A 288,358-nucleotide genomic window follows, 5' to 3' on the forward strand; every position below is an offset into this window, starting at 1 on the left:
CATCTTGGACACGTTCACCGTAGTGCTGGATAGAGCAGTGGTGTCGCTTCTTAGAGACTCGCACTGGCTACTTCTCATGCCCTAGTCCACTACACAGCCTCCCTGAGGTCTCTTTCAGTATTAAATCATCACCAGCTTCTTCCATCATCTGAACAGCTACTCCAAGATGCTTCAAGCTTTCCTCTTTCCAAGCTGGCAATTTTTGACCCTGTTGTTCTCTCTCTTAGCTCTTCATGCTAGGCCCACCTTTGCCATCTGCAGAACTCCAGCTCACACACACAGACCCTTCTCCTCCTCTAGGCACTAGTGTGAGCCATAGGAGGACTTCAGATCAATTTTCCAACCGAGACCATTTGGGGGCTTGTCTTTTGCAATCAAAAGCCAGCCTCCTGGCAGAAAAGAGAGCTTGGATTATACAGGAGAAAGAATATCTGTTTAAAAAGCCTTAGCTTTGTCTCATCTTGCTATAGCCCTCATCATCAATACACCTCTCAGGCTTCTCAAAACACAGCTCTGGGCCACCTTGAGACAAGAAATAAGTACACCCTTGTTTTCACACAGCTGTAACAAGCCCACAACAACCACATGCTAACAACAGCAATGCCCAGGAGCTCTGCGGACCTGCTGGCAGAGAGCAACAAGCCAACTCTGCCTCTACCAGGTCTCCCCATACTAGAAACTACCTTATTTAAGGACCAAAGAAATTTTAATGTTAAAACATCCGGGTTTTGTTAAGCCATTTCTTGGTTTTGAGAGGAACTGGCAAAAAATAAAACTTATCTATGGTAGTTTGTTGAGGAATTTAAATTAGGTCTGGCCCTTAGCCAAGTTCAGCCATTAGAGAGCACTAGACTTCCTTGTCCTTGTCTGTAGGTGTTGGGGAGAGGAAAGCCAACAGGCCCGGCATCGTGTAGAAACTCCCTGAACCTGTGTTCTCCTTGTGAGCTTCAAAAGGGTTCCCCCATCCCAGCAGAGCATCTGTCGCAGGCAAGTTAGTGCTAGATAGCTTGAAAATAAATAGAATAACACCTACATCTGCTCTACTCAGCACACAGAAGTTTTTTTCTGCTTCACTTGCCTGGAGCACCCAGACAGAAGAAGCAGGTCTGACTCTAGCAGAGAGCAAACCAGACACCTCGTGCACAGCTTCTCTGGCTCATACATGGTTTCATCTCTTCTGCAGACTCACAGAAGAAAGGTTGTAAAGAGGGAGTATAAAAACCAGCTTGCATCTGCTCCACACAGGACTCAAGCCTCTTGCTATATGCAACGAACCACTCCTGCGTCCAAATCATTACCTCTATTTTCCTGCAAAAGGACTCCTTTTCACATCATATATGTTTAAAGCTATTAGCATACAGTTTCTCCTCTAATGTAGTGCAGCCTTTCAGGTTCTGCAACCTCATCCAGAGCACAAAACCCCCAAGACTTCTCCTTCTTTCCCAAAGAAGCACTACTGGGATCCAGAATATACAATGAATAAATAAATAAAAAACCACAAACAAACAAACCAAAACAGAAAGAATTTCCAGACTAAGGCAAAATGTCTTACCTCAGGAAGAAAAATGGACATTGCTGTGCTCCAAACAGGCTGCTTCTCCCCTACCTAACTCCCATCAGGCTCCAGCCAGCCCATTAGCAGCCAATTTAAAAGTTCACAGGTGCTAAAACGTTAAGTAGCGGAGTAGTCTGTATATCTTGGTGTGGCAAAACCCTTGCGGTCGGAGGAGGGTTCACTTCAGGCAGAAGAGGTGAAAAGCTTTAATCAAACTAACTTTAACAGAAACATTACTAGCTCAAAAATCTTTATTTTTCTTGTGCAAACTTTTAGAAATTTGAAGCCACGGATGGTTTACATTCTCCCTCTCAGCTGATTAGTACATTCTGGGCATTTCTGTATTTGACCTTCATTTTCCCTGAGTTTTTGTCTGGAACCCACAACTTACCACCAGCCATGCAGCTTAGTACAATTGCGTTCGGACCAAGCTCTCTTTTTTTTTTTTTTTTTTACATATATTTCAAGTGCTGGTTATACAGACTGGGGTGGGGAAAACATTTACTTTTGTTTCAAGTTGAAACTTACCTTCTGTTATGATTCCACATGCTGGAAGCAAGTTATAGAATAACAGAATATTTTTCAGTTTGAGACAAAAAGCTAATAAAAACATTAATTTCTATCTTAATCACCTTTACTTGGACAAAGCTGCATTCTTGAACAAAAAGAGGGATTTTGCTTAAAAAGTTATTCTATCGGCTTTAGTTTCCCAGGCTATTGCTGGGAATTTGAGCTGAAAAGATATGGGAAGAATATGCCTTATGAAACAAAGAATGATAATGAGGAAAATATACACTGCTGGGTTACAAATGCAGGTGGTTTTGACAGCTGATGCTAACAAAGCCTTTCTCGGGACTTCTATTGCCTTGTTCTGACTCTACAGAGCAGGACAAGTGAAGGAAGAACAGTTGTGCACAAAGAGGCTTTTGGCCCTTAACCTCCACCCAGGAGGTGTTGGATTGTGCTAGCAACGGCTTCAGGCTAAGCTGTATCCCAGGGCTTCTCCACAGGATAGGCTGGGAGGAATACTGATTCAGCAGGTCCAATTTTAGATATATTTTGCATTGTCGTTTCCAGGCAAATCAGTCACCTCTGTGAGCTCAAATTCAGGCTGCAAATGTATTTTGTACCTGAGAGAAGAATACCTAGCAGCATTATTACTGGCCCTTACCTAGCTCTCAGAGCGGGATGGCAGAGTGACGGCCCCCAGCACATCCTCCTCAGCATCCTGGGGGCAACGCGGAGGTGGAAGGGGAGACCTAACCCAGTGAGGTTCACCTAGCAGCAGCCAGATTTCATATGGGTTATTGCATCCTCTGACTGTTCCATCTGCCCATAACATGAACTCTGGTTTAGTAGCTGCATAAGCCCAGACCCAAATGTTTTAGATCACCCATATGGAAATAGACTAATAATATCCTCACTTTGTACTTTTGCACTCACACAAGCATTTTTCACCAGAAGCTCTCAAAATCAGTGGGTCCCCTTATATGTATTCCATAGAAGCAGTCCTGTTCTTATTACCCCAGAAACTGTATACACATGTGTTTCTTATGTAGTACAGGATAGTTTCAGCTACAGAGTTCACAGTCTAAACACAGAGATTAGACAAATCAAGATACAGGAACAGAAAAGAAAGGTGAAACCTCTTGCCCAAGCTCAATGATGATACAAAACCAGTTCCACTCTCACGCCCCACGGCCCTTTGCTGGATCACACTATCTTGTGCTGCTTTAATTGCTCCAGACAGTTTTAATGAAGTTACATTGAACTGGAAGATGATGATTCTTTTGGGCCTTTCACATTAATCTTAGCAGGCCTTATGGCCTCTTGAAATAGTTTTGTTCCCTTCTTAGGTTTAAAACCAGCAGAAGTGGATCTTCAAAGGTGGAACCCACCACTGGCAAGAAGGAGATATGGGTACGTTTGCCATTAAAGGACTATTTTGACTCTTTCACGCTGCCTTATAGCATTAGTAGACACACAAAATTACTTGCTCCCTCAGACATCTCTACTTCTGTACCTCTTTTGTTTAAATCTTGGTGTCAACACACTTAGGGTTTAGTCAAATTCTGAAATTGAGGAACACAGTTTCCCAGTGTGCTGCTTCAGTTCAGAGAAATAACTTGTCACAGAGACTAAAAAGGCCAGAACCTAATTTTCTGTATCATAGCATCATGTTTAGCCACACAATACTCATGAGATCTGAACTGAATTACATTATAGCCTGTGTCCATTTTCATCAGATAGCGGTGTGGCATCCCCCTTGATGCTGGGTGGTTATTATTTGAATTTATACCAATGAGAAATAGTTTGAAAAGTATAATGGGAAATGATTCTTATAACTCATCTGCTAAAAAAAACAATATTAGGACAACTAAAAGTGCTTGAGAAGTTAGTCAATTTGAGCAACTTTGTCAAAAAAGGAGAAAATTACTAGAAATACCAAAATTTCCAGCTTTCCATTTCAAAGCAGCATTTTCCTTTGAGATAGAAGCTAACTAAAGACGGGCAAATAGACAGCACGCAACAAAATCCTAGAACAGTGGGCAGGGAAGACATCTTGAACTGAATTATCTGAGCTTGATCTGAAGAACTAGAGTCCCAAAATGAAAAAAATCCACTCTGAGCTTCCCAGGATATTTAGCAGTCCACCCAGTACAACAGGCTTGTGGGGTCAGGCTCACATGCTGTTGAATTGCTCTCCATTGCACACAGAGGATGGGTGCCCCTTCTCCCCAGGGGCCACAGCTGCCCTGGCTCCCCGCAGATGTGCTGGTGCCATAAAGCAGAAGGAGCATCTGCCTTGAAGGAGAAGGCACCAGGGGAAGCCAGGAGAGCCCATCTCAGAGGCAGGCAGTTTCTGCTGTGAGAACAAACATACCTTTTTTCTTCGGCAGACTGACCCTTTCCTGAAGTGGTTTGAGACCTTTTTACCTGCCTTTGTGGCAAAAGGACACAACTGCAGGTCCGAGCAGGAAACCTGAAAAGCTGTCAGATTCTTCAGTGCACTTGCTCTCCTGGCCCCTTGGGCCTTGCTCACAAACCCAGTTGAGCAAAGAGAGCCCCCCGTGGGTGCTGGTGGGCTCTGGCCCAGGCTGAGGCCAGGTAAAGCAACTTGTCTTTCTGTCCAGGCACTTGAGCAGTGAGAGACAAATGTGAATGGGAAACCAAATTTTCTCTGGTAAAAGATTATAAAAAAACCTCCTCTAAATCAAGACAAGAACTGTTAGAAGATGACTCTCCCCCACCCCAGGAGGGGAAATGTGGAAAGAAAAGGCTAAAGTAAGTTTAATTTTAAGAGATCCCAAGTGAATTTTTCAGTTTGTCACACAGGCTGCCAGTCATTCCAGGCTGACAGTGTCCCCAAGCCAGGGTAAACAGACTGCCAGGGGCCGTGGACAGAGGTAAGGAAAGAGCTGCTTGCAAACCTCATTCCCCAGCACCTTGCCAAAAAATGCATGGGTCTCAAGAGGAGGGCAGTCATGCAGGTTGCCAGGAACAGATTTGTCTACCAGTGTGGCTCGTTCCTTTCAAGAACTGGCAGAAATTATGAAGTCCCATAAACTGTTTTGGATCTGTCGAATCAGCCTTTACCAATGAAAAAAAGATGTCGTGCTGGGTAATTTTTTACCAGCTCTAGTTGCACAATACAGCTAATCAGATAGCGGGGTGGTCATTATTACCACGGGCACTTACTGCTGCCATATTACACAGGAAACACAGTACGGACTAGTAGGATGAGCACTGGAGACTTTGTCCCGCACGCTGGTGTACACCTGGAGCGCTAACACATGAATACTTCAGTAGTGGGATAACACCAATTCCTGCAGAGAGAATGTGGGCAGAGATCCCACAAGTTATGCCTAAAGAAGAGCTGATTAGGCATGCCAAGTTTTGTCCGTGTGTAAATTTACAGTTGGTGGCATTTCCACTGTAAGTGCCATTGTCAAGATTTTAGGATTGGATTGCAAAAAAAAAAAATGCATTTGACTGAAACTTGCCATTCAACTTCTCATCATCAGAGTAAAATACCATACTGTACCAAGAATGAAAAGAGAGAGAGAGAGAGAAAACAACAACATTTAGCAGGTTTTAAAATTATGCAGATATTTTTAATGGCTTTGGAGTATTCAGACACTCACTCATATGTCAGAAAACAGATTTGATTTATAGGAATGACATTTGGCAGAGCAATTAATCCATACTATGTTCTAATCATGTTTGGTACAAGGAGAGGAAAAAAAAAGTCAAACTTAGGTTTAAAGCTGACTGTGCCAGGAATTATTTTCAAAGAAGGCTCAGAAGGGTTTTTAGTAAGCTCAAGGACAAAATCTGGTCTTTTATTCCTTCCCCACTCTACCACCCAACACGAGAATGAAAACTGCATCCCATTTTCTAGTTGAAAATCAACAATTAAATCTTCTTGCCTTCACTGGAGGTAAAATGGGAGTCTGAACCTCTTCAGTTGCTAAGCAGATGAACCCTCCTTCCCATGTTATTCCTCAGCCCAATGAGATTGTCTAAAGGAGATCTTGGGAGGGAAACTATGGACGGTTCATCAAAAAAACTCAAGGTTTCATCAGGCAGAGCAGGGATTTGCCTTTGCATGAGTGCCCTTTGGCCTGATTTGTTTTTCCTGGAATGAAACTTTCATTGGTCTCCACTTTGTCCATCTCAGAAACGTTTCTTGAGACGGAAATGTTCAGCTCCCCACCTGGCACTGGTTAGATCGCCACTGCCAGAGCATTTACACTTGGCTACAGGGGCTCTCATGCCACAGAGAGCAGGGCTGCTGCTCAAGCACCTGTGGCAGCTTCCACTACAGCAGAGACCTAGGCCCAAGGGGGGCCCACTCTGCAGCTTCCCTCCTGGGTGCAGAGTAGGACCTTCTTGTCTCAGGCCCTGAGACCCTGTGCCCCCAAAAAGGAGTGTTCTTGAGACCTAACAAGCTCACCTAGGAGGGCACGGCCTTATTGCTCACTTGTCCAGCAGCTGTCCTTGCTGCTGTAGGTATACCCATGGCTGCTGACACCTTCCTTGTGCTGTGCGGGTTTTGTATAAGCGTGAGCCTCTGTTTCTTCTATTCCCATTTGAATCCCTGACATTAAATTCTGCAGAGAGGAAAAACAACCCTGTCTTTTTCATCCAGTGTGACAGACATGACCATTAAGAAATGCTTCTCTAACAAATCCATTATAGAATACAAGAGCAAGCACTACATGGTAGTTTTCACTTACGGACTTTGCAGAAGCTGTGAGTTAATTCACACAGTAACTGCACCATGTCTAACACAGTACTAGTGCCAGTTTGCTGGGAGAAATCTCTTTTAAAGCCTATTTTGTCTCAAATCTCTCAGAATTAAATCTGACAGCTGTTCCACAACATACCAATGTTAAATCTGTACTCGAGTTTGTACCATGGACTTCTCTCCACTAGTGGTTGGGCATTCACCAACAAATTAAAAAAAAAAAAAATCTAACACTTAATTTGATTTTCCTGTTGTTGGGGGTTTTTTTAATTACAGTTTTTAAAACCAGACCTCCCCCCTCCACTAACTCTATTAACTCTCCTTCACACCCCATCTCCAGAAACTCCTGCTTAATTTATTCACAGATGAAAACATGTTCCTCTATACCCCTTCTAGGATAGCTTTAAAAACCCAAGGTTATACTTTAAGAGAAATAAATAATTATTTTAGCAGATTGGTTTTAACACCTGCTATGAAGATTGCAAAACCATTCACATTCTACCTATAACTCAATTTTTTCACACTCATAACTCAGAAAATATTTGCCTCTGGGTTTAATAGCTTCCATATTCTTTTCTGTCTGAAGATGTATCGTTAAATATTATTACTATTGGAGGTATGTTTGGGCAACATCTTTCAGCTGTATTTGAATTAAAGGGAGAGAGAAGAGAAATCCTGACCAGATGCGCTATTTTTGGAAGATGAGTACAAAAAACCCAGCAAACCTGAGCTGCCTTCTACTGAAAATTATACCTCTAGGAAAGAGTAAGGTAGAAGAGAAAAGTTCAAAGACATTGAGGAGTGACTTTTGGGCCTGGTGTAGGAGCCACTGACTCTTTCTCTTGCAGCCAAACACAGCCTCAGCCCTTTGCAGGTCTGTGTCAGCTCCATCACCCAGCTCTACTGGCCCAACAGGCCGAGTGCTTGGGACAGTCTGCGTGGTGGGATTGTAACTCTTTCAGGGAAAGGGGTGTGCCCCAGCATCCATCAAAAAACACAGTAAAATACAATACAGTAAAATATCGGCATTAGGAACTAGGGGGAAAAAAAATCACAGACAAAACCATTGATCTCGTGACTTGTCATTCCTGCCACAAATACAACAGCACTCTGCGTCAGTTTTTCCTTGCTGGCACATACAGGTCTCTGCCACAAATGCTGCTTTTGCAGCATGAGCTGGTGGGCTGGGTGAAGCTGAATGGAGGGGTAAGAGGGGATCCTCTCCACCCTTTAAACTCAGTACAGTCCTCTCTCTCAAAGGAGCTCTATGCATGCAAAACCTCCTACCTACAGGGACTCCCATGGGTGTTAATGGGGAGTTTTTCTCCGACACACACGTATGAGCTTCCTCACTGCTGTGCCTGAGCAACTTGTACATTTTGCTTTGATAAATCTACCCTCAAAACTCTCCTGTGCTGTCTCATGCCTGCTAGACAAGGAAGAAGGGGTTGGGGCAGGTGCTGAGGCTTGCTTCTCTGGCCCCCCAGGCTCTGCCCCACACCAGCTGGGGGTCAAGAGCACCTACGCAAGCGTCCCAAGGCTGCCATCCTCGGGTGACCAGCCAGCTGGCCCAGCCTGGAGCAGGGCTGCTGTCCCTATGATGCAGAGACCGATGGTTGTGTCTAGTCTTTCTATTGCCTTTCCGTTGGAAAAATTCCTGCCTGTCCAGATGTTGCTCTCCGAGTGTCAAGGGCAGTCCTGTGCTCACTTTGCCCCTTTCCCAGCAGCCGGCCTTTATTTAAGCACTGACTTTGATCTCAGCACGGTGCTGCGAGCCACTGCACTTTCACTATGTGAAGCCAGCTGGAGCATGGGTTACCCAAGGCATGAATTTACAGATGACTTTTAGTGCAAATAGTGTGACACAAAAAAACCCACAAAATAAAATTATGGAATAATAACCAAATGTGGCATTTCAAGTCCCCTGCCTTTTCCAGGGGAGCATCTCAGGCTGTTACACTCCCACACAAGTTACTCAGATAAAATTGGAACAGATGAAGATCCCAAACCAAGCAATATTTCATGTGCAAGTATGAGGCCTGATCCAGTGCTCAGCTGAGTCAAGAGAAAGACACCTCTTTGCTTCCCTAGGCCACAGTAAGCACGCTTTTGTCAGAATACGGAGTCTGATATACACATTTTCACATATAACGTGATATTTTGCTATGAAAACTTTCCATTATACCTGCCTGAAGCTTTATCTCCTAGATTTACTACTAATCAGTGCTTTTTCCCTGCACTGACAGAGACAGTTGGCGTCTGAGGAGTCATTATTTCTCATACAAGTACATAAAACTGGTGTTTCAGGTTTGATGTTACAACTGCTCACTGTCACCTTGGTATCTGCTGCTGCCAGTTATTCCCTCCACAAACTCTTTCTCAGAATGCTTACGTTTTTGCTGGAAGGCTTTCAAACTCTCTTTGCGAGTTGAAATCCACATCACACACAGGCATACAGGCATGCACACACATTGCTTTAAATATCATAAACAAATGATACCACAAGCCTTTTCAAAGCATCTTAAAGAGCTCTTCTCTTTCATAGGATAATATATATGGATTTTTCTGAGGATGCCTTATGCACTGTTTTTGGTTGTTGTTTTTTTTTTTTTTTTTAATAATAGGAAATAGGTGTTTCCTCAGTGCCTGAATTTTGAAATCTGGAGTGTGGGTTCTTCAGTAGATGTGGCAGCATGTGGGTATTCTCTCCTCTTTTTAGAACTCAAGTTGCTATAACAACCCACGGCATCTGTTCAACCCACTACCTAAGCGGCCTTTTTTTTTTTTTTCTTTTTTTCTTTCTTTCCTTTTGGGTCTCCTATCCTTCTGAAGTCAAGTGCTTTGCTTTGATTTTTATTTAAGGAGCTAGCTTATGCTCCAATGTCTATATGCAGAATGAGCTGAAAGAAGACAAAATCTGTGCTGAAAAGATCACAACTTTTGGAGAGTATCTGGCTGAGCGGGACGAGTTCAGGGTTGGGCCCTGTTCCTGCTGAAGTGAAGATTCACTGTTTCCTGCTGTGAGCCTGAAATTCACTGCCACGGTTCATGAAAGTGTGGGGTTCTCTGTTGAATGACAGACAACTGATGGACACTACCAGGGAGCTACTGACAGACCAAAAGCCAACAGATGGACAATCTGTACAACTGGCTCTGTATAATTTTTATGTTTCCTCCTTATCAATTGTTTTCTTCTCTTCTGGAGAAAATTTTGATTTTTATTGAAATAGATTTTTTCCAGATGGGGGAGGGGGGAATAAAAGAGAGAGATTTTTTTTAATTCATACCAGAGCAGCAGTAACACATATGCACTGGGGTTTGGATATCCCACCCTCCTCCATGAGTTAGCTTCCCGGGTCTCATGCTTCATCATACAGCACTGCCTGTGAAAAAGAGGAGCTCGTCACTGCTACGGTCCCTGGCTGCGGTGCGTCAGGGAAGGTGTAGACCAGCTACCAAGTCCTAATCACAGAAGAGAATGGGAATGTAGCTACAGTTCCCATGAAGCAGACAGGACACTGGCTTCAATGGGAATACTTCTGTTTTAGGATGAAATGTTTTATCTGTGAGTTTTTAAAAATACTTAGGATTTCCCATCCACATAAATCACTTTCATTAAAACCTCAGTTTTCCACAAAAAATGCTTTTCACAAAAGCATTTGCATTTTCTCATCAGCCCATCTCCAAAACACTGCTATTGTCAATCAGCAGATAGCAGCGCTGGGCATACTCAGGTCTGTCAAGCCCCCAAAGAAATGGCTTGTCAGAAACTGGGAAAGGAGATGACGTTTCTTAGGAGCCTCAGTCCAAGCATGTTGAGTGTCTCAGAAGCGATGGAGCAGCGTTCACAATAATCTGCAGAGCAACTGACTCTCCCAATATGTAATTCTGCACACAGATAACTCGTAAATGAACTGAGGTATAAGCTGCCCTGTCCTGACCCAAACCAAGAATTCATGTCTCCAAACCAAGGTACTGCTGATGGATGTGCTCAGAGCTATAGGCAAGGAGACGAGGCTCATTGTGGGTAGGATTTGCAGGCCTTTGGCTGCCACGTGAGCGCTGCAGAAAGGTGGCACTGGGAAGGCAAGCTCCTTGTTGTCTCATGCAGCTGCCCCTGCCTGCAAGAAGAGCACATACAGCTAGCAAGAGGCCTGGTGTGCTAGAGTGATGTATCATGTCACTTCAGCCTTGGACACTCCCCGTCTCTTGTACACCAGATATTGAAGGCAAGAGTTCACAGGGACTAGTAGGCTCAGCAGCAAGCAAGGCTGAGCCATGCAGGCGGGAGACAGTGGCTCTTGGATCAGAAGGAGCAGTCCTGGGGGACAGAGGATGGCTCAGAGCTATCCCAGGGACTGGGAGCATGGAAAACGTCCAGAAAGGTCTGTCCTCCCACAGTCTCTCCTGTCTGCTGTGCCACCACTAGACCTAATCTTAATCTTCACTTGCACCTAGATACAGAGCAATATCTGTACCTACTAAGGAGAGCCAGGCATAGGCAAGGTGTCCTTCACTTCACATAAGCACTTTCAGGACTAACGGTAAGCAATCCAGTGCCATGAAAGCTCCCGTGAGGGGCAAGCAACCTGGTTTCCCATTTGTCTCAGGAAGCACGAGATAATTTTCTCTGAAATCACACCTTTCTCCTTCAAAGCTTCTGTGTATATTTGGTAACTTTTACATATGTCATTTCTGTACGACAGCCACAGCTCCCACCTGGAGTTTTGCAACATTGTCCACATGTTACCTTTCCTGCAGGATATAAATGTGCTACTGATACTATTTTTGCACTACAGAGAGAAAACGAGAGGAAAAGAAAGCAGAAGGAATGAAGTTGCATGCCAACTGCCAAACATGGGCTCACCTTGCACTGTAGAAAAAAGAACACAAAAGAGCCACCTTTCCCCTTTACCTTGCAAGTGCACAGAGACAGGGTCTCTTTCTCTGGGCACAGGGATGAACACCATGCTGAGCTGCCAGCAATCCTGTTGCTGGTCAGGCTCCTGAGGAGGCACATCTGAACTGCCCTGCCTCACCCCCAGCAGGTAGCACTGGCCTCTGAGGCTCAGCAGCCACGGTGCAGTGACACTTGAGCTGTGCTGAGGAATGTGGCAGATCTCAAAGCAGGGCAGGAGAAACCAGGACCAGGGCACCTTGCTGTCAAAGCCTTGCCATATTCAGCCTCTTCACCCCTTATGCTGCTGTAGTCCCCCTGTGCTCTGCCATGAGAGAGAGAGACAGACAGACTGCATTTCTTCCATTTCCTTGGGAGAAATTATGTGGGTTGTTTTTATTTTCTCCCCAAACACTTTCTAATGAAAGCTGCCACACCGCTGCCCCTCAGATGGCCTCCAGTTCGCCAGGCCAAGAGCCCTACAAGAAGAGGCTTTGCCATGGAGCTTGGCCAGCCCAGGGAGAAGTGCCCTGCGAGGCTGATGGCACTGCCAAGATGGCACTGCCAAGATGGGAGCATGAAAACTAGCGTGGGGCAGGCAGCAGCACTGAGAGAGGCTTTCATTCATCAACAGCCTTGGCACTAGTAGTGCCCCCTGTTTCTTTCCCATAGTCTGAAGGCAAAAAACATGTGGGCATCCTCACTGTGATTCCAGCAGGATCCCTGTAGAAGTGGTTGGAAAGAAGTGGAGAAGCACAGAAGCAATTGTAGCTATTGTAGAGATCATGTAACCCAAAGTAAAAGTGGGAAGGGTGACCCCAGGGAAGATTTCAGCGTTTGGGCAGGAGCCACGTTTAAGAACCTATACAGTGTGCCAGCTCCAGATCAAGAGTCAAAGAGCGACTGCAGATGGATTTATCCTGCAAATACTTCCTAGTGACACTAGGTATCACAGTGCAGGACATGAATCCTCGCCTTTGGAGACACCCGTGCACAAGTACTCCTGAGCAGAACAACAAAACTGGGCTAAGAATTGAAACCATTTCCAACATGCATATGTTTGGTTCTACTCTATCGGATGATGACTCCCTTTTAATCTCCTTCAGTCTTACCCTGGGTTGTGGTAAATCAGCATAGGTTAGCCTTGCTGTGCTAGTTTACATCAGCTGAGGACCTGCTGTTCAGTATAAAGAACGTGTGATAAACCATTACGATGTTCCCAAAGACTGGTTGTTGGAAAGGCAAGAATCTCAAGATTTGGGCAGGAAAGAGGCCATGCAGGCATCTGTTCATTCAGCAACTTTCTCTAAATCCCAGGATTAATAGACCACAGCTATGAAGCCTGAGCAGGAGATAATATAGCTAGAGTCAGACTTTATTGTAACTTAATGCTCCGATCACAGTAACATGATCTGACCCAGAGCCTTCATTCCTGGGTGTAGATTATAAACAAATGAAATAAAGATTTCTTTCATTGTAGGCATGGCAGTTTTGATCACAAATTACTAAAGTTCCTTATGAAAAGTCCAGTAAACAATGTTTTGAAATCTACCTTTTTAAGCTTTATTTCAAACTTTAATGCTAGATTTTCATCCCTATTCTGCCAGCGTTTGAACCCAGACAAGTCTACCAATCTTCTGGTCATATCTCTGCATTGCTACTTAGAAATCATAGATTTAAAATGACAGTTTTCCACCTTTTACTATGCTGAACTAAAATCCTGAGGACAAACATCTTGATCAGTATGGCTGTTCTCTAAATTAGGATCCAGAACTGGGGCTTGAATCCACTGGGTGTCTCGGGAGGTCACACTGGCTGCAGGGGAAGGTGTTCCACCCTGACAGTCAGGCAAAATTACAAATCCCCCTGAACGTTCTGAGTGTTTGGTACGTTGGTACCATTTTGAGCTCTTTGCAGTAGGGTTCAGTGGCATTAAAACCTGGACTCTTCCATATGTGTAATCAGCATTGACAGCTTGTTAAGTAATTCTTCTGCAACCCAGCAAGGTGAACATAAGAGATTGCCTGTGTTCCTTGGGCAGGTTGGGACCAAATGCAGACCAAGAGATGTTTAAAAGTATTTTCATTAGGCAGCATTTCCAGCTGTACCACTAACACTGTTCAAAATGGAAAGCAATTCTCTTCCTGGCACCATTTCAGAAGATTTAAAATGCATCATTCTAATTACTGCCTGACAAATAATCCTGGAATGCTAGCTGGGAAGTTTGCAGTGCAGACAACAGATATATTATCATCACACTGGTATATTGAACTTTTTATGATGTCTAATATCTCTAGGTTATAAATGAGTGAAAGCATCCTTTGCCACTGGTGGAGTACAGCCCTCTAGCACACAAAGTGAAGGTTCAAACATTAGTGTGACACAGCTATAAGCCCAAGGTCATTTTGTGGTAAAACAGTCTAGAAGAATTGCCAAGTCTGTCTTCAGACTACTCTTGATCACTTTGGACAGTGATTTCATTCGGTCCTTTCAGAAATTCATAGAATTCCTCCACATTAAATTAACTCTTTGCAGTTCTGTTTTCATTACAGAGCGTCTGCCTAATCTCAGGAAGATCGGGGTTTCCTTTATCAAGCCCACACATAGATCTGTATCTGTTTCTAGCAGCAGAGCTCAATTCAGACTTCTTCAGATGTCTGAATAATTCATTCTTTTCCCCCTCCTCAGGTTCCTGGCAGCGACTGGGATCTCCACGTTCCAAAATACCAACAGGAACTTTGTCCTCCTCATACACACAGCCCTGCTGTGGCAGTTCAGGGGATGCAGAGACTTCACTGGGCTGTGGATATGCCTGCTTTGGCTGTTGTTTGAGGAAGCTCCCATGCCAACTTTTCTAAGCATTCCCTGTCACTCGTATGAGGTGCACTCAACATGCAGAGTTGATTTAAAGCCAAAGCCAAAGTGAGTCCAAGTGAACAAGTGTGAGTCACATGTCAAGAGATCAAAAGAAGATTCAAGTGGGAAGAGCAGCCATTAGGAGAGGTAAGAAAGTAAAAACAGATTAAAGTTCCTTGTGCCCCTGCAATGCCTATACAATCACGAACTGAACTGAATAATGTAACTGAAAATTTTGCTAGCTGCCATCTGTAAACACCTCTGGCAGTAACCGCTTATCACCCAGGCTAGCAATGTGGACTGATTTCATGGTATTCGATTAATTTAAGCCCCTTTCTCTCTTTTTTTTTTTTTTTTCTTCTAAGAAATAGCTATTTGACATAAACATCTTTGTTTGGCGTATCACTAGGAGATCTGCTGCTAATTATAATGCTGAACCCAGATGCTGGTGGAGGAAATTAATCTACGTCCTGCGTAGTTTGTTGGGCTTGTTTTAGTAGGTTTGCCAAATATTTAGTGAAACCCTCATATGACTTTTATTATCTGGAGATAGATATTAAAGGGCCAAATACTGTTCTTATTCTCACTGGTGTAAACCTAGACAGCTCCATGGAGGGAAATAAATATGGTTACATTACTATGGATTTACATGACATTAGTCTAGATTTACAGTACTGTAAATCCTCAACAGTGGAACTAGGAAGCTAAGCCCAAATACTCTGTCATCTAAACCTGGGCTCTTCTCTTAGCTGAAAAGCACAGTTTCGATCCTGAGCAAAATGCCAGTATTCAACACATATTTTACTACATTGGTATGCAGAAATCAATTTTATTTTGCAAGTTGGCCTACAGAAAACACCTGTGGAATAATTGGCATCAAAATGACACTATTCAGAAAAGCAAAAATATTTCATTACAAAACAGTTCAAGCTATGAGCTGCTCCCGGGGCCAAAGAACCTCATTTGCCTGCTTGGCTCACCTGGGTTTCCCACCACACCCTGTAACACATCACCAGTGGAGGAAGGCCGCTGGTGGTGGAAGCTGTCTGTGCGGGCAGGGTGACCCCAGGGCGAGTGCCAGCCTTGGACATACAGACTGCAGACCCAAAGTCCCAGAAGGCACCAAGAGCTCACTTGGGCCCAAGGGAAGCTCATGCTCCCCCAAAGGAAAACAGTTCCACTAGGAAAAATGGTCCAACCAAACAAAAAAGAAAATACATGTTTCAGCTGCAGAAAAATTGACCATTTCTCTGTAGAAAACATTGGGTTTTGCTAAACTCCTCTTTCCCCACCCATTTTTACAACATAATATTTTCCTGTTGCAAAACTGGGAGGTGGGGAACCATCAAAATAACTGGTATTTCCCGCAAAGAAAACAAATGTAAGCTTTCAGCTCTAAGCTTTAAACTAACTAAAAAATAAACAAACAAAAAAACCCAACAACCTTTAAACCAAAAATCCCCAAAGTCAGCATTCCCCAAACAGAAGCAAATCTATGTTGTGAAAAGTGTATTTTCCATGAGAAACAAAACTGACAGAAAATTTCCCACCCTGCTCGCAGACAAAACTGAGTAAGGCAGAAAAGCATCCCTGTATGCCAGCTGACATTTAAGGCAGTAGTATCATTTAAGCAATACAGACCTAAAGACAGGAAGTTTCCTACGGAAAAAAATAAAAACCCTGCTGAGAGATGATAACCTCTGGTACAATGAATGGCTATTAACCCCAGCTGGTCATCATTTGCAGGAAATGCCATAGCCCTCAACTGGCGTGATGATTTTAGAAAGAAACCAGATATTTATAAAGTAATAATATAAATTTTTAATTTAAATAGCTGATGTGGTTTCATCTATGGCATTTACAGTGCATTGCTAATTGTAGTTACCCTGTTGGAAAGCCACTTTTCAGAGAAGCACCAGGTCCTATGACTATGAGTGTGAAACAGGCTGCTGCTATCAGAAGGGGTGGAGGGAAGGGAGCTTTGCAGCAAGACCCCTGTCAGTAAGACACGATTTCCCATTTTGTGGAACAGGCTGTGAAGCCCAACTCACAAGTTAAAAGATCCTCAGGGATCCATGTAGATCAAAGTAATTTACAGGAGCCGGAGGCTAGCTGTACAAACTGAGCAAAGTCCAGTTCTCAGCCTGACAGTAATTGAGTGGGACAGATTTTAGGCGAAACAAGTTCCTGCTTTGTGCAGTATTTGGAAGGCCTCCATGGTTTGTTCCTACTCAGGTACAGTAAGCAGCAGCAGAGCAAGTTCTCTGTTGAGGACGTCCTCTTTTATTGCAGATTTGAAGACACTACCACTAAATAAATCACTTCAGAACATTTATTCTCTCTCTTACATCCTTTTGCTCTGATATTCTCTGTGGAGATGTTTGCCACCTGAGTTTGCTCTGCATTTTGCCCAGACTACACAGGTTTAATTTTCAAGTGTCTTTTCCAAGCCAGGAGGGGCAGAAGTAATTTGCTACATTAGCAGGCAGGTTAAGTATCTTTCCACGGAGCAGCAAATGCTTATCCTTTTTGACAGACGCGTCTGGAGCAGCAGAGGGTATGCTCACCTTTGATGTGGGTTTGGAGAGCTCCAGTACTTTGTGTACTCTTTTGGGCTAAAGCAAACACAACATAATTTGCCTTTCTGCAGCATGATTCCAACTCAAGCTAGAATTTGGCAAAGCAAAACAATGCTAATAAAGCAAGTGTGAAGGAAATCCGAATATTCATGATTTGCATGGCAATAACTTCTACTCTCCTTTGGACACTAGAGTAAAAATGGGACCTTAGACTTGCATTATTCTGCTGGAAGCCCAGCTACACATCACAGCTCCCCAATCAGCGCTACTCACAAACCAGAGTTCAGCCTTGCTTTCCAGAGGAAGACCTTCAGCTAACACCTCATGCAGCAGCTGCTCACAAGAGAAACATTTCTCCCTGCACAGGGATCTGAGGGACAGAGGTTTTGACCAAAACACTTCTGAGGACAGCAGTAAGAGCACAGAAGCCCCAGGCTATTCTAATGTACACCCCATACATTCATGAATGGAGTCAGGGTATAGAGGATGCAGTTTACAAACCAGTCCAGTTACCAGTCTAAAGGGAAAGAAAGAGCTGGAGACAGCACAACCTCTCCCTTCTAAACTGCAACAGTGTTTCCAGAATCATAGAAATCACAGCAGAAATGTGGTTGCCATACATTTAAGAAACTGACTTCAGGTGGGCAACCTGCTCTGACAGATTTTGCATTAATGCGCCAAACTGTACTTGCTAACACTTCACATCAAAAAGCAGGTGCACGCATACATGCGCAAGCAGCAAACCAGGACTCCAAGCCCTGATCCAGTTGGAGCTTGATCCAAGGAAGCATGGGACACTGCCAGGGTTCGAACATGAGGCTTGGCTCCAGAAAGGATGGGAACCACTAGACGACACACTTCTTTGGCACAGGTGGAGCCCAACCCCAGAGATCTGGAAGACAACCAAGTACAGACAAGCCACTACAGCCGGCATTCAACACAGCTTCACACAAGCGTCCTCCTGTAACCTTCTAGCTTTGCAACCATTTGCACAGTGAAACGGCAGTAGCAAACTGCAATAGGAAGAAGAGTAATGCTTTCAGAAATCAGTGTGACATATGGCCCTGTAGAAAAATTCTTCAGACAGGTAAATGTCCAATTATTCTTGTGGTATACTTTTGATTGTCATTCAGTCCACAATGAATGCTATCAGTGTAGTAAGCTAATAGAATTGAAATGTTAACTAAGATTATTGATAGTGCCCTATATCTAGTCCATTATAATCTCTGCCTAGAGATTGTGGAGTTCATAATAGCTAGCAATAAAATATTTTTGTCCATAAAGAAGGAAGATAACCGCTGCATATATACTTTACTTAAAAGTACTCAATGACTTAAAATTTCTAAATATACAATGCTTGTTCCAACTAATATGGCATTATTGTTTCATAGAGTTCCTTGCACTGTCCTTTTAGTTACAAATTCTGTTTTTTCAAGGACAACCTAATACAGAGTAATTTAAATTGCTGGCATTTATATCTCTAATAAACTGTAACCCGATAATCGAGGACTATAAAGGATTTTTTTTTTCTCTTACATTATCACAGAGCAGCCGTAAAAGTACAAAATCCACAGAACTGTGTGTACCTAGTCCTAATGACAAACACAGGGCTTCATCCTTCTGGCCTCAGTAAAACCCGATAGACTGGGCCCCTGAATGAAAAGACGAAAACAGTCGTTCCCCTCAAATATTTACTCATACTTCGTCCTTTCTCAAACCAGATGCCAAGCTCTTGCTGCCTCTTCACTTTCAAGAGTATTTGGCCCTTTGCTTTAATTCTTCTCGTGCTCTGTAAGAGCAAAAATGCCTGGTGCAGATCACGCCCGCTGTCACATTTACACCAGGAAGGGACTGGGAGAAGAGCTGCCGCTTCTGTTTTACGAGAGTGCTTTGGGCGTTGGCGTGTACATACACAAAGTGGCTGTTTTACTTCCTCCTCAAGACATATTTTATTGACTTATTTATTATGCCTTCATTTTACTTAGGATGGACAGAAACACCCTGTTTAGATTCACTTTTATACAGAAATCCAGCAGCAGCAGGAGAACTACACCCTGTGCTAATACTAAAAGAACACAAGGATGGCCTCACTGAGTTTACCCTGTGCCCCAGCCAGACCAGGCCATAAATTCTGCATCAGGCAGATGAAAACCTACTTTACCATTTGCTTTGCCCACCTCATTTCCACTTACCCGAGTGCCAGCCATCAACACCGTTTTCCCCACGCCTCTATAAGCTTCTCCTTTCTCCTCCCTTTCTTGGATGCCCTTTTCCCCTTCCTGCGGGCTAAATTCAAGCTGGGAGGAAAATAAGTCATGGGCCAAAATGAAGCCAGGACAAGTTTGATAGCAAACAAGACACATCCTCACCTTGGGCCAGGCACATGCTCCTGCTAATATGGAGAGAACAGTGTTGCTGGCAGGGCATCTGTGAGGAGCACAGGCTGTCCCATGTGCTGCCTCCCCAGAGATGGAGACAGCCTCACTCTGCTACCAGATTCTCCTGGCCTTTCCCTTTTTTAAAGGGCAGGGAAAAGAGAGGCCCATGTACAAGCAGTATAAATAAATCCAGAGGCATAATTAGACTGTCTTTGCAACAATACAAAGAACAGCAAAAACACAAGTCTTTAGTAATAAATTACGTTTTTGGTCTTGAACAGATTATAAGTGCTATGGAATTGAAAGTCAACATTTTCCTTCCATTCACTAGCTCACATTTCTCTTACAATGGAGCCCCTTTTAATAACTAATCACAGTCACCACATCCAAGGAAGGAAACAAGCAAACTGGCCTACAAGCCTTCAGCTCTGTGAGGTGGCAGCTGCATGAAAGATTTCAGGGAGAGGCTGTACTTAGTCGAGGCACACTGGGAACACGGGGGACAGCGGCAGTCCTGGGTACCTTTGCTACAAAACACTCTCCATAATCAAGGGCTCTGGGATCCACAGCCGTCTATGAAGCCAATAGCTAAAGCCTCTTTCATCACAGTTTTTGTTACCTATGGTTTTATCATTTCTCCACAGCAATGCCAACGAGCATTAATTCTGTTTCCTCTTTGTATCATTTGATGCTGACGTATCTGTACTCTGTCATGATTTTCTCTGGCACCCAGAAAGATATGCCAATCTCAGCTCCACAGGCTATGTACAGTCACTTATACCAGTGCAAAGCAGATGGAAATTGCTTCAGGATTAGGATGACTTTTGCTACCTGCTTGCTCCACTGCAGGCAACCACCCCATTTTAGTCAGATGCAGTGCAATGGGGATTCCAGCCTCAGGCCTTTAAAGGCTGCAGCTCTGCTCTGTCCCGTTCCCTTGCCAATGGGGCTGTCTATAAAGTTTTCAGCAAGGCGCATTTATTGAAACTGAGGGAACCAAGGATTCATTAAATGCCCTATCAGATGTAAAACACATTTTGCATGGTCCTGCAAAGGAAATTTCTGCACTAAGGTTAAAAGAAGTCATTGCCAAATATTTCAGAGGAATAATGTTTATAGATTGAGACTGATTCCCTTCTCCCTGTTGGAGCTACAGTCATACAGAGTCAGTGTAAGCTAAAGCAGAATTGGGTTCTGGCTAATTTTAAAGTATTGCATTGCTGAACCACTAACTAGGTGTGGCAAGTGGGTGGAAAACCTGTTAGTAGCAAACAAATAATTTTGGCTACCTGGGAGTTAGGAACTCAGGAAAGAGAGGAAAACAGAGAAAAGACATGAAGCACAACCAATCACATTAAATGGGTCAGAGTTTAGGAATGCAAAAGCTTGTCATATCCGTTTAATTATAAGGGTAAGTTTAAGAATAAAAGACACAATTACAGCTGAAAAAACACCTCACTTAAAGACCAAGTGAATAGTTCTACGTCCTGCATCCTTCCAAAAGAAACATTTCTAAGGTGGAATATATACATAAAATACCACCAGAAACTCAATAACAATTTTTTAAAAACTTCTGACCCATAGAGCATTCCCTTCCTAAGAATGTATTCTAGGTGTGAAAAGTCACTTTGTAAACACATTATGATTTTACAAAGGCTGTGCGTTGGAGCAGAAGTGTTCTCCAGTCAACCAAAAAAGCAAGACCAATCCGTAGAGCTCCCCAGGTACAGTCAGGTACAGTCATCCTGCCCCCAACCACAGCATCTCTCTGTGGGCCTTCAGAGATGGACTAAGCAACAGAGCACAACATGCATCCTCCACTAATATCAGGCCCGTTATTTAGCCTTCACCTTTCCAAGTTCTGGATCCCATTTCTGCTCACTCTGGTATCACCAGACACTAAGGAAAAGCCACCACTTGACTTCCGCATTTCCTGGGCTACCCAGGCAGACATCATGTAAAGGTTACTCAGCTAACATGCCCTTCTACTAGGAACTGCAGCTTTGGGTCTTCAATACTGTTCCGAACAGTTTCTTTTGATCCTCAGAGTTTTGTAATTTTAAAGTCTGGCCTCAAGGGGGAGATGCCAGAGTTAAGGATCTTCTTTGATCAGCACGTTCACATTGTAATAGTCTCAAAATTCTTGTAGTCCCAAATTGCATTGCCGAGATAATCCTTCTACAATTTCACTTAGCCTTTAAGCTGTGCTTTCAGTGACAACTCACAGTGACCTTCTGCCAGCTGGAACGTGACCATTGCTCCTGAAATACAAATCCACATCAGTGAGTTTGTCCCAGTCAATTCTACAAGCCAAATCTGAAACCCATCCTTGTCAATGGGAGCCCAGAACTGATCCCGTTGGCTGGATCAGATCTTTGCACCAAGCACACACTGATTATAGGAATGCCAAATACTTTGCAGGATCGTATCCTTGGTTTCCATTAATTTGCAATGCATCTTTCCAGACACGGCTAAAGCAGTAATCTTCCGCTCAATTTTCCACAGTTTAGATAAAAATATAGCTATTTGGTATCCTGCTCTCAGCATCATGGACATCAACCCAAACCTGTCTCAGCTAAATTGACCTAAACTATCTGCTTCTTTTTGTGGCTGGTTCCCTATGGCACATTTGGCTTTCTCATCAGGATAAGCTTGGTGCCATGTACTTCATGCCATCTATTCCACAGGGCAACATATTTACGGTGTTTACAAAACAGAAAATATTTGTAGCATTCATTTCATCAGGCTGTTCACATACTCCGCATCTCTCATGACAGATCATGCACCAGGCTGCTTTGAGGAGCCTGAGATAACATGGAAGAGCCTTGGCTCAAGCTGAGGTCAAAAGCCTACAAATAGTTTTCAGATAAATTCACCGAAGTGGGACACATTAGGTCAGTAATACGTTAAGAATATTACTGGACTTAATTTTGTTACTGAATGTGAGAAGGAGTACAGACACATGTAGTTTCTGGGTGTGCAGGAAGGCAGGTGTGCAGGTGATGAACCAAGGTGGATCAGTAAATAACAAACAAAGCCTTACAGATACTCAGGAGCTCTGGTCCAAGCACAACATCCCTGCACCATGAGAACAGATTCAAGACACAAGGTGGACACTGCTGTGTCAGTCAGCAGCCTATCTCAGACCTCGTGGCACTTAGGTGGGGTTCAGGGACAGAAAATTCTGACAGTTGAAGCTGAGTTTGGTTCAAGCCTGATCTTATCCTTTGTCAGAAGATGGACTTTATCCTGTCCATTTACTATGGCAAATATGTACTCCTTCCCTTCAAACTATGGCCACATGGAAAGACCAGCTGTCAAATGTCCTTTCCAAGGGAAAAGAGGGTTATTCTCAAGCATCTTAAAGCTATAGGCAAATGTATCGCCTCCTGTACATTTGTCTAAAGTCCCCTTCCATTAAATGTAAATCTGTGCTGCAACCACGATGCATATTCTTACACAACTTTTCTCAGGTATCCATAAGCAAATACTTGGAAGCGTTTGTATATTTGTGCTCTAAACCCAGTCTGACTTGCCTAGGTTTCACATCATACAAAAAGCTGAGCATTGTATCTAGCTGTGGCATAACTCAAAAATTTGTTGGGAAGGAGGTTGGCAGGTAAATCAGGGGGTTAATATTCTGGTGCTTTTCCAGCAGTCCCCCGCAGAACAGGCAGGCTTTCTCTAAACAAAACCAAAAGGGAAGCAGTCTGTGCTGCTGGCAGCAGCACACACCACTGGAAGTGTCCTCCCATTCCCCCCCGAGACAGCGATGGTGGGGAGCCATACTGCAGCAGGGTAAGGCCAGTGTTGGTAGGAAGGTGGGCTCTGCCCAGCAGGTTCCATGCTGCTCCCAGCCCATGTGTACAGGCACGCTCTCTGCATCTGTGGCACGCTCCTGCGTGTGCTGCATCTCTTGGCATCCAACGCACATGGTGAGGATTGGTAAAGCAGTCGAGCAAAGGGAAGTCTCAGTGCAGTATCACTTGTCCATTCAAGCTCTCCACAGATATTAATGGGACAGATGGAATAAGTGATTTGGCTCTAAGTGATCGAGCTTCTACTGGCTCAGACTGGAGCTTGAAGATAATATATACAGACAATAAACTCTCTAACTCTAAAGGAGATTTACAAAGCAACAGATAATTTGGTTGAACAAAGCCAAGTTATCAGACATTTGCAAAGCCCTAAGCTCACCTAAAGGCACAAAGAACTCAAGAAAGTATCAAAAAAGTTACACAGGGAAAGAGAGAGAATAAAATAAATTCCCCTAACGTACCACAAATATCAACCACCACACACTACCTACAAACCATATGTTTTTCCCATCTGTTCTGTTATCTTCAACTAAATTTATAGTATTTGGGCTATCGGAAGAATTGTCAAGCCTGAGCTGGGCAGGATTATAAAACCTAGGTGTTATTACACTTTAAAAGACTTTTTCCCCTCCCCCTACCACACCAGACACAAGATTATACATTTCTCTTCCTGCCTCCTGGCTCTGGTACTATAGAGGATGCTATGCTTGTTCTCAGCTACAGTAAGTGGCAGGCCATCCCCAGCCCCCCAACAAAAGAATAGTTCCTCTGCCTTTCTGTTTTTCCTCTCTTCCCCATCCTTCGCTCTAGGTAGGTCAAAGAGAGGCGCGGAGGCTGAGGCTACAGGGCTGCTTCCTGCAGTGCTGCGAACCAGCGAAGCCCACATAAATCAGCAGGAGCTCCTAGCTCTGCCCCGGCAAGGGCCAGCTCTCTGGGGCAGGGCTCCAGGAGCACCACTTGAGTTCTCCAGCTGCTAGGCCAGAGTTTCAAATTTGAACTGACAGAGGTTGTAGATCAGTACTGCGTTCATGTAATGGTCGTGCAGGAAAAGTTCCGGGGCAGAACAATGGCGTGCTTCAAAACATACGAAAAGCGGAGGTCTCCTGGGGAAGTAAGCAATGAGGCCTCGTGAGTGATCACCAGCATCATGAAATGAAAAAGGCACCTTCCCTTCCCCACTGTCCAGCGGCATCATAAGCCAGAGGGCACTGTGGGCTGCTTTTACCCTAGCACAGAGCCTCCTTCCACAGGCTGCATGCCCCTGCCACTGAGGAATCCAAGAGCTTTTAGGTGGTCTAAGAAAAAGCACTTGAAACGCAGCCTGGATGGCTCACAGTCTACCCCTTCACTACTAATCCTACAGCCAGTCTTTTAGAAAGAGCTCAGCGTGCTGGATATATAAGCTCCTTAAAAATATAGCCCTAGTTTTGGGGGCCACGTTTCTAAGAAGTGTTTTCCATTGTGTACTTCCATCCATGGCCTGTTAGCTCTCTCCTGCATGTGCAGCAACAGTGCTTTTTAGATTGTGCACGCACAGAGGGAAACCGCTTGGAAAACACCAACCCTGACTGTCAAGTCAAATAACAGCCCTTCACGCTGAACCCTACCCCCTTCATGCACAAGACTCTCCAGTTTGTGCATCGCTTGCAGTAGCTGTCTACCTCTCAGCACCTCCATCCAGAAAGCAACGTGACTCGCACAGCTCCAAAAGCCTCCTAGGAAGCCCACAAATAAGTACAGCGGGGAAGATTCCAGTTTGTTTTTTCACTTGCAAAGGATTACGGTAAACGTAACGATTTTCCGCACAGAAGGTCTTTAAAGAGTGTGCAGAATTCCAATAGGTGTCTCATTAATGCCAAGTCGTGGAGCAAATGGTGCCGCACTCCTGCTGTCTGGTCCACCTGCCCGTTGCCAAGTGGTTCTCTCCAGCGTTGCCTCAACCTGCCGACTGCCAGGTGATGGTCTCCTGCTGCCCCCACCCCTGCTGCGGAACCAGTGCTGCCTCCAGGATGTTCTCTCGTTCACTTAAAGACCTGATTTCTGAAACGTGCTAAAGCTCAGCGCTGATCCCTGGAAGTGTCCAGCTCCCCCTTTGCCCTTAAACAGTGCGTATGGAGGACGTGCTGGCACAGCACCATCTCCTTTCTGGTTTCCAGGGTGGATGGCAGATTGCAACACAATTTTCCTCCCAGTCCCTCTGTATTCATGACTTTCACCTGTCGTAATCAGCAGTCATTTCCAAGCCTGCCACTGTCACAGAAGAGGCAGATGAGTTCAGAAAGGAGTGAAAAGTTCTGTTTCATTCTTACAAATGTTGCTGCACAGAACAGGATTATAGGTATCAATTCAAACTGCACTTTTTTTTTTTTATTTTATTTTTATTTTTTCAGTAAAAGGAAGGACTTGAATCAGGGACTCCCATGTACAGAAAAGCAGGAAAGTAGGAGCAGGCTACAGTCAGTCCCCTCCCATTCTGTCTCATACTATTCAAGCAAGTCTAGGCCAGGTGGAGCACCAAACACCCTAGAGTGCCCTAGAGACTGGTAATTAGGGCAGGCAGGCAATATGGGTGCAAATCCCACTTCTAGGCAGTAATTTCCCTGGCTTTTACTACAGAGAGCGCTGTGTAAACAATGAAGTTTGAGGTTCAGTGGCTGAGTAGAAATATTAAAAAATTAAATTTTACAATAAACAGGAGGACTTTTAAGAAGGTCTACTCTTGATAAAAAATGTTTATCATTATTTAACCCTTTCAGAAAAAATCACCTAAATTTAAAAAAAAAAAAGGAAACCACTCTTTCAAAACACTGTCCTTCCTTTTTTCTAGACAGAATAGAAAAAAAATACATCAATTCATAAATTTGAGTTTGCAAGCTTGAAAGAAAAAGCAGAAAAAGTGTCCATCTCTACATTACAAATGCCCCAAACTGAGATGCTTTTGGAAGTGCAAAGCAGTTCTTTTTTGATACAGATATAGCTATATGGATATAATCCAAAATATTTCAACCCTTATAGCCCAAACTATTAATCAAATTTGATCCAAATTAATAGTTGGCTTTGATTGCTCCAAAATTGCATTTAAGGCAAATGAAACTGATTAAGTAAAAATAATTCATCCAGTTTTTCAGGCAAGTTGTTTGCCTTTCAATAGTTTTATATTCAATACTGCATTCAATGCTGTGTAACAAACATACTATGTTCACAAAAACTGTCTCATTCTTCAAATCTTCCTAATATCTCGTTAGCAGGGTTAGGTCCTTTTTCCCTAGACATATGCCTTGTAATAACTCTAAATAAGAGACCAAACACCATCCTTCATAACATCTGTGTAGGGCTGATGAAAGGCAGTCACACATCCAATAAAAGAGATTCCTAAGAACGAACAAACTCTGCTCATCTTGATCCAAGGAAGAGTGAAGATGTGTGTGGTAACCCTCTGCACTTTTGTAAAGCAAAGAAATCTGAACTGGAACTGACAAATGTGAATCCAGGGGCCCTACAATGCCATTTGGAAAGGGTCACTTTTAGAGTAGAGCAGGCCATGGAAGCCACCCATGTTTGGAGGAAATAAAAACTTTTATTCCAAAGTTAATCCAGGATTTCAGAAGTTCTTTTGTATATAAGACATGAAAGAGATCATTGTACAGGATAAGCAAAGATAAAATCTTGCACAAGGGCAAAAAAGCAGGCTTGCCACACCAGATTTAGAAGCAGGTCTACTGCTGCATTCATTCATCTACATGTTCAGGAGCGCACATAGGTAAATGTGTGATGAACACATGGAGGCGTGCTCACTTACTCACTCTCTTCATCCAAAATCTGCTTCATCTCACAATTACTGCCCCTAACTAAAGCAACGTGCTGCTGATATCGCAAGGCAGGACAGTTGGTCTGTGATCAACCAGCCAGCCAGAAAGAACAACACCACTGGGGATGCACAGTTTTGCCTTTTCCCACATTGAATGGGGCATTAACTTCAAAGTCTATGATCCCTTAAATCTTTAACAATAATTAATAGGAGAAAGATGACTAATATTTGTGTTTGCCCTTAAACCTGATCTTGGGGGAGAGAATAAAAGCTCAAAGAAAGTGACATTTTGTGCAAGCAAAGTCAACAATATTAGTTATTCCTGAATTGATTTGTCTTAACTCCAGTGTTAATGCTTTACTTGGCCTTGTGCTCCCAAGTGGATTGCATTTAGCACTTCAGTTCCTAGAGCATGAAATATTTCACTGTATAGGTCTCCCTGTGCTAACTAGAGCAACTTGAGGCCTGCAGCAATATCTGCCAGTTGCCATGGGCTACTGCAGCGCTGAGGAACTGTCACAGCCCAAGGAAAACCAGCTCACACCATCCAGCCCTGGATCCCAGGCCTTGGGCTTGTGGCCTCCAGAGTGCCCCCATAGCTAGGTTACGGGACTGTGCAGGGAACCAACACACCAGGTGGGCTGACACTTTCCTAGCCCAAGGGAAGACTCACATATATTATCTCTAGGTGTTAGCTTCAGCATTGACCTCCGTGAGTCAATATTTCACTTCAGAAGGTTTGTTTTCTTCAGATATAAGCAGTGTGACAGATTTTTTTTTTTCCCAGTCAAAATCAATGTATCCTTCTATTCTGACACGGGAATTTACAACATGATTTTAAGAGGACTCCATGTTCACATCATCTCCAATGTGCCACCTCAGGGAAAACTGTTAAAAGTTAGAAAGCTGTTCTTTCACACCAGCCAGAGGTCTGATGGGCAAAGCCAGGTTTCTTCCATCCTGTGTGTAATAGAGAGGCATACCAAGAGAGGCTGCACAAATAGAGAGTTCAGAGAGACTAAACCAGTAGAAAAGATAAACTCTCCAGTTTTTCTGTGTCAGCTTTAAACAACCTGTGGAAAGAAAAGTGGTAAAGTTGGCAATTTTTTCCTAAGCTTTCACTGCAGATGCACACAAGGCCATTTTAAGATGCCTCCATGCTCACCAGATCCTGGTGTTGCTTTGTGCATGCCAGTACACTAAGGCAGGTCAGCAAACCCCCAACACTGCTCACTCCTGAGCTAGGTATGGCACGCAGTGAGAATTTGTTCAAGTCCCCTGCAGAGATTATGGGGAAGTTGGGCAATATAGAATTGCCCTGTGGAGATTTTCCTGTATCCAGCTCTGCTGAGTGCTCTGCACCAACAGCACAATCTAAAGCCACCCCTGGGCCAGAAAGCATGGAGCTAGCAATTGCATTCCATGTTCCCTCTGTCCCCTGTCCAGGCAAACTTGCTACCATATTCAAGAACAAGATGAACCTCAAGACCCAGAAAATGGCCAGATAAACAAACTAGCCCTGGAGTCCAGCCCAAATTTCAAGGATCTGAATTTCCTTTGGAATTTTGAAGCCCATGGATTTCTCGTTATTCTTGCCTTGTTTTAGACATCACTTTATGCCAGGCTGCTATTTAAAAACTATTCAAATAAATGTAGGAAAAGAAAAAATTTCATTAGATTTTGCCTGACCACTTCAGATTCCTACCAGTCAATAATGGAGCAAAACCAAGATGGAAAACGAATGTCCCTTATTTCAGGAGAACTCACTGCAAGGGCCTGATCCAAAAGCCACTAAGCTAAATGGGGGTCCTTGGATTAGGTTCTTAACAAGTTTCAGATGCTCAGTCATTTCCATCAGTCATTTGCAGAGATGGGAATGAACTTCAAAGGGTTTGATGTAAAACTGAACTTCCAAGACTTTGGATCTGAACATCCTGGGACTTGTAGGTATGTTTCCAATCATCTGCAGATGCAGCCTGCAATGAAAGAAAACAGATCCCTAAAGGTTCCGTATTTTGCAGACAGAAAGGTAAAAAAAAAAAAAAAAAAAAAGTGTTTTGTTTGCAGGAGATGGTCAGTTCATTCTTCCACTGATTCTTATCAAACCCCCACACAAGCCGGCTGTGAACCACAAAGACGGGAGCCAAACTACTGGAATTTAATGGCTCATTCTCCAAAATGTATTGGCTCATAAACATACACTGTGTTCTCATTCAGTGCTAATTTACTTTAACAATAAACTTATTGTGACTTGTATTCCCACTTCAAAGAGAGTTTTTATGTGGCAAATGGGAGGGGCATAAGTGGGAGTTTTCCTCTGGTGAATGAAACAAAGATACAGTAAGGTGAAGAAAAAAGCTCAGTAATTATCCTCCGTAGGGTGTAAGGCTGTAAAATAGCAGTGCCTCAAATTATTTGCAGACACGTCCACATTTGAGAGAAATAAAATCTTTCAGAGGATAACACACCTGTGCCATGGGTAATTGCCCTCGCTCGCAAATTAGAACTGGCCCAACAGATGTTTATTCCACCACACACAGACAGCAAAAGCAGCAGGAAAGGCTTTGCCTCTTTGCAGAAGTGGAAAATTATTAAACCCACCATAAACTGGTACAAATCAGCTTTGCCCATACCTCTTCCTACAGTAGCTGCTTTAGCATAGAGAGCTGATCATCTCTCAACAGGATAAGCACAGATATGAGCCAGCCCAGAGGCTGCCTGGGAGGTGGGCAAGACTCAGAGAGAGCAAGAAAGTAAACCTGTGTCTATGGGAGGGTGCCAACAGCCAGGGACATGTAGGGAGAGCAGCCTGGAGGTGCACAGGGAAGAGGCAGGCAGGTGGAAGAGGGCTCCAGCATACCTGTGAGACCCCATCAAGCCCCAGCACAGAGCCCTGGTACCAAAGCTACTACAGTGATTGCTGAGAGAGGAGCACCCCACCCCAGTATCAGAACGACTTGGACCCAGCAGCCTGAGCTTAAGACAAACTGGCACTTGGGCATTTTTGAACCAGTGTCCAGGGTTTTCCAGCAGGGTTTACAACCCCATCCCAGCATGCCTGGCTGGGCTAGCCCTGCCACCGCCCTGCAAGACTGCAACACACAGAGGGATGGATCCCTAAAGGCACTCGGGGCCCCACTCCCATTGACATAGCTCAAAGAAAAAAAAAGTGAGTGTCTGTGAGGAGCTGGCTCTAGCATCTCCCCTTTCTGTTGTTGTTCTGTCCTTAGCAAAAGCATTTTGCTTTCTCTTCCTAAGCAGTCCCATGTTCCTTCCATGGCACCACTTGATTCCACCCAGCCACCCCTGGAGTACAACGTCTCCCCAACATTACCAAAGACTGTACTCTTCTGGAAGAGCAACCCAACAGAAGAGCTGTTTGTGGGATGTTGGAAGGGACCAAGTCAGCCTGACTTCCACCCTGTATGTCACAGCTGCCTGGAAAAATGCTGACTAAAACAGTTTTTCCTCAAAAAGATCAATATCATTTTGTTCAAACCAAAATGTTTGGGGAAACATGTCTGTTATGATAAAACTGTAATGGGGAAAATTGTCCAAACATTCTGTTGCAATCATATCATATATTTAATGTTACAGTAAATATTTACATTGACCCTTCATAGCCATGCATTTCATATTTAATATGACTATTACATTTAACATTGAATCTAATAGAACAATTTCTAGGGAAATAATCAACATTTCCCTGAATTTGCTTCATATAAGATGCTGATATTTTCATTTTTCACTTCAATTACAAATGAATTTTAATTTTTAAGCACTTAGACTTCCTGCCAGCCAGGAACTTCGGCTCCTCACTACCAACAGTCCAAGGTCAGAGTAGTTCACTGGGATCACTGGTACACCTCCAGCCCCTTGCTCTTGCGAGAGTGACTGAGAGATAGTCCACCAAACAGGTTACCATGGGGCAAAGCTGGCTGCTTCAGCACAGAGCAGACATGCTCAGCACACTAGAAGTGAAAAGTCAAAGGCGGCCCTACCAGCCAGAGCCTGCTCCAAGCACACCTCTCAGTCTGCCAAATGGCCTCTAATCATGTGTAGGCAATTGGAGACTTGTGTTTGACCACAGCAATTTTTCCCTATTTTTGTCCCCGGTGGTCAGTCTGTCCCTGAAGATCTCCATCTTGCATGTGTCACATACATTTACACGTTATTAAAAACAACCCCATTTTACCCAAGTGCACTAGGAGATAACACCACACAAAGCACCACGTTAAGTCATAGCCTTAGCAGCATGGGCCAGGAGCGTGGTGGCAGCTAGAAAGACACCACCTCTGAATTGCGTTAGACCTACCATGTATGACGCACATTTAATCTGCAATTCATTTGTTGTGCTTCCTCTGCAGCTGAAGTGCCTACTTGCAAGCTTGAGCTCTTGAGGTAGGAAGCTTCTTGTTGTGCCCCACAGCTATACAAATGTGTCATTAGAGAAGTCTGCCTGAAGAAAAGGTTTCAAAATTTTTTGCGTAGCTGCCATCTACCTTTCTTAAGCATGGCATTCATTTAAGTATATCTCTATTTATCTATCTATGTAAAGTGTATATATATATATATAACTATCTATCTCTATATAAAGTATCTATATCCGTTGTCATTATTTAGCCCAGCAAAATACTTCTAGGATTTTCTGTCTGTTTCCAGCATTAATGGTGAACACATACGTAAAGGTGCTTGATCAGAGGCACTAAAAGCATGTTTAGAGCAAACACCTGAAGAGTAGTCAGTGAAGCCAGCCACACTGTCTTTCCTAAGAGCCCATCACACTTTCTTCCTCTTCCTTGCCTTCTAGTTGACTTCAAGCAATTAATTTTCTGAAATGCCAAGTACCTTTTTCCTCCATCATTCAAACCCACATGCGCTGCCTCATTTTCCAATCAGAAATGCTCTAACTGACACTGCTTTGCACATGGAGGTTGGACTAGGTAGTCTCAAGAGGTCCCTTCCAGCCTCAACTGTTTCCCATCACAACACAACCAAACCAATGTGGGAAAAATATCTGAACAATAGTTACTTCCAAAGGAACAAACTACATTCTTCCTACTTCATTCACACCCTGCTATGCACCCTTTTCCAGAGTACCCCCCAATACTTCATACAGTCAAAATCTTATGGATACCTATCAGCTGGATGCAACTGGGAGGCTTGCCAAAATATTTAGCAGGAGTCTTGCAATATTTGCCAAGCATCTTACAGCACCAACTGTGAGTCAGGTGAATGTGGGAGAATTTTAACTTGCATTTGTTTAAACCACACACTGGTAAGTCATCCCAGTTACTGGAGGGGGGGAGTGCTTAAAACAGAAACTCAGTGCACTTGAAAAAAACTGAAATCGGAAGGCATTTGAGGGGCTTTTACTCTAAAGTCTCATAATTTAAGACTCTATTTTGGTGTGCCTGAACTTTAGTTTACTAATAGCTGGGCTTGAGAGTATTGATACTATGAACTGAGAATGGTTTTGAACATTATAATGTAAAATAAATAGCTTTGCCTTATAACTATATTTTTTTGTACATTGCATACAGTACACATTATAAAATATTTCAACTGGATTAGGAAACCTAGGACTCAAAGTAGACTGGAAAAAGATGTAATTAATTTCCTGGTATTTGCAGGGTAATTTGAGCAGCTTCTTTTCTCCTCTTGCTTCACCAAAGGACTGTGGCTATGCTGAGACCCCACAAATCTAGTATCCTAGAGGGGATTTCTGACCAAACCACATATATACAATGGTTTGGGGAATCCCAGTTCTGCTTTGGCCACACTGAAGGCTGACAACTGCCTTCCAGATTTTTCCAAATCCTACTTTCTTTGTCTCTAGTGACATTTTATTCAGGAGAGGAATGAAAAGCATGCCTTTTGGTTTACCTGTTTTACTGCACAAACACCTCTATGCTACTGTAGATGCTTTTGTAAACGACAAGTCACCCACAAGCAGTAGGGATGCCAAGGAAGGCATCCCTACTGCTTGTGGGTGCAGTCAGTGTGTCAGTTTATCAAGAGAATTTGTCTGCAATGGTCTACACTGACCATGAAGTGATATTGCACTTTATTTTCCTTTCTATCTGCACTTCCTACTAATCATGACAACCTACAAGGAAGCGAGGCTTAATACTTGTAATGTTATTATCCCAGTTTTAATGTTTTCTTAGGAAGTTAGAAATAAATCAAATCAAAAGCCTCAAAACAACTGGTATTTGAACTAATTCCCCAGCCCAAAACCCACATATGGCCCATTTTCTCCATTAGCAATGATGGGATAACTGAGTTAACGTAGAATCACCATTCTAATCAAGAATTTCCCTAAAAAGCATTCACAGTTTTTTGCTGCTGAGAACACAGAGTGTCTGTTGCTGGCACAAATGGCTTAATAGTGCTACTCAACTGACTTGCAGTCTGTACTGCAGAATTTCTATGGTTTCTATTCCTCCTTGCTGGTCTCGAAAGTTGAGACACCAGTGCTACGAGTGCTCTAGTGAGTACCCTCTCCTATGCCCATGTCCTCTGCATGTAGTTGGCAAAACAGACACTACTGCATATTTAATGTGCTGGAGTCACATAGCCCATGTTACTAGCCCCACATTAGCTTCTAGCATCATGCCACACACACATCACAGGAACTGGCACTATGAGCAGCAGGGGTGGACCAGTTCCTAACCTAAATGGCTGCCTCTCAAACAAGGGTGCTGAGCCAGAGAATGCATCTAGCCTGTTTTCTCCCCAAATTACCGTAGTCCTCAGGGGCTAAATACCTCCCCCCCCAACTCAAGCCACTGCATCTTTGCCTGATAGCTCCGTTACTTGAATACAGCCTGTACTTGCCACCTGGTTGTAGCCAGCCCACTCTCCCTGCTGGCATACAGCCACTCACCCCCCCTGACAGCACCCACTGGTAGTTGTGACCGCAGCCATGAGGTACAATGGCAGGGATTGGGGCAGTGAGTTACCACAGATGGCAGAAGGAGTACCTTAGGGTGCAGCTCAGATGCTGACATGTCTTCACCCAGCACTCGCTCGGTGAGTGGAGCTGCGCGGTGCTTGGGCTTTTTCTTGTTCTTGCTCGCCCCATACAACAACGCTCATCTTTTGTTTTCCCCCAGAAAGGTGCATGCCACCGTTTGTGTAAGATGGGGCAAATGTTTTTGCACCCCTGTTCTGGCAGCCCTCCCTGGCCCGACGTGATTACGCACTCCACACCTCTGTTGTTGCTGGTCCTCTATAGCTTTGATCTTACTGTGCCATTGAAGTGGGTTGGCCTGAGCAGAGGAGCAGCAGGAGTTCCTTAATCTGGCAAATGAAAAAGGGAAAACTTAAAGGAGATGCTACCAATACTTCTGCCAGCCCTCTGGACTGAAGATGGCAGAGCATGCAATCAAGGGGCTTTGCAAGGTAAGCAACAGCTTACTGCTGACAGCTCCAATCCAGGGGACACGGCCTTCCACAATAAAGAAGAGGCAACAGCTGTATTCAGGTTACTCTGCTGCTGTCTGTACTCACATGTGCTACCATTGTCTTAAGCGTGGTAACAAGAGTATGTACACCCATGCTCTTTTCTTCAGCTGCAGCATATCCCAAGGTGACCTGTGCATCAGTTTCTCTGTAAATATAACCTATCTGTAACAGTTCCTCCCTATACCATACTTAAAACTGAAAGGTGCTAAGATAGCAGAAAACAGGGGGTGTAGGAGTATAGCAGTGACACGTTCTACAGCTGACCCAGGAACTCCAGGCTAAAGGTATGAACCACCACTGATTGATTGACAGAATTAGCTTATATGTTCAGACCTAATGATTAAGACTACCAAAAAAAGAACGCGTTGTAGTAATAGAACAATCCCATTTTCTAACACATTTTCTGCTTCCACAGAAAGCTTTATCTAGCATTAATGTCAGTGATACAAGAAATAGGTGTTCTTTCTGGGAAAGGTCCAGCAGCAAAGGCAAATTGTGTCTCTGCCATTTAAAAAGACATGCTGTCTGTAGGAAGAGAGAGGAGAGCTTGTTGTACCATTAAGTGAACATTTATTTGCTGCATCTTTAAACTCTAGCACACTGTATCAGAAGACACCCCAGCCTACGTGGGTCTCTCGTGTCAAGTACGCAGCCTTCTAGTTAATGAGTTACTTAATAGCTCATAAAGTGTCCCCTAGGCTCCCCTCAAACTATAACCATTCCCACGCAGCAAACCAAACATTGATCACACTTACAGGTGTTGTTCATATCAAACGTCAGAAGGCAGAAGAAAGACTGTGCTAAGATCCAACAAATAAATTCTTGATACTTTTTTGCTGGGGGTGGGAAGGATGGGCATCCTATCTGCATGTTAGGGGACAGGCCCTGCTAGACTGCTCTTTCATTTGGTCACTAAAATGTGGAGAGACAATAAAACTGTGTAATCATCCCATAACGCTTCAGCCCAAGCTTTACATCAGGATCCTTCTACTGAGCTAAACCAAGACACAGTTTCTATTTTCCTGGACATTAGGCACAACCATTGGTAGCTCACACAGACCACAGCAGGAGGCAAGCGCAGCAGAAGCTAAGCTTGGTTTCCTCTGGATCAAAGGGCACAATCCATTGGCACCATAACCCTAGCTAAAGTGTCTGGATGGACTTTGAAATATGCCAGAAAACGTGAAAGTTTGCAAATTAACTTTTACCTTACATCCCACTCAGCTGGTGTAGAGGGCATTAAATGCTACCATAGAGTGTGTCATAGAGCATACTCAATGGAGGACATTGAATGTTAACATCTGTACTTACAGGGTCACTGGCAATAACAAGTGGTTATCTAAGTGACTGATGACCCAAGCCTCTAGCACAAAGGTTGCTATTTCTTTTGTATTTGTGGTTATGTCCTACTACTAATACACGTGTTTCTTTCCTCATGCACAAATCCTCACTAAGAAATCTATTAAGACTAGAGTATCTGATCAATTGTACAATATAGTGCAGTTATGAACTATAAACAAAAAAAAAAAAACACAAAAAGGATGAGTAAGAATTTGAAACTACCTAGCATGTAATCTTAGGGAGTTATTATTCTGTCCTAACAGGGTTTTATTCCAGGAGAGATTTGGTCTAAATGAGTATTTCGTATGTAGTGACTTATGGATATGCAATGTATGCCTAAGCTAGTGTACCAAATAATGAATGAAATCTTAGAAGGGAATATAGTCCACTTATTGGAAGAAGGTTTTCCAGACAATTGTGATTTCAACAGTTACATTAGATTTATAAAATACTTCAAGAGTCAACATTTCTTCATGGTGCATCCTTGCTGTATTTCATAGATTCAGCACTGCATGCAAAGCATACATTACAAATGATGCATGCTCATGAGCAAGTAGCTTATATGTAAACACATGTTCTCTGAGCACATGCACTATACCTGTACTCGCGGGCGCACAGTATTCATGTTCCTTAACTTTCTGAAGATCTATGGGCTGTTTTAACAAGAGAATTAAATACCCTTTTCAATAATATGTCCTTCCCCCCAGCTTTCTGGAGAATTTTGTTGATTTTTTTTTTTTATTATTTTTACTGCCAAGCCACCAAATGCACACAGTTAAGGTAGTATTAAGGTGGCTTTTGCCTTCTTCCTTTGTTTCCACAAGAACAAGCTTCATTGACCCAAGAACCTTCAAAGCAGTATCACTTCACCCACGTTAGTATGCATGGCTATGCTGCTCAAGCTGCAGAGAAGGCCCCGAGGGCTAGGCATTTCAGCATGATGCCAGCAATGACATCATCCCCCAGTGATCCTTCGCAAGAACCTCATAAGTCTGGATTGGGCTGAGCAGATCTGGATGAGTGCCAGTGTGTGGTCAGGCAGAGCTTTCCAAGAGCAAGGCAGAATACTGTCCCACGGCAGGCTCACGGGAGCACAGCATCCTGCATCTCTGCAAATGCGGCCCTGGGAGCTTGAGTGCACCCTCTGGGAGAAGCACATGCCTCTGGTACAGCTCCCAGGAGCTGCTTTTTGCTTCTGCCTTCCGCATGGGACTGTTTTAACACCCACACTTTTAAGTTTCTTTTACTCTTGTGGCAACAAGGATTCTTTAGAGGGAACTGGTTAGTTACTGATCTCTGATCCCACACCTATAACTGCTTATGCTTTATACCCACACCAACCCAGGCCAAGCTGTGGCTGTGCAGGCCATGGGAGGCCCTGCTCCCAGTCCTGTGTGGCTGTGGAGTGCAAGGGGTAATTGAGCTGGAGGAGGTCTGCAGAACCTCACCCCACAGGGTGGCATTTGCCAAGGAAAGAAGCAGGTTGACTTTAAGAACATCACGATGCATTCAAACAAATTGACAGAATGGGAAGAAAGAACAAGAAAACAAACTCAGGGCATTTGATCTGGAAATTATTAATATTTAAGACAATAAAGACAGACCCCCTGAATACTATTTGCATAGAATCCCTCCTCAGAGCCAAACCACACTTTAAAGGACTTCATCTCGAAAGAGCGCTGCCGAATTGAAACAGAACTACTACCATGACTAGAGGGCTGTGGTGCCAAAAGATGTCAGATTGAACACGAAACAGAATTTTCATTCTTTTGTGTACTCCATAAATATTAACAACTTGACACCCCATAATGAAAGCAAAATGCACTTAAGCACGGGCAGAAAAACCAAACTAGCCAACCATTCTTCTTTTAGGATTACAATTGGAAATTAGTTGTAGAGGTCAGAGTTTTCCAGCATCACTGTAGGTTGGGATTAACTCCATGGACATTGTGAGTGCACAAGAGGAGAATTTGGCCTTGCGTAGTGCAAGAGGATTGCAAACACCATGAAAGAGCCACCCCATCCTTCCAGCCCTTTGCTGGATGGAAGCAGCTGCCAAATCCTTAAGTCAGCCAACTGGCCTCAGCCAGCGCTCGAGGCCAACAAGTAGAGAAGAGAGGTGCAGCACAGGGCTACAGCACCTGGCTGGCCTGCTGAGGGCCCCTCCTGAAGCAACCTAACACCCGCTGTGGCCAAGAGGCACAGCATCACCCCCTCACATCCATCGAATGTACTGACAGTTTGCAAGTCACACAGAAAAGAAGATACTTCAGTGGCTGAGCAAGAAGTGACAGGGAGAGGACAGCAGCCAGGATTTGCTGCAATGCATTGCTTTGATTCATACCATTTGAGCATCTGCCTACCAATTCTCACTTCCCTCATTCATCTGATAGAAGGATCTCTATGTCTTTAGGAAAAAAGAAGCAATCCTACTTAATCTCATCATTTAAATCAGAAAAGAAGATTTGGTCTCCATGCCCATCAAAAAAGGTAAGACATTATGCTCTTGGCAAGAACTTCCACCCTCCAAGACATGCAACAGAAAAGAAATACTAAATGTAGGGGGAAAGAAAAGGGGGGAAAAAAAAAAAAAAAGGCAAAAAAGAAGGCAAGAAGGTAGACTCCAGCCAGTCTCTTTGTGTTTGACTGGCAATATTCACAAAGTGCGGGATGTTCTGAATTCTGTGTTTTGCTCTAAGCATCTCTCAACAAAACTTTTCTATATATCCCTTGGAGAGAGCTGAAGAAGGCGGGAAATTGCCTCTGTGTGTGGAAAGTTGTGGGGAATAAAAATAGGGAAATATTTGTTTCAGTTATTCCCCCCCCCCCCCCCCCCCCCGAACAGCAAAGGCTTTTGCACACACTATCAGGAAAGAAACATTTATAAATATTTAGGTTATTGCCCAACAGAGTGGAAGTCAGTTCTAGCACCGAGAAGGCCACAAGTCGCTAAAATATAGTTCTGTAGTACCTTGCTGCTCCTCTTAAAAATAAAATAAATTAAAAAAGCAGAACATTGCTATCATCGCATTTACCAGTGCCTTCACATATTTTCTTCCACCGATTTTAGAGCCAACTTCAGGAACCGAAAAGAGAATTAAAGGGGCAATGGTGCATCAGGCAATAAGAATATTCCCCAACCAATCACAAATATTTCAACTTTTGACTCCTTCAGGCTTTGCAAGTCCCCAGAGAGCCTTTTGAATGCCTGCCCTTTGCTTACCACAGAGTTTCATTTGCTGTGGCAGAGGCAGGAGCGAGCTAACCTCACTGAAAGCTCTGGACACCAAGACGAATAATAGTTTGGCTCAAGGAAAGCTCCTTTTTGATAGCGAGGGCATGCATGAATGCTTTGCCTGCAAGCTCCTGTTGCAGGGATTGGGGCCTGCCTGAGCTCAGCATTGTTACGCTTCAACATCCTCCTCCAATGCAGGAGGAAGGCACTGTGGAGTCTGTTACCTAAACAGCTTCTTCATGATTTATTATTGTTGGAACAGGGTAGTCTTAGGTACATTTCTGAACCACAAACTATGTGTTAGAAACACACAGGAGAGACGGTCCCAATCTCGAAGAAACAAAGAATCCTCTTGTTTCTAGCATTAAATGAAGTCTGTTTAAAGTCTAGGGAACCCAGCAAGCAGCTCTTTGGAGAGATATTTCTCAACGAGTCCCTAGAAATTATTTGGGGCACCAGTTACTGCCATCATCCTGGCTCGCTCTTTAGCATAACCTTGGAAACACTGACTTTACCCATACCATCAAACACAGCCCACAGGAGCACCTTCTATACAAGTTTCAGACCCTCCTGAAGGGAACCCAGCACTGCCTGGAAAGTCCTACTGCCTCCTACTGAGACAAATTGTATTTTCGTGCTCTGGTAAATACAAACTGTGGGTGTACCTCCCTCAAGGAAGGGTTAGAGCTCTGCAATGCTCCTAATCTCTAAATTGTTTAGGTAATTTCATTTTACTTTGCTGATAGATTAGGAATGTATTTTGCAGAATCATTTACTGATTGCCCATTTAATTCCTTTTGAAGAATTCCCAGAAAGGCGAGGAAAGGACAGGGACAATTATGTTCTATATTGTCTTTCCTCCACCTGCAACCATAAGATATTTGGCTTTAGGTCTTGTTCAGATTTCCTCTCCCTGTGAAAGAGGGTAATTACTCTCTCTCTGCCTCTTGCTGCCCACCACTGCCCTTTCTACTCCCCCGGCAGCTGCTTTAGGAGGACATGCAGGAGCAGCTGCTGTAGGAGCATACAGGGAACCAGTGACCCCTGACAGAGGTAACTCACACCAATGCTTCTGGAAGAGGCATGCAACCCATCTCTTGCACCACCACCCTTTTAAAACTCCTGCCACAACAATGCTCTGAGCTCCCCCAGTTGCCTGTACAACATACTTCCCAGTGTTCGACCAATTCCAGAAAGTGCTTCACCAGGCCAACATACATTTAAGACCCACCCCACTCTCCCCTCCCACCCCCCCAAAAAATAAGATGACAGAAAAAGAGCTGTAGAGGATTTTGCCAAGGTTGTGCAGGTACTTTACTGCCCAGCCAGCAACGCATTCAGGTTAGTAACGTCTACCTTAACCCCAGCCACTGGACCCCAGCAGCCTGTCCTACCCAGCAGGTGGTAGTACCCTTCCCAGGGCTCAGGGTGACTAGATTCAACTTTTACATAAAAGTACATAAGAACAATATAAACACATTTATATAAGAGACAAATGTGTGTGTTTTTAAATTAGCTCGTTCCACAAACAGGCTATTGAACAGCCCCATCTGCACATGGGGAAGGCAGCAACGGCCAGGTGCATGCGTAGGAGAAGGGAAGGATGAAGCAAGGAGGAAAAAACAGGAACAAGTAGTGAGTGCAACGTGAGGATGTAGGGAGGAGGAAAGACCCTCTTAACATGGCTCAGCAGCAGAGGGGGCTGACCTGTGTCACTGCTGCTGAAGCTAGTGTGAAGCAGATGGGCAATTCCAGCGCTGCGGATAGGGATCCTGCAATCCCACCACCAACAACCTTCACTCCTTAGGGGTTTTCTGCAAGCTGCCGGGCCTAGGCAAGTCTGGCATTCACCCGAGTGTGTCTGGCAGCCCAATGGGCTGCCTACGCTGTGACTGCCATAGCATTTCACTGGGAATGAACAAGGGCCTGAAAGAGTGGAAAAAGCCTTGGAAAAGGAAGCAGCAGCCGGTTATCCTTGGGAAGTGAAAAAAAACCCCATCTTGGTCCACCTCAGTGCCATCTGGTGACATACAAGTGGGCTGTCTGGAGAAGGACAAGGATTTACAGTCAGTCCTGAGAGTGGCCAGACCCCAGACTTGTTGGGGAGCACCAGCTGTGGGGCAGAATCCCCAGCACCACTTCATGAGTTTAACTCAAACATCTCATTTGGGTTTGAAAGAGGCTTTTTGCAACATCTGAAGTCCAAGCTGAAAGTGTAGAGCTCCCAAGGTGTCATCCTTGGCTCTGACCAGGAAGCTGAGATGGCAGGTGCTCAGGGACAGCAGGCCTACACCAGAGCAGGACACACCTCCTCTTAAAAAAGGGAAGCTGCATTGAGAGGGAATCCATAAATACTCAGTGCCTGGGGTTTGGGCTGGAGCAAAAGCCACAGGGGGATCTCCTCAGGTCTGTGTGTAATGCTCTACAGTTTAATGGTACACATCCTTGTATCATTAAATCTGCTGTCTGCTTAGTTGCAGTACTAGCTGAGCACTCCCTTGGAAAACCTATGGCATTACATACCCAAGTATCTGAAATTCAATGGACATTGGTCACTTAAGTCCCACAGGGCCCAGCTCAGGAGCGTATTCTCTGTTTCTATGCATCTTCACCTTTATGCATATTCTTAAAATCACTGAATACCACTGGTTTGCATTATGAGTGTCACCAAAAATGATGTGTTAAATATGCTTCCCCTGAACCGGCCTTAGACAATCACAGCTTTTTACCAGAGGAAATTTGAGTAAATCAAATCTTAAAAAAATTACAAAACCTTTTAAATAGACAGTCAAATTATTCTGTTGAACCTTTTGATATGTACAAAAACCACCACATTTTTTAAAAATTACAATTTTGCTAATTTAATTTAAACCAGCCATGAAAACAAAGGATTTAACTGCAGTGCAGTTAATGATTCCAGTAAAAAAAACCCTAGCTGTTTACTTGTTTGACACAGAGACTTTTCCTGGCCCCTTTTAGCTGTCCATACAATACATTGTTCAGTTAACACTTAATAACACCAGATTAATATATAACGGAGAGAAGGTGTATTGCAGCCTTGTTTGCTCTATTTAGCAAGTTCTATTAAATTCTGTTTTTCTCCCTTAGAAGATCACAAATATACCAATATTCACCTTTGAGAATGGAAGTCTAAAGTGCAACTTAATATGGGCAAATCACTTGGCAAGTAATTTGTAACCCTCAATTTGAAATCACATTAAAAGTACCTGTTTTGCTAAATGGGGAATCTGAGGCCAACTGGAGCATGAAGCAGAATAGCATGGTAGTTACCCACTTCCCCCTTCTCCCCAAGCCTGTGAACCTAACCGAGAGCCAGGCTGGTCCCACACAAACACTGCTGAAGAAACACTACCTGCAAGCCTTGGCTTCCTGATGAATATCGCTGTGCCAGCTGGCACTTTGGGGAATCTGTCTCTTGCCAGCTTGTGGTAATGTCTGGTGGACATTACAAAATTCCTGTACCAAGCAGCACTGTGACATACTGAAACTGCTATGAGTTGCTAAGGGCTACAGCACACAAGTGCCAGACAATGGGCAACTCTAACATGGACTAACACAATAACAACCTCCCCCTTTCGCCGCATGGGAAGCGGGCAGCAGAAAACTCCAAAACAGAGTTTGAAGCAGGGATTTTGGAAGAGATTTGTTAAGAAGACCACAGCTCAGGCTTCTGGGGATGCACAAGGACCCTCAACACAGGAGGGAGGGACTTGCCTTTGTAACAGAACTATCCTTATTCCACAGCAGCCCAAAGGTCTGTGCAGGGAGCTAGGCACCCAGTGGGAGGACTCACAGAGCGACCCAGGAGCATCTGTACTGGAGGGAGTGCAGGGGCACATCCATCACCCACACACAGAGCTAGACCGTAACAGCAAGTCAGATACAGGGTTGTAGATGGGACCTCACCAAATTCTCCATTGTTTGTTACTATCCTTTTAACCATCTCCTCAGGCTGTGTTGACTTCCCACATCCCCTCCCCAAACCAGAAAGGCCATAGGAGCTGAATACTGCCACACCTGCACTAAGGTGCTGCAGATGTGTCCCCCACCCAGTGCGCTGACCCAGAATTCACAGTGCAGCCGATTAGGACCACCCTGCTCTGAGCAAGTGGAGCTGCCTCGCTGTCTCAGTGGAAGATTTTTGCTAGAGTAACTTGGGAGCAGCTATGAATTTAGGTTCCCAGCTTTATGTGGGTCTGCAGGGGTAAGGAGTAGTTTATGCTTTAGTACAGTCTAAACACTAGTTCTCCTGGTGACTTGCTGATGCACTCAGTCCTTAAGATTTAAAGCCTGCGTTACAGGAACAGGAAAACCAAACCCCCAAACAAACAAGCGTAGGAGGAGAAAATACATTCTGGCTAGGGCTTTAGCAGGGATATGGTTCTCTTGTTAATAGCTGGTGAAACACCTTCAAATATATGAAAGGACTATAAACAAAGCTACAAATATGTCTAGATTTGAGTAGCAATGAGAAAGCAGAACTCCTGCTAGTGCATTTCTGACAGTGCTGACTGACATTCAGTGTTTTGGCAGGGGTGAGGGGTGCATCTTAGCTCCTCCGCTGGGGTCCAAACACTTTCAAAGGACTTTTTATTGCAAAGCACTTAGTGCCTCAAATTCTTACCCTAACTCCCACAGAACATAGGCACCCCCAGACATGAGGTTTAGTTCAGGTCCAGCTCTAACATGTATACATTTTTACCAGTTGTTCAAGGTATAATGTAATAAATTATAGCAATTCAGCAGCAATTGAGCATGCATTTTTACACAATAACAAACACAAATGAAGAGATAATTTCTAGACACATCTTTCCTTTCTAAATCACAAACATATTTGTGGTACGTTCTAAATGAGGTGAATTGATACAGCTGCAATGTTACCAGAGCTCTCCTGCTATATACTGAGGTTTGGTCAGAAGAACCTGAAGCTTTCCTGTGTTAAGAAGAACGTGGAAAGCCTTGTGCACTTTACTTCCAAGTGGCTATACTATAAATGCCAAGTACAACTGAGCATCCGCTGACATACAACTACCCAAAACACAGGAATACAGAACATTTCTAGGCCTGATTCTCCACCACCAAGTTGCACTTGGCAAAGATGGGGAATGTCTGCATTGGGCAATTCAGTTCAGGGCAGATGATATCCAAGATCACTGGGGACCTGCAGCAGTGCTGCCACACCAGCAGGGTGCTCTGCCCCAGCTAATTAGTTGGTCTACAAAGAACTAAGACAGCTCAGCTGCTCCCAGGGTGAGCGCCCACTTGCAGCTAGCTCCAGCTAGCTGCTCTGTGCATCTGTTCAAATGCCAGGCTCCCAGCTTGCCTGCAGGTCATCTAGACTGTAACTAGCATGCACAAAGCAAAAGCACAGAGAAGCCAAGCTTTTCATGACAAGTGCATGTTCTCCCTTCAGAGGACTTTACCAGCTATACTGGTTTTGGCTGAGACAGAGTTTATTTTCTTCATAGTAGCTTGTATCATGCGATGTTTTGGATTTGTGATGAAAACAGCGTTTTCACTACACCCATGACAGCCCTGGTTACTCACCCCTCCTGAATACAGGCCTGCTGCAGATGAGCTGTCCCAGTGTCCTGGTTTCAGCTGGGATAGAGTTAATTTTCTTCTTAGTAGCTGGTAGAGTGCTGTGTTTTGGATTTAGAATGAGAATAATGTTGATAACACACTGATGTTTTGGTTCTCGCTGAGTAGACTAGTACACTAGTCAAGGACTTTTCAGCTTCCCATGCTCTGCCAGGTGCAGAAGAAGCTGGGAGGGCGCACAGTCAGGACAGCTGACCCAGACTGGCCAAAGGGCTATTCCATACCGTGTGACATCATGCTCAGTATATAAGCTGGGGGAAGAAGAAGGAAGGGGGGTACGTTTGGAGTGATGGCGTTTGTCTTCCCAAGTAACTGTTACGCATGACGGAGCCCTGCTTTCCTGGGAATGGCTGAACACCTGCCTGCCAAGGAGAAGTACTGAATGAATTCCTGCTTTGCTTTGCTTGTGCACACAGCTTTTGCTTTACCTATTAAACTGTCTTTATCTCAACCCATGAGTTTTCTCACTTTTACTCTTCCGATTCTCTCCCCCATCCCACTGGGGCAGGGGGAATGAGCGAGCAGCTGTGTGGTGCTTAGTTGCCAGCTGGGGTTAAACCACAACACCTAGCTAGAGCATCTCAAAGGATTTTTTTGCCCAAGAGATTCCCTGGTGTCCCCAGATGAAGTTTAAGCATTCCTCCCCTTTGCAGGTGCTACCAGTAAAAGTTGTCTCTACTTCCCTATACATGTAGCGCTTACACTGAGATCCAGCTCTCTAGAAACTATTACGCACAGCACATAATTTAACAGGGATGCTGTAGATTTAATAAGACACTTATTATACACAATTGCAGAAGACATCCAACTATAATATTGATATGGGGTGGATCACGGAGCTGCAAAGTTGCACAGACATTCCATAATCAATTGGCATTTAACATTAGAGCTTGCTGGCCTACAGGATCTCTGTCAAACGCATAATTGGGAGCTTTAATTAAAGGACTACCCACAGCTTTGTAAAGAGCTAAAGACCAAGAGCCTGCAACAACTGAAAAGAGATGAGGTTTGTCACGTTCTTATTACCGTCAGATACGGTATGAGCAGTGGTCACGTGCTAATTACAGGTCTCTTGCAACAGCATACTGGGCAGTTTTCCAGACTGGTATCTCCACTGCAATCAGAGCCAAACTGCACCTTATCAGACTCCAACTGTTAACTTTATCCCTGATAGAGATGTTTCCACACCTCACTCTCAGGTCTTGGGAACCATAGTATTTTGTATTTCAGGCACTTAATAAGTACTATAATAGATACGTTGATGAAGTTGTTGTTCTTCCTAGATGCCCATGTTGAGGCACCACACCCAAAGCAAATCTCATCTTGTGTAGGCTAAATGAGTGACAGTACCCATATTAGTAGTGCCAATAGACCACAGGAAATCACGGTGTCCAGAGCACTTGCATTTGGGGCGAGGGAAGCTGGGACCCAGACGGGTCACTTCTCAGCTGCAGGGGAACTCATACAACTTGTGGCTGCCAACTTTTGACAACTGCATGGAAAGGACTTGTGGAGAAGTGACTGAAAGGTGGTAGAAGATGGAACAGCTGCAGAGGCTGGTGACTGGAACATTCCCTGATGTAGGTTGAAAACATAAGGATCACTTCTTTTGGCCTGAGCTCTGGCCCCTTCCTGGTTGACAGTCCCATCAAAGAGCTCATTGTCAACCATAGCATTAGCTGCTTGAAATACACACCTTGCATGTACATTACTTCTCCCAGCCCGTTTGTTCTGCAGCTATTCCCAGTTCCAATGCCTAGGTACCCAGTAAGGTCATATAAGAGAAAGAAGGTAGAGGTTTATCCTTTAAGATACTAGTGGATTTTTTCCCTATCTCTGTACTGACTCTTCTCCCCATATTTCTCTAAGGCGGAAATGCAGTGTCCTGCCAAGGCCCTGTCCCTTTATACAAACACTGTTCAGCCAGCTATTCTGTACAGCCCCGCCAATTAATTAGCAGTTGCACTACAGGGTGGATGATGGGGGGACATCTTATGGTTGTGCTGGGGAAACATGGGCTGCAGTACAGCACTCAATGGTAAGCAGCACACAAAATACCTGACAGCAGCAGAAGGACATTGGACAAGGCAGACTATTCGAGCTGAGCCCTGCTTGGGGAAAACCAGAACACACTTCTCACCATGGTGTCTTCAGGAAGGTGGCAAGATGGGGCAATGCCAGGCTGGTGGCCAGCTGCGACAGCCCTGGGTGGTGTTTCCCTTTCCTCAGTTCTAACGTGGCAGCGTTGCGAGTGCAAAAGATCTTCCTGTGAGGCCAGAAAACTTGCTGTGTTTTGCAAGTTAGCTTGATTTCACACAGGGGAATGTCCAAAAGTCCCTTCTAAGGGCTGTTGAGCCTCCAGAGCTAACACAAAGTAATGGCTTTCAGCCTGTTGATTGCTCTCTGCCACCCCAAAACATGTCTACCTTTTGCTAACAGTGATAATTTCTTATGTTTAGAGAGGTGTTTGCAGTTTATTGTATTATCTCATATAAGCTAAAGGTTCTATTTGCTATGGACTCAGAAGGTGTCTCTGGAAGCATCTTTGTTCAGTTCCCTTTCCAGATAGCAGAAATCCTAAATTCTCTGCATTTGGCATTGCATAATGTGTCAAAGTAAGAAAGATTGAATCCTAATGTACAAGAAAATGACTATACATTTTTTTTTTCAGTGGAAATTACATATTAACAGCTGTTAATACACCAATATAGCTGAACAGCTAATTCTGAAGCTTTTTTCTCTTTTATTAGTTTTCAGCTCAGTCCACACAACCCTAGGCACTTGTGAGCTGCTTCTAAAAGGATCCACGAAAGATCATCTCAGAAAAGCAGAACATGTCAAATTTCAGTCAGGATCCACAGCTCTCCAGAAAAAGGAGAAAAGCCACTGCTATACATTAATAAAGAAGAAAGCTTAGTCTGTGTAGTCAAGGCTCATATCGCATATTACTATGTATGCTAAACGTACTGTTTATATTATAAGTGTATCAAGAGCCTGTAGTTCTGGCCACTGCACATTTGGAGGCATATGGGTTTAGATTTTAAGCAGTTGTAGAACAAAGTTAATCTCACTCTGGAGCTAAAAAAATGAATGTAAGCAAGATTCTTTCATATCAGAAATCCTTCACGTTTGTTATTACATGAATATTTTCTAGCAGAAATACTTGGCACAGTAAAAAAGTTCCAATGTATTTGTTCAGTTAAAAAAAAAAATCAAGTTAAGATCGCAAGGCTAGTGATGCAGTCATATCCCTGAATATAACCCGAGACTCAGACAAACCAGTAGTGGGAGGACCATATATACTTAGCGACTAGGTTGTCAGCATGAAAACCTCAAGTGGGTTGTAAGTGTAGGGTTGACTGTCTTTGGTTTTTTTATATTTGCTGATTCAGCTCTGACGATCAAGGGATGTTGTTGTTCAGTTTGACTAAGCAGACTAAATCAACTGATTTCATATTTATTTCAGTTTTGTTTGCCTTATCTCAATCCATTTGGCTGATAACTAGGCCTGGCAAGAAGCACTGGCATTTTCTTCAATGATCATATTCTCCAAACATGACCTCGCTCATTTTCACCACCCTTGAAACCCGGCATGCACAAAACCAGACACAGAAAAAAGACCCCAGCTATGTCCATTAAAAGTTAAAAATCCCCTGTATGCCATGCAAAGCCAACACTAAAGGCACTTGGACCACTGGAGGGACTTGTATGCTAGCATCAATTGCCAAATGCACTGCCAAACAGATCAATAATTTTGGGGTTTGTTTGTGGAAATTTTTAAGCGTCCATTAAATGACAAAACACTTCACACCATGTTTTCCTTCAAGCCTGGCTGTATGCCACATGTTGACCTTGCCCACAGTTATTGGTCACTATTAATCAGTAACAGCTCCTCTTCCTTTTTCCCTTCCTTCAGAAAACCTTGCCCTTAAGTGATTTTGGTGCCATTTTCAGAGGGCCAGTTCAAGAAACTAAGGACTAGAATTTTTAATTTTTTTTTTTTTTTTAAGGTGTAATGCTATTTTGAAAGTTCATAAGCAGTCAGAAGTGACATCACTTTCCTAACATATGTTCCTAACCATAAGCGGTGGGAATTTCAGAGCACACTCAGTATTGGTCTTTTTTTCTTTTCCCACTGAATCAATAGTCAGACTTCTATTGACCCTAATGGGAATTCAATTTGGTAAGTACTGTGAAAGCCTCACTCAAAGTAGAGCAATTAAGGAGTTAGACGAAACCAGAGTCTCCTGGATTTCAGGATTAAAAGTAACACAGGACTCTTCGTCTTGCTCCTCTTTCCCCATTTATGACCAGCATTGCCTGGGCTTCTCAGTGTCCACCTCTGCACAGCAAACAGATACGGTCAGGGACTACAGAAGTCCGATTGCCTGCCTTAGCCCTCCTGCTTTCCGAAGGTGCTCTCACCTTCCTACACAGCATGAAAAAATAATAATAATAAGGCACTGTTTTGATAGAGACAAAATGGTTGTTCAAATAGTTCTGCTAATTTCACAGAGATGCATGATAATGTTTCACATATGGCTCTGTGCCTTTTAATAACAGAAATTGAACACACATTTCAAGACACAAGTTTTGTTGATATGCTGCTGATAGTCCATAGTAACTGTTTGCCTTGTGGTTTTAATTATTCTAAAGACAGCCCAGGGATCATTTACCCAGAGCTAATGGGTTTATGGGCTCTTTAAGAAGCATGATAAGCCCACAGATGTGGCAGTGAATGGCATGGGGGGTCAGAGCTACCATGGGGGCCTATACTCTGGAGGATGACAAGGTGGTAGGGAAGGGTTTATCCTGCAGCCTCAGGCCTCTTAATTATCACACGGCCATTAGGATAGTTGTGCTCTGTGTCAACATCCCTGTTTTCTCTGGAGGGGACTGATCTTGAGAGCAGAGTGCACAGCCCTAAGCGCTGGTTCCTGGCTTCACAGCAGCATACCCTAGGATAGGGCTGGACCACTCGTGCCAGAGAGCAGGCCATGAGGGTCAATCTCCCTGTTTCCCCCCAAAGGGCCTGGCGCTTGCCCGCAGCAGTCACCCCCACCTGCGCTAGCCCATCTCCCATACAGTCAAAATACATGAGGGGACCACAACTGTTCTGCTGTCCCCATGCAAGTGCCTACCTTGCCAACACCTCGCACCAGCCCTGGGCCTGTTTGAGCTGGGATGGAAGCTGGGCAGCTGGAAAAGGACAGGCTGCAACTAGTTACACCAGCTAAAATGACAACACTTTGGCTGCGAAAATAGGTTTTGGTTGCCATTAAGTCCTGTGCCAGGAACTAGACCAAGATGGTGACAACGCTGTGCCATCGACTGCATTAGGAGGTGGGGGGAAAAGGGCCTGTAGCTCATGTGTTTATGAGCAGGGAACATGCCTGGGCCTCTCCAGAGCAAGGGGGGACCACCCCTCCCATGGCTGCAACTTCCCAGTTGCAGTGCTTTTACCTGGATAGCAAATTTGGAGGGTTTTAAACTACATCAGGATATTTTAGGCCCAACTCTCACTTAACCCTGATCCAGCACAAAGTCACTGATGCTATTGTGGGATCACACCAGTAAAAGGTGAGTAGGAATCTGGCCCCTTCTATACAGGCTGTGTTACACAATGTTAAGCACGATTTCTATTAGAACACTACCTGTTAATCATTCTAAACAAAACCTCATGTTTTGGGGATTAAACATAATCAACTTATTGTATAAACCGTGGAAACATCTTGAAGGCAGAAGATTATTTTATCCAGAACATGAAAAGTACAGGCAGAGAATGCAGGAAGCCCTAGGAGGTAGAAGCCAACAGTATCTTAGGTTTCAGAGTTAACAACAGATTTAAAGTGCCTGAAAATGCAACAGGTTGATTTCCCCTGCACTGGGAGAAAGCAGGAGGCCAGCAGCTTCACAGACACCAACACAACCACCCCTCCTGTCAGGTGCAGAAGGAGAACCAGGCCTCCCAGCTGCAAAGAAATCTTTGCAGTTGGTGTGGACCTTAAGAAAGAGATCAGGCCTGCTACATTACAAGTTGCTCCTTCTTTGCAAGAGACCCTATCAATTTTGCAGAGGTTTTCAGCCCATTATCACATTACAGGTAGACAGTTGTCATAAAGCATTAGATCTAAGTGAGGCTGACAGCATAACTGCAGGCTAGCTCCAGGCTTGGCAGTCTGTGCAGCACCTGCAGGCGTAGGACCATAGCGTGCTCCATCAAGAGACAGGCTGGTGTAATCTGCTGTGAATCATTTTGAATTGCTGCCCTTTATTGACAGTGCACTCAAGACCTGGCCTGCTATGTAGACAAAAGCCTCAAAGTACTAGTGCACACACACACACACACACTCTTGCCAGGAACCTGCTTGCCCTCAGATGATCGACAGCTTGAGACCCACCTTTTTTTACTAGAGTAAGAGCTCTGTATTTTGCTCTGCTCCTTCATTACTGCAGGCTCGCCATCGTCACAAGAATAAGCAAGAACAATGTTTCTCCTGAGAAATGGTGAGGCTGGGGTGGGCAGGGGAGGGCAGTCAGCATGCTGCTACCCTGGGGAAAGGGAAAGAGCACACACACTTCAGGCAGGGTCACAAAAGCCCAGACCCTGGAGAAGTGCACAAGCAGTATCAAAGTGCTATGGGACAACAACTAACTCCCAAAAGGCTCTCAGTGTGAGATGGCAACTGCTTCTCTCTCTGGGGATACCAGCATCCTGATGCATCATTCAGGTTTCACATCTTTTCTTATAGAGTACATAAGGGAAAACACATCCAGATGATACAGACAGCAGAAGACAGAAATCATGATTGTCATCCTTAAACTCCACCATGAGCCTAATTCTGCTCCCTCCAAGCCAGATTTAAATAGGTGCCAAAACTTCCTTGGCCAGGTGAGGAGGATTCCTCTTTTACTACTGCTGCGTCAAGTCACCTCCTAAGCGAACTTTCGCCTCCTTGTGTCCCAAGCTAAGCTGTAAGCTAGGCACCTCCTTTGCCTTCAAGGTTTGTTGTTCTCATTGATGTCAGAATTTTAATGGACTTCTGGACCCAAACTCTTATTTATGCTGTTCTGGAAGCATCATGAAACTGAAACTGAAAGTGCTTAAACACCTAGTCCCTGTGCTGCCAATAGAGGATGTAGAGACGCCAGAAAACAAAAGGGATTCAGGCCTTAGAGGCTGCTTAGCCGTCTCAGTTTTTTAATTAAAGTTCCAAAAACGTTTGCTGAAAAGATTAGGGGTCAACACTGAGACCATGTGGGGGGGCGGGGGCATTCTGGCTGTTGAGCCAAGTCCCTTCTCTGCCACAGATGCAGTGGTTTGCTTCCTGGTGAGAAACCAGCTGAAAGAAAAGCCATACAGAGATCACATGGCTGAAGGAGCAGTTTCCATGACCAGACAAACCCTTCTCCTTAGTCTCTTAAAGTCTGCAGGGCCCAGACTACAGTACCTGACCAGATTGACAACAGCTTGCTCAGAGCCACAGAATCTACCCAGGGCTGCACGCTGCATCGCGCACTGGCTCTGCCTCCCTCAGCATCCCCAGAGACCAGCCCAACCTCTTTGGCATTTGTTTATCCCCGCACGTTCATTTCAAGGGCCGATTTGTAAGAGGGACCACCAGCAACAAATGTCAGATCTGGTTTAGGACTTGGTTTGAAGGCATTTAGATAGAAGAATAATTGCACAGGGATGTGGTTTACTCTGGAGAAATAAAGGCTGTGTTTAAATGTCTGAAATTCCTGGTGACTCTAATAATTGCAACCTCCGCCTCAATAAAATGCACAAATAATGTTATTGAAACATTTCCAATCAAAAGGTATTATTTTTGGTTTAAAACAGATGCAGTAGTCAGTATTTAAAAGGAAGACGTCTGGGCGGGCTTACCTCTATTTCAAGGGAAGACAAAACTACTGGAACATTGGTTTAGTCTCTCTTTTTCTGTTTTTATAGCCTTCTTATTACAACATTATAACCTTCATACCGTTCTTCTGTTCCTTTTCTAACCAACTGGAGAGTAGCTCTACAATCATGCACTGAAGAAGTTTTATTACGTTAAGGTGTGTTTAAGAGCTTGACCTGGTAAGCCACCACATCCCTAGAGAAGCACTATCTCTGCAGTAGCTGAGCATCCTCAGTGCCGTACTGAGTCAGCCTGACAGGCACCAGCATTTCTCCAAGCATGGCTACTGTACCAGGCTAGCAGGCACCAAACGATTTTAGGAACTTAAAAGCCCCGTGCCAGTTTTGACTTGGAGGATCACAGGGCTACGACAACAGCTTGTAGGTTCAAGACTGTATTTTCAGTGGTATCTTGACACTTCAAGATGCATCCAGGCACCTTCTAGTAAGTCTCAGAAGGTATAAGCTGGTAAAGTGCCCACTTGCAGCTCTAAGTGCTTAAATATCAAGTGCCTGTATCTCTTCTGAAAAGAGAGCTCAGTATCCCCAGCACTCTTGGAATTTTGCCTTGAGCTCTCTGCTGACCTGCATTGCTCACATGAGCAAAGTCAGATGCATCTCACAGAAGCTGGCAGAAATTGGGCCAGTGTTTCATGATTCATGTGCCTATAGGATTAGCTATAATTAGCATCTTCAAGTAAGACAATAACTGTATCATGCTATTGCACTCCATGGATACAGTATCAGCACATATGGAAGACATTTATTACTATAAATATTCGGGCACTTGATAGTTATCCAAAAATATAAAATCAGGTTAATCGTTCTATCCTATAATCCCTGGCAAGAGATTTGAACTCAGGTTTTTCTGGCTCAGCTTAAGGTTTTACATATATGATCCCTTCTGCCAGCTGGCAGCACTAAAATCTTAGGCTGAAGTAGTTCTCCAGCAGCCAAATCTATCTGCACAGTAACATTACAGAGCTTAGCTTTTTGCAAGCCGTGTACTACCTAAAGATAATCTTGCTGTTGCACACAGCTATGAAAGTTTATGTAGGACAGGTAGAAGAATTACTTTTTGTTTCAGAGTTAATCATTAACATCTCCCAGGGAAATAAGCAACTGAGGCTATTGTTTTATTTCCAGAGGTTGCCCTGGGGCAAATTAAATACTAATTTCATTTGCCCCATAATGCGTAATACAGGGGCAGCTATACTGTCCCCGTATGCATATATGTAAAATTGTTTCCAAAAATAAGCCGGAAGGGGAAATCTCTAAAGAACGCATAGCTACCCATCAGAGCAAAAGCATGGGAGAATAAACTAACAAACTTCCCTTTTAAAAAAACCAAAAACCTCAGCAACATCAGCACCAATGGTTATTCAACTTCCAGTAACACAGCACACCATCCTTGGACTCATCAAGTCTTCCACAAATGCAATAAAATTCAATGGTCATTTTACAGTCTCCTATTAGGTGTCATAAAAGCCACAAGACCCGTGTATTCCTCCCCAGCCCTGCTCTTCAAGGGAAACTGCTGGGGTTTCAGTGCACACAGGTCCATGATTTCTGAAGTTACAGCAAATACAGGCCCACCCTCAGTTCCTGGACCTGTCTCAGCCCACGTGTACCATTACCCATGTGTATAAGATGAAGACGCTTCTCAGATACGAAATATCCAGAGGCCTGGCCATGGCTCATGAGCCCAGCCCCAGCTCTGCATAACACACAGGTGTGGGGACAGGACAGCTACTTTCACAGGACACAGAGTCAGAGCCAAAAAAACACTGATGGATCAGTGCCAGCCCAGTGTGGAGGCCACCCAGGCACCCCTGCAGTGAGCTTCTGGAACTGGGAGGCTGGCACAGAGCCAGCCCAGGGCTCTGCAGGACCCGCACACAGCTAAAGCCTCCAGCAGAAGCCAAGCTGGCTCTTTGCAGAGGCTCTGTGACACATCTGTGCCCCAGCCTTCTACGCATCCCAGAGTGGACGTACTACCCAGGTTATTGCATCATCCATCAGCTTACTGCCAACTGATGGGAACCAGAAAAGCTGGTGGGATCTTGTAACAGAAGAAGATTACAAAAGAGGACAGCAACTAGTAGCTGAACACAGGGATGCTGGTGTCTCTCTGGGATGGGAATTCTCCTGGTCCCATACAGCTGCTCAAGTGTCTGGCTTGAACACAAAGTGATTTTTTTTTTTTTCCTGAGTGGTGTCAACCAACCTGACATCCCTGAGGAACAAAACTGCCCTGTACCACCACAGTACAGGTGCCAAGTAGATAAAATACCCCATCTTTGAGCCACATGCAAGAAGGCTGAAGCAGGTAGAACACGTACAAGGTTTCTGGAGTACATAACATAGGACCTCATATTCTCTCCCTTCACTGGGGAACCTCAAGTAACTCAAATAACCTGTTCAAGGAGGTTCAGGTTTCCCCTTCCTAGCCTTCATCTACTCCACAGCTTACAGACTCACCATTACCACCACCTCACACACTTGCTTAGAAAGCCATCCAGGCTTCTCCTCCTTACCCTGGCTGCTTCCAGGATGAACCCACCAGCATGCTCCTCTTCTGCAGCCATTCCTGCTCCTCCATCAGAAAGCTGTAGGTAGCCCACTCTCCCCTACTTGCTGTTCCAAGTCAGCACATACCCACAGGCTACAGAGCTCCTTACTTAGGAGACCACTTCTTTTCCATGCCTTGCATGACACTCTCCTCCAGAGTCCTTCACCACCTGCTAATTAAAAGAGAGCCCTCTTAATCCCTGGAAGCAAAGCAGTAGGCTGGGCTAGCCAAGCCCCCTCATGAACACATCTTGAGGCATTTAAGCAAGTGGCCCCATCCCACACACCCACCTAGGTCAGGTTCCAGAGATGAGTGAACCCCTCTCTGGGCTGGTAGCTGCTGCCCTAAAACACCTCCACCTCACAGTTCAAGCAATGTGCCTCTCCCTGAACACTTTACTGCTGTGTTTTGGGCAGCAGGGACAAAATAACTATGTTTGCAAATACATTGCAAGTTCCTTAGCTCAGTTTGGAAGGCTGGATCACCAGCTGGATGTTGCAGTGGTGATATATTAATTTACATGGCCATATATCCAGTATATACCACATTTCACCCCATACATGCATTTGCAAGACAATATGCTCTATTTATCCGTAGAAACCTCAACTAACATTGCATCAGAAAAAAAGAAACAATTTGCAGAGGGTGAGTGCCTGTTAATCATAAGCTAAAGGGGAAAGGAAAAAATTTAAGTGAGATATAAAGGGAGGAAGTGACTCAGTGGGTGGGAGGGAGGGGACAAGCGTTCCAGACAGATGGGACATGAATAACTTTTCCATCTCCCTTTCTCTCTTCTCTCCCAAGTCTTGCAGGAACTGCTGTGTTGAAATAGTCAGTCATTAACTATTTGATGAGGTTTTAAAATCTGAACTGAATTCTCTGAATGTAACCAACTATTATTACAGGGTCTGCATCACAGCAATGCAAGTGTTGGAGCCCTTTGGCAAGCCATAGTGGTGAAGGCAGGACGGAGCACTCTGTAGGAAAAGCCACTAAATGGCGTCAGCTGCTTAGCCCTGCATTGCCCTGGTAATGCCAACGGAATCAGAGCAGTAGTGATTAGTGAGTTTGCAGACCAGCTGTGACCAAGCAACAGGGCATCCATCTGCACAGCTGGCAAAAAAGCTGATGTTCAGGCTCTGGTGGCATGGCTCAGCCTGCAGGAGAACCAGGCCCTGGTACACACCGCGTGAAGGTCATGCTGGAGGAAATTACTTCAGTCCTCCAAAACCCCTCTCACTTTGGCTGTCCTCCTGCAGTGCAGTCCCTGGGGCAGATTCTTCCACTTAACAGCATCCACCTTTTCAGAGCAGCGGGGCACAGGCAAAAATGCCCTTTGGTGCCAGTTCAAGGGCAGGATTCAGACTGTGAGTGCTAATAAGTTCCCCTACTGCCCTTGGGGAACCTCTCCCGCTCAGTCCACCTTATGCTACACAAACAGGCTCTGAGAAAACCTGAATGAAGCATTTCCCTTCCCGGATGCCAAAGGCTAATTGACCAGCACAAGACCTGCTGAACTTGGTGGAACCAGGGTGGATATAATCACTCAAGAGAGCCAATAACCAATTAACTGAATGGCTTCAGCAGTTTCGAGGTCTGCCTTTTTATTCAAGAGCAAAACAAAGATCAATTTCTTAATAAGCTTTGTAATATCTGCTATTCCTTCCCTCTCATTATTATTATTAGCATTGCAGCAGTGTTTTGTGCATGTAATGAAAGAGTAAGACAAGGGCTGGAACAGCCTGGGTGGTAGAGAAGGAGTGGGCAAAGTCTCAAGCCAAAAAAACGTATATACATACATATACATATATAAACCAGGAAGGCTGTACCAGTCCTCCACAGCCCAGGCCCACCAAGTCATTAGGGGATTCTTCTTACCACAAAGTAAGAGCCTACCCCTGCTGATCACTTTTACCTGTTTATCAGATTTTTTGTACAAGGAAAAGCAAAAACTCATGGTTACAGTCACCTAGTGCGGGAGTGTCAAGGCTTGGCCCGGCCTCCCCAGCACTACCATGATGGCCATGGGCTCACCCTAGCCTGTGAGTTCGGCCAGTTGCTGCCGGCAGGCAGAAGCCAGTGGGAGCTAGTTGGTGATTGGGCATGGCAGCCCAGAGCCCAGCTGTTCGCTGGCCCTGCCACGGTGACAGTGCGTGGCAGGCAGGGCACAAACACAGCTCCCTTCTGCCACTGAGGACACTGACCTCTGGCAGAGAGCTGAGGCAGGTAATACCTTCATCTGCCACAACTACATCCGCCAGAGCCCCAAGAGATGTGCTCCTTAAATCCCATCATTGCATTGCCCTGCAGTTCCCCTATGTGTTTTGCTTTTGAAATTGCAGGTTCCTACTCTGCAGCTACATCACCAGCTGAAATCACGTTCCCTTTGTCAGAAAGCCTCCAGCACTCCTTGCAGTCTTCTCTCTTGCAGTAAGGCAAGAAACAGCAGAGCAATGTACAAATTCCTCCCCGCCTCCCAGTTCCTCCTTTTCTCCTCCCCTGAAATCAGGGCCACTTGGAGATAATGATCTCACCCATGAAGATACAAACAGCATCGTCTACATTTTCCAGCATCTCCCACACACACCATCACGTGTTATCAGGCAGCCTTCTGGTGAAAGTGCAGGTTTCCCTTTTGGATGCATGACTCTGCGTGGCTCTGAGAAAGTCCCCTCCACAACAGCAGCAGCAAGACTGCCTGACTGCCTTCATTTCTCTCGTGTGAGTTTTAGCTGAGAGTGTTTTACCAGACTGCACAACAAGCAAAACATTGCAGAAGATGTCTCTGAAGGACAAACCGAGAACTCAGAGGAAGGGGATGGTGCTGGAAGCCCTTTTTTAAGGAGCTGTAGCTGGATAATTGCCCAAGACAGACTGGCTTGTTGACTTTCTCACAGCAAAAGGCACAGGGCTATTTAATTGATTTTAGCCTGTAACTAAACATATACTTCTTTCAATATAATGAACAGCAATGCTACAATACTGCTCTCCTAATGTAAATTGATCCATTACAGATGAGTGTTTAGATCAATGTGTGATGTCCTGATTGGAAATAAAACTGTTTGCTCAAGATCGCTATAAAGACAACGGGCACTGATAGATGATATTTATGTGACAAGGAATGGCTCTTAAAAAGGAGATTGCCAAGTCCATGTCCATCAATTATGAAATGAACATTCACCCAGCAGCCACGCATGCATTTTAAAGACAACAAAAAAGAGGAAAAGATCCCAAGGCCTTTGAGATAAAACACACAAGGCACTAGAACAGCACAGGGTCTTGTCAAAGGCCAAGAGAGCTTCATGGCCATGCACAGTGACAGCAGAAGTCAGCCAGAGGAATAAAAACACCCACTAAAATTTGGTCATGGGCCAAATCCCCTGTGGCTTTAAATGGATGGGAGGCCTCAAGAAGCCCCTAAAGCCTTGTGAATTTATAGCAGCAGACACTTCCCAGGTCTTTCATTTCTAGTGCTCCCTTGAGGCAGCACCACACGGCCAGTTCAACATGGTGGGCAAGGGACTATAAAAGGTAAAACCCTTAATGGAAGAGGCCTACTTACAGCCCCTTCCTCTTTTTGGTGGGGACTGTCCCCAGCCAGGGCAAAACTAAGGTCTCAGCAGGCTGGTGTAGGTGGGCTTACCTCTCTCAGCCCCACAGTCCCGCTCGCTTTCCAGCATGGAAACTTATTGTCAGCTCCAGGCACGCTGGCATGGGGGGCCACAGCCACCTGGGCAGGGCAGCCAGTGCCTGTGGTCATGTAGGACTGAATGACGCTGTTTATCCACCCACATTATACTGGGGATCGTTTTCTGCAGAGAGCAGCCGGCCTCACTGGATAATTGTACCATGGTTTGTCCCCTGTACGCTCACAACCCATGTTTTGTCATCTCTGTGCATTTAGAGAAAAGTTAATGACTCCAGCTACCTTCCAAGTCAGTTGTGATTAATACATGTGCTTCTCTTGCTGGTAGCTATTCGTTGTGGTCTTTCATTACCTCACTTGCGTGGGGCATTTTTATTTTCTCCCTTGTGTGCCGAGGAAGTTTTCTAAGAGCTGGAGTACGGGCTTGCCTTCACGCTGGATTGTGTCCCAGCCATTCATTACTGGGGCAGCTGCAAGTACTTCTCTTTCTTCTAGGGACGAGCTTCGCCTTTGAAGCATGCTGCCAGAGCCCGTCAGGGTTCTTGGTGGGACCGGGCTGCGCCTGCACCACTGCGCAGGGCCTGGCGGCCTCGTGCTGGGGGGACCCCCAGCTCCACAGGCAGGAAACCTGGGCACAGTGGACCCACGCCTGCCCCGGGCACCCTCTCCCATGGTAGGAAGGGCCTTGGCAGCAGCAGGGCTGGGTGGTCCCAGCAATGTCGCCTCCACGGGTGATTGACACAACTAAGATGGCCGCCAGGGGTGCTAAAATGGCTGCCACAGAGACCACCACGACACCTCAGCAGTGTGCTCGCCCCACCCACCCTGGCTCTTTCCCATCCCATTGGCTGGGGCACCAGCAGCACCGCTCCCAATTGGCTGTGCCTGCGGTCCATCTCAGCAGCACAGGGGCAGCGGCTGCCAGGGAGGGCGGTGTGAGGGGACGCAGGCACCCACAGGCCAGATTGGGATTGTCAGACCATTGGGCTGAAGAAAGCTTCCACCTTGCTGGCAGTCCATGCTCTGGAAGTCCTTATGTTGTCTTTAGATGACTTTGGTGCAAGAGCGGGAGCACGTGGGGAGCCCTGGTGGCTCCAGAGCTGGGTGGTCCCACTGAGGCGTAAGGAGCCGCTGGATGGCCGAGGCCTGTGGTGACAGGGGTGAGACGGCACGGTTCAGGGCCAGGGCCTGCAGCCCTGCACTGGACAGGCAAGCGCTGGAAACAACAGGCTTGCCTGTCATTTCAGTACCAGCCAGCCACAGATGTCCACGATGGGACAGGGCTGAGCTGGCTTGGCGCAGTGACGCTCAGCTTGCAGGAGGTGCAGTTGCTGTCTATGAATATATTGGGTGATGGGTGGCCAGAGGTCAGGAGGGGACGCTGGGTGGGGGAAACTAAATGAAAGGACAATGTTGACATAGAACAAATGATGCTAAATGGCTTGTGAAAATAGATCCATTAAGGGAATGATATTCTGCAACGGCTTTTAAATACAAATAGAGGAGAAAAATAGCCTTTAAAGACAGAGGAGACTTGGTCAATTTGTGAAACCAATGGCTGGACCCTGTGGTGAAGGACTGCATTTGCTGGTCACGTCCTACTCCGCTTTCCTTGCAAGAGTCCCCTTCATGTCCATGAGACCAATCTGCTGCATCTTGTCCTCCCCTGAGGGGTAGCACATGCCGAACACTTCTGGTCATCTTTGGTCATAAATAGCTGAGATTGTGATGAGCGTAGCACATGGTAAAGATGGACCAAGGCTGTGCAAGCAAGGAACAGTCTGTTAAGGCAAGAAGCAGCTGGTTCCTCTCCTCTCGAAGCCAAGGGCACGTGCTCCTACTGACCTGGTCAGACTTGGGACATGGTCACCTCTCAAGTATATTTGTAAGGAAGGTGTTTGGGCACATTGTGGTGGTTGTTGCTGCTCAGGCATTGCTGCTCACACTCAGGTCACTCAGTAATTTCAACTCAGGACCAGATGTCCCAAGGCAGTGACAGAGCAGCTCTGTTGCTGTCAGCATCATGCTGGCTTATGCAGCCTTGAATGGTGTCCCTCCAGCAGCCTCTTTCTCACACTTCCATCCTTAGAAAAGAAAAGCACAGTAACAACGTAGGACAGAGGAGATGCAGTCTCTTTGTACAACTGTGGACAAAATGGCTTGGCTGAGTTTCGGGTGTCTGAGAGGACGGCATGATGTTACCTCCAACACAGTTTCATGCTACCTTAACAGCTCTGCAATGCACAGAGAAGTGTGATAATGAAACAGATGAGAAGAACTGCAATAGAAAAAGGCTTTTGTGGGAGCGGTTGCCCTGTGCAGTAATGCCAGCATTTAACTTTGTACTTCACAGTCCTACTATGGCATGAAGCACATCCATTCAAACATGAGCTTTATAGACCTGCAGCACACGGGTTAAGAAATAGGCAGGCACAGCCCTGCTGACACCACCTTAATAAGGCTGAGACTGGTGTCTTCCTCTGAATGGATCTGCACAGGGGATATTATATTTCTGCAGCTCTTGTCTCAGAAGGGTTGTGGTCCATGCGTGTGCGCTTACTTTGTGTTTGGCTGGTACTTTCCATCCGAAGGAAGTCAGTCCCTCAGAAAGCCCCAGGTTGAAAGTTGTGCCCAGAGTCACTCAGAGAGGAGATGCTGGCCAGTGGCACATTTAGTCTGGTGCTGTATGTAACAGGAGCAGGTCTGGAAACCTCTCCACACCTACAGCATGGGGCCCTCAGAGCCACCCACCGTGGTCCTCCACAGGGCGCGCTCGTCCTTGGTCTCGCTTTGATAGCTCAGATCTGGCTCGTTCTCACTGGCTATTGCTCACTTCACCACAGCTCTTGCCAGGAAAGGAGCTGACCTGGGTCTCAGCCAGGTAAACTCCTAGAAGGGGGACGCACACCAGGCCCTGGCAGTGCCAGAGGCATGAAGCACTTTCAAACACTGCCCCAGAACTACAAAATCCCCCTCTATTATTCCTGCTCAAGTGTGAAAACACTGCATGAGACAAAAGAGAAATTATGTTCTCTGATCTTCCCTTGCCAATATCTTTCCTGCCTCTGGATCTCTGAGCTAGCTTATGGAGCAAGAACGTCTGTTTTACTTTAGCAGGGCTCTGATTTTTGTCTGAAGGCACCTGACCCATCTCTCAGGCTGCAGGAGCCCTGTCTATGCTGACCCAGGTACCTTGCTAGTCATGCTGGTCCTATAATCCCTGCTCTTACAGCAGCCCTACAGTTTTCTTGGTCTTGGGAGGAATGCTTAACTCACCCCGTGCCTCTCCTGTACCTCATCTGGTAAGAATTTGCTAGTGAACCCTACCTGCATTTCTGCTCTTGCAAATTACACTGTTGATTAAGACTGGTCACAAAAATAAAGTCTCTTTTCTGAGAACTTTTCCTTGGAGATCTTCACCCCACGCCAAAGTATGTCATTTCTCATGGTTCATGAGATGAAAAGCTACAACTATGTAGCATATATGCAGAATAAAACTATGTAACTTAAACAGTGACAGGTAGTATCTGTGAACATTCAAGGTTCACAAGCAGCAAATAGCGTTTTTATTAAAAAGCTTCTATTCCTGTCATTATCTTGATGCACTCTCAAAAGGAGTACAAGGGGAAACTCTGTCACTAGCCAAAGCAGTTTTTTCCTTGAAATAGCCACAACCAGCCTCAGTTGAACACTAAGGTCTCAATTCAAGAAAATTCATCTGATCAGAACAGCTACTTTAGAGGGAAAAAAGATGTCCTTCAGTACCTGGGACTTTCACCCAGAAGAGAAAAGCCTAACAAAAAACAAAACCAGGAAGGGAAAGCCAGACAAATTGACATTAGAATATGGTACAGATTTAGCAGGGAGAGAAACCGCCATTCAAACAAACTACTGAGGGCAACAGTAGATTTTTCCAGCTCCTGAGGTCTTCAAATCAAGACCAGACCCCTTCTGAAGGGTAAGTTACACCACTGCTCTTAGGAGGAACTGGTTGTAGCTCGTGAAACGCTAACACAGGACAGAGGGGTGACGCTTGCCTTGAGCGCATGCTGCCTTGCAGACAGAGGCGGCGGTTGCAGGGCTGGAGCGCGGCATGCCTGGTGCGTGCGTAGGACCCCCGGCAGAGGTGAGCTGCTCAGCAGCAGGGCAGCCTTCACACAGCCAAACCAGCCAGGGGAACAGCAGCCGCAGGTCACCAGCTCAGCATGTGAGCCTCGCCTTGCCTCCCACCACCTTCATTCCCCGCTGGCTCCAGTGAACCACACCCGCCAGTCAAGCAAGACCAGCATTTGGCCATCAGCAACCAAAAATTTTGGAAGGAGGGGAAAGCCTGCAGAAATCTGTGCTTGAACTGCTGCTGTCTTTCCCTCACCCGTAGCATCTTTTTGACTGAGGTAGGGCTGACTCACCCGCCACACGCTCTCCGGTTGGCAAGCTCCCCGCCATCTGTACCGCAGCCAAGGAGGGAGCGCACAGGTTTCCTGCCATCGCAGTGAGATGGGGCTTTCACGCTCCTGAACTGCCTGTATGTGAGCAAAAAGAAGGGGATCTTGGCAGGGGCGCAAGAGACACCTCTTTCCATCCTTGCTTCCGTGAACTTTTCCAGGGGTTTCAAGGGTGGCCTCCATTTGCTGTTCCCTCTTGGCTTTGTCACATTGCCTGCTCTCCAAGTCTCAGGCTGCCAGCATCTCTCCCCTGGATGACTTGGCTTGTGTTATTTTGTGTTAAAACCAGTATGTTTTTTTAATGGCTATAAATAAGTTAAAACCGCATCTTTAATTAATCACTGCACTTTATATGGTAAGTGGAGATTTTTTGTAATGACTCGTTTATGATTTTAAGATGCCATTTGCTTACTGTCAAATGTATCTAGCTTTTATCCCTCCATGTTTAACAGGTTCAGGATAGAAACGAAATTTCATCAATGAAGGATTCCAATCCATTTAGTCTAGAGCAAATAATTGGTTACTAAGTAAGTGGGAAGAGATTGAGCGGATACTTTTATCTAAGCAACAATGAACTTCAGGCAGTAGACAGTATGTTCATAATCTTAAAACCATTTTGAACTAATCTTAAAATGTTTATTTTTCACTCACACAGGTTTGAAATTGGAAATACATATGTCTGGATGACTAAAACATGAACAACAAATAGGAGCAGCAGCATGTAAAGTATAGAGAAGTAGAAGCATTAATAGAAATATTTCTACTATAGCAGCTATTAAATGACTTTTTTTACAGTTTGGAAGAAGAACCCATATGTTTATAGGATTTTTCCCCCCAATTAAAATATGTGTGTATGTGTGAGTGTGTCTTTCTCTAAATATTATTTAGCCACACACACACAGAGTGCATGTATAAAATTGCCTATCAGTGAAGTGAGAGCTGCTTCTCCTTTTGTTTCTTGTCCCACTGGCAGGCAGAAAAGGACGCCCAATCCAACACCATCACCATCCTCACAGCATCTGCCCGGGGCACGGGCGCAGTTTCGAAGGCCAGTTCATGCCTGCTGTCACCTCCCACGCCCAGGAAGAGCAGCGGAACGCCAGCCTGGCCCGCCTGCCCTGGGCATCGGGACTGCGCCTGCACTTCAGAGCAGAAGTAGCTCCCCAGCGCCAGGCTCCAGGTGCTCCCAATTGCAGCCCTTTCCTGATACGAACAGGAAACTCAAGTGGCAAGCAGGTGGCTGGATATCCGAAAATGTGGTTATTCCCCCCCCTTCCCCTATTTTTTTTTCTCAAGGGAGCACATAGATATTTTATATAGGATGTGAATAAGCCATGAAAAGAACTATTGCATTGGAACTACCAAAAAAATGCTTTTAAAATTGCTCTACCTCAGTTCCTAGACAACTCAAGTCTGACGTGCAGTGTATGATCTGTCTGCTAGGATTGAATCCAGGCACTCACCACTTTGTTAGCTTAAGAATTTTGAGCAATTTTTTCCATTTATCTGTATTCTCCCCAAAATCATTTCACACATTTCTCAGATACATCAATCCTTCCGGCATTCCTCTAGACACTCAGTAGGATGCCCTGCTATAAATATAATAAAGCCTTTTATTATGTCCATTAACCATGGACATGTGTGCTCCAAAAGTTTCCTGACACGCAGTCATTTGTGGCTTTTTAATTATAAACAGAATATTTCTAGCAGCGAAAGAAGACAGCAGACTGGAAGTGGATCTTTGTGTGTGTGTTTTGAGTATGTTCTCCGCCGGGCTGATGGCACCCCCGCCCGCCTCCCGATCCCATCGGAGTCTCTCTGCGTCTGCACACACGTGTACACAAAAAGCCAGTAACACCACAGATCTGTCCTGGGTGATACAGATCCGTCAGCTGTGCCGACCCCAGGGGGCTTATGCAGGTTTTCAAACCCCCGTAACACCGATCAACTCCTTTATCAACAGGCAAATGTGCCCCCCTCCATTTCGCAGACCTTGTTCCACTCGAGCTCAGCAGAAAAGAAAAAAGGCCCAGTAAATTACTTGACAAATTAAGTCATATTTATTGAATGCGTTTTATTTCAACAACCAAAAAATTCTAACAGCCTAACAATGCACATAAGTTAAAAATTAATTATCACTTAGTGATAACAAAGATAAAGTTGATTTACATGGAAAAAAGAACATTTACAATATGTTAATCCTTATTCACATTGTTGATACCGCAATAAAACACAATTTGTTTTTTTTATTTTTTATTTCACAAAAAAGGCGGAAAATTGTGCTTTGTTAAGAGGCACTACAAGAAAAGTTTCTTTCTCCAAATAGATATTATATGATGGATATTGAATAAATAGACATATATGCATTGTAATTCGCAAAGTTCTGGCAAGACCACAGGCTAAAATGCCCACAGATTCACTTAGAACCACTGCAAAATTGGCAGTGAAATTAAAAATAAAAAGGCAAGACTCAGCATTGAAAAAATACCTAATAAAATTTTTGGTTGAAGTGTAAAAGATACCAAATGTTGATGCCATCATCAGATGAACAACCTTACGTAGCTTGGCAAAATTCAGTTTCCTCTCAAACGTATGGAGTGATTTCAGCTACAGGATAAGAAGACAGTTTTGAAACAGTAGCTCTGACAGAAACATAAAGCAGCAACCACTGAAATTCTGATTAAAGCTGCAGCATACTACAGAAATAAAGGATGAAGGGCGAAAGGGGCATTAAGTAAGCAACCCACCATCATTTTGCAAAGGTATATGAAATTTATGCAGAGATACTCTTATGTTTCAAACTAGTTTTGAAAAAATCCCTTAAAAACTCCAGAGGTTACTGAGCAGCTAGAATTAGCTTGTATTGCAACGTCTTCTCCCTGTATATTGTCTGTTCTGAGTAAGTATCTACACGTAGAGGTTTGTTTTTCCTTTTTAACTCCTACCTTTTATACCTTTCAAATATATAAATAGTATTAACAGTTATATTACATTGCCTGGTGTAGTAAACAGAAAGTAACTTTCAAAGTGATATTGCGTGAGGTCTTTGTCAAGGTTACATGAAAAGCCCATGTGAAAAAAGGAAGAAAAAAACCAGAAGCCTTGATGGTGCGGTTATGATTGCAGTTTGAACAGGCGTCTGAAATCAATCCAGCTGCAAGAGTAGCAAAGGTGCGGTCCTGTCTCGGAAATCATTGCACGGAAGTGAAAAGTAAATGCTACTTGGCGTCTCTTTCGACACGATGCCTCAGAACGGGTGGATGCTATAGTAGATTGCAGCTTTAGTGCTCATGCCATCGAAGAGTCAGTCAGTATTAGCTCTGCTTTATGTGACGTAGCTGCTAGCTAGGTGGCTGCGAAACCCTTCGAGAGGGAGGCGGGCGGGCGCAAAGGGCCTCGCGCGCCCGCCGCCCCCCGCGGTGGGGAGGCTGGAAAGCGCCCGCGCCTTGGACGCTGCGCACCGGAGGCGGGCTGCAGCCTGGGGGACCCGCGGCTGAAAACACTTCATTTCACTGGCACAAAACGCGTGACACGGAGGAAGCCCGGCGAAAACAGAAACACGGGGGAGGCTGGCGAGAAGGGCAAACGGGAAGTCAGCAACGCAAACCCTCGGTCTGTCAGCAATTTACCTGGACAGGATTGTTGGGATTGTGGCGTTTTGTGTCCCACTGTAACTTTACACTTGTGTGTGTGTGTGTTTCACCTCAGTATAAACAAAAAGCAACGACAAGAAGGAAGCTTATAAATTTTAAGATCTGAAACAGAGAACAGGTAAATAAAATCCACAGTAAAATGTGGTTCATAGTATGAATTCCATACATCAAATCTCAACACGTTATCTTTCTTCTCCTTCTATAAAGACCTCGTTAACGGACAAGTCTTCTATGCACTGAATTTCAGCTTTAGTCATTCTGAATCCCGTGAAAATTCATCTGTTCACTATGGACTGTCTGGAGAGGGGAACACACTGTATCCTTTTAAGTGTGCATTGTGTTTAAAGTACTTTAACTTACTAGTTTTCTTTTTAAGGTGCCCTGATTTGTTTTTCCTTTTTCTCTCTTTTTTTTTTTCCTCTTTTCTTTTTTTGGCAGTGTTGATTTATGTCTTTAAATACATACCTCAAAAATTACCCATCAAGTTGCCAGACAGGAAGCCATATAATAATAAAAAAAAAAATCAGGGATAAACATAGAAAATAAATAGGAATTCAAAAATAGTCACCACACCCTGAGAGCAGGCGGCAGTTTATCAAAAAGCCAAAGCAACTCATTGTGAAGTGGTTTTAATACATAAACAAGTCTCATCTTTAAAGAACTCATTTCACAGTCTATACTTTCAGGTTGTAAAGTTCCGTCCCATGCAATTTTAATATATATATATTTTATGTAAATATATATATATACACACAAAGTTGTAAATTTTCCTTCATTGATTTCATAGGACTTTTTCTTCCCATTTACTTGCTAGATGTCCCTTTCATAAGTGCAAGATTAATGAAGGCATAATCCTATGTGATTACAATGACTACTTCAGTCAAATGTAGGAAGTGTAACACTCGAGTGTCTGTGTCAAGGCGATGTCTGATCGGGCAATGCTGAATTCATTCGGTTTGCACATGGATCATGCGCAACGGAAACAAACAAACAAAAAGTAAAAAGAGAAAAAAACTAAAAATGAAACCAGAAAATCCTTGGATCAACGTATTGCTTTCTGCACTCCTATCTCACATTATCTCTGGTCGACGTCCGCGGGAGCCGCCTTGCTTTTGTCGGGGTTCTCCTCCTCAGGCTCCACTTTGTACATTTCCTCAGAGCCCTCCTCGCTGTCGTTCTCCTCCGACTCCGTCAGCAGCTCCTCATCCTTGTACTCTGCCACGTCAACCACCGTTCCCAAATGCTCTTTTAGCTTCCCATGGTGCTTTACGTGGTAACGTTGGTTCTGGAAGAATTTGATGATGGTGTGTTTGGGGAGATCCAGCTGAGCAGAGAGGGTGTGGATGGCTTCCTGATCAGGGTAGAGACCCACGTCGTGGATAAAGCTTTGAAGGATACCTAGAGCTTCCAAGGAGATCTTGGTACGGGATCTTGGCTTTTTGGCACAACTGTCCTCAGCGGGTGGAGGAGGAGCCTCTTCTCTAGGTGGGGAATTCTCCTTCGCAGGCTGGGACTGCTGTCTGTGCAGTACCTACAAGATCAAACAGACACAGACTTCATGTACACGCTGACCCCCTCGGTGCCGGAGATAAGGGCACTGGTACAGGTCTTTACGCAGGGCCGACCTTGTTTCAGTGAAGAAAAGTGATAATTAATATTCATTTTCCACTACCTTTCTCACCTGTAAGACAGCTGCACCAGTAACTACAGACTGAAAGGAGAAAGCAATATAAAAGGCAAACGATATAAAAAAAATATAAAGCCACAGAATAAATGATAAATACAAAATGTAGGTAATAAAAAGAAATATCAAATAGCCAAAAGAAAAATTAAGTCAAAAGGTATTACGGCCTCGTGGTCACGATGACTGGCCAGTTGTCCCATCTCTGACAAGTCATTCTCCCGCTTTGTTTCCTCCCGTCTTCTTAGCCTAGAGACTCTCACCGTTTCTACAAGATGCCAAGTACCACAAAGGCCTAATCACATGTGGGATTGTCAGGTGCTACTTTATCGTGAATAATGATTTGGCATTGAAATCCATCACAGCTGCTTTATGAGAAAAAAATTAATAATGAAAGTCCAGACATTTGTTAAGATTTCCCTTCTATGAAGTGCGACATCGCAGTCGGTTCAGTTGCTTCGCAGAGCTGGCTTTAACGTACCTCTTGAACAGCTTTCTCTGTATTACATCTGTATTAATTTCACTAGTTGAGGAGTTCTGAGTTCAAATAATTATATCCCTCCATTCTGAGAAAGCCTCTGGGGCAAACACAGTTTCCAGTCTTGTAACAGATTTTCACCAGCAGTATCTCCTTTTTGGCGAATTTAAAGAAAGCATATGTAGCTCTTAATCTTCCTAACAGCCACTTAAAATGACTAAGAAAGGGCCTTGTGCAGCCCTTATTCCAGGGGAAAAAAAATACCTGCGCTGAATTGTCAGAAACACAGAGGAGCTCCATATGCTTTCTTTAAAACCAAATCTATATAAGGGAGATTACTGGCAAAAATCCCCTACAGGATTGAGGGCTGTATTTGCCCAGAGGTTTCTTCAGATGCAGAGAAATAATTATTAGAACTCAACACTACAGAGCTAACAAAATCAATATGGATAAATATTTCCTTCCACAAATAAGAGGGAATTCTGGCTCTTCACCCAAAGAACAAAACGTCTTTGCTGCAAACTGTAACATCCAGAAAACCAACCCTACATTATAGCTCTCTAAAGGGAAAAAAATAAGGAGAAATAATGGAAATGTGCTGAGAACTTGCACTGAATTTTACACACCTACGGAGCCCCCAGTAAAGCGCTACAATAGCCAAGTTACTACTGCAAGAGGGAAGTCCACTGTGGAATATCAGCCTGTTACGCAAATAAATAAAAAGGTGCTGTGCCGAAGAGCCCTTTATTCACTTCCTTCATCAAACGTTGCTGTCACAGTCGTTTACGACACCAGCGATCTCCAGTCACGGTTTTTGAAAAGCACATCAAAGTCCCCAGCCACTGCCCGCTGCACACGTGTGGCCGAGGAGCCGAACCGGGTGGAGATGCTGTGAAAACGACCCGACCTGCAGCCCGGCCGAGGGATGGATCGCCTCTCTTCTGCGGCGCTGACGGCAGCGGGAGGCACGCAGCCGCCCAAGGGGGGCTACACCTCCAGCTGCGGCTCAGCGCCGTGCACGGGGGCAGGACCTGCCGCCACAGCCCCAGCGCCTCGATGAGCGGCGGGTGACACACAACCGCATGTCCCGCCGGCTGCCGCGCAAGGCGCTGCGGCCGCCACCGCGGAGCGACGCTCGTGGCAGGGATGGAAAGCACCCGAACAAGGAGGCAGCTTCACGGCAGCTCCACGCTGTCAGCTAAAAGCAGGTGTCACCGCCGGCGACAGGCAGGGCTTGCCACGCTCCTGGCGAGAGCCGCTGGTGGGGAGAAGCACTGCAAATGTTTTTTGGTGACAATAGATTCATTTTCCTCCCAAGCACGTAAATACGCAGGGTGTCACAGGCATGGAGCTAACCAAGGAGCTGGGGGAAAGGAGAAACTCCAATGGAAATGACGGGTATTCTGGTTTATGTTTTATTGCATCTCTTGCAATAAAAGAGCATGATGTTCCAATGAACGGAATCACTCAGCTGCTCTTTGAGGATTTCTTTTTTGTCCATGGATTGTTTTCAAAGAGAAGGACTGACGTTTCCAAACAGAGGGGTTACAGACGAGGGTCGGATCCGTACCTACATCGGCAGGGAGCGCTGAAAGCAGCAGAGCTGGGATTGCTGCCGCCAGCCAAGGACCCAGCCCCCATGAATTTGTCACGCAGCCCCTACCTACGTTACCTCCCCTATGGTGCCCTCAGGTCCTGTCCCCTGACACTGCGAGGCCCAGAGCAGCCAAAAAGAAAAGGATTTAACACCACAAATAACCTGCCGGGGAATTTACAGACAGCGTCATATGAAAAGCCTCAAGTAGCATTGGTAATCAGAAGCTGAATTCCAGTAGCAGCTAACAGAGATAGAAACGCATCCAGAAACAGTGCGAATTACTCAGTTCATTCTTGCTGGAGTTGGAAGTGGGCTTTTTTTCGCTTTTCAGTTGACAAATAGCATGAGAAACGATCCAGCCTGAAAAATGTTACAAGACTTCCAATCAAATATAATGATGAAAAAAATCCAACAATACAGGATCAGCAGCAGTAAAATGTTTAATTTGAAGGAGATGAAGAGATGCCTACAGCATCTATAAAGCAATCAACCAAAGAGAGGGCTAAGAGCGGGAAGGAAAGAATAATTTTACTTAACCCTTCCTTTTCTGGAGTGACCTCTCCATCCTCTCCAGATGAGACAACACGTCACTCGGGGGTTATCAGTGTAAAGTATTAGGGAAAGGTTGTATTTCATTTGACTTACTGTTTTTCTAAATAACACAAAACCCTAAAGCTACTCTTATAAGTCTCATGATTTCACTAACTTTTGGGGGCTTGCTCTGGACTTCCAGTGGCTTTAACAAAGGATTTCAGTGACACAACATTAACCATATACAGAGAGATGGATAAATGTGCAGAATTTCCTTCAGGTTTAGGCTGTGACCAGTTTTGTGTTTCCTTCTGATAATATGAGCTATTTAATACAGAAAAGCAAGCTTTTCTATGGGAAACAGATCAACTGTTGAGACACATGATAGAATATGAAATCTAAATTACCTTTTTGTTGAATATTTGCTTTGAACTACATTTGTAAAACACACTGGTCGATTTGGGCGATTTGCTTACTTCATGTCTGGCTCTGCACACCACAGCCTCATAGAGGAAACTACCCATTTTTGGCAGTTCCAGATTTTGTGATTTTGGGGTCATTATTATGCTTTTAAATCTGCAGGTAAAATTTCCACTGGCTTCACGCACTGCTGTGCTCACTCTGCCATAACACTTTGGGTTTTGGGTCAGTGCTGCTCTGCTTCTGTACTGCAAAGAAGGAAACCCCACTGATCTTCAGTGATTAAAGCACAGGCTGCAGCACATTTTCCAGTGCAGGTAAACTCCCCAAATGACGGTCTGATCTAGCACGAAACACCAGGCGTATGGTGGGCTTCAGAGAGAAGGGATAAAAATGACAGCCAGGCTCAGCTTTCCTTTTCCCGAGAAAGCTGGCGCTGGGCTCGGAAGGGCGCACATCCCGGCATAGGTGCACCGTGTCCTCCCTTCCCACTCCCCTCTCCTTCCTCCGTGCCCTTCCCCACCGCTGCCCGGCCACAGGTGGGGCAGCCTCCTCCTCCTCCACAGCCACCACCATCTGGAGCTGACTTCCCTTCCCCTCCCTCCTCCTCACCGACTCCCCATCTACTTTCAAATCAAATGTGAAGATATAGATTTCCTTCCATGCCCACAGGACTTATTTTTTCCATCCCTTCAAGAGATTTCATTTTTAAACTCTACAGGCATGGCTGCCTTCTCACTGTTTCAGAACAGTGCAGGTACAGAAGATGCTGCTTTAGGAAGGTTCATTCAGGTAGACTTTAACCTACCAAACTCATTTTTTCAAACAAATTAACCAGCGCTGGGAGAAAACTTGCAAGAAAATGAATATGATGGAAGTTGACTTTAAAAGATAAAAGTGACTGGTCTTAAATCACACTGTACTGAAATATGATTTGAAGGCCACAATGAAAACCAGCTGGAAGCCATGTGTAAAATATAATAGTACATGCCTACAGGGAAGGAAGTGAGATATTGAATGATTAAGTTTAGGAGAGTATATAATGTAGTGTATCATTACGGGAGTGATCAGGATTACTTGTAATAAGCTAAGGGTTTGTGGTCTTTCTACAATCCAAAGCCAAGAATTATTGGGGGGAAGGGATCACCGCACTGTTTTACACATATCCGCTCCCCACGTCTCGTGACACTGCTGCAGGAGAAACCTGACTTCGGCAGACTGGGACAGCCGCGTTCCCACAGCAAAGAGAGGTGAGCGAACCCAAACTGAATGATGAACGTCATGTAATTGCAGCCTGTGTCTGCACTGCATTTAATTTTGGCTGGATTCACCATCCCACTGATGTTTGTTTCCATTTCCACCCACTTTCTAGCTAGAACTAGACACGTGAAAATGGTGAGTCGCTAAGGGGAGCCAAGCAGGACGCCTGAGCGGGGTACACACAGGCGCAGGGGCACCAGCTGTAGCGAGGCACCGGCTGACAACGCTCGCTCCGTGAAATGCCACCTTTCGCTGCCTGAACAGCCCTCGCAGCAGATTACAAACGGGAACTGCATTTCTACATGAAAACCCCGAGCTCTTTTGTTTCGTAGCGTGGTTCTGCTCTTCCCTTGCAGACAGGATTAGTCATGTGAGCTCCTTTCTGACCGGTTTTGCTGAGGTGATGAGGTGCCCCTTACTATGAGAAACACCAAAAACGTTACATTCTTGGAAGTCACGACTGTGCGTTTGCCACAGAGCCTGCCCGTGTTGGACGGGCACCGCCTTCCCCTGCGCACAGACAGGGCGAGCACCGACAGGCAGCTCAAGTGGCGCGCGCTGCCCCGTACCCGTTCTCATAACCCAAACCCACACGGAGCAGAGTTGAACGGATCGGCCTTCTCTCCTCCACACCGGGAAGGGGGTCTCACTTTTTAGCTTTCCTTCACATTTACGTTGCTCTCGTAGCCAGCCATGACACTGTATCACACCAAGGACTTTTATGCCGAAGAGAGCAAGTTTTTAGCCCACTTAAGGAGCCCAAAATAAAAGCCAGAGAGAATGCCCACACTTTACAAAACGTAGGTTCAGTACCTGTGTTTGGTCCATCTAACACCGGTCATCTGTTACATCCCTTACAAAAATCCAAGACGAGTCAGCGGGATTTACCACCAGTTTGACTCAATGCAAAAACGGATTCACTCGGAACTTCATGTAAGCAAGCCCGTTGGAAAAGCTCCTTCCCAATGACAAGCTAAAGCCAAAGGGAGGGCAGAGGACAAGCCTGAACAAGGTGTTCAGCTGCATTTTACTGAGACCTGTAGCTGGAATTTGCAACACTTCACCTCTGAAAGCTGAGAGCTCCCAGGCACTGCCTACCTATCACGTTAAGAGTTTACTTAAGCGACCACTTCCATCACCTTGCAAAGAAATCTTACACCTAGAAGGAGGCACTGTCTGTCCCTCTTAGCAGATCTTACAGGAATAATCTGTGGGAGATTATCTATTCAAACAACCAACCTTACACTTGCTACTCCCAGTCTCTCACAGCTTATCTTTGTCCACAGAAATGTGCAAGAAGAGAAGAGAGCAAGCTGCTGCCACAAACAGGCTTGCACCCTGACAGCCTCCCAGTCCGGGGCTCGCAGGGGTAGGAGCATTCATTAGATGCAATCACTGTGCCAAGACACTTTACAGGTTCCCTAGGAATGTCTGTACAAGAAACTGTAGCAGAAGTTACAATTTGCACCTGTGTTCATTTCTTTCCTCTCAAAAATGTGGTTGTTAGACTACTCTCTTTTTTTCCCTTGCAAAAATATATTCATTTAGGTAAACACTACAGCACTAGTCGCAGCTCCAAATGAAGTATTTTCTTTGGGCTCATTCTCACAGCGGTGATTTCACACCTTGACACCATAAAGCTGTGTTAAAGACTGTGGTTTAGTTTCCTTGCTTTTCTTGGATTATACAGTATCCTAAGGTCAAAACTCAGGAAAATCCAAAACTGTTATTAAAAAAGAAAAACTATCTATGAAGTGATGACAAATTGCAGACTACAGGTGTTAGATTACATTTTGACTCCAGGCAGGTTTAATATACTTTAGTTTCCTTTTACAATTGCCCTTAGCAGGTACCGTTATCGGTAAGGGATTTAAAAAAAAATATATGGTACTCAATAAAAGAAGACCGTGTCAAAAGAAATCAATATGAGCGTGCAAAATGGTAGGAAGTCTGACATGGATAAATATGTTCACTTTCATCTAACTTCAGTCTGAGCTTCTTTTAATTTTGTAGCTCAAATGCTAGCCGCACATCCTGTGCGTTTTCCAATACAGCTTAGTAATTGCTTCACAAGAGTAAACACCGTTATTAGAGATAATTATAATACATGTTTGTGATATGATGCACGCCGTCTCATGCAAGCCAGACCAAATCAGCCAACCAGAGCTGGTGGCTACGACGACTTGTAACCCAGCAGCCCTGGGTCCTGTTCAGCCGCAAAGACAAAGCGGTCACACAGTAAAAAAATCCCCCAAATATTCAGGCCTTTCCTATCACCCTTCATCTGCTGCTGACCACCACTGGAGCCAGAATATTGGATCAGACAAACCCCAAGTCCTAAATCTTTCAGCTTTGAGGTACAAGCCACTCTCTGAGCCACGCAAAAGGGGAGTCAGAGGGAACTATGAGCAGAGAAATGAGTTCCACAGGGAATCTGAAGTCAAAGGCAAGTTTGGTTTCCAGGCTGGAATGCGAGCTGGTTGAAGTGATTCATTTCAACATCTTTGGAGCACACTCGCCACATGCTTCCCTTTGCTTTATGGCGGTCGCCTTGCTTAAGGGCAGGAAATAGGCAGTGATCTGAAAACATGGCAAGACACTGAACAAACACCCGGGCTCTGAAACAGTGGCCCCATCCTGCAGTGCTTCTCCAGGACCAAGCTGTCAAAACTGGTCAAAAAGGTGACTAAAAAGACAACAGGAAGAAAGAAAAAAATCAAAAACTAACAAAACTTTCAGTTGTGCATTGCTTTTGCCACCCCAGGCAAAGCGATAAGCACAAGCATTAGCAAAACACAATTGATCTTGACTGGAAGGCGGGGGGGAAGGTGTCTCCCCCCTCCGGCACACACTGCTCCCATTAATGCTAACAGGAGCTTAGCATGCATCAAAGAGCAAATACACCACAAAACATTTTTAAGAGCTATCATCACTGGAGATAAAATATAAATTACAGTCTGATTACACGGCGCTGCTAAGAGGCTACATGTGCAGCATAGCTCGCAGTGACAACTGGAGATGACCAGATAGCTTTTGGACAGGCCTAAGGTTACCGTAAAACATCTGTGTGGAGGAATCTTTCCTTGTCTTTGCTTTCCTTTCAAGAAGCCGTGGCACTGCTGTCTGCACAGTTGTTTGAAGAATGTTTACAAATCAGCTTGACAAAGAGAAGAAAAAATTCTGCCATCACTCGACCACAATCATGATCTTATTCTTCAGTAATGCGTGGTTTATTTCCCTTTCCTGATCTCTGTTAATAGACAGCACGTGCCTACACAATAGCCACTATTTTGTCTGTATAATGTTAAAAAAATAAATCACAAAACTCTGACAATGCAGAGCAGTGTCCCGGTGTTTCCTGGGGTAACTGCTCTCCCTCGAACGCTAACTCAACTCTTCCCACAAAAGCACAGGCACAACTTTCATTGCTGTGCAAGTGCCTGAGAACTGGCTGATTTTATGGGGTAGCATAAATGAGCTCATGCTGATGAACGTTAGTGGATTAGCTCTGAATTTCCCATCTTTGGCTGGTTTAAACCAGATTCTTAGGTTTATGGCATAGTAACTGTGGCCAGCAGTGGATATCCCTTTCTCAAATACCTAGCTGCAGCCTGGGAAGGTTGTCAACAACTACGACTCAGCCTGCAGGTGGAGCCGGCACGTACCTACTGTATAAATACGCAACAGGCCAGATTCATTCCGGCTTCTGCTGGCACAAACCAGGGTGCTGGTGACAGAGAGGCCGATGGGGCCAGGAAGTGTTGCACAACGCCGCTGCAGACTCTCTCCTGAAGGCGTTGGTGATGGATGGCTCCATTGTCTGGGGATGGGGCACGGCCAGCACAGCTGGCACGGGGGCTGGCTTGCTGAATCCCCTGGCAGGCAGGCAGGACTCTGCCGGCCTTGAAGAAGCCATGCAAGCCTCTCTTGCCTGTAACCTGCGGCAGCGAGGCAGCCCGCCCCCGCAAGGGAAAAAGCAACAACCCCATAAAGGTTCTCGCTGCCCTTCTGCATGGTGATGCTAACCGGAGTCCCACTCAAGCGGGACTTTCAGCACCTGCGAATGCATCAAGGGCCACAAAACCTTCCAGTTAACACTCACCTTCTTCAAAACAAGACCACGACCTTTGTGGGCCTCTGACTTGCCTCTTCGGTGCTTTCTCTTGCAGCCCTAGCAAGGCTCTCCGGGGTGTCACGGCGTGTAGAGCCCTGCTTGGCAGTTTCCGAATCGAGACAGAGCTTGGTTGTGGTTGGAGGGAGGGTCTGTCAAAGATTTCGACTCGATTCTGAGTTTCCCCAACCCTACTAATCCTAATGAGGAGCTGGCAGAATGCCACAGGAACTACGGAAGGAACAAAAGGCTTTTTGGTTTGCTTTTCTGCAGACAAAATACTTCTTGTATCCTCTACGTCTTCTTGTTTAATTAACACTACACATGTTCTCCTTTTAATTTGAAAATCAGAAGAGTATTTGCGGGCAGCGTGAGCAAGATCTTCCCTGAGAAGCCCCAACCTAGAGCCATGCTTAAGTCCAAGCTCTAAACCCGTAACTATGGTGGCACGGATGGCGCCACTATAATCATGTTGTTTTCCAGTTACTCAGATCAGGAGTAGGCACTGCATTATTTCAGGAAGAATATGTTTGGATTAGACACTGGATTCTGGGGGGGTGTACGGGGGGGGTAATTATTTGTCCCATCAAACTGTTTTAGGTCCTTACGGATGGCTATTTGGGTTCCAGGAATACCCAGCTGTACTGCTAATTTTTACAATGGGGGCAGTTAGAAGTCAGAAGAACCTGACTGTTATGGTTAGTGAAAATAGTAGATTTGTGCTGATAAAACACTACTCAGCATGTTTTTTGCTTTCTAGACGTAACCACCAATGCACTTAATAACAGGACTTGAGCAAACTATACTGTGTGAATCAAACACATAAAAGTATAAATATTCCTTTTTTTAGAAAGCAAGTCTTAAAAAGTGCATTATAATCAACTACCATGGTAAAAGGCAAAATATCCAGCGTTACCACACACGCAACTGGCATAATGTGCTTTATTATACCCTTAGCTTGAAACTGGGTAAATAAAAATCAAATGACCAAAGTACAGTCTCCCGCACAGATTAGGGCACTGAGGACAGGAGGCCTCAGAGAAATAAATCTGAAATCCTTTGTCTTCCTGATTACGCTCTGGAAAAGGTGGACACGATTGGAAGACTGAAGAAGCTACGCTGGTGTTACTGCTTTCCCTGTCTCACTACTCTGACCTGTACCTATTTTATAGGTTCTGGATGCTGGAAGAAAAAGGCTTTACGGAAAGTAAACAGCACCTGTAGTTTATATTCACAGCACTAGAAAATATGCAGTTGGGGAAAATATGCAGTTGTTCATTTTTAATAAAATGCTTTAATACATGGCCAGCGAGGCAGTATTAGGACAAAGCAGAGGATGACGCTGTTACGGCCCTGGGATCCATCCCTGGCTTTGCCGCTGCCTGCTGTGGGGAGCTCTGTGGACCACTCAGCCCATGGCTGGTTACACACACATAATTGGAGGGGTAAGCTCACGCTTAACACAAGCCTGCTGCTTGTGTAGGTCTGTGTGCAAGGAGCCCCAGGCTTTTGATAGAAATGCAAAACACCATTCTTTGCTTCATTAAGATTAGAATTGTGTGGCATTTTTCAGTCAAAAATCTTTCTTTCAGTCAAAAATGTTGACTGAGTGAACATGAAAGTATTGCCTAAATAAAGTCTACTTTGCCAAGCTGTTTGCCTGGGGTGGCAGGGGGGGAGGGTGGATATTCTGACAAAGTTCAAGCAGTTGTTTAGGCATTTTTCATGAAACAGCATATTCTGGTTGCTTTTATTCAGAACAACTTTTGCTCTTCAAATTCTTCCTATTTCCTTTAAAGCATTTTGTTGCTCTAAGCTGCCGCAAACCTTTTTTTTTTTTTTTTAAATTTTAACTGGAAATAATAATTTAAAAAGCGCCAACATATTTTTTTCTTTCAGTATTTCAGAAATGTCAGCAACCCCTTAAACTCAGCTCAAGCACTTCTATAGCTCTAGGCTGTACCACCCAAGGAACAGAAGCTCATAGCCGTCTATCTACCCACCTACCTCCTTCACCGTCATATTTACAACGGGTTGTACTGATGGGAGCTCTGAAAGAATGAAATGTAATGCAGTTTATAAAAGGAGCTGGATGTGAATCCTTCCTATCTCAAAATCCAATAAAGCTTATGATTTTTATTGCATGTGGGAGTCCTTTGGTCTGTGTAATACTGATTAGCAGCTTGGCCAGCAAGTCTGATAAAGCCAGAAAGTACTTTCGAATATATTCTGGCCAGAGACACCTGGGAGTGAAGCGTGCGTGTTGCAGCTGACGGCCCCAGGGGCACACACGTACCTTGGGATTTCTTCCTTGGTTCTGTCCCATCTCGCCATGGTTTTGTTCCATTCTCTCCAGAAAGAACGACTCCAAGCCTCTCTTATCCTTGAATCTTCCCATAACGGAGGCATCATCTCAAAACTATTCCCCGTCACCTTTCCAACACGCATGAACCCAAAAAATTTACAACCTGCTTCAGTCAGGGCTCCGGACTAGACTTTAATGGATCCCAAACAGAGCAACACAGCATTCTTACTCCTGATCTCATTTAAGCAAGGGAACACCAGGAATAACATTACTCCAAGTCAGCAATGCTTCCCCGGTGCTAATCAGGCCATTAAAAAGGCATAAGCCGTTTGTTTGACGCAGAGGGACAAAGACAACCACAGAAACGAACAAAAACCAGGGAAAAATTAGAGATTAAAAGTAATAATACTCCTTTCAGCAAACCACAGTCTGAATGCATGATAAGTGGCTAAAAGACACAATCACTGCAAGATCTAAAGACAAAAAAGTCTCCTGACTGAATGAAACGTAAATTAAACCCGCTCTGGTACAGAAGCATTTCCTTCACAGGGCAGTACTCAATGCCATCGGGAAATCCAGACCCATTTGCTGCAAACGAGGGCTGCCGCAGCTGACCCTCCCTGATCTCGCTTAAGGAAAACACACACACTCAAAGTCAACAGTTGGAGGGAAAGGAAGAAAAACCCAAACGCGGCAGACTTGCTAGAAGAGATTTCCATGGAGGTTCCCTCCCCAAATAAGCAGATGGTTTCCAGTTAGTCAGGGTCAGGGACTGCCCGTGTGGTTTCCTGCCTGCTTGCCTTTGTAGCTTATCTAGATCTCATCAAGATATGCAGTCCGAAAAAATTAGAATGGCTAAGTACAGAAATTAGGGAAACTAAATACAAATGAGCCTTGGTTTGCACTTCTGCAGACGAGCAAGGGTATCTGTGCCCGTGGGCGGGATGAATGCAGCGGTGCCAACCCCTCTGCCGGGGCAGCCACGTTGGCCTGCGGCACATCTCATCTGCAGAGGCCGGGTCAGGTCTCGTTAATGCCGCTGTGCCGGCCCAGGCACCAAAGCTGTGCCTAACTCTATCCAAAACACTCTGGGAAACAGCTCAGCTGCTTTGAAAATACCCCTGACATCAGTTTACAACCCTGCCTGCTTTAACTGCGGTGTCAGTGCCTGCCGGCAGGCTGGTTACACGGCGTATCCCCATCCACGCTCGCAGCCCTCGGAGGGGTGGCACACACACAGTGCATGTCTACGTGTTTTACAAAGCTCCGGGCAGACGCTGGCTCTTGCAATGCCGTGCATGGGAGCAAAGCAAAAATCCGACCAGGAACGTATGCACAAGCCATCCATATGGAAAGGGCATTCTCAAATTAAGCCCTGAAACCCAGATGAGATCTGAGCGAAGGACAGTTTCACTTAAAGGAAATCTCTGAGGTCAACCAGCAATTAACTGAAAGGTTCTGATTGAATACGCTATTGACTGCGCTCACATCAGACAGCTTCCTGTTTATTATACCTTATGGGCTGTCTAGGTGCCAAGACATTAAACTGTCAATAATCTATTAATACTAAACAGCTCCTCCCTCCTTACTCCCCCATGCAAATACTCTTAGGCTCAGAAACTGCACTAAAAAGATGGAAATTTTTGAAGTGAGATGGAAATGAGCTTTTTAGGGTCTTTCTTTGCTTGGTTCCAGCTGAAAGTACAGCAACATTCATAAACAATATAACACGCAGTCTGTAACTACATGGAAAAAATCGTGTTAAAAAAAATCAGACGTGATTGAGACCATATCCTGAAATCTGGCTTTCTTTTCCAAGCCATCTTTAAACAGTCTAAGTTAAATTTAATTAACAATTTACAGCAAGGAGAGAGAAGTTATTTAAAGAGAGGCCTACAGGTCCTTAACATTCAGTGTCTGGGAAACAGTTGTATATAAAAAAAAAGTTTTAATGAATTTAATAGAGAAAAGCACTTTAATTAAATGCTGTCAAAGAGGATTGTATTAATGACTGCACACAAAGGAATTTAGAGCAAGCCAAGTATATTTAGCAAATAGGAAGTAGGCTTTCAGAGGCTGCAACTATTTATGTTTCTGCCATTGCAATGCATCTAGGAGATCGCGTTGCCAATTGAAAGCGGTTATGTTATTAGATATGATTTTATTTATTATGGATTATTAAAATTTCAAATCCTGGAGGGAATACATTTATTTCACTTCTAAAATGAAAGAACAAAGATATTTCCTGCTTGTTCAGTAAGAGGAAAAACAGAAGAGGAAATAAATAATAAATAATAATAATAATAACTTAGCACTTAACTAGTGAAGTGCTGTCAGACAGATCTTTTTATGGGGCCTGTTGAGTCCTGGAAATTTAGTGTGTCTCCTTCCTTCTGCTACAACTGGATGGATTCGCAGTTGCTACCGCAGCTTCCCTCAACACAGCACAGAAAGAGGAGCCAGCTCTTACTCCTCACGGGCAGGATACAACTCCTCGTTGCATCCCGTGATAGCACACGGGACTTCTGCGATACCCTGCATGCTTCAAATCTGAAAATTACCAAAATTCCAAGAAGTAAAAAGAAATCTAGGTTGCCAAGCTTTTTGCAAGCATGACTGAGAAGACCAAGGTTTTCCAGACCTAACTAAGAGACTTATCCACACAACTCATAAAAGCCCCTACCAACGACGGGTCTGCATTAAGTCTTTCGGCAGAATGTGCTCGCCTTCCTCGACATCCATGTGATGGGACTTGTGGCAGGAAGGAAGGGGGCTCCTCACAATTCTCCCTGCCCATGTGCCTTGGATTCAAGTGCAGCAGATCAAATGGGCATGGCCTAGTAAGAGCATAATGTAGAGATCTAAACCATAAATTTGAGAAAAAGCAACTATAAAATTCAAGGGTGTCAACATTATTTTGTACTATGATGGTACAAGTATCATAAAACTCAATTTAATCCAAACTGGAAACAAAGGAATGTTTTTTGACCCAAAGTTAATGAGACAGCTGGGTCTGTAATATCCAGGATACGTTCTGTGATTTACCACATCCTTTTTGCCATATGTAACGGTAAGACCTTAATAATGATTTTAGAAGTTTCAAACTTCTCAGTGCTCCACCAGAGGCACCTTATACGTGCTTGTATGCCTTGGTTTCTGAACACCAAGTCCCTTTTAAGTTAGGCACCACGATGTGAGTTAGTCCCAAATGACTGGTTTTAAAATGTATTTATTTGTACTTAAATATAAGATTTCAGCCTTGAAGAAGTGAGTAGAACTGGGGAAAAAGACATTGGAAAGGAGGCACAAGGGGATGCCTACTTCCTTTCACAATGTAAGTAGCATCATAAATGGTGAAGTTTAATTTTCTAAATACATTATCTGATTTTTGTTTAAGGCTTTTATTAAAGTCATGTGTTATGTGTGTTGAGAATGTAGCCTTTGTTGTTCCACAGCTAGGGATCTTGCAAACAGCTTCGCTTTGTCTGTGCCAAGATATTTTGGAATATTCTTTGAAACACTGTAAGCATAGATGACTGTGAGAAAAAATACGTGCTACTGTACTTCTGGATACTTGATGTGTGAGAATAGTGCACAGACACAGAAACATTTCCCATTTCAATCTGCAATTCCTGTAGAAGTCCATACGAACATGGAACAACATACACAGCATACTAGCCCTGAAAAAAACATATCCCTGCACATATTCCAGTCTCTGGGCATTTCTAACCATTCAGAAAAAAAAAGAAAAAAAAAAAGTCCACAACAATGAATTTCCAAAAAAGACTGGCCCGGGGCAAGGAGACCGAGCACCTATATCCTGCTCCACCATAGCCTAACTCCCAGCACCGCCCAGAAGCTGCAGGATTTCCTTGGGGGATGCTGTGCAACACGGGAGGGAGAGCATCTCGCTCGCTCTCAGAGATCTTTGGGGGACAAGCAGTGCAATGTGCTCTGGTAGCACAATACAATCTTGTTTCGCTCCCCATGTAATTTTTATGATTGCCGATCTGCACAGAAAGGCCACCTGCAATGATCCAGGGCTCTAACTTTATCCTAAGATTTCTGTAAGGGTCCTGAGAATAAAATGTTGCATACGGCCAGTAGCCTATAAACATTTACACGTCTCTAAAGCCTGATATTATCATTTATGTACAAGTGTGAGGGACAGGGAGTATTTAGGGACCATTAAAATGAAATAAAAAAGAGCAATATTTTTAACTGCAAAAATTTTCAAACGTAAATGGAACAGAGGCTTATCTAGTGGCTTTTCAGCCTTCAAGATTTGCCTGCTGCCAGCCAGCAAGCTTCAAAGGTTGTGTGAATTTGAAGAGCTTTATTTAGTAATCTTGCTCTAGATGTTTGCTCATCCTCAACCTACTACAACTCCTTACAATGCTGGCGAGAGGGCCAGGACTGGAAGAGATGAGGGCTAAATCTGGGCAAATTGTGTGTGAACGGCAAAAGGGTGAGACGACAGGGGCTAAAGCTACAGTGATGTCATTTGCTAAAAAGACGACCTGTCAGAGCAACATCAACGCAAACCACCACCCCGCCAATTACTGCCAAGTCTCTGCAGCACTAAATCTGCACGTTCAGATTTTAAGCAGAATTTCTGCCTGGAGCATCCCAGGGGGAGCCGGGGCAGCCCAAGCAGAGCTGCTCTGGGGCAGCCTCGCACAAGCCGCCGTCTGGGCAGAACTGCCTCTGCTTCGAACGGGGCAGCATGTCCTGTGTGACCGCGCACGCGTCCTCGGCCCCAGGGACGGCCTTTACCTCTGCCGCGGCGTCAGTACCCTCACAGTCGTCTTCGTTATAAGAAGCTGGTAAAGAAAAACACCAGCCATGCTCTCAGGGCTCCCTCACTTCAGAGTCCCACCTCATTCCTGCCCTGTCCTCAGTTGATCCTGGGCCAAATGAAAGCTGTCCCGGAGTAGGTGGCACTGAGGTGGCCCCTCGGTTCCAGGAGTCTGAATGAATAGGGAAAGGATGTACTACTTGGACAAGACTAAACATGCCACCTCAGAAAAAAACAAAACTACCCGCTTTACTTGATCTTCCATTTCTAGGTTTAAATGGAATAATACTAAACCGAAACTAATTTCAGACACAGAAGCAGTTTTGCTTTAATTGCAAGTACACTCCCCACTATCATTTCAAGGGGAACTGCAAGCTTAAAGTTAATAAAAATCAGCAGCAGTTTTCAGCCACATTAGATATCCACGCTAGGCGCATTAGGCAGGTTTGGCTATAGCAGTCAAAGCTCAGCAGCTTTCCACTGCAATTGTGATAACTATCAATCACAAGAAGCTCTATCGGACACCTGAGAGTCAAATGTAAGGGGTTCGTTGTCTGATATGAGCTCCTGTTGCCTTTGTCAAATCTCGTGCAAGGCTCCTGAGTTATTGTGTCCTGCCAGGAAAATGGTGTGCACCAAAAGGATGGAAAACCAGAGCGCACAGCCACAGCTTTTGTTCCAAAACGCAGCGTGTCTGGCTGGAGAGCACAGGTACTGGAGCAGTATAAGAAAGCAGTTCAGAGGTGGAAGCCCTCTGAGCATTTTGCACATACTGCTTTCTTCAAAGAAAGAGAGTCCCTTACCCCCACCCAAAAGCAGACACACACATGATAGAGATAAATGCAGAGTAAGTGGCACTTGAAATACATATTGCCTTCAGCTTTAATACTGCATAGAAACAGAAGTTACATAGCTTGATATTTTTCCCGTGGTTTTTGAATGGTTTAGATTGAAAGAACATACTGAAATTGACTGTTACTGTCTAATTTTGATAAGAGAGAGAGAATGGAACTCCAGATAATATAACAACTGAAGACGACAGATATTCTCTACTGACAAAATTCACAGATCTTGATCTGACATCTATTTCCCCCTGTACTTCCAAATCAAAGGCAAAATAAATACTCCAGCTGCAACCCACCCAAACCAAAGCTCTGAGCTTTCTGAGCTGGAACGAATAAACCTGTGATACAAATATCTCTGAAAGCCCATCTGGGCTTGTTGAGCACAAGTTGCCTCACCAGTCTTGACCACCCCTGTCTGAGCAGACATCACATCCAGCCACGCAATAAGGAGCTGGAGGAATCAAAACGCAGTGGGTATCCATCTATGGTCTGTCTTTTAGGTGCAGAGAAATGATCAAAAAGCAAAACTATCAGGGTGCAGCCATTAAGAATGAATCACAGAGCACACCATCCCCACAAAAAAATTTGTCTAGATAAAAAAGTAAGCACCAAAGTTTGAGAGGTAGCATGGTTTGCGAAAGTAGCTTTTGTCCAAGTCTCCCAGACAACTCAGTCCTGATTTCCAGTATGCGAAATCCCCTGCTGTAACCCGCGCAAACACGGCAAAACTCACTGTGCACATCATCCTATAGATCATTAAGCACACCATGTTCCCTTATGGAATAACACAGTTTTGCTTCACTCATCATCTATGATTGCCAAAGTATTATTAATTAATATTTTTTAAGAAAAGCAATTTTAAGTGTCATTGTTTTTCCCATCTGCATGCTATGCATTGTGTGACCCATGAACTCTTAAGACATTGTTTAGAATCAGATATTTCATTAGGAAGCACTACTGTGGTGTTCATTCCCCTCTTTATTACTTCTAGAAAGAGAATACAAAATTAGTTTCATTGGATTGCCATCGCCACTTGCCTTGACCCATTTTTACGAGGGCTCTACGTTCTGCTGCTTTGTATTTTACTGTCATTTCTAAAATATTTGTTCCCTTCCATCCCGCACAAAATGACAAAATTAGTATTTCATTTACTTCTGTGGTATGTTATTTTCCGCATATTTAAAGAGAGACCACAATGTTTGCAGTGAACACACAATACAAAAGAGCCTTCCTACAGCTTTCTGCTATGCCTTCTTTTATTTACTAATGTTGCTCCATGATTTATGATCTGAACTATTATAAATTGCCAGATTTGTCTAAATCAAAGCTTTTGAGAAAAAAAGGGCAGAGGGACGTCATTTTAAAAGTGACAAAAGTAACAGTGCATCAGAAAGCATGTGAAAACCATTCCTCTTTCTTTAAAGTCAACATTTGACTGCTCTTAAATCAATATGTACCTACCAGCTTCAGCAGATCTATCTGTAGAAAATGAAAGGCAAGGTTTCCCTGCTCTCTGAATAGTAGGTACTTTGCTGCAGTGGTGGCTCATTACTCCAGAGAATTGGCTTATCCAGCCCAACACTCCAGAGACAACAGCTTGATTCATCGTTTTTCCAACTGAGTCAGGTTTCTCTGCCCCAGCAATTAACAATGAATTAGCACTATATTAAAGTGCCAGGCAAGATGGTTATTCTCTGGAGTAGTCACCTTGGACACAGCAGACGAATAGGGGGAGAAGGGAGAGAAATTAGATTTACTGTGTCCCAGCATGTCTGTAACAAACACCGAATCCCTGGTTGGCAATGGGAAGCGGCCGTAGGCACTTCTCAGCATTAACACTCCAGAAAGGTCCAATGCCAGTGAACAGCCCAGGAACCGTGGGATTTAGCGAGGGATGGAAAGTAAGACAGGGTACCCCCACCTCTGCAGAGTAGGAAGCTAAACACGGAAGCACGAGGACTGCTTGCTGCAAAGCGACTACTTTGCATGCAGTCTGTCCAACAGATCTACCTAAGAGCCAGGCCCGGCCAGATCAAAGGTCCAGCCTGGATCCCGCGTGTGATGGTGGTGTAAGAGGATAAGAACAGGGCAAAAATATAATAATGCTTTCCAGCATACCCTCCCATCCTCCAGCAACCTGTGGCTCAAGCACTCTGTAAATCAGAGGTGATGTCCTTGTGGTATCCAGCTAGCAACAAACTCACTGGTCTTTTTCTAAGTCCCACAGCAGCACTTTGTGATTACACCACATTGCACAGAACGGGATGGAGAAAGAGTCACTTAGTGCACACCTGAATTTCCTTAAAAAACAGGCGAGCGGCTGTGGTGAGCTCAGCCTGCGTGCACAGCAACATGTAGGTGTAGTGTGGATGCTCTGCAACCAGCATGTGAAGGAAAATCCATGCTCCAGCATGTCCATATGGTCACACCCGATGCTGCTAGAGAACACAGCCATGTCACAGAGCTCCACAGGGCTCACATTTTATGACTCCTCAGCACAATAACAAATAAATCAAGTGTGCAGGGAGGAATTTCTTGTGCACTGAGCTTGCACTATAGACATTTTTTATTTCAGAAACAGAAAAATATTTGATTGAATGGATTAATATATGGCTGACAGGAAAAATCTAATGGAAGAGAGAAAAAAAGACAATGTTTCTTTTTAAAGCTCTGAACCTAAAACTAAACAGTGAGGTACACGCTAGTAATACTGAAAAGAGGGCAAGAACCTGCCACAAAGAAACAACAATGCCATAAACATCAAGAGCCAAATTCTGTCCAGCTGATCTACAGCACTGTAACAACTGCCCCGCTGCGCACACCCTGCCCTTAGAGGACAGAAACCAAACCCAGCCTTGGGGCGATTCCCTCACTGAAGGTGTGCCCAACCCTGTAATCTGCAAGTGAACTACACAAAGCCCATCACAATGAAATCTTTGCCATTTCCAAGAAGCCATGCTGGCGAAAAGGCTGAATTTTATCTATCCATTATCTGTCTTTTGCCTGGTCGTGCCTCTTGTGACTTCTTCCAAGTTCTTCAGTCTGACGGAGGGGCATCCCCAGCCCAGAGAGGTGGCAGGGAGCACTGGCAGCAGCATGGGGCAGCCTGTTTTCAGGCTCTCCCAGTCTCACAGCTGGAGGAGCAGGAGACTCAAGCATCAGACACAAGTTACCGTACACACGTCAAATCCATCAGGGCAGAGAGAAAGATGGGCCGGGTGGAGAGAGAAAGCACAACCAAGAGCCTCCTGCCTGCTTTGGTGTTACAGTACTGCACCTGCTGTTAGTCACAGCGCTGCTCCTTGTATCTTCTTTAAAGGACTGTCATCTTGACATCAAGGCTGCAGGTAAGGGCTCAACTTACAGTGCGCTTTTCACTAGCAAAGCCTGCAAAGCAAAGTAGGCTGGTGACTGCAGCTCTTGGATGTTTCCACCCCCTGCTAAAATGCAGCCAGGCACTGTGGCAGACATTCTGCACCCGCCACCGCTTTGAGAAGGAAATGAGGGTTGCTTTCCCACTTGACACTACGGAGGGAATTTCAGACAGGCAGAATGTAATTACTTGGCCTGGAGTTCGGCCAGGAGCAGGGCCCAAGACCCCTACCCTTACGTAAAGTGTCACAAAATCTCCAATGACTGCAAGTGTGAGGACCTCAGCTTTACGTCTCTGGCTGCTGTCACTGATTCTTCATGGCTAATTACCTAATAGTGACCCTTGCAGCAAAGCCAAAAAACAAACCTTGCTGCTTGAAACAATTCGAGTCCCAGAGACTAAAAACTATGCAAAAATTGCTTGGTGCAGGGTATCTTTTGACAGTAGGGAGCAGGTGGACAGCAAGCCTCCTGTGTCTTGCACTGGTTGCGTGCCACTCAGAAACCTACTGGGGTTTTTGGATGGGCAAACATAGCTTTAAAATGCAGCACCCCCAAAACACAACCCTACTGTATCAACTGTATACCAGGGTCTCCAGAGTTTTGCTGTATGTAGTTGCCAGCTGGTTCCATTTATTTTTCTTCATTTTTCATATTTTGACTGTAATAAATAATTAATCCATGGCTTTGTAACTTGCTGACAAATACAAATGCATCGCATTCCAACACAGTGTAACGTGTCACTCACAAGAGCCAACCTGCACGACACAGAAAAGCGATGCGCAGAAGGCTTTGGAAAGTAGGCTAATCATCAGGGTCACCCACAAGAGCTTAGGGAAACTTTTTCTTCAAACTGCCCCTACGAGGATATTCCTACTTGCTCTGGGCACCAGAACTGGGTTAATATGTTCAAATCTACACAGGTCTAGTCGTCTTCCCAAATGTTAGCTCAGCCCTTTACCCTTTTATAGCTCCTTGCCTCCAAGATCCTACAAACTTTTGGGAACACAGAAGGCAAAACTTGCAACGTTAATTACTTAGAGCACTTCCCCTGCTTTATAGCCCTGAGAATCCAAACCCCAGGAAAGGCATTTTTTCTTCCAGGTAAAGACCGAATGGAAAGTAAGGAGGAAGTCGGTAGCAGAAGAGACAAAGGAGACTGAACTAGGCAATAATTAATCTGGGTGAGACCAACGTGTTTCAGAAGGGGCAGGACTGCAAGACTGAAAAACCTCCCAGCTTTGGAAAAAGGTGACTAGATAGCTGGCAGCAGCAGAACAAGAGCAGCGACAAATTATAGAGGTTGAATGCCAAGGTTCACAGCAAGAGTAGCAAAGCAGTGCAAGCTGCCATCAAACAACAACGGGGAGAGCAAAGGTGGTAGAAGGAACTGTGGGATTATCAGAGAGAAACGCAGTACGGACGATTCTCTGAGAGCGGTCATGCAATGGGGTCAGGTGAATGGCACCAAGCGCCAGTGGCAATCCAAAAGGACGGTCTGCTGTGGAAGGCATCACCTCAGCTTTTTAGATTGAAAAAACATCTCCTGAGCCTCTCTTGACCATCAGCAGATGTTTGGGTTTGCGACATGCATCTCTAGTTATTAGGAATACACATAAGGCTGATTTTCTCTTCTGACTGAAGCTGGAACTGCAAAGGTGAAAAATCTTGCAGTATTTTCACTTCATTTTCCCTATGCATATTTGTATCTATTTATTTCTCATTCTATTAAGACTTGAGACAAGGATAGAATAAAGGTGCACAAACCAAAAATTCATACTAGTCATAAAGGTTGTAGAGAGGAGCAAAACAATCCTAAGGAGGCTGTGAAATGAAAGCCTGTTCCCTGCAAAATACTCACCATGGTCATTTTAGAAGTACTTTTAAGTTTCAGTGAATATATAAAAAACATTTGCCCATGTTACACTCTTCAAAACCCCTGTGTTACCCACGCATGGACAAACTTCCTCTCCTACCTCCTACTTTTCCTGAACCGTTATCTGTCTCCTTCGAACAAAAGCAAATGTACGGCTGCAGTTGCCCGTTGGCCACCATTTGAGAGTGGGTATCAGGGGTGCTCAGGCTCTGTGAGAAGGAAGTGAGTGACCAAGCCCCCACTCCTGTTCTGCTTCCCAAATAACCGCACACTTCTTGCTGCTGCTGAGGAACACATTTGTACTCCTCTAAATCTCAGCAGTTTTAGACAGCTAAATTGTGTTTCAGCCACAACACAACTACTGACAACAAGGGAGCTCCATAACATCACTACTACTGACCTTGCTGTTATTGGTGGCATGGATTGTCACATCCCTTCTCTTCAACCACCAGCACAAACTGGCACACGCTCACGCACATGCTGCAACACACACACAATGAGCTCTGAACCTGAGAGCTGTGGCTTGCATGCGACCCTACAGACAGATGAAAACTGGGGTGTCTCAACCTGCAAAGCAGAAGGAAGCTGGAACCAGTTGCTTCTCTCTACCTCTGACAGTTGTTCCCCCTCGCAGACACCCCGAGAAAGAAGTTAGCGCTCTGACCTGCACGGGCTCAGGAGTGAGCTGGACAACATGCTGCATACGCTCACTGTGGTGGTGTCTGGACTCTTCCTCGTAGATCACATCCCTCTCGTGCTGGGGAAGGTTCAGGAAGCGGCGAATGGTGCAGAGGTTCTCCCAAAGGGTGCGGTTTTCCGGACTTGGGTTTTCTTTCCAGCGAAGCAGCTCACACAGCCAGCCCTGCAACGGTAGGGTCAGCATGGTTAATTCACTGAGCACCGAAGAACCAGATGTGAGTGGAAGGTCAGCTAGACTTAAAGCTCTCTGCTGCAAGTTTCTCTGGTCTCATCTCACACAGAACACCCCTTAACCTCAGCTGCCCTTCGGTCTCAACAAATCCTTGATATATTTCCTGCAAGTTGGAGAAACAAACACAACCAGCAGTGCTTAACATGAACCAGGAAGCACAGCATCTTGCCCCCAAGCATGTTTAAAATGCTCAGATATAACTATTTTTCCTATAAAAAACCAGAGTTGAAATAAATGTGTATCTCCACTTCCATTTCAGAGCCCCTTTATTTCTTCATCCAAGCAAGAGAAAAGGAGACATCACCCCTGAGACTTGCTAAAAATCCTCATGCTAAGGGTTGCAGCTGCAGGACCAGAAATTCAACCACTACTGAAAATGTTTAGAAGAAGATACTATCAAGTAAAGACCTCTGATCTGCCGTCACTATGTTGCATTGACTCCCCCAGCTCTGAACCCCAGTAAAATTTGACAGCTTTAAATAATCAAATGGCCACTTAGAAGATGCAACCTCACAGAAAGGGAATCCTCTAGTATTTAGCATGAAAGCAGCAAACAGGGTCCTGCAGAAGTTACTAGAGAGATCGAGATACTAGGTGGAAGTATCTCTAAACCCAACTACAGATCATAATAATAGTAGATTTTATTCCTGCTATATTGTTTTAAGGTTAGTTTGAAATGCCTTCAGAAAGTTACCACTGGATGAAATCCCGTAGGACCTCTCCACAGGGGCTGAGAGCTCAGACCCCTGGAGGAACGCACCAGTGCTTCAGCAAGAGGAAACCACCCTAAAACACAAAGCCAACCAGAGAGCACGATGACAATAGCTGTTAAGGTGAGGACAGCCCCCCCTGTGTGTGTTGAGCACGCCTGGTGGTGACCCAGCATCCCCAGCAGGTTAACCAGGGACGGTGGCTGTTGGTGCACCTGGCCGGGGCGGGGGGGACAGCCAGCTCCATCCTGCCTGCCAGCAGTCAGCCCCGATTGGGGCTGGGGACAGCGACTCCCCTCCTCTGCCTGCGCGCAAGGAGACGCAATGCAAATGACAGAATACGAGAAGATAATGCTGAGGATGCTGTCAACGCGCCTTACTGACTCCTGTCAAAATATTTTACCTAGTAGCTTTATAACCCATCATTTTCAAGCTACAACTCAGCATTTTGACACCATTTTGACAGGCACCTTGCAATACCTAAAAGATAGCTTGATCAATGTTAAAAACGTTCGGTACAAGAAGAAGCCAAAACTGTATTTTTCCGAACAGCGACTAGAGCAAGCTGAACAGCCAGGTTCATCACTGGCCCACGTGGGGGTTTTTTAGTATTGCTTTTTTGTGTAACAACTTGTAAGCCATTGACAACTTCTACCGTGCGCTCTAAACCCCGTATATAATATCATAAGCCCTTGTTTGTCTTACTCTCCACTGTGTCTTCTGCCTTCACCCCCCCAAAAAAAGGCAAGATTTGATTATCTCCGCTGCATCAGCCAAGACAGCAACACCAGCTGTTCTCATTGTGCAGCCTCTTCCTCACGGCCTACATGTTAATAACCTGATCATTCCATTTTCTCCTTCAACTGCCGGCTGCAGCACAGCGAAGAGACAAAAACCCAGGCCCATCTGCAGCAGCTGTAGGCACTGAACTGTGAAGCCACCAGGGATTTATAAACTAATCTGTAACACAACACTGCCTTGTTTTTACAAGTGAGAGGCCACATTTGTGCAGACCTGATCTTTTCTTGCAATAAACTAGGAGGGTGGGGGGGGAGGCAAGGATGAAAACAAGATATCTGATCATTTACTTAGGGAAAAAAATAATCTGTATTATATTTTCAAAGTATTTTGGCTGGTATTTGGGTAATCTCTCAGCCAGGTGATGTCTGCATTTTATGTGGTTTGGCCACATCCCTTGCCCTCAGTTCTCCTCTTTCCCTTTCCTCCGCCCAGAGATCCCCCAAAACTTTCTCTCTTTTAGAGAAAAGACAGGAAGAAAATCTTCCAGCTCCGCAGTGTTCTCTCAGGGGTTCCTCTGTAAAAAGGAAATAATTCTGAAATGGAAAATAAACCATCTGTGGAAAAAATAAGCTCCAGTTTCTCCCTCTTTTCAGTGATCTGAATAAGTCTCCAACTGAACTCTTTCAAATGTTTCAAGCAGGTATGTTTAACATCTCCCAAGGGATGCTGCAGCATGAAGACCAATGGTTTAGCAGAAAATACGCACAAAACCCTGCACCTGGTGGAACCGGAGCCCTGTGCGGGGCAGGCCCAGGGGAGGAAGGTTCCTGGGGCTCTCCCGAGGGCTGTGGGGCACGGTGCGGTGCCCGGCTCCGGTGCAGCCTGGGGATGGCTTGGCAGGGCCACCTCCCCTTCCCAAAGCTGGACCGGCTAGCCCGACGGCAACTGCTGCATTTTGATTTATCTGTCCCGTTATAATCAGCGCTCATTACAATCACTTAGAGCAACACTACAGGCCTCATTATGGACTAGGCACTCGCTGCCATTAGTCTTTAAGAAGGATAGCGCTCAATTTGCCCGGCAACATGCGAGGTCCTGACCTTGGAGCTATTAGGGAAAAGATTAGACTGCAGTGTGACCATGTGTGCAGACATGAGCAAACCAAATTAATTTCTGGCAAAGGGAGGCACCAGGCAAAGACCCCGCCATCCTGAGGACACCTGAGAACTTCTCTATTCCCCAAAGGAGATAAGCTAATGGCACGTTTAAAGGAGCCTGGTTCTGAAGGTGAAGCACATCCGTGGTATTTAGAGAGATATTAATCCAGTTTCCCCACAAAGTATTTGCTTGGCTGATCAGATTAAGGGATCTAGCCTTCAACAGCACACCCCCACCACAGCAGGCCCCAAGAAATCTGTGATACTTCACAGCCTCAGACATATTGCACCATGTGTACCCAGCTGCTACAATAATTAGCTTATGAATGTATCAGCTGGTTCTGTGATTTTTATAAATAATAACTAACCTACAGAGCAGAAAGATTTTCATGAGCCTAATATTAGCAAGAAATTGCAAGGTGCGTCTAACTCTGAATTGTCATTGTGCTAAATGCCCTGTCTTCTCTCACGTTGTGCGGGACTGGATCTCCCCCAACGCCATTTATAAATATTTATTTTTGCATCGGCAACGGCAATGTATTTGTGGCAGCTTTCTTCACAACAACCATCATTCGCTCACCCCCACACATACACACGCGTACCCACTGTGTGCATGTGTACACTTATCTGCATCAAATCTGTCCTTTCATTGCTCTTTTCCTATCCTTCCCTTTATTTATTCAAGCATTCATTCTCTTGCCCGTCCATTCAAGACCCTATCTATCCATCTACGGGGCTGCTTATTAGGCGATAGCTTCGGCCAATACGTGAGAAAACACAGCGCTGCAGCTTACTCTCACATTCTTTATGATTGCTAGTAACCGCCTTCCCCATGCGCAGATGAAAAGTCTGCATCGGATTTTTTAAATTATTTATTTAAATAATCTTAGCACGCCATCCAAGAAAGTTTTGCAGTACCAGGCAAAAAAAAAAAAAAAAAGTGTAAATGTCAAATAAAACAGTGACAGATGACAGTATTCTCTATTGAATAGCACCGTTTCTTCGTGCATGTTCAATGAGAACTCATGAATTATTAATACGCAAATCTCCTTTTCCTGTTAAAAATCTCAACTTGGGGTTTTTTGGTGGCAATTTTTTGTATTTTCTTTTATTTATTTCTTTGGGTCTGTGTATGTTACACAGAGCTTTCCAGGAGAATTATTTCATTTAAGAAATGCTAACATACAGAAATTCTTGGAGCTACAGCCATTCACAGCGAATTTTCCTCTATAGCTACATTTATTAGCATGAAGAAGGAAAAGTGAAGAAGGAGATGCTATCTCACCACCTTTCCCCCCACTCACCCACAACATCTAAGCTCACTGCATTACAAGCAAATCCAACTTCTGTGAACGTATTCTGAAAATCTAACAAATAACACATCCTTTCCCCAGATCCGTGATACGCTGTGTTTCTGATCCTGCCTCCTCTGCACAAACAGCCCCCTTGACTGCCACAGAGTTACCAGGAGAGTTTGATACGTGCCAGTGTCAATATGGGTGGCAGAATCCGGCCCTTAATGTCAGCTTCTAAGGTTCTTAAGTGGGAATGTCTTCCATTAAAAATAAGGCGAGGAAAAACAGCACAATTAAAGGATGCTTTTGGCTCTACAGTCAGGCACACCCAGGGCTTGTGGTTACAAGGAATTCTGCTCTGAACTTCCTTCATTTCACCCCAAAACTTCTAGAGGCATCGAGAATGCAGCCCAATTTAGCTCATTAAAGAGAGCTGCAGAGAAGTGCTGGCCTCTATTTTTGTTGTTCTCATGAGACAAGATAAACATTTTCTAAGCATTTTATTTGATAAAACAAATAATATCATATTAATGTCCTATTTTTAACCTCTCTCTCTGTCTCCTAATCAAATACATTTCCACATAGCTAAGCAAACAACAACAAAAATCTGCAGGAAGCCAGCCATTCCCATTGTGCTTTTATGGTGTTAAAGAAACAGCGTGCTTACTACGCCAAAGCATTAGCCTTGGCGGGCTCAAACCCCCTTGAGGGACAGCTAGCTGGTGCAGCAATCGCAAGCCATATTCTCTGTCACTTATCCCTGAGCCCTGTTTAGCAGCTTGACCCTTTCACTTTTGCTAGACTTACCCTGGAGCAGGGGAGGACGCTCCGGCAGCCAGAGGTACCAGACTACAGTCACGTTGTCCAGAGCTCAACGAAGGTATGCACAAATATCCTCACCCCCAAAACTGCTTCCAGCAGATCTGCTGACTTGCAGTCAGCCAAGGACCAAATTTCTGATTAAAGGACAAGAAGGCATGTGGGAAGAGTTCAGGCTCAGTTATGCTGGGGCTACAGGCCAGTGCTTGCACTTCGAGCAGATCTCTACTGAAATCCATCGCAGGTGGCAGCTGGGTGTCCACAGTGACTTAGTGACAGACAGCCTGTCTGCTCCGGCTGGACCATGAGGCACTTCGAGCCTGGATAAAACTGCAATTAAACTGACCTTGTGCGTCCCTGCACTTACACTGAAATTAATAATAATAATAATAATAATAATAATACAGCTAGTTTTCTGTGCTGACATTTTCTAAGGTCGCCAGTGAAAGCATGAGTAGGCAAATGAAGAGTTTTTAGTAAGAGTGATTCAGGAATAAATCTCAAAAATAAATGTAAAAGGCCATTTCCTCACCCACATCATCAGTGCAGAAAATGTCAACATATGTGACAAAAGGGAAAAAAAGCAGCAATGATCGACGCAAGTCTTGAAAGATTAGGAAAGAAATGCTGCACGGAGAAAGCTCCCTTTCTACACAGGATCACAGGAGTCCTCTGGACAAACTTCCTCAGCCTGTCTTCCCTCCACTCAGTTTGGGACTCTGCAGTGCGAAATGAGCCAGATAATATTCAGCTCTTGTTCCTTAGTCGCCAAACTCTCGTTCCATGAATCCAATAAGTGTCTATTAAAATAAATAAACCCCCTAATGATTCAAGATAACCTAATCAAGAAAGCTGAAATGGATAAAAGACTAACTGTAATGGAGAGTTCTGTCATGGCTTCAATGAATTCTTGATGAGGGCCGGGGGAGGGGGACTGAACCTGAGAAGCTTTACTTGGAGCATTTTGATACAGTTCAAGGTTAATCACTCAATACCCTGGATCTTCTGAAATGCTCTCTACTTTTCCTCCCTCAAAAATTTAAGGCAACATGCAAAGCACTTACATGAGGGCCAGTTTCTCACTAGCCTTGTAAAACATGAAATAATACCAAAAAATGAATGAGGTACATGAGTCCTGACGTATCTTAGATTCATGGGAACATCAAGTCTGCTTACAGCTCTTGGCCTCAGAGGGAAGGATGCTGTGCGCTGAGGATATTTCCAGCGTGCCAAGTTCAAACTAGCTTCTCCCCACGCTGGAGAGGAAGCGTGGGCTTGTGGTTAGGGCAAGCAGCCTGCCATCAGCTCCCAGGTCTGCCAAGGACTTCCTGAGCAAAGCCCCAGCTCCACGACTGTCCCTGCTTCGCTCAGCTGCTGAGAGGCTAACACACTGCTGCAGATGCCGTCCTGGGTGGGGGTCACACTGTGACTGCATATAGAAGTCTGTAAAGAAGAAGCTAATGTCCAAAGCTACTTCAAAGAAATTTTAAGTTCAGTCAAGAAGAGAAATGTCTTTCTGTATTTCCTTCATATGTAACAAGAACATCAAAATTATCAGCACAACAGATACACTCCAGCTGTAGAGATTCACAACATCATGAAGGCACCAAGATGCTACAGCAGTAAGAAATGCCCTATATGCTTACACTAAATATGCTACACATCTTCACCACCAGCTCTTTTTCTAGCTGTTGTTCATCATCACTGGAAGCTAATTAGTTTAAGGGCACAGAAAACACCTATTAGAAGCTAAAAGGGGGAGAGAAGGCATCCCATCATATCAAATGAATACAAGGGAATATAAGCTGGGAAGGAAAGAGAAGGAAGTACAAAACAAGGGGTTTCTAGAGCTAACCCTGCCCCAGAGTGACACTGCTCATCCCACTCACAGTACCTCTATTTTCTTCTCAGAGCGTGGGCAGGAGGTGAGGGCATGGGCAGGTGGCCATGGTGCTGAGACTCATCTAGCATGGGCTCCTACTGTGGGGCTAAAACCCTCCTTGGCCAGAGAACAGGCTCCCAGACAATCCTGGCAATGAGGCAGGGATCTCAACATGAAAAGTCAGAGGAAAGGTGAGGAACTGTGGCAGTGATTTCCATCCATAGTCCTGGGTTTCTCTTAACCTGAAGGACCTCAACTGAAGGGCTTTTCTCCCCCCAACCTCCTTGACCCCCAGTCAAGTTTATTTTTTGTTTGTTCATTTTTAAAAAGGGCAAAGATACGAACTAGAGACCAAGCTTTGCCAGCTTAACATTTTTTCAAATGTTGCTCCATGGGGTCTCTCTTGCTTTACTGTGGTGCAATGGAACAAATTGCAGTCCCTCGAGGAAGAATTTCAGTTTCAAGGGTTTCCTTTTTGGTTTCACTGGACTGGTGAAGGTCAAACCCTTCCATTTGCCCTGCCCGGGGTACATCTCCAGCAACACGTGCCCTGCTTCTCCACACCGCCCCAGCCTGATTAAGGAGAGTGAATCTCTTGCCCTGGGAGAAGTGTGGGAAGTTCGGTCTCCATGTTCACACAAACTTTGCCCTACCTCAGACTGTCAACAAGCGCTCCAGCCAGCTATGCCCGCTATTATTTTGATAGTGACTGTTTATTATGAACAGAACTATATTCCTGAACTCATTTTGCACAGACTAAGAAAAAAACGTCTGCCGAGCACAGCACGGCCTCTGCTAGGAGTCTCACTAGCAGAGGTCAGAGGGGTGATGCTGCTGCACTGTATTACAGAAGCACTGGCACATGATCAGAGGGGGAAATGGTTTTCCTGAAGTTATACTGTAAAGCAGCTGCAGAACCAGACTTCAAAGCCAGTTTTCAAGACCAACAGTGCAAACCTGAAGCAACCCAAGGTCAAAGTCTCTGCCTGTCCCACTGCCCGAGCTCTGGAGACACACAGGCCACCCGAACACCTCTGAAATGGCACACCAAAAACCCGTCTCCTTATGAATCAAATATAACCAGGAGGGCCCAAAGCGCAGATTGGAAACCAAATCCTGGTGTTCCAGCCATGCTCAGAAACACTCCCAACATGATAATACAGGTCCCAAGTTTAGCTATTTAAAGGACAAAGGGCACTAGCAGGCGGCATCCCCAGAGAAGCATGCTGTCCAGTGGGTACCTCACTAACAGCTGGCAGCTAAAACAGGACGACAGCTTTGGAGGCTGTGTTTGGAGGCCACTGAGCTCCTCAGCTCCTGCTGCCTTCAAAAATACAAAGGGATGCACAGCATTTTACAAACAGGACTAAAAATGTCTAGATATAAGTTGCAAGGAATAAAATGCATATTAAGGGAAATAAGGAATGACTAAGTCAATGTCTAAAATTAATGGCCTGAGATTTTTGTGAAGGTGGATTCCCTTAAAGAATTCTCACCATACTACCTTGGTTCCTCTGTGAGGCCCTGTTCCTTGCATTTATGTTGACTTGTGAGCTCTGTGATTTGTAACCTTTGTTTCTAGCAGCTGCCCTTCCCTTTAGTTGCCGAACTGAGACTCTGCCATGACTTAAGAATAAAGATGGCTACTTGTTAAATTAGAGGTCAATTAACTCCACCAGTAGATGATGCCGCTTGCAATAACTGCTCTCAGTGGGTATCACTCTTCCTGTACGAAGACAGAAGACGAAATGAGGCCTCCATTGGCTCTGGATGCTCTCTCGGGTACATGACATACAGCCCTGCGTATAAAATGTCAAAACAGCCCTGTCGGAGATTCACTGGCTGCTAAAACTGTGAAGATCTCACAGCACCGTGGATTGCTGTTGACAGAACAGCAGTGCCCAACATAACACATGCCTTGTTAGCAAACTGGAAGCCTCTCAGTAGTCTGGGGTGAGGGAATAATAGAGGAAGCCAATGCAATGCAAGCCAGGCCTGTGGAGAACAGCAAGTGAACGAACCTTGGCGGAGAGTCCAAGCAAACCCTCAGACTAGCTCTTTTTTCCCCTCTTTCAAACTCTCTCTTCTGCAAACATGGGCAGTTTTCAATGAGCGCTTCCCACCATGTAACTCAGCTGCTGAAATCAGCAGCCTCTTCACCAGAAGTGCCCACGACTGATGCAACCGGCCTGCACAGAGCACTGGGAAAGCCCCACCGCTAGTTTTTAGGCAAGCTAGACCTAAGGCAACATGCTGACCATCCCACCATGCCAGTGGCTTTCCCCTACATGAGCAACTGTGTCCTTGCTTTTGGCACTCCTCCCGGCCACAGGGCACCCCAGCCAGCGGCGGGACACCACAGGCACGCCAAGCCAGGCTGGGGGGCAGGCATGCAGGTGGCTTTGGGGCAGGGAGAGGCCCCATACTACTATGGTTCTTGGCTACGGCTTCTCTGTCCCTGCCTTCCAGTGCCCCCATAAACCACTTTCATGCTCCAGCAGAGTGCTATGACTTCTCAGCATGGCGAATGCTGGGTCATGCCAGGGAGCCAGTATTGCTTTGGCAGGGCTGTGAAACAAAAGAAACATCAGCCTCAGAAACACTTCTTTATTCGCTGCTGCTGAAGAAAAAAAAACCTTTATGGCAGTGACTTTGCTTTAAACAATAACATTTGTGGATCCTGTTCTTAACCTTTTGCATCTGGCTTTCCAAATCTGCCCTGTTCTTTTTCCACGTGAAAGACTACGGAGCTTATTTTTGTTTTGGTGCTGGTGTGCAATGCTGCCAGAGAAGCGCACTCAAGCTGGCACAGACCGAAGCTGGTGAGCCACCCAAATTATTGTTGGGTGGTTCAGTCCCTCTCTATTTCAAGAAGCCTCTCGGTATAATGACAGGAAGCTTGCAGGCAATTTTAAGCCAAACCTCAGAGAGGCTGGCATTCAGTCTGTGTTAAACACTCCTTATTAAAAGCTGTCCAGTCCGGATTCTGGGTGGAACTTTGATATCTGCATGGAGTAAAGAATAAGGGGCACGTTTGCAAAATCAATTGTGCAGTTTTTATATTTACTGCACGTTTACCACATATGTCATTTATTACACAGTGGAAAACCGTTAAATGCACAGTAGTTGTGCCAAGTGGCATTATGCTTTTAACAGCTTTATTCGTTTAACAGCTCCAGTTCTCATTATATTTTGCCATGTGGTACATGAGATTTTTATGCATTTAACAGTTTAAGAGGGTTCCATGGTATTTTCCTTTTATGTATTTCATACTGTGCCTGGGATTTTGTTGGGGGGCAGAGGGGTTGTGGACTGTAACCCCTGTACCCTGACAAGAGAAAGCAAAAGGAAAAGAAAATTAATGATTGAATGAGGAAGAAAAAATGAATCAGACCTCCATGCGTCAGGGCGCAAATACCTGTAACAAGGACAGGGCTCTCCCATGTGCTTTGATAGCCTTTGATGCTTTGTTTATACGCCTTTCAACCTCTTATTTTATACCTACTTTAATGACTACAATGTTGCTTCCCTGCACAGAGGAAAAGAAAGTATGTATTTTGCTGAGTGCATGCATCTAGATACTTCCCCTCTCTCATTGTCACGGACACATTTGTGCATTTTTGTGTGCATACTGATGCCCTCTCCTAGCACAACTGAGTAATTTCATCCCGGATCAGAAGCAGCCCTTTTCACTGAGTAAACAATTCCTTCCAATGGTCTCCAATCTACTTGCTGCCCTTCCTACAAAAAATTCTGTTCTCCTTTCCACAAAATCCCTTCTGGTGCACTATATTTTTTTAAAGAGTTGGATGAAATTTTTAAATTAATGGATTCTCTTCAAGAATTTCAGCCCGACCTAGGTTTGCTTGCATGTATTTTTTACACCCAAGGTGGAAATTAATCCAGGAGAGCTCACTGCAGTGCCCTCTCATGCCTTTTTGTAAAAATGATTGGATCTGATGTGAATTATTCACATGGCAATACCGTATGCAGCACATACAACGCACAAAAAAAAAAGGAAACACCTGCCTAATATGTGGTTTCCCATTGCCTTTCCTCAGTTAATCACTTAAGAAAACAATTTCTTTACCTGCCAAATGAGAAGGATACCATCATTTTGAAAGGTCCTTGTCCCACTAGCAGAGGTGTAAGTTATATACCACAAGCGGGAAAAGACATGAGCGTTTGTACAAAAGAGGAGAAAAAGCTCGGCTGTGAGCTGATCCTTTCCTCAGCCTATTTTAAAAGGGAAAAGGAAACCACTTAAGCAGGCAAAAGCCAAAAACACGACAGGTTCCCCAGAGATGAAGATTATTATTATTGTAGGAACAGATGTATTTTTATTGGTGGGAGGAGGAGATGGGTCTAGTTCCAACCCCGGAGTTTGCTTTAAAAACAAAAGCCCAAAAAGCCCCGCAACAACGAAATCCCCTCTACCACTCACCTGACTTTTATTGGCAGCCACTTTGGCAAACAGAGCTTGAGATACCTTGGCCCTTTTCATCTCCTGTTGGATCTCGTCATAAATGGCAGCTGTGATGTTGACGTTGGCGCCGTCCGCCTTAATGGGGAGGTCTGTTGTTGGTGTCGAGGTTTTGGCCTACCAAGAGACCATGAAAATAATAATTAAAAAAGTGCTGCTTTCAGCCCAGCCATCTGTGCAGAAATTATCAAAGGATTTCAGTCAGCTGATGCCAAACTGCATTAGCTACAGAGGGACACTTCCTGTCCATTATTCTAATCAGGTTAATTGTGATTGGAAATAATTGCAGTGCATTCCTATAGGACATGCAAGGCCCTGTCAACTCTCCCCCTCTCCCTCTCCCAGCATGTTTATTGAGCAGCTCAACAACAGGATAGGTAGCCGGGGCACTCGGCTGCAGGCAGTCGCTGAAGTTGCCTTTGCCAGCCAGCTACTGCAGCAGAGGCACCAGCCTCTGCCGTCTCCCCCCTCTCTAAAAGTGGCCTACACCTTGGAGGAAGAGCCAATTCTCCCAGAAAAAATGAGTAAATGGGTAGAGGTCTCTAAATAATAAATTATTACTCAATTTAATGCACTCCCTCAAGTCTCCCTCATCCTTTATTAAAACTATATGTATGTCACTTGAGTATGTATGGTTTCCCAGCCTTATCATCATTATGCTAGCCAGACAGTCACCTAATTTCACCTAGGAAATCAGTGGAAATGAAAAAAAAAAAAATCATTTCATAAAGCTGGGCTTTGGCATGCCTTTGATGTGCTGCCCTCATTCTCCTAAACTCATATTGAGATTTTGTGTATTCTGCTGCACTCCTTTTAATTGAATGATTTCCCATCAGCTTCTGTGACAAATGAAGGACAATAACGGACGCTGCCAGTACTTTCTCTGGGCTGGACTACCCCTACAAGGCTTCTATCAATACAGTTGGGCAGGCTGCTACAAGACTTTTATTTTAAAGCCCCTCGGCCGTGGCAGTCTCCAGAAGGCACTGGCAGGCGAGGGAGCGAGGACGGTGCGATGCTCGCTGGGTGCTCCCGGCACCAGCAGCCCCTTGGAGAGACAGATCTCATTTGCTTTCCTGAGCTCAAAGAGGAGAGATACCAGGGCTGATCACTGTACCCCTTACTCCTTTTAAAGGAAATATGTAGGTTACTGATATAAAATCTCTCTTTTCCCTTGAGATGTAAAGGTCTTAAGAAACGAAACAACCTAGGTGGCAAAGCTCACACTTCCCAATAGATCCAAACCTCCCATAAACCCTGGTCACATTCAGATATTTGGCCCAATTATAAACCTTTTCAGCTGGCTCCCGTTTTTGTGCCAGAGTTGAAGCCTGCTGGAGTACATCTAATGTTAATTTTTAACGAGGCAGACATGCCCAAATGCCCATTTGTTAATGGGAAGGTTAACTAGGCAAAACCAAACCTTCTGAACTTCTCCTTCTGTTTTGCTGTCCTCCAAATCTTCCTCTCCCTAACATCTTTTTTGTATCAAAGACCACATTAATAACGGAGCCAAAATCCAATCAAGGCAACAGTCTAGACTAATCACTCTTCCTACTGCTTCCAGATAAAGCTTTAAGCAACCTCTATCTTCTCCCTTTCCTACCCACCAAGCTCAGCAGGCACTCCTCTGGGCTTGCTCCCTGACTGTCGTAGGCAGGACCCACCTAGAAAGGGCCTCAGATCTTCCTGCTCCTGCTAAGGCTAGCTCCCCCATGTTCAGGTGGGGGCAGCTGGACGGCAGCTGGGGCGGACCGCAGCCACCCGTGCCCTGGGAGGCCAGTGCTAAATCCACGGGCCATGAACACACGCAAGGAACAGCCCGACGGACAGACCGACGGACACCACGCTCTGAAATTCAATGTTCACAGATAGATGAGGGTTAGGGCAATTGTGGGAAACATAAGAAAACAACAAAGAGATCATGGGAAGGAAGAGGACTGTCTAAGTCTGTCAGGACTCATTCAATGGAGCTTAATTTTACCCAAGACCCTGCAGTGCTTTGATGGGTATAAAAAAAGCCTGCCCAGTTGCTGAAGCCTTTGGCTAGCGCAGCAGCTGAGGTCACCACAGCCGCAAAGGCCGTTACGGAGGCCTGAGATCCTGAGAAGAACAAAATTAGCATGTAAAAGAAAGATTTAAAGTACAGCTCCATCCTGCATGGGTCTCCTGCACTGCTAGCTCCACAGCCACACGTCAGAAAAAAGCCTGCCCTGCACACCCTGAAAGCTGGGCCAGTTTTTATTTAATCACCGAAATAGGTAGGGCAAGTACCAAACCAAAATATCAGTCTCTAAAATAAAGTATTTTATGTTAGAGGCCTAGATTCAAAACTGGTCTTGATATTAAGGAGTTTGCCATTATTGCAATGTCTTGTTGCAAACAGTGGGGAAAAAAGAAAAAGAAGTGTTTGCAACCACAGTGCCAGAGCGCTGAAACCCAGCCGTTATTGCTGGTCTTCCACGTGCACACAATAGCCCCTAACAGCTCAGAGCTTCTCCCCCATCGCACTCGCACCCGTCTGCCGGGTCAATCTGCCGTTCTCACCTTGGGGCAGGTCCTGAGCAGGGGACGCCCCGCGATGGGGGCTTGGGGCTGGCTCAGACTCAGGGAGAGCCGAGCTGGCTCTGTGTGCCCCTACACCTGCCTGCGCAACAGCCCCAGCACCTGCACCTCCACAGGCACCTGCCAGTGCTCTCCTCCTTCCCGGCACGCTCAAGCATCGTTCCCGGAAGTATTGCCGCAGAGGATCGGTATCTATGGAAACCACATTTCCAAATGCCATTCCATCAACTTCTCCGGCACCCTAACACGATTCCTGAAAGGAATCAGCAGCTCCTACTGCTGCTGCCCCAAAGCACCCCACTCCGGGGTAGGTAACATACCTGCCTGGGGAGGCGACGCTGCCGGGAATCGCTGCGCTGAACGCGAGGATGGCATTTGTCTCGTCAGAACTAATACCGGGCATATGGGGAAGCGCAGTAGCCATGCTGCCTGCCCGGGAGCTGGGAAGCAGCCTCATTTGCAGAGGTGTCCAAGTTGTCAAAACAGCACCTGTGCTGACTGGTGCTGGCCCTCTGAGGGCTGGGGAAATGTTATCCAGCGGGCACAAGGTGAGCACTGGGTACACAAACCTTTGTGTGTTGCTTTTGCTGATTAAAAACCTCACAATATTCTACTAGATTCTTCAAGCCGGAATAAGGCAAGGATGCTTTATACTTCTAGAGTTTGTTTTTCTAGCAATGCTTAGCTCTTAAAAAGGCAGGAAAAATTTCCATTATTTTAAATAATGTTCTAGCTGTGGCTAGAACATGAGAAAAATGTCACATTTCGACAGAGGAATGAGATGGGCAACAGATCCCATTTTTATTCTCACTGTATTGCATTTAACCTCTCTATTTCCTTCTGTTATTTGATTTTAGTTGTGAAATCTATTGCAATAAATGTAAGTAGGAATAAGCTAATTCTTTCATGAATAAATATAAATGCAGAAAGTGGATACACTACTTAAACATGAAAATAGTTCCGTTTCTGATTTTATTTTCACTGAAAGGTAACTAAAAAATATGAGTTATACAATGAGTTTCCCATGTAATAAAAATTCAGCATCAAATTGGGGTTGGCAGGATACACTCAGTTTCAGTGAAAACAATTCTTTACGTCATGTATTGTGGTGAAGTGCACCCAAATGCCAGGGTTAAACTGAACAAGCTCAACAGTTTCTACAAAATCAACATACCTTCCTTAAGGATGATCAGTTTGCATGTAAAACTACACCCCCCCCCCCAATGCTTACTTATTTTTAGCAGCTGTGGCCACAGAATTCAATAGGAGAAGTGCTCAGTAATACTATTATAAGCATGGCTAACGCAGCCCGAGACTTTGCAGACTACATGTCTGTGAAAGCACTGAAGCAGGAGGGTTATACAGGCCCATTTACTAAAGATCAAGAGAAGTGCTAGAACTGACCCGTCATGTCTGCACAGTTAGAAATTTCAAACTCAAGTTAGGCAAATGTCATGACAGGAGTTAATCATCACCTCTGTTGAAGCACCCTCACTTTTTCAGAGTCCAGGACTGCAAGCAGGCTGATAAAAGGGGGGATGACTATTGCAGTGTAGTATGTGGATGTTCTTTCTTAGTGCAAAGAAACAACCTACTTGGCGAAGTGGGCGGCAACGGCATGTTAATAAACACGTGCAGTTAAGTCAATGAGATGACAGCTGGTTTGGAGCTGTAAAGCATCATCTTCCTTCCCAGCACCCTGCCCATCTCTACTTTCTGTACTTCAAATAATTACTCGTGTAAAACTCTAACTCAAGGACTGTGATTTCCTATGCAGAACATGGAGTGCACCGATTTCTAGCAACGCCTATTTAATTCACTGTCAACCTCTGTTCACTACACACTTTTTATTGCACCATGTATGAACCTCTCTACAAGCCCAGAAATTTCCTGTGTGTTCTGCAGAATGTAATGGACACAGATAAAAAGTTATGCGCGCTGTCTTTCTAGACTATATTCTATAATTCTATATTAGTGGACGTATATCAACAGCCTGTATGTAATGCCCACACGCACTCTTTCAGGCACTAATGTTACATGTTTTTTTGCATTTATGGCATTGATTAAAGCTAGAATCATCATCACAATGTCTTGCTGAAATCCACTAAACAACTCTTAACAGGCACTCCAAAACCTTACAAAAGGACTTCCACAACTCATCTGGGCGAGGGGAGCAACAGACAGGGGAAGGGCGGAGAGGAACTCCTTCCCTGGACTAATCCACACAACAAACAGGTTAGGAGGGATCCCATCTTACCTGGGGGGTTCTGGAGGAGCTTGGGCTGCTGGCAGCCGAAGACACCATGCTCACGTTGGGGTTCATACTTCTCTCTCTCTCGTCCTGATAGATACGATCCCGCTCCGAGTCAGGCAAGTTGAGGAAATTCTGCATTGCCCTTAAGTTTACCAGGAGGGACTGGGAAGCTGTCCTAGGGTCTTCTTCTTTACGCAGGATCTCTGACAACAAGCCCTGGTTCAAAAAATTTAAAAAAAAAAAAAAAAAAAAAAAAAGCCCAGTCATGTGTTGGTTTTTTTTTTTTTTTTTTAAATTTGTTTAGTGTAACCAGCTGGGTTGCAATACTGAGAACCTACAGCAGAATCTCATGGGCTCTTCCAGAGGGGATATTTTGTAGGGAAGTGTTTGTCTTCTGGGGGCTGGGGTTTATTTTGGGACTGTCCTATTCTGGCACTATAATAAGCTTCTGAGTATGGAGATGCTGGATAGGAAGGTAGGTGCACTGGGTAGAAGAAATTGCAGTTACCACCAGGTGCTTGCTGCAAATATTTTAGGAGCTGTTAGCTCTCTCTCTCCCTCTCTCTCTTTTTACTTGAAGCTGGGAACACTTGGCAATCCTGTTCATCTTTGACAAATCTGCCAAGGTTGATAAATTTAGTTTCGACATTTAAACAGTGCAGGAGGTTTATAAAGAAAAACGTTTGGCTGGTTTTTGATGTTACAGTCCGTTCATTTTGGTTTGGACAGTAATTTCTGAGAGAAGAAAAATGAAGCAATAATAAAGCTTTAGAATCTAGCTTTAGGGATTTAACCCATTATTTCATGTCTCATTTTAAAATACCACAGGCTTCACATTGCAACCATGAATGGACACCATATTAATCTAGTTTTTACAAAAGCCATTATTCCAGGAGGTAACCAGCACAGCACTTCCAAAAAAAAAAAAAGGAAAAAAAAAAAAAGAGCTGGAGAGATGAAAATATCATTAAGAGAGGCTTAAATCTAATGATGGGATTAAATTTATGCATAACTGTATGCACTCAACATTTCCACAGATTATCTAGAAGTTAAAGGCACAACACACAAGCCTGGATCAGGGCCTACAGAAACTACTGGGACACAGCGTGTGCCACCAGCTTCCCCCAGGCACCCGACATGTCACAAATGGGTATTTCACTCCAAAAAGCAGTAACAGCAATTTCCTGAACTATAGATGTTTAAATGTACTGGTGTGCAAAGAAGCAGAGAGGGATCATTTCTGCCCATTGAGACTACTTATAACGTATCATAAGAAATGGCGGTCGGTGGCTCATTATTTTAAAAGGCTATTCTGCCGATGCTTCCCTGAGCAGTCCGATACCCTTCCCGCCTGCCACGACCCACAGGCTCTCTGCACTGCTGCTCCCAGGAATGCTGGCCACGGAAGCCGTGTGAAATCCCAGTAGGAGCTGGAAGGGCTCACCTCGACCTACTGCTGCGAGAGGAGCAACGTTCAGCAGCCGCCTGCAAAGGGACACCGCAGTGCCCCAGACACGATATAGCTGTCGCTGTTGACATGAGCATTTTGCAGTTACTTTACAGCCATGACCGAGGCAAGCTGCCTCAGGAGTATAGTCAAGGCTTACTCCTTTCTTGAGAGAAAAATGTTACCAGAAAACAACCACGTAATCAAAACCCTGTAATATTTAGTCTTCGTTTATTTTCTTCCGTATCAGACAGTCTCATCCAAAAAGCCTTGCTAAAACACTGCCACTACAGTTGGCCAATTAACCAAATGCCAACATTTTTAGTATCTATTGATGTTATTTACCAGACTTCCCGACAAAACCAACAGACAAGCAAACTATGTATCTGTACCTGCATTTCTCTGCTATCTGCTATTAAACGCCTACATTAAAACACATACATGAAAGCTCTACTTCAGCAGGGTTTACACCAGAAGTGCTCAAAACAAGCTCCACACACAACCTGAAGGTAGGCTGCCCGCAGCTCCATCTTTTAAGCTCCTCATCTACATAATCATGCTAAGAGATTCCCAATTACATTTTCCTGCAATTATCAGAGTAGTTACCAGAAGGACTGGAGCTGGGAATACAGCCATGGTGCGACCCTCCAGTCAGAAATGGGATTGGAGAGAGAAGCCAACTGGTGAAAAAGATCTACACTGGGAAAACGTTTGAAGAAGGTGCAGTGCTGGGCTGGCCCTGGGCTGGCCTCTGGTATTCTCTGTGACCGCAACACAACTGCATGCTCATACCTGGCTTCTTCCTCAGGGTTTACCATCCCTCACAGAAGCCAGGGACATCCTGAAAAGCTTTCCAAAGTTTGCCAGGCTCACAGGCTGAGGGAGATTAACCAAAAAAGGACATTACAGAAGCTTGAAGCCATGACTTGAACAATTCCAAGATCGATACATCAAGTCCCTATTATAATTTTCCCTTAAAGTCAGTGGAAAATTCTCCAAATGCAGTAAATAAATGAAATATCAGTTCCACAGATTCTCTGAATTCTTAATTTCCTGGGTCTTTTAAAGGATACAGAACTACTTTTTGTTTTTAAAGAAAATATCAGCTTCAAAAATTAATGGGTTTAGCTTGAAAGAAAGGTACCTGAAAGCTACTGGAGCTGACTCTAAGACAGCTTTTTCTCCCCCCATCTTAGCCTGGCTAAATTTATGGTCCAATTTCAAAAATGGAGAGCAGAAACATATGTGAAAGCATGCCAGCAATTACTTTTCAGTGCAGTCATTGACTCCCTACGTAAATCAGAGACTTACAGGTACAAGTGGCCATGGCACTAAGAGGTATCTCACTGCCTGAGATACCAACTCTTGTGCTCGGAGGCTCTGATTCATCACCAGAAAAAGCTTACCACGGGGTGGATTCAGTGGTCTTGAGCCCTAGCCTGCGCCTCTTGCTTCTACGAGTGTCTCATCTCTGCTACAGGGACGTAGCAATATTTTGCATCGCTGCTCAATCACCAGGCTGTACAGCCACCGGCAGCCTCACCTCCTAATGCAGGCACCTGCTCCAGGGAGAGGGACTAGCTCCTGCCCCCAGCGCCGTGGTCCTCGCCGGGGCTGAGCCCTGCTCCCCCATGCCCTGCTCCAGGCCCGCAGGTAGAAAACCTGGTTGCAAAGAGGGTTTTTCTGCAGCTCCTCCAAGTGCTTTGGCAGCTTAGGAACCATGTAAACAGCAGGATAGATAATAAGAAAACTGACTCAGAGGGAAAAATCTCCTGTCCTCCTGCAACTGAAGATAAACAACGCTGGTAAACAACAGCGGCTAGATAGCTGAGTGATAGGGTAGGACAATAAAATAAAGTATCTTGAGAGCAATAATGTTCACAATAATACAATTCTGAGCTACTGAAGTATATACAAACTAACCAGTGAGGAACATTATAAAAAATAAAGTGATATTAAATAATCTGTTCAGCCTTTTTGTCACCTGCAACAAATTAGGCTTTCAATATGCAAAACATCTTCCTTCCAGAAAAACAAATGATCATGATTTCATTTAATTGTAATTTAATGAGGCATAATGTATTTTTTAAAGTGATATACACCAGGTGTGTGGTGAGGAAACTGGCCCAGCCAGACAAACCCTACTGTTTCTATTTTTGAGAAAACCCTAAAGCCAGCCAGGGACTGTTTTCATTTCTGCAAATTATGTTTCTGCTGGAGAGGATGAGGGAGGGAAACCCACAGCATTCGTACATTTGTTATAAAATTCCATTGGCTAAATTAGCTCATTCCAACTTACTTACATCTCACATATTAAAAAAAAAAAAATTAAAAATTGGCAGTTTGCAGAGTAACCAACTCTGCAATCCTAAAAGAAGATCCTCAGGGACTAGAAAGTCTCAAACTGATTTTAAATAGCCAAACAGCTATACTGAAGACAGCTCTCGGGATACATTTTAGGATACGTAACTTGATAATATCTTTGCTTTCCCACTCCTGTGCATCATTTTTAAGGTAGTGGCTGAACAGGCGACTGATGAAAAGTTTAATGTTCACACAGGCCACGCTCATGAACGAGGTGTGTCCTCACCCCAAGACAAGGACTCTGCGCAGGCACAGTTTGGTTTATGCTTGGAACTTGCACCATTTTTTAAATTACACGCTGGATCCATAATTGACTTAAAAAAAATAACCAGGGGTGGAAAAAGGAGCAAACGTCCAATCAAAATAAAAAAGTCATTGGAGCTATGTAAGGTAGGAGTAATTTTGGCAGTGTTTTTTCAAACTAGCTGAAATCTAGTCCTTCAAAACCCAGCCAGCAAAGTCATTGTCTTGGGGGTTTGCTTTGCACTCACTCTATCAAGCCCCATTTGTGAACTCATTTATTTTATTTTTATTAACTACAGAATTTCCAGGACTAGCAACCCTAACCTCATGGGCAAGAAATCCTTTTTTAAGCGACTTCTAAAAGACAGTGCAGTACAATGTAGAGTGAATGTTATTCAGGCTGACTCCTACATCCAAAGGACTGACTGACCAGCCATCGAGGCCAACCCAAAGGCTTGACTAAAGCCCACAGAAGGCGAGTGAAGCCTTTCTGCCTTCTTCCCAAAGGGCTTTGGCTCAGGCCTGCAAAGGGTGTAAATGAGATCTCAGTGGGACAGCAGACTGCACTACCAGTGATCGAAGGCAGGACAGTTTTGCAACCAGAGCTTTTCAAAAGCAATCTGGATGGGGGTGAGGAAGTCACGCTGGAGTGCAGCCCAGACTCCAGTGTCCTGGGGACAGAGGAGGACGAGGGCCGTGAGGCAGCAGGAGACTCGCGAGCCCTGGCCAGGACCTCACACGTGTCAGGTCCAATGACTTGGGTGGGAGCTCTGCTCCCCCCCATACAGACCTAAGCAATGTATCTACAGGAGCAGGCACTAAGGTTAAAAAGGTTCAAAACAGGCTTTGGACAATCGAAACGCTGGCCAAGGCAAAAACTTAAACAAACTCAACTAATGTGCTAAACCTCAGTTTTTATGTTCTGTATAAGGAGATTATATATGTGAAGGACTAAAAAAGCATAAACACTTTTTTCATACTTTCGGTTTATTTATGCCTCTCCATGCTTCAGCTACTGCCAAAAGCAACAGAGAAAATGCTGAAATATTAGAAAAATATTGCTCCTGTAGTACTTAAAGCTCCAAGTACTTTAAGCCCAGTACTTGTAAATGAGAGTTTCAATAGAAAAGCTATTCTGCTTCCCATCAGGTACAGATGCGACCCTGATCAGGATCAGAAAATGTAGGAATTTATTCAAATTCAACATCTGAATCTTAAAGATCAGTGATGTAAACCTGTCCCCTCTCAGCATCCCAGTTCAGCACACAAGGCCTGTTTCCAGCATGGAAGGCAACACTCGGCGAACCCCTGGTTCGCTACTCATTCCTACTGAACTAGACTGAAATCGTACCTTCAACATATAACAACAAACTTGGTTTTGAAAGGCTAAAATGACTGTATTTAAAATTGACTGCTACTTGCAATTGAAAGCTAGAGGAGGCAGGTCAGCCCGGGGAGCTCTGCAGCAGAAGCACTAACTTCTCATAACACTTCAAGGAAATAAAGCAACTCCACCTGCTGTGTTTTTCTCACATCAAGGCAAGCTTTTACCATGACATCTCTCTGCCTCTCTGCATTTACTCCAGGTCCCACCTTCAATATTGTCTTCTAGGCTGAATAAGATACAGTCAACAATTCTAAAAATACTTCTCTGCCTCTAAGTATACAGCACTCGAGAAGAACCTCTATATGAAGTACTTGCAGGCTTCTTAGGACACAAGCTCATTTTCAAACGCTCACTGCTTTGTTTCCATTCCCTTGCATCTCTTCCTAATTCCAGCTAGGATATGAAGCAGAAGTGCTGGAAGTCTCTTAGAAATGCTTAACCTGGCAATGTGTCCAGTCCAATTTTGCTGAGCAAAATTGCTTGAGATAATCAGTTGAAATTTTTGAGTGGTTAACCAAACCAAGCACCTTCATATCCATCCTGTCACAGTTTCCATTGGGCAAAACTGTGTTCGCACCCTGTTCCCTGACCAACTCTTCTGTCTCAATGGGCAAAACGTGTGGTGCCACATTCGTGTCAGTTCATATGAATTTCAGAACTCAAAGGACTTTGACTGGTTTTCCACCAGTGTAAATGGGAGACCAGCCGTCTCCCAGTACTCTTTAGCATAGCTGAATGCATAACATCAGTCCCTCATTGAAAAGAAATCTCCTGATCTCTAGATTCATTGCCTACAGCCAGAGTATGAGCCTTGTTCTTAAACTCATTTAACTAATGCTAAAATACATACATCTCAGGAGAGAGCTGCTTAGGCACGAAGCATTTAGAGGCTGATTTGAATAAAACTTATACAGGGTGCAACAATGGCAATTTGATTTTTATTATTAAAAATGAAGTGTTTAAATCCTCAAAGAAAATGCCTTTATTGCATTAGTTTAATAAAGCCTCTTTTTTATTATGGTATCTCTTTTTATGAGGGAAGACAGGATGTGCATGTGGAGCTGAATGGGGATGCATGGGGAAAAGGAAGCAGAGAAAGACCGACCACCTGCAGCCACAAAGTGCCACCATTTATATGACACGCATGTCAAACCTTTATACTGAAATATGCTGGAAAATGAGCAAGACGCACAGCTCGTGCACACTCTGTATATCGGTGCATTTGCTTCCAAGGCTCAGGACTCCTGTGCATCAGCTGAGCAGGCAGCAGCCGCCTCCTACAAGCACACATTCTGAAAGCCTGACTCACATGCTACTTAAGATCTTTTCATTCAGCCTGTTGAATACAATTAAGTTAATTGAAACTGAAATTTTGGGCAGTGCAAAACCCACTGTTGGAACAAATATTCCATGTACCAAAAATCTGCAATTTATTAAATTAAGCACTTCCCTTACAGACTGCCTTCTTTCCTGTGAGCACAACAGAACACTGCTTGTGCCACATTACACACAGGAATAAAACAAGCAGGCAGCGCGAAAGGGTTTCATGCAATAAGAGAGAGTTTTCTGCGGGGAAAAAACCTAACAAAAAATCCCCCCCCCCCCCAACCAAAACCAGAACCCTTGCTAATTGAAAGTCTGTGCACAACGGGGCAGACACCATAGCGATGAATGCAGCATGACTGTCTCACTAGATATCAGGCACAGAATTAAAGCTGCTTCTCTTCCTCTCGCTTAAGTTAAAGGGAAAATTATTTGCAAAAGGAATTCTGTCCAGGATTTGGCTCACAAGCAAGTAGAGGTGGAAGAGTTAGTTATTTCAACAAACCATATTTCTAATCTTAAAGTCTCTTAGAGGACCCTTTTCTGATCCCACTTCTGTTTGGGGGAATTTCGCCAAAGAAAGCAGGATTAGACATAAATGGGGAGTCACCACCCGCCTCCCTCCTTGCCTGCCTCCAAAGCCTTTCTTTGCAGCTTCCTTACCAACCACGCTCCTGCTCTCAGAGCCCCCAACCCCTCTATTAACTGACTGGCAACACCTTTGCGCGCCGCAGAAGCGTTATTTCCCCCTTCCTCGTCGCGGGAGCCTGGACTTGCCCACAGTCGCAGCAGAAGCTGGGGCACCATCCAGCATCGATCCTCCGTTTCCCTATGCCTCAACCCACTCCTGCAGCCAAGGTGCGGCCGAATCCCTCAAACAAGGTGGATCAGTTTAGTTTATTTCATCATAAATTTCACTACATCCAAGGCTGGTAGAGTTTCCCTGTGCTGTTACTTCTTTTAATCCAGAGAGGCATGGTGAGGCACCAGCTAACCTGGGCAGGAGCCGAGCTGGGTAAGCGCTGCCTTCCTATCTGCCCGCTGGAAAGCCGATGTTCCTCACCCGGAGCTACTCAGGGCGGGAGGGAGGGAGCAGTGCTCTTTGGGAAGAGACTTACGAGCAGCCTGAACATGCCTGGTGTTTTTACCCAGCTCTCTTTGTATGTGGCACCACAACTGTTTCATACAAAAAGCCTCAGGTTCACGGATATTTCCAGCTTCTGAGGCTGTTCAGTTAAACAAGCACTGGCCACTCGCCCAAACATTTTACTAGTTTTGGCTATTGTGTCAAAACATTGGCAAAAAAAAAAAAGATGCTTAAAAAAAAAGAAAGATATCAACAGAAACACTCATTCAGTCTATAGGCTTTGCAGTTCACTGGGCACTCCCGAGGAAGAAAGCAGCAGTTCACTGACCCAGTGATTTAGACTGTATGGACTCTTACAAACAGCCTGACCAACCGTCCTGACTGCACCTCCACAAGCCTGCAGCACAGAGGGATGCTGAGCAAGTGGGGAGAGGAAGGAGGGTATGTTCATTTTCCTTATGCAAAGCAGGATTCAAATGACCTATTTTCCAGCTAGGATTTTGAAGAGCACAGATCACTTCAGCACCTCCAGATTTGCTAAAAAACCTTCCAGCAAAGGACAAGGTAAATCTGAGAGAGCATTTTCATGCATTTCCTTTAAAATAGTCCTCTTTCTTCTGTAACCATCACCACCTGCCCATTTTGTCAATACATTACAACCTGCGATAAGCAAGCTTTGATTATCACAACCTTGTTGTTGCAACCCATATGCTGTATTAGGAGACACTATAGTGCAAGAGGGAGATCGCACAAGGACTCTGCCCCGGGGATGGCCAAAATCCATGTGTGTATTCTCCCCCAGGAAGAAGTCCATAGCCTTGGTAACAGCTTTGGCCAGCAGTCCCCTTGTCCTGCCTCCCTCCCATTTCACAGTAGCTAGGCTGGCCAGCCTGAAGGGTGCTCAGGCTTTTAGAGGCTACTAGTCACCTAGAAGTTATCCTGATTTAAAGATGATGCATGCTTCAGCCAGGTAGGCATTTTTGGAGAACTCCAGCCTGTATGGACAGCCCCTTTGCTTTTACTGCACTGTTTGAGACCAGTGAAGGACAGCTGCTCCCCCTGCCCATTAAAACCTTCTCACCCTCTGCAGCCTCTATCTTGCAGGCACTTCCTTCACTCTGGCCTTTTCAAAGCTTTGACTGCTTTTAAAACTGCGCACAGGGCAATTCCAAGCACGAGGTGCATCTGCTCTGCCTCTGACAGTTGCGCTTCTCCTGTGGATTTGCAGTATTAATCAGACTTTTCTGACTGAATGGTTTTATACAATCAAAAAGTGCCAAAGTCTTACAGAAAGCAAAGCTTTCACTAACGACTGTTTTAATAGCAACTTCAGCTTACAGCTTGGCTGAATGTCAACATGCTTTATGAAGATGCCCTCTATTTTAAAATAAAGACATGGGGTATGACCATGTAACTCTCAAGTGTTTGATGGGCCTCATACGGCTCTTTGCCTTCCATTCAAACCCACCCACACTCTTCTCAGTTTTTAAGACCCAGACAAGGATGCCTAGCTTTCCATTAGCAAGCTATTAGTTCATAGCAGCAGTCCGAACAAAGGGAACACACTATTTCAGTAAACAACATGTTCAAATCAAGGAGCCTGCAAATTTCCAACTTAGGGGTCACAGGCCAGCAGAGCTGCAAAAGGGAGCCAAGGCCAAGGACCTTGTCCATGAAGAACATGAGCACAAACTATGCAATTACACAAGCAAGAAACTGAACCTCCTGCCCCTGCAATACTGCTAACGGCCTTAGTCATGGCAAGCTTTCTCCACTCCCTTGATCCACTCTTCCCTCTATGAGCCAGTGAGCCCCCTGGTTGCCTTGGAGGAAGGGAAATGGTGGCCAGCTAAGCGTTGGGCGAGGAATATAACCACCCCTTGTGTGTTGTCCTCTTTGTGTGCATCGTACCCATCTCAACAGGGCTCCTGGAAGAGGGCGGAACAGCCCCAGCTCCAATCATTGGGCTACACCACCTTCCTGACAAGTTTGAATAGCGACTCAAGAAGAAGAGAGGACCATACCTGGAGTTAAAAACTGCAGTCCTGCCAGCTTCCACAAGAGAAAGGAAGGCTACATAGAGCCTAAGAGGGTGTCTTTTCAACATATGCCATTCTTACAATTGCTGAGCAGGTTGTAGGCAACACTATCTTAGACAAACATGGTTGTGGACCACCATTTAAAATGTTTTGAAGGTTGAGTAGGAATTTCCTATTCATTGGAAACGGTGTCATTAAAACCACTTTCAATAACTATATTGTCTCTGTGGGTCTGAGAACTCTCTTCTACCTGTCCTGCTTGCTGAATAAATAGGCATTTAGATTCCACAGTAGGGTGAATTAAAATTGTGACATTGACTCTAAAGATAAAATGAAAAGATGGGGCAGAGGTTAGCCCAAGGCATTTACTACAATCAGTCATATACACTTTGAGGGTTCTTCAAACCCGGTTTCAAACAAATCTGAAAGTGTTCACTTTGGAACTTTGAAAGAAACCCTCTTTATAGCTAACACAGCCTGGGTCAGCTCCTAGCCAAACACCCCATGCAGCTCTCTCATGCCCACAGCAGGTACGAAGCTGCCTGATGTTCAGTCCCCATCTCAGAGTGGGACCTCAGTGGGAGCGCTGTGCCCCAGGAAATGCACAGGACTTGTCACAGAGCCTGAAGCGCTTTGTTTTCATGTGTTCAGACAACATGGCCACAGGTATAAGTAAATATTGTTGTCTTAAGCCATGTACTTCCAACTTTAAGAGAAAGACTTGGATGTTTCACAAACCATACAATTGCACCTCCCCTTCTTCTGACCCTCCTCATGTCCCCCTTCCCACACACTTGTATACATACATGTGCCAGCCATTTGTTCCGATGGATTTAGCCTAGTTTGGATCAAAGCTTCCTCTACTTCATTTAACAGATGTGCTCAGATGGAAGGTCTCAGGGGAGAAATAATGTTAGTAAGAGGGGGTTTTTCAGCACTGAGTATGTAGGTCATTGGACTTTAAAATAAATTAGAGAATAGTTTATCTATTAAACAAGCCTCACAGTACATATTTCATGAAGCTATACTTAATTATAGGCTAATGTGCACCACAGAGCTACCATGAAGACAGATTAAGCAGTGGCCCATAATGCAGTGATTAATACAATTATTAGCTGGCTGGCATACAGCATCTATTATTTGGTACCATCATGAGAAACAACAGACCTCCAGTTTCTAAGGCTGGCACTTCCTGTGGAACGCAACAAACCCAAACATTTCCAGACAGAAACGCACGTGGTCTCTGCACCTCCCGAGCAGAGGATCCTTGGAGGCAGCAGGGGGAATGCAAGGTGGTGAGAGCAGACTTGAACTTCCACTTCAAGTGCCTTTAACAGAGTTTGCTTCTCCACCGTGGGTGCGTGGGAACATCCCACATCTTCTACTGTGCAGTGCAAGGCCGACTGCCTTCTTAATACCTCAGTCTCTGACGCGAGGGGAGTTGGAATTAAAAGCTGATGACAGGGAAGCATAAATATGTACCTACACTCTTTTGCTATGGTGATGGCTCCTAGGGACAGGATGCACTATATGTAAGATCCACTGGTCTTCTACATTAAGGCCCTGTAGACTAATGAAACACAGCTCTGAGATGAGCAGCTCTTTTATGGATGTTTAAGACTCGCCTGTTCTGGAATCAGCGCCATGGACTGTACAGTACATCATATTACTTATGATGGAGGGCTAAGAAGTAGGTAATTTCTTTCCTTTTATATAAAATTATGTGTCTGATATCTTGTAATGAAGTGATCAAAATCAGGAAGTTTTTTTTTTAAAGGAAAGCTAGAGAAATGAGTGCATCCTAAGGTAAATGTCAGCAGGAGGACAGGAGGACTGACAAAACCAGTGATACTAGTACCCTGAATTACAGACCCCATTTTATACACTGAACTCAAATGTAAACTGGTCAGAGGACAAAGCACCATGTCCCATTTCCAGCTGCAGTCCTTCCCAGGAAAGGTGCTTGGCACCTTCTCAAAGGACATTACCTTGACATGTCTGCTCAGGTCCGTGCTCCCGATGAGTGAGCCCAGTTTGAATGGTTACACACCTGGTGTCCTAAGTCTTAAAGGGCATTTGAAAATGCTGTCAGGCGTGACTGGCCCACAGTCACACTGCCAGGAGCCACTGAAGTTGGGACGAAACCACATTTCACCCCGAAGACCTGTTTAGTTTCCCAGAACCACTAGATCTATGTCAGAATACTGCAGGAGGTGTAAAAAGAAAAAAGAAAAAACAACCCACTCCCACCCCAACCCCCCAAACCATACTGCAGCTGATTTAGTCCAGATTTCATTTTATCTGTCAAGAGTGTGGCACAACCTGTACCGTGGCTGCTAATAAACACCACAGGCAGATGCAGTGCTGTGCCACTGCTAGGAAAAGGCCAGAGTGGTCTCTCTCACATGCTTGCCTTTTCCCTGCTGTCCTAGAAAGTCAATCTGCAATGTCTGGTCAGTGATACGCAAGGCTTGGGGTTTCCTAGACACACAGAATCAAAACCTTGCCTCCTTTTAAATACTACAGCAGAACTGTCGATTTAACACACAAGTTGTATGACAGCTTTCTCATTGGGGGATGAGCTTTTGGTTTAATGGCAGACTTGGGCGTTACCAACCCAGGTCTCCCAATCTGGCTAAAGCAGAGCTTCATGTTCCGTGATGGTGGCAAAACCCTCACCAGCAACGTTCAACGTTACTGCTGACCTCTCGCTCGAGTTCAGAATATGTCATTCTGTCAATACCATCTAACTTGATTATACCAGGCTTTATATAAAATGGGTTATGATCCCAGAGGGATGAAAAGCTTTTCCAAATTAAAAGCAGCATTTTAAAGAGGAAATACTCATACATTCCTATGCAGTTTTCATTTGATATCCTCAAGGCTAACCCCAGAACTCAAAATCACGTTGATTGGAAGTGAATGTTTTTTCTGAATGCAGCCATCTTATGAATTTAATGGAAGAAGGGAAGTAATAAAAATGTGCTCCACACTTTAATTAGTTCCTTCATAACATGGCATTTCCAAAATGGCAGTGCCAAAGAAAATCATTAATCCAGGAGAACAGACAAAGGCAGTGTATGGGGCAAGGGACAGACCTCCAGGAGACACATACACGTGGCGCTTGTTTTTTCCTTGCTGGTAAAGCTTACCTCAAAGACCAACTCTGATTGCACAAAATAAATTTGTACCAATATTAAATATGAAGCCACTTTCCATTTCTTTAGCCTTGTTACAGAGTACCACAATTGAGAGCTCATACTTCAAATGCCTTGAATGGCATCTGGCAGCAGGATAAACATAAATGGCTTGTCTGTCTGGACATGCATTGTCCCTGGGTACTCCAGGTGCTAAGCCTAAGCTGACGCTATCATGTGATCGTCTCAACATCTGCATTTCACTAGGCGAGGGAGAAAACCTGTGTCAGATGTATGAAAGCAAACATGATCTGCTGCAAATGGCAGACATCTTTCCCAGCAGTCAGTCTTTATGCCTATGCACACTTGTCTTACACATTTCTTGTGGCAGTAGCCTCTGGCACTAGTTGTGGCATCAGCTGTGCCACAGGAAGGAACTGAGGCAACGACAGAAGCCCAAAGACACCTCTGACTCTCACAGTCTCTTGTTACCTCCTCCTGGCCATCAGGCAGGGGCAGATGTGGAAGTTTACAACCACAGAGAGGACTTCAGGGAAGAATTCACACGAGCAGAATTACTGCTAGAGAACAAAGCTCAGGTAAAGCACAGGGGTGACCAAATGCAAATGAACAGCTCTTCCAGGAAGAAGCAGTCTTGTTCAATCCTGACAAAGAGACTGGGGGAAAAAATGGAGGGTGGTTTGACCTGTTTCTATGGCATACCTCCTGCCTTGATCTGCAAGAACCATACAGCCCCACAAGAGCCACAACTTTGCCCCCTCAGCACTTCTTGGTTATAGAATAGAAATTGATACCTGTGTGCGGTTGAATGCTACTCTTGCAAAGACAGCTTGAGACACACTGGCTCTCTTCAGCTCATCTCTGACTTGCTGGTAAATATCTGGAGAGACTTCCACCGATGAATTTGATGGCTCTGGTTTGACAGCTCTAGGGATGGGTGGATGATTCAAGAACTGCTGGTTGATAGCTTGTGGGTGCTGGTGAGCCAATAGCCGGCTGACAGCAATCTGTTGGTTTATCAGATGGGCCATTGCTATCTGCTGCCTCACCAGTTGTGGACTGAGCTGAGGAGACAGGAGCCCAGGGTTTATCATTGTCTGCATCGTTGGCACTTGGTTTCGGATTGGAGTACTGTGGTGAATTTGGCCATGAGGAGACTGTTCGTTAGTTTTTCCCAAGGTTGCCAGCTGGTTGATATTTGGTAAATGCATTGGACGTTGACCAAGAACACAATAGTCTGAAAGGTTTTCTCTTTCCACTCTTTCCACTGTTAAAAGAGAAAAATTAGTTTGCTGTCATTTCAGTTTGCACTTAGAAGAGGACTGTTAGAGTAAGGGTTACTGCAGGTGACTGTACACAACAGCACCCGCTTTAGTTTGCAAATCTGCACTTGCATAAAAGCTTCACAGAAACATGAGCAAAAGCAGCACAAAGTAAAAGCAACAACAATAATTAACATTCTTTTGGACTTCTCAGGCATCACCCACTGCTCAGGAAGCCTCCTTATCAAATCGGTAGCAGGTATCCTCTCCAGCCTCATTTCCTAAAGAAACGAGCTTGGACATTTCCACTCACACTGTCACTGACTTTTGAACCTGTCATCAAATTGAGTAACTTTTAAAAGGGGTGAATGTTTCAGAATTACTGGCATCTAGGTGAAGGAAAGAAAGCCAAATTAGTATCCACCCACACAAACCCAATGGAAACCAGACTTCCCGGTGCAGCTCATGGAACAGCTTCTCATTACAAACTCAGCAACTATATCTTCTCCAACATAAATTCTACCTTGCGCTGTGTGTGGATAAAGTGCACCCAGATGCACTACAGCAGAATCAAGCTGCTTGTGTGACAGCATGCTACAAAACCATGTGATTCACACATGAGAAAATTTTAAAGCAATGGTTCCTATATCCAAAGCCCCACCACTATGAGTCTGTCCAGAAACCTTAAAGCATCTCTGCATGAATGTCCACTTTCAAGAAAGCGGCCTCACTCTCTTAAAAAAAAACCCACCACTTTGTTTAGCACAACAAAGACCCGTGATCTTGAAGTGACACCGTACAAAAAATTAAACACTACAAACCAAATGCATATACTGTAATTTTATATACAGAGACAGATTGTCTTTTTAAATATCTTACGTCAGCAATACTGCAATATCTTTTCATGTAACTGCAGAACTAAATGTGCATATCACAGACCTAAATTTCCTCTAAAAGTAGTATTTGACATAGGAAATCAAGTTTAAAAAGTACATAACTATAACTATTACTTGGATAATTTTAAGTAATCAGAAGTCATTTTACAGTAGGTTGCAGATTCCATGAGCCTCACTACATGCAACTGGATAGGCATTTATATATTGATCTGATAGAAAAGTGTTCAGGGACACATATCATACAACTAGAAAACTACCGCCTCACTCTTGTATTGCTCTCAGCAAGTAACAAGATAGGATTTATTTCATAAATGCCATAATACTATTATAACTTGTATCATGATTAACAACTGTACAAGGCTTTGAACTCTTTTTTAAAACTTAATCTATATAAAGCTTTGAAGCTTTACACAGTTAATACTCAGGATGACAGTTTACTGATGACTTTCTCTGTTTCCTTCTAAATAGAAAGACAGCTCTTTTCACCTTCCAGAGTTAATCTCAGACGGAGAGCGTTGAATTCTCACTGGGGAGGGAGTCATGCTCTGAACACACACAAACACACACAGTTACTATCTTTAGAGCTGTCATTCCGGAACATCACAAGTACTGAATTTTACAACGAGGTGAATTAGTACCCAGGATTTTCTTGTAAGAAATTTTAACTCACTCTTCCCATTCTTTTAAAGGAAAACCCCACAACATCTTTAACCTTCCATAAAACAATTGCTTTAGAAAAACGTTTTAAAATAAAAATTAAGCGTTTCTAAGAAAATTATTAATTCCATTTTTCCACAAAGGCCAATATTTCAACCCCGACTGATTTTCTAAATAAGTGCTTATTTGTGCAGTGTATTTCAACTATGAAATGCAATGCAATACGTTCAATACACAAACACTAATGTCAGCAAATGACTATTCTGCTATGTTACCCACAGCCTGCCAGAGACATAACACAGTATTTCAGTTTGCTGAAAATACTGAAAATCCCTATTCAAATGCCGCTCCTCACGATGTCAGTAGGCCTCCCTGAGAATCAGGTACAGAAGGCTCTATACCGCTAGCCTCTGGCTTTGGGAACAGACATGAAATCAATGTGAAGTATGAAATACGAGCAGTGTTAATACCAGGGATGGACCCAGCGTCAATATAGCGATGTCACGTGTGGGCGGGCGAGCGAGGAAGAGGGGCTGCTTTATCACAGCCCCAGACCATGTTCTGCGACACTGACAATTCAGAGCCCGCACGGCCATCCTTACTATTACCTCCTCAGTCTCTCTGCGGTAAGCCTGCACCTGAGTAATGCCATTAAATACACACAATTGCCAGCAAAACCAAATGTAATTATTCCAAAGGTGCAGTAGCTACTTGGCAATCAGGAATTAATCTGATGTAAATACAATAAAGATGTTGCTCTGTGTACGTGAAATACTTGGAACGTCCTGCTAAAAGAAAATAGAATAAGAACTACTTTCGGTCTTCATTTACACCCCTGGAAATCTAGAGGCCTTCCACTAGGAGTTTCAGAAGAGCTGAAATAAGTTCTGAACTATTTTGTAGTTTAAGAAACACACAGAGAATAAGTCACTGAAACCAACAAATTACTACTTGTTAGAACACAAAAACAGTAACCAAGTGTTTTTGAAAACTTGGTGAGAAATAAATATAAATAACATTCACTTTCTGGGCTGAACCACATTTGCCAAGTTTCCACCCACTCCTGACTTTAGTGCCAAGTTATAAACCCCTATAAAAATAAAGTTTAAGATGAAAAGGCTGCCAGGCTGTTAATCTCTGCAGAGCTACTTGGAATTACAATTACACAGAGACATCACCTGACTTGCTGCTATAGGTGTATTTTTCCCTTATTATCAGTTTACTTTTTCAATCACATTACACTATACAGCCACGCCTCTACTCCCAATAAACAAACCAGATTCTAGTCACTTCAACCACTTCAATAATAAAAGGTTACCATTAACAGTTACGCTGGATGGAAAAAATGTGCATTACTCAACTCCTCAAGACTCTTTCCTTCTCTAACACAGTGCCCATATCAGATTCCCTGTTGTTCTTTGGCAACTATGGATCGGCAGGGCTCTGCGGGGCTGAACAGGAGCAAGCCTGAGACAACCCCGAGTTGGAGACTGGCACTGCCCTGGGAGACAGGTCAGCTTGCCAGCAATGCTCTCAGAAAAAAGGGATACAGGAGCCACAAAGCTGCTGTGACACCAATGTTCTGCCTCAGATCTTCCCGAGACAGGGTTTTTCCATTTGCATGCTCCTTTTTCCACGTTGCTACCCCATTACAGTCTTTGCCTTATCCTTCCCTTGTTTGCTATGGCTCCACTCAAACTGGGGATACATTTTCAGCTCTTGTAGTCCTGTATGAACTGGCTGGTACTTGAATATATTGGAATATAGAGCCGTGAAGACAGAGCAGCAGGACCTTAAACTGGGAAAGAAGGGGCTCCACAGACGTGTGCTGCCTGTGTTCAAGCACTGCTGATAACCTTCCTCTGCTAGCGATGCCTGTGCGAGTTAAACAAAAGCTGGTCCAGGAGGCTGTTACCCACCTCCATCTGTGGTGTGACCACAGCAAAAGACATGGCAGCGTTTCCCTTTTCTCCCTGCATCGCACTGGCTGGTACACGATTCTGCAGATCTTTGCTTGAAGAGCTCTTTTAAACCAAGTACAACAGTACTGCCATATTTCAGAGCCACACACCCTTCTGAAGCACTAGGCAGGCAGATATAAGGTGTCTGGACGACAGGTACTGTGCTAAGCTCAACAAGCAGCTCTCAGAGCACTCCAGGATAGCATCTGCCCTTCATTTTCCTATACCCCCTTACAACATGTCACTACCTCTACAAGACAGTCAGAAACCAACATAATCCCCAGAATGGGAGCAGCAAATTGTCATATTTCAATGTTCCTTTCTCTTCTTGTAATGATTACCACGTGTGTCAATGTATTTCAACTCCATACCGAGTCAGAAACTTCCTGGATACAGCACAAAAGGAATCCAGCGCACCCTTCCCCTTCCTCTTAACCTCTACCCAATCTTCCTTGCACAGTCAAGCAGCTGGCGCGGTCCACAGCACAATAGCTTGGGGTGGTCCGCATGCAACTTTCCATTTGAAATAAAACCAGCTCAAAAGATTTAAAATAAGATTTATTTCTCCACCTTCCCTTCCCCTCACCCTTTATTTTCACTGAGTTGTTAATAGGAACATTCTGACAAACAGCCTGTGGGGCATTTAGGGCTTATGAGCAGCACTGAATTGACTGACAGCACTGGAAACCAAATTCCTATGCACAATAACGGATGCGGCAGGGAGAGCAAGAGTGCAACACGTCTCCCAGCGCTGCACGGCACAGAGGACCCGCCAGCACCCATGACCCAGCGAGTCCTGAACTTTTCAGTCCCACAGGCATACGGGCACTTTGCCCCAGAGTGGGAAGAGGCTGGTAAAGAAACGTTTTGTAATAAGTTACTAGCCGGCAGAATTGCCATGCTTCAATTGTGACAGGATGTCACCACCCAGGACTGTTCTCCAGTGCTCCAGAATTTGCTTCTTTGTTTTATTTATTATTTAAAACCTGGTGATCAGAAAAGCCATTACCAGCAGTGGTCATGGCCAAGCAGGGAGGGCTCTGTGAACTCTAGTGTGCCCTGCACTCAGCTTGAGACAGAAAGGTTCCCACAATTTCTCCTGGCTTAGCACCATCCTACTCACTGGAGCAAGACCTGAACTTTGGAGCCGTGCTTGGGGGACGAAGCGCTCTCCGGCACAGTACCACCCTCCGCCTCGGAGAGACAGGGCTGCTGCGTTACAACGGGAGGGTGCCCTCTTGCTTATGCTACATAATTATGAGCTACCACTTTGTAAATAACAGAACCACTCCAGAGCACAGGAGGTGCTTTTAAAGTGGTAATTCTGTATCTTTTCATCTATAATTAGGATAATTACTTATTTCTTTTAATCACAGCCCACTTAACCACTTCAGTGCAAAGGGCTGGTCTGAGGAGTCTCATTTTCGTTCAACATCTAATCTTCGTATTTCCCCAAAGTCGTTCACTGTCTTCATTCACTGTCTGATCTCTGCCTGGGCCATTTGTTCCTGCAGTCAGGACTGGAGAAAAAGCAGGTTGACCGGAGAGGCAGACTTGATAAGTTAGAATTTGTAACTTTTAAAACCTTTCTCTTCCTCTACTCCTGCAGGATACCAAATAACCTCAAAATAGCTGTAGAGGACATACAGAAATTGTCTGGCTGCTGGCTGTGGGTAGCAAAGGCCTTTATCCAAGCCTAATGGAAAACAGACAGGAAAGGCCATTGTCTGTTCTTGGTTGTGTTGCAAATCGTTCCGTTCCCACCAAAGCACCAATCGCTATTTTTGTATTTAGAAGAACCATCATTAAAAGTGGGCCTTTGATCAGCACCAGTTTCAGGTGAACTGAGCAGAGTGTACTAACATTGCTGACTCTCTCTGTGCAGCTGACCTTCTCCTCCCCTTGTCCTAAAGACTAGATCCAAGTCATCTCTTGGGACACAGAGATGCTAACATGGTTTCTGTCCGTTCTGCTTAAACATACTAAGTCATATTCTTCCCATGGGCTGTCCCTGGACTGCACTGCTTCCAAAGATGCATGTCAGAAGAGAATAATTTAACCCATGATCTTATTTTCAGATTATTTTTGGGTTACTGTACGGGTTCAAAAGGGCACATACAAGTATGAACTCAGTTCTTCACAATCATGTTAACATCATGTTAACATCGTTTGTAGACAGGACATGCCAGATCCATCTGGCAGAGAAAAGCATTACGTTGAAGGTGCCTTAGTGACTACCTGGTCTAATGCATGAATATTGGTCAGGTGAAACGGAAAAGGAGAAGCAGGGCAAACATTACTCAGAACTGTCTGACAGAAACACAGAGTACTGGTTTAGATGGACTGATGTTCTCATCTGGTATAAAAATATCTCCCTTCCTGACAAACTACTGTGACAGAAGTCTGTCCTGCTATTTAAGTACTAACCTTTTGTGGGCACCTCAAGAGGTAGGTGCAAACCTCCTAGAACACCCAGTCAATTGTGCAATCCTTCCAGGAGATACGTATGCATCTCCTCCTGTTTCATAACAACAGAGATGGTGAAAGGAATGAGGCAGAAGATAAACATCATTAAGGCAGACATATAAACTCTTCAGATACTTTGAGTGAACAGAACTCAATTCTGCTCTCAGAGTTATGTATTCTATGAAATCCATGGGATCACAGCCAGCCACATTGCAGCTTTTGCACCAGGAAAGCTTATGCCTGCACCTAAGCTTCAGGTTTTCCTCCCGTTCCAGTCTAATCTCCACCAATGCTTACTTTCTAAAAATTCCTTTCCTTTTGAGCTAACATGTCACTGTTTGGCAGCACAACAAAATATTTTTGTAAATGTGAAGGAAAATTCATTTTGAGGTTCTGCAGATTAAAAAAAAAAAGTGTTTGCTTTTTAGAAAATGAAGATGACCATTCTTTACTAAGAATTCAAAAGTGGCTGGACAGAAGTCCCAGCCTCAGCACACAACTGGTCCTTGCTGAGAAAAGCCCTGTACTTGAAACAGGAAACATTTTAAAACCGTAAAGGTGAGTGACATTATTTGAGGAGGTTTAGTCAGCATCTCTTAATTAAAAAAGGTATAATGTCCCTGCATGGCAGGGACAAGACACGGGACAAGTGGCTAGGCAGTTTCTCTACAGAAAGGTTTCCAACCTTTATTGTAAAGGCGTATGTTCCCTAAAGCAGCAACGGCTGCAGCTCCAGCCACACGCACGTGCAAGAGAGAGCATTCAGCTAACCGCACGTATCCTTCTGCCACACCACATGTACTATGAAGAGTGAGAGCCATTATTCCAAAACAGCCAGAAGACATGAAAGACATTCTGTGAAGTTGAAATTCATATATGCATTTACTTTAGATAAAAGTTAAGCTTAAGTAAAAACCCAAAAAACCCAAAGGGGCTGTTTTAATTCTCTTTACAGAGAGGAATAGCCAAGAGGGCCACAACTCATAAAGCCCCTGGAACGCACTGCAGTGGGTAAATTGTTTCTTAACAATACACACGCATGAATCCCCCAAACTGGCACTTAGCATCAGGGACAATGCTGAAATACAAAATGCTAATGTGGGCGTGGAAAACAGCAGTCAAGGGGTCTATAACTCTTGCTGAATCTTGACAACTTTAAACTTATATTTAAAGAGAGATGCCACTTTTTCCTCATGACCAACGCGAACTGATGAACCACTCTCCTCATAAAACAGCACAGCAGTCCACAGACTAAGAAGATGTCTCGGAGTCAGAGATGATCTTCAGGTCATGTATGTCACCTAGATGCTGAAAAGCTCGCCTGTGAACGATGTTATTTTCTTTCCCTTTCCCTTAAGAAAGTGAGGAAAGTCCTATTTTTAGTGAAATAAATACACAGTCAGGAGTGTAAAAGTAAGCAAAGGAAAAATTATAGTAATGTCAAGAGCCACAGAGCCGACCTGAATGACCCTAACTGGTTTAGTGCCAGAGCCACAACTAATATCCAAACAAGACATGAAATGATCTCTTCTTAAAAAACTTAACATTTCTGCCTCAATCTGTTAGTTAAAAAGGCAAAAGGTCAAGATCTATATATGCATATATATATACACACACACACATATATACCCCCCTCTATTTACATAGATACATATACACACGCATGTATCAATAAATAGGGTATTTTTAAAAGCCAAAAACACTGCTTGGGAAAGATCTAGTGTGCCTTTTCATGAGGCCTCCACAACATCTGCTTCAGAGGAACAATTAAAAACCATTCCTCAAAGCACGTCATGACAATTTTCCCCAGACTTGCACTGGCATTATCACCGTGCTGCAATCCTAGGTTCCTTCAGCCTGGACATAACAAAGCTGGGAGCCCTTCTGAATCCTGTTTCTAACCTCTCTCAACCTACAACAGCCTCTAGAACCCATTATAAGAAAAACAGATTGCTCTGTCTATCCATTATGGGAAGTAAGCAAACATACTTTCAAGAATAAAACAGCACACAAACAACAAATCAGTAATATTGGAAAAACCAAAGAGCAGCCAAAGCAGATTTTCAATTTAAGGAAGCTATGAAAGCTTTTTCTTACATTCCTGAGCTTTTGAAATAGAAATAACTGAGCCCTCCTCCTTTAAACTGAAAAGCATCATCATTTCACAAAAACTCTGATACAGCCACAGTCTCAAAACTCACATCCACAGAAAGCTATATTTTGACAGCCACTGATGGCAGGAGCAAAGATGAAATGTTCTTAATACGCAGACAAAGAAAATATGTCTTTTTATTTTTAAGTTCACAACGTATTTATTTCTCCCCTCTGCCTTCCTAACTTCCTCCCACCAAGCTAAGTTGTGTCATCAGGCAAAAAGAAAAAATTCACACCAGTTAAGAGTTTCAGTTGTGAAAGAAATCTGATACAGTGATAGTCCTCCTGATAAAAATAGAAAGCATGACACTTGGAAGTGAAATATCTATTGAGAAATAGAGCTAAAAAATATTCTAAATGCTACGAACCCAAAACACTGGGCAATGAGTAGGTAACTGGTACAAGTTTGATCTCTTAACAATGATCTGAGTCGCATGGCAAAGTTCTGAAATGCTTCTCTCCATACATATATATATATATATATATAGGTATATAGTTACTTACGAAGTGTTATTTTTATTTGTGTATCTATTTGTTAATCAAATTACCAATTATTCAAACCCTGAATTTCAACAACGTTGAATACCTCCTCCCAGCTTCATCAAGTTCAGCACCTAGAGAAACCAGACAAGTGGTTCTCAGATTGAGAGGAGTAACCCTGTGGGACTGGGCAGGAGAAAGACAGTTTGAGAACCACTGGACTAAGCCACTGCTGTATAATTGTCATCAATCAATATGTAACCTTTACGAAAAAGGGGGAACTCTGATTCTTCATTCAAGTAGGTTTAAACACAATTAAACCCCGTCACGTACGCACAACTGTGTACTAAAATGCCTTGCATCCCTCAAAAAGAAGAAAAATAAAAAACTAAATAAAAAGAGTTTAAAAAAGGCTTCACATAGTAATATTAAATTCATTCACGGTGCATATTCTGAACAAAATTACAACACAAACTAGATAGCTTAATTACCACCGCAAATGATTACAGACGTCCACGAGAGGAAGGGAAAGTTCACAGAAGAACTGTAAGCTTTTTGTTTCCCGGCTACTGTGCATTTTCCATTAGAACTGTGTGATTTAAGCTCTCCTTCAAATATATACGTGTATCCCAAGGAGACTGGCAAGAGTGGACACCCCATTATAAACTCAGTCGTGTCCTCGCACGTATCCCAAGTGGTAGGCTCAGAGCCAGGAGGAGACAGAAAGCCTCCATCCTCACACCAGTCAATTCCCGAATCCGTCTATATAATAACTCTCGTGCCGCTGAGTAAACTGTGAATGTCTTAAAACCTTAAGAGGCTGGGGTGGGGTGGGAGAAAAAATTCAAGCAGAATTTTATTCTAGCATCGTCTTGACACAAGACAAAATTACCATGCTGAGCTGAACTAACTGAAAACTTTTTTTAAATTACAAGCGTAAATAATTTAGTTGTCTTTTCGGTGAGTTCAACAGAATGCACACTGAGAATGTTTACTTGAGATTTGATACAATTCCATTTGTGTACAGCTTTTACATCTGTTGCTAATGATATCGAATTATTGATTGTTCACTTTCTTATATTTATTTAAACATTAACTGTATACTCGGCAACCTGATGCTTTTCTTTTTTTTTTTTTTTCCAGAGAACTTTTTATTTTTGCCTGGCTTCAGTTGTAATTACTTTGATCTTCCAGAGTGTATAATTATTTTACTGTTTATTTATTTCTATGAGAAAGGAAAAAAGTTTGACCTAGGAGATCTATATGTGGCAATTTGTAACAGAATCACATAGCTTATGTTTAGGAAATCATGGTTTTGATTAAGAAGCAACCATTTAGTTCCCACTGTTTTATTAAAACAGACATTAGTAGATAATAGGAAACACATTTAACACTGTAGGCTGCATTTAGTTTGCAACGTCAATAAAGTTATTTTGAAGCCCCTTCCTATTTTGCGTTTACCACAGCTCATGTGAATTGTTTTTTTGCTTTTACTTTCTAATAACCGGCTCTAGAGTTACACATGGATATGAGTGCTGGTCCCAAAGACTCCAAATTATAGTTTTAACCAATCTATCCAGATTACAACCCGAAAAATGAATTGCTGCATCATCCATCCAGCCTCATGGAAAACCTAAGTCCTTTTTTATAATTATTATTAAAGGAGTATGTGATGACTGAAGCATATAACTCAAGTCACTGATCTTGCATATTAACTGCGCTGTCCTTTAGGAATATCTGGCTACAGAAAAGAAACAAAACGTCATGAAAGCAGAGATGATGAGAAATTGAAACCACCCAAAGAAGGGCAGAAGTCTTCCTGTTTCCAGGGGGTTTAGATTACTGCCCTGAAGTTGCATGGCTGTTTATTCTCCATGCACCGCTGTACCTGCCATAGACTCTTTGTTTTCTCTCCCACTCATATGGTTGATGAATCAACACTACTTGAACTGCTTTATAGCAGCTTGTGTTTACTTCACACATACCTTAACCTTCCTTTTTCTCCTCCTACTAACACACACATACACTTCCAAACAGCAACGACTGGCTGTGTCTCTTTGAACAGCACAGATACAGAGTTATCTGGCAAACTCTTCAGGTTTGGATCCTTGACCTCTTGATTGAGGTCTCATTCTGCTTTTATTGCACTAAACAATTTAACTGTGCACTTACTAAGCAAAACAAGTAAGAGCTTAAAGAATTCAATGCTCTAAGAATGGAAGAAAGTGGAAGACAGCAGTGTGCTAGAAACACTCAGAAGCTGTAGTGGCATCTCTACAGTTAAGAACACTACAGTTAAGGGCTTCCAGTGCCTCTGCAACTGGCACCCTTGCCCAGTTTGGAAAAAAGAAGGAAGAAAAGAAAAAAGCCCGTTTCTGTTCGCCTAGAATGGCAAGTAAAAGCGAACGGTGATGACCTTGAAGCTGTTTGATTCCTTTGATTGTTTTTTAACCAAGAGGATATGTTAGAGCACTTTGAATAAAATTCTTTTATTAAGAGACACCATTTAAAAAAAAACACTTCTGAGTCACACAATGGCAATTTAAAGAGAGAAGAAACTATCCAGTTTATTTGGCACGAGGGTAACCATGTACTAAAATGTCCAATCAACATTTTTACTTCAAGCCTAAATCAGTTTAGTAGGTGAAAAGCAACACCTCCATTTCCTCATCTGCATTGCTACCTCACTTCTGTCTGAACAATCTTCCTTCTAGACACAAATAATTTTACCATAAAACATTCTTCTTTTTTTTTTTTTCCCTAGTGCAAATCTAATTACTGCACAGCCCAGGCCTGACTGTCTTACAGGTATGCTCTGCCCAAACCAGACGTGCAGAGGAAAACCAGATGCCTCAGAACTTGTTCTGATATTTTATGCAATTTTGTTTCATGTGTTCCTAACTTAAGCAGCAGACTCTTTATGGTATTATTATGCAGATTTCTAGTCTGTCCTATGGAACTAAACAAGCAACCTTTCATAGCTCCTGTATGCCAATCTTTTAAGAGAAAAAGACAGCAGACTCTTTGAAAGATCCTAATCTTCATGCGACTACAAATACAATGGCTTCTCAAGAAGGACAGGACATTACCCTATTTCTGTATAATGCTTGTGAATCCTGTTATGATTTTCCTGGCCGCTGAAAGGATCACAGACAGAAACAACAAAAATAGCCTATGTCTTCTTTCAGACAATGAATCTTCCCTTCAGTGGTGTAACAGAGAGAAAAACTATGAAAAAACCTATCCCGGGGTAAAGCTAATCTCCAAGGCTGATGGACATTTGGGGAGAGAGGAGCCAGTTGGTATTGTGGAAAAGCTTTTGACTATCCCCAAACTCCTGCTCAAAACACATGTGTTTTAAAGCAAAAAAACCTACCAAAACAGTTGGTCCAGTACACATGCAAGTCCCTTCCCAAAGGAAAGGATGAATAAAAGAACAAACTACACATGACGGATGCTTGTCACATCGCTTCGTGTACTATTAGAAGATGATCAGGCATTTCAGTGGTGAGAGTGGGATGAACTTACATAAAATAATTTTACTGCCTGAGGCATTCACTGCTAACCAATACAATTTTGTTCTAGAAAAAAATACAAACAATGGGCTATTTTCATCTTATCTTCACTGGGTGCAGCACCTTGTTATTTAGCAACGTCTCCTAACAATCAGGTATTAAATGCACCACTGGTATTCAGATTCCACACGATAAAACATGGCAGGAATGCCAGTACACTTAGTAGTATCGAAAACAGAGAGCAAGGGCACATGTAAGTTAGAAAGACAATTTTTTAGCTTTCATGAATAAACGCAACTAAGGTAATTTACATAGCAATTTAACTTTTAAATCCAGAGCTACTAGAACTTTTTTTTTTTCCAAAACGTTTTAGCTTAATTCAAAACACAGTTGATCTTTCAGCACAACTAAATGGGATATTTTAAGCATGTTTTAAGTGGCCTGTGTTTTCACGCCAGCCTTGTTTGTAAAGTATCAGATTTAATTTCCAATGTGCTGTGCCTGTGCCCTCTTTGTAGACAAATTCACTAATATTATTACAGCTTATTATCACTTTTACTTAAAGCAAATAATCTCAAACTGTCAGCAGAAGTTCAAGAACTTGGAAAGTCACAAAAAAATCAATTTACCTTTAATCTTCTTGTACTTTTTGTACCATCTCCCAAACTCCTGGCACTTGGTTGCTGACACATTGGCATAGTATGTGCTATTTACAATGGATGAAATCATACTCTGCAAGTACAGAAAGAAAGACAAAAAGTGTTTTAAAATATCTTGCACAATTAGAAATCTCTTCCAGGGAAAGTGAATGACATGCGAGTGCACAATGATCATCCGTTTGTGACTTTAAAACCAAAAGAAGTGTCCGATGAGTACACAAAATTGGTTTTACTCTCCATTCTATATTCCCAGCCATAATTAAAATTAGAAAGTAATAATTATTATTTTGCATAATAATGCAAAAAAGATTCCTTACAAACCTAGACTGAGACCTGCAGCTCAGGCCAGGGGGGCAGTTCTACTTTACTTTGTACTTGTGATATTAAAATATCTGAACTTTAGTTGCATGACAACAGGCAGTGCCATACTGGGGAACACATGCTCACTGCACCCGGGTGAGAACAAGCGTGATTTAGGAACCAGATCCTAAAGGTAAGATTAGATGCTCCAGCATGCATAATCCAAATAATGCTTTTCAGATGTCTCTGTTCTGCTTCCAAATGCAGCCAGACCACACAGCCAAGAATCGGAGAACATCCGTGCTACTCACTGCAGAACAACAGTTAGGCAAATAAGTTAAATTAATATAATTTATAGAAACGTGCGATTAGCCCTTGTGTGAAAAATCACCCAAAAGAGAAATTAACAGTGTCATTCAGAGCAAAGGGAACTATGCATACTACAACACAGAACAGCCAAAAACCACAAAAAAAGCTCAACAAAACTGAAATATCACTTGCTTAACCACCACCCCTCTCTACTCTTTGCGAATTCCCTCTAAGCGACTCAGTACAAGCCAACTGAAGCAGAGAGGAACGGAGTTGTTTCGCAGCATCTGATACCCATAAAAATGATACTTTATATCTGGGATGCCTCTGCCTATAGGGTGGGAAACAGCCTGGTTACTGGTAGTTCTTCCTTTCTATTTTTTTTCCCCTCCCTTCACCCATTCTATAGAGGAAGCATCATTTTAACAACATTTTGCTTTCCTTTTCCCCTCCCTGAACTCTTCCAGGGTCAGATCATTCCCAGCATGTGTAAATTTCCAGCAAGGAAATGCAATCTAAGACCACTAACACATGGGAGCCAATGCACCTTCTCCAGAAATCACATTTTCCTTACGCCCTCCTTCCTCACTTACGTCAAAGCTCAGAAAAAGCCCTGGCACATTGTACGACCTCTCTGCACAGAGGTGAGAGAGCAAGGATGATCTCACAGCTCGAACAAGCTATTTACCATAGGTTCCTGGTAAGTTCCTGCAGGCTCTTGTGCAAAATGGGATCCTGGCCATCCCTGGAAAGCTCAAAGCTTACACATTGGCTTACTCAATTTTAACAATGCTTTAAAAACAAAAACATCCCCTCCCTCTTCCAGATTTATCAAGCCTTCTACCCAATTCACTGCAATATCACAGGACTCCAGCTGTTCCTGAACTCTTGAGTTTTGGGGACTTAAAAAATGTGAGCAAAACTGAGACACTTAAGATAACCGGGTGGTGCAGATTAGTTTCAGTTTTTCAACAGGTGACTTCACTTTCAGTAAAGAGGCTCTTCTGCCTTTTCACTTTAACTTTTCCACTCGAAGGCTGCTACGGTGCACTGCAGCAGAGTCTGAAGGCTATGAAGTAAGAGCCTTTTTAAGTGGCAGCTTCAATCTCTAAAACTGAGGTTCAATTTTCTAATTAAAATCAATATTTTGAGACATAAACCTAGCATTGTGGCAGTCAGCAGCAATTCCCTCCCCATAAATCCTCCCTTGCTCCAAGTCATTTTAACAAGCAATAGTATTCTGAAAGCCTGACATGGACATAGCCTCTGCTAAGGAAGGATTTTGAACAAAGTTGAGTTAACTTGTTTGTTTTTAGAGTCACTTTACTTAAATTTCCAGTCACTACGGAAGGGTGGGGAAATTGTTTAGCTCTGTCTACATAACAATTTGGTTTTTCCCCCTTTCTCCCCGCCCCAATCCTCTAGTTCTACAATAAATCGACATTATTGAAATTGTAAGGCTATTAAATATCACAAAATATATTAACCCATTAACCTTTATTTGAGAAAGCAAAGCTTAAACTAAATAGTAAAATCAAAGAGTAAATCAACCATTGGTGAAAAATCCAGGACACATTCTCTTCAACTGCTTGACAGTAAAGCAGGGGAAGGAACCATAACAACTTTCAAACTACATATCCTTAGTATTAAATGGAAAGGAATCCTAGGGGTGTTTCTGCTAGGAATCTTGCTAAGTCTGTAGAAAGGAAATATCCACTCAGAAGAGAGTGGCAAAAAATTTTGACTAATTGCAAATTTCTGAATATTGCATATTATTCCTGGGAAAATCCTTAAAGAAGGAACAGGTTATATGAAGTAGCAGATATCTTTGGTATGTGTGTGGCCATGACAGCCACGTGGAATGAAAACTACTTAGACCAGGAGCTAAGAAACAGCCACACAAAGAAAATCCAGTGCAGTAAGTGCAAGGAGAAAAATATGGGACGTGCTCACATCCCAAGAAATCTTGCTCCAGCAAAGAGAAAACTCATGGTCAGTGCTAAAATGAGTTTTACAATATACAGGAAAGACAAATGTCTCTATGCAAAGATGGAAATGCTGAAATAATTGGATTTCTTTCTGCCACGCACACTCCCCCCACCTACCCTCCTTCCCCCCAGCTTGGTTAACTGGGATTTATTTGTTTGAAAAGGAGCCGTATGCTAAGGGTAGCTAAGCTGCAGCCACATAATACACCTAGCAGAAAAAAAACAGAACAATTTTAAATCAAAGTGAATGATTACATTTCCCATTAGCGGCAATCAGAATCCCCATCTGGGCTGCATGGAGAGCTCGGGCACTGAGAACCAGAGACGGAGCACCGTCGCTGGTGGGAGCGAGAGCTCCTCACACTGCCCCTCTCCACTTCTGTACTTGAGGCACTGCGAACACATTAATACACAGCAGCATTTACTCTGCAGTTTGACTCCTAAGAGACCACTCTGCAATTTGCTGCTGTCAATAATATATTAACCACAAGGGGGTTGTAATGACATTTCACATTTGGCACGATATTTTTTTAAAACTGATTTGGGAGAAGGAATTGTATTAGAGGCATATTCAGATGATGGTAATAGACAGCTCCTATACAACCTTCCATTGTATCTTTTGCATTTTGTGAGCCAAAACAAAAGAGACTGCAACTTTTTATGGCAATATCAACAACAATAATAATACAAGCTGCATTCTTGCAGTCCCAGTTCAAGGGTTAGTCACTACTCAAGGTCACTGACACCTGTGCTTAAAAGTGAGGAAGCTCAATCTTCTACAGAAGGATCTCCTTTTAGCTTTGTCCACTAAATAAATACTGGGGCAAAAATTTTTGCTGCTACAGACCTGCCATCAGTAATTTTGTAAATATATTTCAGACTGAGGCTATAGAAGGAGTAAACCAACTGCAGCATTTCCACCTGGTAGGCTTTGAAACTGAAGTGGGAGGAAAAAGACCCAGACAACAAATGAATTCTGCATATGAAATGATGCATAGTTTAGTTATACTGGATACTGAGGAAGACTGGGCAGAGACAACCATATGCTGCAATCATCATTAGCTGACCAGATTCCACAGATAATTCTATTTAAAGAAATTACACTTAAACTGTGTGAAAAGAAAAATACTTCCGTATTCAACGCACTTACGCTCTGTGCACATCCAGAGTCACTGCTACTCCTTTAGTAAATAAGGCAAGTTACATGGCTTTTCCTTACACAGCCTTTCCATTCCTGTTAGATCTGCAGATCCAACATGGCTAGGGAAGATGAGAAACGTGATTCCTACCAATTGCAAAGACCTAAATTCTGCTCTGTATCTCACCTCTGTGCTATCTCTGGAGTTGTAATCGTAACACAGTGAGGCAAATTTGTGCTGGTTATACACAGAAAGAATTATCTTGGTTCACGGAGGCTTTGGATCGTGAATTGCAGGATGAGCATACAGTGCAATGCAAGACAGGCAACCACAGAAGAAAAAATGTTGGATACGGGCTAGCAAAGCAATGGATTTTTAGCAAGCAGGGATTACTGATGTTTTGACTTTTTTAAGATACAATGGACAGATTAACCTATGAGTCTAACAAAGTTTTTAGAAGGCAATGTATTTTTCACTCCTAGCAAAGTTACTTGGTCTGGGTGCTGAAGTGTTTTTCTGTTTTTTCTGAGAGGCAAGGAGGACTCAGTCATGAAAATTTTATTAATCTCTTGTTATGACAATCTGAAGTACAAATAGAACTCATGATATGTATAGGAACCTGTGTCTTAGTGTCTTAGACATGACATCACTGCCGTTTATAAAGCAGTCATGGAGAATGAGACTGAGTTTTTGTTCTTTTTTTAACATAATTACATATATATTTTTTGTTGCTGTTTCCTAGAAATTGGGGCACAACTGTTAAAACAGCATACTTTTATCATAGTTGGAGGCTGATGAGAGCTACCTGCGGGTTAGTGGGGGAGACAGGCCTCTGCTAGTGGGAAGAAGCAACTCAAATCTTCCATTTGAGGATCATTAGTCCTATTGCAAAAGGTTCAGAATGAAGAATTTACATATCTTTCAACAGCAGGATAAAAATCAAACAATTCATTCATAATTTCCACCTAGCAACCCACTAAGAAAACAGGGTATAAAGATACTCTTTTTCATATTAATTAGAATTCCTCCTTTCTAAAGAAAACAAGAAATTGATTTGATATTTATGGAATTGTTTAGTCTAAGCCCTTTATTGAACAAATACGAACTTTAGATCTTGTAAATCTGGCTTTCCCTAAGCCTGTTAAAAACACTGACCTGTGAGAGAGGGCATTCTTTGGCTAATGTGCTCTGATTCATCTCTTTGAGCAGTTCCTTTAAGGCATTGCGAACTGTGGCGTGGTTCCACTGCTCTGCTGGCAAGTCTTCCAACTTTGAACAACTGTTGAAACAGAAAGCAAAAAGTAGATAGAACCATCACCTTCATAGATGCTTACTCTTTGCGTGCAAGTGCTGCAGACCTTTAAGTAGTCAGCACAACCTTGGAGTTTCCTGCTTAGCCAGCCCATCAAGGTGTTTCTCCCCTCTTTCCCCTCCCCACCAAGCCCAACTCCCAGAAGATGTGTAGTTTAAGTAAAGGAATGACAGCACATGGCAGGAATAGCAGCTAATCCTACTATGATATTATATGTGTGCCTAACCATTCCCTCTGGGGCCTGGTGAAGAGCAAAGAAACTGTGTAAAGCAAGCCCCAGAAATGGCTGGATAAAGCCATCCTCTCCAGACAGAGAAAGATACTCCTGCTGGGACAGAAGATGCCACACTGCCACCAACAAAATCACTAAACAGTAAGGGCCCGCATTGTGTGGAGGCAAGGCTTTGAACAGTGAGTCTGAAAAATTAATTTTATACCGGTTCTTATACTGCCCTCATTGCTGAAGTATCCGAGAGCTTTTCAGAAACACATTAAGCCATATGCCCAACATCTGTCACATGTAGTTCATTCTCACTTTCATTCTACAAGAACTGCATATGTAGTGAAGCTTTTGTCTTCATGTGACTTGTGCCTCTTTTAATTTAACAAGCTTATGGTCTGTGTCTACATACATGGGGACAGGCTCGAGAAGCATATCAAAAAGTTGGGAGAAGCTTGTCATTGCCATTCATGCCCGAGAAACTTAATGCATGCTCTCCAGTCAGCCTCTGAGGTGGTTCTGCCTTCTGCCTATACAGCCTGGCTTTACCCTCAGAGTTGAAAGTTCTGTTGCACTTGAGGAGTTCAAGTAGTCAATGACCATCTTTATCTCAAAGTCACGGGCTATCTTTTGTTTACATGGCATCCAGGCATTCAAGCACTTTGAAGATAAAGAATGAGACCTTGATCTTGGGTTGATACCCTCTGGTAATACAGACATGACAGGAGGCTAGATGGACTCCTGGTAGCTCATGCTTCTGAGGAGATGAGTTACTGCACTCCAGTTTTATAGCAGCTACAGACTCTAGATGCTCTTTTACAACTATGCTGCGGAGATGCAGTCTAGCTCAGAAATGATAACAGTATATAAAACCAAGGAAATGCCTGTTAGCAGGAACTGGAAACCCCAAGCCCCATCAGAGATACAACAGGAAAGAAATATTGCTGTTTGGGAGGTTAATGTCAGTGAGGCACCAACTGCTTCCAAATTCCAAACTGAACTGAACAGTTGGAGGGTAGGTACCTGCCATCAAAGGGGACAGACACATGTCCCAATGGACCCCTCTTCTGTTCAAGTTGAACTTCAAAGAACTGTGGGCAAATTATTCCAGGCTAAGTTATTTTTGCCTCTTTCCTCTGACATGTCCTGGCCACAGAGCTACAGCAGACTGCGCAATGTAGGCTTACCAGCAGGTTTAGAGTGTGCCATGCACTGCCAGGGACCTGCCACAACTCCTTACATAGACATCAGTAACTATTTGAGGACTCTTTTGAAGGCCAATAGAGAGAAAGGGGGAGAAAAAGTGGGAGGGGGGGAAGGGAGGGCAAGTAAGTGTAAAAGTGTCAGGAGCTTTTGCTTTTCTAATCAGAACTAGCATTCAGGTAAGGAAAATATTTTCCAAATGCCAATTGGAGCTGCAACAACACATCCCTTCCTCATCTTCTCGCCTTTTCACTGGGAAAACCACTGGAGAAAAAAGGAAAGTCAAAAAGCTCCCCTCCTCCCCATCTCAGCAACTGGCAGTGGAAGACCTGGATTCTCACAATGCAGCCCCAAGAAAAAGGCAGTGAGTTTATTTTTTTGATACAGTAAGGCCTCGAGAATCCATTAAATTAGGGTTTGTGGAAAGGTCTGCCTTTAAAGGCCCCATATCTTTACTCGATTGAGTTTCTGCCCCTTCCCTCTCTGCCACCATATTGCTACTTCAGAAAACATACAAAATCAGTTGGAACATGCACCAAAAAGCTGCCAGGTGACCCGCCCTTCTCTTCATTTTTCTTTTCATTTCATCAAAAGACCAGAAATTAATGAAGACAGGATGTGCTAATCTCTGTAGTAACGCTGTAATCGACAGAGCAGCTCAGAGAATAGAGAAGGACAGATGTTCAGAAACACCCACCTTTGTAATTGGATTTTCAATGTCACAACATGATAGACATCTTGTAGCATGTCAGCTACTGTCGCATCTGGTGCATCAGTCACGTAACTGAGAGGGAGGGGATTCCACCTCCCAAGCTTGATTATTCCTGAAAAGAAAACAAAAAATTCATACTTCATATTTTATCAGCCATTTACTAAACCCTTTGATAAGCTTGTTTGCTCATGAGATTCAAGATCTGCCTTGAGGTTTATTGCAGTCTTGCTCAAAAAGATGTGTTGTACTGATTCCTGAAGCAGACAATGGGGAAGAGTAGGAATAGATTTAAAATTCTTAGCAGAGACTTGCTGACATGTTCCTGGCTCTTAAATTACTTCAAGGAAGCACAGGAGGCTTCCACATCTTTCATCATCCCACTAAAGCGTAGTTCTCGAAGTTAGAATAAGCTTTAAATACTCTATAGTCCTGATTTTGCAGTCTACAAAACCCTTCAGTAAATAAATGCATTGGTTTTGACTTGAACAGGAAAATTCCTATGTGTGGGCTTTCAGCACACAGTTACAATCTAAGCATGGTACGATTCCCAGTGTGGATGGATGGCACTGGAAATCCACAAAGTAGGAAGAGTTCACTCCCAGCTACAAGTTGCACTATGCAGACGGTTGCTTTTCTTTGCAAAAAAAAAAAACAACTGCAAGCTGCTGACCACAGATCCAAAATAGCATTTTGGGGGCGGGGGAAATGCTGTAAGCCCTATTTCTACTTCTGTTCATTCTTTAATAGAGATCATCACCTCTTCTGGATGAGCTTGTCACAAAGACTGTAAACTCGGATGGTAAACCATTTGGTGCAGAGGTATTATTTCTGTTTAGACAATTGCAGAGGGCCCCACCCACGCCAAAAACAATGACTAATACCCAGGAATGACTTCCAGGAAGACACCAAACAAAGCAAGCCACAGTGCCATCTTAAATGAGAGCAAAGCAGTTCAGCCTTGTTCCGCACTATTGCAACTACTGCTTTTATTCCCTCCTCTACCGTGTTCCCATTGCCCCACTGCTCTGCTCACATAACTTTTCTCAGCGCAGCCCTACAAGACACCAATCATCTTTTCTCTCATTTAAACTGATGCCTTTTGAGGTCTGCTTATATACTTTTTGATCTTCGAAAAGACCATCCGTAAACTCTACTGCCAGAAATACACTAATAGATGAGAAAACTGCTTCCTTAACAGGAGCTCCAAGAACCCTCTTTGGGTAGCTGGAAGGATGCTGTGATGCCAAGAAACTTCAACTCTCTCCTCACTTTCTACTCCCAGTTCTTCAGCAGCTCTGGAACGAATCAAATGGAAATAAATGGCAAAGGCCTTTTATCCTGATCTCCCAAGCATGATCAAAAAGTAAATACCACCTCAGAAACAGTGAAACAAAGCTTCTTGCACAGAGATGATGACAGAACACAGTGCTTATGAGCCCATGAAATAACTGCCGTGGAATATTTTTTTTCCCCATTCCTACACAGGTTGAGGAGGAAATAATTTTAGTACAACTCCTTTTGTGTAGCACTTAAATGTTTGCATTTACCATTGACGTATTGCTTTGCAAGGTATTCTACCACCACATACTGAAAGAAGCTCGAAGTGACCTAGTTCATCCTCAGTGGCACAAAACTTCACTGTAACATACTGGTACGGACAGGCTAATACTGCAAGAGCAGATTAGAAAGCTTTTGGCAAGGGGAGATCTTGTCCAAATGAAACAAAAAGTTAGTAAGTGTTGCTTGATATCCAGTGCTTGGAAATGGGACATAAACAGAACAAAAACATTTAAATGATGCACTGTTTCAGTATTAAGATTTAACAATCTGGTGCTGAATATGCTGCAGTATAAATAGTGCCTGGACTCAGATCCAGTAGAGTAACACACAGCACTCATTCACAGCACCGTATGTCTCCAGTGCTGGCTCCTTGAGTCATATTCCGCTTGCCAAGAAAAGCTGTTTTTCTTAAGGGGATAGTTTACTTAATGTTATCTCTGGTGACAACAAGAAATGCATATAGTACAGCATATATTAGTCATGAAATGAGCATCAAGGGTCCACCGAGTGAAATACATGCTGGGAAAACACAGTTTAGCTGCTGACTTCCTTCACCCCCTTCTGCTATATAATAATTTAAAGCAAAATCACCTAAAAATTCAGAAATCTATACCAGCTTCACAGAACACTTGGCTTCCTATGTTTAACCACGCCAAGTTTTCATGTAATTGAAAAAATAAGCATCATATGTGCCCCATAAGTCACATCTAAATTGGTAATATTTTACAAGAGGCTTTATTTTTCATTCAATTAAGGAAAGCACTCAGAGAGCACACCATCTGCAACTGCTTGGGCCTGGTAATGGTGGCGAGAGACAAAGAGATGGTCGGGGGTCACTGAAGTTACCAAAGGTGTCCCCAAACTAAAGAAGTTTAAAAGGGAAAAACCTCAGCGCAGCCACAGTGCACCATGGGAAACACTATGCAAATTGCTTTACAGGAAATGTCTGCTACTACTGGAAGTTAGGTAGATTTTTTTTTTTTTAATCCTCCTCTACAACTGGAGAGGAAATTGTTTTGGCTGGATTTAGACAAACACAGGTGTTACCATAATGCTCGGTGCCTCTGCACGTTAACACCTGCTGCGAGTCCTTTACTCTGTGTTACAGCACTGCTGATGTGCACTATTTTTTCAGCCGGTGTGATATGACGTGTGAAATTTTTTTTCCCAGAGCACATTAAGCTGGTTCAAACGATAGCCAGAAGCCATGGTTTCCATCCAGCTCCTCAGCAGACTTTACAGGTGGTTTATTTCATGGCACCGACACTGTACTTAAGGCAACTATTGGGCTGCATTTGGGAAGATGATGCCAGCTTGTTAAGCAAACATATTCTCTGCATGCTAGAAGACATCTCGGAATGACTCCTCAGTAAAATCTGAGCGGACCAAAATCTTGCCCCTAAAAAGGTCCCTTCTCATCCAGGACTGGGTGTTTCTAGTGTAACAGCAACGCCAAGATGAGACAGCCTGGTAGCAAGGAGTCACTTCCACATACACATTTTTTTATTGTTCCTCTCACTGACTCCAAATGGTACAGCTCAGGCCTTTAAAGAAATCACTTTAACTGGCCTGACTGAGCTTTTATCCTACCACAACCGAGACTTTGGAGCGGGTACAGGAATGAGCAAAGGTCACTGTGTTATTAATGAATTTTCTGCTGCTCCAGGAATATCACTCCTCTGTCAGCTCCAGACCTTCCCAAAATTATGTGTGGCCAATGTGCAGCAGATCAGACTGCTCAGGAAATCCAAAAGCCCATCTTTCATGAGTTCACAAAACTCTTCTGTTAATGAGTCTGGTTCTCTTTCCTGTATCAATGATCCTTTGGGACTCTTTTCCTCTAAGAGTTTTTTTGAACTGGAAGTTCAACAGATTTCAAAGCTTGCATACCCTCAAGAAATGGCCATACACTAGAACAGCTCCTGGGAACTCATCTAGAAATGGTTGAATGCGGCCCAGGCCAGTTAGTCAACTGAAGACAATAAACAGACCAAACAGTTTTCTCAAAAGATTTTTTTTCTCCAAAACGTATTTTACGGGAGATTTTCTACCTACTCTGCCTGTTGGTTCTTGAATGCATGTCCTTCTACAGACAGGTCTTTTATTAAGTTTAAGCCTCAGCTTCATCAAACTGCAGGTAGGGAAAAAAGACAGAGTAACCCAGTTTTAAATTTGCATAACTCCCTTTACCTACAAGAATGCCAGAACACACTAGTGGCAAACTTCTGTGAGCTCGAGTGTCAGGTTCATACATAACAACCACTGCAATTCACTGTTGTCGTTCCACTTAGGCCAATGATGTGCCACCCCACCAGAGTGCTTTCAATTTAGTTTCCTTAAAAACGCAGCTCCTTTGGAGAAGAAAGTGATAACTGTGCAAGGCAGAGCAGAACAATACATTGAACAGAAGGCTTGACTAGCTACACCATGGCTGACCTGTGTATCTATCAGAACTTGTCACAGGATCTTCATGACCTTTATTTTACAGTATCACCTGAAAGAGTGATGCATCCAAAGCACTGGGTTTATTCCTGGGACTTAACCCTAGTGAGACGTGAACTGAATGGACGCAAGGCTGGGGCTAAAGCAGACTTCTAGAATAACTACGTTAATCAGGAGCATAACAACAGCAAAAGGCAAAAAGCTGCTTTCCTAGAAAAATACAGCTAAGCTGGCAAACTCTTTTCATTATTATGTAGCTTATACTGTCCCAGAAAATCATTTACCTATATGGGCTAGAAGCCTCATTTGGCTTTGCAAACGGAAAGATAGCCATACCGTACACTCATTCTAAGAATGCTACATCTGGGGTTTAGAATACATATTTATCACAGTCTAGCTGTGACACTTCTTGGTCATAAACAGAATGAGGTCTGGGTCCTGCATCTCCCAGTCACCTGCACAGTTAACTTTTTATCCGGATAGTCCCACGGAAATTCCTGGGGCATCTCATGGACACTTCAATACATCACTACTGTAAAATCAAACTCTTAACATGGGGCATTTTCCAAATTCCTTTTTGCAGCTAAACAGAGCAAACAGGACCAGAACATGCCTCGCGCTGTCACTGGCTCCCTTCACAAACTATCTCCTGCTCCCACCATGGTTAGACTCCTGATTTCACCTTTCACAAATCATGAGCATACCCGAGTTACATCTTAAATGGATACCTGTAGGTAGGTCACACAGGATTAATGCAACCTGTTTAAAATGCTAATCTGCTAGGGTTAAAAATAAGTCATGGGATCAAATGAAGGACATTTTGGGAGTCCCTATTAGCATCACCACCCCCACCTCAACATTTTTCTGGAGACAGCTACAAAATGAATCATGAGTAATACTTGCCCAAATATGTAGAGAGAAGGAAAGAGAAGGGCTTTTGTGTTCTTTGGCTAAAGAGGAAAAGAAGGATAGCAGAGAATACTGGTTCCTTACCAAACATTGTTAAGAAAAGCACTTGTCAACACTAAGCACACAAACCATTTGAATCCCTGATGCACAACACCAAAACCTCTTATTTTCTACAGCATAAGCAAATGTAACCTGCTGAGACTCATATAGGTTGAGGTATTAAAGCAGACAATTGCTCTCCTTGTGGACTGGCAGACACAGTCAGGCTGGAAACTGGAGAAGTGCGAAGCTTGTTTCTTACAGTACAGCTCCATGTTCGCTAATGCCGGGTCAGCACTGTTGCAGGCTGTGGCAGTACAAGTTACATACAGCTCAGGCAAGAACATGTACACGCCTGTACAGTCAGACATGGCAAACAACACAGTGTTTTATGTGAGCTTCAGAAAGGCTGAGGGACTAGGCGGTGCCCAACCCAGCATAAGATCTCCTGGGCTTTATTTCCCCCTTCAAAATAATTTGAGCAAATTTGATTCTGCAGAGTTATACCCAACTAGAGCTGTGCCTCACATGGCTGTGGCCATCGCAGAGCTGTACTAGATGTCCTAGTGTTCGCTCCCCTGCATCACAGGATCACAGCCTGAGAATGTCCGACTGCAAACACAAGGCTGGGTGAAGAACGCAACTGTCGTTTGCTGCTCTGCTGTGAGTTCAATCAAACAGTTTTGTTTAAACATCTTTTTAACAGCAGCTCTTATCAACGCAATGGCAACTCGGGAGAAACTGCAGATTAGCCTTAGCACCCAAACACTTTTGATTCTTTTTACAACTCCAAATGAAAGACCTCATTGAAACACTCAATAAAACCCTCACTTCCAGGACCATCAAGCCATTTATCCATCAGCCACTACTGACGGGGCCTCCCTACAAGATGGGTAGGCTCTTGTGACGTTGATTGCATCTGTTTATCCTCTTCAGAGGCATCTTGTCCCTATGCTATAGCATGTAATTTTCCTTTGTTCAGCTCTGCTTTGTTACAGAAATTAAAAACTGCCTGTCCCATGTAATATGTACATAGAATTATTTATCCATAAATCAGTTTGCAGGAAATCACTACCCTGCAGTACATAATAACTCGGTCTGTGTTTCTAACCTGTGCCCTGGCTGTAGCATATCATCAAACTGTAACAACATAAAGGCATAATTTGTAGTTATTATTGTTAATTCAGCAAAGAGAATGACTTTTCAAGCAGAAAGGAGAAAAAAGCCACAGGAACAATTAAAAAGAAAACTGATTATATTAATTTTTGTATTATATTATTGAGCCGCCTTTTCTAGCTCTTATGGCAATTTAAAAAATATTATATTGCCTTTGCCCATCATTATAAGGGTGCCCATATTATTCTATTGAATTTCAATCAGTGACATATTGGGGTAATAGATGGGGAAAACAATCAGCATAATCCTCCCCTGCACTTCTAAAGCACCTTTCATCAGAGGATCCCAAAGCACGTTAAAAACATTAATTAATTAAGCTTCATAACATCCCTGTGAGGTAGACTGCATTATGCCAATTGACATATCGGTGATTTAGTGATTGAAAGCACACAACGAACATAATCCTGTGTTTATGCCAATACAAAAGAATCCCCCTGCTTCCTCATTTCAGTCCATAATAAATAATTCAGTGAGAGAACAGGAATAAACTATGTGATTACACTGTGATGTACACATCCACAAATCAACAGGAACACCCACATTCCCTGAATGATGAACACTCCAGCCCAGCTCGTGAAACTTGTGCAACTTCAGGGCTCCGCACAAAAGGGTGACCTTCACCCAAGGGGAAGGCACGGCCGAGCTACCTGAGGCTCTGGCAGCACAGAGCCCCTTGTACGGCTGTTGCTGGAGGTCTTTGCTACTGCCGTTTTAAAACGCTGTCATAAACTATGTGTACCAGTGGTGGTTTACAGAATGAAATTCTGTGGTGCAACAACGCATCCATGAGCTGGTCAATTTAAACACTCATATCTAGCCTTTCAGATCTGTATGAATACACAGACTTTAATACAGACTACGTATTTATATCACTATATATGATATTTATATCATTATATATTAAAATGTTTATAGAAACATGGATGTGAGTAACTGTCAATAGAAAGACTGTTAGTGTTACAAGGTTTAATTGCTGAACTTCAGAGTACTTTCACAGATGAAAATCGCTTTGATATATGAAGCTTGGTTTGAGTTTTTAATTTTTTGAATGCTAGTGTTGCCCATTCCTTTCCTCCAGCATGACTGTACTCAAGTATTTGACTTAAATAACATACACCAAACAGTTTGATGCCTTGTAATTCTACATATCGGGTTTACATTTTACTGTAAAAAGATTGTGCCTCATGTAATAGATGCTGCTTCACATTTGGGAAACGTTACGTGAGGACCCTGACTTTTATTAGATTAATTTAATATAGGCACTAAGTTACTAGACTAAATTAATAAAGATCTTCTTAAAAAAAAAAAAAAAAAAAAAGAGGGGGAGAGAGACAGAGAACAGAATGAACCCACAAATTAAATAAAATTTTCTGAAGCTTGTTATTTTGGAAGTCTTTATTTAATTTTCCAACCCCCTATTCTGTTTGAAAAAACAGCCAATAATTGGTAAGGAAACAGAAGGGGAAAAAAAAAAGTTGATTTTATTTACTTCAGGGGATTATTTTTAAAACTGTTATATGATAGAACATGAATACCACAAAGAAACAGAAGAGTGAGGAAGCACAGGAGGTACAAAATATTACAAAAATAGTGGGTTTTACATTTTTCTGTATGACTTTTAAAACTATTACCTCCATTGAGGAAAACCACATTTAGCCCTGCATAACATCTCTCTTTTGGCATTTTTGGGATAGGTCTGCACTTACCTTGGACAGCAAGAACTAATGCATGAATAAATAACCTGTCAGCCTGGAGCTCAGCTTTACTCTCCACCAGAGTGTCCTCTCCTGAGAGGCCCCGTCACACCAGGGCCACTTTTCTCAGCAGTATTATTCAGTAGCCCCAATGCTCACAGGGTTGCGGCACCCGCTCCTTCACTAACATCATCCCCACATAAAGCCCAAAGCACGGCACTCTCCCCATTTTTGCATGAAATTACTGTCTTTTCGGCAACCTTTACTCTTATGGTAAGATCTTTCCCAGCTCAATCCTGGGAATGCTTGAGCTTGCCCAGTTGCACAGGAGCAAAGGCTGTGCCTCCTCCCAGGGAGCAGTGGCTGCTGAACACCTTTGAAATCTAGACCAGGAGTGTCACAACTCAGCCTATTCTCTGATCAAAAAGCTTCCTTAGCTGCTCCCATGCCTGGAGGTTTGCTTTGCCATCTTAAAACCACCACTGTTCCTTTTGCTTTGGACAGCAGCTCCCTCTCTTTGAGTCCCAGGCTCCCCGGCAGAGATGCTTCTCTACCATCCCCCAGACTGGCACCAGGACTATGGCTCCTGTCTGTAATTTATAGGATCATAGAATCATTTAGGTTGGAAGAGACTTTTAAAATCATTGAGTCCGACCGTTAACCTAGCACTGACAAGTCCACCACTAAACCATGTCCCTAAGCACTACATCTACCTCTCTTTTAAATACCTCCAGGGACGGATACTCCACCACTTCCCTGGGCAGCCTGTTCCAGTGCCTGACTACCCTTTTGGTGAAGAAATTTTTCTAATATCCAATCTAAACCTCCCCTGGCACAACTTGAGGCCATTTCCTCTTGTCCTATCACTTGTTCCCTGGGAGAAGAGACCGACCCCCACCTCACTACAACCTCCTTTCAGGTAGTTGTAGAGAGCAATGAGGTCTCCCCTCAGCCTCCTCTTCTCCAGGCTAAACAACCCCAGTTCCCTCAGCCGCTCCTCATAAGACTTGTGCTCTAGACCCTTCACTGGCTTCGTTGCCCTTCTTTGGACACACTCCAGCACCTCAATGTCCCTCTTGTAGCAAGGGGCCCAAAACTGAACACAGGATTCGAGGTGCGGCCTCACCAGTGCTGAGTACAGGGGGACGATCCCTTCCCTAGTCCTGCTGGCCATGCTATTCCTGACACAAGCCAGAATGCTATTGGCCTTCTTGGCCACCTGGGCACACTGCTGGCTCCTATTCAGCCAGCTGTCGACCAACACCCCCAGGTCCTTTTCTGCTGAGCAGTTTTTCAGCCACTCTTCCCCAAGCCTGTGGTGTTGCATGGGGTTGTTGTGACCCAAGTGCAGGACCTGGCACTTAGCCTCACAGAGAGCCAGCATTGGTAGATACTGCTAGTGGGGACCCGTAACATCCTTCCACCTCAGGCTTACAGGCTGAAAATTAGTGTATTTGCCTCAGTTGCTAAGAAACATGAATGCAAGTGTACTCAACAGGTGGTGCTTTTCTCCACTGCACATGTTTCTTCAACAGCCACAAATGATGCCTGGATCATCTCACCCTAAATTCTGGACTCGGTGACTGTATTGCCACCTCATGACCTACAAGGGGCTGCACATGAGTAAAAGGGACAGAACTCTACACAAACATTTGCTTTCCAGCTTCCTTTGTCAGCCTCCTGCCAGCCCAATGTCACTGACGCAACCTGCCTCACGACACCTCCAGCAAGGAGAACAAGGCATCTGAGCAGACAGCCTTTGGTCCCCACCCCCCAGAAGCCTTTCTCGGATTTTATATTGTGATAGTTTTGAATGGAGAAGAGAGGGAGAGGCATAAGATGTTTCCCTTCCTTGAGAAAAAACCTGTACCTGTTTTTAAAAAGATGCCAGTGCCCCAAACTCCTTCAATTCACCCAGCTTCAATGCTCGCCTATAAGCTTCACACGGAAAGACAGCCCACTGAGCAGGAAAAAAGCACAATAACGTGGCATTGCAGCTGAATACATAAAACACATTTTAAAGGTTATAAAAGAGCATTGCTAATAGGACATTGTAGACGCTAATAGGCTTAGAATTAAGCCTACGGACATTGTTTGGCCTTGTATGAATCTGAATATCCTGCCTACTCACAGTAACACAGCTACAGAGAGCACAGAAAGTCTGGCTCAGATGGCAGACATACAGTAGCCAACCATCTTTGTGTGGAGTCAACTAGAAGTAGATTTGAAAATTCATGGGTCTCAAGTCCAAAGAAAAAAAAGGACACACAGCATGCTCTGCTGCACAAACAAACCCCTAAACTGAATGCAGATTCATATTTTGGCCTATGCAGTTTAACAGCTTAATCTCTTTAGTTTAAGATTTGTGTCTTTTGGGATTTTCCTTACGCTGTATAAAGACTAGCAGAACGTTTTTTCACTAAATTACTACTTTTGGCTTGCCTTCTGTCTTTTCTTTCCTCCTACCAGACATTCAGTTCTTGACTTCCATGAAAAAAAACAACATGAACAACTGAAGAACTAGTAGGCCAGCATCTAACTAGCAGGACAGAAAACGATGTATTGCTGAGGAAAGAGAGGGATTGAGGACTTTGCTGAAAACCCCAAACAACAACTGGTTCTACTAATTCAACATGAATGTAATATGTGAAGATACAGTTGCTGTTACCTCTGCAATTTGACTCAGAAGTCCTTTGTTCTCTGTAGCTGCGTTATTGTAAGAGCATATCCAGATCTGTACAAGACCAGACAATGTCCATAAGCTTGATCCTAGTATCTTTAATGACATTCAGTTAAGAACTAGAGCCACCATGAAGCAGTTAACAAAGGAGGTAAGACTTGTATTGTAGCATTTTTATATTAAGAAATTACAAGGAAGCAAAACTATCCATGTGTAAGTGTGCATGCACACATATATTTAAGAATATGCAATAGACCAAAGACTGAAGGGTTGTTGATCTTTAGGCTCAGGTCTCCCTCACAGCTCACAAACAGGTAAAAGGCAAAGGATCAAACCTCACCCTTCTCTTACAAACTGATCTACTAGAGAGAGACAGAGAATAGTATCTTAAGGTTGCAATATTTCTTTTCAAAATACATTTTAATAATCCTAGTCCCTAATTTGGGCAGTACTGTAAATTCAGATACATTCAGCTAAATTCAATACAAATTTTTCCTTCACTGACACTCATTTCAGTCAATAACCTGATTCTCAGGTTCCTCATCTCCCTGTTTTCTTCCAAGGGAGAGCAAAACAATTCTGCATTTCTGACAAGTCTAAATAAAGATTTGCTGGTTACTGAACTATGCTACATTTCCTATCAACAGAAAACAAAGGAGGAAAAAAAAGACTGTAGTTCACCACTAGAGGAGATGACTCAGAGCAAGCAGGAACTGTTACCAGACTCAGAAAAAACAGTCTTCCCTTGTACGGTTGATGAGCCCACATTATGCTGAGATGAACCCAGATTTGTTTTCCTAGCCCACATCTTCCTAGAACTGAACCTATTTCCTTACAAAGCCACCAGATCCTTTTTGGATCCTGTTAGCATTTTCATCTTCACGTTAGTCAGTTTGTGAACGAAAGACTGAAAGATAGAAAGACAGAAAGAACTATTTTTTTTTTTTATTTGAATGGTAATTTTATGTGCACATGGCAAAGACTGGAAAGAGTTATTCACCTTTTGGATCTGGAGGTTTGCAGCACACGCACGTCATGCTTTGAAGCATTTCCAGAAGTTTACTACTTCTTTATGTAGCAGCTAAGTTTCTCGTGTAATCACAGGATAGAGAAGCTGTGGAGCTGCTATGAAGAAAATTAACTCTATCCCAGCCAAAACCAGGACAGGAGTTTAATGGACACCATCAGATGCTGCAAGACTCAGTAAAGTCTCAAGCATTGGTGGCAACTGCAAACACCCTCATGAGATGGTGGAGAGCTCTAGTACCTCCTGAGATCCATCCTCCAGTAAGTAGCTCACAGTGCTCCACAAGCCACCAAGCTGGAAGACAACACACCAGCACTCTCAGGCCTCTTTTTCTTTGTGGCACTGCAGACAGCTTAAGAGATAGGTTATCACCATAGCCCCAGTGATGGCTCTTGTGGTGAAAGAAACTGTTGTTTAATACTGACACTCTTGTACTAAACCAACTTCCGTACCAGAACTCCATTCCTCCAGAGCTCAGTGCTCTCACCACTTCTTTCTCTTTCCTAAATTATGTCTCATGTTCGAACACAAAGAGCTAAAAAATCCCCCACGTTGATATTTAAAAAAAAAAAGAGGAAAGATTGTAATTTCTAATCATCTCCCAAAGGCGCCGGTGTCTTGGGCCCACATATGCACAGCTTCTACATGAGCGTAAGCAGAAAGGGAATCCAGAAGTCCGATCACAGTTCTGGGGAATATTGTTAAATAAAGATACACTGACATGATGCCTTATTCAGAACATGGTACCAATACTGGAAAAATCTCTGGAATCTACCAAAGATGCATTTCACCATAAGGTACGACCTATACTGCTGCCAGCGTTCTCCTCTGTACCAAAAATACAGAATAATTGGCTGGGGATTCCAACTAATAAGATCATAGAAAAGGAGATAATAAGATATAAATAACAGTACTTCCTGAATTCTTATGTAGGAAGATGAAGACACTGCATTCACATGCAGTCCCGAACGAATAGGCAGAACAACCTTCCAATAATCCAGATGTATTCTCCTCTCCTTACTCGCACAACCTCAGCACTGAGAGAGCCCTACCAGCGCAGCAGTCACAACACAAAGAGGTGGCTTTGGGAGGTTTATCGTTTTCACAATCTGATTGATTTCAAAGGTCACCCTGGAGGAAAACCCTCAATCTGGTTTCTGCCGACACAGTCATTTCCCACTGCCAATAACTATTCCCTGCTCTTGGCACTCACTCAGGCGGTCGGACGTGGGTTCCACTGTGGGTATCTGCATCTTAATGAAAGTCTATTTTACTCCCCCAAAGTCTGTTGTTGCTTTGGAGGCATGGAGTATTATTGGTTGTTTTGTACTGCAGGTCTTAAGACAGGTATAAACCGCAAAAAAATAAAGACTTTCTGAGTAAGTATAAACTTTATCACTAAAGAATTATCTGAAAAGTCTGAGGTGCCTAAAATACTAAAATAATTCAGACTTCAAAACCATTTGAAACTTCTTCTTTTTCTAATCAGTTAAAAAAAAAAAAACAAACAAGGAAAACCAAAAGAGTATATGGAGTAAAGAGGTGATGCAGCACATGTACCACATGGGATGCTCCAGCACTTCTTCAGGTCTGTAGCTCTCTGAGTAGAGGCTTTTCTGCCTGCCTTTTTGATCGGCAGCACTCTAGGTGAGGACCAGGACCAAACACCCATCATAATGCATGTCCACCTGGAAAAATCCACTGCCTCAGAAATACCCTCCTTTCTCCATTTCACACTTGAGTTTATGGTGGATGAAAATCCAATCAGAGGAGCCTATCTGCCTTAAAAGAGCTCTCATGTTCCCCAAGGTCCCAGTCAGTGTGACCAGGCACCACTGTTGTGTAGATGTCAAAGGTCAAAGCCACATCATTACAATTGCAATCTAGGAGAATAATCTTAAATATTGAATAATATGGATAAATTATGGATAAATCTATAGGATTTTGTGAGAAATGGCTTCCTTTAGATACACTGTTCTAGACCAAACATGTTGCTCTCATGGGATTTGAGAAGTTGTTCAATCAAGTCATGCTGAAAATGAAGTTCTACCCAATCTTCACAATCAGGAGTAATTTTACTGCTGGTGGTCCAAAATATTGGCCTGTTACCTCCTTTATCTACTCTGAGATGAAATGCTTTTCATTGCATGCCCAAAGAAGGGAACTGAAAATCTGGAGGCCCCTCATCTGGAAATGTCTAAAGAACACTGTTAATTTATAGAAATGAAGATAACGGTTTGTAATGGAAATACTCTGTCTTTAGGCTGTGCTAACATAAGCTTTTTACAAACAGCAATGAAATGGAGGCACCAATTTCAAGACATTAAGGACTTAAGCCAGCTTTTATCCAGGTACGTAGTGTACGAAAGGCTTCATATTCCATTAGCTGTGTTGTATGCCTGCCTGTGCCCTGTTTAAATAAGATTAGCTGTGTTGTGTGCCTGCATGAGCCCTGTTTAAATAAGAGGAATGTCATATCTGAAGCATCTTTTGAGTAATTTTTGTATTGAAGGAAAAAATTAGCACATGTAACAAAACATCACAACTAAAACTTTAGAGCCATCTTGGTAGAACTGCAAAATTACGCTATTATCATGGCTGAGGTGTTTTCTGCCAGTAGGGGGAAAGGGAATTTGCAGTGCAATATCTCCCGAGAGACACGTAGACTTGACAGGCTGATGGGCGAGAACGATGCACTCTCTCCATCAGCCTCAGTGAGACAGCAGAACCCTCCATCAACAACCGCCCCAGCCTGAAAATGGTCTCAACCTTGTTGCCAGCCCTTTAGGTCTCCTTCTGTACAAAGAAAATAGTTTTAATTTTTACAAATAAATGAATAGGTTTTCTTTCCTGCTAAAACAGAGCTCAGACTCGTCACAGTCCATAAGATGCTTTCAACCCTGGCTGAGAATCCCTCGTGGCAAGCGGCTCTGCTGGTCAGTGCCTGCTCACCCACCCACCTGGGGCCACATCACTGTCGCCTTCCTCCTCCTGCCCACGCCACACTGCTCCCGTCTCTGAAGGACGGCCAGCGTCCTCCCAGCTCTACAGGAATAAGTCTCCTCCAGACCACAAACCTCTAATATCCCCTCCTCCTACCCCCACGGCAACAACTTACACTCTGTTTAGCTTGAGTCATGACTTTTCTTCCCATCTTCTTACCACGCATGTTACCCAAATTTATAAACAAGAGGAAGAGATCACTAGAGACTGCCATGGGTTTAGTCTACTGGGATGCCTGCTCCATGACAGCGGTACCCAAGGGTACCCACCACCAGGCATGCTCACTCAGCCTGCACAGTGCAGAGCAGCCCAGAAAACACAAAGGTGCAAGGTCCCAGGGCAGGGTGAAGCTACCCTTATAGATGAGAAAGGAACACAGCAGGCAGGCACGGAGATCTCTGCCAGTCACATTCGCACCTCAGCATTAGCTTTCTTCGCTGTGCACATATGGGCTACACATTTAACTGGCCGGCTGCACGGACCCACCTCTCCCTGCAGTCAAGGAGAAAAAAAGATTTCATTTTTCCACTAAAATAACCCACTTTACTGCCAGAGCAAATCTTTTTTCTTACAGTCTCTTCTGGATCAGTTTCCATGTATACATTATTAAATATTCAATGGAATAACTATTTTTAAATAACATGTATAATACTTTTTAAGTGGCTGCAAATATTATATGCATAGCCACATAATGGAAGAGAACAGATCAGTCCGTTTAAATCATGCTCCCCTTACTGATTTTCACAGCAAAAGTAGTAAAGTATTTGTAGGGAGCTGATACATTAAAATGCCAAGTGAATTCAAATTAAAAGGAAAAAATAAAACACTTATTCAAGGGACTAACACTTTTCCTCCTTTCTGCATATAAAGATCTCTATCTGTTAATTCTGGACACTATACAGTTGATACATATGTACATATCTAAATTTAGACACAGGTATGCAGCATGTTGGTATAACTAAGAAATTAAAAATGTAAGAAGAAAAAAAATTTTTGAAAAAATTTTTTTTTCAGTTCTTTCTCCTAGTAATGCCAGAAAATTCTTTGTATTTCATCTTGGGGTTTGAACATTAGTAGTCATTCTCTGATGATATTTAGATGAGAAGCCTTCAACTATACAAAGTTGGTAAAGTCATTATTTCTATTGCAGAAAGTTATCGTCACTCCTTTTCGTCAAAGCACCACCAAAAGACAACATTTTTTCCTGACTATTCCCTGTGTAACACAGATCAGTAGACTGTGGAAGTAACAGATATTTTGCTTCAGTGGATAAAAATCAGGGGAGAAAAGAGGGGGGAAATCAGTTCATGAAACCACAACTTGCATAACTGGTTTTGCTTAAATGAAAAACAAATTAACTGATCATTTCCTGGCAGATGAAGCATTACATTAAAAGAGAATTTAAGAATTTTATTCTTTAATTATTTAGCCCTGTCCTTACTCCTTATCACTCTATTCCCTTTTTATTTAAAAACTTGTTTTTAAAGCAGATAAATTTTGAAGGAGAAATTCTGTCTCAAACTAGAAAAAGTTGAAACAGGAAAATATCAAAACCAGAACACCTCAAAACGACATATTTTTAAATCCCATGCCCATGCCTCCTCTGCTGTTTAACTTTCTCTCCCAGCAAAACTATTCAGTGAATTTGATAAGATTACTAATATATTTGTTTAATCCCCCAGCCCCAGCCCGCCACAGACAGCTTTTACGTGGATTTGTTAATCGTCAGAGCAGCGGCGCAGCCCTGGCGGGTGAGTTTCCCAGGTGAGGGCTGAGCCCTCATGAATCCAAGTTCATCACTCGCCACATTGCTAATGAGACAAGTGCAGCCCAACACGAGGTTAATTGTCAGAAGCAATAATCTAAATTAAACTGGCTAACATTCAAGTAAAAGGTACCATTTAAAATATCTTTTTCAAATGAAAGCAATCTCAGGAGTTTATTTGCCTACTCAATATAGAATTCCAAGTTTTAAAAAAACCCCTTCCTCTTCCCCTCTAAGGAACCAAAGTAATTATTTTTAATACAGTGACATATGTTAGACAAAAGTATTAAGGAGGGGGCTTCATTCCACTCCAAGTCTCCACGGAATTTTCCCTTATGTGATCACACATCTGAGCTCAGATTTTAACCCAACCAATGAAGATTTTTTGAAATAATGGCTATTAGCTGATGAGAAATCCTTTCACAAATAATCCCAAAACATGGAAGATCTGGTGTGATGTTCCCAGCACTGAGAAGTATAATTAAAACAATATGGGGAATTAAAAAAAAAAAAAAAAAGCGAGAGTTCACAAAAACATTTGAGACATGGCTCAAGTCAACTCAAAGCTCACTTGGTTTTGGCTGGGACTCTGGGCTCACGACAGCTTCAGCCTGCCAAAACAAATACAACCACCCGTTTCTTCCCGATGCTTTCACCCAGGGAGGGACCTGCTCCTTTGCTTTCCCCTGCTACGATAATGACATGCCTGCTAGGAGTTGATTGGGGTTCATATCCCTGCCTGCCTTTGAAACAATTATTATTTTGTTAATTGTGAGAAGAAAAGGAAGAAGAAAAGTGGCACCTCCAACTGACATAATAGCCAATAGCTTCCAGATAATTGTTATGTGCTGTAATTAAAATAAAGCACATCATTCAGGCGAAAAGTTTAAAAATACCTTGGGGGAAAGTAGTTGGGGATATAATTCCACACAGGGAATCTGTATAATTTTGGTTGTAACCACAGAGGAAAAATGTAGAATTTAAGATAGAAATTATTCACTTACCATGCAGAGTTAGTATAAAAAAAGCGTATTCATCTAATAAGAACGAATGTTGTGGGTGTAGTTACAATGTTTTATGCATATGTTTACCCATAAGGAATGACTGCAACATGTATGGAAAAGTAGTTTTCAATTAATCTTTCTTATATTTTTAAAATTATTTGATTCTTTGTCACTTTTATGAAGATGATAAAAGCTGGTAAGTGGATACAAAGCTCCCTTTCAAAGCAGTCAGTCATCTATACCTAATCTCTGCGCTAGCGACAATCGGAATACCCAGGTTTTCAAAACTCCTTCATTTTAGCCTTGAACATGAGATCATTTTAACTCAGGTAATGCAGTGAAAAACCTCTTAGCTGAATAACGATAAACGTAACAAGAAATAATAATGCTGCACAAAATATTAGGAAAGAGAGTGGATTCAAGTAAGTAATATTAAATGAGAAAAAACTTGGCTCAGCTTTTAATGATATTCCACAAGAAGTGCTTTTCTTTTTCTAACACAAAGTTGAACTCTTCAATCACTACAAATGCCTTCGTCTAAGAGGTAGCTGGCAAACACGGTGGCATGAAAAGCATCTTGAATTAGACTTGGCCAGTTCCAGATGAGGATGCTTACTTGAGCTAGTTATAAACATTTTCACATTTCTCTTTTTTTTTTAATTCCCATTTGGGAAGCTGCTGGTCCCTCTCCCAAACATATCAAATTCAATCCGCAACATAGAAGCTTTGTTACATTCCATTCCATTCCTTGGATGCATTGGACAGTCTACTGCCTACTCAGGAACCCAAAGAGAACGTACAAAATGACACTCTCAATGCACTAAAATGAACTCTGGAAATTTGACAGAAGCACATATTTACCTTCGTTCACCAGCACAACCAACTGCAGCAAGCTGTACTAGTAGCACACCCAAAGATGATTTCTTGAAGACAAATAGGCAGTGGCAAAACTGAGAAGACTCAAGAATTCCTGAACCTTGATGTAGGCATTAAGCCTAGGCTACTGCCATGTTCTTGCTGCTCGATTCTTAATGCGCGCACAAAAGCAAACAGCAGACGGTTAATTCATAAGACCGGCAATACTGGCATACTGACGTGCCCAGATTCAGCCAACCAGAGGCTGACTGATCAACTGAGATCAACTGAGCAAAGACTAAAGATGCTTGGAGAACACCTAAAGAACGGACTTCACTCACTGGGTCAACTGAATAAGGCTCTTTATGGTCCAAGGTAACATATTTACAAAAAACATTTTTCATTTCTCTTCATATGTAGTGGTTTGATTTCTTTCTCCTTTTAAATCTCCATTTCTGTTTCAGATGTGGAAAGTGGGCATTTTAGTTTCCCACTTCTCCCCAAACATCAAAGGGCCCATAACATAAAAATGTAAGGAAATACTCTAATGAATAACTATTATAGATGTAACGATATAGAACTGCCTGTTTTCAGCAGTAAAAGCAAAAAATATTTCCAAGCAGCTTTTCTAATTGGACTAAAAACATGCATCCCGTTTATCAGTTCTGTTTCTGAAGTGTACTGTTCATCCTTTCATTGGAGATTTGAAGAAGGACACAACTACAGTAAGGTCACAGGCATTCAGTAGCCAGGACACAGGGAAAAAAAATAAGGCAAGCAACATAAAACAGCCTTGGTTTTTTCATTTTTCTTGCAAATGAAGCAATGTACCATAGAAGTCTCCTACCCGCCTGACACTGCACCTCCAGCAGTCAAGGAGCAAAAGGCACATTAGACAGCTGTAGGACTCCTATCTGGAAGAAGCCTAATGTTTCCCATCCCAATCCAAAGGCACTGATCCCAACAGGGCAAGCTATCAGGCAGCTACTTGGGCCAGATTGGTGAGGCTAAAGTTATTTACTTCTGTCAATTGAAGCCCAAATTGTAAATGCTTATTCAGTCTTCTTACAGCTTTAACAGCTCAAGCATGCAGGATGATGACCACCTTTGCAGGGCTAAGCTGCAGTTTACCACTAGCTAGAATTAAATAAAAGCAGAAAGACAGATTTGGAAAACCTAAAGCACTTTCAAAAAATTACATTCTGCTTCAAGACCTAACACAGTAATAGACTCTCACAGGAATAGCTACTTCCCTGGCAAGATAGTGCAATAATGCAATTACTGCCATTTAATTAATTTATATTCTCAAAATCTGTCTCCTTGCAATTTCTAAGTATTTCGCTTTAACATCAAGATAGGATTTTCTGCCCCAGTTTGCCATAGCAACCCCTGCAACAAATGGCAGTTGCCTATATAAAGGGGGGGCTCTTTGAGCATGCATGCATGGTTTGGTATGGTTTGTTGTAAAGCAGGCCAGAGCACAATGGACCTTTTCTACCGTGTGGGATTGAACACCAAGAAATCTCACTTCAAGGGCTGCCACGCTCCTCTGCAAAATGAAATGACACTGCTGCTAAGTCTGGATGTAATTACAGATATGAAAGGATGGCTGTGAAAGTTTGCTTCTATCTTCCTCTCCCTCCTATACTATAGATGTATTTGCCATACAGCTGTTAACATCCCGAACAAGTAACATGCAGCAGACTTAACATTTCCTTTCATTTTCTTTTAAGTGTTAGTATATAGTGGTGGTTGTTAAAGCACGTTTACCACTGAAGAATGAGACCTTTGTCTGTCTCTATTGCAGGCAGAGCTCTCCCCTGCCTGCCTGTGCAGCCCCGGGCAAAAGTTATACCGGGAAGCCTTGACCTCCGGCCCAACAAGGACACTTAGTAGGGCTAAGGGTAATCCCAGCTCCTCCTTGCTCATTCAGTTTCTTGAGCCATTTGAAGCAATCATTACCAACTCAGCTACATTTTGTGGTCATATTATAAAATGAATCATTGTTCAACAGTCCAAGATTGCTAAACTCATTTTATGTGTGGTTTAGAGTAGTCACTGGCTGCTCAGACCCCTCAGAATTGTACTCCCTCCAGTCTAGTCGCAGCAGGGAAAGCGTTCGTCCTTGGCACGAGTCCAAACGTAGGATGGTGTAACAGAGCAGAATTTGGCCTCTAGTACTTGTTCTCACAAGCTCCCCATGAGCTAGCCAAGATTTTTTCAGCCACTTCCTTCTGAGGAGCTTGTACCTCAGAGAGTCTGTAGCTTTTGTGCAGTCCTAACATGACGACTTCTGGGAATTGAAGTATCTACCACTCCTTTTGAGGTACTCCAATTACACCCTCCCAAGCGTAACTTCTCACTACATGTTCCTATAGGCACAATTTCTGTTTTAAGAGAGCCCATGGAATATTCCATGTTGGCATTTGGTAGGAGTGAATGAATGCTCCATTATTCACCCTGGTGGTACAGCAGTGGTTGCTCTGAAGTTTTACAATGCAGCATCTTGCTGTAATGACATCATATGACATCATAAATCTCCCACAATTTCTAAAGCTTCTGATGAATGTTCCTACATAACCACCTTGTTAATAAATGAAAAAAAAGTTCATCAAAGAAAAATCTTGTGCATTTGTACACTATTTAAAAGTCTACAGACAAGTAGTAACCACCTTATGCTTTAAAAACAAAACTCTTTACCTTAAGTTCCAAAGAAAAGAAGGCACCACCTTGACTTATGGATGCAGTTAAGACAGGGAACCCTGCTTTTACATGAAAACCTCACAAAGAAAGCTCCTCTGCAAAAATATATGAATCTTAATTTCAAATAATATTTCTAACAAGTTCTCTGACAACAAAAAGTTACTGTATTTCTCTTATTACATCCAAGTGTTTATGACATTTCAAGCACAAATAGTCCAAATTAACAAATATTTTCCCCTTCTTTTAAAACCTTCCTATAAACACACACGTATTAGTCAAGCTAAAGACCAACTTCTCGGTCCTTGCCAAAAAGGTGGATATTTGCCATCCCCACCTTCAGTCAAACACACACACATAGACACAGACACACACACACACAACTAAAGCAACACCATACCCTACTGTAAGGCTCCTAACCTCAGGTTTCACATGTCTCTGCAGCTTTCTCCTTCCTCTGGTGTTAAGAGAAGTACTTGAAACCAGGTCAAATCTTACATATATTAAAACAAACATGCCTCCCCACTTTCAGTCTCAGAGCTCCCATGCGTCTGTCCTTTGAGGACACAGATCATCTTTCTCCATCACCCTGCAGAGGTAGGAGGATTCCTACGGGAAATTTCTATTTTGTTGTCCCTGTCTTAAGTCCCTGTGTCTCAGGTATTCACATAAGCAAGCAAGAACCTAACGCCAAGCTTCCACGATGTATTATAAAAAATAATCAAATTCCTCTGAAGATCATTAAACAAAAAATATCCTGCAAATGGATGACTTTCATACAAGGAAAAATGTTCTCTAGTAAAATGGCTTTGGCCTATCCCCCTGTAGCTAAGTAACTCATTTCAGAATAGCTGTATTGAGTTTGGTTGTCCGTTTTAGGACACAGCTGAAAAACTACACGGATGGAACACCCCAAACAAGCTTTGCAAACAATCTACAGTGGTTACTGGTCCTATAGATAAATGTACCTGAAGCTGTGTTACCTATGCTCCCAACCTGCCTCCCAAAAGATTATTTACTTCTTCACATAAAACAAGTTTGAAATGTAGCTTGAGATATATCTGGAAATAAAAATCATGTTTCAACCTCTGTCCTCAATTGCATCAGCGGAAATCAAAAACTCCACTGACTTCAGAAGCATTTGACTTTATTTACACCACTGTAACTTAAAACATGGCTTAATTTTCTTGTAAAGAATCCCTTGTTGAAGCTACAGCACCAACAATTATGAACACTAACAGCATTGTGTGTGCTGATTTTGGATTCTACATCACACAACTGGATGCCCATTTAGCTTTTACATTTCACTTAGCGTTTACATCAAGACAAACCTTTCTAGTTCCATTTTTGGCCTTACTACAGTAGTACCAGAACACTGCATTTAAGTTTCCACCATTGCAAGGAATATTTGACTCTGAGATATGCACCTTACACTTATGTTTTAAGAGGTCAGAACATTATCTCTATTACTACTAGCTTTTTCATTTCTGTTCTTAACTCTTCCTACTAAGGAAGCAAATCCCCAAATGAAATTGTCAGCCTAGACTCCTCCCAGCTCATAAAGCCATGGTCAGTGTGTAGTTCCCATGTTGGCATCTCTCTTCCTTTCCCATCTCTCTCTTCATAGGATGCCTAATGGAAAGCACTGCTTTTTCATAACCTTGCTAAACTCCGTTAGCTCCTTTAAGTCACTTTCAGCCCCAGTTTCTGTCAATCCCGATGCTGTTCTGCCAAAACATCAGTAAGACGCTAAATGGTATATGTAGTTTCAGGGAAATATCTAATCTGCTATTTTTCTAAGTTCAAATTGCTGTGCTGCCGATAGTAGGAATGGGATAATAAGATATTACTCAGTACTGAAATCCTCTTTTTTCTGGGAAGAATTAGAAAACATATGAACTGTCCTATAACATTCAGTGGTTTGCTGAGCATGACTATGGTCCAGCCACATGCCATAGTGTATATATAGCCTTACAAGTTTATAACATACTGAGGTTTCTGCTTAATTTAAATCTGCTACTGAATTCTAATATCTAGTTCTCTCGTTTCCCCATCTCCACACATCCCCCACCGGCACTCAGTGCCAAAGGCTCAGGAATAACAAAAGGGCCACAGGAGGCCCCGAGTGTGTTTGAAACCAACACAGACCCACGTACTATCACACTGTCACATGCCTGCGCACCCGCAAAGTAATGTACTTCGGACAGCAATACCGTATCCCAAAGTTACCAGTCAGCTTCTTTTTGTTCCCAGCAAATCAAAATGCTTGGATTCTTTTCTATTCCATGTTCTCATGCCAAAGGCAGGATCATGCTCACAAGCTTCTGACGGAATCCTCTAAGATTTTATTTTCTATCTCTACAAATTAAATTTGTAAAGAGAAACTGAAGCTCCTCTCATCAAGAGCCCCAGAAGTATGGGTGAGAAAATGAAAATGTCAAGAATTAACAATGCTAGGTATTATACTCCCACACAGGGTTAATTTTGTTCCAGAATAGCATGCAGAAGTCTGTCCCACCCATCAGATGAGCTACTATACTTCTATTAGCGTTCTGGCACCTCCTTCTGTACAAACGTAGCCCTTTTTCTATAAAGCATGTTATATAAAAGACTTAATCCGTGCTTAAGCAAGCACGGAAACATGGGGCTTTTTTTGCTTCCAGATTTAAACTCATCATTCCTTATATCAGACAGCATCTTCTTCCCCCTAAATACACAACTAGCTGGATGTAAAAAGACGTTCAGTAGGTGTATGAGATCAGAGGAAACCAGGACCAGCCTTCCTCTACAAAGAAGTTGCTACAACACAAGACCCGACTCAATGGGCCAACGATCCGCACCAAAATTAGAACATATTCCATCTTCCCTCCTGTGAAGCTACAAACTGCACCTCGCAACTGCTCTGGGAAAATAACTGCACGTTTTGTAAAAGACAAATGCTATGTTGATATAAAAAGTTAATTTGTCATAAACCAATTACATTTTGCATCTAAAAACATGTGGACTAGGGGCTGCCTATCTACTACAGGATATGCATGCTACAGCTACATTGCTCCAAATGCAAATTTAGCTACACGTCTTGCCATACAGCACATAGGATGGTTTTAGTAGTCCTAAATACAGTTCAATTAACTGCAGCTTGCATCCATACCCAGTTCCTGGATACATGGCCAGATAAAATCTAGACAAAATGCTAAGCACTCAAAGGAAAACAAAGTACACACTGTCTATTAATTGCATGGGAGTTAGCACTGCCATCGTGTAATCCTTGGTGAAAACATGATTTTTTTTTTTTTTTTTAATTTATTGCGATCTGTTAAAAGTCATTCCGTTTAAACAGCATTGCACAATTTCCAGACAACTGAATCTGTGAAAAAAGCCTTATGGCTTTGTGTCAGGTCTTTCCACATTATTATGGTGCAAAGGCTACATAAATTTATCTCCTTCTAATTCTGGATTTTTTAAAATATCAAGACACTGGGTTTTTTTTCCATCTGCAGCTAAGATTTCTCCATCTCCCTCACATTTACATGCAAAACCAGAGTTTCTCCATAACAGACACAGACAAAAAAGAGTTCAGTAGAAGCCTTGAAGATGTTTGACGTGAATTTTGTTCTGTAACAGTCCCTCCTTCCACAAAATCCACATTGTGACCACGGGACACCACAGTGCCATGTCAGCACTGTAGCTGTACCTGCAACTCCATCCCAACTTCGCTTCAACAAGAAGGGGAAGGAGAAGAGTGGGACAGGGGAGTTGCTGTACCTTGGTGAGATGACACAGGTGCTTACTACACTACCCGCCCCCCCCCAAAAAAAATAACGCCACACTGCTGTCCCTCACAGAGGCATGACATTGCTATTATAAACAATGCAGAAACACTTGCTCTCTTGGCTGTCTCTCGTCGTTTTTGCTTTCTCCCTCCCCACATACTCAAAATTGTAAAGTACAAAAAGTCCTTACAAAATGAAAATTTACTGCAGATCTACAGAAAGGCAAGGGAAAAAGATCTCATGTTTTTATGACAATAAAAATATTCCTCAACCTTGTTATTGAAATAACTTTTGATTATTAGGCATAAATGTTTTTTTCAAGTGCAATGCACATTTCACCATAAATGCTGTAGTTTTCCTGTCATCACTCCTATCACTCAAACTAGAGCATGGAAGCTCTCTAGCTAAAAATTGTTACACTTCTTTCCTATTTGCTTTTATGAAGTCACATACTACCCTCTTGGCCTCCTTCTAAAAAAAATCATAAATGCATACATACGTTGGGATTTAGACAATTTAGCACTCGCCTTTTAGTGGCTGGGAATAACAATCAGCTTAACAGAAGCAGCTTTGTATCAGTAAACTTCATAATAAAAGTACTTCTGGATAAATAAATAAAAGAGCGTCTCTATTATACAATACCAAACTAATCCTTCTGATAAATTCATTAATTCAACCCTCAAAAGGTCAGCAGAATATTAATTTGTTCCTTTATGAACAATACACTTGCACTAAATAATGTAACAGGGTTCAATCTAATCTGGTTAAATAGATGTTCAGTAATATTCAAACAGCCTTGGCACCAACACTGACACAGTTCAGTATGAAATGGTAAATTTACTATAAACCATCTTAAACTTTCAATGACAGAATAAAATTCCATGGAGAGTAGTTACAGAAGACAAATCTTTAATAATTGCCAGTTTCTACTAAATTCTGCCATAAGGGTAATATTCAATTCTTAAAGTAATACGTCGCTTTCTACTGGTAAATACCCAGTTGTTTCCAAAGGCGAATACCTACTGGTTGTGCTGTAGGGGCAGGAAGGGGAATTTGTTCAAGATTCCTCCAGAAGTCCCCAGGAGGGAAGGAAATCCTAACTCTGCAGCACCATGCCATCCCCTCGGGTTACATGGCACTAACGCGGCCCCAGCAGGATGTCCATTTCCCTTTATATCAGGGAAATGCCCACCTCCAGTACACTGCCCTATACATCAATCGTCCTTCCCCACTAGAAAGCAGACTTGTAATCCTTCGCCTGCGTGCTCTAGTCGAGACTGCGGCATCTCTTACCTAGCTGGAAACTACCATTTTACATACAGCAAGTCACCTTTTTCTGAGATAAAGCACGCTTTTGAAATCAACAGGTCTTTCCTCTGCGAACAAAAGACAAGTTCCATGTTTGATCCAAGAGGCAGATCCCGCTGCTTCTATGAATGCATGTTTCCTTTGGAACAGATTTATCCCATTCTGCATAGGGTTTTATTTTATGGGTGGGGCTTTTTTTTGTTGATTTGGGTTTCTTCGTTTCACGGCAATTAGTTGTAAAACACCTTAAGACGCATTGCTAGAACGACTGCTCAACAGTCTTTTTGTATCTTTGTAAAATATTCAGACGCTTTGTATCTTATTGTAAAATATTCAGACACTCAACCCAAACAAATGGTGTCTGTAATAAAAATACTGCCATGTATCTTCATTTGTACTAGAACAAATCAGTTTTATTTGTTCATTCTGCGTTTTAGTGTCATAGGTCTCTTAGAAAAGATAATTTATAATTCCTTATGCAATTAGATATGAAATTAAGTCATCTTACTCTGCAAAAGAATTTATAATAAAGAGACCAGGTTCAACCAGTTCCACTGAAAATATTTTGATAGCGTCAAAAAAGACAGCATAAAAATCTTTAGTGTTTTAACAAATTAACACATGCCTTTTGGGTAAAGTACTGTACATGCTGTTAATCTTTTAATTAGGTTCTCAATTTCACATACACATTTATGGTAGGGGGGATTTTTAGTGATCAGAAAACGCAAATGTATGGTGTTGCTATGCTCTTTTAGCAGAGCTATCAGGAAAAAAAAGGAACTAGTATGTGTAGCCCTCCATTTAAAAGCTCTACAATAAAATATTAATAAATCTTTGTGAATATTACCAATGAAGTACCATTCTTTTAAGCAAACAAATACAACTTTCAGATTGAGAAAAAAGAAGACTTGTTCTCCATGCTCAAGCCACAGAAAAATGAAAGTTTTATGTTCATAATACATGTAGTTTTTAGACCCATCATCAACACTTAAAAATATGTAATTGATGCTATCTATATAAATGGATACACAAATAGTGACGTTTGAAACATATTCTACGGCAGCATTTCACAAAATGCCAATTTTCTCATGCTGACTGCCACACAATTCTGCCTAAACATCTCCTTCCAGGATCTTGAAAAGATTTAGTATTATCTATAGCTCGTTATTTGATACGTTCTTTTCCTCAAGCATTTGGTCCATCCTCAGTTTCAACACAAGATAAACACTTTTTCCCCCACAGACTATTTCGTAGACTCTGTAGCTGTTGCCGAAAAAAAACCTGCTCAGAAAGGCAGACAAATTGCCATCAGTTAACGATCCCTATGCCGAGGGACATTTTTAGCATGGAGTTGTCACTGTGAAAGTAGAACTATCTACTAGCTATCCCACATAATGATTTTTGTTAGAAAAAGGAAAAAGGCCAAAATGTGGCTAAGCGGCAAATATATTATAAAAACAAAGTATGAAAGCAATTTAGCTAAGAATCCTGACTGGCACATGCATTCTCCTCCTAGCTTGCTTGTTGGAATTTAACTCTTCATTAGCAACTGCGGAAACAGCCAGGTGAAGTCAAAGATGCTGCACATACAAAACTGGGGAGTGAAAATGGAATAAAATACAGACCCAGATCCCAGGATTACTAGAGCTTTATTGTTTAATTGAGAGCTACTTCATCCTAGAAGAATTATTTTTCTGTTGTAAAATCGCCCCTAAAAACCCAGTAAAAAATACCTCAACCTCATCTCATTCAACTTGATGCAATGCCTTTTTTTAATCACACCTGTAAAAACATATATTTTTTTCAACTTGTCTGGATAAATCAAAGGTATTCACTGGCCGAAAGGAAGACAGAGTAGGAGCAATTCTCCATAAGCCCTGCACCAGTATGGAGAGGAAGAGACACCCACCCCGAATAACCAAGTAGCTCAGTGGACGGGAGGAGGACATACACACCCGCTTCTCTCAGCCACAGTCTGAATTTGAACCTTCATCGGTACTCTCCAAGGGAGTTTCCAGTGAGCAGGATAGTAGGCAAAAGGAGGTCACTAATAGCATTGCCTTTTGCTCCTCCTTTTCCATTCTGTAAATGTAGCCATTTAATCTCCTGCAGACCCCCAATGACAAAAAATGCAGGAGGGCAGATTGCCCTTGTAAAATTCAACCGGTATGAAAAGATGCAGACATCAAATACAGTTGCTGATTGACAGGTTCATTTATATTCCAGTAAGGGCCAGAAGGATTAAAGCTGCGTCCCTTCTACAATGCTCACACACAGCAGTGAGAAACCCTCCTAACTGACCCTTTGCTGTCAATGCCAGAAGGATCTTCCCTAAAGAGATGACCAGACACAGAACAAGGGTCAGTGTGTTTGGCCTCTCTCTTTTCTTTTTTTTTTTTAAACCAGAAGACACTTTCCATTTATCCTCTTTAAGTTTTCTCCCCTTACTTTGTTAGGTTTTCAGTTTCAAAACAAACTGGTTTTCCTGCTTAGCTTGTCTATGTGGTTAAAGGGGACTGAGAAGCACTGCCTTACACCATGAGCTTGCAAGGGACCCCACAGCCAGCGCTGTTGCTCTCAACCTGCTCAAACCAATTTCCCTTCACACGTGCAGCGAGATCCGGACCCGGGCACAGATGAGAAACCGACTTCGGACAGACCAGCCAGCAGAAAGTGCTCTGCTTTCTCCCCAGCAGTGTATCCATTACAAATGCCGCACAGGGGAACCTCTGCCCAAGGCACACCAGAGATCCTAGAAGTTGGGATGTGCTTCCCAATAAGCAGAAGCCAATCTGGGGCATGAGCCCTGCCTCTGCTAGGTTACAGGAAAGCAGCAGGAGGAGGTGGGCCCAGCTTTGCGCCCCTGTGGGGAGGGGAGATGGGGCAAGGCAACCTGCAGCTGGGGTGAAAGGCATCTCCTCGTACCACAGGGTTAAAATGCTGCTTCCTTTATCGAGAGCAAGGACTGGAAAAAATCTCAGCAGACAACAATGTCTAAAAAGAAAAAAAAAAAGGGGGGGGGGGGGAAGCTACCCTAACTTGTGTTAACCACCACCAGGCTTTGCTCTCCTTACATACTACTCAATATTTAAATATTTAGCTTGTTAGCTAACAGGCTGCTAACTGTGCCTCATTTTCCTTCTCTGGACAGGGGAAGACCTAGTCTAACCTAATTTATTCCATTTTTAAATAAAATCATTATCAGATTCATGCAAGAAAAAGACAACAAAATTTTATTTTAAATTAAAATTAATAAAGACCATTTCCCAGTTTTCCTCAAAAATACCTGTTGTTCACGGGCTTGTGGGCTGAGAGGTTGGGAAGGGGGCCAAGAAAAATCAGAATTTATTATACGCTGGTCTAAGTTTTTAATTGCGTACACACAGGCCTTTCGGAGGGAACTTGATTTTTATTTTACCCCAAACTACTGTAAGGGTTGCTGTGACACAAAAAAGCCTGTGGCTCAATTTCCCCAGCATTTCTTCATTGGTTTATAAAACTGGCAGAATATGTGAAAATCTTTCCTTGAAGAGTGCGAAGCTTGAAGGAGCTTCTGTCCTGCAGCGTTATCTTTTTATACACAGCGTGCAGCGTAAAGTGAAGGGAAAGCGCAAAAGAATACAACCCTCATCAAACAGAAGCCCCGATTTGCTGTTACGGCCTTAGCAGTATTTCTCAGAAACAAAGGGGGAGAGAGAGGAACAAAAGGTTTAATGATTTTTACCCACAGCACAGTCTGAGTTTGATCCATTACGACTGTGGAACAAACAAATGACACACGCCACTGCAACAAGTCCACTAGAGCCCCTGGAGCCGTCACCAAAACACGATGCATTTCAAAGTGCTTGGCCTCAGACTCCCATCGCAGATCCGCGAAGACAGGCAGGGAAGGAAGACAGGGTGTTTCACTGGGATAGCCGAAGCCTGCTCTGTCCACTCGGCTTCCTCCTCTCGCCCCTGCCTTCTCTCCCGCTCACGTGCGGTGCTGTGCTCAGTCACAAACCGCAAATGAGACGGAAAGTGGCCGTCAGAAGTGCTGAGCTGTTCAGGACTACCTTTAGTTACCTTCCTTTAAGCTGTTCAAACACTAATAAATTACTCATTTACTTATACTACCCAGATGTTTGCCATCTAGAAAAATAGATTATTATTTGTAGAAGGTTTTGTTCCATCACAAGAATCCTGTAAATAATATATTGGGATCACAAAGCCAATACCACATGGCAACTTTTACACACACCAGCACAGGGTGGGGGGGGGTGGGGGGGGTGGGGAAGAAAAGGAAAGAGAGACGCTTCCTGACCGCTGGTTAGAAGTTAAGAACTTGCACAGTGAGCTTATCACAGAATCAAGTATTCACTAGAGTTCATGCTGTTGGAATAATGAGGTTACTCAAAATAACACTACAGATGAAGAATAAGGGTGACAAGTAACCTGAAAGGTTGGTTTATTAATTGGATTTGATCTTTTGTTTCCATATATATATATATTATACTTTTATATAAATATATATGTATGTGTGTATATGTATAAAATATATGTGTATTTATATTCTAGATTGAACTATAAATATATGTATTTATATATATAAAAAAGTAAAACATAAAATATATTCCATTTTATATATATGACATCCTAACATTTCTTCAGATGTCATATTTGCAAAAAAAAAAAAAACCTAAAAAACCGAAAAACCACCACCACTAATTTTAGTAAACCCTACAAATATAAGCAGCCTCAATCCCTACCTCTTCTTTTATTTTTTACGTAAGATTTCTTAAGGGTTCCAAGCAACGTTTAAAGAGAACGCTGGGGCTTTAATTGAAATGGCATGAGATGCTGAACCTTTAACAACAGTGTCTTTCAAACCCTGTGTCCATTATGCACTGAAATGCCTATCAAAAAACCAAAGAAGGAAGAGGTTTTCAGCATTCTCATTAAATTCTGACTTTCTCTCATGGTTCCTGTAATTGAGTTTCACTTACAGTTGTCATGAAGTTTTGTAGGGTAGACAAAACAGTGATTTGCTAGTAAATGTCTGTATACAGGGAGGGAAATAAATATTTGAGAAGTACTCAGCCCACTTTCTTCAAACATCAGGGAGAAAGACAAAGAATACAACTCAAGCAATGTTCAATTCAAGAAGGACCAGCTTTTACAAGGAAAACTTTGATCTGGATGGCTGAGTATCGCTGCAAGAAATCCAGTCTGCTTAGCAATTCCAGACAAGTTGTCATGAAATTACATGTCAGAGTTTACTGCAAGATGTCCATTTGAGTCGTACCCCTCACACATATTACTGTTAAATGAGTTGATTTGGGCCTTTTACAATCTCACCTGCAAAACTGGAGAGAAGAAAGAAGAGCTTACAGATAAAATAGAAGCAAGGAAGGCAAAAGGGGATTACTAAGGGTAAGGAGCTGTTAATTACAAGTGGAGTAAGACCACACTGCAGAGTTTGTATCTTTCGTTTGTTTTGGGATGGGGTTTGGTTTGGTTTGGTTTGAAGACGCATTGGTTTAGCAGGGTGATCATACTCTGTAGCAAAAGAGTTTGAGCTGAGAGAAATACAGCAACTCTACACTGACTGACAACTCAGTTAGACCACTGTGCTATCACTGTACAGCCGAAAAAGAAAAAAGTAGCAGCAAACAGTGACAGAGCCGGCAAATGACCCGACATTTACTTTGTTGATTGCTGTATTGTCTTGTTATTTAAGTCATTATATCACCAGTGTCTCTCCTATTCATTAAAGCCAGTATAATACTGACTAGAAGGTCTTTGATCACATGAGCAGGGAGCCACTGGGCACTTAGCTGAGGAGTCAGAAAATCCCAGATTACAGCACCCTTGTAATTTATTGCACATTATTCACAGGAGAAACCTGAACCCAGGTTTCCTCTCATTTTTACCATACTGCTACCTTGCACTTGTGCTAAAACCAGCATACCTAGTCTTCCCAGCTGCAGCAAACTTAGCTGTATACATCAAGCACAGTTTAGCATGGTTTCACTACAGTTTTACTGTACCTTTCTTGATACAGAAATGTAAAACCAGCTTGTGCATGTTCAATACAGCCCCCAGCTGGTATGTTCTGCCTTTACCTGACATTCAATCGGAAGCTATTGTGGCCCTGAAGACAGCACAGATGGGAATATTTCACAGGATCTTTCCCTACTCATCATCTGCTCAGGTCCTTCCAAGTGCGCCAGAGCCCAACCCTCTTGGACCAGCTTAAGCAAATCCATTCCCTCATCGGTATTTACACCCTTCAAATATTTGTACACATGGTTATAATCCTGTAAGTGGCAAGATGGTCATATTGGTCTCACAAAGGCTAGCCAGAGTGAAGGAGCCCAGCATTCAGGCTGCCACATTCTCACACACAGCAGCCTGCCGTTTGGACTGATACGCTAAACGTCACCATATCAAACAGATCCAGTCTTTGCTTTGAAATACTACTTAAATGCAGGCCGCAAGTGCAAGAGGCCTCCAATTAACAGCAGAGAGCAGGGCTGAGCTCACATATTTAAGCCCTTGAGGGAAATAAACGCATCTGCAGTCTGGGTTCCTTCCTGCCCCAGCCATGTGCATTGTGGATCAAGAGGCGAGCCCTTACCTGTCTGTGCCTTGGCTTCCTTGCTATACAGTCAGGAGAGTCACCTTTCTCTCTTGCTGCAGCTCACTGCAAGGACAGCTTCACTACTGCTCCAGAGCACAGTGCGCTGCAGAAGCATCAAAGCCAAGCCAAGCCTGTCTTAGCTTCCCGTGGCTGCAAGCAACATGAGAGCCTCACAGGCGAGGCAGCTGGAGGACAGTTAGTCCCGAGATACACCTCTGGGTGTCATGACATTAGGGCAGAGGTACCCCATCAGCTACTCTGGCCAGGCACTGACTGGCAGCAACAAAATTCTCCTCTTCCCCACTCCAGTCATGAAAGGCTGCCAGGGCCGATGCTGTCTGACCTCAGCTTGCTAAGTCACAGTCCCCACAGAGCATCACTCTCCTCCGTGCCCGGCTATTGAAATTCCACATGGCAAGGCAAGATACTTAAACCTTTTCTGTTTCTCGTTCTCGTCTTACACCTTCTCCACTGACCACTGCCAGCCTCTTCTACTCCAACCAGCCACCCCCAGCTCTCTGCAGCCATAAGGCTTCCCACTCTTTAGTCAGTACACAGCACTAGAAGAAACCGGGCAGCATGAAGAGGGACATCCAAGGCATTAACGCAAGGCACTGCCTCTTGCAGTGGCTCTGCTCATGGCAATACACTGCTTAAGAACCAGGGCTTGGCAATCTCTACAGTGGCAGGGATTGGAAAGATCTTATGTTTCTCTTGCTCTGTGTTAACTTCCCTCCGTTGTTTTCTCACCTCTCTTTCTGCTCCACTTGGCATCTCAGCACCATTTCACTCTTCTGTACACCCCTCTCCTTGTGCTTGGCCACACACAGCAACTAACCCAAGCAAGTACTTTGCCGGTGCCTGGCTAAACAGCAGTCAGGGCAGGCACTCCACACTGCCCTGCCAACACACCTAGCAGAAGCAGCTGGGAGGAGAAGACAAACTCCATTTTGATGGCCCATCCAGCTTTGCGAGCTTTTGCAGACGATGTGCACCAGTGCTGTGTATACACTCATGACAGCTAACAAGGAACTGGTCAAAAGAGAAAAAAAATATATACATATATCCACAAGAAATCACAGTATTTTCTTTTTCATATGGGTTCTAGGAAAGTAGAACTTGCTAAAAGCGAAAAACTAGCATTGCTCTTCCTCCACCCCGCACTGAGGAGGGAATCTGCTTTCACAGCAGGTTCCAAAGCTGCAGGACTGCACACAGGGTACTCCAGATTGCAGCTACTTTCATACTACTTTGGTCCCAGCACTCAGCACTACATACTGCATGTAGCCCCTACCAGTTCCCTTCTCTTGCATAACCCAGTTAGAATACCCCACCCACCAAAAAAAAAAAAAAAATTGCATCAGGGCACATAAATTTTATTAAACTACACATAGAACAGGTGCCCCTTTAAAGCATGACTCTTTTTCTCTCTGGAAGGCACATGTAGCAGGTTCCCTAGTGTCAGGTGTAGACTCAACTGATGAAAGAAAAATACATAAATGTTTATTAAACCTTTGTTGCCATTCACACCACCAACTTTCACACCCCAGTGCCAAGCTGCTAACAAATTCCCATGCTGTTCCAGAAGACTTTTCACAGCTCCTGTCAGAAAAGGGAAGTTTCACGAGGGCAGCACTCGCTGGAAAAGTCTCTGCTCTCGCCACCATCAACAAAAAATGTTCACAACCAGCTGTTTGTGGAATAAATGTGTCCTGCCCAAACTGTGTGGGAATAAGGAGCTTCTTCCAGTGAGGCATGGGGCCACGTTCATGTATACCTCTGGATACATGTTTGCCTCAGAATTATTTATGCTAAGACTTCTCAATTTACCTAATGACCAGGACTAAAAATTAGCCATGATAAGCTAAGTGACCACAAGCCGGTACATGAGGCTCCAGGCCAGGTGGCAGCTGTGTGTGCAGGCTACAGTTCACATGCTCAGACACGGCATCACCTCCTTGGGGAGCTCTGCCTGGGCAGCAGCCCCACAGCAGGGCTCCTTTGGGCCCACAGACCTCTCGGGGAGGCAACGCACCACCTACCCCTCTGTGCCACGTTTCCTTTCTGGCACCCAGACTCTGCCATGCCGCCGTACAGCTGGCAAGTGTGAGGCAGGGCCCTACACGCAAGGCACGCACCGCCTGCTGGAGCCTCGGCAGGTCTGTAGAAGTGCCATGGTGAACTGCAGCGAAGGCGGTGTGAAATTGCACAGCAATTCTCTCTGCTGCCACAACTCCTCTTTTCCCCCACAACTAGCTCTTTTATCTGCCGCTGGAGACCCTGTTCTAAAAGGAACCGGCAAAGGCAAGATATTTCCCACAAGATGAAGTGAACACTGCTACTCCTCTCAGAGTCATCCAAAACAAGAGGGGGGCAAAATGAAACACCTTCCCAACCCAAAAGGTGACAATTATTACACGCTACATTACAGCTTAGACAGCCTTTACAATACAAAAGCGTTGACAAGCTCACATTTACTTTGTCCCCGGAGGACAAGGGGACACCTACTCATGTCACTGTTTTGCACAGCATGTTGCTTAAAGCTTCAGCGTTTTGAAAAATGCACCTGAGGATCTTCAACTTCTCATGCAGATCCTCTAATTCAGCTGATCATAAAGCAGAAAGAAGAACTAAGTGACTGTTTATCAATGTATATTGCTAAATGAAATCAATCCCAAGCACTAGAACAGAAGCAGGCTTCTCCTACAACCAGAATGAATAAAGCAAATAGCTTTATTTGCTTTCCTCTTTTTAATATCAGAAAATTGTGTTCCCAAATAAATCCTTATATCAACCATTTAGCAGCATGCTTCTGTCAACCCTAGTTGACAGATTATAGCCCAATATTCTACAAATTTTCTCATTAAACTAAACAATCTCAGAGATCTATTAGCACTCTGTCTCTGCCTGTACCTCATCTCTCAGCTTGCAGACAGCTAGCACAGAAGCCAGATACTACAGAACATGCTGCATAATTCAGCTTCATATCTTAAAATCAGCATGACCTGCAGTATTTGCCCAGGATGTATAAAAGACTTTGGAGAACTGGTCCTTCAGTGTGAAGGTAAATAAACTGACCAAGTAAGAGATTTGTTAGCTGACGGATCTTTAAGGTATTTTCTGACATTTCTAAATATTATACCATCTGATGTTTTCTAGCGGAAGGTAATGGCTGCCTTAAAGACAAAAATGCCAAAAAGTCTTGTCTTTTAGACTTACTACAACCATTAGAGGTTCAACTTTTATTTTCTAGATGAGTTATTCGAGCAACACATCAAGTGACAGATTAGTATCTGAACCTGCTCATCGTCAAAGCCTGTAGTTCAAAAACACAGTGGCCGTTTCCTCCCTGCACAGTGACTGATTTCCTTCGTGAGTCAATCTGTCTCTCCTCCTTGCTATTCTCACAACAGAGAGATGCTGCAAAAGCAAGGTTCCCCCAAGTGAGATGCTCAGCCAGCGTGGATCACTGCACTGAATGGTGTGCCTCTTTGGAGCAGGTTTCTTGCAAAGCCCATTCGCCTTTGTAAGTGCCAAGAATCAAATCTTGGCCACCTAATGCAGCGTGTTCCACATGTTAGCTCGCAACACGTTGAGCAACTGTGTTAACTGAGATGGATAGTGCTGTCAAACAGGAAGCTGGCTCACCAGGATGGAAACAGTGGGATATGCTGACCTTTTACATTCAGGAAAAAAGCATCCCTAAAATGACATGAAATGTTTCATACTAAAAACCAAAACAACTACCTTCTCGCAGAGCTTTTATTACCATATTGTGTAAATAAACACGTGTGCATGAGTTCTGCCTGTATGCAGAACCTGAGCCTCTCTCACAGAGCAGAAGCTGACAGAGGAAATGAATCATTATCACCCTGCTTGGAAAGAAGTTTGTACAAGGAGCGCTGCGCTATTAACCACTGCCTGGAACTCCTGGATTCAACACCACCGCTGCTCCCTCTGTTCCCACGTTCAAATACCTAGCTATACAAAATAACTAAAACCAACAGATAAAATCCAAATCCCCCGGCAAAGCTCCTATTAAACTACTCTAAATGTGCACGGGTTTTATTGATGACATGGAGATGAAACTGAAACTTACAGGCTTCTCATCCAAAAGAATAAGCACTGAAATAACCTGTTTAGTATAAAAAATGCTCTTGAAATGCAAAGTTCATTCTGGAAAGCTTTTTCCCAACCCACCACCTCCTGCCTGTCTCCCGTAAGATTAGGATTTTAGGTTTGTTTTTTTCAAGCTAATATTTTGGATAGAGAGAGGAAAGCTTTGTTTATTTTAAGATTTCACTGCTACTGGAGAATCATTGCTAAGTGGAAGGGACTGTAGAGCTTTACGAAGGGTTTTGCAGCAATATAGTAGGTAAGTGAAAACAGAGAAATCAGCCTGCACATTTAGCACTACAACTATTGGCCATAAAGAGAGCATGTATATGTATATATAACCATTACATACAATGTCTAATTTTTTAAATGAAATACTATAATATGCTGTTCAAAACGGCCCTGATACAAAGAGGAATACTAGATGCCATCTAGCTGTACACCTAGAGGTTCTATCCAGCTCTTCTGTGCTGACTTCCTCGAAGCAGCAACCTGCCTCGTGGTAGAGAACAAATGTGTCATGAATATGCTGACTGATCATTATCACCATATTTCACACTTCAGTAAGATCCAGCTAAAGCTTTCTAGGCAGGCGAACAAGGTAGGGCTTGTTGTACACCTAGTCTAAGATTAAGCAATCAACACAACTCATATAACCTCTTCCAAGATTTGCCACCAATTTTCTTGCTTTGTCCTTACATCAGACAACCTCTGGTGCTGTCTTCTGCCAGTGCAAAGAGGGAAAAGAACTTTATTAAATACCTTGCGCCTGAGCTGCAGAACTGTGGGAATACCCCAGAGCCAGGAGCGCTGTCTCCACCAGCTGGCTAAAGAGCACATCTTTGCGAACCAGAACGAACTCGGCATGCTCTTCTCGATTATCGTATTCAAGAGAGGCGTCTGACTGCTCCACCACACAAAAGACTGGAATCATCAAACCTACGTGAAAAAAAGACAAAAACCAACAAAATATCAATAAGAGAGGAACAAGAAGTGTGTCATACATCTCTGATTAAAGCTGTAAATTAAAACACCTCCTAGAAGGCTCATCTTAAGTGGAAATCTGCCTTTCTTCCCTGTGGGATAGCTTTTGTTTTCTTTCCAAGGGAAATACTGAAGTCTCATCACTTGACTCATTTAAAAACCACACTAAAAGCTCCAGAGAATACAGTTCAGGAACAGAATCACAGTCAGCATGAGGACGAACAAGATTTCCTAATAAGACCTTTTCAACATTGCCGAAAGTTTTCTACAGTTGCATGAGTGTCCCTGTTCTTTCAGGTCAGGACTTCTCCATGTTCAGCCATAGGAAAACCTAACACACAGATGCCGCTTCTGCTTCTCTCCACACAGTGAACGTATGGAGGTATCAGCAGAGGCTGGTCCCATATGCTGCTCTTGGCTGGGGTAGGTTTATTTGCACGTTTTCAGACCATGGCCAGTCTTCTCACTGCGCAAGGAAAATACCCTCACACTGACTTTACTGAAAACGCTAATCTTGTGTTGGCAGCTGACGGTCATGCAAACCCAGAGAGGCCAGTGGCTGCTCTCCCACTGCATGTATGACGAGAGTGAGAACAGCTCTCTTCGAAAGAGGATCAAGGATGAGGAGGAACCACAGAAGTGGAAAACTCAGGGGGTGGTCTGGATTCAATTTTGTTCTGCTTTATTGTAAATTTACTTTTGTGGTTACAGGATCAAGTCATCTATGGCAATAAATTGTGGGGCATGAACTTAAAAAGGGAGGGATTCAATACTACAGACAGTAGAGGAACAAGCCAATTTGCAGGAAACGGCCCTACAGTCCTCGAAGCACATGCACGGAGGGAAGACGGAACAGATGGAAAACCTACAGAACGGCACGGCCATCTCCATCGCCTGCTACAGGCCAGGTTGTAGTCAGGGGGTGGCAAAGGAAAAACCACTACCTCCAGTCACAGAAATTTATTAATTCGTTATGTACAATTTGTTAGCCCCTAGATAAACTTGGAAATATTGGGGCAGAGACAAATCTCAGCCTAAAGCAGTTCTCCAAATGTGCTATCTAAGGCTCGTAGTACTGCCAGAAAGGTCACCTCTCACTCCTGTTCTTCAGAATGAAATATAACCATTTCCAGTAGATAACAACTATGAAAATAACTGAATATATTTATGAAAGGCCAGACACAAATCACTGTATTCCTGGACCATGCACTTCTTTAAGGGAAGAAGAGGAGAAAGCCACATTTCAGTTCTCCTTCCATACAAAGTCAGTTAAATATCGTCAAGATTTTCAACTATCAGTAGTGTAAGTATCTACAAACCAATAGTTACATATCCCTTCGGAGGAGTCGCCCTGCCCTGAAATAGATACAGTCACACCAGTAACAATTGCTAAGGGACTTAAATCCTCCTTGTCTTGAATTTGCAGAGACTAGATTTACTTTAAAATATATTTTAGATATACAGTTCTCACTCAGTGACCTATCTGGCACGGAGTGGCTCCCAATCTGACATTCTAACTGCAGGCCAGCAGCAGCAGCTACAAGCCGCAATATCCAGTTGATGTGTTTTAGTTCTTTGTTTTAAAACACATCCTGAAGTAATGTGTAAGTAGGTTACGGCATCACATTGATGCTGCTCCCTCTTCACTGCTTGATTCTGGGTTAAACTGGTGCATTTTGCAAGTTCGAGCAGCCAAATTCTAACACACAGTGTTAAAAAAAAAAAATCTCAGTGGAAAAAAATCTCTAGGTGCTTTCCTGAAAAGACAGTGCAAGGCTGATCCTGTTCCTCTGAAATCAATGACAAAATTTCTATTCCTATCAGGGGTTAAAAAACGAATTCTATTTGTCCATAAATCATTTAACTAGTTAAAATGAAATTTAACCGCTGTGACAAACTTCCCCTCCTGTCAAACACACCGTCTGTCATAGCACTTTGATGGGGCTATTAATATCTTAACAAAAGATTACGATAGTTGACCAAATGCAGAGGATGTGATATTGGTTGTATAAATTACATTTTGGCAAGACAGAAAAAGTAGGCAAATGCAAACAGATGAGAGGGATTCCACAGCATCTTTTATCCTTCTGCTGGATGCTTTGCTTGTCATACAAGTCTTTCCACCTTTTCAGCACAGAAGTTGCACCTATTCTCCACACTCGTTGTTTAGTGTCTCAGTACAAACAGGATCTCAAATGCTAGACCTGATGCCATGCACGACGTCACTTTATGGATGGCACAAAAGACCCATAGGACCCTTGCCCATGATGACTTTCCTGCCCCTTCCTGCTGCCCGTGCTTGCAGGGACCCTGCTACAGAAACAGCTTTTGCAAAAACATCTCTGAACTCAGTGACCCAGCGTAACTGATGATAAGCTGCTATTAGTACCTTAAAAACAGAGAGCAAAGGGCAGGTTACCACATCTGCCATTGCCAACCCATTCTCATGCCTCTTGCTATAGCGTCTGCAAGCTTAATACCAAACCTATTTTACTAAAAAACAACAGTAATATTTCCAAGTAAATCTCACTCCAAGGAAGTTCCATCTGCTTTGCCCTCTAGCTTGCATTGGACAGTTAAGCTATAATATCTCCAATGAATTTATTGCCTCAAACTTCTCTGTCTCCTAATGTTACCTGAAAACAAATTAACATACTCTCAGTACGTTGGAATCAGAAGAAAAAACATCTGCAGCCAAAAGTCAACATGCTCTTTACACACTGATATACACCATGACCTGCTCCTAGATGGATATATTACACCTCCAGCTCACTACAGGGCCCTTACAGAAGAGCAATGCAAGTTAGTCACTGCTCATAGTCATTCCAGTTGAAGAACTTACAGCAATACTCAGAGAGCCAGAGACTAAGCATCCATAATGAAGTCTTGCATGCAGCGATGCAAGCCAGCCCTACTCATAAATCCTGAAGCTCCTCAGGTCTTTCCCTAATGCCCGATCAGCCAGAACTACTGTCATCCTGCCTCTCCCATGCATACGCACAAAAAAGGCTTAGGTCCCTTTTGCACTGAATTTCTGCGTGTTCACTCTCCCAGCTTTACAGATGCTGCAGTGAATGATGCTGTACAGCTCATGGTAGATGACATACGGCACTGATTTTCACACACAGAGAAAACAAGGGGTAATCTGAGGGCTAAAAAGGAAACTGTTTGTTTCCTTAAAGGATGAACACAATGCTGGAATGCATACAAAACATTAATAGTGATCACAAATCATACAAAAGACTTTCTCCTTAGTGTTAATTCACTTAGCTGACTTATAGGCAGCTCTTTCGTGCTTCTCGCAGAGCTCTGACCCCATATAGATAGCATCTGCATAAAATGTTAGGGGAGCATAAAACAAGATCTACATAAAGGCTTTTGTAAGGACGTACATACACAGCAAGAATTCCTTCTAATCCATGGAAGAGAACAGGGGAAAACTGTTCCCACTATTACCCAGAAGAACAGAATGGTTAGCAGTGACCGGTACCTTTATATAACACATATTTTTAAAACAAATCAGAGATAGGATTTAAGCTCCGCAGTTGCTTTCATGGAGAAGCTGCAATGTACAGAGAAGACTTCGTAAACACAGTTGCATTTTTTGCTGAGACTCTTCCAAGGGGCAGAGAAATTAAGAAATTAAATATGTATCGGAGAGACCCGTGTCCAAATGCACATTTTCTCCTCCTTGCCCATTTCAATCAAAATTTCAGTTTTATTTCACCGGGGAGCAATCCATTCTTAAAAATGAAGGAAAGAGAAACAGATATTTCATTCAAGCAGTGAAAGTCTAGACGCTGCTGCATAAAACACACATTTTTACAAAAAACTTGAAGCCAGTTAAAAGTATTATCAAACTGCAGTCATGCAGCTCCCTGGAAAATATTTTCAGTTGTAAGATTTGCAAGCAAAAGCTGTAAATTTCTAATGGCCAACTAGAAGGACAAGACGGAGCAGATATTAAGTCCTGCACTGTTCCTTTTATTCATTTGCAAATGATACTTTGTCCAGTGCACGCTTTAAAGCAAGTAATAAATGCGATACCATCAGCACTGAACTTCTATGCATTGTCCACTTCCACATAACCATCATAGGCTTGGCACCTAAAGCAAAAAAGAAAAGGATACAGAAAGCTAAGGAGGAGGTTAAACTATTTTAGCCACCCACCTCTCCAGCCATTACATAGGGAGCAGCGCTCGTGTGTCCTAGTAAGTACAACATGAAGATCAACCAATAAGGAGAGGCACCAATAAAATTCGTGTCTTTTTAGATTAAAATCTGTTTCCATCAGCGCAAGTTTTGAGCCCCATCTAGGTGTTATTTAATTTAATCTAATTTGAACGATTTCCAAACATCAGCTTGATTAATTGCAACAGCATGGTGTTACGGAAAGATTTACTGTACAGGGGTTGTCTAGTAGGGAATTAATAAAGAAGCCAGTTCTTAGCCCTGAGTAACACGAGGTTTTAAGACTTCCCAGATTTCTAGTGGGAATACTTCACAGCACAAGCATGTTTTCTTCTGGGAGTGAAACTCACCAAAATTATTAAAAACTGAGATCAAATGGTGGTGTCAAACCCAAAGGAAATCATTCTACAGTGGAGAGATTTTTATCAAATGAAGAAAGTGGAAAATAAAGTTTTTGTTGTTGCTGTTGTGCTTTGGGTTTTTAGGTTTTGTTTGTTGGTTCTTGTTTTTTTTTAAACACAAGACAGATGCACATGCAGAGTAATCTCCCTCAAAGACAAAGCAAATTTCTATGGTTGGGAGTTCAGCAACCAGGACATTTATTTGGAAATTCATAAACTGCTGAAAACTCTTCATTACTGTATGCAGAAAACATTTTCCCTAGCAGAGACTGTAACATGGGTCATTCTCTAAGCTAGTCTTTCCAATACAGAGAAAAGAAAAAAAAAAGAAAAAAAAGGAACGGGAAAAAAAAGAAATCTAGGTAACAACAAGAACAGAATCCACAAATGTTTATTCCCGTGCACACCTCAAAACACTGAATTATGAGCAACTTCAGTTGGACTTCTAAGATGAGACCCTTACCCTGCGACAGAAACTAGGAAGCTCAATTAGCAAAGCATGGGTCGTCTTGAGGAAATTATCTCGATAAAGATTCCATATATTTAACAATAAAGCACGCTTCCACAACTGGTAACAACCACAGGAAGCAATCAAACTACAAACATTTCCTAAACCTAATCTGCTTCTGTTTTTTCTTTAGATGAGAGCCCTTTATCCAGCAAAGGCAGTGATAGGAAAGCAGTCCATTTATTTATTTCTCTTTGCGCTGCGATAGAGCTGACCTTTCGTATATCAATTTGGTATTTAACTCTCTTTCCCTTTCTTTTAAACAAATTCGAAAAATTAACCTAAATTGAAAAAACTGTTTTAAAAGGCACAAATCAGCATCCATGCGGCACAGGAGAGGTTTGCCAGTTCTCCTCCTCACATCCTGCAGCTCTAATTGAAAAGGCAGAAACCAATTAAGTTTGACAGCTTTCAGTTATTGAGAAATACCTGAATTTCTGCACCAAAGATGGCCATACTACCTCCTAGTGCAACATAAATCCTTAATTTCTATGCTGAAAAACTTAACACCACCACCAAGATTAAAAAAAAAAAAAGGAAAAATAAAGTCAAGCTTCAAAGCTTCAGCGTGCCACTTCAACACAGCGTAAACTGCAAATCCTGAAGCGATCAGAAATGAAAACCTAGTGTGTACGCTAATAATCAGGGGGTTTCTATTCAAGGCTTTACCAGCTGAACGAACATAGAATCACAGAATCATTTCGGTTGGAAAAGACCTTTAAGATCACATATAACGAGAGAAGATAAATTCATAATGAGAAAAGATCAACTGCATTCCAAACCATTTTTTTTCTAAGAGGAAGGCCACCAAATAGCATTCAAAAAACCAGGTTTTTGTTCTGATCTCAACACCACTTTTATTTAAGTCGCAGTGTAGCTGTAGCTGGTGGTGATGTGAGACCTTCCCCAGAAAACGCTGCAGAGTCCCGTTGAGAGCTGCAGATACAGGACACGCACCGACAGGCTGAACAGGCACAACCGTACCATTTCCACAGCACCACAGGTACATCACTATTCACGCTCAAGGAGGACCAGGCTTGAAGCAGATCCCAGGTTCAGCCCATGCCTGTGCAATTCAGTGATGAGGTGGAAGAGGCAGAGCTCACACATTTCAGCACAGCTCAGTCATGTCCATTAAGGCTCACTTTCAAGCTACCCCATAAATCATAAATATCATTAAATCGGACAGAATATAAGTTGCTGGCACTTATTTACAATAAATGCTTGGTTTGGGTAAATGGACTGTGTTTCAGCCTTTTACGTATCAAGCACCAGCTTACAACAGTCTCATTATGAGGCTGAGAATTCTTCCACTGTAAATCTTTTTTAATGGGGACTGGAGGAATGACTTTGCAGTTGTTTGTCACTAACCACTCGGAACCACGTGAAGAAAGCTGTGTGTGCACGCTGACAGGCGGCCAGCGGGAAATCTCTATGTCAAATACAGGAGACCATATCAGGATCTTTGAAACTGTACAATCCTATGCAAAACAAAAGCATCAAGCACCTCATTACAGCAAAAGGTTTTGTTTAAAAACAAGGACCTTACTTTCTGCTAATCCTCTGCTCCCCAATGTGTTCTAGACAAAATGTGAGATATCTGATTTTGCATATAACCAGTAATACGATGCTGTGACACTCCTACTCTTCATGGGTTTATAAGCCCGTTGCAAATAATTTGTTCCAGGATGCAATTTGGTAAAGAAGAGCTCGGTACACAGATGATTTTAATACAGCATTTGCCAAAGAAACAAAATCATGTTAAATAACATTACATTGTAAAATTTTTCTTCTTAGGAGGGCCAGAGGAAGTAAAACTAAGGACAATATCTTTCTCCTCCTCCTCAGTTATTTTTTCTGGCTTTACATATTCAATAAATCTGTAGGCAGGAAATGCATTTCTACAGATTATATTTTAGCCAATGGTGAATGCAAACCACAAGATATTATTTACATCCTTCTTCAGCTTCCAGTCCTTTCTGTGGCTTCAGTCTCCCAACCATCACAACTACCCCAGATCTCAGGAAATCTTATAAAGAAGTCACTAACGTCTCTGCAGATGTCCCCTGCTTCTGACAGCTTAACTAGCCAAAGAATCCTTCTCCTAGCTGAAATAACAGCTTTACTGTTTAACACAAAATATTCCAGGCCACCATCCCACCACAGAAACATATTATGAAACTCATAACTTGATTTGATAATACTTGAGTTTCTCAAAAAACAGTATAAAAGAAAAGCCGTATTCAGAGCATGTGCTGAGACAAACAAGAAATGAGAAAGAGAGAGGGATCCAAAGCTTTTACCTCTAGTGCAGCCTCTCCTGCTGCATGTCTGGGACAGAAGTGTTACTCGCAGGAGACGAGGCCTTTTGTTAGTCAAAGCCGATCAGCTGCTTCTGGTAACTAACCCCCTTTGCTAAACTAGTTGTACTAGCTCAACCCAAACTTCGACTCTTGTAACACACCGGCTGGGCTCAAAGGGCAAGAAAGGGAGCAGCCAGCCCTGGGGCTTTGTGGCACCCGGTTGGCCCAGGCACAGCCCTGCACAGGGCAGCCAGGAGGCAGAAGCAATGAAACAGGAGAATAAAGCACTTCCAGCTCTCCACCTAAATGAGTGAAAAGTGAGAGCGATGATAACCCAGACCCCAAAATACGGTTTTAAGGGAGCCTGAGCAAGAAAAGACACAAACAGCTGTCCCTGTTGTTCTAGCAGAAAGCTCAGCCTCCCCTGCCAGCCAGGCCCCCCCCAGACACGCAGGAAGGCCTGCGGCGGTACCAGCGCCGTGCGTTCGGCCGCCAGAACCACATGCAGGCTTTCCAATTCATAGAATAGAATCACAGAATCATTTCGGTTGGAAAACACCCTTAAGATCATCCAGTCCAACCACTCACATCAAAAGGCAAAGGTGAAGACACTATAGCTACATTTTTCCTAAATAAAACAGCTCAGTTGTTTCAACTTGTTTCCCAGTTAAAAAAGAAGAACAAATACCCCCACAGCGGTACTTTATAATATGAACTAATGGAAAGTATATTCATTTCACTCAAAACCAGTGAATGAGACGCTTTTAAATTAAACCGGCGTTTTTTAAAAAAATTATCTTAAGCCATTAATTTCCTATAAGTTTTAGGTTTTGGTTTCTGTAACTTAAAAACTAGTTTAGGGTTCGGGAGGGGTTTTTGGTTTGGGGGACTGCTTTCTGTTGTTTTTCTCTCAACTACGTAACAAAACTTGCCTAAGGGGCTAAGACTCTCTACGCCAAGTTCCATCCAGAATTAATTTTAATGACCAACATTTTTAAACCCTGAAAACTGGAACCACTAATAAGCCCTTAACTTCGGTGGTGCTAGCAGATGCCACCATATTATGTAATTTTTAAAGCAAAAAACCATCTTCTAGCAAAAGCATTTTAATGAAGGTTCTATTAACTAGTCTCCTGGTACTAGGATAAGTCCCCTGGAATGTAACAGAAAAGCTTTCGTAGCTGGTTTGAGGTTTTATTTCTGGAGAAGAGCTGTGTACCACACTTGGGCCTGTTTTGGGATCTCCACTGGGACCCACCAGCAAGCTCTTTTCTCCTGTGCGTCCATTCCTCTGTGAGCCGCTCCCTGGCAAGAAAAAGAAGAAATCGTATCACCCCCCTTCATGTTACCAGATAAATGGCTGACGGAGAGTCTAATGTAACTACTGCACCTACATCTCTGTCTTCAAGCCCAATTGCAGGCTCCAGCTGTAAGACAAGCTGACAGGATCTGTAATCGTTATAATCATTGCCTCCTTCCCTCATGTCCTTTAGATACTGGCAGCATTAGAAAACCTCATTTCTAAGTGACAATGTCAATAGATATGGCAGAACTGATTATGGGCCAAAGTTACAAGTATGCATGGGATAGGACAAGCCACATTAAACACTGTCTCAGAACAAATATCATCAAACTGAATGGTTACTGATGGAGCCCTTCACCCTGCTACGCCTTCAGCAAGCGTTCAGCTACTGCTATGGCAACATCATTACTAGATGGTATTCTTCTGGTATAAGGAGACCACAGATCAGATCTTCAGCGGGAAAATGAATGGAGGGGAGAACCACAACCAAGAAAGAGTAGGAGCTGCTCCATCACTCCATCCCTCTGTCTCCCTTTTCACCAGTCACTATGCAGAGAGTCTTCAGACAGCCTGCACCCACAGCCCGTTATGGGTCAGGAACCGGCATCTGGGGCTTGGCCTTTACTTACAACTCCAATCTTCCACACCCCACGCCCCTGAAGAGAGAGAGCAACTTCTGAGTGGCATTCTCTCGTATTCCTTCTTTTTCAAGGACAGAAGATCAAGAGCTGTGGAGGAAGCACTCCACATTTTCACAAAGACGAGACCACACATTTGACAACTATCCACTTGAACATTATTCTTTTAGGAACATTCACTTTTATCAGCTGGCAGGTCACATTAATCTAACAGTTTTTAATAACCACCACATCTTTATCAAACAAGTCATGAGATCGAGGAACAAGAATTAAACAGGTACATCCTCTTTCTCCGGTATGCACAGTACACTTACTTTGTTCAGCCAGTTAGCGATGTTTTGGGGAGAGAGTGGAAAGGACCTACCTACAGGCTGACTGTGTGGACTCACTTGTTAAGAGTCAGCAATCCACGCTTTTGGGGCTCAACAGGCTGAATTGCTACAACATTACGTACACAGAGCTACGCTGGAGAATCAGATACTTCTGCTAGTGCAAATGCATGTGCTCACTTAGAGGTGTTAGCCAAAGAAAGCAGATTACATCTGCTCTCCAAAGGCTGAACTGGCTCCTGGTTCACTTCCGGATGCCATTCCAAATGTTGATTTATAAAGCTGTATGGTACACGACTAGAGCCAAGGCTACCGTAGAGAGGATCTCTCTTTCCATCAACGGTACAGCAGAAAGGACACTTCGGCTTACAGCTCTAGGACTCAGCTTCAGAGAAAACGAAGAGCCAGGTTCCCTCAGCCTCAGGCCTTGGACTACAGTTAGGTCCTCTTTCAAGAGGAACACAGCTGTGGAGCACCCACCCAGCACGGGGCCTTTCTATCTACGGGATTTTAATCAGAAGACTGAGATGGTGAGGTAGCTAAAGGGTCACAGAAGAGTCAGTCCTGGTAGCAACAGCTTAAGAGACTGAGTACTCTCACTGGCATACAGGTCCACAGATTTGGAGAGGCAAAAAAATGCAAAAAAACCCATAAAGTAGCACAGCTTTTTATTTTGGAGGAGAAAGAAGTCTTTTTTACTACTTTCTACCTGTCCATGGCATTCTCTGAGCTCATCTATTTGGCAGGTCTGTGATCATATTAATATAATCAGGAAGGCTCAAACCAATAACAGAAACATTACATTCATTATTAAGCCAAACCCAGACACTCAGATAATGCCTAACTTGAGCTTTACTGTCAAGCAGTATGCCTACTTACTGTGTACTTGCTCACAGCAGCCCATATGAAGTCTACCATCCAGACTTCTAACTTGCGCAACAAACTTGACTTAAAAAAAAAGGGAAAAATAGAAAAAAAAAAGCCCACACTTCTGTTACTCTGCATTTTCTCCAAGTCTAAAAATTGGTAGAGTGTATGACAGGTCCACCTCATTTTTCTTAATGATGTTTTTATTATTCTTTCACTCAATTAAAACAGAAATGGATATTGCATCTTCTGACTGTATAATTGTTATTGTAATCTGTTTTCGATCACTGCTTGGGAAATGGGTCCAAAACAACATAAACTATCCACAGCCTCAGAATACAAGTCATTTTCTTTTACTACGATACTTAAAGAGACATCTATCATGTTGCTCTGCTAGCATGTTTGTATTATGGCAAAAAAGTTATTTGTAAGTTGGGAAAAGACATTATGAAAATCACCTTTTACTCCAAAGTATTGTATAACTCATAATTTATAACTACATTTCTTAATAACCATTCAAAATAATAAGGCTGGAAATTGTGCAGATCTGATTTTAATATATAAATAATGGAAATGCATATAAACCAAAATATGCTCAAAATATGAATTTATATTACTCTCGAAAAATAGCCTGGTTATAGTTTTGAAAATGACATGCTTCATTTCCAATATATGCCTGTCAGCTGAATTTATGACAAAACACTCTCTGTGAGTTTAGATTACCATGATGGTAAATACTTCTATGCGAGCTTCCTCACTTATCTGAAGTTTCCATCCAAATGCAGACAAAGTCAGCGACTTCTAGAGAGTGAAGCGCCGGCCGTACATACGTAAAGAAAGACTAATCCAGCCACTTCTCAACATTATACAAATAGAAACAGAACATCAGAGAGAGAGAGAGAAAGTAACCTTGTGGCTGTATGCAGCGATACAAATCATGGGTTTTGATACAAGAAACTCCCCTCCCGACATTTCTTGCCAGATTTAGTCCTTTTGAAAAGGTTTATTGTCAATAGAGTGTCTTTTCATCTCAGTGTGTGTCTTCAGGGAACAAATAAGGAGGGAGCATATTTAAGTGGGAGACATTTCTACTGCACTCTGAAAATGCAGTGGGCGTATGGTTATCTCAAGAGATGCCTCAGCTTCATATAAAATATAGTCTGACAGGTTATTTTTATTTATCTTTTTCTGAGCTTTTCTACCTTGCTGACATTGCTACTAACAAGGTACAGTTGTGCTCAGGCTGTTTAATATTGCATGTCCATCTGATACAAGGATATCAGTTAGAGCAAAATGACTGACAATTTTTACTATTAGCCAGGTAATTTTCTATTTAGAAGACAAGTCATATGCTTAAACTTTTATCTAGAGCTACCTGTCTCTTTTCTTCAAGTTCTTTTTGTTCCCTTCATACAAATAATGACAATCCTCTCTTTTCCCTAACATGGCTGCATGTAACACCAATAATCATTCAGCATTTGCCAGGAAATTTAAAATATATCTTGAGTTCAGCCAGAAGATCTCTGCCCTAGCATCTGGCTTAGGATACGAGCAATGCAGGGCTCACACTCCGTCTTTTAAACAATCCTGTAAATTATTTGTGTAGCCTTATTCCAAGTAGAAATGCCTCCTGGAAGGGGGTTTTATTTAAGTCCTCAGATATTAGCAAAATCAGTGTTCACATGTTTAAAAATCAGAGTGAGAATTGCACTTAAAAAAAAAAAAAACCCACCATAAATCTTTCAAACATTGTCTATAAGGGTTTCACAATGTCAGCAGCCTTAAATTGCTAATAGACAAACGCTGACATCTCGGTATATTTGTAAATCTTCAGGGGATACCAGCAGAGCTAGTACAGGCATTTAAAAAGAAAAAAGTTTATGTTTTTTTAAAAGTTCTCTAACATAAAGGACATAAAATTGGAAATATGAAATTAAATATTTTTCCCTTACTAATATTTGCATCAATGCAAATGAAGACAGGGACAAAGTACACACAACAGCTGCAATACATGCTTTTGTATAAAGCTCAGGAACTCTGGAAAAAAAATAATTCCTAACTATAGAATTGCAACAACATGGACAACATGACTTGCTGCCTGAGAACATATCACACATTAAAGCAGTCAACACTTTGCGAATGGCCACAAGAACCTCATCTAGAGGGGGTAACAATTCCCCCAAATTAAACAGCAAAGCGTATTTTCTCTCTTTCGTACCACTAATCAATGTAAACTCATTTGTATGTAACCCCACAGCAGAGACGTCGCTGATGAGCATTCTGCAACAAGTACAAAGCTTGTTGGAGGGCAATTTTTTTTTTAGTATGGCTAGAGGCTAGAAAACATTTCTCAAAAGCCATCAAATACTCAGCTGCCTTTTGTCTGCTGTGACTATTTCTTACATCTGCGTTAATGACACATGTCATCGTGGGGACCAGCGCATCTGACCCAGGACATTTCGTACAGTAGGAACCAATTACCACAAGACAATTTTTTCAAAGCTAGAAAGGGCATCGGTTCCTTGTTCAACACAGCGGGATGGTTTCAAAACCACTTTGAGCTTCAAAAGGAGAGCACGCTTGTTCGGTGGTTACAGAGTCTGAATCAGGCACAGGTTATCTTGAGCAAACCCCCATCGTATCAATTCAAAGGGACTTGGTAATACTTTATACCTTGAAAAACCAGGCCTTTAATCCTAAAACACAGCAGTAGTTACTAATTTAACTAAATTATGATGAGGCATGGTAATTAAAGGCCTAACTTATCTATGCCTTGCAATTTGGGATTCGAAATAAAATCTTCCTAAGTTTTACAGATTTTCAGTTATTTTGAAAAGTTTAAAAATAAGATTTAAAAGCAGGTTGGGAACTGCTCAATCACAAAAATAAGAATTTTTCTAAACAGGTCACACAGCTGTTTGGCGGATATAAATACATGACTGCAGTAAAACTGTCTTCATTTTATAACATCATAGATGCCATGTTGTATTACCATCTTCCACGTCAATGCGAGTGACAAAAATCTGACTGGTCCAAGTATTTTACTTAAGCTCCAAGTCACCGTTGTGGCCCTTTTCCTCCCCAGCTTTAAGGAGAACAGCAATAATGGAAAGTAACTGCAAAAATAAATATTCAGACTAGCATCTCCATGAAGAGTATTAAACTCAGATACTTTTAAAGATATTTTAAAGTAACTGATACCATCTGAAAGTCTGTGCTACAAATGAGAAATTTTAAATATGACATAGCTGTCTGTTGAAATGATGACTTGATTACAACTACATCATGCCAGTTTTTTTTCTACTTTTAAATCTAGATAAAATATTCAGTACAGTAAAGTAATTTAAATAAAATATAAAGACTCTCCAAAATTAAGTATTTAGGAAAGGAAAGGAATCTTTAAACCTCACCTTTAAGTGTTTATTCATAACAATAGAAATTTAATACTGTATTTCTTCCTTCAATGTCCAAATCCTTCATCTAAATTCTGAGTGAGAAATAAGTCGCTATTTAATTTCTTGAAAATACATTTCCTCACTGGCATCTTTAAGTTTTTAATATGATTTTGCCATCTTCTTCAGGCATAAAAGCAATTCTGAGGAGTCACTGTCAGAATCACCTTAACGGGAGTTTTCCAACAAACACCCTATAAATAACTGACAGTAAAATTACTCTGTTCTATCCCAGTGAAACTAAGAAAAGGCAGGACCCAACTTATAAAGGGGGATGGGGGGGAATTAACACTGACTTTTTCAAAGATGTTGGTTTCTTTTTCTTTCCTTTGGTTCATGATGAGAATAATAGCATCTAGTTAACTAATGTGGCCATGGATATGGGGTGGGGAGGAAGCGGGGAGGTGACTCGAAACACTTGGGAACTGTTGCGGGAAAAAATAAAATCTTACTACGGCTCATCTTAAATCTTGAATTCAAAATTGTCGGTGGCTTTCTGCAGATGCAACTTAGAGTTCCAAAATTACTCTAAACATCAAATTATGCCTAGGTCACCGAATGGGTGGATACCCTATATTCTGTTTAATGCGTATGTTCAATTGCACGTATATTTTAACCAACTGTGTCTTTATTTTAATAACAGACCAAGTACTGAAAACACATAAAGAAAGACTATTTTTCTACCTCAGCAAAAATCCAGCTGATACACTACATGACCCTCTAGGAGTGACTGCTCTGTTTATTCTACTTACATGACATAATCTGATTGGAAAAGGGAGGTGGGGGGTGGAAATCAGCAAAAAGACCAGTAACTCATTTTTAACCATCGGTCATGAAAAGAAATCACTGCCTTGCTTTTCTTACTGTTGCTGTTAAATTAGAGGTCTCTTCCTCATTAGGTATCAAAAATGCTTAAAATCCAAGAATTTACATTTCCTCATAATCCCTAATGAATTATATCGAAGTACAAGGCAACATTTTCCAGCTATTCTGCGACAGATAAAACATAAAATATATGCACATACTGCTGGTTCCTGAACTAACAAGGATTTGTGGCTTTCACGCTTCTGTATCTTGATGCGTTTAATTCCTTCAAATAGCTACGTACTTCTTTCAGGCAGCAGGAAGATATCCCTCATCTAGGATCTAGGCAGGATGACTATCTAAAACTTAACCTTTCACTTTACTCAATTCATACGGACAAGTGAAACATGCTTCCTTACTCCGTTCAGGATGCCATTTAGAGTTTAATGTTAACTAACCGTTTAGAACAGAGGAGCAAATTTGACCAAGCTGCACTCTTCCGTCTGCACAGAAGTGGATTTTCTCTCCAGTGAAGTACTTTAAATCCTTGTAAAATATATAAAAGCTAGCACAAACCTGGTAACATTTTTGCAGAAATACTTCGAATGAATTTTGACAAACAGCTCTTTAGCCATCCTCGGTCAGCATGTCTGTCGCCCCAGAGATATATTAAAACAGATTTCTAACTACACCTAAGCAGACAAGACCGTGATACATCAGAACTTTTGGGGGCTTACAGCAATTAGCAGCAGCACTCCGAAGACTGACTGCATCCACATTTCTGGTACATCCGACTTTGGACGAGCACAGTAACCACAGCCACAGATTAACAACCCAATCATACAATTTAGTTTGAATTGTCTGAAAGTTTTCTCCTCCATTAATGTTCTGTAAATTAAATCACACATTTTAACAGTTAAATGAATAAGAATGTATCACTATCAGACCGCGTCAAACTAATCTAACCAGCAAATTTTTTGCAATCATTTCCTGCTCCAAATCTGAACGTGTGTCTTGGCTATATTTTGGTTCTGTGATTCTGTTTCAGCAAAACCAAACTTCAAAACAGCTCATTCTGCATACTGGCATTTTAAGCTGCATTCAGAGGCTTTGGATGCTTATTTTATACGCTCTTCAAAATCAACACATACATATATATATATGCACATCCACTAATACACAAACAGGTTCATGAATTGCAATCAACAATTTTGTAAATATAAGTTTCCTAACCATTAATCATCCCCTTTTTTTTTTTAATCCTTATGGAGTGAATTACTAACTGAGAGGAGACGCCAATTCTAGTAAGTGAATGTTACCCAACAGGGATATAAAGCTGTCAACACTATAGTGCTCTTGCTTGCTCTAAACTCTCTCCCAGGCTTCATATGTTTTTTAAAGCGATATTAGCCTTTTTTTCCCAGGGACCTTTATAAAACCTGCCTCTCCTGAACATCTGAGCATTTGTGCCTTCTTACATACAGGTTTTAAAAGAGTCTGGTTAGATAACTGCTGAAGCATTTTAGAAAGCGCTGGGTTAGTCAGGCAGACCAAAATTGGACTCTAACACATTGGACTGATGCTAACAACATCGTAAACAGTACCGAAACTTTTAAATCCCCTATTAAACACAACCTTTAGGACCCCGTTTATCTTTTTAGTGACCTTCACTAGTTTATTACAGCTGCTGTAATGGCCCTTTGAATTAAGTACATTCAGGTTAGGAATAAAAAAAAAGGAGACTCATAAGGCAAAATTTCTTATGAGAACAATTGATTTTCTGTCTGCACTACAAAAGCTTAGTTTAAAACACTTTTTCACTCATAAATCTATAGAGAAAGCTAAAAACACCTACAGCACTATAATATTTCTCTGTTTCTCAGGGAAGTCACTGGAAAAATAATTGTAGCAAACACTACGATTATAAAACTTGTTACCAAAGGTCATCAGTCTCATCATAGCACCAGTTAGCTGAGAACTCATTGCTCTGTTCGCAGGGATTAAGTTCAGAAACAGATATTATTACACCAAAAAGCCACTTGACAAGTAAGAAGGAATTTCAGCATTTACATATCTAAGGCCCAAAACGAGATGAAAAAAAGAATTGCCAGCATCTGTCTTTGCTTTCAAAACCTTTAGATAGATACACTTTCTAGAATTTAAAAAAAAAAAAAAAAATCAAAACTAAAATGGTCTCTAGTTTCCAGTAAAGTATTTCAATTTTTTCTCCCAAATGAAGTTCACATTCAATAAATATTAGCGCTTTTTAAATCTTGAAAAATAAGAATAAACTGAAAGACTGACAGCCGAAGCCTTAGATGTCATTTCACTACGACTTTCAATAGTTTCCTTTTTATCAAACGCTAGGAACAACACTAAAAGAGCCTTTATTAATATTTATTTGAAGAGAAGTTTTATACTAATTTGCCAGCATATTAAAAGTAAGCCTTTCCGCGAACGTCTACAGCTGCATTTCATAACTCAAGGGAAAAAAATCACTAACACCGCAGCGATCGCTGCAAAGATACAGACTTCCAGAAATACCCGAAACGGTGCGATCTGCATTCAGAAAAACATCACTTGGTCACACAGGTTCTTAAAGATCAAACTTGAAAAAGAGCAGAGGAAAAAATATCTGGAAATTAGCTATGTTGATTTATCTTGAGAGCATTTCCAGGAGGAAAAAAAAAAATGAAATCAATTTTAAACAGCACCATTATCTTATTAAAAAAAACTGCCTTAACTAATTTAGTATTGAGTATTATAGAACCTAGGTAAGTATTCAGACAAGAATAATTTTCTTCTTGCTTTCAGTATCAATAAGGAGTAATGAATAAAGTTTATTATGAACAGCCTAAAACCAAAGAGATTGAGAGTGTTTAAAGAACGCCAGCTAAGGAAAAGAAGAAAAAAATTACTCCTGCATTTCCTATTCCCCCACACTTTTACACTCCAGTCTACACCAAGTTTATAAATGAGCTGAAGCGTAATGAATGAAAATGTAGGCTCTTAAAAGTCTGCTTTCAGAAATGAGGGTCTTTGTCTTAAGTGGAAGAAATCTTCTATAACTTAACAGGCCAGATGCAAGCTGAACCACCGATATAACTATAAAAGCCGGTGGATTTCTCTTGGCTAACACAGCTGCAATTAGAAAGCAACATATATATTCCAAAACATTTAAAAGCATTCCTTTAAAGTATATTTCTATAAATGCCCCAAGGAAAAAGATTTTAACTCCAATTCTAACATTCTCTTTAAAATCAAGCAGCTATAATGCCTCAGTCTCAAGAAAGGCATCCAAAACTACATATATTACTTTTTATATGATTAACTAGTTCATTTTTAAAATTATGCAACAAATTATTTCCCCACCAATTTGTGAGTGGAATAGAACTACAAGTCTTTCACTGCAAAGCTGCTTCTTCTTTTTCCGTACATTAGAAGAACATGGAGAAGAGCTTTAAAAAACAGACATATAGTCACCCAAGAAACATAAAAAACTGGTGAGATCTCTTACCCTTCATTAGGTATATAAATGAATCCTACGTTTTTAAAATAAAATAAAATCTGCCGCCCCTTAGCAAACTTCAGCAATTAGGAAGCCTATTGAGCCAAAGAGGTCTAAAACAAGCATCTAATGGTAAAATCGCTAAATAAACCTCACGTAATAGAGAGTCATGTGACGACCATATCAAAGTATCTCTTGAAATGTCATTTACACAAACTCTTTGTGTATAAACAACTACATTCGTGTGTTACCACTCTGCACATTTTAAAACACAAATACAGAGAGATATTTTTTTAAAAAAGGTAAAGTCATTCGTGGCCTGCCCTGCGGTATTTTGCTCGCAACATCAGGCTAATTACAAGATTTTTAAGTACATTTTTCCTAACACGAGGCTGCACTGCATTAAACGCAACAGCATCAGAGTTAAGATGAAAAAAAGAGGGCATTTAGCAGAAGTGACCGGAAAGTTTAGCTGCTTGGAAGAAAAGGAAAAAAAAAAAGCAACCACGCATGTCACTTCAACGTGCTCTTAACACAAAATTGACCAGCAACCAGATAGCAAAGTATGAAAGTTAAACCGTTCTAGAGAATTGCAGGAATGCTGCAAAACTAATGCTCAATAATGTTGCTGAAAGAGCTGAACCTCGCACGAGTTTTGCCCTGTCCTCTTTTACAACAACTGCTACAAAATCCTATCTACTGGAAGAAAAAAAAAAATCCCTAAATGCGAACATAAACGCTACCATTTTTTCCACCCTGGAGAGCCCCCTCTCCAAGCTGTGACGGTGGGTGCAACACACCTAGCCCATCTCACCCGCCCCCGTGAGTGCAGCCAGGCTGCTCGTACCTCACCTGGAGGCGATGCCCTCTTTTGCTGGCGCTGCCCGGGCCCGCCGCGCCGTGCCCTGCGGGAGCCGCCGGCGAGGCGGGGGGGATGCCCGCCGGCTGCCCCGGCGGCGATCCGCCAGTTCTCACACAGAAAGCGCCGAGCGCAGGGCCCAGCTCTCCCCCAGCTGCCCTCCAGCAGGATTAGGCCTGGCCTTTTGTGAGCCGCCTAGCTAGAGCCCGGGCCTAGGGGTGGCCTCTTTGGGCAGGCGGCCTTCTAACGAGCGAGTTCTGCGCGCCGCAGAGCTCGGCAGAAGTCCTTCCACGGGCCCCTAACCCCGCAGCGGTGCGGAGCGGCTGCAGGCTCGCCAGGGACAGCGGGCAGCAGCCCGCCGGCCGCCACACGAACCTGCCGGCACCTCCGCGCTCGGTGCCGACCCGCCCGCAATGCCGCCCCGGGCACGCCGCTCTGCGCGCCCCGGACTGCGGGGCCGCCGCGCCGAGCCGAGCCGAGCCGGGCCGGGCCGGCGGTGCCGGCGTGAGCGCGGCCGCACGGTTACCTCCCACGGGCTTGGTGACGGCGCCGTTGGGCCTCCCGCGGGTGCCCATGGGGCTGCCGTTCTGCTCCAGCCTGGCCACCTTCCCGGGGGGGGGCCCTTTGACATCGGGGCTGCCGCTGCCTCTGTCGGGGCTGTCCCGCAGGCAGGGGCTCTCACTCCTCCGCTCCATGCTCGGAGACGCGGCTCCCGCTGGCAGGTCGCAGTAGAAGGAGCACGGACCTAGGGCGAGAGAAACATGGGGCGCTTCAGCGGCCGCCGCCCGGCATCGGGCCCCGCTCGCCCGGGTCCCCGCCGCGCGTCCCCCGGGCGGCTCAGCCCGGTGAGGCCGGGCGAGCGCCGGCCGGGCGCGATGCCGCCCCGCTCCCGCCGCCGGAGGCGGCCCCGCTAAAAGCGAGGGGCTCGGCCCCGGCCCGGCCGCCTTACCCGCCCGGCCCGCCGCGGCGGAGACGCGGGTCCCGCCGGCCGGCCCCAACCTGCCGCGGGCGGGGGCTGGCAGCGCGGCGCCCCGCGCCCCATCGCGCCGGGCAGGCCGGCCGGGGCGGGCAGCCCACCCGCCCGCCGCCAGGTGCTGCGCCCCGGGTCCGGCCTCAGCCCCGGCCCGCCCCCGGGGGCCGCGGGGAAGCGGCTGCCAGTCCGGGCGGCCCCGCTGGCACGGCCCCCCCGCGCCGGCCAGCTGTGCAGCCAGGGAGTAGCCGGCTGCTGCCGAGGAAGCCTCTAGCGAGCGGCTCCCGGGAGCTGCCGCTATACTTACTGCTTATAGCCTGTCTGTAAGTTGGCTGAGTTGGGCTCTGTCCATGGATCAGAAGTAGAGAATCCAGGGTGGAAAGTTTTCTTGTTTCCTTTTCACGCCGCTTTCTTCCCCGCTACTCCTTCCCCCCACCCCCAGCCCCCTCCTTGCCCTCCTCCGGGGGTGCCGAGGCGGCGGGGCCGGGGCGGCTGCCCGCGCTGCGCGGGGCGGCAGGGGCCAGAGCCCCTTCCCGGAGGGTCCCGGGTGGCGAGCGGAGCCGAGCCGAGCCGAGCCGAGCCGAGCGGGGAGGTCGGGGCGAGGGGGCGGGGAGCCGCGGGGCCGCCGGCTGCGGCGCGGGGGAGCGGGGAGCGGGAGCCGACTTCTCACACCTTCAGCGGAGAAAATCAATACCGGGGGAGACGGGGGGAGGAGAAGAGGAGGGAGCGCCGCTCTCCCGGGCTCCGCGGCGGCGGAGGGTGCCTGGCGGCGCGGGGAAGCGGCGGCGGCGGCCCCCGGTGTGTCACTTTCAATCGCTCCCTCCTCTGCCAGCGACAGCAGCGGCAGGAGGGACTCGCCACAGAGAGCGGAGAAACGGTTATTAGTTGCGTTGAGTCATCGAGGCAGAGTGAGTCCTTTTTGGGGTTGTCCTTGGTTTCGGGTTTGGTGTGTGTGCGCGCCTGTGTGTGTGTGTGTGTGTGTCTGCCTGTCTGTCTGCGCGGCGTTCCCGTCCCAGGGCTGTGCATCCCAAACATCGCCACCCCTCCTCGCCTCCGACACCCCTCCCCCTCCCCTCCCCGCCCCCCCGCAAAAACCGAGGCTCGGTGCTATCTGGGGACCGGGCGCAGACGGGCGCGCAGCAGCAGCCCACCTCCTCCCGGCCCGGCCCGGCCCGGCCGGCCCCGCTGCGCGCAGGGGTGGGAGGCAGAGCCCCACCTGGCAGGAAATTAAACACCGATAAATAAATAATACATCTCGCACACGAAAAGCGAGTGCGGTGCCCCACGGAGGGAGGGAGGGAGGCAGGCAGGCAGGCAGGCAGGCAGGAAGGAGGGCGGGCTGGGTGGGAAAGGGGAAGCGCGGCAGGACGAGGCGGCGGTGACAGGAGGGACCCAGGGCAGAAGGGCGCAAGGACAGGGGCAGTCGGGCTGGGGGAGGGCCGAGGGGGAAGGAGAGGAGGAGGAGCCGGGAGAAGAAGGGGGGGAGGGATAGAGGCGAAGCCGGAGTTGGGGAGACCGGACCGACCGGGCAGGAGCAAAGCTGCCACCGGCATCCAGTCCAGGCGCCCGGGTCGCTCCGACGCAGCCGGTGCGGCCTCGCCGCCTCCTGCCACCCGGGGTCCCCCCCCCCGGGGGAGCCGAGCGACGGCAGGGACCCTGCCGCAACCTCTCCCCGCCGGGGCGAGGCCGCAGTAACTTTTCGTGGTGCGGCGGGGGCTGCCGCCCCGAGGGCCGGTCGCGCTTCCTCCGGGGCTCCGAGAGCGGGCGAGCGGCCCGGCCCGGCCCCAGGTAGGGCCCCGCAGCCGCCCTCCTCACCGCACCCGGCTCCAGGCAGTTACCGGGCCGGCCCTGAATAATTGATGGCCGGGAGGAGGTGAGAAGCGAGCAGGGAAGCGCTGCTGCCGCCGCCGCCGCTGAATTATTTAATAGCGGAGCTCCGGGTAGGGCACGACAGCGCTGGCTTAAGCGCAGCCAGCGGGGAGGGGAAACCTCCGGCGGGGAAGTCGCGGCGGGGCGGGATCAGGCTCCTCGCCGGTCCCGGTGAGGCCAGCGGTCGCCCGGCAGGCAGTCACCTCTCCCTCGGGTGCAAGGTGCACCCGCGCCCCTCCCCGGGGCCGGTGGCGGAGCGGGCGCTTCCCCCGGCGGGGCCATGGCCGGCGGCGCGCCCCGACAGCTCGCAGCGCCCCCTGCCCGGCCCGGGGGGCGCAGGGGAATGAGCCGGCGGCCCCGCACCGCCGAGCCCTCCCCGCCCGCCCGGCGGCGGGAACGAGCCCCGCGTTAAGGTGGACCGAGGAAATCCCCTCCGGCGCGGGGGGGGGGCGGGCGGCGGACGGGCGGCGGGGGGGAGGGGGGGGGGGGGGCGGGCACCGCCGCCTCCCCCCCCCCCCGCCGCCCGTCCGCCGCTAAGCTCCCTGCGGGGCGCCGCCCTCCCCGCCGTGCCCCCTTAAGAGCTCTGCCTTTTACGGTGGCGCCGGAGGGTCAAAAAAAAAAGAGGGGGCTACGAGGGGGGGAGCAGAGACACCCCCCCCCGGGCACGGCGGGACCATCACCGCCACCGGGCAGCCCTAGCGGCAGGTTTCCGTCCGCCCCGTAAACGCCCGGGGAGGGGAGGGTGGGCTGCAGCGGGAGACCCGAGCCCGCAAGCGGCCGTCCCGATGCGGCGAACCCCGCCGGTGCTGCCCCGGGATTTGGAGGAGGGGAAAGGCAGGTCCCCGCGGGAGCTCGGCCGCCGCTGGCCGCGCTGCCCGCCCCCCCCCCCGCCCTCCGAGCGGCAGCGACAGCCCGCCCGCCCGCCCGCCGAGCGCTCAGGGCTCCCAGTGGGCTCCGGGCCGCCGCTGGAAGCGGTGCCGGGAGAAGCAGCGGATCCCCGGGCAGGGTAAGAGCAATAATCCCTTCGCTCCACGTCCGACCCTGAAAAAAAAGCAGCGCCGAGCGCGGCTTCCCCCGCCTCGGCCGAAGGACTCGCGTCTCTCCCCTCCTGGGACGGGACAGGGGGACCCGCCGCCGAAGTCTGGCCGCGGTGCCAGCCTTGCCCCGGGACGGCCAGCCCTGAAGGGGGGTGGGAGCCGGGTCCTACCGCCGGCTGAAATGTGGGGGGAGCCAGAAAAGATGTGGGGGGCGGCGGAAGGCCGGGGGCGCCGGGGCCGGGGCCGCGGGAGCTGTCGGAGGAGCGAGCGCCGGTGCCGGGGGCGCGCAGGCTGCGGAGGAGGAGGGAGCGCGGCGGCTGCCGCCAGCCAGGTCTCCTGCCGTCCCCTCCGGAAAGGAGCCTCAAAGTTTGGAGAACTCTCGTTTTTCTTTTTAAATAACCCGAGCTAACTTTTCTCCCTTTTTTTTTCCCCTAAATCTGATAAAGCTCAGCAGCAGCTCTTACATGGAAGTTAACATTTTCCACCAGCTATCGAATAATTGAATAATGTTTTGTTCTTACCTTTGATGTTGAACTACGAATTCCCGCGGATCAATGGCCAGAAAGTTAGAAGAATTGGTGATTTAGGACTTCAGTACTTCTGGAAAAAAAAAAAATGCCAATGGTTTAGCCAGGATCTTCCCTGTCTGATTCGTTACTATTATTATATCTGATGATGTGGATGGATGGAGAGATTCAATCCAAGCCCATTAATGAGCTATTTTATAAACACCACCGTCTGAAGATCTTCATTTACATTTTGTCAGTGATCCTTTCCTTAACAGCGAGACGTGTGGCGACAGAGCGATTACAGGACTTTAGCAAAGCTCCTATAAGAGTACGACTGGCTTGTTAATCGATTAATATTTTATTAAGTGTAAATATTTTATAAAGTTTTTAGGAAAACTATCGATTCTAAATTATTAAACTAGTCAGAAGGGCACTTGAATAATGCATACAATCAAATACATTTAAATATATATGTACCGATTGCTTTATTTGCAATGAATCCCCTGCACCTTTCTCTCACGTTCGGGTTTTTCCCCACCGGCAGCTGGTTTCTCATTTGCGTGTTCACTGGAATATCAGGATTGCCAAATACGTGTTTATTTCTGTATTTACAAACTGAACGCTTACAGAAAATACTCTTTTAACTTTGAAATCGGGAGCGGTAATTGTTTTGAAAATTTCGACGCAGAAGCAAAGGGGCTTGTTAGTAAAACCGAGGGGAAACCAAACCGAGTCCGTATGAATTTTGCTGGTTGGTAACTTCTGTTCTGTAAACATCATTTAATTTAGACAGATTTTATGATACACGATGCTTATTTTTCTTTTATATATTTTTCCCAATAAAAGCCTTTTCTTTCTGTTTCAAATTACAAATGCTTTTCTTCCCCCCTCCCCCCCAGTGCATGATTTTCACATGTTGTCTTTATTTCCACTGGAAAAAAGGGCGATTATTTCCCATCGCTTTCCCCCACCCGTCCTCAATCTCGCTATAAAAAGAAATGGATTTTTAAATTATTATTATTATTATTATTAATAACATCTTTTTCTTTTTCTAACACGAGCTCCAGTACGATAATTTTGTGCTCCTGCACTCTGGCGAGGGCAGGATTTGGTGCACTCCGAGTCCCCGCGCTCCCCGTTACTGAAGTTTATGGACGCCTCAAGTGGTTGATTGCCAAAAAAAAATTTGAACAAAACAAACGAACAAAAACACCTCCTTGGAAAGGTTTGGTTTTCATTAACTACCGCTTTTAAAGCCAAAACGCATGGCAGCGATCGCAGCTCCGTGCCTGCACAGGCTTCGGAGGCGGACGGCTGCAGCTGGGGCTGCCGGGGGCTCCCGCGCCTCCGCCGCCCGCCAAGCCCCGCGGTGCTGCCCCCGGGCCGGGGCCGGGGCCGCCCTCGCCCCGCGCAGCTGTGCCCGACAGCCGGCCGCCGTGCCTGACAGGATCCGCCGGGCTCCCCCGCGCTCTTCTCGCCTCCTTCTTTCTCCCCTTCCGCCCAGTGCCTCCCGGAGGCCGCGGCGGCGGGGCGCCCGCCTCACTGCGGGGCTCGCCCGGGCCGGGCCCCCCGCGACGCGGCGCAGCGCTGCGGCCTGGGCCGAGGCGGGGGCCCGGCCGCCGCACACCTGGGTCCCGGGGGGGCGCCGGCCCGCCGCCCGCGGGCACCACCTCGAAGCCCCGAGGCCCAGGGCCCGCGGGATGGGAGCGGGGTGGCCCTGCGGCCCCGGCGGGGCAGCGCCGAGTCCCCGAGGGGGCGGCGGCCGCAGCGGGCACCACCGGGGCAGGCGGGCTCGGGAAGGGCAGGGCGGCTCCCGCAGGCGAGGGCTGCCGGCTCCCTGCTGGGCCCGGGCTCCCCTCCCAGCGGCCGCCACCGCGGCGGGACCCGGGCCCGCGGCCGCTCCTCGGGGCCGGGACCGGACCACCCGCCCGACCCGACCCGGCCTCTTCCCCTTCGCACAGCGCCATCGCGCGGGCACCGGCGCCGGCGCAGCCCGCGGCGGCCGCGGCTCCCGCCCGCCCGGGGCTCCGGTGCGGCCGGGCAGGGCGAGCAGCACCTGCCGCGGGGGCCTGCCGGGGCCTGCCGGGCCCCTCCTGCGCGCCGCGCCGGCCCCCGCTGCGCCCTCGCCCCGGCAGCGCCGCTCGGCCCTGCCGCCTCGCCCCGTCCCGTCGAGGCTCCGGCACCCGCAGCGCCGCGCTCCTCGCCCGCGGCCCGGGCAGGGCAGAGAGGCCGGCACGGGAAAACCCGCGGCCGGCAGCACCTGGGGACTGACCCCCCGCCCGGCTGCACTTGTTTCGCGCTCCCCCCTGCGCAGCTGGGGAGCCGGCCTCCCCCAGCGCCTCGGCGGAGCGGCCCCTCCATCGAGCTCTCGGCCCCGGGGACGAGCCGTCTAACCCTGCCGCTGCAGGCGCCGCTCCGCGCTAGCGCGGTCCCTCGCTCGGCGCCAGGTTTAGGAGGTGAAGCTAAAACGAAACGAAAATGTCCCAGATCCCAGCGGCGGGACGAGCCCAGCCCTGCCCGCAGCCCTTCGAGGGGAGAGCTCTGGCTCCAGCTGGCAGTGCCGGCGGGAGCACGGGTCGGGCCATCGCCGTTTCCCGGCCGCACGCCGGTGCTTTCCAGCCGCCGGCCCAAGCGGGCGGCTGCCTGGACGGGGAGCGCGGCGGCCGCCAGGGCGCCTGGCGAGGCTCGGCGAGGCCCCCGGCTCCGCCGCAGGGCGCGCTCGGCCCCGCGGGAGCCGGCGGAGGGGCTCTGCCCGCCCTGCGCCCCGCCGGCCGCCTCCGGCCCCTTCGGGGTCCCCGCGGCTCGTTCTCACTGTGCCCGTTGAAAAAGAAAAAAACAGAACCAAAATCGTCTTTACGGCGTCCGAGCTGCGACTAAACGGTTTCGGGACGGCAGTAGCGCTGCAGACCCTACCCTCGCCTTCATCCTTCCCCTCACTGCTTTTATTTGTAAGTCTTTTGCCGCTAACGGTAGTTACATGGAGAAGCCGCTGCGGACTATAGAGAGGAAATCTCTACAGCCAGCCGTATACAGGGAAGGGAAGGACTCGGCCGGAGCTGTTATTACACCGTATTTCGGTGCCCCGAAGGCAGCGTAGCCCCGGCCGAGGCGAGCGCAGGGAGCGGGGCTCGCCGCCGGGCCGGGCCGGCTCAGCGCGGAGGGGAGGTCGGGGCGCCTGGTGCGGGGCTGAGCCGGCCGCTGCCGGGGTCCCTCCCGCCCTCCAGCTCCCCACTGCGATCTGCAGCTCCCCCTTGTTCCTCACACTCGTCTCCAGCTCTTGGCTGTCGCCCTGGCCGCGGGTTTGCGTTTTCCCGCAATCACACGCTGCGGTGCGAGCCGCAAGAGATTTCCTCCGTGAGATTTCACGCTCATCGACACGCCTCACCTTAACAGACTTGCGAGACTCTTCGGTTTTGTACGGCTTCTCTAAAATAAATGTTTAGATTTGTAAACTGTCAGGAGCAGAGAGCACAGACCGAACCGCCTGTGCCCTGCGGCTCTTCTCCTTCAAATTAGCAGCTCATAGCTGCAAACGAAGGAAGAGTTTCTCCACCTTCGTTGCGATTAAGGAAAATTCCCTGGATCCGAAAAAGAAGTGACTAACAAGTACCGAGACGAGCCCCGCCGCCCGAGCACCAGCTGCGGCTGCTCCTTCGCAGCAGCCCCGGGCCCCTCCGGTGCCGTTTGCCCGCGCCGGCGGCGGCCCCGCTCCCACCCCGCGGTGGCCGCGCTGCGCGGGGGAACGCGCGTCCCGCCTGTCGCCCGCTGCCCGAGTTGCGGCACGAACGAATGCGGGAGGGGGCTGCAGCGGCCGGCCGCCCGGCGCCTGCCTTCGCACCCCAAAGGTGTTCGCGGGGAGCCGGGGGAGGGGGGCTCCGCGCCGAGCCCGCTCTCCCCTCCAGCCTCGGGGTGGGGGCGAGAGGCGGCGGAGCTCAGCAGGACATGCCGAGCGCGCAGGGCTGAGGACTCGTACCCCGAGGCACGAACCGTTTTAATTGCATCGATTTACGTAAATTAGCAAGATATCAGCCCTTCTCCCCCACCCGGCTCCGACCTGGAAGCACAGCATCACCCGCCCACGTTGGACACCACCGCCTCCCAAACTCTCTCCAAGTTCCTGCGGCCGGCGGAGACCAGATGGGAGCAGAGACCCGGGCAGAGCCGGCGGGGCAGAGCCGCTTCCGAGCGCCGGCCCAGGGAGATTCCCGGGGGGCAGCGCTCAGCCCCAGCGCCGCCGCCCTCATTCCCCAGGACGGCGCGGCTCATTAGCGACCGGCTTCTGTGCAGAGCCGGCTGCCATTTTCCTCTTCAAGCCAAACTTTGCCTTTTGAGACAGCCCGATCTTTGCACGCAAACTGCCCGCGTAAATTAAGCCACCAAATGCCTACGGCTCGGCGGCACAAGGCGGCAGCTCCCGCCGGCTCCTTCCACTGGGAACGGTGCCGGGGGAGCAGAGCCGTGCCGGGACCGCGGGCGGCCCCGCCGCCCGCCCTGGCCCCGCTGCAGCCAAGGGCAGGTCAGCCTGCAGCGGAGCCCAGCCCGGCCGGCTGGCGGGACCGCGCTGGGGATTTATGGTTTGCTGTGTAAATAGCTGAAGGCTGCGGAGCTGCTCAGAGAAAAGGGGCAGAGAGTGCAGCGGATTTCGAGTGAAGATAAACAACAGAGGTTTAATTGAACTGTCAAGGCTGAAAACGCCGTTGAACAGATCGAGGAAACGCACCCTAATACACACGAGCAGCAAACGTCCCGCAGCCCAGCTCCAGCAAACGGCAGAGCCTCCCCGGCCGTGCCACGAACCGGGCTGGTCCCCGTCCCTGGAGAAATCACGGCAGTCGGAAGGCTGCAGGCGGCCGACGGGGTAGCGCTCAGCCTTTTTAGGCTTTCGCAAGCCCTGTACTGTTACCAACGGGGCTCAGCAGGGCGCTCTCTGCAGAGGGGACACGCATGGGGCACCGGGGCAGGAAAAGGCCAAATCCTGTCGCTTTTCCTCCTGCAAACAACCCCATCGTCTTCTCCCGTGGCCTCAAAACTTTGCCTGCCTATATGCGCAAACACTTGAAAAGAGCTTTCGGGGCCGGGGTTGGTACTCGGCCCTCGAAGGGATCCCCCCGGGCCTGGGGCTGCCCGCCCACTCCCAGCAGGTTCAAGGGTGGCCGAAAGGTAGCCCGCCGCCTGGGGCAGCCCCGGTAGCCCTGCAGAGGCTGCGCCCTCCAACCTGGACGTGGCTTCCCGGCAGGAGGCAGGTGCCGGGGCAGCGGGGGCCTGGGTACACCACCCGGAGCCCGCCTGCCTGCCTTCTGCCCGCTGGGCTCTATCTGCTTCCACAGCCGCCCCCGACGGCGCCGTCCCCGCGTCCCCCCGCTCCCCAGGCGGCGGGCAGGGCGCGGAGCGGGCCGGCAGCGTGTGCCCGGCCGCCTGCGGGGGCTGCCACCTCCCAGCCCCGCAGCGCGGGCGCGGCCGCCGCGGCCCCGCACCGCTGTCAGGCAGCGAGCGCGGTTCCGCCCGAAGCCTCCTCTTCCACCAGCCCGAGGGCTTCCCCCGGCCTGCGGCGCCGGTAGCCCCCGGCTGACCCCGCTCCCCTCTGCGCGGGGTCGCCGACCTGAGAGCGGCCAGCGCGCTCCCGTGACAGATGTCAGGTTTGCAAGGGGACGGGTTGGCGGTACCCGCCGGTCGAAATCCCATTACGAAACCAGACCAGGCGCAGTGCTCGTCTGCTCCCCGTCACGGAATCACTCCAACTAAATCAGCATCTAACAAGCCAGTTTGTCCCCAGCGGGGACGGCAGCTCTCGCTTGCGCTGCTCCGTCCACCGCTGCGCTCCTGCCCCGGGAAGCGCCTTTCGGCCACACGGCCCCTGCGGGGTGACAGGACCGTCTCCTCCCGGCCAGCCTTTGGCCGGCAGCCAGGGGCAACCCCGTCCCTCGGCCGCTGCCCCTCGCAGGGCTCCCAGCCTCCCCAGCCTCCCACCCGCCGAGAGACGAAACGCTCCGAGATCTCTGCGCTTTGTCAACACGCCGGAGTATTTGACAGTCACAATTACCTGTAAATATTCTGACCGTTTTGTATACGAGAGACTTTTTTAGCCTTAAGCCTGGCAAGCCTCACCCGAGCGGAACGGTAACGCTACCGCAACTTGACGGCGGCAGACGGCACCGCCAGCGCCGCGCTCTCGGAAGGGAGCGGCGATCCTCCCCGGCACCGCACGGCCAGGAGCCGGAGCGACAGCCGCCACCACCCCCCTCTCTCCGCACCCTGAAACGCGACAGCCGAACACGCGATTAAAAACGCTAACGTTAGGGCGAGAATTCAAAACAGTGACGGAGAAAGAGGTGCCTGTTATCAAATCATCCTTTCGGACAGAACAAATCGGTTCACCCGCGGGCAGATAAGGTGCCAGATTTTCTAACATATTTGCAAGCGCAGTTTAAGAAAAAAAAAAAAATCATGAGATCTGAGCTGGTCACTACTAACTAAACTCCGAGATTTCATTATCGGTCTTCCCAGTTTTTACTTCAACCTCTCCCTTTCCTACCCGTCACATCATAAAAATTAGCAGCGTGGAATTACCTGTCTGCTTCTTTGTGCCTCCTTCAAGTAAAGAACGTAAAAGTCACTTCACCTATTAGCTTGTATAAGTAATAAAGAGGTGGTAACTTGGAGCTACCACATTTTGAAGATTGTGTCACATGCTTTAGCATAAATAAGGGTGTTATAGCCCTAACGATTACTGGATCAATTCATCTGTGCAACAACTTGTGGCGCCTTCAGTTCTTAGCAGGTATTTGCTCTGTCCCCGGGAACAGCTCTATGCATCCCGCCTCGCTAAGACGGACACAAACAACGGCAGCCCCTCGGTTTCTGGGGCGTCTCTGCGCGCGTTTCCTAGGGGGAAAGGCGGTTTGTCAGCGCCTTGACTCTGTGTCACCCTACTTTGAACCAGACCCGACGGGATTTCTCGGGCTGCAGCATCTCCCCCCGCAGCGAGGACAAGGCGGAGGGGAGGTGCAGCGGCTCCCGTGCGTGCTCCCGCTCAGAGAGGGTCGTGGCGTGCGCCTTCGCTCTCCCCTCGCACAACAGGGAGGAATTCGCCCAACTTTCGCAAAGTTTCGCAGCCCTGGGCTTTTTCTAGATCGCTTGCAAGAGAGGGGCTGCTCAAAAACCCGGCCGCCCCGCCGGCCAGCTCCGGAGGCGTTTCACACAACTGCCTCTCTCTCATTGTGGGGCCGCGAGTGGGCGCCCAGCCGGGAGAGGAGCGCACGCCTCGGAGGGGTGGCGTGGCCCCCGCGTCCCGGCGGCTCCAGCCTCCAGCCCTCTGCTTGCTCCGGCACCCGCTCGGGCCAGTCCGAAGCCGAGCCGGCTCCTCGCCAGCCGAGCAGCGCGGCGGGCAGCGGCGCCTCCCCGGGCAGACGCTGTTGCTCGTACTGGTGGGAGCCCACAGCCCTGCCGGCACGCTGCACACGCGGGGCTACCTCAGGCACCGGACTGACGGGGAAGCCCCCACGCAGGGGGAGCCGGGCTCCGGCTCCTATGGGGTGGGGAGAGATGGGACGTGCTCCCGCCGCCCCGGGAGGGAAGCGTCAGCAGCATCGGGGCTTTGCGACTCAGCCTCGGCGGCTCTGGGCGCCACCGGCGCGGCGGGACTACCCGCGGGAGCGGAGCGGGGCGAGGCAGGGCGGCAGGTGCTGCGCGGCGAGGCGCGTCCCGAGGCCGGCACGGCGGGGGACAGGGTGGAGGTGATCCCCGTCCCCCCGGTGCCGGCGGTGGCCCTCCGCCCCGCTCGCCCTTCGAGGCACCTCTCAGGCCAGACGCGGGCCAGGCGTGCGGGCAGCGGAAGACCCCTTCCCGGCCCGCTGAGCGCCGCCTGTCCCCTCCGCCGCTTCTCTCAGGCGTTACGAAGGCGAGGCGGCCCTCCCGCACCCTGCCCCTCGCACGCCGCCGCAGCGCACGGCCGTGGGAGAGGGTCCGGGTCCGGCCCTGGCCCCGCCGAGGGAGCCGCGGGAGAGCGGGCAGCCCCTGCCGATGGGCAACCTCCCCAAGCCGCCTGTGCCTGGCGGAGGCCCCCGGGCTGGAGGGCTAAGCCCGGGGAACCGAATCGGCCTCTCCCTGGCCCCCCGCAGATCAGGGCGACCGAGCTGAAGCACCATCAGGCCGGCGGCCCGACCCTACCAAGCGCCCAGGGCACGGGGCCTTCCCCCTCCCCTGGCGTGCCCCCTCTCAGGTGGGTGCTTCCCCGCTTCGTGTGCGCGAAACGCTGCCACCGCTATCACAGAGTGTCGACTCTCCCTGCAAACGCCAGTCCTTGCAACTGGATGGGAGGATGCAAGCAGCATTGCTAACCCCGTCCTTCTCACCCCACCCAGGGTCCCTCTGGCAGGTTATGGTGGCCTTCGCACGCCTACAAATGGAGGCGGTTGTCCCAGGTTTTCAGCGCCGGGTGCTTTCCTCCGATCTGCAGGGATGTGCATCTCTACCAGCTGGAGAAGGGGGTGGGGGGTGCAGGGGGAGCACACGGCCAGTCCAGCTTCCAGAAAGATGGGGGCACGGATGCCTCCGCTACACAAGCCGCCCGGGCCCACCGCTTCTCGGCCCTGTTGCCGTTTGTGCTCTCCCTCCCCACGCCGGAGCTCGCCGGGCCCTGGCCGTGCCCGTGGCGGGGAGCCTGTCAGCAGCTTCGCGCCTGCCCGGGAGCTGCACCCGGGGCGACCGTGCCCTCCGTCCTCACTGCCCCTTGCCGGGCAGCTAGGAGCCTCGAGGGGTCGGCGGCCACCGGAACACACAACCGCGGGTCCCGCTGCGGGGCGCGGAGCTCCGTCCCGGTGCCCGGGCGGGGAAGCGGCCGCGGGGGCGGGGCCGGAGCCCTCCCGCTCCCAGGCTTCCCAAGACCCGCCGAGGCTGGGAACCGAGCGCCCTGGGAGCCCCTCCCGGCACAGCTGCCTCCGGGGCGACCACAGACAAACAAATATTTGCGGACTAGTCGCAAGCCTACGAACAAAACCAGACCTCCAGCCGCCCCCCCGCACGCCGGCGGCCCGGCTCCCCGGCGTGTGCAGCCGGGGCGGCAGGAGCCCGGCTTGCTGCCCGCCCCCGTCCGGCCCCGCAGGGCTCGGGGTGCCGCGGCCGGCCCCGGAGCGCACAGGGGCTGCCGCCCGCCGTCCCCTCCGGGTCTCAGCCCCGTTACCGCCGGGAGAAGCCGAGAGCCGGGCAGGAAGGGAACCAAATAAATCAGTTTCTCAATTTCCACCTTGATTATATAGTCCTGCTTTTATGGGCCTGCCCGGCAGCCTGTGCACACAGATTTACCCCGCTTTCGAAAGCTTCAACACTCAAATCCCAACGAACTCCCGGCGCCCGCCGGCTCCCCCAAAGCAAACGGGGGAGCGCAGCGCCGGGGCCGCTCTCCCCCCCCCCCCCGCCCCGGGGCCTGCCCCCCGCCCCCTGCCACCCGGGGCAGCCCTCAGCTTTGTTACGGCCTTGGATGTCTTTCAGCTTGGAAAAAGAAAGAGAGGAGAGGAAGTCTGAGGTCTATTTATATTCATATATTTTCGATTAAGACAATTAAATAACCCGCACAATGTAGCAGCCCCTCCCTCTTAACAGTTTCCTCATTTCTGCCAAGACAGTTTACTCTCTGCGGCTAAAACAAGCTTCCTGATCCCTTCACAAAAATTACAAACAACAGCTAATAAAGCAGCAAAATAGGAGGTAGGCGTCATGGGAAACCAGGCATGGAAAGTAACTGTGCAACTGCCAGGCTGGATTTCTCTTTCATATATTAATGACTGATGGATAATGTACAACTTATTTCCCCCAGTTCTTAAAAATCAGGCCTAGGCTGCAGCTGGCCATCTGAGCAGACATGTATAGCGGGATAAGACCCTCAACCAGCCGTGGAGTGACTTTTCTCTTGGAGATGGCAGTGGGGGCCACTGGCAGCTCACCAGTCAGCCCTCTGCCCCCCCCAGTTCTGTACAATCAAGGATTTCCCAGCAAGACAGGGTCTGAGGAGATGCGGGCTGTGTGTGTCCTCCTAGAGGCCTCCTTAGAACAGGGCTCCCACATTCTTTGAATCTTCAAGGGTAAAAAGGGTAGAATATACAATGGCATATATTTGTTTTGAAACCTTTTGGTGATTCACATTGCAACCAAGAAAAACTATGCCGGTGCTCACAAATTAACACGTTTCCTTTTGAGATCATTTCCACCAATGCCTGCAAATATTACCAGTGACTTTCCCCCCCTCCCCAGTTTCCTATAAATCAAATCATACACAGTCATGATACATTCACAACTCCCTCTAAAAGCTTGTAGCTGATGGTTCAAACAAGCCACGGTTTAAAAAGTTAACAGAGACCCAAAGAACTGTAACAGAGGTGAAAGAGATCGGTAAGTTCCTGCCAGCAGTGAGCAATGGGGTGACGGGTAGAGGAGGGCAATCCTGTCAGTACTCCCCTGGTGTCACCTGCCTTCAGAAAAGCTCCACGACAAACCATCTTATTAGACAACAGAGAATCAACTGAGGAGGAAAGCAGATATAAACACACCAACTGCAGCAAAGAAACTCCATGTCATGGATCATAGTCAGCTGCCAGACACAAAGCCACGAGAAAACACGTCGCTATTCCTGCTGTTTGTGAACTTCAGTCTTCAAGATGCAAAGTGGAGGAGGTGATTACAAGAGAGATTGGGGGATACTGGAGATACTCTAGATGTAACTGTATTCAGGACCCTATCTCAACGCTACTGACTTATGTCCTCCATAATTCAATTCCAAACAATTGCAAAAAAGTATTTTTCAAAAAGTATTTTTTAATTGCAAAAAGTTTTTTTTTTCCCTCCCTTTCCTGCCTTAAGCAACAGCTAATAAAGTTTGCTCCCTTTCCTTTCAGTAGTTCCCGTTCAGCACGAGTTGAAGTGAGCAGAGTGAATAATTTGTCTTTGGGTCAAGGTTGTGATCCCATGTCAGCCTGAACATGGCACTGCCTTTGAAGCCAATGGGAGTCTTGCGCAGGGGCAGCTAAGGGATCACGCCACTAGTTTGTAGTGCAATCTGGAATGTTTTAGAATGAGAAATCGTTACAAGATCTGAAGTTATTGTCCTGATACAGCCTTTCTGTAAATGGTAAAAAAATTATTGGTACCATGGCATACTGTTCCCTCTATATTCTCATGAGATCTCTGCTCTAGAAATAGTGCCAGCATTTCCTAAAAGTTCTTGGGTAATGACTGCTTTTATGCAGTTTCTATTGTGCTCGCTATTGCTCGTAGAAGAGTGGAGTTGTTGGGAGATGCATTTGGTTTTCCTTACTGCTTTGTAAAAGGTTTTGTATTTTCTTTTTTTTTTTTTGTGTAATAAGCAATTAAAAATAGCTTGTCCTCTAAAAAGATGTCTTTTCAAAGCACTGGAATGAATACAAGCAGGGGAAACAGCCTTTGAAAGAAATATGACTTTGGACAAGTTTTGAATTTCAAACATAGCCTTTGTTTATATTTGACTGACAAAATGCCTCTCAAATATTCTTTGAAAGGTGATTACATTAGGCAGGGGCTATTTTAGCAATTTCACATCTCATAGCACTATTGTATACAGGGATCTGTCCACCCACTTCCCTCAGTACAGTCACAGCTCCTTGAGCCTTTATTCAGCTATCTTTCATCACTTCTAAAGTCATGCAAACTTTTTATTTTCCTGCAAATTAAAGTCAACCTTTTCTGCAGCACCAAGTCTTTTCTAGGTGGGCTGCAGAATCACTTTTGGCCTGTTGGTGATGTTGTGTTTGGAGGTTTGTTGCAATACTTCGCTTAGAGCTGGGCAGAAAATGTTTTCCTGGTTTAACAAAATTTTCAGGATAGCAGAAACCAATTCCCATTTCAAATCACAACAAAGTTGAAATTTTGAACGTTTCATATTTTTAAGGGGAAAAAAATTAAACTTGCACTGCAAGTCCTCTCCGAATTACATATCCTTCCTACTCCGCTCTATTCTCCCTGTCATTTAGGAAAAGAGCACAAAGCCCCTCCTGCGAAGGCACCGCACAGCCATGACAAAGCGGCACATTTAGCTATTCATACCACCGGCTCAGGAGGTGAATGCTTCACCACCCACTGGAGTTCCAGAGTGCCAGGAAAGCTCTCACTGTTTTTACATTCTGCGTAGTCTCAACACCATCATATTTTGACGTTCCTGCTACACTTGTGCATGTCCGCTGCAATAAAAACTACATTTGCTGACAAACTTCAAAGTTTTTAAGTTATTTTTTAAATATTTTTAATAGACATTTATCAAGGTGAATTCTGTACCAGCTTGCGATCCATCAATACTAGTCAGTACCTCACAGTTTTAGGAATGTTCCTGGGCCCCAAAACACAATGGCCTGTGCCACCAGAGATTGAGACCAATTCTTGGCACGGTTTTGGCCTAAGCCAACTAGCACTATCCGAAACAGCTCTTGGGCATATCTCAAGAGTTAGCCCAGACTTCAACACCAAAAGGCAATTCACACGAGACCACTTTGTTCTGGTATCAGTGGAGACTGTTGTGGGCAAGCTAGCCTCACTGACAGAACCCTTCTGATACACCAGTACAGGCATTGCTTCTGTCAGCCCTGCATAAGAAAGATGGAGTAGCACGAGCTGAACATCAGCTCAGGCATTTGAACTCCAGGCTCCTGCAGAGTGCTGTAAAAATAAATGCACGCTACAGTGCAATGCATATAAATCAGCTGAAGATGAACAAAAATGGCCACTCAGTGTTGCTGTGATGTGCTTCTGTACAGTTGTACCAGGAGATGAAATCAGAATTTTGTTCTGTGTTGTGCTATCAATATTTAATTCTCTGTGTCATTACAACATCTGTCCTTTCTCAGGTACGGCAGAGTGGCAATCTATGGTGTAACATTTTAGTGAAAACATATCTACCAACATACCTACTTCTCATAGTTTTGTGAACACAGGTAGAACCCCAAAACTTCTCTTTTCCAAACATAGACAAGAAAAAGGCCTCACTGGTCTTCAATCCTCAGTCAATGCTCTCACCATTCAGATAATCACTGGCAACCACATAATCAGATCTTTTTCATAAACTCATCCATTCTAAAATTAGCTCAGATTTTTGATCTATTATTTCTCCTGGATACCCTTCTAAAAATCTCATTTGTTTAAGGGTAAACTCCTAGTCCAACTCAAATCAGTGACAAAACTTCCATTTGTCTTCAACAGCATCAAGATTTCATCCTAAGTATTAACGCACACCCTCTCTGATAGTGGAAATCAGCACAGTTCCATTAAAATAAAGTGAAGAATAATGCTTAGGATTTGGGGTTGCACCCTTCACACTCATTTTGTCAGTGAGTATAGAGAGAATCTTCTCATGAAGCTAGCTCAGCTACAATGCTGTGAGCAGCACTTAGTTGGAAAAAAGATATTAAAAGGCAAAAAGCCATAACTATTGTAACTATTCAGTGACGCATTAGGACTCGGAAACACACTCATTACCTGCTTTTGAACCTGTAGCTTTTTAGACAGACAAGAGAGAAGACAGGCTTCCGTCTGCACCTTAGGCTTTTCCTCTTCATGTTTTCAGCAGTGACAGCAAGTCAGTGCTTATATAGAGAAGAGAAAGGTAGGGAAAACTTCAGTAGAAAGAGAAACTGCACTGGCTCTGACAATATAGTAAAGCACAGCAGATCAGAGGCAGAAAGTTATACACGACTTACAACATCTGAGCAGTGATGCAAGCCCAGTTTCCTCATTGTACTTCAGTGGCCAAAAGCAAAGGCTGACATAACAGAGGAGAGATTAGTGTGCCTTCTCCGGGCCTGACTGCAAACGCTGGAGGAACTTTGTTAAGGGTCCTCATCACATTCAATGACCCTAGATAAGTAACTGGCAGTCTAACTCACTCCCCATTGTGTTTTATGGTCCATTGGAAAGTTTCCAGAATTTGGTGGAAGAGGAGGGGGGTGGAAATAGGAGGTGCTAACAGATAACTCTCAGGTACTTAAAAGCACACAGATTCTCAGGAAAGCAAGAGGATTTGCTAAGGACTAGGAACAGTACATAAGACATTATTCCTTCCAACGTTATAAAAGCAGATGAAATGCATTCTGTGCATGCAGAATGGACCTATTCCTCTACTCTACAGCACAAGCCACCAAAGATAGTAAGCCCACAGCAGCTGAAACCTAGCCTTAAGATATCAAGAATGACGCAGGCTCCGCGGCAATGTGAAGGGTTCTATCTGCCCCACACAACAAGAGCCAGAGTGGTCTGGGAACAGTTTTGCCGGATGTGGGTTAAGGCTTAGTAGGGCTGAAGCTACATAACAAATAACAGAACTTATCCTCTGGGATGTAGTATTGCTATTTGACAACTTCCACATGAGCACTTACTTATTCTTATTAATGTCTGGTGGAGCCCAAGTTTCATTAGATCACGTTTTAACAAGATGGTCTAACGGTTAGTGCACAGCCTGGCTACTCAGAGGCCTGGGCTACAGACTTAGTTTTGCTCCAGTTCTCTGTCTACAGAGAGATCTCTTGGGTGGGGTTTTCAGAAGCACATTATTGACACAGGAGAAGAAGTCTGACTAATCTTCTGCTAGACGCATCCTCCTAAGTCACACAAGCATAACTGAGAACCTCTGAAGTCACCTCTTATTTTCTACATCTGTAAAAGGAAATGAACCTGACCCACTTAGCAATCTCAGAGAGATCTGTAAGGATCTGTTTTGCTGACAATTGTAAAGTCTTAACACTGAACTTGCCAAGGCAGCTCTTGCCCTTTCCCCGAGTAAGGAGGAGCCAAGTGCCTGCAGAACAGTCACATTTCTGTTCTGCATGAAGGCAGGCTTGAGAAAGACAACAAAGATCCTACCCTGCTGCTCCCCAGCTTCTCACCCTCCGCACCCACTGAGCCTCATTTTGCGAGAGCAAAGCGAGGCAGGGAGCTGAATGACTGCCCAAGGCTACGCCACCCGTCACCGGCAGGTCCCCCAGTCATTCCCGATTCCCTGTGCTGCGCGCATTCTTCCTGACCAGGCTACTTCCCAATCTGGGAAAACATTCCAAAATACGAGGCAGAAACCAGACTCCCAGATTTTTCATTTGATTTTGGATGATGTGCAAACTTTCCATATTTAGAATAATTTTTTAACTGCCTGTTGGGACACAAATATTTGGATTACACATTTTGTCGGTCTCTTTTAATAGTAACATCTAGAAATTCCCTAGGGAAAATAGTGTGTGCTTATTATCTTTTCTTTCATACATTTAAAATATTTTAAAACTTCATTTGGCTCATCACCTGGTCTGAATCAATAATCAACTCAACACGGGAAATTAGCTTCAGAAACAGGGCTGCGTCTTGCACATATCAATGGCAAAAGTCCCATTTTTATAGTTGCATCAGGAGTAGGTTTCTGTGCTGTTACACAAGTAACTAAGCTAAAATGTGCTAACCCTTTGCCATTCAATCATTTTAAGGACCAGTTTACTGAAGGTTTATCCACAATAAATACAGTCATAAGTATTGCCTTTTCTACAGTGACCAATGTTGCTGTAGAGAATGTTCAAACATTGAATAAGGCTTCAGATGATTTCCTTCTCATCTCTTCAGTTTCTGAAGTCTGGGATTTGTGCAGCCTGACACAAATTAAAAAAATCCTCTTGATAAAGTCAACGAGAATTTGGAATAAATAATAAAAAAAAAGTTTTGCCCAATCTGTCTGTCTTCTGTTGTTCTTTGGGTTACTCCATCAGGCCTCCTGAACTCACATTAAGTCATTTCTGTCTCACAGAAAACTACTTGTGCTGTTACTAAATCAAAGGAGTTAATGAGCTGTCAGTATCGCCGTATCAACAAAACAATGCAGCCCCTTCTGCACAGGCAAAATCAGTAGCAAATATCAAAGAGGAACAGTTTTAAGCAAACTTTGCCAGGCAGGCACGTTTACTGCTGTGTTCCTACCTTCCTTCCCTCAGGTCATAAACTCCAAAACCACCAAATATTATCAGTTCAACAAAAATGGAAAATCAGATAACTGTTGACTAGATACAAGGAACCTGCCAAACAAAAAAATAAGGGGCCTTACACACTGTGAACAAATTTCAATTTGTTTACCAGTACCTACAGCAAGATGAATAATGTTCAGCTATGAATAAACTCAGAAAGCCTGGAAGAACATAGGAGCCAAGCCTGGGATCCAAGACTTCCAAAGGGTGACTCAGAGACATGCAGGGGTTTATTCCCCCCGGGATATTCAGTAGGGTAATAAACCAAGCCACTCAGCTACTGTTCAGACAGCTGCCTCACTGAAGTACCTGCCTTGAAGACATCATCAGTTTTCATTTTTGTGCCACTGGCCAAGCTACAAGTCTTGGATAAACTCATCAGCATTTACTAGTTTCCAGCTGATGTTCACCTTGACTTTAGACGGATGCTATTGTTCTTGGTGAGTTATTCTCTTGCAGATCCTGCTGCCTTAGGGTTTAGAGATGTTCAGTTTAAACAGGTGGCTATAATTAATTATTCAAAATTATTTTTAGGAATTTGGATTTTTTTCTACTGACAGTGCATTAGTAATAAGTATTGTACAAAAATAAGGCAATTGCATGCTGTTTGGGGTATTTGTGATTAAAAAAACATGCTCTAGCTCATTGTAATGTTTCTGTAGGCTGGCATTCTTTGTGAGAAATTTATTTCTTGTAACTGCTTTGGTTTTTATGTTAGTTGCATATTTTGAGAACAACATCCGCTAGAGCGGTTTCATGTGAAAAATGGAGCTCTACTTACCTCAAGAAAGTGAAACCATAAGTGCAGTTCATTTCTAATTTCATGTGAACTGCATTTCTAATCTCATCCCCCTTTGATTCTCAATGGGTCTTTAGCAAATACTTCGTTGCTAGTGGAAAAAGTTCAGAATGGCCAGCCAAAAGATTATTAAAAAACAACTAGGGACAGCCAGCAGATGAGGATGCTACAAAGCACTGTTCTGACAAGCAACATCATTATGAAGAAATTGGAAGAGTACCAGGAGCTAAAATACATATATAGAACCCATTATTCAGCATGTATAATATACTATATCCTTGAACTTGTAAAGAAGTAGGAGGAGTCTAGCATTCAGTTAAAGAATTTCTTGAAGAGAGAAGATAGTGAGTTGCAGCGTGAGGGTCAGGAGCCATCAAGTTTTCATACAGCTCCTGCTGTAGATAGAAACAACGGGGAAGGTAAAGACATCTTTGCACTGCCTGCTTTTTCCCCCATTTCCCCCCAACAGATGAGGTATCTGGGGACAAATATGATTCTAGACACAACTGTTTCTTTACAACATTTTCCAGACAACACTTTTCATTCTGATATCATGGGGTTTTTTTCAGTTAAAATGTAACCGAATTAAAAACCAAATGGTTTAAAAATGAGCCAATAGCTCCAAATGAAAAAAAAAACCAAACCAAAACACCAAACAAACAAAACCAAAAAACCAACCCAAAAATATTACTCTTTGATTTCAATATATATGTATTCAGAATACATTACATTAACCTTCTCCAAAATTTTATTCTATTTCTTTAACCACCACAAAAATCTTTTACTCTGACCTGAAGTGCTTCTTTTGCTGGGTAGACTGTTTGTTTCCTGATTCACAAAATTTATTATTTTCAAGAAGCAGCATGTGCTAGCCAGGGCTGAGCTTAAATAGAGTCCTTGGTCCCACAGGCAGGGAGTGTAAGGGTGAGCCCCAGGTGAGGCTGATCAGGGCCATTAAGGCCTCTTAGTGCACTCAGGGCCCTGAAAATTACTCATCTAGCTCTAAAATGGGGAAATAAATTAAAGAGTAAAATTAAAAATGAGGTTTTGGTGTTCTGGAAGCAATGTGTACTTTTCCACTCATCCAGTGCCTTAGACAAGGTGAGATGTGGAATGCTCACGCATATGCATGTTTTGCTAGGGTGGAAGGGCATCATATGATCTATCTTCAGCCCCAATATTAATAATTCTAATCAGAAGGATTTTCTTTGGTAGTGTGAGCACTGGAACTTCATCCTAATAGAGAACAGTTGTAAATGCTACAGAGACTGAGACAGACTTCGGTCAGTGGTGTGTGATGCTCACTATAATACTGAAAATCTGAGAAGAAATCCTGTGTCACTAAACTCATGCAAGATTTGCCACTGCTTTCCATGGAGCCAGGATCTTGCCTCAGGCAAAAGCAAAACTGCAGAAGTTACAATATCTGGTCTTCCACTCCAGCTCCCAGGAACAAGACCTGAATAGCAGATGTATTATTATTTATTGATAAGCAAACTTGCACAGACCTTATAATCTCAAACGATAGCTGAGTGTTTTCCTAGTTGATAAACCATATTTGAGGGGCTTTTTCAAAGAAGGCTCAAACTATTTTTTCTTCCTGGGTAAAATGTGTTGTCAAAGTATGAACTCTGAACAGCGAGAGCAGTTCTCTTCAGATATACTGGACACACACAAGCTTCAGCTGGCAAAATCTAGTCACTGTTACAAAGCAAACTTTACCTGAACTTGTACAATGAGTTTGTTTTTTTCCACCCCAACAGATGTGTTTATTGCTATCTTTAAATGGAAAAACAAGTATTTCTGAAAAATTATCTAAAGGAGCATATTAGGAATCTGTTCTGTCACAGGAGACAGGGTTACATAACATAAGGACCGTGGGACAGTTAAAAGAAAAATCAAATGTATCAGTAGAAACAGATCAAATTCACTGCTGAAACTGCCTGTAAAACATAATTCTACCTTTCATTCTTCCTTTCTGAAAGATGGAAAATCAACTTGCACATTTTGTTGGCTAGCACCTGCCAACAGTTTTACCAAGGGAAGATGAGGCTTTTGTCCTCGCTGAGCACCAGCCAGCCTGGGACATGGCTCTGTGTCATGCAGTGCAGTCAGGACACTCTGGTCCTGCTCCCCCTGCCCGCATTTGGGCTGATTTGTGTTCATCCTAGAACAGCTGGTCAAGTGTTAATTGTAACGCTGCCTCTTGCTGCCTTTGAAAGACCATGATGAACCCTGACAGTTGACACTTGCGCACTTAGATTTTCAGGAAAAGAAAAGCTAGGTCTTACAAATGCTCTGGAGTACCAGTGCAGCAGAATTAGAAGGTCATTGAAACAGATGACTTTTCCATTCCTTTTTCACAGTTTGTTTTTTTTTTTAACTTGGCATCTGTTTTCCCATGTGTACATACATATACAGGGCACTAACTCTAACAGTCTCTCTAGGCATGTTTCTATGATGGGGATGGAGAAGACCCTTTGGAGAAAAGGACATCAAGATCTAAAGCACCAAACCTTCTCTTGCTTTCAAATGCCTTGAACTGCTGCAGTTATGTGACACAGCCTGACAGCTGGCTTAGCTGACTCGTCACTTGCCTTCGCAGGTGAAAAAGTAATGGCTTAAAAGAGAGAATCAAGTCCACAATTTGCAAAGCACCTCTGGGTCCTTTCAATCTATTGTGTACAACATTTGTACACACGTGTTTGTAAGATGGGGGAGGCAGGCCTGGGAGAGGTATAGAACAAGTAGGAATATAATTAAACCTAAAAACTAATAAGAAGAAAGATCTATATGAAGGTAATATCACCTTGAGGTTTTGCAAGGTATTTTTAAGTACTGTATAAAATCAGTGAGAATTTGATTGTGGTATTCACAGTTGTGATACTAATCACTGGGCTCAGTTACAACACAAATCTGGCCTCAGGTTTATATTGATTGAACATCTATTCAATCAATAAAAAAACATAACCCATTCCTTTATTTCGTCTAGTCTCAGAGTCCGTTGTCCCATACATTACATCTGAATGGAAGTTAAGCACTGCAGTTTATCCTGTTCGCTGCAGGAATGGCTCAATGCACGAAGAATCATGTAGCCCTACCACTTTTTTCACACAGTGAGCTGAGCCCATTGGTGCTGCTGGACAAACCAGCAGGGACAGATGCCAAATGAGAAATCCTTCGAATAGAGCTCATGAGAGCATTTTGCTCCTGGTCAAAACTTGCAATGAAAAGGGGTTGAGGGAAACGGGGAATCAATGTGGAATATTTGCACAGGAGCAAGGACTCACAGTCTGTGGCTTGGGACGAGGAATTTACCACCTGGGCTGCTTTTGGATTGGGTGACGAGGCCCTGAGTTTGGACCTTAGTCCTAACAGACTATTCAGACATGGATGATTATCCCAACAGATACGGAAAAAAGGCTTTCTCGAATTAGGTGAACAGAGTATTCATTTTTAATCTTCACTCCAACTCACAGAAGTGGCCAAAGAGCTTGTTCCCTTATAAAACTAACACAAAAAAAGCAGAGTATGTTTTTACAAAAAATACCGGATCTGAACAAAAGGAAAGAAGACACAAAAGACAAACAGAATAAAGGCTGCTATTCCTCTTCCTCTTTTGTGAATGTAGCTTATAGTTTATTATCTGCATGTCAGGGTCTTGTGCACCTCATGAAATTAAACTAAAATTGGTAGAATGCAGTGAATGAAGAATATAATAGCTTCACTTTCCTGTGGAGGTGCACACGTGCACACGCACATGTGTGCACTCACACACGCAGGAACCCTCGTAGTGAAGGGGCAGAAGCAAGGGCTGGGAGCAGAACTGCTGCTGGGCAGGGCTCGTCTTTGTCCTCCTTACTCTTACCAAAATTCCAGGTTTTATTCTCAACCTGATTCTTTGAGACACCCCTCTTTAATCCTACAATAGAAACCACAAGCTTGAAGTTCTGATACCCAAAGAAATGACTGAGATGGAACGGGCAGGTTTTAACAGAAAGATCAGGTTCAGTCAGAAGGCAGGTATGTCCTTTTCTAACTGGCAGGAGTTTTGGCAGTTTAGCAAACATTTTAAGGAGATGATAGTACTAAAAGCAAGTGAAAAGTAAAAGGTAAATTACATCTTCAGAAACATTAGTATGACACCTGCCAAGCAATACTCATCTACATTATGAACAAAAATTTTGGTCCCAAAATTTTCATCAGTTTAAAAACTGTTTCCCCCAGCCTTACTTTGACAGATAAAGCTATTTATTAAAAAAAAAAAAATAATCCCCAATAACATTATGCAGGGGTGTGTTTCAGAGGTTAATTCCACTTTGCCTTCAGAATATTTTCTTTTGTGGGTTTTACATATGTCTCTAATTCCACTGACTGTACCTTCAATTCTGGAAAATACAATAGGGCAAACAAGGCAGACAAGCAGCGTCTGCGTTTCCTGGGTATCTGGGTTTTCTGGGGTATCTCCCTAAGAAACAAACAATGAAGCACTGCATAAATATTTTTTATAGGGGCATTGCCTATATAGCACTGATGAAGCCTGACATTTTACATCCCAATAACAAGGATGTATTCTAGAGGAAGGTATTTTAGAGACTGCTGTTGACTCTGCCCTGGAATGTCTGTGTGTAGCAAAGCAAATGATTGCCCTGAGGGGATTTTCCCACTGCTCATAAAAAATGTCACAGCCTAGCCTTGTCCCATCTGTACTGTGCTTTCTCAGGGCAACATCAGTGCAATCCATTTGGAGAAGCCTATGCTGTAAATACTGATCTTTCAAACATTACATGGAACTGTGGCGATTTTTTTTCCATTTAAAATGTTAAGAAATGAATATATTAAAAGCAGAGCACAAAATGGTGCTTTACCTGCAAAAAGTAGCAGGGCCAGATCTGTGAAAGAGCAGATTCAGATCCTGTCTTCATTTGAAGTGAAAGGTTGAAGAAAACAGAATCAACAGAAGAAATGATGTGTGTGTTTGCACATACACACATGGCCTATACCGTTTCTACTACAATTGCAGCCGATAATAGAATACAGACCCTCAGGGGTCCGTACTGAGACCAGTACTGTTTAATATCTTCATTAATGACTCAGGCAGTGGGATCGAGTGCACCCTCAGCAAGTTTGGAGATGACACCAAGCTGAGTGGTGCGGTTGACACAACTGAGGGATGGGATGACATCCAGAGGGACTGGGACAAGATCAAGAAGTGGGCCCATGTGAACCTCATGAAGCTCAACAAGGCCAAGTGCAAGGTCCTGCACCTGGGTTGGGGCAACCCCCAGTGTCAATACAGGCCGGGGGACGAAGGGATTGAGAGCAGCCCTGCAGAGATGGACTTGGGAGTACTGGTGGATGAAAAGCTGGACATGAGCCAGCAATGTGTGCTCGCAGCCCAGAAAGCCAACTGTATCCTGGGCTGCATCAAAAGAAGTGTAGCCAGCAGGTCGAGGGAGGTGATTCTGCCCCTTTACTCCACTCTGGTGAGACCCTACTTGGAGTACTGCGTCCAGCTCTGGAGTCCTCAGCACAGGAAGGACATGGACCTGTTGGAGCACGTCCAGAGGAGGCCACAAAAATGATCGGAGGGGTGGAACACCTCTCCTGTGAGGAAAGGCTGAGAGAGTTTGGGTTGTTCAGCCTGGAGAAGGCTCCAGGGAGACCTTAATGCGGCCCCTTAATACTTAAAGGGGGCTTATAAGAAAGATGGAGACAGATTTTTTAGCAGGGCCTGTTGTGATAGGACAAGGGCTAATGGTTTTAAACTAAAAGAGGGTAGATTTAGACTAGATATAAGGAAGAAATTTTTTTATGATGAGAGTGGTGAAACACTGGAACAGGTTGCCCAGAGAGGTGGTAGATGCCCCATCCCTAGAAACATTCAAGGTCAGGTTGGACTGAGCTCTGAGCAACCTGATTTAGTTGACGAAGTCCCTGCTCATTTCAGGGGGGTTGGACTAGATGACCTTTAAAGGTCCCTTCCAACCCAAACTGTTCTATGGTTCTATGATTCTGTGAACTCTGCCCTACCTGGCCCATCTCGTATCCTTACTGGATGTAGGGAGATCTGAGGTCTGGCACGAGGAGTACTTATAGCAAGGGTGGCCTTATAGCAATGTGGCAGGGTCCAGGCATGTTTGAATTCACTCACATGTGGCCCATGGTCCCTCTGTCACAAAACCCACTTGATCTAAAGTGCATGAGCAAAATTAGTCTGGGTCTGTGATGTCTCTTCACTTCCAGCAAGCCCTGGAGTGCAATTTAAGGCTTCCTCTTAAAGAAGACCGTAGGATATGGATACAAATTTAGCATGTCTGAAAATGAGAAAACCTCCAAAGCTGTACAGCACTCCCAGGGTGACACCAGAGGCCAGAATCCTCACCAGGCCTGCTTTTATAGACCTGGACACTTGAAATGGGATATGGGAGCTCTTGCCCTGACAACACCTTCCAAGTCAATCTATTGGCTAAAGCTCTCCACCCACATATGACCTGCAAGGTAGCATGCAGCATGGTTCCTTCCACCACAGTGCTTCACCAGCCCTGCGTGCATACTGGGCATACGGAAAAACTCCATGGGCCCATGCGACTCTCTAATTTGTAATGGCATAAATGCAACAAGCCAAACATGCCCACAGCTATCAGAGGAGCAGTCCACTAGAGCACAATCACTAGTCTAATATTTGCAATTAAATGCTTGTTACGACTGCATGGTGGCTGCCAGGAAGCTTTGAGAGGTGGCAAGAACAAGGCAATAGTCACAGCTCAAAATATCTGTAAGGGAGATGTAAGGGATTCTTTGTTTTATACCCTTGGACTTACATCCTTTCACTCCCCCCTTCCCCTACAAAATAATGTTGTCCATGAATCTCCCCATAGTCATCCCTTCAGAGATTTCCACTGCACTTCTCTGAACGTTCCTTCGTTTTTGGGTCCATTTATATATGAGATAGGTTAAGGGGAACATGACATACAAAATGAGCTTGTGCTTTTGACAAACTAGAGGTAAGCCTGTACCTTTCGCCCTGATTCATTCTTTCAACACACTTCTTGTTAGTAGGCAAATCAGTCCAGATTTGACTTGGGTCTGTGCAGATGTGAATCTCCAAGTTAAAACCTTTCGATGCAGCAATCTAAAATCTCGGGGAATACAGAGACTATTATACGCACTCTAATTCTTGGGGCCCTTTTTGCCTGGTCTGAAATCCCTGTTTGTCTCTCACTTTCTGCACAAGAGGATGGTACTCCCTATAGAAACAGAAAATGGGCAGAACTGGAAACAATGGATGCTGACAAGCACACGATCATTATAGGTATTTATGTGCTGAGTATCAAATTGATAGTACCTTCATTTGTAACTTTTGCTCATCTGTTCACTATTATTAAATGAGCTCAGAAACCAGAGGAGATTTGAGAGCAACAGAGGGTAATTACACACTTTAGGAGAAGATATTTTTCATTGTGGGTTTAGAACATAACAACCTATTCAAAAAAAAAGGCAGAAAGAATGTGGGTATTTCAATTCAGCTACGTTGCTGTCCTCAGAGAGCAGACTCATTAAAAAATCCACTTTTCACTTTGATTCTAACTAAATGTACAAACGTTGCAAAGGCTACAAGAAGTTTTTTCCTTTAAATACCTAACTCTGCTTAATGTAGATTTTTGAAAATCCTGTATTTAAGTAGTGAATTTGTATTGTTCATGAACAATCTTAAGATTTTTAATTTTGTTGAGTGATTTATCTGTTTACTTTTGTAACATCCATCTGTACAGGAATTTGTCTAGTCTAGCTGTAAAGTGGTTCTGGGTGTTTTATTTGACCTAGCATCAAAAAAGCTAAATATTTTATAACACTGCAGTCAGCACTGGAAAACAGATATATTGAGGATAAGGATCAGCAACAATGTACAAGAAAAGGTGTGGGGGAAAATGAGCAAGCTGTCCTATCCATATTACTACCTGAAATTACTAGCTCCAGCTTAAAGAGGAAAGTGTCAGAAACTACTCCTTTAGGAAAAATGTAGCATATTGTTATTCCTGGTCCTGTGCAGTGAGGTCCTCCAGTGGCAACACACCTTTAGTTCGAAGCTTCCACTTTACATGCTGAGCAAGGTTTTACTCTTCAGAGGAAACCTGTGGTTCCGTACCGCCACAGAGAGCCACCATCATCTGGCTATTGCTTTTTCTTACAGAGGTTCAAGTCATTTGTCTGTTCCTCCACAGACCATGGCTGCAGCCTAGCCAAAACTCATGGGAAAATATATGTCTTTCTGCCTGAAAAATCCACCCAGAAAGCACAGAAGTCCCTGGCCAAGGGTAATTTCACGTTATGTTTTTGCTACCCTGATCAAAAACTTCTTGCTTTTGTCTCAGTGTAGGATGTGTCTGCAAAATCAACATACTACAGAACTACAGCCTGAAAAATACCAACATTTGCCTCACAACATTAGGAAAAAAGAAAGCAAACTCAACAGCAACACTGACTTCCTAAACTGATTCAACCAGCACATAAGCAGCCCCAGATGACTGCCATTTTATAACCCTCCAATTACCACAGATGTTCTCTTCTCTGCAAACCTCCACTACCTCCATTTCATACCATGCAGGACTGTGTTGCTAAGGCTCTGCCATAAGCAGCAGTCTTGACCCAGTACCAATGACCACGAGAAGATGGTATCTGTTTGCCTGGCAAAGATATTTAGCACCTGTCATTTGGAATGCTTTCTCAATTTGTGCAGGGTCTAATGAGCTAATGCCATGGTTTGAATTCAATGAATAATCAGAACCATGGTTCAGGTAATATTTTTTTCAGCTACAAAACCTTTCTCCAACTGTTTCTGAAGCAGACATGAAAAACTGAATATTTCCAAAAGCGAAGGGACTTCTGGGAGGACTTGTGATCAGTGTGTGGGGGGGGGTACTTGTACACGAGGTAACTCTATGGTCCCATTTCAGAGGCCAAAAGGATGACGACTTTGGTCTTTTCCTGGTTATTGCTAATCCACTGCAAATGGAATAGTCCGTCTTTTCCTATCTCTTCATCTTCAGAACTCTCTAACCCAACCTGATACTGGTGGCAAACTAACTTAATAAGATGGTGTATATGTATTTCTGGATCAAGATAAAGTAAAACGTTAAGAGCATTTATTGTGTTGAAATTTTCTATGCCAATTTTCTGCTAAGAAGGAGAGATTCAAAAGGTCAGGGCTTTTGCAGTACAGAGTTAGTGGTATATTAGTTACAGTAATTCAGCCTGAAAATTCCAGGAGAAACAAACACAATGGAATGCCACGAATTACAGGAGGAGACCACAGCTTTAATCAGCTCTTGGGAAAAGAGAAACATGCATTTGGTTATTGACAGTTGATAAACTGAATTATGAGGTTTGAAGAAACTAGGACAAAGAAGGAGTTCTAGGATTTTTTTCTTTAAGAAAATAAGCTTTTGTTTTCTTACTTTTTTCCTGATTACAGAGACTTTTTTTCCCCTGTTTATTATACTGATAGACTTTCAAAACTGTTACCACTATTCCTGGCATTCAGGTTTTTTAGACCCTCACTGGACTGGGAAGGGCTGGGAAGAGTATGTCTCTAAGTGATGTCTTGAAATAAAATGCAGGAAGCGGAGGAGATTCTGAGAGGGGTGTGATTGATTCTGTACAGGGAAACTGCACCGATTACACAAAGCTCTTAAAATCCAATCCTGAAAGCCTGACTGAAGCTTTTAAAAGACAACACAGTCAAGGCTTCTAAATCAGCTTACTGTGTCTGTTTTCATCAGCCACCAATTTTCACAGTTCCACCATTGGGAAACTTGCCACTGAATTTTCCTTTTTGTACAAAATTCTCCAAAAGTTAAGTCTTTATTCAAAAATGAAGATCAGCCGTGACAGTGTATGCCCATTCCTCCTTTCTCCACATCACCATCATCATATTAAGCAAACGCAAAGTAACCACCAAAAACATAAGCGATGCATTAATTAATGTAGTATTTGAGTTTGCATAGAGCCTGAAACACGAGCTTGGAGGGGTATGAAGTGCCCCATTCATTTCCAAGTTTGATTACTCTACAACTCTAAAGCTAGCATGTTGATGTTACGTTAAATTGCTGCTGACTACATCAGAGAATTTCACAACATTGAACAACCTCCTATGACTGTCCAGGCTGAAATATGAGAGGGCTAAAGAGAGAGAGCAAGCAAAACCAACCTTATTTATAGGTGTTTTTTTAAAAAATCTTGTTATTTTGAAGCCAATCTAGTGACATTTTTTTCTTTTTGAGTTCGGTGAGTATTTCCAAATGTTTCATCAACATTTTCTGCCTTGGCCAGAAGCATCAGAAACTCACACACAATACCAGAAGACAAGTGTGCGAATGCCAGAAAATGAAACAAATAAGAAACTATGGCCACATTAAAAAACAGCACAAAGACTTTAAATGAGGAAAACAAGCCAGTTTGACCATCTTTTGCTGGTATTATCTTATAGTAATTGATACCATAGGACAGGCATTTGTGTTTTGAATAAGATGTCTTTACTTGACATTGCCTTGCAAACTACCAGCATATGACAGCTGTCAGGTTTTCTCCTCTGTAAGTAATGCTGCCACAATTTCCTACCAAGTAATTGCCCTCACAAGCAGGTACCGGAATAACATGGGACAAAGAGCTTTGCCGTGTTCCTTTGTAAGACATTTGAGTCAGAGGTTAAAGAAATCACTGCTCCAGAGGCTCTTAAACATGTCATTGTCATAATATAAAAACTGACTTACTAACTTAGATTATTTGGAGAGTTAAGTGCTTGTGTTATTGCAAATTAAACTAATTAGTATCATTTCCTGACAGCTGCAGTGAGCGATAGCAATTCCATGATTTTTTCTTCAGCCGCTCATGTGGGATGAAGAGAAGAGTGGAGACAGCTTTGTGATTTAATGGAATGGGATCAGTTTATCATCGTAAGGGCACATCGTTCCATTCTTAGCACAGCTCTGCTGCTTCCTCTGCTCCCTCCCAGTTCATCAGCTATTATTGCACTATTAACTTATTACATGGAAGCCAGGGTAGACAGATGGAAGTTGCTGGGAACTTTGCAAATAGCCAGACAAAAAATCTGCGCTGGAATTTGCTTGCAGTACCTCCCCCTTTTGGAACTGTTGTAGATTATATTCACCATCCTTTTAACCAAAATTGTAGCTGCCAGTAGAAGATACAAGAACTCATTTCAATACCACAACTGGTTTAATTGTTATAAAGGCAGATTTGCGAACTAGCACTGATTGGAGTCTCTAGCTTATATGAATAATTGCATAAAAGGGAAAGTTACAGTATGTAATTGGCAGGCATTTAGCAAATCACTCACATTTATCATGTGTGGAAAATGTGTACGAATCGTGGTGGTAAAACCATTGTGCTTACTTCTACCCAGAATTTCCATAAGATTATGTGAGGAACAATAGCAGACAGTCCCAACAAACTCTTATAAAATGTCATACTGAAAACTAAAGGTAATCTGATCAGTAAGGAAAAGTCTAAGATTTCTTTAGATGAGCCAGAATGAAATAAAACTCTTGTCCATCTCCCACTTCACAGAAGCCCACACAAATGGATGAAATTACTCTGAATTCAATTATTCTGGAATTCTAACTTTCTAGAGACCATTGGGTCGTGGTTGAACTTTTTCATTAGATCGCTTTGGTCAGATTCGTGCTTTACTTATATTACTAAACTGGCTCCAAAGGTTTGCTCTATCTTGGAGTCATTGGAATAGACTGTAGCTTTGTGGTTCACAGACTGGATTAATGTTTTCAGCTACTAATTAATTGCTGATCACCAGCATGGAAATTGAATTATCTATAATCATATTAAAATATGGGGTTTTGTTCCCCTCCTCCATGAATCATTTAGCTTAGAAAGTCTTGATGGAAACAAATGCATATTTTTGAGACAATACAATACTTTAGTAAAAAGCTAAAAAGGTTGGAGAAATGAATCCTCTTTCTCATTGCTGAGCAGAAATTAATGTATAATGCCATCTATCTAGTGTCTCAGTATGGTCTCAGTTAGCACAGGGTCTGAGTACTGTCCACTTTTTATGCATTTCTTTTCAGAACACTCCACAAAATGGGGAATTTCTATGGTTTCTAATGATCATTTGTCAAAAGAAGAAGTAAAGAACAAAAAGACTGAGAATCCCTCAAGGCCGCACTGGAAATGTGGGATGAAACAGGGAATTAAAACTGTTCCCTCCATGTGCCAGATTTGTATCTGCAACCACATCATTTTTCATATCTATAATCAAGATGGCAGTAACAAACAAAGCCCATCAAGCTGTGGATCCAGTTTCCATTCCTTGGTTTCTGGTTTCAGGGACCTTATACATTCTGAACCAGCAAGTATTCTCCATGGCCACGTAGAAAACGCCTCTCTCTGAGCATCTTAACACTGCCAGTCATTATTTTTTCATGAGGATTGATTCCCATCACCCATTTTTTTCCTTATGTTTGACTAGGGTAAAGGTCTGCCTTAAAGCTGAGCCAATCTAGCTGCTCTCCACTGCTGAAAAGGAAAGATGCTTCCCCTCATACACCCACCTGACTCCTCTCTGCCACTGCTCTTGACCACACAGCCTTCTTTCCTTCTGGGCAAAGGACCCTGTGGTGGACTCCTTGGTGAGCTAATTCACCTTGCTGACTTGGCAGAAAACTATTGGCCTTTTTTTTTTCCCCTTCACAAAATGTATTCCCAAATCTCTGTCACGCAATCCAACCCTTCACTTGAGACAATATGTTCATTGGCATGAGATCTGATGCCTTGGGGTCTCCAAGAAGTTGAACAGTTGGTGAATACCTTTGAGCTACTCTGGAAACTGTGTTTCAAGTCCTGCTCCGCTGACCTCTGAAACGGTCCCAGTGCAATTTGGAGAGCAGATTTAGCAATACTGGCCAGCACACAAATAAACCACAAAGGAAGCATAATCACTTACAACTCTGCCTAGCAGAGCGTCAGGGGAGTCAGCCAGTTCTTTCTTTATTCACTTTTTTTTCTCTAAGTGGAAATTCTCCCCACAGTGTGCAAAACAGATCACATATTTTAGAAACACCTTGCATGGCCCTGAGTTTACTTTCAAATTGGCAGTCTTAAGTTTATCACAGGCCATTTGGAAATGGATCAGTTTGGGGTCCAAAAAATGTGAACATGCCCAGGATAGCTCTAGGTTTAACAAATGCCTGTGTGTAATAAAATTTAAAAAACACACTCAAAAGCCAAACTCCCATTACTGTTGTCTAACTGCCCAGATCTAAACAAAAACTCGAGGCAGCAGAGGGGAAGGAAAGAGCTAATCTTTCGACGTTTACACTTTGCCCCCTGCCCTGGCCCTAGACATCATTTCCAGAATGGTGCAGCCACTTTTTCCATACTGCCGGCATCAAACTAATCTGCTTTCCTTAATTTTAGTATTAGAATCCATTTCATTTCTTTTCCAAATATCTTACACCTGCATTAACCACACAGCAATGTTATGAGCTACTTCACACTGTTCTTCCCCTTTCTTCATATGTACCCAACACAAAGTTTTGTGGATTTCAGCTCCCATGCCCTGCGACTGCCCACTTCTCCACTTCCACCAGCAGCCACGTTTGTGGAGATGCACAACTGGAAAGAATGACGCAGCCTCTGGGGTAACTCCTGCAATAGCTCTGTCTGTCTCTGCACCTTTGATGCTTCTCTGCAAGTCCAAATATAACTGAATTTCTAGAATTTGATGCCAGTTATTCCTAAGGGCCCCTCTCGGTTTAGCTTCCTCTGACTATTCAGGAGGCAACTCCTCCTCAGTCTCTGATACACCTGAGTAATTCAAGTAGCTGTCTGGACCCAAAATACACATGAAGAGCTTGTACCAGACTCAAATACCAAATCAGAACTCCTTTTTCTGAAGTCAGGTTTCATGGTATCATCAGCTAGGCCACTCTAGTGTGTGAGGAAACCCCCTCTGCTCTCATTCATTTTCTTCGTCATTCATTAGAGGGTATGATTTAAAACAAAACCCAGATAGGTCTCGCAGGGAAATTCTCCTTGAAAGACAAGAAGCTTGTGCTGTTACACCAGCTCTTAATATATAGATGGCTCCACTAAAAATTTTCTTGGGTAACAGAAAGATTTGTGTGGCCTTAATGATAGGACTGACTAAAAATATCAGTTATTTTCATCTGAAGAGCTTAATTAGGATTAAATAAAACAATAAAGAGTAACAGTAAATTTTTCTAAGATAGTACAGTTCCCCTCTCTGCATAAACTGCTACAGGGTAGCTTGAAAAAATGCCTGCTTCTTTCCTTCAAGAGTTAAGGCATTGGTTCAATTAAGGCAAAAGCATTTTAGATAAAACAGCTACACCTACTATGGAGGCCTTCAGGATGAGTCTCAAAAATGAGAGGACATCCTCAAAATGTTTCTTAATGCAGCTCTGATGCTATTTCATGATCTCTGCTGCTTTATAAGAGGCATTTGGTCAGAGGCATATGGAAGGTAAAGGCAAATAAACAGGCTGTAGTTATTGCTAATAGGGCCAATAGATACACTTTTCAGATACAGCAAGTGGGAGAAGTTACGCACTTTAAAATTTACATTTGTTTAACTGAGTGGGCCAGCTATGAACATAGGAGTGATCAGCACATTCTAAGTGTATTATAAGTTAATTATTTTAACTGAATATTCAAGGTCTTTAGGCAACTCCTTCTTAAGAAAAATAGTATGTCTCAAAAAGAGATGATATAAAACACGCAGCGTTAGAATGGATTGTAGATGGTCACCTAACAAAGCTCTTTCACTGATTCGTCAGCCAGAACAAAACCTATGTTATCCCCCAAGCAACCAGAAACAATACTCAGCCGTGGACAAACCAGAGGTTTAATATTAGAGATGGGTGAACCTGTCTAGGTTTGTGATTTTGGGAAATTCTTAAGGCTTATTTTGCAGGGCTGACCCAACTAAATGGGATTGAGATTTTCTTTTCCTGTGTTTTAAAAGCCATGCACTGTGGGTTTTTTTCCTCCTTAAAAAACATATTTAAATACCTACATCAAAACTTTCTTCTATGACAGACACCATGAAAGCAGAAATGAGAGTATCCTCCAGGACAATATCTATTAGAGACTATCCTTCATGCTCGCTCCTTTTCCCACACCAGTTTTCCTGTTCTGGCTCTTCTCTGCCCCTTTATCTCCACACTGTTACCTTCTCACTATGCTCTGCTTCTTCCATTCTCTACTTCACTGTTCTTAATGGATCATTTTTCATTTCTCCCCAATAAGTGTGTCTTAAAAAGTAAACCCAAGGGTATGTAAGAACAAACCAGTTTTAGAATCAGCCGCATGCAAGCAAGTCTGGATTTTAACCGAAGGAGTTTGCCTTCATTGTCTCTAGCAATATGATTCTATTTTAACTTTCTTATCATCAAACTTTACTCAAGGTGAAGCGACACATCCCTGAAAAAATTATTAAGGCACTGTCAGTAACAGGGACTTTGCCCCACAAGCTTTCTCATGAATGAGACAGTGACAACAGCTGTGAAGTTTGAGCAAGACCCTCCTGCTGTAGGCAAAGCCTAGATAATGCTGGCATTTTGCTTTCCGTCTCCTCACAGGTCATCAGAACTGTGCCTGCATGTCCAATTTGTTTTACTGATCTACTAACTTGTGAGAAGTTTGCTACCGGGGCCAATCAAGGTGTCACTTAATGTGAGTAGTAAACACACCTCAGTGTTTCCTGACAGCAGATAGGAAGTCAGCATCAAAATCAACTGAGTCATTGCTGATACAAACTTGGTACAATACCTCTAAAATGTATCCCAGAAGCAGTAGTCTGATCTTAATTTCAATCCAACATTTTTAAATACATGTTTTAGGAACTATAGCTGATATAATTCTAGATGTCTTAAATTATTATGAGCTTTAGAAAACAAGTAATATTTCAATATGATACATCATGGAAAAGCACTCAGTGAGGGTCTCTAGCTTTCCAAACTGACTAGTGCTTTTGAGTATCTGATCTGATATATCTGAAAGGAGACTGATTTTAGTAAGTTCTAGTATCCACCATCAGAGAGGCAAGATTGCTTAAGACATCTCAAGACAGTCTTTTGCAATCTGATTCCAAAAGTTCTTGAAGATTAGTGACTTGATATCCTAGATGGAGACAGGCACTAAAAACATACAATAATTACCTTGAGATCACCAGTTCCCGAGAATATTTAGACAGAGAAATCCTTCATAGGCTTTTTGAGGGGCATAATCTCAAGACTGTAGTCTCAAAATGATTGAAGCAGCAAGATCTGGTGAACACAATGTTTCTTTATGGATTGGAAAAAAATAAACAGAATTCTGTTTCCTTACCAGAAGCACATTGCCATTTCTGTATTATAAGATAAATTAAACTAAAGAAGTCAGCTATTGACTTCTCAGGTTACAAGGGTTACCACAATAACAAAACAAAGCTCACACTGCTGATCTATTCCAGGGGTTACGGCCAGTCCTGTCTGGAACGATAGCCGCAGCAGAACCCACACAGTGCAGCAGGGATGTGCTGCTTAAAAAAATATTGCTCTGCAGAGCTTGTTGTGATCCACTGGCAGATATCCCTGAGACATATAGTACCCTCGTGACAAATATTGTCTATTACTCAATTAACACATCTTCAAACTGAGAAGACAGGCTCTTGGCAAGAGGCATTTGCATTGTGTAGTTAAACAGATAAAATAGTTTCTTGCCTAGTTACAGAAAAATACTCAGCGGTAGAAGTGTGCATCCCTCCCAGCTGACAGCTTCTCTACACCAGGGTGCTACTCATGCATCTACAGCACTGAATACTCCACACCAGTACGGAACAGGACTTGCAGTGGCCTGACACAATTGTGTACAAGTTTGCGCTGCTGCATTAGTGCACCCCAAGAGCCATAAAGCTGCATGCTGTCAGCTGTAGAAAACACCACCTACTCTTCCTCAGCTTTCCTACCAGCAGCCAACACTGCGCCTTCAGAGAGTTATACAGGGTTTTGCCACAGACCCTTCCTCTGACCTGAGCGAAGAGCACGTGTCAAAAGCTCATCCAACACAGCCTGGTACTCCTCGCTTTTACTTTCAACATCAGAGCTCCACATTGTCACAACAGCTTAAAGCAGGACTGCAAGCACACACTAAAAATGCATGTCAACGTTCAAGAAAAGGAAGAAAGGAAGAAAGGAAAAAAAGAAAGTCACAATAGTGAAGCTGCTGCCTGTTAGTCACCCCAGTCAGTAATTTAGAAACAATAAGAAAACACTTGACCAGAGAATTGGTGTGGTTGTCTGATCCTCAGTGAGCATCGCACTGCCAAAGGCTCCCTTAGTGTCTGACAAAGCCTTCAGAACCCCTTCTAGGAGAGTGTATTTCTGGGATGTGCCACACAAATCTTCCTTTCTGAGAGATCTTCATTTAACATCCTTGATTCCAGTCAAGAATAGGTCTTTCTCACTCACTTCTTATTCCTTACATCTTCCTTTATAAGCAGGAATTGCTTATAAAATTGCAGGAAAGCAGTTTTCTCCAGGAATCTTTTCCTGGAGAAAAGAGGACCTGCAGTTTACTACTTTGATGGTGAACACCGTGAAGCAGGCAAGCCTCAACCCACACATGGTCTGTGGCCTCCATGAAATGCCATCAGTGGCTCCCAGGGAGGTCATTCCCACAACCGCAGCACAGGTAAGTCAGTTTGGCAGCAACAGCCTGGTTTTATTTGGACATGGCAGGTACGCAGACTAATCCCCAAGCTCTACAAGCTTAGATTCAGTATCTTATACCTTTTTTCAGACCCAGGGTAAGGAGCCACGCCTGCAGACATCCTTTCAAACCCATAGTTGCGTGCTCTTCCCCTCCAACTCTTTCTCTCTCCTTCCTCAGGCAGGAGGTGTTGATGTACCAGAGCAAACTCTCCAGTCTCCTGCCCTGGCCACCCCCTTTTTCACCTCTTCCCCATCACCACAGGACTGCTAACAGCAAACAGCCTTCCTGCCTAGGCTGCAGTGGGGTCTTGAACACGTTTCTCCACTGTGAAACCAAACACTTTAAGAGGCTGAGGCAATTGCTGTGAACGCAGAACTACATATGAACGTGCTCTTCAATCCATCACACCTTCTCTTACCCATATTTGCAGATTTTGATTGCTTCCTATTTTATCTTAACTAGGTATCGACTTCCTAAAGCTTCTAAAACATTTCACTGCTAGCTAATTTGCATCTTGTTAATATAAATGAACAAGTTATTACTAAAATTTACACCCTCTTCATCTCTAGATTCAAAATATTTGACTTGTGCCTTAGAAAGGGCGTGTACACTAGAGACCTTGGTTCCTTGTGCTAAGTACACTCCCCTCTAACACAGTGGATTGGAAATGTAAACCTGTATTCATCTGTTGCATTAGGACTAAAGACTATAAATATAAAGCCTCTGGACTTGACAGCAACCTCTGCTTTTGCTTAAAAGTAGACATGGGGGTTTTTGAAGGCAGGAGATCAAGTGCTAGCTATCAGCATTATCAGTGAATACATGTGTATTTCTAAAAATGTTAGCCATTTATTTAGGCACACAAACCCAGAAGGGCTACTACTCATAATCAAATAAATCTTCTCTACTCTCTGCCACAGGAACATTTTCTACTTCATTAATCCACATGCCCCTTGCTTAACTAGACACTATCAAGCCAAATGCAAAAAACTGCTATAGTTACTTCACAATAAAGTGTTTTGTTAAAAAACTCTAAAAATATATATATATATATACTATTTTATTTAGAAAATTTGGCTTTGCGTACATACTTTTCCCATACATGCTACCTTTAGGAATAAGAATCCTTCTGCACAGAGGCTACTTTTCTATGCTACAGTTGGTCAGAAACCCAGAGAGTCAAAAATCCTGGTGTTCCAAGAAACTCAATCAAACAAAATAATTTTAAATTCTATTCTAATTGTAAAAAAATCTCTAATCAATCTTCAGTCTGGAGAAAAGACAAACTTCTGCCAATATCTTTCTTCTAAGGATCTGCAGTCTTAAATATTGGAGTTAAAAGAACCAGAAAAGAAGAGATTTCTTCTAGATTTCTATGACCGATTCTCTACCTGCTAGCTACTGAATTTCCTTATTTATAGAGTTCAAGGTTTTCAGATCAGGTGGCTACATTGTTTCCTTCCTTTCAGTGCTCTAATACTTATATACCGTTCTACTCTTTTAAAAGAGAGTGAGAGAATGTGGTGAGAAGGTATTTATGAATACTTGCTTTGTGATCTTCATCAGCTTTTCACTCGGCTTTCATGTTAGTCACATTGTGCTTACAGGACCTCAATTTGCTACTTTAATGATTTAAATAAGAATAAATGCTATGAGAAGAGGAAGGGGCTAGAAAGATACTGGTAGGGGTATTTTCTGATCCTGTTTCTCCTGCTGATCAGGCAAGATTCATTAACCAGTTGTTCTCATAGTGTCTCCAGACAGCAGAAATAGAAGCGGCAGCTAATACAGGAGAAATTCAATTTCTTCTGAAAGTGTTAGCTTTAAGGTAGCATGTCTCTTCACACTACTCTATGTACCTCACTAATGTTCAAATAGCCAACTTAGCAAATGCCAGGTTATTTTTAGAACAACAACAACAACAATAACTGTTCACAACATGCAATCATGCAAACAGAATAAAACAATGCTAGTCCCAGATTAGTGAGACTTGACTCCTGTTAAGACTGCTCTTTGCTGTGACAGAAAGCACTTCTTTTTGTATCTTACTGCTTCAGTATGGCACTATACCTTAGGCAGATACAGCCTAGGTTGGCGAGGAGTGTTTTCTGCTGCTGCAGTACATTGCAGTTTGGCAGTGCGTCAGCATGAGGCATTGTAAGGCAGATTACTGTGATTTGCCACTGTGTGATTCACAGATATGATTGCATCTCATTTCAGAACTAAGTGGAACTCTCTGCCCCTTTGTATTCATTCAAAAGCCACGCAGCGACTCTCAAATCACGGCTGCCTTTACCCCGTAAAACATGAAAGGAAGCCAGCTTGTGTCCCAGCAGTAACTTCACTCTTTGTGCACCAAATTTAGTAACCCACCTGCTCTGGTGTGCATAGCAGTTCCCTTCTTCTCCCACAGACAAGATGAGCACTGATGGGATTTGTTTCAATACAAGAGTCCATTCTCCCGCTTTCCCAGTTGGGCAGTTCCAGATCCTCAGTCTCTGCCTCTAGCCAACTCTGTAATAATACAGGTTTCAGGGAGGTGTAAGAAATCCCCTGGCAACATGAAAAGCCTTGGAGTCAGTATGTAACTTTTTCCTTTAATCTTAAACTTAAATAATAGGACAGTTGTATTTCACAGGTGCGGTTATTAGCTGTGTAACAACACAAGAAGACTGTAAGGTTCAGGTGAAATGAGGTTCCCTCCTACTGAATACCTTGTATCCCCATAGAAAGAGGCAATCCCTGCTGTCAAACCTCACAGTTTAAAAACTTGAGATAAATAAAAAGAGGCTTATCACTGTGCCTTTTTAGATGGGAACAGAGATTAAAGAATTTGTCCAGGTCACCTAGGAATTCTGCAGCAGAACAAAATGAACACAGATTTTCTGAGTCCTAGCTCAGCAACTTAACTAGAAAGCTTTTCTTCTGTTTAAGTGACCAGAAGCAGTTAAGCCAGCAAGACTTGTTATCTTTATTCAAACTAACCAAAGTGCTTATTTAAGACCATATGTTTTCTGGTGGCTGAAATAGCATTTCTGGGGACCTCTCTGCCATATTATTTTGTAGAGTTTTAATCAGTTTGATGCCAGCCGTGATGGGATTTACCCCTCCAGAACAGCACAGGGCTCAATCCCAAGACTCCATGGATCTGTGAACGACGTTTGAAAGACTGTACGCAGGATCCTCTGTTCCTAGCGCCATCAACCAGAGCCCTGCAGGAGACTGTGGCTTCCCTGGATTGACAGCTGACGGCTGCCAAGGGGAACAAATGCTGTGTATGGATTTGCCTATTTCCTCATGCAAGTCTCTCACCAAGAAAAGGCTCGTTAGGAGGTGGGAGGGAGAGGAGGTTGCTGCAGAAGATAAAAAGAGCATCACAATCCCACTAATCATATATCTAAAGATAGCATTGTTTGAAACAATGAAAACAGACAGGATAACAACCACCACTGCTCATTTCCCTTTCCCCGAACATCTTTCCCTGGGAATACATGAGTCACCTGGAATAAGTGTCAGGTCTGTATTGCTGTTACAGGTAGTGCAGGAACACATACAGTAGCAGTTACTACGATAGATAATTTCTTAGTAGTTTACAATGAATAAGAAGCACTCATTGTAAAATTGAACAGAGCAGGCCAAAATTTCCAAGACCAGAGTTTCTTGTGCCACTGCCAGACTAGCGTCAAGCCTTCCTGGTGACCTGTCAGTCACTAAGAATCCTCATGGCATAGCATACTGAAAAAGACCTGCATGCTGCTTATTAAAAATCTACAGGCTAGACAATCTAATGAAGGAACTGGCATGTACTTCAGCGAGCCCCAGGTTCCGCCTACCAGAGGACAGCCCTGCAGACATGGGAATGTGTCAGTCATACACATGCAGTGCACATACGATAACAAGGAATGTGGGATCTACAGTTCAAAGCAGTACACGCTCATTTGTGAAGCGTGTATGTCTGAGACCCCCACCCCAGCAGTCTGATTGCTACAGTTTTCATTACTTTTTTTTCGTCATCCTGAAGCAACAACCTCCACTGCTTCAGCCCAAGAAATAGTCCACATCAAAGAGTCCTCTAATATTAGTGCTTTGCGAAACAGGACATCAACTGCTATCCCAGAACTACTAAAAAGCAAACCAAAAACAAAAGCCAAAGCCTCCTCATCATTATACAACTGCAAATATTTTGGTCCCGCATGTCAAACAAGCTTAGTTTTGACACAGACTTCTAAAGTTTCCGCTGACTTGGCAATCAACACCCCTGTCTCACAAGCTTCTTAATATCCTAAAATTCCACAGCTGAGCAGCAAGAAATGATTTGATGAGGGACGATGGATTAATTCGTCTCACATATCTGTTTAAGGGAATGACAGGAATGAAATAATTTAAAGCTAAAGGTCTTTGCATGTCTTTCTTCTGAAAGACTCTTTGTATCAAATGCTATGAAATCATGTTACTCTGCCACCAGTGAGGCTTTTGCAATGTGGCAGTGGCAGCAAATAACATATAATAACTTGTGTTGAACTGTCATGAACATTTAATTTGATGCTAAACACGTTTCCAGCAAGGAACAGACAGAGATGTTTTCTAGGTGTTAAAGTACTTTTGTATGACTGAATTGGTATCACAAGTGTCCCATGCCTTCCAGCAAGAGGCTGCAGTATCTGCAACAAATGGATTTTTTTTTTTAATCATGGTTTCTGGCACTTTCTAGAGGCCTCATATTCAGCTAATGGCTCTAGCACGTGTTTACAAACCCAGAGGTAGGCTGGATGCTAGGAGAACATTGCCATTCCTCCCAGGGAGTGATTGGAGGTCTGTCAGACCAGCTAGAGGCAATGCAGAAAACTTTCCAGGAAGCCACAGAAGTTTTTATTTTTCTGTAGCCTTTTAACTGTCTGGCAGGGATTGGAAACTCCTGCTTGCATCAGTCCTAAAGAGGGCCAGCCCACGCTAGTGCCCTGTGAAGAATGCTCTGAGATCCCGAGACCACAGCTTCACATGCAGGCCATGTGCCCTGGCGGCAGCGGTCTCCACTCCATGCAGATGTTTTAATTTGCCACTCTTAAAGCAGATGTGTCAGAACTAGCAAACTTGGGAGGTGACCACACTTATCTCCCTGAGGGACCAACTGCAGAAGGAATCTGATGAGCAAACTCGTGCTTCTGCTATTGCCGCAGAGAACATAGCAGAGATGTTTCCTCACCTCTTTACAGTGGCTGTAGTCATCACCCTTTATGTGACTAGGCAGCTACACAGTACTCTCTCCTGCTCATCTTTGCAATGTGATTAGAAATGCAAGGATTTTGTCTTAACGCACTAAGGAAGTCACATGTGAAGGCTCTACGTCAAGGCATTGGAGAATTATGTTCATTACATATCATATAATAAGATAAATAATGCTCTTCTGAAATGTTGGTTTCTATGTACAATAACACTGATGTTATACCTATCAAAAGAACAGTTCTTACAGCACTTTGGAAAAAGCGCAGTGAACAAGCAAAGTGCTATATATTTGCATTCACATATCACGCTGAGATCCTTGGGTACTAAAAATGCTATAATCGTTTTTTTTTCCAAATATCATCTATTGCATCTTTGAAATACAATCAACCTTGCCCAGTGACTTGGGCAGGAACATAGCAAGCATGAGGTATGTCTCACAGAAATTTATATTCTTATTTCCATGCAGAAGTGCAATTTTTCATGTAATTAAAATAGTATTTACCATACTTTCACAGGCATATCTGCACCTCAAATAATCTATGCAAAGTCAAAGGGCAGATGGAACTCTGATGGGACTTCCATAAGTATGGAGGCCACATGACCACTGAGAATACACTGCATTGTTCTGGGAAAGAGAGAAGATCTAGAAATGCATCTTATTTTAGGATCATGATCTGCTTGGATTGTTTGAAGGTGCTATCATCCCTGAATACAAAATATATGAAAAGCAGGAATCTGAGTTGATACTGATGCCGTGATCAGCCATACCTACATTCACAAAAGACTCCTCCTCTCTACATTCAGGACTTCTGGAAAGGGATCACCACTGTGAAAGCTAGCAAAGCCCTCATCACTGATGGAACACACATGAGGAATAACGTTTACAAGTGATAAGCCCTACATACATACATACGTACATACAGTTCTTAACATGTCTGTGTATTTGGGGCTCACTTCTCATGATGTCTTTAACTGTCTTTAACTTTTTAACTTCTCTTTAACTGTTTGTGTGTCAACCACGATTATCCTGAGCAATAGGAGTTCATTTATGTTTGGAAAGTGCTCTTTGGCTGTTACGCTATTTACTGCATTGGGTAATAAGCACAGCTTTTATCTTTTCATTCCAGTTGGACCTCCAAAGTTAAGTCATAGTAAATCAAGGCAAAGTTTTACACGGGAAGTGTATCAAGTGATTTTAGTGTTTCATTTTTGAGGTGGCCTATCTGAAACATTTTCAATTGGTTTAAGTTTCTTCGAGTACTTCAAATAAGGCATAAATCTTGTGACACTCAAAACCACACCATATACATCATACTGTGAACCCATCTATTTCAGATATCTAATTTCCAACTTGGATAAAACAAAGAAATTATTTCAAATATTCAAATTTTAAAAAGTAATGTCCACACTGATATAACAAGCTGAATAGTCAGTCATAGAAAGTAACCTGTGACAACAGATGGAAAACCCCAGCCATTTAAATGACTACAGCCAGACATCCTAAACACACATTTGGATGGCAGTCTGGAAAATACTAGGTTTAAATGCGAATATTTGCACTTGACACTACAATAAATGCATAGATTCTTTAACATGATACTTGCTTGAGTCAGAATTCTATGTCCATAAAGATATTAATGCTAAAACACAGATGTCCCAGCAGTTTAAGAAATGGAAACTGAGTCACTGATGTGTTACTGGGGTTTTATGGAAGCAGCTACATTATGGAAAAGTGTTCAATTAAAGTTTCATTTTTAAAATGCTGTTTTGTGAATGAGATATCATCCAGATATACAAACTATTTATTATTTGCTTGTAAGGCACTTTGATTATCATACAAGTGGCTGTTGATGATATTTATGATGAAATAAAGACTTGCTCTCAGCACAGAGTAACAGGAAAAGCTCAAATACAGAAAATCTCCTTCATATTACTTGAAGAAACAGTTTTCTCATGATTTTCACTGCTATTTTGGGGGGGAAATCAAAGCCCCCACTTTATTTCCCTTTTTTCCTGTGAAAAGGTTTTGATACTACATACTCACTTGTTCTTTAAGAAAAAAATGAATTCTTTTTTTCCTTAAAACCACATCTCCTTGGTAAAAATAAATTTAACAGAAACTGAAAATTCTTGTTGAGAAAAAACAGTCCATGCTAGGATTAAAAATCTTTTGACAGGAAACTCTTGGCCAGCTCTACTTTTAGAAGCTTCTTGGCCTTTTATTGGTGAAGAATTTGCTATCTGAGAGCTGTCAGTGGTTTGTAGTGTGCTTTATGGCATAAAGAGTATCTCAGCACATTTCAGCAGTAATTTCCGCCTCAAGTAGAGCATTTCAGCAGTGAGAGATTGCTTCAATGCTTCTGATGTGTTTTTCCTCATTGCATCCCAAGAGCAGTGGGACAAGAGGAGCTCTGGAATAAACTGATAAGACTATTTACCTGCAGAATTGAAGATGGCTCTTAACAAGAGCAAATATCTAATTCTTCTTTAGAAAGAAGGTGAATCCTTTTCTAACACAAGACAGTGCCATGTCCTGTTGAGCTGATTACTGCATCTGACACAACAGTTTATGTAACAGAGAAGACGTCATTGTATTAGAGGGTACTAGCAAATACACTTTGAGTACAGAGGCTGGTATTTGGCTCCAGCCTCAGACATTAAATAGTTTTGCAGCCTCCCTCCTGCTCCGTGACACTATGTGCAACGCACATGGGATGGTGGGTTCCAGTCGTCTGCTGACTTCTTGTGCTTTGCCCATGGGTATACACCTTAGAAAAGGCTGTGGCTCTGCTCTGCGTCTCTGTGAGAAAAAAGCATCCTAACTACACGAAAGTGTGAGGTGGGAGTCAACTTGTTAATCTGCCTCTTGATGTGTGTGACTTAACGTGTGTGCTAATGCACCTCCATGGAGGAGGTGCAGGGTAAATCAGTTGCACCGGAGATGGATTACAGCAACTAATGGCATATTCAGGCTAGCTCTAATTTTCCTCATCTACTGATAATAGCTGCAATGAAGATGCAATAGGACAGGCTCCAGCAACTAATCTGTGGAAAAACGTCCTTTTCCCCAGAGCATTTTGACATGCATGTTCTACTCCCAAATGCAGACAATGATTTTCTCTTTTCTATACCTAATTTTTGTAATCAAATAACTTACCTCACTCCAGTGCTGAATCTGTGTTGCTGCCTTTGCTCCCCTTGCGAGCAACATGAAACTGAAAAAGCAAGATTCTGACTGTTGCCAACTGATTCTACCTCCTCTCAGAACAAGGAAACCCCTGCAAAAGGGGGTCCATGCTTCTGCAAGTGAAAATAAGCTTACTGCGTAAGGGGCATAGGGTATAGAAAAAAAAAAAGGCTGTCTATTATTTTTGTACAAATATTTCCACTACCCTATGACTCTGTGCCAAACTGAGTCTCTTTCTCTCTAAAACCAAATTAAAGTATCCTCACTGGATGGCATGATTTCTTGGTGGTTTTTATAGCCAGCCACAGGAAAATTAAGTTACGTGCATTTTAGTCAGAAAGTCTTGTTTCAGGTTCAACAAAACTGGGAAGTGATTAATCCTCTTCTAAAATATTCCAGATGAGAGCTCTCACACACACACAAAAAAACCCAAAAACCAAACCTCAAATGGTTACTCCCCAGCAAGGCAGTTCATTGTATAACTGGATGAAACTGCACATGGGTCAGTAAATAAAACAACTAGATTTTTCAGCTCCAGTAGAGCAGTATGTTAATAAAAGATAAAGGAAAGAGGTTTAAACTTATGTGTTTCCTAAAGATAAGACAGAAGCAGATACTGTTTGAAACACATCATGTTTTACTGAACTTTGCAGTTGGTTTAAGAGGTAATTGGCAGACCAATTCCTAGAGGCCAGGGCTGCACACAGTAACCTTGAGGAACACAAGCCATGAATCCAGAGAATCCTCTTCTTGAGCACTATATCATATAACCTTTTTGAAGAACTCCTTCCAGTACATCCCCTGCATTGGAGTTTACATTTCGCGTGGAAAGAACATACACATATCTGCCATTTTTTCTGGTTGCAAACAACGAAGTAAACAGTGCAGGTCAACAGAGTAATAGGAGGGACGTCGCGTCTACACAACCTTCTCAGTATGCCTGCCTGTGGCTACCTTGCCACCGGCCTGAATTCCTGAGCTTCCTCTGTCGCAAAACACTAGGGGTACATTTGCAGCTCACAAGGCTGTACTTCTGATCCTGAGCGCTAGCTTGCTATAGCTACACAACGCTGCATTGTGCCATGTAGACATAACTCACATTTCTTGTAATGCAACCTCAGTCCTAGATGGAGTTGCGATGATTACATTTCATCAACCATGCTGCTCCCAACAATCTAATTATGAAGAAGAAACTTAACAGGGCTCCAAAATCGCAAAGACTGAAACACACCTCAGCTGCACAATTTTAATACTTGTTCTCAGTCAACTACCATTGCTTCAGCACTGTGCATCAGTACGCTTTCATGCACGATCCAGTTCACTACTGGTCAGTAAGAAAGTTCAGCCAAGCCAGTCAGGCAAAGTGGAATTAGAAAGCAGACTGCCATCTGTATGTTGAAAATATTCTTCACTTTTCCAAAGGTCTCATACATACATTCCACGGGAAAGAACAGATCTTTTAGAAAGATCTTATTGAAAGAAATTCTCAGCATCTTCATTTTTATATGTGTGTAGAAGATATTATTTTGTAATCTGAATCTGTTGAAAACGCATAATTGAAATAAACCTCTCAATTTTTTCCAAAGGAAGGAAGGAAGAAAGAAATCACTAATAGTTTGCATTCAAAGCTTTGATATTCACTTGGCATTCTGCTGTACTTAATGCTAGCTCTACAAAGAAATGCAGTTACTGTCTTATGTGGGAAAGCATATTTGTGGCTGAGAAAGTGCTGCAAAAATTGCAAAGAGAGCCTTGATAATTTTATACCACATTTTCACCCGAGTTTTTACAGCCAGCTCATTTAGTCAAAAGTCATGTTTTCTGCTTCTTATTTTTCATTTCATATCCCCTGACTTAATGTTTTAGTTCTGGGCTGAATATCATTTTGTGTGATGAAAGGTACCAAGACACAACTAAGGCTGTAAGGCTTTGTGAAGTTTCATTACTTCAGCTCATTCCATGAGAGGGTTCTTGAATCAAAACACAGGTTATATTGTATTGCTTTTGTATTCCCAGCTCTCTTCTAACCCAGTCAGGCCTCATTCACTGTGCAGGTGCCTTTATCACAGGCTCACTTTCTAACAAATCACTTTTCCAGCAGCACGTCAAAGTTCCCTTGGGATTCAGACTTCAGCAGTTTAGGAAACCTCCTGTTTAGCAACTCACAGAAGATGTTGTTCCTCCACTTGAGGAGCTCTCAGGCTCCTCAAGCTGAACTCTCACTTCTTGCACTGCAAACAGACTATTTGCTACCACTGGAAAGACTGCTTTTGTCTGTACTATCTCTTCTTCATTTACAGCCTCCTTCGTATCTATCCAAAGCGGGGTGCATTGTCCAGCTGAAGTTCAGACACAGCTTGTTCTATTGTGTTTCATTCTGCTTCACCGCACATGTTTTCCCGTGGGAGCTAATGAAAAGGCAAGGTTCCGGCTCCTAAGTTTTGGGAAGACAGACCTCAAGTGATTTTGCATCTGATTCAAGCCGCTGTGGTCTCTGAGACTTTTTTCTCTTGATTTCAGTAGGTTTTCCACCAAGTTCTCAATCTACTTCTAGATAAAGCCAATGGATTGTGAATTGCGTTACCCTGCATTGCTTTAGCACTTGAGGCCTACTGATAGAAAACAGACAGTAAGGCCAAACCCTTCAATCATAACACACCTTTTAAGAGGGAGAGCTGAAAGCTGGTCATGAGTTTCTTGATTTTTGTCGTATTTCAAACGTCGTCGTGTTGTTGCTGTGGCCTTTGTGTTTCCTACCAGCATGGCCTTTAATGTTAAACATGTTATGGTGATCTAACTTCCCTGTTTCCTGGGATTTCCTCAGAACATGTAGAATGAGAGCTTTTACAACTTAACTCAACTGGCACCATTCTCCACTCTCTAACAAGGGTTTCTTTCCTCCACTGTGTTAGCTACTAAAGTTAAATAAATATTCAAAAAACAAACAAAACATTTAAAGGGCTCAGTTTTTTTTCTCTTAGATTATGTGCAATTATTTTATTCATTTCACAATTATAGCCTTGCCTTTCAGGCTGGGTAAGACTTTTTTTAAATACAAGGAACAAACTAAATCCTTCTGCTTCCTTTATTTTAAAATCTCGCCTCTCCACAGGCTAAACCATCTGTAAGGGATAATAAAGCAGGACAAGAATTTGTTGCCTGGACTATGGAGATGGGGAAACTGGAGGTCACACTCTGTTCTGTAACATGTAGGGGCCTGTTAACAGTTGTCTGTTTACATTTTTTGGCTTAACCCCTAACCACATTTCTTGCCTCAGTTTAGTAGAAACTGATGCAAGAGAAATCCAGTTGGAAGAGTCCATCATAACCCTTCCGTTGTGTACCCCTTTTGCCTACGCTAGTGTGAAGGGTATGACTCCCTGTCCAGCAAGGGGAGCTAGAAGTTTAGCACTGAGCACTGCTGCTACTCAAGTGACTTTGTCTTCTTTGGGATAACAGCAATCAGATCCCCCCTGTCCTTTCTTTACCATCAGGATCTGCTATTGAGTTCCAGACTTTTAAACGTAAAGTACCTGTGATCAAACCCTATTGTTTATTTTCTGGAGGAGGAGTTGCCCAACTTGGTTTCTTTGAGCAAGAAGAAATGAAAAGCCAAATGTGACCATTACTAATCATCAGGAGGCTGTATTTCACTTCTATACACCACCACAATTATTTCCTGGAAAAATTAATTGGGGAGGGAATCCCTGCATCACCACTGCACAGCGTCCAAACTATGGAGTCCACATAGTGGATGCTGGTGCATCTTCAGGCAATCTGTCATGCACTCCAGCTGCCCTTCGTGACAGCTTAAGTTGTGAGAAAAATACAACCGAGGTATCCAAGTCAGCTCCTTAATCTAGTACCTGGTTGCAGGGAAGAGCCCCACATATATGCTTTCATCAGCAAAGCACACATCATCTTGCATTAACTCTCCACATCTCCTGGAGATTACATCCAGAGGCTGGGATTGTGATACGACATATTTTAATGCAGAATCACTGCAGTAAGATTGCCAGTGTGATTAGCACAGCTCAGCCTTAGTTGGGATATTATGGCTTAGATTATTCCTATTAGTTTCCAACTGATTTTGGAACACAAGTATTACATCTGATTTTAATGAAACTTTAGACTTCGTTGTTTCCAGTCAGCTAATGAAATAGTTGAACCTTCCCATGACTTGCTGTAAATATAACAAAGGGTATGCATTATCTTGAACAATGCTAACCTCTTTACAAGATGTAAAATTAATCCTCCAGTACTTGTGTACTGATACGTTTGGAAATGTAAACTGAGGAGTGAAAAGAAATTAATGCTACCCTGGTGAAATGTGAACCTACCTGGCACAGAGGCTTTCACACAGCACACTCTGGCACAGCCTCTCGGTTACATGTAACTTTATGTTAACAGGAAAAGTCACTTGAAAATCTGTTTTGTTGATGAAAGCCTCAAGCACATACACAATTTAATCACATTTAGAAGATCATTTTAAAGCACTCATGAAAAACCAGAAGTGCATTATAAGAAGAAAAATTCAAGGTGGAGACATCACCAAGACCTTGAAAGGAATTTCTTGGTTTCAACATGTGAAGAAAGTTTGCATTTGCAAGAGCTTTTCCAAAGACTCTGGCAAGACACCATACTTTCAAGACTGAAAATGATTTCCATTGGGTGGCTTGTTTGCTGGCTTCTGTAAAACAGCTTGGTGGTCCCAGGACAGCTCTTACTGGACTAATGTTCTTCACACAAAAGCCACGACTGTAATTGGCATTAACTGTAATTGGCATTAACTGTTCCCTGCTCTGGCAGCCTCGTCTGAGAAACCAAAAATCAAATACACAATGTGGGCTGAATGGCCCTTCATGGCCCCTCCACATCAGGGCTAAGGGCATACTGAGGGTAAGGAATTGTGTTTGTTTGTGGAGACAGGCGGAGAACTGCAATTTCTTCCACTGTCCAGTCTGCAGAGAGATTAAAGGGCTACTGAGTGATCAATCAAGAGACAGAGAACTATCAGATCCTCTTTGGAGAAATGGGCATTTTAGTGGCAAGCACCAGGAAACCTCTCTCCGCCACTGAGCTGCAAGGTGGTCTTGGTCATATCAATCTCTGTGCCTCCTGGCATAGGTACACCTGTTTTAAAATACCATCTCTCTGGCACAGCATTGACAGCTGGAAAGGGCTATTTAAATATTAAGAAACTCTCGTACAGGGTTTCTCAAAATTTAGAAATATTTTTTAACTCCTGGGGTGGGGGTGTGGAAAGAACAAGCATCATTCTGTGCAAAGTTACCCTGTTTACAAACCAATACAAATTTGAAAGGCTTCACTCCTTTACCTCTCTTTTCCAGTGTTCTGTTTCTTTGCTTGTGGGCAAAGGTATACGTGCAGGGCTTTTTCACAGTTTTAAAGAATACCAAGGGTTCACAGAGCAAAGGTTGATAAGCATAAGCACTAACCTATAGTAAAATCCTTACTGACAGAAAGAGCCAGGAGTGAATGAGGCTGAACCAGGTTCATGCTTGCCAAAGCTTGCAGCTATATTGTTTGTGGTTGCACCAGCGGCTGATATTCACTGCTACCAATGGCTCGCTTTATACAGTAAGCAAACTCTAACCATGGAAAAGCAAGCTAATTTGCCTTAAAGTATTTTAAAACCACAGTGACTTTCTCCTTCCCAGTGAGTAGATAGGGAGCAACTACATAGGTCCAGCAACACCAAAGATGCAGTACGAAACCATTCTGTCAAAGACCATTGTCCCCAAGGACTGCTGCTGCACACGGGTGTTCGCAGGCAGACCTCCATGTTAGCACAGGTCCATTGGTTGCACATAGGCCTGAGGCGATGAAATTTTGACCCTGCATTTTTGAGGGTTTCCAGTGAGAACAAACAGGCTGTACTCTCAGTTCTCTTTCCACCCAGATAAACATTTATATACTAGTATTTAGTAAGATTTTAACCACAGCCTTATAACTATATCCTTTCCTTAAAAAAAATCCCTGCAGTTTTCAACAACAGCACGGTTAAGGACTACTCCTTTGAATGAATTATGAACATTTGCAGATGGAAAATCCAAATACTATTACATACAAAAAGTACAGGCGAGGTTCATGCATCCTTGCATCAGAAGTTTGAATATATGCCTTTGCTCAGTCTGCTTATGCCTTCATACCCAAGATCATTCAAATACTATTTGTAAATGCAGTATGAACACCTTTCTGTCTTGTCTGCCCCGTATTTCATACAGACACACATACATACTAACACCTCAGGCACGCAGTCTGAATTACTAATTTCAGATGCAAGCAAACCAGCTGTTGTCAACTATTCATTTGTATGGCCATGTCACCGAGGATCCCAAAGTATGGGATCACTGTTGTGCTAGGCTTTGCACAGGTACAGAAGAAAACAGTAACCTGCTTCAATGAGGATATAGCTATACACTTTTAAAACTCCATAAGCTCCCAGGCTCACAAGAAACAGAAACAATTCCTGATAAGCCAACAGTGGTTACCAGTATTTAGGCCAGGCTCCTTAGACTTCCATAGATGTAAACTTGTGGCTGTTTTCCAAGGTCAGTTAACCAGCTCCTATTTAAATCAAAATCACCAGCACAACCCTATATGCCAAGCTGGATACCCTTTCACTAACGTGGTCCCTTTCCTGCTATGTCATTCCATTTGGAAACACGAAGAGCAGTTGATCTGGAATGGATCGCGTCCCTCTAGTATTAAAATCTTATTAACGAAAGTATGGAAATTGCAAGTCTTTGGGGGTGAAACAGACAGTTATGAAGTAATCCTATACAAGGAGCAGAGGACTACATACAGAAGGAAACCTACAAATATTATCGATCTATCAGCACTTAGGATTGCCCTTGTCACCATTAAGTTCATACTTCCCCTTCCCTGGAATTGAGGACACTATGTTCTTGTAAATTAGTTGAAGTCTTGCAGTCATTTCTGTCTTATGTAATATATTAATTCTCTCTCCACAAATGTGATGGAAGTATTTTTGTTCAAATTTTCCATATAGTCAACTTTGTGCTGAGGTCTGCTATGGAAGAACACAAAATTTTCAAGGTAGAAGTCTCTCAAACTTTGAAGTCCCTAAAAAATGGGATTCATAATTAGAAGACCTGGGTGATTTCCCTACAGTTACTTCAACAGTTCCAGTTGTAATACCATTTCAGTTCAGCAATGAACTTGTCATTTACTCTTAGGAAGCTCCCTGATGGTGTCCCTGAAAAGGTTCCAAATCTACTCCATAATATGCTAATCTAGCCACCAAATTAAAAGAGCTCCAAACTTTAACTAAAGCAGAGTTCCTCCAATCTTAATATTTAGGGCAATAGTCTTACTCTCCAAAGCAATGGGGTACCTATAAGATGTATAATGGCTGCCATAGAATAACAACTTCATGCCCATATTAATAGAAAAATACAAATAACTAGCTTATGGCCTGGCCTTTTGTAAACCAAAAGTATTTTCTTTTTCGGATGAGGAACTTCCCTTCTTTTTCCTCCTTTCATCTATTTTATGGTACCTTTTTTCTGATAAATAAACTGTAGAAATAAAAACACTGATTGATAATAAAAAGAAATAAAACTCTCTCATAAAACTAGGAAAAAAGTGCAAGCCTCTCACGGCATCCTGCAGACACCGGTCTACATAATTACGGATATTTAGATGGAGCTTTCTGTGGCAGTGATCATGTTTTCTCCTCTGGTTTTGCAATGCCAAGCACAAAAGGGGCTTGCTCGCTGTTGCTACATAGCTTCTACCATACAAGGCATCATAAATAATAATGGCTGATATTTCCTTCCAGTGACGGCAGCTAAGCGTTTCTGCTTTTGACTTCTAGTGCTCATGCGGCCATTAAGTTCAACTTTTGCAAGGGTTATCTTCCCGTACACAAAACAAAGCAACATATGATTGCTATTCCTTGGGGCTCACTTTTGTCTAGCCAGCTTGATATAGACCACTTCAAATTTAATTAAAACATCTTAAATCACCTCCTGCCACATTGAAGTATAAACTGAATTAAAACACTTTAAGAAACCTTGCACCAGAAAACTGGTAACTCAATGAGTGGAAGAGCAGTAGCATTTCTGTGTGAAGAAACGTTTCCAGTTGTGTAGCTGGTACTGTTGAGGGCTGCAGGCAGTAAACTCGTCTCTTTGACTGTATTTCTCAAGAGCCCGACAAATGCTTGTTCAAAGAAGTTCTTGTTCTTGACCGATCAGTCCCATTCCTTGGTAAGGAATGACAGAATGGGTGAGGTTGGAAGGCACCTCTGGATATCACCTAGTCCAACACCGCTTCTCAAAGCAAGGCCAACAGAGTAGGTTGCCTAGGACCTTTTCCTGAGACGGAAATACCACCTCTTCTATGACTAATAAAAAAGCCACCAGGATTCCAGAACAAAGGAAGAAAGCCTTTGGGAGTCTTTCCTTAACCTAAGCTCCCTTTATGAGTTTGTACGGTGGCGAAGTGAGTGACTATGCTTTTCCACCCAGTCTGCTGTAGACAAATACTTTGATGTCCACCCCAAACATAGCAAGCACTAGTGATACTACAAACTGTGTTAAAGCTGTTAGCAAGAAATCAATAAACCTCCTTATGCTTAAGACCAGGAGAGATACAGGAGTCAAGTGGATAAAGCTGAGCACTCAGAAGCCTGTTGATTAGTGTTCTATTCCCGGTTTGTATCAAGTTACTTCAAAAAATGTGCTGTACTGTAGAGTGTTTTGAGACCCCATGGATACAACAGTCCTCAGTCCCATTCAGACACACACTAATTCACAGCAGGTTATGAAGTGCTGTTAAAACTACATTGCACCCCTGAAAACATGGTGCATGTGCCAATTTTTTAAACTGTGCTTATTATCAGATCATATAAAATTACATGCAGAGAAAATTACACTTCATTAGTTAATTCAGCAAAAATGACACAAAACTGCTCAGAAAGATAATTCCTAAACAATGCTACAGTTGTTATAGTGCGAAAAGCCAATCCAGCCCACCTCAAGCAAATATTAAAATAAGCCTAGAAAAATTCTGTTATCATGAATGATGATGCTTTTTTATATCCAATTTATTTGCTTGTATCTTATTTATTAGGCTGTTTCACCAAAGACTCATTATAGTGTCAAAGCACCAAAATGTAATGATCCTTAAGAGAATCATAACTGACAGGTGACACCCTCATGTGGCATCTGCTGATTACAACTGACTTCTTCATGACTAGACATTTTACTTTAAAAGAAATGTTGTAGCCAAAAATGTAGTACCATCAACTATAAACACAGAAGTTACCATGAACAAGATAAGCAGTTTAGGAAATCAACTTAACAATGAGTGGAGACATTTATAATGATTATGCTAACTTTTCATCAAACAATACTGGCTTTCTAAAAACAATTCATAAGGAACCTCTATTCCTCACATTTTCATTAAACTACAGACTAAGCTGTCTGCTAAGCAAGCAGTTGTGAGAAGGATCTGGCTAGGTCCCTTAAAGTAGGTTAGCTAGAGATTTTTTTCCTCTAGTTTTTAGGCATTTCCTTGAGTACTATGAAAGCACAGCAGTTACTCTTGAAAGAAAGATTGAGAGGCCCTATGCTTGTAAGTGGATTTTCAAGAGACAGAGAAGTTTGACTTGTTTTGAGGACAAAAAAATGAAGAGGCTGATTTTAGAATTAAAGTAAGCAGCCTACAAAAATACGTACCGATAGGTACCAAACAGTAACATCATCACATTTCATGAGTGCTTCTGTGTGAATTTCTCCTGTTTTCTTGTGAAATGGGGAGAGACGGAAAGCTGCTTCCAACTTTCGTTTAACCTATCCGTTGTTCTCAACATGCTTATGCACAGCCTCAAACTGGAGCTTACTATAGTTGTGAAAATTATTTCAACTTTGCCTCCTGAGAAATGTAGCTAAGTGACAAGCAGGCAGTTTTCCAAAAACCCCTCTTTAATTCGAGAATGGTCAAATTAAAAAAAAAAAAAAATAAAAGGTCCCTCAGTGCCATTTCTTCTGACAGGCACACCCAAATTGTGATACCAGTATAACTTTCATGCTGAGAGAGAACAGGAGGCCATAATATTGTATGTTTGGCAACAAAGCAGAGGATGAAATCTTTACTTATACTACGTGTAACCTTTAAATATAAATAAATATGCCAGCTGTGAAACAAAAGTGCACGAGACAAGTTTCCAGGGTTCTCTGACTGATTAGGAATTCATCTAAATTGAAATCGAAGCAGATAATCCTTTTTTCAGTAGTTTAGACAGATTCATTTACATAGCACTGGCCTTCACTATACCATCCACTATGTATACTAGCAATGATACAGCACATCTTCCCATGATCAAGTAGTTGGAAAATACAAGAAAAAGAATGAAGAATAATTTGTAAAATAAATCAGCCATAAAAGTACGAAAAAGCATCTGATAGCTTACTTGTTCATTTGCTTTACAAGAAGATTAATTTTTTTTTTCTGAGTTGGGAGAATTTCCAGTGCTAAATTATGGGTAGCCTGGTTGGATAATCACAGAAGTGTCTTTATAGCAGCTATCTGTATTAGCATATACTTAAAAAAGCTCAAGCTAGTCATCAGTTTTAGCCAAGAAATATTAGTGTTTGGCTGTACTTTTAATGGATAACTTCATCAGGTTAAGGGAGTTGGTTGAGAAGTGCATTATACCATCTCTTCAGGGTTCATCATACGAGTTCCTCATGCACATAATACATAATGCTCATCGTGGCTGGCAAAGAGGGGGTATGGATCATAAAGTTCATTTGGGAGGTGGATGCAATAGGTCAGGATATGCTGGCTTAAGGATTTTACTTAACTAATTGTTTAAAGCATTGTGTCCAGAAACAGGTTAGGTTCATTTATTTAAAAGTTTGAATAAGAAATTTCAGGTGACTGAGGTCTGATCCTGAAATGAAGTTTGTATTGGCACAGTGCGTACCCTTTCTTCAAGACTGTGGTTTTGCAGCATATTTTCTAAGGACTGCAACACAGAAAGAAACACAGCAGGAATGCAATGACTGGACTAGAAAGAAGCAGAGGGAGCTAACTACCAGTCAAGACTTAGCAGATGAAGAATTTTCTCTCTTTTCTTATGGGAGAGAATATAAAATATGGGTGACATGAATCTACCGTGATGATTTTAAAATTGAGGCATTCTCTAAGGAAGAATGAAAGCTCTTTCAAAAGAGCAGAGGAAGCTTTTAACAAAGGGGAAATGACAGAAAAGAGGCTGTTTTGATTGGGCTCTAGGGATTTAACGTATCTTTTGTAAAAATCTGATCTGCTATTACTATCCTCTGAGTAAGAGAGTTTATTGTGCTTTAATAATGACACAAATCGTGTGTTTGAATACTGTGTGTTTCTGTAATTGATTGCTGACAACGTATTATTGAATTCTGTAGCTGCAAAGGGTTGCTCTGGATTACTGCTTATAAAAACGGTACAGTGTGAAGCAAAAGATGGAATGACAACACTGCAACCACAAGGACATCACACGTTGAAGGCCAAATCCTACAGATGCTCGCTACTGTGAGGATGTCCATCACCACAGTAAGTACAATGCCCAATGACAAGCAATCACAGGATTAAGTTATGCATAGTCAATGGAATGACCAGTGATGAAGGGCAATAAAAACCAGTGCAAAAAAAGCGCTGGAAAATGGCATGTCATTCATGAAGTCCCACTCTTGAAAAAACTTTTCTTAGCCTAGGTAATTTTTCTGAGCTTGAAAGAGAGTGAAAAAAAACCACCTGTGCAACGATAAGACCATACAGAAGCACCAACTGTTTCCGAATAAGAAGTGAGCTAGGCAGACAAACGTTATCCCAACAGTACATGGGAAGGGGAACAAATTATATAATACCTTGCCAGATCTTCCCGAAGCGAGATAAGGTGAACAAGCCAAATGGCTACCACTAGAAGATCTCATTAGAACTTTTCATTGAGTATCACTTGTAGAAACATAATAGTTCAGGCCTAATAGAACAGCAGGTATGATGCTAAAAGCAGAGAGGTGGTTTTTGCTCAAACAGTATACATTTGAGGGGAAAAAAAGAAAGAGAAGTGGGCTTCACACTTTGCCACAGCCTTAAGAATGCCAGGTGCTAGTGGTCTAAGCTGAGGGAGTAAATTCTGAATGAGGAAATACCATGAGTAGCCTACCTGATAGAAATTTTCTGTTAACTACTCCTTTTTGCTTACAGCAAGTAGACTCCAGCTGACGTGTTTTGGGAGATTTCAATTACAGCACACTAAAAGCCTGAAACGGTGAGTTGCAGGTCCTTCCATTAACAGCCTCCTGCGCTGTCTTTTATTGCATACTATCAGGAGCATGCTCCCAAAAGAAGAAAAAAAAGGCTGATTTTTAAAATTTAATCCCTTACTTTTGACTACGCTGCTTTCTGATATTTTTTCTGTCTCCTTTCTGATAGCACCTTTAAAAGATTTGTAGACTTGTCTCCCCAACACACTTCATCGTTGCTTAGGAAGTTTATTACATAGTTGTTAACTTTCAATATGTTTCCAGTAGTCAGTTGGAATTTAATTATAGTAACTATCCAAATAAATCTGACTCTGTAGATTAAATAACAGCTACTCTTAAGTAAATAACATTTGAATATTCGCTCTCTTTCTTTGTCATACACAGACATTACTTGGAATATTAACAACCTTGCAAAACATGCCATTTCCTAGCTGTTTGGTCTCACGAGATATTGTTCGAGCCGTCCTTTGTTTTATTAGAACCCCAGGATCAGTCGGGTTGGAAAGGACCTCGGGAGGTCTCTAGTCCAACCTCCTGCTCAAAGCAGGCCCAGATATGATGAAATCAGATCTAGTTGGGATAGATACACAATCATTCTCTTTTTAAGTCGTGAAGCTTGGAGCCTTGGTACAGGACAGGAACAGGGTGATCAATGGCTGATTGTAGTGAGCATTGTGCCTTTAAGCAGAGTGGGTGTTCTAATTCTGACCACCGTGGACTAAGGAAACTGGTGTTATAGAACGATCATTTGGGGTTAACGTATGATATTTGGAACATCTGAAACCTGTTATTTTTCCTAGCTGAGGTTTATCCTGAAGCTTCATAAACTTTCCATTTTAAATTACAGAGCTTCCTTTTTTAACTATAATAAACTTTTATCTTAAAATGGTGTGTGCCTTTTAATCATTCCAAAGTATTTACTTTAATTAGGTTTTAAAAACCCTGCAGAAGACAGCACTGTTCTTAATTTTGGCTGTGAGAGTTTGTTCTACATTCAGCTAGCAGCAGCTCCTAATACCCCTGCTGAACTCCAGCCAAATAGAGCATTTGAGGCAAAGCAAGATGGCATGAATTCAAAAAAGGAGACTTGTTTTCATGAAAACATTGGTCCAGTTTCATGGCATTATCTATAATCCACTGGTTTAGTAGAAGAAAAGAGTTTTCATCTTTCTTTCTCTACAGATATGCAGCATGTGGCATTCTTGGAGTGTCAGTATTTTCTTGATTTTCCCATGCATCATTAAAAATTTGAAGTTCAGAAGTCCTGAGCATCTCCAACTCAGAAAAAACCCTTGGGAGCTGCAAACACTTACCCCTTAGCAAATCAGTTCAAATGATATGTCCAACCAGAGGGGAAAAAAAAAAAGAAATTAGAAAAAGAAAAAAAGAGAAGGTTCTTATCTTGGGTTGCTGGAACTTCCTACCTGAGACTGTAACAGCTTCCTATCTGAGACTATCAGTTAAAGTGACAGATAATTGAGGAACTTGGAGTTCATAGCAAGTACTATTCCAACTTAAAACCCAAGATGCCTTTTTTCTCTGGCATTTTAAATCAAGGTAGTTAACTTGGCTTAGCCAGTCTGAGTTAACACACACTATGGTAAATTTTACCAGAGTGTAAGACTTTTCTATCTGAGCAATCCAAATAGTTCTGGCCCTTTTCTGGTGTGGGGTCATGCAAACAAGACCTGAGATTGGAGAAAGACTGTGGGTTGAAGTAATTTCTGCATCACTTGCTGCACCTGAGGTTTTCCCATACTGGACTAACTGCTGGCCACAGCCAGAGGTATTGAGATTGGCATGAAGTGGTGTGGGATTAGTATTCTCTTGTTTATTCTAAAGAGACATTCTAGCAAAGAAAAACTATTACTGCTCTTTATTTAGGACACTTTTCAGTGGGCCGGGGTCACTGGAGAGCATTAACTCCTGCACAGCCATTTGTAAGGACTTCCTATTACAGCAGCTGTACAAGCAGGAGGAGCCTCTCCAGCTACAGACATCCTCTGACACGAAAAAAAAAAGTGGTTCCCTCCAGTTCTTTCTGGGAATGCTGTAGAAAAGGATGCCAACACAGTGAGGCCTATTGGCTCTTACCCTTCTCTCACTCAATGCATCTGAAACTTCATAGGCTTTGAAAACAGATTTCTTGTAAACTGGACTGGGGAATAGGGTTGTCAGTGCTCACACGCATGGAGGAGTGAGTGGTTGCTTTGGCTGGGTTATAGTTCTTGGCCCTCAAAAAGAGAAAATGGGAACCAAAATACCTTAATTTAAGGATCAACTTAATATAAGGGTCACAGAGTAATTGCACTTCCCTGGAGTGCTAGAGCTTGAAAAATAAAGATGCTTGTAATATAGATTCCTGGGTTTTACATTGCCCTATATTCAATGGTATGTAGGTTTTCTGCATTAGCATTAGGCTCTTTTTCAGTTAGTCTTTGTTCCTGTTTGTGCTCTTAGATGTCAGTTCTGCACAGGAATAATGAGGCTAATAAACCTCACAGATGTATACTTGCCTAGTGACATTTAAGAATTCTGGAAAGTGAATCATATTATTTATTAATCTGGCCTCTAGTCCTAATTTAGTCTCAGAACAATAGACTCTGGTTTCCTACCTAAAAAGAGCTAATGTAGCCCTTAGATGATATGACTTAAAGTAGACTTGTAATTGAAGGGTAAGAAACATCCAAGTAAATCACACATTCTGAAAATGCCAACCTGACTTTTTTTTAATTTTGCTGAGCTAGTGACATTGGTGCTGAACATGCTTTCACTTCCACTAGTGCAAAGCCCCAGTTTGCACTAGCCTAAACAATATAAGGACACATTGAATTTTAGCACGTCCTTAGCATGTCAGCATGGAACTACTGAAATATGCAACACTTGCTATGTACTTAAGTATTTTGCCACTGTGAGACCCAAAATAAAGCTGCATGCAAATAAGGTCACTGTAGACTTTTAAATAGATTCAAACTGATAAGTTGCAAAGTCAAGCCATGGGTTCTGGTTACTTTTTATATTATGTGAATATGTGTTTCTCTGGCAGCGTGCAAAGACCTGAAACTAAATGTCTTCTTGATAATACTATTTGTAATGATTCCTTTACAAAGTGGTGCAGCACATCACTTTTGTTGACATGGAAAGCACAGATTAGGAAGACTTTTTTACCAACAATGAGTACCTTCTGACTAAGTTAACTCATGTCAACCATGCAAAACTTGAGACAATTGTTGAAAGGATACTGCCATCGTGTTTTCTTTTGTGGTCTTTTTTTCTTACTCAAAATTTAGGGCAGCCTTGAGTTACTTAACAGAAGGAAAACAAAGAGGACATGCTGACAACAGAGGCCAGGAGGAGAGTACTTTGGTTTTGTTCTATGCCTCTGAGCATTTTCAAAAGAAGATTCTCAGTTGCAGAAATTAATTTCTTTTTCCTCTTCATTATCTAAATAGTCTTGGATCGACCTTCAAAATACTCTTTCAGGTCTTTCTTTTCTACTAATCCTTCCTGGAGGATGCAACTGAAACCAGAATTGGGTACTCACTACAAAGAATTCACAGATTTTCGCATGAAAAAATTGATGGTTTAGTGGCATTACAACGTCTTTCACTTTCTCCCTGCAAACATCTATAAGAGTAAAACTGTGTTCACAAGAACATTGATAGAAAGGAGCAGGACTGGGAATGCTCAAGTCATGGAAGTGCCATGGGTTCAGCAGGTACGCAGTCAGCAAGAGGGAACCTTGCCACATAACTTAAGTGATGAGGTACAGCATGAAAATCAACTACTTTTAGCAGTAGTCATCACAAAGAATTCACAAGTGATTCACAGGCTGAAACAATTGAAAAAAAATCAATCATCAGAGAAGTTCAAGTAATTAAAATAGTAAAATCTGCTCTTGGAAACTTCATGGCTGAAGTTTCATTGACTGCTGCTTCATTTGTTCCAACTGAAGCTGGAAAATTAAAGGGGTGAAACATCATTTGCAGAGTCCTTTGGCTGGATCCCTAACAACTAGGAATTTTCATAGCCCCAGTGACTTCAAGGAACTCATAGACTCATTTTGGCTTCCATAGAACCATGCCGATTCAGACCAGCTAATCACCTGGTCTTATGCAGTGGTTGATTCACTGCCAATTTTTGTTGTGCTTTTATGAATAATATATAAGCACCTTGAGTTGTGAGTAGGCACTATTTGTTACACTGAAATAAATAGAAATAATAAGAGCAATTTGGCACTTGTTCTTTTACTACCAAGTACTATATAATTATAAGTCATTGGGAAATTCTAAGAGAGGCAATTTGGAACAAATGTTGCTTATACTAATGTTTAATATTTAGACTGCTGGGTCAACAGAAAGAGTTACAAGAGTCATTTATGGTGGCCTAATTGAAGCCTATGAAAAATATATTTATACTCAGTGGTGCTCCCCTTTTTCATCTAATGGGCTTACTGATCTATAGATTCACTATTTGATCAGTGCATCTGTCCCTACAGGCTTCATGGTTTGCAAACCACAACCTACTAATAAGCACCCTGCTGCCTGTTTGTTAAACAGATCAGTGCTGGCAGGCACCCAAAACTCTAGCCTTTGAAACTTGGAGCTTTTTTAACTTGCCCAGCCTATTGTGTGGCAAGAAAGACAATAAACTATGAACCTCATAAATGCTGAGCAATTAAACATAAGTTAGTAATATAGTTGTGGTAATAGAGATTGCTTACCTCAATCCAATATATGTCTCATTTCTTCTTTGTGTCATCTCTGCTAAAAGCCAACCAGCCAACCATAAGCAGTTTGCATACACACTAATGGCTGAGATTTCCTTGTAAACAAGATGGTGGCTGCCTACTAAGGGAAATCCATCATCCAAGTAGCAATATGATTTTGCTTTCATGTTCAGCAACAAAAGCATCCACTCAGGCTCACAGGCCCTATGTTTTAGCACACTGAGACAATTTCTATTTTAGATGGAGGTTCAGCTCGGTGATCCGAACACCTCCTTTTGCTTCTCTAGAGAAAAAGTGCTTTGCTTTTGGAAACACATTTTCAGAAGCAGCAGCTTTCCTTTGAAACTGAGGAGCATAAAATCAGCTGGGTTAACAACCCATCCCAAGCTTGTATTTTAAAAAAAGCTGTGTTCTGCTGTGGTGGGTTGACCCTGGCTGCATGCCAGGTGTCCACCAAAACCATTCTCTCACTCCCCCTCCTCAGCTGGACAGGGGAGAGAAAATATAACAAAAGGCTTATGGGTTGAGATAAGGGCAGGGAGAGATCATTCACCAATTACTGTCACGGGCAAAACAGACTCAACTTGGAGAAATTAGTTTAATTTATTACCAATCAAATCAGAGTAAGGTAATGAGAAAATAAAAACTAACTCTTAAAACACCTTCCCCCACCCCTCCTTTCTTCCTGGGCTTAACTTTACTCCCAATTTCTCTACCTCCTCCCCACCCAGCAGCACAGGAGGATGGGGAATGGGGGTTGCAGTCAGTTCATCACACATTGTTTCTGCTGCTCCTTCCTCCTCAGGGGGAGGACTCCTCACTCTCTTCCCCTGCTCCAGTGTGGGGTCCCATCCACAGGAGACAGGCCTCCACAAACTTCTCCATCGTGAGTCCTTCCCATGGACTGCAGTTCTTCATGAACTGCTCCAGTGTGGTCTCCTTCCATGGGGTGCAGTCCTTCAGGAACAGACTGCTCCAGCGTGGGTCCCCCACAGGGTCACAAGTCCTGCCAGCAAACCTGCTCCAATGTGGGCCCCTCTCTCCACAGTTCTGCAGGTCCTGCCGGGAGCCTGCTCCAGCACAGGCTTCCCATGGGGTCACAGCCTCCTTCGGGCATCCACCTGCTCCGGTGTGGGGTCCTCCACGGGCTGCAGGTGGATACCTGCTCCACCGTTAAGGTCCATGGGCTGCAGGGGGACAGCCTGCCTCACCGTGGTCTTCACCACAGGCTGCAGGAGAATCTCTGCTCTGGCGCCTGGAGCACCTCCTCCCTCTCCTTCTTCACTGACCTTGGTGTCTGCAGAGTTGGTCCTCTCCCATATCCTCACTCCTCTCTCCAGCTGCAGTTGCACAGGCTTTTTTCCCCCTTCTTAAATACGTTATCACAGAGGCGCTACCACCGTCAATGATTGGCTCAGCCTTGGCCAGCAACGGGTCCGTCTTGGAGCCGCCTGGCGTTGGCTCTATTGGACATAGGGAAAGCTTCTAGCAGCTTCTTACAGAAGCCACCCCTGTAGCCCCCCCGCCACCAAAACCTTGCCATGCAAGCCCAATACATCTGCCTGTGCCTGTATTATGTTCCTAGATTCTCCAAACTAGGTGGCTCCAGTAGCATATGGAATACAGTACAACTTCTGTAGTTAGGTCCCATGTCCTGGGGAAGAACTTGAAGAAGGCTAGGTACCTGTGAAATTAAGGGGTCAGGAACAGCCATAGGAGTTTGGGAAAACAAATACTATTTGTCTGAATGCATCTAAAAACGTGAATGATCAGAAGAAGATTGTTTTAGAGGAAGAAAAACTGACAGAGAAAGGAGAGGACATGAGGGGCACAGTATTTGTCCTTTATCTGCTGAATGTCATACATTCATCCACCACATAGGGCCCTTTCAGTCATATTCACAGCACCTGGATATACTGGATGCCTGTTTGAGAACTGATCAGACACGAATCTGATCTAAACTCTGGAAGAAAAATATCTGTCTTCATGACTAGACAATGCCCTAGAACACAGGAGTGAACTATTTATTTCTACATGAGTCAGCTCTGCCTTGGACTGGCCATTGTACAGCCCAGTGAAGAAGTAATGCAAAAAAGTATCCACAGATGCTCCAGCGACTGCAAAGCTGCTTAGGGAAAAGCACTCGTGGAAAAGGTATAACTCATCCTTCATACTTGCCAGGATTCCCAACTCAGCAATAATTGTGACCCATAAAGTTAATTCAGCATAGGTACTGCTATTGGACGGAAAAAGGTAGGAAAAGTTTCCTGAGCTGGTGTCCTTCTCAATACGCTTTGTACTTGATAAAAAAGAAAATGGAAGAATGGAATACACAGGACAGAGGGAAGTCTCAGACACCTAACAGCTCCATTTCTAAGTGCTGAAGTGATTCGTTCTCAGCTGGATATTGGCTCACATACTTTTCCATATATCCAGGAACTATGTTTGGTGCTCAGCAAACATCTTTGGAAGGAGAAGGGAGATGCACTATATGCTAGCCTTACTTTTTTAAACAAAACCATATTCATAACCAGTTGAAAATTCTGCTTTCTTCAGACAGGGCCAATATGACAAGCTCTTTGCAAAAAAGCAATTGTTCTTCATCCAGTCCAAAGTCTTCCTTTGGTGCTAAACAACTACATTTGTAAAGTACAAAGGCAATCTAAATTCTTATTTATAGCCACAGGAACTACTAGGTTGATTTTTCTAACTAAATTATTAAAATATTTTCAGCATCTGTTTATAGAGTGTGGCTAAGGAAGAGACCACTACCACAAGAGACCCTTATTTAATATATTTGTTCTCTGCCATGTGTTTGTAGGTCTCTGTATACAACATACATGCCTGTTACTGTACATAGTAAACCTGTCACTCTAGGATGAGTGGCCGTTTTGTTTCAGTCATGTCACTCTATGAGGAAGGAAGGGGTACAAACATTAGGTCATCTGTATTTTCTGCTGGCTTAAACTGAAAATCCTATTAGCTGAAAAGTTAAAATGAGTTGATCATTTATATACACCCCCAAAGTACACATCATCTGGGGACCTCCTGGACTGGAATAGAAAGGATGATCATGTCTGTGTGCGTTGGCAGAACAACAGCTTATCACATAAGTTTACAGCTCCATAGAGATCATTCATTTCACCATTTTGTTTCAAATGCTAACCCGGAGAGGCCCCTGCAGGGATGGGGAGGGTGGTGCACATCCAGGATCACTCCATTTCAGTGTCTCAGTTAGCAATGCCAACAGTGCTATTTGTAGAGGAGGTTTTAGAGGTATATGCATTATCCACCCAAAACTGGACAGAAGCTATCCAACAACAAGTAGCTAACAACCAGTTCTAGATACTACTAATCTTGCTTGGATCCAAACCTGTAACATACAGGGGAAAGTCATACTATTCAATACTGATCCCAAGGGACCTCGGACCCTCCCTGAAGTCTCTGAGGTTGGGTATTGCTGATCTAAGTTTTCTTCACAGTACTAGTGTCCTTATTTTTATAGAAAACAAAATTATCTGTACAGCTTTCATATCTCACATGAAGTGATCTATCCATAATGTTAATTGCTTGGATTTTACTATGCCAGCAGTCCAGTCACAAGAGAAAAGCAAGTAATCCATTTCCTTATTTGAAAGCCAGAAGCACATAATGTTTATTAATAAAGAGCACAGTTTACATAGATTTTACTGTTATTGACCATAAAATGGTGTATACTATAAACAAGGGTGAAATTTCTAACTAATTAGGCTGTGAAGATCATATTTAATGGAGTATATAAACTTAGGTTCTTTACAAACCTTTAGGGTCTTATTCATTAAGTGTATACATATGCAGTCTTTATGCTGAAACAGGATTTTGACACACAATTCAAGGTTAAATAACCCACCTTGAGATTCACAAAATAGAACAGCTTACATGTTCCAGTTCTTTTAGCTTTTAAGAAAGGAATCAAGTTAAATATGATGCACCTTCCTCAGCCAAAGAACTCTAAATACATCCAGGAAAAAAAAGCTGTATTACCCAGACACTTAAAAAATACAGTCAACAGGAGAACAATAGTGTTTGCAACGTACATTTTTATCTCCTCACATCCTGATTCAGAATGCAGTTAGTTAACTCTTACAGGGAAAGCTTGTACACTTGTTTTTCCTAGATCACCTATTACCACTGGGCAGGCTGACAATCTTGCTATACTGATGACCTAAGGATTTGGACTTCCTTTTGCAGTTCTCCTCTCAGCAAAACGCTTCAGCATATATGTAAGCATCACTGACATCAGTGGGACTTGCGCATATTTGCAAGCGCTTTGTTAAAGTAAAATGCTGTGGTAAAATGAATAAAATCTCACATGGGCCCGTTCAGTGAGAACAGAATTTAACTCATCACATGGAGCATTATTAGTCATGGGCCACTAGATGAGGAATGGCTAACCTGTTAACACTGGACTCAGTCCAGTCTTTGTTCAGTCAAAACTTCTAGCAAATTCACTTAAGCCTAAGACCATCCTGCAATTACATGAGTATTTACCTGTTTTAGTCCAAATCTTGCGCCTGACTCAATCCCTGACCCAAAGCCAAACTGATGTCCTTGAGAGCTTTCCTACCAGCTGAGATCCTCAGGACCAGTGTGTCACCACCTGTATTGATACCTAGTTTGCATTAGCTGTGGCTATGACTTCAGTAGCATTTCAGTCACAGAATGCACAGAATTTTGGTCTTTTTTTCATTTTGTTTCCATTTTTCTTTCAAAAGACCTGTAATTAGAGGCCTGTAGGTGTCATAACCATAACTAAGGTGTGGTAACCACTACTCTGAGGAAGGTATTACTATTGGAAGATAACAAAACAAATACTATCATGTCATTGCAGAGACACTACAATGCTCCTGTAATTCCGGATTATGGACTTGCTTTGTCTTAATGTCAGAATACAAACTAGATTCTGGTTTTAACAAACTTAACAATTGTATCTATGTTACCTTTTGGAGTCTCTCCCATTTAGATTGAAATCCTTAAATTAACTGTGTTCCCCACTTGTTTAGGTTGATGCTGCCCTCTTCTGAATATACTGGATTACGACATTCACCTCCCAGGAATTTCAGGACACTCCGAAAGCAGGCAATTAGTTATACAGCAATCACCAAGTAAGAAAAAATAATATTTTCTTTTTAATATCACATAGCTCTTCAACTTTGATTGGCTTGTATTAGAAAGGACTTGGGTAAGACACCATCTTTATCTCCAGTCCTTCAAGGACAAGTCTTACTGTACTTTTATCGTCTCATATTCTATCATGACAACAGCTTTCTGCCCCCATTTTGCAATGCAAGCATTCATTACCCACTTGTTACGCTTCCAGAAAAGCCTCCTCGTGCTTTATCCCACATGGTCTTTCAGGTATGGCAGGAGGTAACTGTAAAACTATTTCACTGTTCTCTTCCACATCACTCCATATACTCTGCCTATAAGATATCTGTATTCAGTACTGTTTTTATTGTGCTTTCCTGCCCATGCACTGCAGTTTCTACATTGACTATAAGCCTTTTGGGGCAGGGACTATTTTTTTTTCTGATTGTGGTCAGCATTTAGTACAGTACAATATTTGCTGGAGCTCTTTTCTGTTGCCACAATGCAATTATTAAACTTGCTCAGAAAGAAATGAAACCAGTCATTGATTAATAATATTTTTCACAATTAAATCACTATGGGCGTATTAGTGAATCTTGTGCTGTGGATGATGAACCCGCATGAGTGAGCTTATTGATTCTTCATGCAACTAGTTTACATCCAGCTCCACTAGAGTTTGCAATCTGGTCCTAAATATGTTTGAATATTTGATAAATGCAAATTACTAATGAATAAGGGAGATGAATGAAGAGAAGGAAGAGAGAACTACAACATTCCCTTTAAAAAAATAAGAAATTGAGGCTGTTTGATGGAAATGGGCTCTTATTTTGTTAATTGAGGGATCTACAGTGGAAGAGTGAATCCAGTTTCTGGTTGGGATGTCAACTTGTGAAACATCAAAGGTTGTCACAGAGAGGAAACAGTCTAGGAGGTTCCTGGAGCGTGTGGAAGATAACTTCCTGACACAGCTGGTGAGGGAGCCAACCAGGGAAGGTGCCCCGCTGGACCTCTTGTTTGCAAACAGAGAAGGCCTGGTGGGTGATGCGATGGCTGGAGGCTGTCTTGGGCATAGCAATCACGAAATGATAGAGTTTTCGATTCTTGGAGAAGTAAGGAGGGCGGTCAGCAGAACTGCTACCTTGGACTTTCTGAGAGCAGACTTTGGCCTGTTTAGGAGCCTGGTTGACAGAGTGCCTTGGGAGGCAGTCCTGACTGGCAAAAGAGTCCAGGAAGGCTGGGCATTCTTCAAGAAGGAAGTCTTAAAGGCACAGGAGCAGGCCATCCCCATGTGCCAAAAGACGAGTCGGTGGGGAAGACAACTGGCCTGGCTGAACAGAGAGCTTTGGCTGGAGCTCAGGAAAAAAAGGAGAGTTTATGACCTTTAGAAGAAGGGGCAGGCAACTCAGGAGGACTAAAGGATGTCGTGAGGTTATGCAGGGAGAAAATTAGAAGGCCCAAAGCCCAGCTGGAACTTAATCTGGCTACTGCTGTAAAAGAGAATGAATAATGTTTCTACAAATACATTAGCAACAAAGGAGGACTAAGGAGAATCTCCATCCTTTATTGGATGTGGGGGAAAACATAGCGACAAAGGATGAAGAAAAGGCTGAGGTACTTAATGCCTTCTTTGCCTCAGTCTTTAATGGTCAGACAAGTTGTTCTCCATCTACCGGGCCCCCTGATCTGGAAGACGGGACGGAGAGCAGAATGAAGCCCCCATAATCCAAGGGGAAATGGCTAGCGACCTGCTACACCATGTAGACACACACAAGTCTACGGGGCCAGATGGGATCCACCCAAGGCTACTGAGGGAGTTGGCAGAAGCACCCACCAAGCCCCTTTTCATCATCTATCAGCAGTCCTGGCTAAGTGGGGAGGTCCCAGTTGACTGGAGGTTAGCAAATGTGACGCCCATCTACAAGAAGGGCCAGAAGGAGGATCCAGGGAACTACAGGCCTGTCAGTCTGACCTCGGTGCCAGGGAAGGTTATGGAGCAGATCATCCTGAGTGCCATCACATGGCATTTACAGGACAACCAGGTGATCAGGCCCAGTCAGTATGGGTTTATGAAAGGCAGATCCTGCTTGACTAACCTGGTCTCCTTCTATGACAAGGTGACCCACTCAGTGAACGAGGGAAAGGCTGTGGATGTTGTCTACCTGGACTTTAGTAAAGCCTTTGACACCGTTTCCCACAGCATTCTCCTCGCGAAACTGGCTGCTCATGGCTTGGATGGGCTGGGTAAAAAAAACAGCTGGGTGGCCAGGCCCAAAGAGTTGTGGTGAATGGAGTTAAATGCAGTTGGTGGCCGGTCACAAGTGGTGTTCCCCAGGGCTCAGTGTTGGGGCCAGTTCTGTTTAATATCTTTATCAATGATCTGGACGAGAGAATAGAGTGCACCCTCAGGAAGTTTGCAGATGACACCAAGTTGGGTGGAAGTGTTGATCTGCTGGAGGGTAGGAAGGCCCTACAGAGGGACCTGGACAGGCTGGATCAATAGGCCAAGGCCAATTGTATGAGGTTTAACAAGGCTAAGTGCCGGGTCTTGCACTTGGGTCACAACAACCCCATGCAACACCACAGGCTTGGGGAAGAGTGGCTGGAAAGCTGCCCAGTGGAAAAGGACCTGAGGGTGTTGGTGGATAGCTGGCTGAATAGGAGCCAGCAGCGTGCCCAGGTGGCCAAGAAGGCCAATAGCATCCTGGCTTGTATCAGGAATAGCATGGCCAGCAGGACTAGGGAAGGGATCGTCCCCCCGTACTCGGCACTGGTGAGGCCGCACCTCAAATACTGTGTTCGGTTTCGGACCCCTCACTACAAGAAGGACATTGAGGTGCTGGAGCGTGTCCAAAGAAGGGCAATGAGGCTGGTGAAGGGTCTAGAGCACAAGTCTTATGAGGAGTGGCTGAAGGAGCTGGGGTTGTTTAGCCTGGAGAAAAGGAGCCTCATGGGAGATGTTATTGCTCTCTACAACTACCTGAAAGGAGGTTGTAGCCAGGTGGGGACTGGTCTCTTCTCCCAAGCAGCAAGTGATAGGACAAGAGGAAACAGCCTCAAGTTGCACCAGGAGAGGTTTAGATTGGATATTAGGAAAAATTTCTTCACCAAAAGGGTTGTCAAGCATTGGAACAGGCTGCCCAGGGAATGGTTGAGTCCCCATCCCTGGAGGTATTCAAAAGACAGGTAAGATGTAGTGCTTAGGGATATGGTTTAGTGGTGGACTTGTCAGTGCTAGGTTAGTCGTCGGACTTGATGATCTTAAAAGTCTTTTCCAACATAAACGATTCTATGATTTTATCCAGAACTTGAGTTTCTCATTCACTCAGTGCAAGAAATCAAACTGCAGCAGTCTAGTATGAATCCGAATCATAATTTGAGTGTGCCTCACTCAAAATGGTGGAGGCTTCCTCTCTGTCCCCAAGCTTGACTCTATTCCTTCCTTAGTGGTTCTGCTGACCACTCAAAGCAGATCATCACATTTTTACAAGTAATTTTTCATGTCTGTATCATTATTCACTAAGATGGTACTATGAAGGCTTTATTTCTTGATTCATTTCACTTTCAGACAAGAACAGTACAAAGAAATTAGTTTCAGTTCTCATGGGGTTGTACAAACTTATCTTCTGGTTTTGGTGGTTTTGGTTCACATCTGTGTTCACACCCTCCAAGGTTTGCTTTGAGTTTCACATTCAAACAAACTGATAATATGCCAAAACCACCAAGTTTGTTATGCCCTGGGCCATATTAGCATGGGAGCTATTCATAAAGCACACAAAGGTTTTCTTTTTGGTGGGCTCAGCCTCACCAATCCCACACAATCCCAATGCTTACTAATCTCTTTGGGGCAGACGGTATCTTCACAGGGAGCACTTGAAAGAGCAGACCTCTAGAATGCCAGCATTAGAAGACCGTATTTTTAGGGCAGTAAAAATACAGCTAAGTGCAGTTCACATGACCAAATGCCTGCCCAAACCAGTCAGAACTTGTACCTGTGGCAACATCAGTTACTTCAAAGTTCATTCCTGGTAATCAAAGTAAAATGACAATGTAAAGCTATGAAACATGTTGTTTAAATAAACTACTAATTATGATCATCTGTAAATAAGCTATTGTGCTAACACAGTACTAATGCCTTTTAATGCACAGCCCAGAGTATCTTTGAAGTTGCGTATCATCTGCAGTACTGAACTTTGAGGTTATTTGTAACAAAGCGTGTTTAGATCAATTTAGAGGTGCAAACCTTACCATAGTCCCCTAGTGGGCACTTCTGTGTGTGCATCTGAAGGGGAGTTTGAAGAGCTGGGGGAAGCAAATGCTCCAAATGTGGTTTCTCTGTAAAGGAATGTAACAGCAGACTGAGCAGGGCAATTTAGAGGCACATCTGGTGCCGAATTCCCTGGCACCTTCTGGCGCTGCCATGCAAAACTGGAGTGGATGCAAGGAGTCAGTTGAAGAAACAGACAATTAAAGAAGAAACTTAAATTAACCCAGAACTTACCCTGCCTGTTGAAAAGGAAATTGCTACAGTGGCTAGCCCCGAACACTCCAGGGGGCATGAAACATTCCTCAGGATGTTAATTGATTTTCCTCTCCCCAGCTGAGACAACCAAAGCCAACATTTTCAAATTTGAAATTTGGTAACTAGGCACTTGTTTAAGTATTCAAAGAAATGAGCCTGGTTTTTGAGAGTCACTGCCATGGCAATTCACACCAAAGCCAGTTGAAGTCACCAGAAAGCTCAGCCCTTCTGGCAACAAGGTTATAAAGACATAAAAGATTAACTTTTTATTCTTTCAAAAATGTTTTGAGCACTGTAAATACCCCCCTGTGTTTAAAAAGTCTTGGGATTCTTTTTAGGCTAAGAGATATTTCAAAGGACCTCCTTATGTCACAAAGAAGGGAAAAAATGAGCCCAGGGAGAAGAAAAGCAAACCTACCCAAAAGCTGAATATGAGATGAGAGACAGGAGGGAAAAGTTGATCTGCTGCTAAGAAACAAGAACCTTGGGCCTGGGAGAGCTGAAATTCTGAGCAGGGCACCAACTTCTGCTCCTCTGGGCACCAACGCTTTGGCAAATCGTTTAGTTTCTCTCAGTTTTCCACCTATGAATGAGCTAATCTTTTTTCCAGGGTCTGGTGTGAATTAACAGTGCATGTACAGCTCAAGAAAGATATAAAGCACCAGGGAGTACTGCACTGCCTACACCAAAAATTAAAAGATCATGAACTAGGCCACCCAAATCAAGATATTCATAAAAATAATAAATCTGGGTTTGCCTTTATTGGTCTTCCTGTTTTGCACCTTCTACATGCATTTTCAAAATTAATTTAGTTTACTTTGAGAACTAGATTCTTCTCTTAAGGAAAAATGAGATTCTCATGCAAGTCTACGGGTAAAGATAAAAAGGGAAAATAGTCTTGTTAAAAAACATGCCCTTATTTTACTGGTACTGAACTATCATCATGTTAAATGCTTTAATGTCCCCTGTTTGCCCCACATCACACAATTGGTTCTTGAGCAATGTGGTCAAATAGGCCAGCACTTTCTGCTGTTCTGCGTTATTTTAAAAATGAAACGTCACTTCTATTTTGTTTTTTATTTTTCCTAATTAAATATTATTTTAAGATGAGGCACTATCTGCTTCCTTCATGATAAGTTCATCATGATATATATAGTGCTAATTGATGTAATACTAGAAGTCCATTCCAGTGCTAACAGGGACTAAAATCAAACAGTGCTGAGTTGCTTGTGGGGCGTTATTACACTGATTAAAAAAATGAAAATAAAGATAGAATGATCACAATTGCTTCAATGCTAACAACAGGATTGTCCATATGCAAATAGTTAACTATTTCTGGCCAGAAATCTCTTAAGACGCTATTTGTTGAAATAATGCAGAAGGGAACTGATTAGCAATAGAGATGGGCTAGAGATCTGAAAGGTGTTTGTTCAGCTATCTGATATGAAAAATAAATGAATGTGACGGTGGTTTCACCACTTCTATATCCATGGAGTTAAATGTGGGACCACACAGACTGCCATAATAAAAGCCACCTGATACCTGGCCTAAGGCACTGATTATTAATGTATTAAAGCTCCCTGCCCAATCAGTAATTTTTTAATAAAGACAGTACATCACTGGAAGTCAAATAGTCTGACCCATTAGGCAGAGTATGTGGATGTGCCTGCAATTTTGCACATGTGTTCTGGCATAGCCTGTCTTTACAAAGATGCCAGACTTGGGTCAGAGCCCCTGTTTATTTCCTTTATACCTCCTATTATAAGTCTCAGTAGGACTGAAAGATCACTGTTAAAATTCAAGACTCTGATTTGCGAGCCACCTACGGTGTTTGATGCCCAGTTTCTCATCTCAGTGGGATTTCCAAATTCTTCCAAATTCCCAAATACTTTAAGTAACATTGGAAATCTCAGCCCAAATCTCTAGCCTCATTTTGGGCTCATTTGAAACCTGCATTGTCTCCAAAGGGAGCTTGATTGGGATTTATAATTAATCCTACTATACGGGTAAAATTACACTGGCAATAGCTCAGCCAATTCCCTATAGCTGCTCAAGTCTGTCAAATCAGCTCTTTAGTCTGATGGTGAATTATTTAACCACCACACCAGAGCCAGCATATCACGGGGGCTTCAATAACTTCTATTTATGTTCTGAATATGTCCATAGCAGCTGTTAGAGTGTGAATAATGATTTCCATAGAGACCTTCCTTGCATTCCTGTACTAAGCAAAGATTGGAAGAATTCAAACAAACTGGGTGATTTACAGATCTCAACCTTAAGAGTGATCACAATCATCATCAGAATAATTGCTTCACCAGGGAAAGCCATGATCTTAAAAGTCCCTGTAAAGAACTACATCGACCACCTGAAAAGAAGCCAGGCCCAAGTACCCACTTTGGCACACTACAGTGAACAGGATTTTCCATTAAAAGAGCAATGTCGGTCAGCATTTCCAAAATATGTTTTTGCCCAACATATTCCAGTATTGTAAAAATGACTTCATTTAGAAATGTTATTTTTTATTTATTACATGAAAACTGAACAAATTTTGTCCGAAAATGTCTGTTCACTGCTAACAGAACTCAAGAAAACCAAAAAGTAGTTTTAAATAAATTGTAAATATACTTTAAAATCCTATTGTAATTAAGGAGCAATATATAAAAGTAATAAATTTTAAAGGAATAAACACACAAAATGAAAACAGTGCAAAATTTTAGCAGACATTTTTTAGAAGGTGTGAAGTCAACTTTGAAGTACTTTAAAGTATTTTAAAGACATGTACATGTTAACAACTTTGTTTCATTTTTGCAATACACTCTGATGAACAGAAAGATGGAGGAAAAGAGTATATAATCTTGAGCAGCTTTAGAATTCAATGATTTGATTAAGGGTCCATTTGTAGTTTGACAAAAGCTCCTCAATGGAAACAATATAACATCTTCAACCTACGTAACATCCACTGATTGCAGAGAAAGTTGCAACCACAACTGGTTTCTGGGAACTACATAAATATTGTTCCATTTTGCAAGTGATGCGGGCAGAAATTAAGCAAGCTGGCAAAAGGTACAAACACTGCATGAAGTAGAGGCGAAGCCTTGGCCCTACAGAGATGAAAAGCCAGTTTCATCAATTGCTGTACTGAAGCCAAGATTTCCTCGAATTTATATATTAATCTCATGATTATCTTTGTTCCTATTACCATACAGACCTAGATCCAAAAATTAGCAGTGGAAAATAACACATGCTTTCTTCCCCCCGCCCCCTTTCTCTCATGTGAAATTCACTTTTACAAAGTCATAAAAATGAAGCCTCCTGAGGCCCCAAAAGCTATTCCCCACTCCACTAGTGTCTGTCAGTTATTCTCTCTACCTTCTTGTTTTATGAAAGCGGACCGGCAGTGGGAGTCAATGGGAATTTACCACTTCCTTTCATGGAAGCAAAGTTCTGTCTCCAGTCTCCTCATTGCCTGCCAGTTTTTGAAAGAAGTGTTGCTAGAGGCAGCAATACTTCAAAAAACGTCCAGCAGATTTCTAAAGTTGGCTTTAAAAGTGTCCTTTAAGAGTTTCCCTGAGGTGTTTATGGCTTATATTGCTCAATTAGCTACTTTATACTGCAGTATTTTCTTCAAAAGCAACCTCTGACTAATTGTAAATTCTTAGAAATATCCTTCATATTTTAAAAGTCCTATTTTACAGCTGCAATAAGGTCCTCCAGGTCACATATTAGAGGCCATAATGGCACATTTTGGCCATCAAAATCCATTACTGGACTTCAACTCCCACCCCATCATCATCATGGGTGTCTCCAACTCATTAGCTTTACCTAGTAACGAGCTCATGTTAGCACCTGTTCTCACAAAATGGTTTAATAGAAACAGGGCCCAGCTGAATGCATCTGGGGAAGTTCAGTTCTAAGGGCTGGCTGAGTCCATCATAAACACATGGAAGTTTTATAAATTCTCAGTGTGCACAGATCCTGGGGTTTAGTAGTTTTGACACTGGACTTCAATAAACAAATTATTGGAATGACCAGCCCAAAGCACATTTCATTCTCCGAATACATTGTACAGCTAAACATGAAAGCTGTAGAACTGGGGGTAGCTGAAGTTCTGAATCTTTAAAAGCAGACAGCTCTAGCACCAAGGACTTGGGATAAATACTTCCAGGTTGGGCTCAGTTTTGAAAGAATTCTGCTGATTTTCTGTATAGTGTTTTTACTTGACTCACAATAATTATAATAGAAGAACCAAAATTTTACGATGTCTTAATTAGAAAGTAACATTCTCCCCAGAATCGTTTATGTTACAATGGTGGGTAAATATAATAAGTATTGCAAGAGACTTATGCTCATCTGAGACTGCATAATTTCCATTGTATAAAGAAAACTTTTCCACCTTCCTTTTTTCTACTCACATAAAGAAGCATTGCACCTATGCTCACAGTGAGTTAATGAAAGATTTGCTTTCACTGAAATGATTTAAATGCTTGGGACGTCACCAAGAATTTTAGCAGCTTGAGCTGATTCATTAACGAAACCTCTTGTCTGCAGGAACATTTGTAAAAAAGCAACTTGAAACCACTATTCATAATTCCTTCTTTTAGAAAAAGATGAATAGCACTAAATAACTCAATATTTTGCAGCTTGTCTAGGCCTTGTTCCCAAAGTAATGACAGTCCAGCTCCAAAGACACTTGGAAAAGAACTCCCAATGGCAACACGCAGATGAAGAACACAAGCAGAGGTTGACAATCTCTAAAAACAAGGTAATCTTTAATAGCTCTTTCTTTCAGACTGAATATGGAATCTGTCATCACAGCATTTTTTCGAGTGAATCTGACACAAGCCAGGGAACGGATCATCCTTACACAGGCTGCCCCAAAAAGCAACCTTGAGTGCATTTGGACCTCAGAAGAGGACAGAGCAGGACCAGCAAGGAAGCGTCAGACGTGTAGATGTTCCAAAATCTGGCAAGCCTTTGCACTGGCTTCCAGCTCTGACTGCATCACAGCTCTCCTATTCCTAATCCTTCCAGCATGTCTCTCTTCAGAATAGGACCTCTTGAGCACAGCAGAGTAACCCCAGAAATGCTAATTTAGGGGCTGGGGAAAGGCAAGTTTCATTGCTGTGCTCACTGGGCTTGCATAAATGCCTAGGTGGCTAAACTCTCTCTTTTTTTTTTTTTAATCCTTCTATTCTTAGGAGAGGTCATAATTTTGGAACAACATTAGCATTTATTTGTTCTGTTCTAAGATGAACTTAAGAGTACAGAGATTACATCAACTGCAAAGAAGAATTGATTCTCACAACTCAAACCCTTGCGAATAAGATTCTGTACATGACAAAGAGCTTTCCAACCTCTGATGCAATACAGCCATCACTTTCAACATAGATCCATTCCTGTTTACTACACGTAAGTATTTATTACTGTAACCTGGGACAGGATTGTCTGAGGACACACAGTGGTAACCAGAACTAGAAACCTAACAGGGTCACATTTCCCAATATATTCTGTTCAACATATTTACAGTCAAAAGAAATAAGTCATTTCAGACTCCTATAACAGACAAGAACCCAATGGGTGTCTTCGCGCTTCCAGGAGAGGCTGTGGCCTCTCCAGCCTTGGGATTACTCAGAACTATGTTACTATGACGCTGAGCAATCTGATACAACTTTGAAGCTGAGTTTATCTTTGAAGTTGGCCCTGCTTTCAGTAGGGTTTCAACCAGGAGACCATCAGAGTTCTCTTTCAATCTAGATTATCCTGTGACTCAATACCTCTATACCGTGCTGTTTTAAGTATCTAGAGATCGCTTCTGTTTATGTCTGTTGGTTTCCATTTTGATATGCCTGTTTTGTATTATCCAGATTATGCCTTATATCCTCTCCTCACTGAGCTTACACAAATGGAAGGCACTACAGTCAGAGCTGCATGGCAGAACCAGGGCTCTCATTCAGTACGGCAGGCAAAGCACATCCTGAACTTTAAATTGAAGGGCAGTTGCACTGACACCGCAGAACTATTCCCATAGTTTCTCCTCACTCTGTGTATTGGTCAAGTCATATTTGTGCTACACATCTGCTTCTCAACTGACAATGCATAACACCGGAGCTCTCTGGGTGAAATCTGCTATCAAAGTGAAATTAAATATTTATCTAATTCAATTGAAAACATGCAGGATTCAACTCCTGTCATAAGAGTTCTATTACAATTAATAAAACCAGATTCATTATATGGCAGATTTCCTGTATAAAACTGAAAACCATTGGATTAAAACCACTGTGGAGCAGCAAAATGTTTACATGATGAAATATTAACAGCCTTCCAAAGCAAAGTGAAAATGTGGAAATGAGGCAAGCATGAATGTGAGGTAACAATCTGTATTTCCCAAAGTCCAGAATTCAGGGCAGCCCCCATATCCAGTGTACGAAAAGCCAAACCACTGCGACTGAGAGCTGAACACAAAACCTGAAATGTCCAGAGCTGCATGCTAGCCTAGCCTAGTCCCCTTCATAAAAAACCCCTTTTTATGAAGTGTAATGTGATTGACAGTAAGAAAAATTCTGAATTACTCACCAATAACATACCAATCTCCCAGAATCAGGACTTTTAAAAAGTTTATTGCTGAAGAGGCTAGTAGCACATTTCATAGCTAACTATATACATTTATGCATGACTCCCTACTAAGGTACCATGATGCTGCTTTCCATGGCAGAGAAGAATAATTCCCACCAGACCATGTACTGGGGTCTGGAAGAAGACAGAATAAATAATCAAGATGCTTGCTCCTCCTGCTCTTGAAAACTCCCAGGTGCAGTGCTAGGGTTGCTGAACAACATGAACAGAGCAGCAGCAGAATCACCCAGACACACACACATGACAGGACAACAAAGTAATGCCTGGCTTCTCAGCTCACACTAACCTGCATAGATCCAACGCAGTCAAAAAGCTGACATTGATTTTTGCCAGCTGAAAATCTGCCCTGAACCTTAAAGCAGCTGGACAACATGGCTGAACATCAGATGCCTTCAATTCAAGATAACTACATTTGTCCAGCTGAACTCTTTATTAGAAAGCTATATTCCTTTTGTAACTGAGCATTGCTTTGTATAGCCAATATATACGGTGGGTGTCCAAAGCACAGGCATTTTGTTTGGAGAGATCTAAAAATATTAGCCAAATATAATAAATATCAATGGTCAAATAGCATAGATCTCTCCCTGAAGGTAAAGAACACCCTCTTAATGAAAAAAAACTTGCAATCATCTTGGATCCATCTCCAATTCAGACCTTGTATTTTCCCCTGTCATCAGGGTTTCAATTGCCTTTGCTATGAGCTCTCGGTTTCAATTTACAGAGCATTAGCCCTAGGCTCCTCATCAGCATCTTCAGGTCCACTGGGACATGCATTCCAAAACACCGAGCAGTTGGAAGAGCCTCAACAAAATCCTGAGTGACAACCAAAGGAGACCAGTTGCCCAAGGAAATGGGGGATACCCCAATATTTAGGAGTGCCAAGTGGATCCAAAGCCATAGGGGCTGAAAGAGTCTGAAGATGTTGACAGGGAGCTCTCCCTAATGAAGGATGTCTACTGTTTCATTCAGATAAGCAGCCTACAAGCCAGCAAAGTGAAAAACAAAAGCACCTAGGAGGAGTCATCAAAATCATAGGTATATAGAGATTCTATGTATTTGTGTCGCTCTTATTACTACAACATGCCACATAAAGTGGAGACAATATGTCAGCAATATGCATTACAATAGAAAACAAGTTAACGCAACAAGAATCACGAGGGCCACTGCAAGCAAAGGTGATTAGATCTCAGCTGGCTTCTCTCTCCAAGTGACCTTCTTAAAACAAAGGTGCATGCCCATACATAAGCCCTTACTTTCCCTGCTTGATGTTGCACTCCTTTTTAATCTGTTTTCCAGTACAATATACCAGCCCAAGCACTTGAAGGAGCATTAACAGCATGCTCCTTCTTGGCACTGAGTGCACATGGCAGCTGCATAGCTTGTAGTCAGTGAATTTTGCAGCTGGTCTGGTAGCAGTTGGCAAAAACCTACTGTCCAGATGGACATTAAATTTGCATTATTTATAATATATCAAAAGTGAATAAACCTATATCAAAGTGACTTATAAGGACATTTATTTAGGAACTTGTTTCTGATGGTTCTGAAGCCACTTTCATCCAAGCAATGCTTAGATGCTGAATGCTTTACTCACCCATAGGAAAAAGTTCCACAGCTCTTGATCACTGTTAACCCTTACATACCCCACACGTGTGGAAGGAGAACTGAGAAGTCCAGCCCTTTTCGGATTATTAACTTAAACTTCATAAACCCATTTATGATTATAGCACTTGTGTCTGAGAGCATAAATTGTGCAAGGATCTGGCCTGCTGAAGTTTTCCTACTTGCAATGTGAAGGAATGGAAAAGAGGCAGGTCACAAGCCGAAGTTTTCAAATGAAAAAGGAAACAAACAGTCACTGGAGAGGTAAGCCACTAGGAGAGGCCAGTGCCTGATGGACTGTGTGACCCGAGTGCTATATCGCACCAGACAACGCAAACAGGTTTCCTACAGTGTTCTTCCCATCTCCCAGCCAACTTTGAAAACTCCCTTTTATCACGCAGATGGTAAGCCCCACAATGTCCATCACTCTTCAGAGTTCATAGAAAACAGTCATTCTTCATATTCAAAGTTCTTTAGCTTTGCAAAACTAGCACAAAATACCGTAACAGAGAATGATCAGGTGCGTCCTTTTTTTGAATATCCCGAACTGAGAAATAATATCTTTTGCTTTGAAAATGATAGCCTTTAAAAAGAAGGTCATCTTCATTTATATCTTCGGTTATTAGCACTTCGAGACTTGTCAGTATACAATCCATTTTGCTAATATAGGCTTTAAAAAATCCTAACTAAAACCCTCTGAAAACAGGTCACAGGAAGATTATTTTTGTTCCTACAGAATGAGAGAAATTGAGACTTCTTTAGGCCCAAGCAGCAGAACAACTGACAACTTCATCACTTTCTGAAGCTACTGTCAGATCAGCCCATGGATACTGCTTCAGCCCTTTCTCAATACCAGCTGTGACTGAGTACATCACGGTTTGTATAATTTTTATTCTCTCCTCATTCTGCTCAGGACATTAAGCATACTAATAAGACTTTCAAGCATGTGAACCAATCATGTAGAGTACACCACCACAAAACCCCCTAGTATTTCCATAGGGTAAGCAGACTGCGCAGCTCATGGTGTTTTAGCAATCCAAAGTCACTTGCCTTACAAATTACTCATTCCTAGATTCCACATCATCAAACACCTGATTCTATTCACTGAAAACAGCACAAGCTTCACTGGGAGAAAAAATTATTAAATCAGCCATGACAGCTTTGCTATAGGTTTGCTAATCCAGTATAAATAGTTAGAGTGCCTGTCACAAGTCCAATAGGATACAGTTGAACAACCTATCTCCAGTAGTGGCTGTTAATCACAGTTAAACAGATATTTGATGGAGATGACAGTTCCAGTCTAACAAGCAGACACTTGAGAGGCACGTGGTGCTGAAGGCAGTGCTGTCTGCACTGTATTGCCACTAATCCTACAGCTTGCTGGGAGCAGCCATGGAAAAACACCCTGCAAGGCAGCACAGCATTCAGGGGTGGCATGAAAGGAGCAAACTAGCAACCAGGAGGAATGTAGGTCTCAAGGTTTCATTTCCTCCTTTAGATATCCCAGGTAATGAGAGAAAATAGCTATGAAGAATTGAACTAAAGTCACCATGGAGCAGAGAAACTGATAGACTCCACTATTAATAGAATAGAATATTTCGGTTGGAAGGGACCTACAACATTCATCTAGTCCAACTGCCTGACCAATTCAGGGCTGATCAAGTTAAAGCATGTTACTAAGGGCATTGTCCAAATGCCTCTTAAACACTGACAGGCTTGGGGCATCAACCACCTCTCTCAGAAGCCTCTTCCAGTGTTTGACCACCCTCTCGGTAAAGAAATCCTTCCTAATGTCCAGTCTAAACCTCCCCTGGCACAGCTTTGAACCATTCCCATGCATCCTATCACCGGATACCAGGGAGGAGAGATCAGCACCTCCCTCTCCACTTCTCTTCCTCAGGAAGCCGTAGAGAGCAATGAGGTCACCCCTCAGTCTCTTTCTCTCCAAACTAGACAAGCCCAAAGTCATTAGCCACTCCTCACAGGACATGCCTTCCAGCCCTTTCACCAGCTTTGTTGCCTTCCTCTGGATGCATTCAAGGACCTTCACATCCTTCTTAAATTGTGGGGCCCAGAACTGCACACAGTACTCCAGGTGAGGCTGCACCAACGCTGTATCCAGCAGGACAATCACCTCTTTTGACTGGCTGGTTATACTGGGTTTGATGCACCCCAGGATGCAGTTTGCTCTCTTGGCTGCCAGGGCACGCTGCTGACTCATATTGAGCCTGCTGTTGACCAGCACCCTGAGATCCCCTTCTGCACAGCTGCTCTCCAGCCACTCTTCTCCCAGTTTATACTTGTGCCCGACATTACTCCATCCTAGGTGCAGAATCTGGCATTTTGACTTGTTAAATTTCACCCCATTAATCATTGCCCAATGCTCCAATCTATCTAGATCCCTCTGCGAGGCCTCTTGTCCCTAAAGAGAGTCAACAGCGCTTCCCAGTTTGGCATCATCAGCAAACTTGATAACGGTGCATTCAACTTCTGCATCCAGATCATTGATAAATGTATCAAACAGGACTGGCCCTAGAATTGAACCACATTAAATCCCCACAGTATCCAGTTCAGCAAGATTACTGCCTGCATTCAGCAACATCCAGTGCCAAAGTGTTGTTAGATTCAAGTCAACTCCTTTGTTGATGTCCTCAGCATTTTCTTTTACAAACGTTTAAAACTTGAGTTGAGTCCGGTGCCAAAGTCCTTTTGATCAATTAGAGCAAATGTGTGCGAGTGAGGACATTTTCCAAAGTGATTTAGCATCAGCTGGCATTCTATTGCTGTATTTAGGGTGTATACAGGCCTGTGCTTCAAACAGCTGTGCCAGTGGAGCAATTTACAACGCTTTGGTCCTCTACGTTTTCTTACTCTCTCTTCTTTCCCTCTCCACTATACCAGCAGAGCTGCTATGGAAGTGCCCCTGTTACAATCAAAGTCAGCTGGCTTAATTTGTTCCAAGCATAGATCTTTGAGCAAGCCTGTTTTGTGTTGATATATTTGGAGATGGTCTCTTCAGCAGCTTTGATGGCAGCCTTAAACACTGGGCTGGGAAGGCTAGTAGCAGCAACCTCTAGCCAGCATATCAAGTTATAGAAAGGGACATCAAACTAATGTTGAGTAGCCACTCTGAAGTTTGCAAAAGCTAAGTTAATCTGAAATGACACTCATTGTAGAGTCAGTGAAACATCTGTGTTTAAATGGCTTTGGGCTTGCCTAGTATACCACAGACAAAACACAATTATTAACTAATGAATCAGATGTCCAAAAGAATAGCCTCTAGTCTGCAAACAGAAGTGATCTATTTAATTTTCTACATCCAGGTAGTCCCATGGAAGACTTAAGCACATAATGCTCACACCACTCAATCCTATCTTCAGCTATATGCAGCATTATAGTGTTGTGGATTGGTGTTTTTCGCCCAAGAAGAATAAAAGAAATCTCAAAGACAAAGCTTCTCTTCCAGTAGAGAGTCAGGTTTTTTTCTTGTAATTAATATCATATTTTTGATATAGATTTTAAAGAACCAAGGTTTCTGTTTCTCAGTAATTCAATTCTACTTAATTATTCTAATACTGAATACAAATTCCAGAAGTTATTTAGCTTACAACAATTACTTCTGTCTTCTTGTTACTGAACTATGCAGTAACGCAAAAAGTGCCTTAAAAATGCTTAATATTTCTGGTTATTCTGCATGGAAGAACGCAACACTGGCTTGATATTAAGCTTCCCGTTGGAAAAATCAAACTATAAATATAAAATGCATATTGAGAAGCACAACTTAAATTAGTTACAGTAGTACAAAGGAAGGACCAAGAAGATTTTGAGAAACCATTAAATCCAGATGTCCCAAATTAAGAATTTGCATCATTTTCCTAGCCCTTCCAAGACACTTAAATGTCTGAGCCAAAGCCTACTGCTGGCAACAGGAGTGTTACTTCTCCAAACTAAGTGGCTTTGGATCAGGCCTCAAATCACAAAAGACTCAAGTGGGCTTCCTGCTAAAGTGAATCTTTGGCTTCATATATAGAAGTGCATCGCAGTCTAACAAGAGTCAAGACAAATCCCTCAAAAAGACCAAATCTCCCATTCCACTGTCGCACCATTACTGAGAAACTCCTGCAAAAATGCATTGCTGTTGTGGGTGATGTGCAACAGTGCTGAAGTTAAGACTGCTGCCCTCACTGACACTATAAAATTGTAATGCTTCTTTGCAAAATGAAAATTGTTGTCAAACTTTAGTGTGCAGCACCATATTGAGCAAGGGCAATTGAAAAATTGGTCAGAAGTTTGAATTGTGTAGGTGGAGTTGTGAATAAAAAGGAAAAGAAATAAAAGAAATAAAAAAGAAATAGAAATAAAAAGGAAAAGAAAAAGCTTCCTGAGGTGTATAGCTATAAGGTTTGTATAGCTATATACAATGAAGCTGCTTCCTGTTGTTCGCCAACTCCTTTGTTTTGGAAAGCAGGACTTGCACTTACCTCTGAAAGGAACAATATTATATCAATATGCTTCCCCCCCACCCCCCAAGTATTTTTTATCTCTGCCCTGTCAATGGAAAAGTTTTATGGAAGTGATTAAGTGTTCATTGTCGCTTCCAAGGCACTGACTATTGATGTTCTCTGTACAGTGCTGAGAAGGGGGAGGGAGTAGCATATTACATGCAACTCCCTCTACAAACCATGTAATTTGAATACCAGTAAAACAATGTAAACTCTAAGTATTTCTGGATGGTTCTTAGTAATTTAAAAGTTAGTACCTCAGAACATAAGATTATTACATTTGAGACATTTCTTGGAGCTTGCATCTACGCACAAAAATTATTTTGTGAGCGAACAACCCAAGCATTTGGCATGACATGGAACTGTTCTGAGATCACAAGATGAGATCTTCAGCCAGTATAAAATGCCTCAGCTCCATCAGTTTTGTACTATACTATCAGCTGCACTTTGACAGTTTGTATAAATGGAGGAGTACATGGTTTCTCATTTGAATTAACAAAATGGTACTGGATGACCATAGGTCCATTGTCTTTTGCTTCAAAGTTAAACAGTAAGTGGAGTTTATGCGTAAGAATGCCCTTACTAAATGCATTGGTTGTCACTTTCTTAACACATGTTTTACATTTGGCACAGCAACAATACAAAAGCATTTACAAACTGGATCAGAGCCAACAGATGGTTCCTCCAAGCCATCAGTCTCAGAATCCTACCCAGTTCCCACTCCTTCCCAGAAAAAGCCTGGGAAAACAGATTGGGAAGATTCGTAAGTACACACACATGATTTATATGTGTCTTTGTGTGTATGCATGTGCATATATAGACACACATCTATGTCTATATATGTATAAGCATGTACACATACAGTATGTTCTACATGCACAATAGACAGTGCTCAGATGTAAAATGTTATCTGGGCTCTTCAGGTATCTAAGACCCTCCCAAAAACAAAGTTTATGCAAAGAACTTTTTCCTCCATTCAGTGGAGATATTTCATTAAAAGACAATGCTATTTTGGGAAGGGCTAGAAGACATCTGTAACTAGACACTCTGGTTTCTTCCAACAGGGTATTCCACATTTAGAGACCAGTTTGTCTGTTCCACATCTTGGCTGAAGGCCTGCCACAGCAGGGACTGCAATACCAGGTATGCCTAGACAGAGCTGGGGGTAGCTGTTGAGCCTCTCTTTGAAGGAGGTCAGGAACAGGCATTTCAGAGATGCATGGCAAAAAGGAGAGGCCACATGCTGCAAGTACTGTTTTGGAGCTGGTGACTGCCACTTCCCACATTTCAGAAAGGAATTCCTCTCTCTGGCATTGCCATGGGGAAATTTCCTCATTTTGATAGAAAAGAGCAGCTTTTATTCTTCAAAAATTGCAGTACTTGAATTGCCCCTTGTCTGTGCTGATCACCATAACTGTTAATGCTAGAAAGTAGAAGAAAGGCGGGTGCCTGTAAGGCAAATATTTTAAGACATGACTTGTTGAGATGACTAGCTGAATATTTCCAGCTGGAGCCCATTTCTCTCCTAAATGCCATCAATAAAAACAGGACCTATTCTATACATCTGATTCTTGCTAGAGAAATGTACATATGGTTCTCTCAAAATTGTTCCTTGATTATTTCTTTTTATATCACTTTGATATTTACAACGCTCAACATCTGTACTTCAAGCCTCTAGAAAAACACTACGAGTATGCACTGCAGGTAACTCTTACAGGCAAAAATCACATTAACTCCAGAAAAGCAACTATATACAAGTAAGTTTAGAAATAGGAGAATATTAAAGGTTTGCATTCAAGATCAGTAATTTTTAACCTTACAAAGGTCCACCAGACCTCACAAACAGACTTTTGCTTCTATAGCTTAGTCTCCAAGAATCCCAGTTGGAGCTGAAGGCCTTGCAAGAAGGCCCTCCAAAAGCAATAACCATGTGCCTTTCCCTACCTGTTTTCTCAGGCAGGGAGAGGCACGTGATACTATCTTGCTTAGGATTTGAGGTTTGTACAGGTTGCCCTTCCTCCTAAGGGCATCATCCAGGACACAGAAACACTAGTTAGGATCACAGCTTTCCTACTCCAAGACAGGCTCTGAGGTATTGCCCTGTTGATACAACTGATCAGCAAAGGCCAACACCTGGAAGTATTTGTGCCAGAAACCACACAGCTCAAGCTCCTGAGATTCATAACAGGAAAAAAAAAAGTTATTTCTGACTGGCTCAGAAATGCAGCACAAAGTGCAGCCATTTTTCCACAGCCAAAAGGGGCCCACAGACATGCCAGAATACATAGGGTGATATCAACCGGTAAGGAAACGAGAGGAAGTGCCACCTGACCCATCCCAAACACAGAGGTAGATGTGGCATATGACAAGGAAGCCAGTTCATCAGACAGGCTCTCACTTCAATGGGAAGAAACATTTCTGAATCAAAATTCAGAACATGAAGTATTTTTTATTTTACAGAAGACATCAGGCTATGGCTAACACACAGTAGCTTATTAGAAAACAAGATCAGAGCTCCGTTATCTAAAAAGATGTAATCTTTCAACAGAAAATCTATGGAATAAGAAACTGAACAACCCATTCAGGTTTTGTGGATCCTTCATAGTTGACTGCCAAATGGAACCTAATACAAAGTAAATTGCTGGAAAAACCCGGTATTGTTTTCCTACCACACATAAGATTGAGAAGGTTTTCTATTAAACACACATTTTCTAGCAAAAGTCATCACTAATCACCTTACTAATACAGAAGGAAACAACTATTTACTTATCTCCAGCAGTTTGGAATTAGTCTTGCCAATAAGGCAAGGACCCAAAGAAAGTTTTGTTTCAGTTCTCAACCTTGACACACACTTCTTGAATGGCCTTTAGGAAATGTTCTAATTACAACTGGGAATTAATTATAGCTGGAAATTTTCTCATTGAATGGATTTTCATTGGAAAATACTGATTCATAAAAACATTTTCCATGAAACATTATTGCATGTTCAACAAAGTTCTGCTGTAACACTGGCCACTCTCCTGCCAGCTCACCTGGCAAGAATGGGATCTTCAGATTCATAGTTTTACTATGGGGACCTGTTTATGTAATGAGATTTCACAGGATGGCTCTGGGGAGTTGAGGGCAGCTGTCTGCTCCATTTCAGTAACAACAGAAAAACAAATTATATTTTCAGGGCTTTCAAGAATGTTAATTTTCTAGAAGTCCCTTTCTGTGAGAAGCTTCAGAATTTCCACGGTTTTCTCCCAACCAGAATAACTTTCTGGATCTTCCTGAAGTTCTCATGGATTTTTCTATAGAACAAAAGGTCTGAATTCCCATTGACTCTCCCTTCAGTCTCTTTGGGCC

At 43.7% G+C, this 288,358-nt stretch overlaps 1 protein-coding gene across 2 annotated transcripts; it reads right to left on the reverse strand.

The window, feature by feature from the left end:
- Positions 1–65,413: 65,413 nt before the first annotated feature.
- On the reverse strand, positions 65,414–203,466 carry SATB2 (SATB homeobox 2). Of its 2 annotated transcripts, none has more exons than XM_087733752.1 (11): positions 202,639–203,466; positions 198,768–198,986; positions 178,857–179,033; positions 141,407–141,533; positions 139,130–139,253; positions 134,209–134,311; positions 120,983–121,455; positions 107,144–107,356; positions 102,283–102,438; positions 90,968–91,165; positions 65,414–68,560 (listed from the first exon to the last, which is right to left on the reverse strand). In XM_087733752.1, exons 2-11 carry the CDS (start codon positions 198,934–198,936, stop codon positions 68,105–68,107), a joined length of 2,196 nt encoding a protein of 731 aa, XP_087589878.1. In that variant the 5' UTR covers positions 198,937–198,986; positions 202,639–203,466; the 3' UTR covers positions 65,414–68,104. The 2 variants fall into 2 exon arrangements, with proteins under 2 accessions (XP_087589878.1, XP_087589877.1); XM_087733751.1 differs by lacking the exon at positions 202,639–203,466 and adding an exon at positions 199,519–199,758.
- Between the last annotated feature and the right edge of the window lie 84,892 nt (positions 203,467–288,358).

This window comes from Nipponia nippon, unplaced genomic scaffold (assembly GCF_047370975.1).
Source record: "Nipponia nippon isolate SJK-2023a ecotype South Korea unplaced genomic scaffold, ASM4737097v1 scaffold_5, whole genome shotgun sequence".
Lineage (NCBI taxonomy): Eukaryota > Metazoa > Chordata > Aves > Pelecaniformes > Threskiornithidae > Nipponia > Nipponia nippon.

What these genes read in the sequence shown, in the direction of transcription:
- SATB2 (XM_087733752.1), bottom strand. Translation starts at nt 198,936, where the DNA reads ATGGAGCGGAGGAGTGAGAGCCCCTGCCTGCGGGACAGCCCCGACAGA. An exon ending in AAGAATGCCCTCTCTCACAG is followed by an intron (nt 134,312 to 139,129) that starts GTCAGTGTTTTT and finishes CTGTACTTGCAG; the next exon opens with AGTATGATTTCATCCATTGT. An exon ending in TCACTCCTGAGCCCGTGCAG is followed by an intron (nt 68,561 to 90,967) that starts GTCAGAGCGCTA and finishes TTGATCTTGTAG; the next exon opens with GTACTGCACAGACAGCAGTC.